Source organism: Pseudophryne corroboree, chromosome 6 (genome assembly GCF_028390025.1).
Source record: "Pseudophryne corroboree isolate aPseCor3 chromosome 6, aPseCor3.hap2, whole genome shotgun sequence".
NCBI classification, from domain to species: Eukaryota; Metazoa; Chordata; class Amphibia; order Anura; family Myobatrachidae; genus Pseudophryne; species Pseudophryne corroboree.
In genome coordinates this window covers 9,083,054-9,371,411 of record NC_086449.1, presented here as the reverse complement: position 1 = coordinate 9,371,411, position 288,358 = coordinate 9,083,054, and the positions used below count along the sequence as shown (strand labels likewise).

The following is a 288,358-nucleotide window of genomic DNA, read 5'->3' as shown; positions in this document are numbered from 1 at the left end:
TTGTTTCTGATCGGGGTCCACAATTCATCGCACAATTCTGGAAATGTTTTTGTGCCTCATTAAAGATGACACTGTCTATAACATCTGGTTACCACCCACAGTCTAACGGGGAAACCAAATGAGTCAACCAGTCATTAAAACAATATTTGCGTTTGTATTCAGCCAAACTCCAGAATGATTGGTCTGAGTTTCTCCCTTTGGCTGAATTTGCTTACAATAACTCTTGTCATTCCTCCACCAAAGAGTCTCCGTTCTTTTCAGTTTTTGGTTTTCACCCCAGAGCCAATTCTTTTTTTCATCATTCTCCAGTCTCCTCGCTAACCTTGACCTCCCATCTCAGAGCAATTTGAAAAAAAGTGCACCTTGCTCTCAGAAAAGCGGCCTTCCGAGAGATGAAATTTTCTGACAGGCTCCGACGTCCTTGCACTTTTAAGGTGGGAGATAAGGTGTGGTTGTTGACTCGCAACATCAGGCTTCGACAATCCTCGGCTAGACTGGGACCCAAATTTATTGGACCATTTCTTATTATTAAGAAGGTCAACCCAGTTGCCTTTCGGCTACGTTTACCAAGATGTCTTAAAATTGGAATTACTTTTCATTGTTCCCTGTTGAAACAATACGTTTCTTCCAGTAGATTTCCTCGGAGAATCTCTTAGGGTAGATCTCCAGTGGATGCACGGGGACAACAGTAATTCTTGGTAGATAAAGTTCTTGACTCTAAATTGTCCCGGGGTCGGCTTTATTTTTTAGTTCACTGGAAAGGCTATGGTCCGGAGGAAAGGTCTTGGGTCCTGGATAAGGAACTTCATGCCCCTAGGCTCAAGAGGGCATTTTTTCGAGAATTTCCTCAGAAACCTGGCTTTAGGGGTTCCTTGACCCCTCCTCAAGGGGGGGGTACTGTTAGGTGCCGTGGTCCGCGATGTCCTCACGGCCCGGCGCCTAGCAACTAGGGACGCCGAGCATGCTAGCCGCCGGGTGCCTAGCAACGATGGGACGCCGTGAGCGCGTAGCCGCCGGCTCCCTAGCAACGCAGGGACGCCGGGCGTGCTGAGCCGCCTGGACCCTAGCAACGGGGACGCCATGGGCGGACCGCGTTCCCTGTTGCAGGGTCAATTTAACAACACACGCACACACTGGTCTTCTGGGCGTGCAGCAGGGCAGCTGCACAGCATTTAGGGCAATCAGACTCTGAACATCTGATTGGAGGACTCCTTGTTAAATACTTTCTCAGTGCTTCACACAGACGCCGGTAATAGCTTCCTGCATGCTGCTTAGGTTTGCTGAACGTCTGTTCCAGTCCTGCTGTGTCCGGTCATTCCTGTCCTCAGAGGTACTGAATCTTGGAGTTGTCATCTCATCCCAAGAAGTCGTCTGGTTCCCTATTGTCCGCAACGATCACCAGAGAATCTCGTGTGGTGTTCATGAGTTGCGGCTCTGCCGTGTGCTGCGGCTCAGCCGCTTTATTTTGTATTCTGTTTCGGAGCATTTGCGGAGGGTTCCGCTTCCACAAGTCCTCTCCGGAACTCGGCGGTGCCGGGTAGGAGAGTGGACAAGTGGTATTTTGGTTGTCCTTTTCCCTGGCGGTTTTTCCGCACATATTCTAGTTTTAAGTTAGCTTGTAGCCCCTGGCCTTGTTGCTTAGTTAGAGGGCCCCTTGTTATCACCCTGTCTTGGATTTCCCTTTGTCTCCCATTAAGACCTGAGGGGGCATCGGAGTTGGGCAGACGTAATCCGCCCTTCAAACGCGGCTGCCATGGGCTCAAGCAACCATAGTCTCGCAAGGGATTTCTGACAGCACGGGCGAGACAACGGAGTTAGAGCGCCAGGGGCTACTTTCCATTCCCGCTCCCTTTCCCAGCATTACGTTTCATTGCTCAGGTCCTTGTTATTTGATCTCCTCAGACCAGAGTGCTGGAATCATAACATACTGTGGAGCCGCGGATCATTTCCTCAAGTCTTGCAAGTCTCGCCCGGGAAACGGGCAGTCCTAGCTTGTTCTGGAGAAGTAAAGCTAGGGGTTGTTTCTCAATCTTCTCCGGCAGTGGACTGTCTACTTTCTGTATCTCTGTTTTCTGAGTCTGAAGTCAAAACCGTTAAGGCACTGTTGGACTCAGGAGCTGCAGGGAATTTTATTTCCCTTTCCTGCGCCCAGAATCTGGGTTTGAAGTTACAGTCGGTCGAACGACCTATTACGATAAAAGCTATTAATGGTACCCAAATTTCTAATGCTCTGATTACAAGTCGTACTATGCCAATCAAGCTGCAAGTGGGAGCTTTGCACCATGAACATCTGGAGTTCCCTGTGATTCAGGAAATGTCTCACGATCTCTTCCTTGGTCTTCCCTGGCTCAAGCTTCACAACCCTCACGTCGACTGGAGGTCGACACAGATAATTTCTTGGAGTCTATTCTGTCACTCAAATTGTCTTACTCCTGTCTACCCGCTTTGTGCATCGTCCAAGTCGGACGTAGAGCTTATTCCAGAGGCTTATCGGGAGTTTACAGATGTCTTCTCGGAACAGGCGGCCGATAAGTAACCACCGCACAGACCTTGGGACTGTCCTATTGAGCTCATTCCGGGAAAAATGCCACCTCAAGGTCGTACCTATCCTTTGTCAGTACCTGAGACTCAAGCCATGTCAGAATATATCAAGTCTAATCTGCAGAAGGGATTCATCCGCCCCTCTACTTCCCCAGCGGTAGCAGGCTTCTTCTTTGTGAAGAAAAAAGATGGAGGCCTGAGGCCATGTATCAATTATTGTGGTCTAAATGAAGTAACCATTAAGAATAAGTATCCTCTGCCGCTCATCACGGAGCTTTTTGATAGAGTTCGCGGAGCTCGAGTCTTCACTAAGCTCGATTTAAGGGGAGCTTATAACTTGATACGTATCCGACAAGGAGACGAGTGGAAGACGGCCTTCAATAATAGGGATGGGCATTATGAGTACCTGGTAATGCCGTTTGGCCTCAGCAACGCCCCCGCCATCTTCCAGGGATTCATTAATGAAATCTTTCGGGACATGTTATACCTAAATGTGGTGGTATATTTGGATGACATCCTGATATTTTTGAAAAATCTCTCTGAGCACAGAATACAAGTTAAGGAGGTACTCCTTCGATTGTGAGAGAATCATCTTTACGGCAAGATTTCCAAGTGCACCTTTGAGGTACCATCTATTCCATTTCTGGGCTACATTATTTCAGGTACGGAGTTGCGTATGGATCCGGAGAAATTTTCTGCCATTCAGGACTGGAGCCTATTTCCCTGAAAGCAGTGCAACAATTTATAGGGTTCGCAAATTACTACCGGAAATTCATAAGGGGTTTCTCTACTATTGTGGTGCCTATTACTGCCCTAACCAAGAAATGGGCTGACCCAAGCCATTGGTCCTCTGAAGCTGTAACAGCGTTCGCCCAGTGGAAGGCAGCCTTTATGTCCGCTCCGGTACTTCAGCAACCAGACTTTCTAAAACCATTATTTCTGGAGTTTGATGCTTCTACGGGAGGCATAGGTGCTGTACTTTCACAGTACGCTCCAGATGGGAAGTTACATCCGTGTGGTTTCCATTCCCGCAAGTTCTCCCCTGCTGAATTAAATTACACCATTGGAGATAAAAAGCTGTTGGCAATAAAATCTGCCTTAGAAGAATGGAGATATATTTTGGAAGGTGCTAAACACCTAATTACGATTTTCACAGATCACAAGAATTTACTGTACCTCAAGACGGCCAGTGCTTGAATCCCCGTCAAGCGAGATGGACGCTCTTCTTTGCTCGATTTTCTTTTGTCATTAAGTACCGGGCTGGAACTCTTAAAACCAAGGCGGATGCCCTATCCCATTCCTTAATGGCTTTGGATGAGGAGAATACCGTTGAAAAGGTGTTGATCCTCAGTCCTGTCTCTATTTCTGCGGCTCCCACTGCGTTGGGTCCTCCTTCTGGAAGAATGTCTGTGCCAGCTAAATTTCGACCAAGATTGTTGCAGTGGGCTCACATTTCCAAGTTTTCTGGCCATCCGGGAGTTCAAGAGATGTGGGAATTTCTACGAAGATCTTACTGGTGGGACACTATGAAGAAGGACGTTCAAGAGTATGTCAACTCGTGTCCTCAATGTGCTCAGCCCAAAATTCTTTGTCTGCCTCCTGTGGGATTGCTGCACCCATTGTCCATTCCTAAGAGTCCGTGGACTCATATCTCTATGGACTATGTTACTGAACTACCTCTCTCTAAGGGTCATAACACTGTCTGGGTGATTATCGACCGATACTCTAAGATGGCACATTTTGTTCCGTTGACCGGATTACCATCAGCTTCTAAGTTGGCTTTGTTATTTATTCGGGAACACTTCCGCCTGCACGGGTTACCTCTGGAAATAGTCTCGGATCGAGGGGTACAGTTTACGGAAAGATTCTGGAGAGCCCTCTGCACGGCTCTACAAATAAAACTTAAGTTTTCATCTGCTTACCATCCACAGACCAATGGGCAAACTGAACGTGTCAATCAAGATCTAGAGACTTTTCTCCGTGTTTACCTCTCCCCCTCACAAGGTAATTGGGTGGAGTTGTTGCCTTGGGCCGAGTTCGCTCATAATCATCCATATCACTCCTCGACTGGTGAGTCTCCATTTTTCATTAATTATGGATTTCATCCCCAAGTTCCGGAATTACCCATTTGTCCTCCAGAAGAAGTTCCTGCTGCAGCCTCTACTCTCCGGCATTTCAGTCAAATTTGGAGTCGAGTTCATGCCAACCTAAAAAGAGTTTCCGGTCGCTATAAGTTCTTTGCGGATAGGAAGCGATGGGCAGCTCCTCAATACAAGGTTGGTGACAGGGTATGGCTCTCTACCCGCAATCTTCGTTTAAAGGTGCTCACTATGACGTTCGCTCCAAGGTTCATTGGTCCTTATCCCGTGTTACAAGTATTGAATCCGGCTGCCTGCAAATTGGGATTGTCTTCCCATCTCCGGATACCAAATTCCTTCCATGTCTCTCTTCTTCGCCCTCTTGTTTTGAACCGGTTTCATTCCAAGTCCCCAAGGCCAACCTCTGCAGAGGCTGAAGAAGGTACGGACTTTGAGATCAAAGCTATTCTTGATTCTCGCTATCTTCACAAGAATTTACAGTATTTAGTGAAATGGAAAGGTTTTGGCCCTGAGGAAAGGAGCTGGGTCAAAGCTACTGAAGTTACGGCTCCCCGACTGGTGCGGATGTTCCATTCCAGACATCCAACAAAACCTGGAAACTGTCCAGGGGCCACTCCTGGAGGAGGGGGTACTGTCACACACCAGAAGCGACGTTCGCCGCGCTTACCCCTGCGTGTCTGCTGGTCGGTGTTGCGGCCTTTGCCTTCGGTGGGCCACGGGCTCCAGCGTATGGCTGGCGCGGCTCCCGGTGGTTCTCCGGGGAATAGGTGCCGCCATGACACCTGGCATCACGTGGATGGGGGGCAGGTGACGTCATCAGACTGCTCCACCAATCCAGTGCTGGTGGGAGATTCAAAGTCAGACGCCGGACAGAGCTTCAGTGCCTGAGTATCGTCTTTCCCTGACGTAGATGCCAGCGCTCTTGTTCCCAGAAAGGATCTCTGCAGTTGTACTCCAGTGTCTCCGGTATTTCCAGGTGCCAGTTCGCTGCACCGGTTCCAGTGTATCCAGCGGCCAGTATATCTCTCTGCATTCCAGTCACCAGTGCTCCTAGGAATCAGCGTGGCTGCGGGCCTAAATCACCGTTCTCAAGTTCTGCGAATCAACAGCGTCTTAAACCCCTGCACTTCAGTTCCTCACATCATCAGCGTCTCAGTCTCCGTTCTCAAGTTCCCCACATCATCAGCGTCTCTGTCACCATTCACAAGTTCTTCAACCATCTGTGCCTTTAATCATCACTTATAAGTTCCTCAAGTTATCAGTGACTTTTAAACATCACCCACAGTTTCTTCAATAACCAGCATTCCTAATACTGCTCACAAAACCCTCCAGTGGGTCTGGACATTTCCCTCATTTATCCCTTTTTGGCATTTGTTTTTAAGTTGTTTTCCTCTGCAATAAAGCTCTTTCATATTTCATCAAACTCTACTGTCAGCATCCTGTATGAGCAAATCCTATATTAGGCCTCCCCTTTTCCAACTCAGTTGTGGTTCCTCTTCCCAACCATCGGAAGAATCCCCGAGTTCACAACACCCTGTCTAGGCCAGTGACAGATATGTTCCCCTACTCCATTCCAAAGACAAAACAATGGGCGCGACTGAGCAGTTAATTGTTTAAATAGTGAGAAAAATAAAACAAATTCTCTAATTCAGAGTAAATTCAGAGTAAGTTTGAGAATTTCAGAGACTATGTCCAAATGTAATTGTTAAAACAGTTAATTTTCTGAGAATCGTGGAAAATTTGCGAAAGCACCTATTCAATTTTCTGTGAAAATGTATTCAGGGTAGTTTTACCGCTAATTTCAATTCACCAACTTTGAGCAGGTGATAAACTTGGGGAAAATACATATTTCAAATTAAAAATGTCAGGATTTGGTTCAGAACCTCTGGGATAACCTCCTGAATGACTAATTAGACACTTAGAAGTTCTTAACTACTTTTAATTGCCCTATAATGATGTAATTTTTGTGCTGAAAAAGTGCAAAATTATGGAAATTGGTATATACCTATATTGGTATAATATAATTGGTATATTCCTATACATTATGGCGGAGGTTGGTTGCGCCCCAGGTCATCCTGCGCTGTGTGCAAGGCACACAGCGCACATACCTAGTTACGGCCCTGAACACCACCACCTGTGGACTTACATGTCGCGCGTCTGGTGGGTGTCATCTACTCTGCCTGTCGCTACCATCACCTCTCTGAAGGAACCTATGGATAAACGTGTGGAGGGTTGCTTGAAGTCTATTTACACTCTTACGCAGTGGCGTAACTAGAATTTTTTCTCCCCCAAGCCAAAAAATCCTTCGGGCCCCCCCCCCACACCCCCTCCCCGTACCACCCATAATTGGCACTAGTAAAGGGACAAATATGCGCGCGCCACAGGTGCATGCCACCAAAAAGGGGGTGTGGGTTTGTTTAAATGGGCGTGGCTTTGCGTAAAGGGGTGTGGCATTGCAGGAAAAGACTACCCTATACCCCAGTTTTGCAACCTGCACGTCCAGACGTTAGCCACCACAGGAAAGAAAAATAATCCTGATTCATGCCCCTTACATTATTTGTCATTTTTCCTCATTATAGTAATGCTCAGTATACATTATGCCACATACTGCAATGGCCCTTAGACATTATTCCACACACAATAATGCACATGACACAATATGCACACACTGTAATGCCCCCGACACATTATGCCACACACCGTAATGCCTGTGACACATTATGACAGGAATCGCAATGCCCGTTACACATTATGCTACACACTGCAATGCCCCTGATACATTATAGCACATACAATGTCTGTGACACATTATGACACACACCACAATGATCCTGAGACATTATACCACATACCACAATGCCCGTGATATAGTATACAACACACCGTAATGCCTGACACATTATGACACACACCGCAATGTCCGTGATACATTATGCCAAACACTGCAGTGACCCTGAGACATTATACCACATACCACACAATGCCCGTGATATAGTATACAACACACCGTAATGCCCATTACACATTAAGTTCTACAGTAAGGCTTCCAATTACTTTTAAATTACCTGCTCGTTGCCAGGGGTTTCATGCTCTTGGTTCCATGCACAGTGCCAGGGGTTTTCATGCTCAGGCAGTCATGCTCGTTGCCAGGGGTTTCATGCACTGGGTGTCATGCTCGTTGCTAGGGGGTAGTGCTTGTTGCTAGGGCCGTGCTTCCAGTGCCACATATGCCCCCAGTGCCAGATATTCCCCCACAGTGCCAGGTATATGCACCCAGTGCCAGATATTCCCCCACAGTGCCAGGTATATGCCCCCAGTGCCAGATATTCCCCCACAGTGCCACATATGCCCCCTCAGTGCCTGCTCCCCCCAGTGCCAAATATTCCCCCACAGTGCCAGGTATATGCCCCCAGTGCCAGATATTCCCCCAATAGTGCCAGGTATATGCCCCCAGTGCTAGATCTCCCCCCCCCCCAGTGCCAGATATTCCCCCGCAGTGTCAGGTATATGCCCCCGGTGCCAGATATTCCCCCACAGTGCCTGCTTCCCCCCCAGTGCCAGATATTCCCCTCAGTGCCAGGTATATGCCCCCAGTGCCAGATATTCCACCCCAGTGCCAGGTACATGCCCCCAGTGCCAGATATTCCACCCCAGTGCCAGGTATATGCCCCCAGTGCCAGATATCCCCCCCAGTGCCAGGTATATGCCCCCAGTGCCAGGTATATGCCCCCCCAGTGCCAGATATTCCCCCACAGTGCCTGCTTCCCCCGCAGTGCCAGATATTCCCCCCAGTGCCAGGTATATGCCCCCAGTGCAAGATATTCCCTCCCAGTGCCAGGTATATGCCCCAGTGCCAGATATTCCCCCCCAGTGCCAGGTATATGCCCCCCAGTGCCAGATATTCCCCCACAGTGCCTGCTTCCCCCCCAGTGCCAGATATTCCCCCCAGTGCCAGATATTTCCCCACAGTAATACAATAGAACAAAGATACCACCACACAGAAAGCGCACAACTCCTCGGATAAATAATCCAGATGGAACCGGATCTTTTCTTTTTCGAGGTTCACATACACCAATGATCCTCAGTACCTCGAAAAGATACAAATGTATATAGTGTAATATGATAATGAATGAAATCAATAAGACATATTGCGATGGTGACTCGTACCCCTTCTGATGGTCTACTGGGTGTAGACAATAAAGCTTTAGAGGAGCGGATATCACCGTGAGGTCTCTCTGTTCTTCTTAAGATGGTGTGTGTGTTTCTACTTTCACAATTATGCAATGAAGAAAAGAGAAGCCTCCATGGTGTAAAACCTTACAACATTTTATTAAAATAGTGTGGGACAAAGATATGTACCCACGCTGTTAAAATAACAACACAATAGAATCCTAAAATACAGAAGCTGGGACTCCTACCAGATGGTGTTGTCCACTCCAAAAAGTAGACAAAGTGAGCATGGACTGGGGGGACAGCAGGCGTCCCTGAATCTCAACCTCCAGATCCTAGGTGGGAATCCCTCTGTCTGTTCACCTTCCTTGCCAACGCGTTTCGATACCAACAGTATCTTCCTCAAGGCATAAGGAAGGTGTGCACACAGTGGGCCATTTATACCCACTAAGTGATGAACATGTGCTATCCCTAAAACTAGACATGGACCAACTAACATTCTTTCCCTGAGTATACATATGAAAAAAATTCCCCGGATCCAATCCATTTCTTAAATTAGAGAATCCCCATCTTTAGAAAGTCCGCCAAAAGGAACAAAGTGCATCATAAGGACATCATCCTGCTGCGTCGCCACGTGTGATGACTTCCCTCATTCCCGTTCGTATTCCGGAAGTGACGCAAGCTGCGCCGTCGTCAGCGGCATCACACCCTGAAGTCCAACGCTGCGTTCCAAACCTCCGTCTCCCGGAAGTGATATCACCACGGCATCACCGTTGGCTGCGTCACACCCGGAAGTCTTATTTCAACGTTCCGTCTTGAATTTTAGTATGGGACTTGAGGGATGAAGATAAGACCCGGAATGGATCCCGGATATTCATGATAATTTCTTATAATGGATATCCCATGGTGTCCATCCTCGGCGGAACATATTTGTATACCACGATGTAATGGGGTTTAGGTCAACGTTAAAAATACCTTAATACAAAAATACATGCATTAGAATCTTGGATACATTGAATATACATTACAAAAACCACTTTAACTCAAAGTCTTTGTTAATACCCTCCGGTATCAATGTTTTAAAACAATGTATCATATTCATCTCCGTTTTGGCCAACCTTTTACTAATGTCACTGTGTCTTATATCACCACTGATCTTTTTCAAACCATAGAAATTAATGACATGTTTAGTATCACAGCTATGTTTTTCTCTAAAATGTGAAGATAAAGCGTGGGTTTCTACCCCCTTTTTTATATTGCGTAGGTGCTCGCTGATGCGTATTTTTAGCGGTCTACTTGTTCTGCCAATATAAAATAAATGACATGAACACTCTATCCCATAGACAACATTGTTAGTGTTGCAGGTTATGAACTCCTGAATCTTACACATTTTTCCATTTATGTTGACATTCTCTTTTTTGTTACCAAAAGTGTTTTTTACATTCTTACACCCTACACAATCCCCACATCTGTAGAAACCTTTTGATGTTATCGTGGGGGTGTTTACTGGTGTTGGACATAAGCTTTTAACCAACTGTGATTTGAGGTTGGGTGCTCTTCTAAATATGCATAGTGGTTTTTCAGGGATATCATTTCCAATAACCGGATCTCTTTTTAACAAATTCCAATGTTTCTTTAAGACCCCTTCTACTTGTTTATGTTGTGAGGTGAACTGTGTTGTGAAGGCCCACTTAAATCTTTCGTCTGCCCTATTGGTCTTCCGCTCTTTATATATGAGATCTTTTCTATCAGTGTTTTGGGCAATTTCCAATGAGTTCAAGACATTTTCTTCATCATAGCCACAGGCTAAAAAGTTATCTTTCATTTCAGCCGCCTGTTCATTGAAAGTGGACTTTTCGGTGCAGTTCCGTCTTAACCTTTTGAACTGCCCTATGGGTATGGACTTTAACCAGTTGTCATGATTCAAGGGCATATATCCAAAGGGACAGTTGTCATCATGACAACTGGTTAAAGTCCATACCCATAGGGCAGTTCAAAAGGTTAAGACGGAACTGCACCGAAAAGTCCACTTTCAATGAACAGGCGGCTGAAATGAAAGATAACTTTTTAGCCTGTGGCTATGATGAAGAAAATGTCTTGAACTCATTGGAAATTGCCCAAAACACTGATAGAAAAGATCTCATATATAAAGAGCGGAAGACCAATAGGGCAGACGAAAGATTTAAGTGGGCCTTCACAACACAGTTCACCTCACAACATAAACAAGTAGAAGGGGTCTTAAAGAAACATTGGAATTTGTTAAAAAGAGATCCGGTTATTGGAAATGATATCCCTGAAAAACCACTATGCATATTTAGAAGAGCACCCAACCTCAAATCACAGTTGGTTAAAAGCTTATGTCCAACACCAGTAAACACCCCCACGATAACATCAAAAGGTTTCTACAGATGTGGGGATTGTGTAGGGTGTAAGAATGTAAAAAACACTTTTGGTAACACAAAAGAGAATGTCAACATAAATGGAAAAATGTGTAAGATTCAGGAGTTCATAACCTGCAACACTAACAATGTTGTCTATGGGATAGAGTGTTCATGTCATTTATTTTATATTGGCAGAACAAGTAGACCGCTAAAAATACGCATCAGCGAGCACCTACGCAATATAAAAAAGGGGGTAGAAACCCACGCTTTATCTTCACATTTTAGAGAAAAACATAGCTGTGATACTAAACATGTCATTAATTTCTATGGTTTGAAAAAGATCAGTGGTGATATAAGACACAGTGACATTAGTAAAAGGTTGGCCAAAACGGAGATGAATATGATACATTGTTTTAAAACATTGATACCGGAGGGTATTAACAAAGACTTTGAGTTAAAGTGGTTTTTGTAATGTATATTCAATGTATCCAAGATTCTAATGCATGTATTTTTGTATTAAGGTATTTTTAACGTTGACCTAAACCCCATTACATCGTGGTATACAAATATGTTCCGCCGAGGATGGACACCATGGGATATCCATTATAAGAAATTATCATGAATATCCGGGATCCATTCCGGGTCTTATCTTCATCCCTCAAGTCCCATACTAAAATTCAAGACGGAACATTGAAATAAGACTTCCGGGTGTGACGCAGCCAACGGTGATGCCGTGGTGATATCACTTCCGGGAGACGGAGGTTTGGAACGCAGCGTTGGACTTCAGGGTGTGATGCCGCTGACGACGGCGCAGCTTGCGTCACTTCCGGAATACGAACGGGAATGAGGGAAGTCATCACACGTGGCGACGCAGCAGGATGACGTCCTTATGATGCACTTTGTTCCTTTTGGCGGACTTTCTAAAGATGGGGATTCTCTAATTTAAGAAATGGATTGGATCCGGGGAATTTTTTTCATATGTATACTCAGGGAAAGAATGTTAGTTGGTCCATGTCTAGTTTTAGGGATAGCACATGTTCATCACTTAGTGGGTATAAATGGCCCACTGTGTGCACACCTTCCTTATGCCTTGAGGAAGATACTGTTGGTATCGAAACGCGTTGGCAAGGAAGGTGAACAGACAGAGGGATTCCCACCTAGGATCTGGAGGTTGAGATTCAGGGACGCCTGCTGTCCCCCCAGTCCATGCTCACTTTGTCTACTTTTTGGAGTGGACAACACCATCTGGTAGGAGTCCCAGCTTCTGTATTTTAGGATTCTATTGTGTTGTTATTTTAACAGCGTGGGTACATATCTTTGTCCCACACTATTTTAATAAAATGTTGTAAGGTTTTACACCATGGAGGCTTCTCTTTTCTTCATTGCATAATTGTGAAAGTGGAAACACACACACCATCTTAAGAAGAACAGAGAGACCTCACGGTGATATCCGCTCCTCTAAAGCTTTATTGTCTACACCCAGTAGACCATCAGAAGGGGTACGAGTCACCATCGCAATATGTCTTATTGATTTCATTCATTATCATATTACACTATATACATTTGTATCTTTTCGAGGTACTGAGGATCATTGGTGTATGTGAACCTCGAAAAAGAAAAGATCCGGTTCCATCTGGATTATTTATCCGAGGAGTTGTGCGCTTTCTGTGTGGTGGTATCTTTGTTCTATTGTATTACATTTGTCTGGGGTGTGGGTGACACTCCCCCTACTTCACACATTAGCAGCCACTTTTTTTGCGCAGTGGGAAAATTCCATCCTATTCCAGATTATTTCCCCACAGTGCCTACTTCCCCCCCAGTGCCAGATATTCCCCCCAGTGCCAGGTATATGCCCCCAGTGCCAGATATTCCCCCCCAGTGCCAGGTAAATGCCCCCAGTGCCAGATATTCCCCCCCAGTACCAGGTATATGCCCCCCCAGTGCCAAGTATATGCCCCCAGTGCCAGGTATATGCCCTCAGTGCCAGGTATATGCCCCCCCAGTGCCTGCTTTCCCCCCCCCCCTTGTGTTGGAGGGACACGGAGCGCATAGCGCGCCTCTCCAGTATCCCTCCTGGCTCTCCCCCGGCCGGTCTAATAAAGGAAGTGCCGGTTCGTGAGCCAATCAGAGCTCACGAACAGCACTTCCTTTATTAGACCGGCCGGGGGAGAGCCAGAAGGGACACAGGGGGGCGCGTGATGTGCGCTCCGTGTCCCTCCAACAGAGGAGGCAGGCGGCAGCAGCGGAGGGAAGGAGGGAGAGACCGCAGATTGACATGCGGACGCTCGTCCGCATGTCAATCTGTGCAAAATCAGTGGGGCCCCCGCAGCCCCTCGCCCCCAAGCCAACGCGAGGACTGCGGGGGCAGTAGTTACGCCACTGCTCTTGCGGCTGCTGTGCATAGACCCAATATAGCGGCTTCTTGGGCTGCAAAAGCTTTGAAGCCTGGGTTCAAGAAGTTGAAGAGTAGATACCTTCTAATTTTTCTGATAATGCCAGACAGTGTCTTTCATATAAGGGGAGGGATGTACTAATGTACATTGCCACCCATCGCCTCCCTGCGCCACGATGCTGATTGCATATGTACTAACATATGCGATCAGCAGTGCGGAGGACAGCTCTTCCGATAAGAGCTGTCCTCCGTGATGCGCAGCGGCAGCCTGACTTCCGGGATTCGGCCCCAGAAGTCAGTCTGCGCATGCGCGGGGTGACAGGGGCGGCCACAGGGCATGCTGGGAGAGATCCGATCGGATCCCTCACATAGCGCCGCGGAGAGAAGCCCATAGGCTTCTATAGACGCACGCCAGCTAAAGCTGGCGTACCCCACGCGGTGCTGTCCTTCTGGCCGGGGGTTAGTACATCAGGAAAATGCGGTAAACAGGGAGTTTACCGCATTTTCCACTTAGTACATCCCGCCCATTATCACAGCCTCTTATTATATTCAGGAGGTGGCCTCTGATGCCAGTGTCCTGGCGGCCAAAGCGTATACTACGTCCATTCTGGCTCGCCGGATTCTATGGTTGCGGTCCTGGTCTGTGGTTCTGGACTCTAAAAAGACCATGGAGGTTATCCCTTTTAAGGGAGACATCCTTTTTTGGGGTAGATTTGAACAAGATTGTTGCTGACTTAGTGTCTGCTAAAACTACATGTCTGGCAAGTACTAATCCTTCGGCTCCGAAGGCTAAAATACCACCTTTCGTTCCTTTCGACCTCCAAGTAAAGCAAAGGGTCAGGCGTACCCGAAACAGGCTCGCACTTCCAAAACCTCTAAGCCCAAACCTAAACGTTCCTGGGCGGCCCGTCAGTCTGCTTCCAAAACAGACAAGCCTGCTGCATGACGGGGTGGGCCTCTCCCTGAGGGAACCAAGGGTAGGAGGCCGACTTCTAGGGTTTGCCCAGGTATGGGTACAGACGACTTCAGATGCCTGGGTAAGGGAAGCCGTCACTCACGGATACGCCATCTCTTTCAAGAAACGTCCCCCTCGCCGGTTTTGCTCGACAAATATCTCTTCGCATATGGTAAAAGCAAAAACTCTCCATTTGGTGGTACAATCCCTTCTGGACACAGGAGTGATAGTGCAGGTGCCTCTGGCACTATCACTCCTGACCCATTCTCCCGACCCATTCTCAACCTCAAGTCTTTGAACAAATTTGTGAAGGTTTCCAAGTTCCCTATGAAAACTCTCCACTCTATTGTTCTGGCCTTGGAGCCCATGGACTATATGGTATCCCTGGACATACAGGATGCTTACCTACATATTTCTATTGCCATGTCGCATCAGCAATACCTGCGGTTTGCTATTGGCAACCTACATTATCAATTCCGGGCCTTGCCTTTTGGCCTGACCATGGCTACGCTAATATTCACCAAGGCCATGGCCATTATGACGGCCCTGCTCCAATGTCAGGGTGTCAGGATCCTACCATATCTGGCGACTTGTTTATCTTGGAGAACTCCCCAGAGGTTCTGCTCCGTCATCTGGAACTGACGGTCCAATTCCTACAAGCCCACGGGTGGCTCCTACACTGGAAGAAATCCTCCCTGGTCCCTGCTCAGAGCATGGTGCACCTGGGGGCATTGTTGGACACACCCCAAAAATGTACATGTCTTCATTGGACAATTACAAATCATTAAAACCCTCTACGTGCTTAATTAGTCATTCAGAGGGATGTCCCAGGGGTTCTGAACCAAATCCTGAAATTTTTAACTTTAAATAGGGATTGCTCCAAGTTTATCACCTGCTCTGCTCAGAGTTGGTGAATTAAAATTTGCGGTAATATTACTGCAAATCCATTTCTGCGGACAATTGAATCGCTGCTTTCGTGAATTTACCGTGAGTCATGATAAAAACACTGTTTTTATCAATTGAATTCAACCCATAGTCTCTGGAGTTCTCAAATTTACTCTGCATTTACTCTGAATTAATTTTTTTTGGTCCTTGGAATGGAGTAGGGGAACATACTGTAGACAGATCACAGAGGCAGGTAAAAAGCAAATTGTTAGATACAGGGTCGGACTGGCCCACAGGGGTACCAGGGAAAGCACCGGTAGGCCCCACTGCCTGAGGGCCCACTCCTTCCTCTAGGGATCAGGTTCCAGACTGTGCACTTGTATTATACATGGTAGATATGTTGCATTACACTGCACTAGACCATTGTGCATTTCAAGCCTCTGTGGAGGCTGGCCACACCCCCTTTGTAGGCTGGCCACACCCCTAAGTATGGGCTCCTATCACTGCATTCCCCTGGTGGGCCCTTCATGCCCCAGTCTGACACTGGTTAGATACTTCAATATTGAACAGTTTAACAGATAAGACAGAACGTGTGAAGAAAAGGAAAAGAGGCAGCTGGAAAAAAAACAAGGAAAGCTGCAAAAAAAATTATATTACTTAATATTACCGGATCAAACAGAAATGTATGTGATCAATTAGAGGAATGTGAGAAAGGAAAAGCAGGAATGTAAGATGCAGTTAATTACCATTAAAATAATATAAATATTTGGTCAGTGACTATAATGAACAGACTAACATGTTATACTGGGTAAATATATAGAGTGGAAGTTGGCGCTGAGAAGTATATGGTGATGGAAATTATTATAAAAAGAGGGACGTGAAATGAATGGACTGCAAAGAATACTTATCCGGCAAATGATGAGTGGCAATCTCTCGTTCTTGATTTAATAAGATACCAACAATAGATACGCACAGTAATTTTCCTTTCTTAAAAAAGTAACATTGGTCTATGAGACTCTGCCCCATCCGGTGGACAGGAATGACCAGTCTAAAGTCAACCCAAAAAAGGACCGGTTCCTAAAATGGTTAAACAAAAAAAGCATGGGGGTCATACCTTCCTCCAGATGAGCAGAGTAATTTCACAGCAGCCAAAAGGTTTTCCAGCCAACGCATTTCGAGTTAAAAACTCTTTATCAAGGCTCAAGGCCTTCATCAGGAGGAAGATATGACCCCCTATGCCAAAGTGTTACTTTTTTAAGAAAGGAAAATTACTGTGTTTATCTATTGTTGGTATCTTATTAAATTGTTGTATATTTTAACTTCAACATCCACTGACGTCTCTATGGGGGTCATTCCGAGTTGATCGCCAGCTGCCGTTGTTCGCAGCGCAGCGATGATGCTAAAAATCAGCATTTCTGCGCTTCCATATGCACCGCAACGCGCATGCGCGATGTACGAGTACAACGTCCGTTGTGGTTTTGCACCGGTTCTAGCGACGTTTTCATTCGCACTGGCGGCAGCAAGATTGACAGGAAAGCAGCGTTTCTGGGTGTCAACTGACCATTTACAGGTAGTGCTTAGAAAAACGCAGGCATGCCAGGGAAAACGCAGGCGTGGCTGGGCGAACGCTGAGCGGGTGTGTGACATCAAAAGCCAATCCATCAACGCATACGAAGAGTAAGTCCAGGGCTGGTCTTGTTTTGCACAAAATGTTTTTGCAGGCGCTCTGCTGCACAGGCGTTAGCACTTCTGCAAAGTGTTTGCAGTGCTGCTAAAATTAGCTAGCGAGCGAACAACTCGGAATGAGGGCCTATGAGTGGAAAAAGATACCTTGATGTGAGTGAAACATTTCACTTAATCCATGAGTACCGGTATGCATTTCCTGCTGCACAAAAAGGTACCTTTCTATGTGCGTTAGGTGTGCATTTGAGGACATCCTTATCGCAGAGTACATCTAACCTAGGATTTACCACGTCCCCACGTCACTATAAAGAAACCTTGATAGGTCCATTTACATTGCACTCTATGTAAATTGAAGTGTGCACCCAAGATTATCCAAAACCAACAAGCCAGCCTGTTAAATTAATTTCATCTCATTTCCACACAAAAAGGTTTGAAAATACGATGGAGACAGGAAAAGACCTGTCCAAATAGAACGTTCAAGCAGGTCCCAGAACACATAAATTGTTATCCTAAGATAGGTTTACTTATGATGTCAATTTGGGCTAATTGATCATCACCTATTGACCTACTTTATCTCCTGAAATTTCATTACATGTCACTTACGAAAATCCGAGAAAATTTTCCATAACCGTTGACGAGCCAAGATCAAGAGCGAAACATCGGCACTCATCATTTGCCGGATAAGTCTTCTTTCCAGTCCATTTATTTCACCGTCACTCTTTCTATAATAATTTTAATAACCATTTGCATCTCAGCGCCAACTTGCACTCCCAATTCCACTCTATGGGGTAAATTTACTAAAATGGGAGATCTATTTAAGATGGGATGTTGCCCATAGCAACCAATCAGATTCTACTTCTCATTTATCTAGCACCTTCTAGAACATAATACCTGCAATCTGATTGGTTGCTATGGGCAACATCCCATCTTAAATAGAACTCCCATCTTAGTAAATTTACCCCCATATATTTACTTCTATGTTGGATCTTCAGGGATAGATCCTTGGTGCAGTCAAGAGGCAGCAGAGTATTCCAAAAAGGAGCGCCTCAAACCCACCAAAACCCCCTGGGTGTAGTAACATGTGCAGCCTTGTGTCGCCTGCAATTTGTGTCTGATACATTTCCACATAAATTAGATACTTTCATCTCGCGCTAGTGGGATCCTTGTACTTATCGGTGGATGAGGGGCAATGATGCATGTGTCAGACAAGGGTTACTCATGATCCTTTGAGAAGTATCTTATTTCGGGGTGCACAGATTTTGGAATACTGCACAATGTGAAAGATTTGGAGTTGATAGTTATGATGGATAAATATTTGCTTCTGACACAACTACATGCAAGATTTAAGGTTATACATATATTAAGATGCATGGTACTGAAAGTTTGTATTAATATACTATATTTCCATTTCAATTGTGTAACATTTTAATATTTACTACACATTTCTTTTTTTTAGTTACTTGTTGAAAATGGGACTTCTCACAGTTATATACATGATACACTTTATGAAGCAGAGAAAAATGGAATGAATTCTGGTTACGGGGATGTAATGCAAATTGAGGCATATTCGTCACATGTAATGGAGACAGTGAAAAACCTGCTGGGTCATTAAAGTGTACTACCGATATACTGTATATATATATATATATATATATATATATGTATACTGTATATATAATCAGGTAAGACAAACACCAGAAACTCATCTACAAGTTTCTATGAGCCAATGTTTCCCCAATTATTACCATTTCTTATAATTAGTATGTAGCCATGACAGCAAGCTAGACAATAGTAAGAGATGTTAGTTGTCATACAAAATTAGCGGAACAAGTGTTTTCCATAAGATCAGTAACAAGTGTTCTGTGGTTACCAGCGCAGCAAAACCGTCTCATTACTAGAGGACAGCAACAATAATGGCTCTACCTAGATGTTATTAAAGTCTTATTTGAACTAAAAACATTTATTTAGTAATTTGCTGTTGGGCAGATGCAAAACAATACATGGAATTTATATGAAAGTGGAAAACTTATCCATTTGCATTGATTCTGAAATTAAACTTTGGATATTCTAATTAAGTTTGTGTGACAGTCCTTGGAGAAATTGGCTTATTTTCATCAGTTTCTTTTTAATTATTATAGATCAATGTTTTAAAAACATTTTTTTTTTTAAATACACCTTAATTACATTTGAATTTTAATTCACTATTTGTTTTATTTGTTTTGAGTTGGATAAACAAAATGATGAATGTATTGTGTTCACCGTGTTTAACATATAAACATGTATCAATATAGCTGTAAACTGAGTATTCATTATTAATAGGACACAATCTTCCACAAAACTAAGGGGTATATTCAATTGAAGTCGGATCCATTCCGACATTCATTTGTCGGAATGGATCCAACCTGGGCTATTCAATGCGTTCTCAATTCAAATCTGGGCTATTCAACGCATTCTCTATTCATTGAATAGTTATTCTTTTTTTAAAGTGGAATTGAGATGGTCGAAAAGGGGGCTTTCGACACAAGCACGTGGATCGGCAGCAATTCTGCTAATCCACGTGCTTTTCGACAAGTCTCATTCCTTGACTTGTCGAATAATTTGGAGTTAGATTGAATAGGTCGGAACCCCTTATGACCTAAAAAAGTCAATCACTGATGGATTTTTTGACAGACGGCAGCTTTCGACTTCAATTGAATATACCCCCTAAGAATTCATTCATTGGTTGTCTAGGCAATAATGTTTTCTAGTCTCAACTCTATTTTTATGTCATGCCCACAAGTCATGTTATAGAAAACAGTAGTACCCACAATTCATATTATGCCAAACAGCAGTGTCCAAAATTCACATTATACCAAACAGTAGTGCCCACAGTTCACATTATACCAAACAGAAGTGCCCCCAATTCACATTATACCAAACAGTAGTGCCCCCAATTCACATTATACCAAAAAGTAGTGCCCACAATTCATATTATACCAAACAGTAGTGCCCACAGTTCACATAATACCAAACAGTAGTGCCCACAATTCATATTAGACCAAACAGTAGTGCCCACAGTTCACATAATACCAAACAGTAGTGCCCACAATTCATATTAGACCAAACAGTAGTGCCCACAGTTCACATAATACCAAACAGTAGTGCCCACAATTCATATTAGACCAAACAGTAGTGCCCACAGTTCACATAATACCAAACAGTAGTGCCCACAATTCATATTATACCAAACAGTAGTGCCCACAGTTCACATTATACCAAACAGTAGTGCCCACAGTTCACATTATACCAAACAGTAGTGCCCACAGTTCACATTATACCAAACAGCAGTGCCACAATTCATATTATACCAAACAGTAGTGCCCACAATTCATATTATACCAAACAGTAGTGCCCACAATTCATATTATACCAAACAGTAGTGCCCACAAATCATATTATACCAAACAGTAGTGCCCACTATTCATAGTATACCAAACAGTAGTGCCCACTATTCACAGTAGACCAAACAGTAGTGCCCACAATACATACTAGACCAAACAGTAGTGCCCACAATACATAGTAGACCAAACAGTAGTGCCCACACTTCATAGTATACCAAACAGTAGTGCCCACAATTCATATTATACCAAACAGTAGTGCCCACAATTCATATTATACCAAACAGTAGTGCCAACAATTCATATTATACCAAACAGTAGTGCCCACTATTCATAGTATACCAAACAGTAGTGCCCACAATTCATATTATACCAAACAGCAGTGCCCACAATTCATATTATACTAGACAGGAGTGCTCATATGATCCACACAGATCTAAGTGCCTCCAGTTAATATGATACACAGAGCAAAGTTACTGTTGTTAATTTTATGGCACATTGAGCCGGGGCTGGACTGGTAAATGCCAGAAGGGTCAATGCCCTGTTGGGTTGGTCTGGCCACACAGAGAAATGCCATAGCCATGTGCAGCCTTCCTTTTCTCCATTCGCCTGCCCCATCACTCGTACATGCCAGTGACAAAGTTAGATGGGGTGCTCCACAAGGCCGGCCCCCTGAGTCATGGCACACCCCCGTGAGCAGTGTCCGTAGCCCCTGTGGTGTGCTCACACACACTCAGATGCTTGTGGATGGAACCAATTGTTCAATTTCAGAATTACAGTCACTAAGTAATACAGTAGGACAAATGGCAGAATTCATGTTTGTATGTAATAGCGATTATTAAGGATCGGGTATTGCTAATGTTAGCAAGTGATTCTGCCACTCAGAAAAGAAGAAAGATGCCCACCGGAGCCATCGCAACCTCAATCGCAACTGCGTATACATATGCATCCTATGCGCAATAACGAGGAGCATCAACTACTAGGGTAACCCTACGGCTACGCAGACTGGTGGCGGAACTAGCGGCTTCTCTGTGTACATGATCCCAGCTGAAGGCCGATACATACCCCAAAAATACCGCCACTCCCCGTTAACTCCCCCAAATGGTCCCATCCTGTCAATCACTCTGCGATTAAGTCCTCACTGCGAGCTCGATTGCAAACATACCTTGCCGCGTGCTGAATGTATTCACGGCACATACGCGGTCTGCCAATACTCGCTTCATTGCGCGAACACTGACCACTGCGTACAAACATGAATAATATTATAAACACGTTATATCCCAATACATACATTTCCATATAACCCTGCTAGTTCCATGTACATATTGCTGTAAGAATACGAAGGAATGCAGGATTTAATACGTCCTATTAGGGGAAGGGTTGCGGGATGGCCACTAGTCCAGAGAAAGTGTGTCAGATAAGCTTAAGAAAGACAAAAGTCAGTCGGATGTATCTTTAAAGTCGCTATGTATGTTGTTTTCTACATTATGTCGTTTTTTAAAAACATTTTAAGTTTGCTGCCATTTTGCAAATACAATAATGAACATTAGTAAATATAAGAAGTAAACTTACTGCAGAGATAATGTGATGCGATTTGTATACATACAGTATTTCTGTTATTAGTGCCTTCCTTGACACCTCACCTGTGAGACAGGTGAGTGAGGATAGTCAGGTAGTAAGGTGTATTGTCAGACCATGTTATTCCAGTGTATTTACTGAAGACTCTCCCCAGCTTGCTCTGCACCTCCACACGGTTAGCGGAATGAGCTGCTATGATTGGTAATATGCACCAGCGCCTATATACACTCACATACAGTAGTGACACTATGATGCTGCTATATAGAGAGCATACACTGGGGGTGTCATCTCCCTCCACTTCCTAATGTGTGCTCCTGGTCACCTCTGAACCATCCCTTAGTTTCCTCCATCTTCTAGATCACAGGTTGGGGTCATCAGTACAAAGAAGTACACTCCATCTGTACACCTATGAGTTTATAGTATTCATCCACTGATCAGTTTTACATTTGTTGCAGGTATTGTGCGTCGGTGAATCCCAGACGCAGGGCAGGAACACGGGTGGATCCAGAGCCGGCCTTAGGTATAGGCAAACTAGGCAATTGCCTAGGGCATTTGATATGCTTAGGGGCACCAGCAGCTTCTGCTGATTAAAATGATATGCGGCATGCCTATATTCTGTGTGTGACTGCGGCTGTATCTGCATATGAAATGCTACATTGCAGTGTATTCCAGCAAATCACTGTAATGTAGCATTTCATATGCAGATACAGCCACAGTCGCACACAGAATATAGTCATGTTGCATATCATTTTAATCAGCAGAAGCTGATTGTGCATCCTAGCCACATAGTAATGCAAATAAGATGCATTTTCTTAAACAAAAGGCACCCGACGTTAGCAGAGCTGCCAGCTGACTCATGCCAGGCATCTCCTGCAGAACTAGCGGTGGTGCTAGGGGGCACCAGCCAAAATCTTGCCTAGGGCATCATATTGGTTAGGGCCGGCTCTGGGTGGATCATACCAGTGACCCTGTATCTCTGTCACATTAATCATCATCATTTCTTCTAATGAATTATGTGATGTAGAGGAATTAGATCTTCTGATTTGATGGTGTGATTACTGCTTCTCAATAAATTGTATTCCAAGCATCACTTTAAGTGTTTCTCAAAGTCTTTTGTTACTGTAGGTTTTAAAGAGAAAATAATAAATAATAAATCAGTGCATGCCAGAGATGCTGTCAGCATCTCAGCCCAGCGATCGCCTCTGCCTGACTGACAGGCAGAGGCATTCGTTGGGCGGGAGGGGGCGGGGCGGCGGCATTGGGACACCATTTTAGGGGTGCAGTCCGGGCAAAGCAGGTTTGCCCGGACCATGTGGGAGGCAGGCCATGGCGGCGGTGGGATGTCACCCACAACCGCTGCAACCTGGAGAGCGACAAGTAGCTCCCTGACAGTGCGCAGGTAGGGAGCTACTTGTCACGTATAAAAACAAAACTGCTGTGCGATTGTTTTGTAGTTGTGCGGGGCGGTAGGGCCTGACATGCGGGGTGGACTAGTCCTGTGTTGGGCGTCCCCCCGCATGTCAGGGTGGCTGATTGTAGCTATGGACAGCTAGGATCAGGTCTGAATTAGGTGTGGCATGGACACAGGAGATCCTGATGTGCTGGCTCTTTCCAACTCCAATATCTACGTAGCCCTGGCTGCACTATTACATGGGAAAATCCATAATCTCACCGGCTACATTCTAATGAAGTGTCAGTATAAGGATTGGAGATGCAGGGAGGCCATTATTCTGTGTATTGGATAAAGGAGATAGAATGGGGCTCTATTCTCAGGAGTCTTTTGTGCTCTCAGAATTCATCTTCCTGAAAGCAGACATAGGGGTATATGCAATTCACGGCGAATTGCGGCAATTTTTCGCCGTTTTTTTTTTCGACTCAATTCGCCAGGTGAATTCCAGCAGGTGCCTGCCGGAATTCACCATATTCAATGAAAAACGGATTCGCCAGAATCGTAGGCGAAAATCGGCCGATTTGGCGGATTTTGCAGCGATTTTAAAAAACTGTAAAAAACGGGAAAAACCCGGAAAAAAAATGGCGTGGGGTCCCCCCTCCAAAGCATAACCAGCCTCGGGCTCATCGAGCTGGTCCTGGTTCTAAAAATCCGGGGGAAAATTGGCCGGGGATCCCCCGTATTTTTAAAACCAGCACCGGGCTCTGCGCCTGGTGCTGGTGCCAAAAATACGGGGGACAAAAAGAGTAGGGGTCCCCCGTATTTTTCACACCAGCATCGGGCTCCACTAGCTGGACAGATAATGCCACAGCCGGGGGTCACTTTTATGCCGTGCCCTGCGGCCGTGGCATCAAATATCCAACTAGTCACCCTACTAATCTGTGAAAGCCTGAATCTTCAGTGATGGTCCCTGGGTCCAGGGGGGTGCTGGGAAGTGGGTGGTCCAGTGTGCAGTGTGCCTGGAGTTGGTGAGGAAATAAACAGCACAGCAGTGAACTCACATGTCTCTGTGTCCTGATGACTGGATTTACAAACATATGAACAAAACATGGTGTCAGAAGAAGTTTAACTTGGACAGCTAGTGCTCTCAGAGTGTGAAAGAATCCTGCAGAAGTCTGTAAAGGCTGTGATACTCAGTGTCTGCAAAGCCTGCCGTGTGCTCCTACCTTCAAACAGTGAGTAACCATGGATAAACTGGCTCCTCCAACCGGCATGCTGATGTCTGGTAACTTGTCTGAAAACTGGAAAAGATTTAAGCAAAGGTTTAAAATATATCTTGCTGCATGTGGAGCTGATTCAAAGGCTGACAAAACGAAGGCATCCATTTTCCTCCATGTGATAGGAGAGGATGTGCTGGACATTTATAATAGTTTTCAGTTTGATGAGGGGCAGAATATGATGCTATCTTCTATAATGCAAAAGTTTGAAGATTACTTTGTGCCAAGGAAAAATGTGACATATTCACGATATAAGTTTTTTACATGTGATCAGAAGTCTGGAGATGGATTTGATCAGTATGTTACAGAGCTGCAATCACTCAGTAAAACCTGTGAGTTTGGTGATTTAAAGGATTCACTGATTAGAGATCGTATTGTCTGTGGAATACCTGATAATGGACTCAGAGAGCAAGACCTAACACTAGAAAAGGCAGTGACTATGTGTAGATCTGCAGAAATAACTAGATTTCAAGACAAAATGTTAAACAAGGAAGCTGATGGTGCTGTCCATGTAGTGCATAAAACAGAGCAAAGCAAACCTCCATTCTCAAGAATGAAGCAGTCTAAGCCATAGTCTAATAAGGAAATGTGTAGTAGATGTGTAAATGCTCACAATCCTAAAATGTGCCCTTTTTATGGCAAAACCTGCATGAAATGTGGTAGACTAAATCACTTTGCCAAATGCTGCAAAATTAAAAGTAAAACAACCCAAGTGCATGCTGTTAAACAGATGAATTATTTGTGGATTGCATTGAACTTTGCATTGCAGATAAGAAAGAATGGATTGTCCCTTTAACTGTGAACAAGATTGTCATTCCCTTTAAGCTTGATACTGGCACACAGGTGAATTTAATATCATTTCAAGACTATAAGACTTTTAGAGTAAAACCTAAAATTCATCCAGCCAAAGTGAAAGTTACAGGGTACACTGGTAAAGAAATTCCTGTTAAAGGTACATGCTTAGTGACACTGAAATATAAGGGACAACAGTTTAAAACATCTCTACTGATTGTGGATAAAAATGTGCAACCGATTCTAGGATTAAGTTCCTGTGAGAAACTAAGCTTGATAAAGAAAGTTTTTATGGTGACATCACAAGTAGAAGATGACTGAAAATCGATGTTTACAGAATACAGAGACTTGTTTAAAGGGCTAGGTTGTTTGCCTGGAGAGCATAAAATAAATATAGACACACAAGTTTCTTCAGTGATACACCCCTGTAGAAAAGTGCCGTTTGCGCTGAGAGAAAAACTGAAACAAGAGTTAAATTGCATGGAAGCCTTGGGGTGTGATACAGAAAGTTGATGAGCCTACTGAATGGGTAAGCTCCTTAGTAATTGTTGAAAAGAAAAATGGACAACTCCGAATATGTCTAGACCCCAGAGATTTAAACAAAGCTATTAAACGAGAACATTTCAAACTACCAACCAGAGATGAAATCATGTTGCAATTTGCGGCAGCAAAATGGCTCAGTAAATTGGACGCATCTTCAAGATTCTGGCAAATGAAGCTAGATGAGGCCAGCTCAAAGCGTTGTACATTTAATACACCAGAAGGTAGATACAGATTTCTTCGACTACCATATAGAATATTGTCTGCTCCAGAAGTATATCACAAAAAGATACACATGATTTTTGAACATATTCCAGGTGTTGAAACAATGATGGATGACATTGTCTGGGGATCTACAAAGGAAGAACATGATTCTAGATTGAGACAAGTAATGGAACTTGTCAAGAATGTGAATCTAAAGCTAAACAAGGACAAATGTGAATTTGGCGTGAATACACTTACCTTTATGGGCGTCGTGATCTCGGATCAAGGTGTAAGACCAGACCAAAGGAAAATATCAGCCATAGTGAACATGGAACGTCCTAACAACAAAAGCGACGTCAGAAGATTCCTAGGGATGATTACTTACTTAGGAAAGTTTATTTCTCAACTCTCTGAACCAATAGCCTCTCTTAGATGGTTGTTGGACAAAGATAACGAGTGGATGTGGTCACATGAACAAGAAGAAAGTTGGCAAAATTTGAAACAGATCATTACAGAGCAACCAGTGCTAGAAATTATTTGATCCTGCGAAAAGAATAAGAATTTCAGAAGATTCTTCGCAATTTGGCCTAGTCTCAGTGCTCTTACAAGAACATGAGGCTACATGGCAACCAGTAATCTATGCATCTGTTAGGGTCTCCTGCCCTGTGCTGCCACGTCGTCATGGCAACCGGGAGACAAGTGCTAGCGGAGTAACCTGAGCGCAGCTGATACTCCGGTTCGGGTCTTTTGCTGTGCAGTGGTTACAGGCAGGGGATCCGGTGCTGGTTTTTGTGCTCACAGTCTGTGAGGTCTGAGTGGGGCGTGGACAGCACCTGCTTTATAAGGCCTCTTCTCAGGTTAAGCAGATGCTGCTGAATCTTTGTTGGTTAGTCAGTTCCTGAAAGTTAGCCAGTACTGTGTAGCTTTGTATTTGTTGTTGCTTACTGCAAATAGGCCTGGGGATTTGGTACTACACTCTGCCAATCCAGACCTAGCAGTTAGACTGGAGTCAGTCGTTTAGCCTGCTGAGGTTCTTTTGCTATTCTGTGAATCCAGCAGGTTTGTGGCTGTACTTTCAGACCTGCCTGCTTAATCCTCTCTCACTGTGCAGGGTGTCCATGTGTCAGTTTAGTGGCAGTAAGCTGAACCTGTGCCCTGCAAGTGAGAATTAGGATTGTGGAGACTATCCTTGTGTCTATTATTCCATTTCTGACCAAGGAGTTTACTGCCACACCCGTTGGTAACCCTTTAGGGTTTTGCTGTTGCCCTTAGCAACAGCATTTCGGGTTCTCTACGTATTAAATCACAACATCTTGCTTTTTCCATCTGAGCATTTCTAATACTAGGGAGACACCCAGTTTCTTAGCCTCTGGGCTTCTCTGTTCACTTTGTGATGGTTTTGTTACCCTATCACCTTCTGTGTATGTAATGTCATATTTCCCAGTCTGTCTGGGAGTTCATTTGTTTTGCATCCCTCTCTGTTCAGACACCAGTACATTCCTGCAGGCACTGGTGTGCATAACAGTTCAGACACCAGTACATTCCTGCAGGCACTGGTGTGCATAACATATTCAGCAGCCCAATACTCCTGTTGAAATTTTGTGGGAATATGGAGCATACCCCTCAAAATACGTTGCAACAGGTGGTCGATCAGGTGCAGGTCCTGACTCGACAATTTAATGATTTGTCCATTAAAATGCACACCTACCAGGCCGCTGGCGGAGCTCCCGCAGCAGCAGCACCTTCAGGGGTTAAGGAGCCGAAAGTAAATCTTGCGGATCGTTTTTCTGGAGATCGCTCGCAGTTCTTTTGTTTCAAGGAGAGCTGCAAGCTATATTTCCACCTTAGGCCTCAGTCTTCTGGGTCAGAGATTCAGCGGGTGGGCATAGTGATTTCCTTGCTACAAGGAGACCCACAGGTCTGGGCATATGGGTTGCAGCCTGACAGTCCGTCGCTTAAAAGTGTTGATGCTTTTTTTACGGCACTGGGCATGTTGTATGATGACCCTGACAAGACGGCCTCAGCCGAGGCTCAGATTTCGATCCTTAAACAAGGGCGAAGGCCAGTTGAGGTTTACTGTACAGAGTTTCAGAGGTTGGCCCATGATACCCAGTTTAATGACCCAGCCCTGAGACACCAGTACCGAAGAGGTCTTTCTAACCAGATAAAAGACCAACTGGTACAATATCCCTTGCCTGATAGCTTGGATCAGCTCATGCAGTTATCCATCCGGGTGGATAGACGGCTGAGAGAGCGTAGGCTTGAAAGGGAGACCGAGGTTTCCTTCTTTCCCAAGGGAACCTCAGACTCTGAGGAATTTTCCGAGGAGCCGATGCAGATTGGGGCTACCCGCCTCTCCTCGCGTGAGAAGACGCGGAGGAGACAGCAGGGGTTGTGTTTGTACTGTGGGAGTAAGGGTCATGTGGTAGTATCTTGCCCAGAAAAGCCGGAAAACTTCAGGGCCTGAGGGTGATGGGAAATATCCTGTCAGGCCAGAAGTCAGAATTTCCCAAGAAGACTTTTATCATTCCGGTGACCTTGAAGATCCTCGGTCAAACTGTCAAGACTGAGGCCTTTGTGGACAGTGGGGCCGACGGGGTTTTTATGGACCGCCAATTCGCCCTGAAACACTCTGTTTCCTTAGTACCCTTGGCGTCGGAAATTGAGATTTGTGGGTTAAACGGGGAACCATTATCCCAGGGTAAAATTACCTCTTGCACTAGCCAGATTTCTTTGTTTATTGGAGCCACACACTCTGAAAAATTGTCCTTTTATGTGACTGTCTGTACTTTTGCCCCATTGGTGTTGGGGTTACCCTGGTTAAGGGCCCACAATCCTCAATTTGACTGGGTCTCTGGGGAGATTCTTAGTTGGGGTACTGATTGTTTCAGGAGTTGCTTGAGCCTTCCAGTCAGGCTCTCGCAGCTAAGTTTGCCAGGATTGTCAGGGTGTTATGCAGATTTTGCGGACGTGTTCTCCAAAAAAGTTGCAGAGGTACTACCTCCCCATCGCCCCTATGACTGTGCCATTGATTTGTTGCCGAATGCTAAGCTTCCCAAGAGCAGGTTGTACTCCCTGTCACGTCCTGAGACTCAGGCTATGGCAGAGTACATTCAGGAGAACTTGGCTAAAGGATTTATCAGACCTTCACAGTCTCCAGTTGGGTCGGGGTGTTATGATTCCTGTACTCCAGACCAGAGGAGATCTTATGGCAGAGATCTGAGTACAGGGAAAATATGCTGGTTGTGGGAGCAGGAGAGCCTAGCAACCCCTGGCGCCCTAACTCCGTTGTCTCGCCCGTGTTATCAGAAATCCCCTGCGAGACTATGGTTGCTTGAGCCCATGGCAGCCGCGTTCGAAGGGCGGATTATGTCTGCCCAACCCCGATGCCCCCGCAGGTCTTAATGGGAGACAAGGGGAAATCCGAGACAGGGTGATAACAAGGGGCCCTCTGACTAAGCAACCAAGCCAGGGGTTACAAGCTAACTAACTTAAACCAAAGGTATGTGCGGACTAGCCGCCAGGGAAAAGGACAACCAAAGATCCCCTGATCCGTTACTCCTATCCAGCACCGCTGGATACCAGAGTGGATCTGTGGGAGCGGAATCCTCCGCAAAAGCTCCAGAACACAAGTAACTAAATAATAAACAGTAAGCGGACAAGCCGCAACACACGGCTGAGCCGCGACTCACGAACACCACAAGATGTTAAAGGTGCTCGGTCAGACTCCAGGAACAGATGACAAATTTCCGAGTAAGGATCTCTGAGGACAGGAACAACCGGACTGAGCAGGACTGGAAACTCTCTGTAGCAGACACAGGCAAACAGGAAGCTATCACCGGCGTCTGTAAGAAGTCCTGAGGGTGCCTTATTCAGGAACCCTCCAATCAAGATCCAGACAGGGTAATCTACTGAAATGCCGTGCAGCTTGCATGCTGCACGGCCAGCACATCAAAAGGTAATCAGGACAGACCCAGCAACGGGGAACGCGGCTGAACGTGGCGTCCCCGTTGCTAAGGCCAGAGCGGCTCCGTGCGCCCGGCGTCTAGCGTTGCCAGGGAGCCGGCGGCTGAACGCGCACGGCGTCCCTGGTTGCTAGGCGCCGGGCCGCACCGCCGAGCGGACCCCGGCGCCTAACAGTACCCCCCCCTTGAGAATGGGTCAAGGAACCCCTAAAGCCAGGTTTCTGAGGAAATTCTCGAAAAAATGCCCTTTTGAGCCTTGGGGCATGAAGGTCCTCATCCAGGACCCAAGACCTTTCCTCTGGCCCATAACCTCTCCAATGTACCAAAAAATAAAGCCGACCCCGGGACAACTTGGAATCGAGAACCTTCTCCACCAAGAACTCCTGCTGACCCTGTACATTTACTGGAGATCTCCCCTGAGATATTTTACGAGTAAATCTACTGGACGAAACATATGGTTTAAGCAATGAGCAATGGAAGGTATTTCTGATCCGTAAAGTTTTTGGTAAACGTAACCGGAAAGCAACTGGATTGACTTTTTTGATAATGAGAAATGGTCCAATAAATCTAGGACCCAATCTGGCTGAGGTTTGTCGAAGTTTAATGTTGCGAGTCGACAACCACACCCTGTCTCCTACTTTAAAAGTGCACGGCCGCCGGAGCCTGTCAGAAAATCTTTTTTCCCGGAAAGCTGCTTTTCTGAGAGCCAGGTGCACTTTTTTCCAAATAAGTTTAAGATGAGAGGTCAGGGCCAGAGAGGAGACAGAGGAATGTTGAAAAAATGAATTAGCTCTGGGATGAAAACCAAAAACTGCAAAAAATGGAGACACATTGGTGGAGGAATGACAGGCATTATTATAAGCAAACTCCGCCAATGGAAGAAACTCAGACCAGTCATTTTGGAGTTTGGCCGAGTACAAACGCAAATATTGTTTAAGAGATTGGTTAACTCGCTCAGTCTGTCCATTGGATTGGGGATGATAGCCGGAGGTTAATGATAATTTCATCTTCAACGAAGCACAAAAAGACTTCCAAAATTGTGCAATGAATTGTGGACCCCTGTCAGAGACAATATCAGTGGGTAAGCCATGGAGTCTGAAAACATGGCGGAGGAACAAGACTGCCAATCCCTGGGCAGATGGCAATCGGGGAAGAGCAATGAAATGGGCCATTTTGCTAAAACGGTCCACTACCACCCATATGACTCGGCATCCGGCTGACAGAGGGAGGTCCACCACAAAATCCATGGAGATATGCGACCATGGTCTAAGAGGAACATTCAAGGGCATAAGTTGACCTATAGGCAAAGAACGGGGAACTTTATGCTGTGCACAGACCTGACACGAAAAAACAAACTCTTTAATGTCTTTGGAAAGACCAGGCCACCATACTGAGCGGGAGACTAATTCCAAAGTCTTAGCGATTCCCGGATGCCCGGCAACTTTGCTATCATGAAACTCCGTCAAAACAGTTGCTCTCAAAAACTCAGGGACAAAAAGACGACCAGCAGGAGTATTTCCAGGAGCTTGATGTTGAAGCAGCTTTAACTGGGTAAATACATCCTGTGTGAGGCCTGCCTGAATGACTGAAGACGGAAGTATGGGAGTAACAGGACTGTTGTCTTGAACTGGAAGAAAACTGCGTGACAGGGCATCTGCCTTAGTATTTTTGGAACCTGGCCTGAAGGTGATAATGAATTTGAAACGAGTAAAAAATAAAGCCCAACGAGCCTGCCGGGCATTCAGTCGTTTAGCTGATTCAATGTATTGAAGATTTTTGTGATCAGTCAAAACTGAAATGGTATGGGTCGCTCCTTCAAGCCAATGCCTCCACTCCTCGAAAGCCCATTTAATAGCCAGCAATTCCCGGTTACCAACATCGTAGTTGGATTCTGCAGATGAGAATTTCCTGGACATAAAGGCACAAGGATGTAATTCAAGGGAATCAGGATCCTTCTGAGAAAGGATAGCCCCTACTCCAACCTCCGAGGCATCAACCTCAACAATGAAAGGCAATTCTGGGTTGGGATGTCTAAGGACGGGGGCTGAGACAAAGGCTTGTTTCAAGGCCTGAAAAGATAACTCAGCTTCACGTGACCAATTGGTAGGATCTGCTCCCTTCTTAGTCAGTGCCACAATGGGAGCTACTAGGTCAGAAAAAGAGTGAATAAATCTTCTATAGTAGTTCGCAAACCCTAAAAAGCGCTGAATTGCTTTTAAGTTGGTGGGTTGCGCCCAACTAAGGATGGCCTGGAGCTTCTTTGGTTCCATACGGAATCCCCGAGGGGAAATTATGTACCCTAAAAAGGATACCTCCGTGACATGAAATTCACACTTCTCCAGCTTGGCATATAGGTGATTTTCACGTAATTTATTTAGCACCTGACGCACCTGGGTAACATGTTGTTCTACAGAGTCAGAATATATCAAAATATCGTCTAAATAGACTACAACGAACCTTCCAAGAAACTCACGGAGCACATCGTTAATGAGATCCTGGAAAACTGCCGGAGCGTTAGACAGGCCGAATGGCATAACCAGATACTCATAGTGACCTGACTGAGTACTGAATGCCGTTTTCCACTCATCCCCTGACTTGATTCTGATGAGGTTATATGCTCCTCTCAGGTCAATCTTAGAAAAAATCACAGCCGAACGTAGCTGATCAAAGAGGACAGAGATCAGCGGCAGAGGGTAAGTATTCTTTACTGAGATTTTATTCAAAGCTCTAAAGTCAATGCAGGGTCTGAGTGAACCATCCTTCTTCTCTACGAAGAAGAAACCTGCACTTAAAGGGGATTTAGATGGCCTGATAAATCCTTTCCCAAGACTTTCTTTCACATACTCATTCATGGCCACAGTTTCAGGACCAGACAATGCATATAACCTTCCTTTAGGCAACGTGGCACCAGGAATTAACTCAATGGTACAATCATAAGGCCTATGGGGAGGCAAAATATCCGCATTGCCCTTGGAAAATACATCAATAAAATCCTGGTATTCCCCAGGAATAGGTGCAGGAACGGCGGCAGCTACTCGGATAGGAAGCGTAATACATTCTTTATTACAGATGGTACCCCATTGTAAGATCTCCCCAGACTGCCAATCAATGATGGGATTATGAAAGGCCAGCCAAGGGTGACCCAGAACCACAGGAACTGCTGGACAATGGGTAAGGAAAAACTCAATCTTTTCAGAATGCAGAGCTCCCACCGAGAGCAAAACAGGAGGTGTACATAGAGAAATAACCCCATTGGACAAGGGACTCCCATCTAAACCATGCATGGTGACACACCTACCCAAGGTTAACTGAGGAATACCTAAGGTCTTGGCCCATGTTAAATCCATAAAGTTTCCTGCAGCTCCACTGTCCACAAAAGCTGAGACCGAGGAACAGAGGCTGCCAAAGGAAACTTTAGCAGGAACTAACAGTGAATTATTTGAGGAGATGAGCTGCAGACCAAAGTGAACCCCCTCACAACTCACTTGGTCAGAAAGTTTCCCGACTTGTTCGGACAACTACGGGCAAAATGTCCCTTACCTCCACAGTATAAACAAAGACCAGAATTTTGCCTCCTGGTTCTTTCTTCAGGAGACAATTTGGAGAGACCAATCTGCATAGGCTCCTCTATGTCTACAGGAATGGAAGGAACACAAGGAGTAGACCCGACAAATGCCCCTTTTTCAGCCCTCCGCTCTCTGAGCCGACGATCTATCTTAATAGAGAGCTCCATGAGTTTATCGAGAGTCTCAGGAGCGGGATACTGAAGGAGACTGTCTTTTATAGATTCAGATAAGCCGAGGCGAAACTGACTGCGCAGGGCTGGGTCATTCCATCCACAGTCGTTCGACCAACGGCGAAACTCCGTACAATAATTCTCTGCGGGATTCCTACCCTGTCTAAGAGCACGCAACTGATTCTCCGCGGACGCCTCTCTATCAGGGTCGTCATACAATAGCCCTAAAGATTTTAAAAAGGCGTCTACAGACGATAAGGCCGGATCGTCTGTCTTTAAACCAAAAGCCCAGGTCTGAGGATCCCCCTGAAGCAGAGAAATAATAATTCCAACCCGCTGAGCCTCCGTACCTGAGGAGACTGGTCTTAAACGAAAATAAAGTTTACAAGACTCTTTAAAATTAAAAAACTGTTTTCTATCCCCAGAAAAACGGTCAGGCAGATGCATTTTTGGTTCAGGGATGACCCTCGGGGAAGTCCGTAACAGATCTTCCTGTGACCTCACCCGGAGGGACAGATCCTGAACCATCTGAGTAAGTTCTTGAATCTGACTAACTAGAAGCTGGCCAGGATTTGGCCCAACACCGGCGGGATTCATAAGGCCGACAAATTCTCCCAACTGAATAAGTGAAAAAATTAACTACTGTTAAGTTAAATTTTTATTTTTTTTGTCTGGCCGGTGATAATGTTATGATTCCTGTACTCCAGACCAGAGGAGATCTTATGGCAGAGATCTGAGTACAGGGAAAATATGCTGGTTGTGGGAGCAGGAGAGCCTAGTAACCCCTGGCGCCCTAACTCCGTTGTCTCGCCCGTGTTATCAGAAATCCCCTGCGAGACTATGGTTGCTTGAGCCCATGGCAGCCGCGTTCGAAGGGCGGATTATGTCTGCCCAACCCCGATGCCCCCGCAGGTCTTAATGGGAGACAAGGGGAAATCCGAGACAGGGTGATAACAAGGGGCCCTCTGACTAAGCAACCAAGCCAGGGGTTACAAGCTAACTAACTTAAACCAAAGGTATGTGCGGACTAGCCGCCAGGGAAAAGGACAACCAAAGATCCCCTGATCCGTTACTCCTATCCAGCACCGTTGGATACCAGAGTGGATCTGTGGGAGCGGAATCCTCCGCAAAAGCTCCAGAACACAAGTAACTAAATAATAAACAGTAAGCGGACAAGCCGCAACACACGGCTGAGCCGCGACTCACGAACACCACAAGATGTTAAAGGTGCTCGGTCAGACTCCAGGAACAGATGACAAATTTCCGAGTAAGGATCTCTGAGGACAGGAACAACCGGACTGAGCAGGACTGGAAACTCTCTGTAGCAGACACAGGCAAACAGGAAGCTATCACCGGCGTCTGTAAGAAGTCCTGAGGGTGCCTTATTCAGGAACCCTCCAATCAAGATCCAGACAGGGTAATCTACTGAAATGCCGTGCAGCTTGCATGCTGCACGGCCAGCACATCAAAAGGTAATCAGGACAGACCCAGCAACGGGGAACGCGGCTGAACGTGGCGTCCCCGTTGCTAAGGCCAGAGCGGCTCCGTGCGCCCGGCGTCTAGCGTTGCCAGGGAGCCGGCGGCTGAACGCGCACGGCGTCCCTGGTTGCTAGGCGCCGGGCCGCACCGCCGAGCGGACCCCGGCGCCTAACACGGGGTTCTTCTTCGTGGGTAAAAAGGACGGTTCATTGCGACCCTGCATCGACTTCAGGGAATTGAACCGTATCACGATTAAAAACTCATACCCATTGCCTCTCATTTCGGTCTTGTTTGACCAGCTTCGTACTGCCACCATTTTTTCTAAGATTGACCTACGCGGTGCGTACAATCTAATCCGAATAAGAGAGGGGGATGAATGGAAGACTGCCTTTAATACCCACTCAGGGCATTATGAATATTTGGTGATGCCTTTTGGGCTCTCTAATGCCCCGGCAGTCTTCCAGGATTTCATGAACGATGTGCTCAGGGAATATTTGGATAGATTCTTAGTTGTATACTTAGATGACATCCTAATCTTCTCCCATTCCCTGGAGGAACATCGGAAGCATGTACGCTTAGTCCTCCAGAAACTCAGAGACCACCGGCTTGGGGCGAAGCTGGAGAAGTGCGAATTTGAAGTTCAGCAAATCGCATTTCTAGGATATATTATCTCCCCAGAAGGTTTCCAAATGGAGGGTTCCAAGGTACAGGCAGTCCTGGATTGGGTGCAGCCCACTAGTTTGAAGGCGCTTCAGCGTTTCCTGGGCTTTGCAAATTTTTATAGACGATTTATCACTGGATTTTCGTCTATAGTGGCGCCCTTGGTGGCACTCACTAAGAAAGGGGCGGATGTTGCTCACTGGTCTCGTGAGGCCAAAGCGGCTTTTGCCCATCTCAAAAGGGCATTTGTCTCGGCCAAGGTGCTGCGACACCCAGATCCAGAGCGTCCTTTTGTGGTGGAGGTGGATGCCTCTGAGATGGGTATTGGGGCAGTGCTCTCTCAGATGGGAGTGTCTGATAATCGCCTTCATCCCTGTGCTTACTTTTCCCGTAAATTTTCGCCTGCCGAGATGAATTATGACGTGGGTAACCGGGAATTGTTGGCTATTAAGGATGCACTCGAGGAGTGGAGACACTGGCTTGAGGGGGCTAAGTTTGTGGTCTCAATTCTCACCGACCATAAGAATTTGGCATATTTAGAGTCAGCGAAGCGTCTCAATGCCAGGCAGGCACGATGGGCTTTGTTGTTTGCTTGCTTTAATTTTTTGATAACATATCGCCCTGGGTCAAAAAACATCAAGGCTGATGCGCTCTTGCAGGGTTTTGCTCCAATCCAGGAGACCACCGAGGAGTCGTTGCCCATTGTGTCCCCATCATGTATTAAAGTGGGCATTACCCAGGACCTCTTGTCATTAGTCCTTAGAGCACAGGAGCAGGCTCCTCCAGACCTTCCGGTAGGTCTTTTGTTTGTGCCTCCTAGGTTAAGACAGCGAGTGTTCCTGGAATTCCATGCCAAGAAGTCGGCAGGTCACCCGGGTATTGCCAGAACTCGGGAGTTGCTAGCTAGGGCGGTGTGGTGGCCCTCGGTGGCTAAGGATGTGGATCAGTGGGTTCGGGCATGTGACATCTGTGCCCGAAATAAGACTCCTAGAGGGGTTCCTGTTGGCCCATTACATCCACTCTCTATTCCATCTAAGCCATGGACCCACATTTCAATGAATTTTGTGGTGGACTTGCCCAAATCCTCGGGGATGACAGCCATCTGGGTTGTCGTTGACAGGTTTTCGAAGATGGCGCACTTCGTTCCACTGGTTGGGCTGCCATCGGCCAGACGCCTGTCTGAATTATTTATGCTGCATTTTGTGCGTCTCCACGGGTTGCCACTTGATGTGGTCTCTGACCGCGGATCCCAGTTTGTGGCCAAATTTTGGAGGGCATTTTGTTCCGATCTCCAGATCTCTGTCAGCTTGTCGTCAGGCTACCATCCGCAGTCTAATGGGCAGACTGAAAGGGTGAACCAGTCCTTGGAGCAGTTTCTCAGGTGTTATGTCTCCAAGTGTCAGACTGACTGGGTTGCTCATCTGTCCATGGCGAAGTTTGCCTATAACAAAGCGGCTCACTCTGCTACAGGGATCTCTCCCTTCCTTTGTGTGTATGGGCATCATCCTAAGGCCAATTCTTTTGACCTCCTGGACTCCACGCCTGGTGGTTCCTCTGTGGTTTCGGTCCTTAGAGGTATTTGGAGGAAAGTGAAGAAAGCCCTTGTGTCTGTGTAATTAGTGACCAAAAGGGTTTTTGATAAGCGGAAAAGACCCTGCAGCTTCAAATTAGGAGACTTCGTCTGGTTGTCTACCAAGAATTTGAAGTTGAGACAGCCATCTCATAAGTTAGGCCCCCGGTTCATCGGCCCTTATAAGATCACCAGGGTTATCAATCTGGTGGCATTTCAGTTAGATCTGCCCCGTTCTTTGGGTATCAATAAAACATTTCATTGTTCCCTTTTAAAACGGGCGATTAGTAATCCTTCTTCCAGAGGAAGACCTTCCCCTCTTCTGATACGTGGCCAGAGGGAGATTGTTGTTGAAAGGATTCTTGACTCCAAGATGGTTCGGGGTCGGCTGTCATTTTTGGTGCACTGGAAGGGGTATGGCCCGGAGGAGCGGTCGTGGGTGCGCAGTTGTGATCTTCATGCCCCCAGACTGATACGCTCTTTCTTCTCGCAGTTCCTCGATAAACCCGGTGGTAGGGGTTCTTTGACCCCTCGTCAGAGGGGGGGTACTGTTAGGGTCTCCTGCCCTGTGCTGCCACGTCGTCATGGCAACCGGGAGACAAGTGCTAGCGGAGTGACCTGAGCGCAGCTGATACTCCGGTTCGGGTCTTTTGCTGTGCAGTGGTTACAGGCAGGGGATCCGGTGCTGGTTTTTGTGCTCACAGTCTGTGAGGTCTGAGTGGGGCGTGGACAGCACCTGCTTTATAAGGCCTCTTCTCAGGTTAAGCAGATGCTGCTGAATCTTTGTTGGTTAGTCAGTTCCTGAAAGTTAGCCAGTACTGTGTAGCTTTGTATTTGTTGTTGCTTACTGCAAATAGGCCTGGGGATTTGGTACTACACTCTGCCAATCCAGACCTAGCAGTTAGACTGGAGTCAGTCGTTCAGCCTGCTGAGGTTCTTTTGCTATTCTGTGAATCCAGCAGGTTTGTGGCTGTACTTTCAGACCTGCCTGCTTAATCCTCTCTCACTGTGCAGGGCGTCCATGTGTCAGTTTAGTGGCAGTAAGCTGAACCTGTGCCCTGCAAGTGATAATTAGGATTGTGGAGACTCTCCTTGTGTCTATTATTCCATCTCTGACCAAGGAGTTTACTGCCACACCCGTTGGTAACCCTTTAGGGTTTTGCTGTTGCCCTTAGCAACAGCATTTCGGGTTCTCTACGTATTAAAACACAACATCTTGCTTTTTCCATCTGAGCATTTCTAATACTAGGGAGACACCCAGTTTCTTAGCCTCTGGGCTTCTCTGTTCACTTTGTGTTGGTTTTGTTACCCTATCACCTTCTGTGTACGTAATGTCATATTTCCCAGTCTGTCTGTGAGTTCATTTGTTTTGCATCCCTCTCTGTTCAGACACCAGTACATTCCTGCAGGCACTGGTGTGCATAACAGTTCAAACACCAGTACATTCCTGCAGGCACTGGTGTGCATAACAGCATCAAGAGCACTGACAAGTGCTGAAACAAGGTATGCTCAGATAGAAAAAGAACTTCTAGCAATCATATATGCATGTTAGCGATTTCATCAGTTTGTGTATGGTCAAACATTTACAGTGGAAACTGACCACAAGCCATTGGTTGCTATCATGACTAAATCATTACATGACTGTCCCATGAGAATTCAAGGAATGCTTATCAGACTACAGAAATATGATGTACACTTGCTGTACTGTCCTGGCAAATACATGTACATTGCTGATGCACTTTCTCGTGCTGTGGACAAAAGTGAAGGTTTCAAAAGTCTGATGGATGAAGAGATAGAAGCCTATGTTAATTTGATCGTAGCTTCTCTACCAGTGTCTCTTGCAAGACAAGAACAGATTAGGAAAGAAACTGAGACAGATGACACAATGAAAGTTTGAAAGATATCATTCTGAAAGGTTGGCCAGCAGAAAAACATGCGTGCACGCTGTCTATTTATGATTATTGGATGTACCGCAGTGACCTTACAGTTGTCGATGGTATTATTTACAAAGGCATTAGGTTTGTCATACCTGCACGACTAAGAAAAACTATGCTGTGCAAGATACATGAAGGCCACTTAGGAGAAGATAAATGTAAGCGGAGAGCGCGTGAAGTTATGTATTGGCCAAGAGTGAACCAAGACATAGCACAGACTACAGCTACATGTGAATTATGTCTTATGTATAGATCGAAACAACAAGTCGAGCCACTGAGTCCTCAGGTAGTGCCAGAGAGACCGTACCAGAAAGTTGGCGCAGATCTGTTTGATTGTAATGGGAAAATGTACATTGTCATGACTGATTATTACTCTAACTACCCTGAGGTGAAGACACTACATACAACTACTAGTAAAGCCGTAATCAATTGCATAAAGTCAATCTTTGCAAGGCATGGTGTTCCTATGGAAGTGTTTACTGACAATGGTCCTCAGTTTTCCAGTGCTGAATTTAGACAATTTGCTGATGAGAGGGAATTTGTCCATACTACATCAAGTCCCCATTATCCACGCTCAAATGGGTTGGTGGAAAGTTCAGTAAAAACTGTAAAGAGTCTCATGAAAAAAGCTCAAGAAGGTAAAGAAGATTTCTACAAAAGTCTTTTAATCTACCACAGTACACCTTTACAGAATGGACTTTCTCCTGCACAAATTTTGATGGGAAGGAGGATTAGAGCAAATCTCCCGATACATGATGAACTGCTTAATACACATAACTCGGCGTTGATCAGACTGAGTAAGGAACGTCAACAGGCGAAACAGAAACTGTTCCATGACAGGTGAGCAAAAAGCTTATCTGATCTAAAATCAGGTGACCAAGTCCGTCTCAGGGATCATAAGAAAGGTATTTGGGTGCAGAAAGGTATTGTGCAAGCACAAGTAGCACCAAGATCTTATACTATATGTATAGAGCATGGAACTGAAGTAAGAAGAAATCGGGTGGATTTAAGATCTCAACCTAACCATAATGAAGACAACATGACTGAAGAATACCCTTCATCTGACATGTATGATGATCCTGATAATGGTGAACAAACCACAATTCTAGAAAGGTCCAACATGGTCGATGAAATGTCTAGTTTGTTGAATTCTCCTTGGGAGGTTAACTAAATTAACCATCTTGTTGCTGTTTGGGTTGTTAGGTAAAATTAATGAATTGAAAAGGATTTATAAAAATCAATTATTATTTATTAAAAAGGCCACACCCGTATACAGGGGAGAGGTAGCATTCTCTCCGCCTGGGTTAAATCCTTTTAACAACAACCAGATACACGTAACAACAATGAGTTTTATATAATACACAGTTACGCCCTTTTCTTATATCCCTCCCATATGATTTCATACTTCTGGAATACAATGTTAGGCAATATTGGGACAATTGTCAAGAATACTAACAAGATACTCGTGAGCTTCAACTGTGTCCATATTAGGAATTACATCTGTACTCTATGAGCTTTTAGAAAGTGCGTATGTGGAAACAATACTTAGCCAACAAAGTTGTTTTTCTCGTCTCTCAGTGTGTAAAAAGTTCAAGATGAATTTGCCATATCATCTTGCTAGAATCAAGATGGATTCTCTTATGCTTCTACTAGTGAATATGAGAATCCTCTGCTACTGTGATTATTGGGTGTATACATAATATACGTACTATACGTACTATCCCGTAGTGCACACACATAACTGTTAGGCCTTCAGCAGGTTGCCTCAGTCCCAGTATTCGACAGCTCCACCCTTTGATCAGGGACATTATCCATGTGCCCTGTCATCTCAGGAAAATTTCTGGGAACGTATAGTTCACTAATAATCATTTCATGTAATATTGCTATTCTGCGTTTGACAGTAGCCTTCTAAATACAACATAGGCCGCATCTGTATGAGGTGAACATCAAATGAATGTCTATAATCACATCGGGGTTACCAAAGAATAAACCTCATCACAGAATACATAATCACATACAATCACATACAATATATTTAAAAAACATTTTCCTAATCCTGAAATTGAATACTAGGATTTAAACATTTATCTTTTCCAGTCCATATCATAATGCCTTGGTTAAAGTTCTTTTTTTTTTTATCATGGGCCTCCTTTATATACTTGGCATTACACGTATCAGGATCCGTAATGTCTTTGGTTAAATAAGCACATCAGTGAGCTCAAAGTGCTGTTTCCGGACATCAACAATATCCTCCAATTTGTGGTATTAAAGAATGTAGAACAATGCGGTATCATAATAGTTCATGTCCAATGTCCTGGAATCATCATAAATGTCCACAGTTCTGGAATATCCTATCATAAAGATCAATCATGTTAGCAATAATTTAATTGAAATAAAACGTCAACTTCCAGTTGATTAATCATACGACTTCATTAGCCATAGGAGAACTTATTAGCCACCTTTACCACTTCGAGGTTTTATTGATACTCTGGTGGCAGGAACATGTTTCCTGATTACTGAGTCAATTACTCTTTTTAGGAATAGTTCATCCTGCAAGAAAACTTTTCTCAAGTTATTATGTGTTTTTGTATAAAATTGCTAAATCATTCTTCTTAAATAACAAACATTTTTTTTTTAGAATTAATAGGTAAACAATTATATATCATATCCTAAGGACATGGTGACAACTACCATTCCCCGTTATGTATGATATCTTCTTTTAACCTTTGAATCTACTACTGGTAAAATACATTTATTAAATCATAAACTTTAATGAACATCATATGTAACCATTACTATATATATACCTAACTCATTATATCTAGCACATCTAGAAACCTTAGGTTAGTATATTGTAACAATCCTTTCACATTCCCTTAAATCAACCTTTTCTATCTACATAAGATAATTTTTTTTCCCTGTATTATTGACCTATTTTATTTCCACTAACTGAAATACACCCGACATGTGTAGCTAATATTATCACCAGTGGTTCTTTCTTGAGATACTGTTGTATCTATACAAATGATTAGCAATACAATTTATATAGCTGCAGTACTTACAATCTTTCCAACAATTAATGGTATTGCTGGACTGGATACTCCTCAGAATAATATCCTAAATTATTTAAATTATCCATGCATTAATCTATACATCTGTCTTCAAGTGGAGTATAATACTCACAACCACGTTTTTTCAAAGTGTGTGTTCGTTACACCAGTCATAAATCCCTCTGGATTTCCTGCTTAGAAAAGAAAAGAGGAAGGAAGGGTCTTATTGAAATAATTCCCATCCACAATAATGGATGAGTACTCATACCTACACCACACGTTTGCTCGCTCTCTCTTCAAAGAAAAATAAATAAATTAAGTCCTAATGCTGTTATAAATAACGTTGTTCCCGTATACTTTCAGAAATGTTAAAAGTTCTGTAGGATATTAGCTTATAAGCACATAGTCTATTATCAATGATCATAATCATCTCTATCTTGATTGAAGGGTTCATTCAAATACAACTCTGTGGTAGTAACAGTAGTAACAGTCTCTGTATTGTATCTCCATACAATTGTTTTTAGTGTTAGGTTCCTTTAAGCTCTGGTCTCTGACCTTTTCATTTCATTGCAAGCTCATGGATCTAGGTGTACTTCTTCTGCAGCCTTTGCAACGGCTGTATCAGTAGTCAGCGGTACTTGCCAAGGACCATCCTATGCGATCTGTAATGGAACCAAAACATAAGCAACTTCTCACCATAACACCGTCTTCACTCTCTTTAGTGATTGTCCTGTGCCGGACTGTGTGTTTTCGTGTTGGTTAAATATCTTTCCAAGGTTCTTGCAGCTTTTGATATTCTTGTAACTGTTTAAATAATTTGTGTGACACATTTGAATCATCAAATCATTTTGTAGTTTTGAATCAGTCTCTGGATAATATATCTTTGGTCTGGATAACATATCTTTGCTGGATTCCAAAAAGAATAACAAAAATGATATAGAAGAGAGACAAAGCAGAGGCTTAGGTGTAATTCTACCACTATTGAACCAACGATTGGACCATGCCATGATTCAAATTCTGCCTTTCCTGTCTCTTTTGTAGATTAATAATGCTTAATTCTTTAAACCTTTCTTGTCACATTATGACTTTTTATTCTCAACATTACACATATTAAACACAAAATATTTCTCAAACTCCTATAAACTCTTTCTATCAGTAAAGAAACTTTACTGTCTTTGAAACACTATCTCACACCTCTGGCCTTATTATTCATTTCTCAAATAACCCCTTAACACCTGTTACACATACTATAGTTCCTTTTTTTTAATCAACCCAACCATCTGCAGTAAACATGCTATAGCTTTCTTTATCACCATCACGATCCCTCTTATTATCACATAAATTATTTTGGTCCCATGCCAAAACACAATGTACACTTCTCCATTAAACTTCATCCCACTATAGAAAGCTTGTGAATCTATTTCATTTAAGTTACCCTTAGATTTGCATAACTCATGACATTTCCCCTTAATGAAAATTGGCAACAACACTTTATTATTAATAATACTAATTCACTAATTCACCATCCCATTATCCCCTATAGATGCTCGAGAAATTTTTCTCCTGTTAATCAGTTTTTTTCAATTCCTTTAAATGCAATGTAAAATGCGATGTAATCATTATAATTGTCTTACTCATCCACATTATATTCCTTATACTCCCCACTTTTGGGGGTGAGGAAGACAAGTATGCAGCTGTATCTAAGTTGTGGTGGATCCTGTGAATCATCAGCAGGAAACACTCTGAGCTGGGCATCACTGTGCCACCAGAGGAAACCCTACCAGGATAGGTTCTTGGACAGGGGAATCGGGTGACAAGGATCAGTGAAGCAAGTAAAAGGACTGATACGCTGAATAAACCATCTGCGGTGGTGCCTAGGCTATCTTCAGCCTCGGACCCATGTTGCTTCTTTAAGCTAGCCCACCGCAATGCCATTATATGGTGAGAGATTTACATCTATTGCACGGTCACTTTAACTGGTCCAGATTCACCCATGCACTTTATGTATGTAGTATGTCAGTGAGTTTATGTGTCCTAATAAACACATTTTTCATGGAACAAATCATTTGTTACAATTTCCCTGTTGGTTCATATATCCCCTATTGAATGAAGGGATATATCTTTAAATCTGAAATCCTTCTGTAAGCTACACTATTGCATTTTATATCTAAGTTGTATACTGTCAGAGGTAAAATGTACACATCATATACAATCTACTGCTTAACCTCAGTATTAAACATATATATTTTTTTTTTCTTTTGTTCTTGCTTATACATAAGTGGATGGTTTGGCTCTGACTGTGTATCCATAATGTCTTATTCATGATAAAGTGTAATATTGTATTACCTTCTATAATTTCTTTGGTTGTGAACTTGAATGTATGCATATAGCATTTACAAAAAAAAATTACTGTATCTAGAGATCTATCATCTGGTCATACATATATATCTATCAATAAATGTATACCAAGGCTCCACCCTCTTAAGGGTTTTAACTATCTTTGGCCTAGCGCCAAATAATGACCTAGGTAGTTAACTATGTCAGCATACCGTTGACTTTTGTCTTGCGACACCTTGTGTCCTTTTTCTGCAAGAAAACACAACTGTTTAGTATCTGACACCAATACTTCAAATAATTTGTAACACAAAGGTATATCATCCACATAATGGTTACATTTCTTTACTTATTTCAACATATCATTCAGACTGGCCAGTCCACACAAACAATACGTTTTTTCATGCACACCCATTATGTGCTTCCAAGCAAACTTTTCTTGGACTGTGTCCATCCTATGGAATGCCTTGGCACATATACATATTCACTGAAAAATCACTTACAAACTTAACAACACCACTGCTCACATTTCTATCTGTGCTTTTGTATACGATTATATCCCCACACTTTTTTGCTACGGAACCTGGTTCATCACTGCATATTGTGCAGTCCACTAAGAACTTTTGCAATGTATTATATCGATGCCTATACAATGAGATGGATTTTAGCAAGCATATTTTTTTTACCTCACGAACCCAGGGTAAGTGATATATAGATATGCTATGCATCCAACTTAATCTGTTCCTACTTTATTCTTCCTGGAATCTTTAGAAATACCTAATCCGTGATGTAGTATGATTTTACACTGTAACTTACATTAGGTTTCTTCCAAATAACTTTGAAGAATTGTCTAAAAGTATGTTAATACTGGAATCGTAGTGATTAATTGCTTGTCGCAATGTTTGATTTACAGCATTTTACTATACAGAATGCGTATTCCTTTATCTTTCCCTATGATTTTAGCTGCTGCTTCTGCTGCTTTGAAAACTCTTTTCCCCGTATAGCTCACCAGAGTTAGGGCGTTGTCTTCTTGACTGTCTGCCAGATGCAGATCTGTTAGCTTTAACGCTGTTAGCGTATCTCTAGCCCATATCTGTTGCTGGGATTTTTATTTTTATTTTTTTCTGATAACAATTATGCTGTAGAAAGTAATTGGCAGCATTTTCTACAGGTTATCTGGTAAAGATATTAGTTTTTATATTAAAACTGGAGTAGATAGTTTGTATAACAAACATTTCTAGAGTATTGCTTATGCAGAGGTTCCCAAACTGTGTGCCGTAGCTACCTGGGGTGCCTAGGACACTTGCAGGGGTTCCCTGGGTTGGTGGTCCAGGACCAATTCAAATTATCCAGTGCTGGTGGCTGCCAGTCATAAAATATGTGGCCAAACAGAAGCAAATCTCCCTCACCACACAACTGACTCTAAGGATGACATATAAACGCCATCTACTTAATGTAATATCTATTTTTACATTTCTCAATAATACATTTTTTTCTTAGGGGTGCTGTGAAAAAAAATTCTGATATTCTAGGGCCACATGATTAAAAAAAATTGGAAACCACTGACTTATGCTTATTATGATCCATCTTATTAGATGAAAAAAATCAAAGCTCACTGAACACTTTTTTTTTCCTTTACTACGTCATGGCTTACACTGCTGCTGGAAAGGAGGGGGCACGTTTCTGCGCTTTTACAGCTCTCCGTGCTACACAGCGTTGGAAACTGAAGGCTTATTTTACAGAAAAAACTTTTTCTTTTCCTTTTTTTTTTTTTTTTTTCCTGCTGGCAGACCTTCTCACAATATATTGCATTAAAGAATATTTACGTATTAAACAATACCATATGGAAACTTCACTTCATAGTTAGATAGTAACATTAGATAAACACATATCTTTAACTACAGATTTGCCAAAAGCCATTTGAACACGGACATCAACTCTTGTTTCCTCAGTTCACAAATATATATATATATATATATATATATATATATATAAACCTTATTATTTCAAAACTTGTAACCATGCCAATCACAGACAGAAGGTTTCCATTAGACACAGATCTGAGAATATACTTAACTGCCCATTATGTTCCACACACAAAACCATAACACAAAAATTTAAATACAGTTTGCAAACTTCAATTTCTTGCAGATTTCAACAGTTTTGCCGATTTCAAAATACGCTTAGTATTGGTTGATCAGGCCAATATTATACAGCATGATTGAAATGCAAAACATATACTGTACCCTGTGTCACAGTACTATACAAAATGTGTGCTTCTATGGAATATTTCTTCCATACATGATATGCACACTTAGGGTTAATCCTCCCTGCCCTTCCCATACGCTGGAAAAATTTGCAATCCCTGCAATTTTTCACACATGCAACACGTCTGTCAACTGGGAAGCTGCAGTAGATCCTCTTATCACAACTACAATCACAAAGCAACATGCCTTGTTATGGTTAGCACAACACCTCTTATGGTTAAAACAACCAGCAGCTCTTAGCAGCTCAGTATTGCAATATATAATTACACTCAATTACATATAATTTTTTTTTTTTTTTTACAACCTCGGGTTGTTCACTCTATTTTTTTTCATGTACCCTTCTTACACACGTGTAGCTGACTAACAAGGGGAGGTGATCTATGTGCTTTTTACTTTATTTGGCTCTTGGTCCAAAGCACTTATTCACGCAATCATTCATAGAGTGAAAAACACAGGTCACTGTTTCTTTGCTCAAATCTTTGAATTAATTTTGGTATTCTTATTTACATGCAACAGCATCTGTCAATCATCATCTCCGAGTTACTTGGTCCTTCAACCGATTTGGACATAATTTTGGTATTAATTTTACAAACAAGCAACAACAAACAGGTCCCTGAGTTATTTTACTAGTTTTGTCAACTCTCCACTCCTAATTCTCATATTATAAAAAATACAATCACACAGACAGCTGGCAGGTATAGAAACAGCATGTACTGGAATACAGCACATACCATGGTATTCTATACTTACCAGTGCTGTAATGACTTGGAATGTTCCTTCCATCATCAGCTGCTGGCTGGCTGGCACACCCCTTTGAGAATTTGATGAAGAGATCGAAATCTATAGTTCCAAGGACTACGAGCCCCCATCTGTTGAATTCTCTTTGTGAGGTTAACTAAATTAACCATCTTGTTGCTGTTTGGGTTGTTAGGTAAAATTAATGAATTGAAAAGGATTTATAAAAATCAATTATTATTTATTAAAAAGGCCACGCCCGTATACAGGGGAGAGGTAGCATTCTCTCCGCCTGGGTTAAATCCTTTTAACAACAACCAGATACACGTAACAACAATGAGTTTTATATAATACACAGTTATGCCCTTTTCTTATATCCCTCCCATATGATTTCATACTTCTGGAATACAATGTTAGGCAATATTGGGACAATTGTCAAGAATACTAACAAGATACTCGTGAGCTTCAACTGTGTCCATATTAGGAATTACATCTGTACTCTATGAGCTTTTAGAAAGTGCGTATGTGGAAACAATACTTAGCCAACAAAGTTGTTTTTCTCGTCTCTCAGTGTGTAAAAAGTTCAAGATGAATTTGCCATATCATCTTGCTAGAATCAAGATGGATTCTCTTATGCTTCTACTAGTGAATATGAGAATCCTCTGCTACTGTGATTATTGGGTGTATACATAATATACGTACTATACGTACTATCCCGTAGTGCACACACATAACTGTTAGGCCTTCAGCAGGTTGCCTCAGTCCCAGTATTCGACAAGTTAGACAGTCAGTCGATAGACACCATATGTTAGACAGACATTAGGTCAACCGGGTCAAAAGGTAGGGGTGTGGTATGGAGGGTAGATAGTAACTAGGTCGACAGTGTCTAGGTCGACCACCATTGGTCGACAGTAACTAGGTCGACAGGGTCTGTAGGTCGACATTAGTTTTTAATGGGGGGGTTTGTGTCGTTTTCTTTGTAGAGTGACCAGGAACCCCAGTTAGTGCACCGCGTTCGCCCCCCATGCTTCGGGCAAGGTGCCTCGCTCCGCTGCGCTCGGCACAGGTTACCATTCCCAATTGTAGTCCACGTGGATCATTAAGTATGAAAAGGTTCAAAAAAAGAAAAAAATCATGAAAAACTCATGTCGACCTTTTGACCTGTCGACCTAGAACATGTCTACCTACAGACCCTGTCGACCTACTTACTGTCGACCAATAGTGGTTGACCTAGTTACTGTCGACCTAGAGACCGGATCCCAAAAGGTAGACATGATCAAAAGGTTGCGATGAAAATGGTCAACATAAAAAAGTTAGACACCGTTTTTTTTCCAATTTTACATGTTTTTGGACTATTTCATACCTTCTCTATCCATGTCGGCATAGAGGTGATATAAACCTTGTGGCGAGCGAAGCGAGAGGGTATGCCTTGCTACAATTGGGGGTCCCAGATGACAAAACTATCCACACAAACCCCAAAAAATGCAAAAAAAAATGGAGTCTATCTTTCTTATGGCGACCATTTTCATGTCGACCTTTTGACCATGTCAACTTTTTGACTGTCTAACATGTGGTGTCGATCTATTGACTGTCTAACTAGTAGTGATGAGCGGGTTCGGTTTCTCGGAAACCGAACCCCCCCGAACTTCACCCTTTTTACACGGGTCCGAGCCATACTCGGATTCTCCCGTATGGCTCGGGTAACCCGAGCGCGCCCGAACGTCATCATCCCGCTGTCGGATTCTCGCGAGATTCGGATTCTATATAAGCAGCCGCGCGTCGCTGCCATTTTCACTCGTGCATTGGAAATGTTAGGGAGAGGACGTGGCTGGCGTCCTCTCCGTTATTGTTGAACTTGATTGTGCACTATTGCTTAATTCATTGTGGGGAGGACTGGGGAGCAGCTGTATAATATAGGAGGATTACAGTGCAGAGTTTTGCTGACCAGTGACCACCAGTATACGTTCTCTGCCTGAAAAACGCTCCATATCTGTGCTCAGTGTGCTGCATATATCTGTGCTCACACTGCTTTATTGTGGGGAGGGCTGGGGAGCAGCTGTATTATATAGCAGGAGTACAGTGCAGAGTTTTGCTGACAGTGACCACCAGTATACGTTGTCTGCCTGAAAAACACTCCATATCTGTGCTCAGTGTGCTGCTTTATTGTGGGGACTGGGGACCACCAGTATAATATTATATAGGAGGAGTACAGTGCAGAATTTTGCTGACACAGTGATCACCAGTATATAATATATAGCAATACGGTACAGTAGGCCACTGCTGTACCTACCTCTGTGTCGTCATTAAGTATACTATCCATCTAGATTCTATACCTGTGGTGCATTTCAGTTGTGCAGTTTGCTGACACAGTGACCACCAGTATATATAGCAGTACGGTACGGAAGGCCACTGCTGTACCTACCTCTGTGTCGTCATTAAGTATACTATCCATCTACATCCTATACCTGTGGTGCATTTTAGTTTTGCAGTTTGCTGACACAGTGACCACCAGTATACTATATATAGCAGTACGGTACGGAAGGCCACTGCTGTTCCTACCTCTGTGTCGTCATTAAGTATACTATCCATCTACATTCTATACCTGTGGTGCATTTTAGTTTTGCAGTTTGCTGACACAGTGACCACCAGTATACTATATATAGCAGTACGGAAGGCCACTGCTGTACCTACCTCTGTGTCGTCATTAAGTATACTATCCATCTACATTCTATACCTGTGGTGCATTTTAGTTTTGAAGTTTGCTGACACAGTGACCACCAGTATACTATATATAGCAGTACGGAAGGCCACTGCTGTACCTACCTCTGTGTCGTCATTAAGTATACTATCCATCTAGATTCTATACCTGTGGTGCATTTCAGTTGTGCAGTTTGCTGACACAGTGACCACCAGTATATATAGCAGTACGGTACGGAAGGCCACTGCTCTACCTACCTCTGTGTTGTCAAGTATACTATCCATCCATACCTGTGGTGCATTTCAGTTGTGCGCAGTATATATAGTAGTAGGCCATTGCTATTGATAGTTACTGGCATATAATTCCACACATTAAAAAATGGAGAACAAGATGTGGAGGTTAAAATAGGGAAATATCAAGATCCACTTCCACCTCGTGCTGAAGCTGCTGACACTAGTCATGGCCGAGACGATGAAATGCCATCAACGTCATCTGCCAAGGCCGATGTCCAATGTCATAGTAGAGAGCATGTAAAATCCAAAAAACAAAAGTTCAGTAAAATGACCCAAAAATCAAAAATAAAAAGCGTCTGAGGAGAAGCGTAAACTTGCCAATATGCCATTTACGACACGGAGTGGCAAGGAACGGCTGAGGCCCTGGCCCATGTTCATGGCTAGTGGTTCAGCTTCACATGAGGATGGAAGCACTCATCCTCTCGCTAGAAAAATGAAAAGACTTAAGCTGGCAAAAGCACAGCAAAGAACTGTGCGTTCTTCTAAATCACAAATCCCCAAGGAGAGTCCAATTGTGTCGGTTGCGATGCCTGACCTTCCCAACACTTGACGGGAAGAGCTTGCGCCTTCCACCATTTGCATGCCCCCTGCAAGTGCTGGAAGGAGCACCCGCAGTCCAGTTCCTGATAGTCAAATTGAAGATGTCACTGTTGAAGTACACCAGGATGAGGATATGGGTGTTGCTAGCGCTGGGGAGGAAATTGACCAGGAGGATTCTGATGGTGGGGTGGTTTTTTAAGTCAGGCACCCGGGGAGACACCTGTTGTCCATGGGACGAATATGGCCATTGACATGCCTGGTCAAAATACAAAAAAAATCAGCTCTTCGGTGTGGAATTATTTCAACACAAATGCGGACAACAGGTGTCAAGCCGTGTGTTTCCTTTGTCAAGCTGTAATAAGTAGGGGTAAGGACGTTAACCACCTCGGAACATCCTCCCTTATACGTCACCTGCAGCGCATTCATCATAAGTCAGTGACAAGTTCAAAAACTTTGGGTGACAGCGGAAGCAGTCCACTGACCACTAAATCCCTTCCTCTTCTAACCAAGCTCCTGCAAACCACACCACCAACTCCCTCAGTGTCAATTTCCTCCTTACCCAGGAAAGCCAATAGTCCTGCAGGCCATGTCACTGGCAAGTCTGACGAGTCCTCTCCTGCCTGGGATTCCTCCGATGCATCCTTGAGTGTAACGCCTACTGCTGCTGGCGCTGCTGTTGTAGCTGCTGGGAGTCGATCGTCATCCCAGAGGGGAAGGCGGAAGATCACTTGTACTACTTCCAGTAAGCAATTGACTGTCCAACAGTCCTTTGCGAGGAAGATGAAATATCACAGCAGTCATCCTGCTGCAAAGCAGATAACTCAGGCCTTGGCAGCCTGGGCGGTGAGAAACGTGGTTCCGGTATCCACCGTTAATTCAGAGCCAACTAGAGACTTGATTGAGGTACTGTGTCCCCGGTACCAAATACCATCTAGGTTCCATTTCTCTAGGCAGGCGATACTGAAAATGTACACAGACCTCAGAAAAAGACTCACCAGTGTCCTAAAAAATGCAGTTGTACCCAATGTCCACTTAACCGCGGACATGTGGACAAGTGGAGCAGGGCAGACTCAGGACTATATGACTGTGACAGCCCACTGGGTAGATGTATTGCCTCCCGCAGCAAGAACAGCAGCGGCGGCACCAGTAGCAGCATCTCGCAAACGCCAACTCGTTCCTAGGCAGGCTACGCTTTGTATCACCGCTTTCCAGAAAAGGCACACAGCTGACAACCTCTTACGGAAACTGAGGAAGATCATCGCAGAATGGCTTACCCCAATTGGACTCTCCTGGGGATCTGTGACATCGGACAACACCAGCAATATTGTGCGTGCATTACATCTGGGCAAATTCCAGCACGTCCCATGTTTTGCACATACATTGAATTTGGTGGTGCAGAATTATTTAAAAAACGACAGAGGCGTGCAAGAGATGCTGTCGGTGGCCCGAAGAATTGCGGGCCACTTTCGGCATCCTGGCACCACGTACAGAAGACTGGAGCACCACCAAACATTCCTGAACCTGCCCTGCCATCATCTGAAGCAAGAGGTGGTAACGAGGTGGAATTCAACCCTCTATATGCTTCAGAGGATGGAGGAGCAGCAAAAGGCCATTCAAGCCTATACATCTGCCCACGATATAGGCAAAGGAGGGGGAATGCACCTGACTCAAGCGCAGTGGAGAATTATTTCAACGTTGTGCAAGGTTCTGCAACCCTTTGAACTTGCCACACGTGAAGTCAGTTCAGACACTGCCAGCATGAGTCAGGTCATTCCCCTCATCAGGCTTTTGCAGAAGAATCTGGAGACATTGAAGGAGGAGCTAAAACAGAGCGATTCCGCTAGGCATGTGGGACTTGTGGATGGAGCCCTTAATTCGCTTAACCAGGATTCACGGTTGGTCAATCTGTTGAAATCATAGCACAACATTTGGGCCACCATGCTCGATCCTAGATTTAAAACCTACGTTGTATCTCTCTTTCCGGCAGACACAAGTCTGCAGAGGTTCAAAGACCTGCTGGTGAGAAAATTGTCAAGTCAAGCGGAACGTGACCCGTCAACATCTCCTCCTTCACATTCTCCCGCAACTGGGGGTGCGAGGAAAAGGCTAAGAATTCCGAGCCCACCCGATTGCGGTGATGCAGGGCAGTCTGGAGCGAGTGCTGACATCTGGTCCGGACTGAATGACCTGCCAACGATTACTGACATGTCGTCTACTGTCACTTCATATGATTCTCTCACCATTGAAAGAATGGTGGAGGATTATATGAGTGACCGCATCCAAGTAGGCACGTCAGACAGTCCGTACGTATACTGGCAGGAAAAAGAGGCAATTTGGAGGCCCTTGCACAAACTGGCTTTATTCTACCTAAGTTGCCCTCCCTCCAGTGTGTACTCTGAAAGAGTGTTTAGTGCAGCCGCTCACCTTGTCAGGAATCGGCGTACGAGGTTACTTCCAGAAAATGTGGAGAAGATGATGTTCATCAAAATGAATTATAATCAATTCCTCCGTGGAGACATTCACCAGCAGCAATTGCCTCCACAAAGTACACAGGGACCTGAGATGGTGGATTCCAGTGGGGACGAATTAATAATCTGTGAGGAGGGGGATGTACACAGTGAAAGGGGTGAGGAATCGGAGGATGATGATGAGGTGGACATCTTGCCTCTGTAGAGCCAGTTTGTGCAAGGAGAGATTGATTGCTTCTTTTTTTGGTGGGGGCCCAAACCAACCAGTCATTTCAGTCACAGTCGTGTGGCAGACCCTGTCGCTGAAATGATGGGTTTGTTAAAGTGTGCATGTCCTGTTTATACAACATAAGGGTGGGTGGGAGGGCCCAAGGACAATTCCATCTTGCACCTCTTTTTTCTTTCATTTTTCTTTGCATCATGTGCTGTTTGGGGACAATTTTTTTGAAGTGCCATCCTGCCTGACACTGCAGTGCCACTCCTATATGGGCCAGGTCTTTGTGTCGGCCACTTGTCTCGCTTAGCTTAGTCACACAGCGACCTTGGTGCGCCTCTTTTTTTCTTTGCATCATGTGCTGTTTGGGGACAATTTTTTTGAAGTGCCATCCTGCCTGACACTGCAGTGCCACTCCTAGATGGGCCAGGTGTTTGTGTCGGCCACTTGTGTCGCTTAGCTTAGTCACACAGCGACCTTGGTGCGCCTCTTTTTTTCTTTGCATCATGTGCTGTTTGGGGACAATTTTTTTGAAGTGCCATCCTGCCTGACACTGCAGTGCCACTCATAGATGGGCCAGGTGTTTGTGTCGGCCACTTGTGTCGCTTAGCTTAGTCACACAGCGACCTTGGTGCGCCTCTTTTTTTCTTTGCATCATTTGCTGTTTGGGGACAATTTATTTGAAGTGCCATCCTGCCTGACACCGCAGTGCCACTCCTAGATGGGCCAGGTGTTTGTATCGGCCACTTGTGTCGCTTAGCTTAGCCATCCAGCGACCTCGGTGCAAATTGTAGGACTAAAAATAATAATGTGAGGTGTTCAGAATAGACTGGAAATGAGTGGAAATTATGGTTATTGAGGTTAATAAAACTATGGGATCAAAATGACCCCCAAATTCTATGATTTAAGCTGTTTTTTAGGGTTTTTTGTAAAAAACACCCGAATCCAAAACACACCCGAATCCGACAAAAAAATTTCGGTGAGGTTTTGCCAAAACGCGTCCGAATCCAAAACACGGCCGCGGAACCGAATCCAAAACCAAAACACAAAACCCGAAAAATGTCCGGTGCACATCACTACTAACTAGACCCTGTCTATCTGTTATACCACACCGGTAAATAGTACTATGAAAGGCATTCAGTCTGTTCCTTAGTCACTGTAAATTGATAAGGGAATCCAGTTTGCTTACAAAGGCATAAGGAAAAAGTGCATGCCGGTGGGAGAGGGTGAGTGTCATTTGGGTTGGTAGCAGCCTAGCAGGGTAGTTCCGGAATGAACCCTCACTAGACAATCACAGGCTTATTCTCCACCAGGGCATCAGCTGCTGCATACAGGTTTTCAGATGTCAAACATATTTTGAGCTTTAAAAAAGTTCCTTGAAAAAGAGCCAACTCCTGAACGAGCACATGGATAGTTCCCAACAGCAGCAAAAACATAATTATGACGTGACCGCGGTCAACCGGTCTTTTAAAACAGAAGACAAGGCACTGGTTCTTGTATGCACGAGTGAGAGTAAATTATATGCTCAATGGTGAGGCCCTTATGAAGTCATAGAAGCAGTGGGACCTGTTAACTATAGGGTTCGACAGGCAGTTAGAAGGAAGGAGGTACAAATCTACCATGTAAACCTGGAAAGAGAGTGCTGGTCAGTACTCACTGGTGGCTAAAAAAAAATCAGCGTTCCGTTGCTTAAAGATTCTGCAATGACTATTACAAGTTAAATATGGTTTCTTGGTTTGATTCCTACCCTATGCCCCGGAAGGGCGAGCTGGTGGAGAACCTTGCAAACAACCAGTATCTCACCACTCTGGATTTGACAAAAGGATATTGGCAGATTCCTTTAACTGAGGCTGCTAAGGACAAAACAGCCTTCTCTACCTCAGAGGGCTTATTTCAGTATAAAGTGCTGATGTTTGGTTTATTGGTGCTCCGACAATTTTCTAGACAGCTATGAACAAGTTGCTGCAACCTCACAGAGAATATGCAGCTGCATATCTAGATGACATAGTCATCTTTAGTTCTGACTAGGAGTCTCACCTTCCAAGGGTAGAGGCAGTGTTATAGTCTTTATGGGCACACGGGTTTACTGCTGATCCTGAGAAATGTGCCATTGGAATGGTGGAGGTGAAATACTTGGGATATATAATATTGTAGGCAGAGGGCAGGTAAAACCTCAGCCCAGTAAGAAGGAAACGGTCCACACATGGACTAAACCCAAATGTTGATCCCAGCTCAGAACATTCCTTGGCATACCTCCCATCATGACCCTCTCCAGGAGGGACAAAATGCTCTGCTTCTGGATTTTTCTCTTACTTTATGATTTCTGACACCTGTGTTGAACAGGATAATGGGTTAGAAAGGTGTTTCAGCACAGGTGATGGCAACCATAAATTAAGAGGGAAGTCCAGGAGCAGAGCATTCTGTCCCTCCTGGAGAGGGTCATGTTGGGAGGTATGCCTTGGTCTGGTGGGTTACTACTGCAGATTAATTCGTGATTTTGCCACTAGGGTGGCACCACTAACTGAGTGTCTACAAAAACAGTCCCCAAACAGAATAATATGGTCTAGACCAGCAGAGGCTGCATGGCAGGATTTAAGGCGTGCCTTGTGTGCAGAGCCTGTTTTGCAGGCTCCTGATTTCAAGAAGCAATTAATATTGCATACAGATGCCTCAGGTACAGGACTAGGGGCAGTACTTTCCCATATGGTAGAAGGGGAACAGAAACCCATCCTCTGTGTTAGCCGGAAATTGCTGCCCAGGTAGTGCAAGTACTCAACTGTAGAACAGGAGTGCTAGACAATCAAGTGGGCTGTAGACTCGTTAAAATTTTATTGGGGTGAGAGTTCTCATTGGTTACAGATCATGGTCCCTTTACAGTGGATGCACATGAACAAAGAAGTGAACACTCATGTGACCCAATGGTTTTAGGCCTTGCAGCCATTTAAAATTGAGGTACAGCATCGTCCAGGGAAACAGCAGCTCAATGCTGATGCCCTTTCCAGAAGGTTTGTTGATCCCGATCCTCCAACCAACTCTATGGTGAAGATAGGGGAGGAGGAGGAAGAGGGGGACGAAGGCGAACTCTGGAATATGGTAGAGGGCTGTGTACCCGGACGGATAGCACAAATAGATGTGGGCGAGGCAGGGAGCTTACCTGAAAAATGATTAGATTCACCAGGGTGGTTGAAGCTAAGGGGGAGGAGTGTGGCAGGGACAGCATAGTTCCACATGAAGTTAATGTGGAATGTCCAGATATCCCAGGTTTAGCAGAGCAAAAGCAGCAGGACTGAAGGGTCCAGTTCAGGTTTGGCCTCAATCAGTTGTCACCAGATACTAGGCTAATTAAACTGCACCTGTAATCAGCCTTTACAAATGTGTTCAGAGCAAAGAATGGAGCTTCTGATGGTGACTAGCATCCAGAAGGGGGTGTGGGAATGTCAGGGCCACTGATCTATGCGGTGATAGGATCCTGCGCTGCTATGCTGATATGTTACTGCGCTACTATGGGCGGATATGAACCTGTATTGCTGTAACATATGCTGTGTGGAGAACCGACTAACAACCTGAGCTGCGAGCCTGGTGTATGAGCTGTAACCTACCTGTGCTGGTAATAAAGAATGCTGGACTTTTCATCTGGTATATGTGACTTCTTGTCACATTATGTATGTATGAGAGAGACAGAGTATGTATGTACAGTGTATATATGAGAGACAGTTTGTATGTATATATGAATGTATATATGAAAGAGACAGACTAAGTACAGTATGTATGTATTTATGTTTGGATGTATGTATGTATGTATGTATGAGAGACAGAGTATGTATGTATGTATGTATGTATGTATGAGAGACATAGTATGTATGTATGTATGTATGTATGTATGTATCAGAGACAGAGTATGTAAGTACTGTACAAAACTATTGGATGATCACTGTGAATGTCTGAGGTAGTGATACAAAGCAAATTTGTTGAGGTGTTGTTTCTTTTTCAGGTGGAACCATGGGTCCAAAACATGACTTGACTGGGTGACAAAACGGAGCCGTTGTTTTTGGCCTGAGAGCATGGCCATAGCCTGAAGGAGGTGGCGGCGTTTGTTGGTGTGTCCTTTGAAGACAGTGAGCAGGGGCAGTAGCCACACGGCTTAACACATTTCAAACCATCAGGTTCTTCCTCAGAAGCATTATGTGGCCATCACCATCGAGCAGATATAAATACCCCCTTTAAGCATAGCCACAACAAGGGGATGCTAGGTGGACGCAAGACCCGGGCACTGGAATTGGGAGGCGCTGAGACCTCCTTCCACCTGCCGCTCCCCTGACCTGCTCACCCTCCGGAATCCCGCCTGGTGCTCCTGACTGGTAACCACATGTGCCGGCCACACATGCTGTACAGCCCCGGGCTTACCTGGCTGGAGAGCAGCAAGTCTGCACTGTGCGCCGCCGACCAACACAACCCCTGGATCATCAGCTCATTCGCCGCTGCATCTGCATCACACAGCCACTGGTGGCTCCCTATACCTGGGCGGGGGCTGTGGTCCGACCTCCTCTCATTCCAGCTTTTACCTGTTCAGCGGCCCCTCCCTTGTATGTGTCTCTGGATCCAGGCAACGCAGCCTCCCCCATATTCTCCCAGGCGTAGGACAAGAACAGTACTAGGTGTCCCTGTGTGAGGGCATGAAGATGGAGGGGAGCAGCCGCTGAGGGGCAGAATGTGAGCCATAGAGGAACAGTCATCTACCCACCACATAACTACAGCAGTGGCCTCTTCCACCCAGGCAGCCTCCTGGAAAGCCAAGTCTCCAGCTTCACCCCCCAAGCACAGGAGCAAGACAAGAGTATATCATGTTAAGGTACACCCCCTCCCCCATTACATGCACTCCCCCATCTCTTTCTCTCCCACTTCTCTCTGCCTCATCTCTCCTCTATCTTTCAGTCCTCTCTCTTTTCTCCCCATCCTCTATCTTGCCACCTGCGCTCTCATCCCCGTTCTAGCTCTCTTCCCCTCTCTCACTCTCTCAAGTTTTTGTTTTGTTTTTTGGAAGAGGGAAGGGGACTAAATTACTGCCTTGCCCCGCGTGCCAGAAGTCCTATTTTCAGCCCTGCTTTAAGTAACTGTAACAGGTGATGTCCATTTTAGCTAAAGTTTGCAAACATTCCCCTTATGTGTGTAACCGGGAGTCCATAAACCAGAACCAAGATGGCCCCTCTGCACCTGGTTGGCATTTCAACATGCATTCCACAAACGCTTCTAATGCATATGCTTGAAGGTCATTAATAAGATGGTCATTTTATAAGCGGTGTGCGTTCCAGCATGCGTTTCACTTACTCCCTCAATTAACAAATAACAGTGGAGAGGTCTGACGGAGACACTTCCCTTCATGGAAAGCTGCATTAGATATGATGGGTAGAACCCTGATACATACTTCAAGTTTTATTATGCTGCCAGTGTGATCAGAAGCATTGTGTAAGGTGTGTGTAACACAAGTGTGTCTCCTGTGGGAACTAATGCTGAATGGGATCCCTAGTGTGACATCTCTGGTACTGTATCTATGTAATAGTTTCATTTTGTCCATATTATCCAGGGTACCAAAGTGTAGTCGGCATTCAACAAATCGGAGCCAGTCTCCCAGCAATTCTTTCTTTGTTATACAGGGCTGGAAAATAATTCCTTGCTGCCACAATATGACGTGACATTGCTGCTGAGAGGACTCTTGACTTATTTCATTTTTTTAGGAAGGAGACTATAACTCTACACCAATCTTCTTGGTACAGACAGAGGTTCTTAGTTACCTGGGCTTGGCTTGATCAAGGGGCACAGTGGGGGTGCAGGTCAGCTGATGAGGGGGATGGGGGTTTAATGTGCAAAGGATTTTTCTTGGATATTTTTCGGCGAGGCCACACTTTACAGATTTGGACACAGCACCTAAGTATCACCCAGATCCACTGTATGATCTCCATTGATGGTTGCCATCATTGGAGAACATGTCAAAAACCATCAATGGCATGTATTCATTCTATAATGTATCATCGATGTTTCTTACCATCAATGTTTTACGCATGTGCAGAAGATACATGCGGCTCCTGCTGCTGCACTCGCCTTACTGCGGCTGCTCTATCAGACTCAGGACGATTCAGGATGGAGGACTCCGCCACTGTTTGCTGGGCTCCCGCTCTGTCCGCGCTGCTGATCTCATAGTAGACCAGTAGATGCCTGGACCTGTCCCTTCCTGGCATATGCCTCACTATCACACTTTCCCCTCCGAGCCCCCATTGGTTTGTGAGACTGACAATTAAGCGAGCAGCAACCGCCAGCCAGTTTTGTGACTACATTTCCAAGAGCCCCTGCTCACAGAAGTCTACAGCGAAGGATCATGGGAAATGTAGTTGGACAAGTACCAGAGAGCTGTGGGTTGTCACGGACCTGCCTGCCAGGATTGTGTCCACTACCAGCATCCAGCAGATCTGTGCAGCAGCACTCAGTAAGCGTTACAAAAAATAACTACACATTTGCCCATGTCTACCATCGATGGTGGGGCAATTATGTGGTTCCCCCCATTGATGGCAAAACTATTATTAATTGGGCATAGACTATTGATGATTTTGAATCTTCTATGGTCTTCCCTAGTCTCCACAGGCCTGGATATATATTGAATGATATTGAAGTGAGTTATTCTGAGATTAATATAATTCCTACTAAGTATCTCCTTTATCATACTGTACACCACTGCAAACATATTAGAGGTTTCCTGATACTAATAGTCATAATAATCGATTTGACCAGTCAGGAGTGCTGGATATCACTAACAATAGGAAACTGTGACAAAATACTTTATTTCCATATTACCCATTATCTTCTCTTTAAAACCTACAGCAATAAAAGACTTTGAGAAACACTTAAAGTGATGCTTGGAATACAATTTATTGAGAAGCAGTAATCACACCATCAAATCAGAAGATCTAATTCCTCTACATCACATAATTCATTAGAAGAAATGATGATGATTAATGTGACAGAGATACAGAGTCACTGGCATGATCCACCCGTGTTCCTGCCCTGCGTCTGGGATTCACCGACGCACAATACCTGCAACAAATGTAAAACTGATCAGTGGATGAATACTATAAACTCATAGGTGTACAGATGGAGTGTACTTCTTTGTACTGATGACCCCAACCTGTGCTGTGGAAGATGGAGGAAACTAAGGGACGGTTCAGATGTGACCAGGATCAAACATTAGGAAGTGGAGGGAGATGAGACCCCAGTGTATGTTCTCCATATAGCAGCAGCATCATAGTGTCACTACAGTATGTGAGTGTATATAGGCGCTGGTGCACATTACCAATCGTAGCAGCTCATTCCGCCTTCCATGTAGAGGTGCAGAGCAAGCTGGGGAGAGTCTTCAGGAAATACACTAGACTAAAGGGCCCTACACACTGGCAGATAATACAGAACGATATGAACGTTCTCATTCATTAATGAATGAGAACTTGTGTATATCGTTCAGTGTGTAGGTACCAACGATGAACGATGTGCGGCCCCGCGCTTGGTCATCATTGGCGCCGGGTCGCTTATGCATGCAGGCCAATATGGACAATCTCGTCCATAGTAGCATGCACCGCTATGGAGCCGGGTGATGGGGGGGGTGAAGAAACTTCACTCCCCCTGTCACCGCCACCCTCCCCCCCCTCCCCCGTTGCCGGGTCGCCCAGCTGGTCGTATCGGCCAGTAGAAGGTCGTCTAATGTGTAGGGGGCATAACATGGTCTGACCTTACTATCTGGCTTCTCTCACTCACCTGTCTCATGGTGTCACGGCACTAATAACAGAAATACTGTATGTATACAAATCATATCACATTATTTCCTGCAGTGAGATTACTTCTCTTCTTATATTTACTAATCTTCATTATTGTATCTGCAAAATGGCAGCAAACTTAAAATGTCTTAAAAAAACTATATATATATATATATATATATTGTAAAAAACAACATATATAACGACTTTAAAGATCCATCCGACTGACTTTCAGATGAGTCCACTTACATCTTTGCTATTTTGCTCAATTTGCCACAACATGCAAAACACGGCTAAGCTGTTTTTCACGAGTAGCGAGTGGATGGATTGAAAAAAAATTGTTTGCCATAATAGAATATGTATAAAGCAACATATTAAAGATGCAAATTCTGAAAAATCACAAGGCATGGCTAAATCTCTGAGTCTATGGCATGCAGAACTGTACCATACATGGTGGGATATAGCAAAGATGTATGTGGACACATCTGCTTGTCTTTAATCTTATCTGACACACTTTCTCTGGACTACTGACCATTCCGTACCCTTCCCCTAATAGGATCCTTCAAATCCAGCATTCCTTTGTTTTATTACTGCAATATGTACATGGAACTAGCAGGATTATATGGAAATGTATGTATTGGGATATAACGTGTATATAATATAATTCATGTTTGTACGCAGTGGTCGGTGTTCACGCAATGGAGCGAGTATTGGCAGACCGCGCATGTGACGTGAATACATTCAGCACGCGGCAAGATACATTTGCAATCGCGCTCACAGTAAGGACTTCATTGTAGAGTGATTGACAGGATGGGACCATGTGTGGGAGTTAATGGGGGTTGGCGGTATTTTTGGGGTGTGTATCTGCCTTCCTCTGGGATCATGTACACAGAGAAGCATGGCACCAACGCCGCTAGTTCCGCGACCAGTCCGCGTAGCCATATGGCTACCCTAGTAGTCGATGCTCCTCGTTATTGCGCATAGGATGCACATGTATAGGCAGTTGCGATTTAGGTTGCGATGGCTCCAGTGGGCATCTTTCTCCTTTTCTGAGTGGCAGAATCACTTGCTAACATTAGCAATTCCTAATCCTTAATAATCGCTATTACATACAAACATGAATTGGGCCATTTGTCCTACTGTATTACTTAGTGACTGTAATTCTGGAATTGAACAATTGGTTCCATCCACAAGCATCTGAGTGTGTGTGAGCACACCACAGGGGCTACGGACACTGCTCACGGGGGCGTGTCATGAGTCAGGGGGGCCGGCCTTGTGGAGCACTCCCATCTAACTTTGTCACAGGCATGTACGAGTGAGGGGGCAGGCGAATGGAGAACAGGAAGGCTGCACATGGCTATGGCATTTCTCTGTGTGGCCAGACCCATGTGGCATTTACCAGTCCAGCCATAAAATTAACAACAGTAACTTTGTTCTGTGCATCATATTAACATAGTATCTAAGGTTGAAAAAAGACAATTGTCCATCGAGTTCAACCTATTTGTGGTGTCCTATGCATGATGATTTGACTAAAATTTCTGACTGATGCTGCTGTCAGCCATTGCATTTTATCCCTATTTATAGTAACTATAATGCATGACTATGCACCATACCCCTGGATATCCTTATCCAATAGGAATTTATCTAACCCATTCTTAAAGGTGTTGACAGATTCCGCCATTACAACTCCCTCAGGCAGGGAATTCCAAACACGTATTGTCCTTACCGTGAAAAAGCCTTTACGCCGTATTGTGCGGAATCTCCTCTCCTCTAACCTGAGCGAGTGTCCACAAGTTCTCTGTTTTGATCTAACCAAAAACAGGTCCCGCGCAAGCTCTGTGTATTGTCCCCTTATATATTTGTAGATGTTGATCATATTCCCTCTTAGTCTCCGCTTTTCCAATGTAAACATGCCTAGTCTTTCAAGCCTTTCCTTGTATTCCATCGTCTCCATGCCCTTAATTAGTTTGGTCGCCCTCCTCTGTACCTTTTCAAGCTCCAGGATATCCTTTTTGTAGTACGGTGCCCAGAATTGTACACAGTATTCAAGGTGTGGCCTCACTAGTGATTTATATAACGGGAGTATAATACTCTCGTCCCTAGCATCAATACCCCGTTTTATGCATGCTAATATCTTATTAGCCTTAACCGGAGGCACTTAGTTCTGTGTGGATCATAAGAGCACTACTGTCTAGTATAATATGAATTGTGGTCACTACTGTTTGGTATAATATGAATAGTGGGCACTACTGTTTGTCATATATACGTAACTTACCGTTGATAACAGTAATTTTCCTAAGTCCACAGGATAACATTGGGATATGATGAAGCAACAGCGGATTTGCACCAATCGGTCCAAGCTTTTCAGCCTCCCAGCATGCAACGGGCCCGTTCATATATCACCGCCTCCTGGCTCAGGAAAATCAGTTGTATTCCCAAAGCTTAAGGCAGGAGCATCATAGATAGCCCTAATCAGGTGAGAAGAACACACATACGGTACACACCCTTTCGTACAAGAAGGAAAAGGTTAGTGAGTAAAAGAATCCTCAAATCAGGAACATCAGGGTGGGATCCCTGTGGATCCTGTGGACTTAGGAGAAATACCGTTATCAACAGTAAGTTCTTACCATTATGTATATTTCTCCAGCATAGTCCACAGGTGATCCTCAGGATAACATTGGGATTTCCCAAAGCAATTTAGTGGTGGGGACGCTCCTGATTAGATAGGAGAATCCTTTGCTCTAATTCAGCGTCCTGAGAGGCAAAGGTATCCATGGCATAATGTCTAATAAATGTGTTAATGGAAGACCATGTGGCTGCCTGACATATCTGTTCTGCTGAAGCACCACGTTGTGCTGCCCATGATGGACCTACCTTACAAGTAGAGTGAGCAGAAACATTAGCCGGAACAGTGAGATCAGCTTGAGAATATACTTCCGAAATCATCATCTGAAGCCACCTTGCCAGTGTCTGCTTATCAGCAGGCCATCCTCTCTTGTGAAATCCATAGAGAATGAAGAGAGAATCTGTCTACTTATGGCAGTGTTACGATCCACGTAGTTTCTTAAGGCACAGACCACATCCAGCCATGCATCTCCCGCAGAAAGGCCCGGTTCCTGGAAAGCCGGGACTACAATTTCTTCGTTAAGGTGGAATTTAGATGCCACCTTAGGAAGATACCCAGATCTAGTTCTGGGAACTCCTTTATCTGGATAAAATATCAGAAATGGGGAACGACATGACAATGCCCCAAAATCTGACACTCTTCTAGCTGACGCCATGGCCAGTAGAAAGAGAACTTTAGCTGTCAACCATTTAAGATCCACTTTATTAAGTGGTTCAGATGGGGCAACTTTAAGGGCCTTTAGGATTAAACCTAAGTCCCAAGGCACTGTAGGAGGAACAAAAGGAGTTTGAATGTGCAGCATTCCCTGGAAAAAAGTACGCACATCCTGTAAATTGGCAATTTTCTTTTGCAACCATACAGTCAATGCTGACACTTGAACTCTCAAAGAAGCCACCTTCAAACCTTTATCCATTCCTGCCTGAAGGAATGCTAAGACCCTGGAAATTCTGAAAGACCTAGGGTTCATTTTCCATTCACTGCACCAATGAGTATAGGTTTGCCATATTCAGTGATAAATTCGAGCTGAGGAAGGTTTCCATGCTTAGATCATTGTTTGAATTACCTGTTGTGAGAATCCTCTTGACTTCAGGATAGAGGTCTCAAGACCCATGCCGTCAAAGACAGTCAATCTAGATGTCTGTCAAAACAAGGACCCTGCGTCAGTTGATCTGGACATTGAGGGAGCAGGAATGGAGCCGTAATTTCCATTCTCTGCAGATCTGTGTTCCAATGTCTTCTGCGCCAAGATGGAGCTATTAGTATCATGGCACTCTTTCCTTGCTTTAACTTTCTCACTCTCTTGGGTAATAAGGTGATTGGAGGAAACACATAGGGCAGATGAAAATCCCATCTCACCGACAGGGCATCCACAAAGATCACTCTGGGATCCTTTGTTCTTGACCCCTATGCGAGAACCTTGTTGTTCTGATGGGACACCATGAGATCTATCTCTGGCAACCCCTGCCTGTCGACTAGGGTCTGGAAGACCTCCGGATGTAGAGCCCATTCGCTTGCCTGAATAGCATGTCGACTGAGAAATTCTGCATGCCAGTTTAGGACGGTATCCGTTCAGATGGTAGACAATATTAAGATCGACACTCATTAGGTCGACCACTATAGGTCAACATTGACATGGTCGACATGGATAAATTGTCGACACGAAAATGGTCAACACATGAAAAGGTTGACATGAGTTTTTAAAAAAATCTTTTGTGGAACTTTTTTATATTTTACAATCCACGTGGACTACGACTGGGAATGGTAACCTGTGCCGAGCGCAGTGGTAGCAGGGTGAGGCACCTCTCCCAAAGCTTGGTGAGCGAAGCAAGCCACGCGAGGGTCCATGATGCACTAAATGGGGTTCCCCACTTTACGCGGGAAACGTCACCCAAAAAAGTAAAAAAAAAACTAATGTCGACATTTTCCTGTGTCGACTTTTCATGTGTCGACCATTTGTCTATGTTGACCATGCCAATGTTGACCAATAGTGGGCAACCTAATGAATGTCGACCTTAACATTGTCGACCATTCATACTGGAACCGTTTAGGACTCCCGGAACGAGTACTGCGGACAAGGCTGGATGATGAAGTTCTGCCCACCTTAGTGTGTAACTTACCTCCTTCTTAGCTTATTAGCTGCGCCGAGTTCCTCTTTGATGGTTGAGGTACGCTACTGCCATTGCATTGTCTGAGCGGATCTAACTGGTTTTCCCCGAAGGATGTCCTTTGCCTGAATCAGTGCCATGTATATGGCCCGAAGGTCCAATATATGTATTGGTAGGCAACCTTCTTCCTTGGTCCATTGCCCCTGGAAACAAAACCTTCCTGACACTGCTCCCCAGCCGTGGCATCCGTTGTCAGAATTTCCCAATCTTATATCCAAAGGGTCTCTCCTTGTCCAGATGGGATGTCTGTAGCCACCAGGCTAACAACCTCCTAACTTCCACCGTACGGACCATAGTCTGCGTTTTTATTATCTGATGCAACCCATTCCATTTGGCAAGGATTAGATGCTGCAGAGACCTCGAGTGGAACTTTGCATACGCCACCTTGTCGAATGTTGACACCATCAATCCCATCACATGCATTGCTGCGTGAATGGATACCTTTTGACTGTGTAGCAACTCCTGAATCCTTGACTGAACTTTGGAAATCTTGTTCAGATGTAAAATTACTCTCTGAAGGCTTGAATCCAGTACAGCCCTCAAGTGAGTCATCCACTGTGACGAAACCAGAGACGATTTTGACCAATTTATGAGCCACCCTTACTTCTGCAGACACATTATTGTCTGTTGCAGGTGACACAGGAGCAATTCTTGTGACTGTGCAAGGATTAACAGATCGTTGAGGTATGGAAAAATTCTTATCCCCTGCTGGCGAAAATAACCTGCAAATATCACCATAATTTTGTAAATACTCTGGGGGCTGTGGCTAATCCTATAGGTAGAGCCTGGAATTGCAAATGCTGTTGGAGAATAGCGAACCTGAGATAAGCACTGATGGGACCGAGTTTTAGGAACATGTAGGTCAGCATCCTGGATATCCAGGGATACCATATAATCCCCTGGCTCCATGGCCAAAATGATGGAATGTAAAGTCTACAGATGAAATGGAGGTACCCAAATGTATTTGTTCAGCACTTTGAGAAACAGGTTGGAGTAGAAACCCTGTCCTCATTGTGCAGGAGGAACTAGAATGATTACACCTGACTGAAGCAACTTCTGAACTGCCTCTTGCAAAGCCCTGGCCTTCGTCTCTACCCGAGACAGGCTGGTACAAAAAAAACTTAGAAAAGGGTGCTTCTTGAATGCCAATACATAACCTAGAGATACCGCTTCCTGCACCCAGGCATCTGTTGTAGACTGATGCCAGATCTGTGCAAACTGAAGAAGTCAGCCACTCACCCTGGGATCCCCCAGGTGGAGGCCCACACCAACAGGCTGATGGCTTATCTTCTGCTTTAGAAACCGGTCCTCTGGTAGCCCTATGCTTTTTAGTCTTACCAGACTTGTTGTATTGGAGCTGCTTGCCATCACTTTTTCCTTTAGCTTTTCCTTGAGACCGAAAGGGCCGAAAAGCTGGAAATTTAGGTTTGAATTTGTATGGGGAAGGAAACTTTACCTTGTTGGAGTCTGCTTCTGACTCCAAAATATATGTCAATTATTTACCAAAAAGAATATCTCCAGAAAAAGGCAAAGATTCCAAAACCTTCTAAGATTTCGAATCAGCTTTCCACGTACGTAGCCAAACTGCTCTGCGAGCAGCTATTGTTAAAACTGATGCCATGGAAGCAATAGTACCCATATCCAGTGCTGCTTCTTCCAGGAACATTGCAGCCTGTTTAAAATGTGCTATATGGGATTTTTGCCTCTAGATGCCATTGAAAAATCCCCTTCCAATGCATCAACCCAGGTAGCCACTGCCTTTGTCATCCAAGCTGAAGCCATGGCTGGTCTTATGACTGCCCCAGACAGGGAAAAAATGGTTTTTAAAAACCATCCACTCTCCTATATGTGACATCATTTAATGATGTTGAAGGCAGAGGTAATGTAGATTTTCACGCTAATCGAATACATGCGTATCTACTTTGGAAGCCACCTCCCTTTTTAAACAATCCCCAGCTGGAAGAGGATAATTGGAATCCCATTTCCTAGGAATTCTAAACTACTTACTGGGCATAGCCCAAACCTCTTCCATGTTTTCCGTCAGTTGATCTGACCGAGGAAGCTCAGTTTTAACTGTTTGGGATGTTTAAACACAGGTGCCTTGGTTTTTATACAGGGTCTGCTGATTCCTCTAAGGAATTAACTCAGCTATATCCACTGAGCCGAGTCCTTCCTCCTCCTCTTTGTATGAGTTTATTGAGCTTTCATCCTCCAATGAATCCTCATCTGAAACATGTGTAGCCTGTGAGGATGAAGATTTACTTACCACTGGCTTATCAGCCTGCTTCTTTTGAAATGCTACTGCTGGAAGTTATAAACCACAGGTGTGAAGCTGCATGTAAAGGTTAATCGTGTAACCTATCCCTGGTACAGGAGTTGGAATTATCTGCTCAGCTATACTGGATAATGTTTGTGCAAACATAGCCCAAGGGGGATCAACCTGCACCTGAATCTGCCTTGTATTTTTCAAGAGACCCTGGTGAAAGCTAAATAAATTTGCACACAATCCATCCTGAACCAGATTCTGAGAGGTTATCCAACTTTGCAAGACAAACATGATATGAGTGTTGGTGTTGCTGTGTATGTATCTTCCTCACCTTTGCCGCTCTTAGACATGATAAATAATTAACAATTATACAGTATACTACACAATGTGACTGCAATCACTTTAAGCTTTTAAAGTGACATACAATCTGACCCTACCCTGCTATGCACCAGCATTGAGGATTGGAATAGACAAAACTGACAGAATATATAGTAAGTCAGCAATTACACTAGCAGTCAGTCACATGTTATACATTAGTATAATAAGCAATATGAGCACATAATCAAGTACAAATACATTTAATGTATATAGGAGAACATATTACTGAATTATGTTTAAAAAGATCTACTGTATTCAGATGCATAGTAAAAGAAACAACAGTAATAGTATACAGACTCATATGCAATAGGCACCTATCTAACTGTTCGTACTCAAAAGGTAGAGAGACTTAGTGCTGTACTACCCATACTCAGCAGTGTGGGATACAGGGAGACTTACCCCACTTCCAGGACCAATCAATATGTTTGCGAATGCTGAGTGGATCAAGACGCTACTAGTGTACACTGCTGCTCCATGAACCTATAGTGAACACAGATGCTCAGTGAATACAGACGTACCAGTCACACAGCCACCTATGCTGCGACTGGGTCCCCTTCATATACAGCGTCTCAGACAGAAGCAGGAAAACAGTTCATGGTGGGAGACTCTGAGGAAACTGGTCATGAACCAGGGAAAGGGGTGACCAAGAGAGCGTCTGACCCCCCACTGCTGACATCAACCCTAGGGATTGCGGCCTCATACTATTCCTGGAGCCTATGATCCCTAAGGCCTAGTGCTGGTGCACCCAAGGTGGCAGACGCATCAGCGACTTTTTGCTAGTCTCCTCCCAAAACAGTGCAGCTGTGTCCGTATTACTCTTCTAAGCAGAACCGATGACTTACCTTCTCCCCATGCTCTGGCCACAACCTGCTAGTATATCTGACACAGACGCCCGCCGAAACAGCACTGTACTCGTTGGTAAGCATTGTTGCAACCCGGCGGAGAGTTGTTGGAGCGACTCTTTCTAAGGTACATATAAGACGCTTTTTAGAAAGATCACTCAAGAAAAAAACAGTAAGACTATAAAAATAAAATAAGAAGCTTAGGGCTGATAAAAACCAGCATCCCTCTGACCATGGTCCGGCTCCTGCCGCACCAAACAAAAAACTGATTTGCCTGAGCCAGGAGGCGGGGATATATGGACAGGCCCGTTTCATGCTGGGAGGCCGAAAAGCTTTGACTGATTGGTGCAAATCCGCTGTCACTTCATCATATTCCAATGTTATCCTGTGGATAACCTGTGGACCCTGCCGGAGAAAATATGAAATGTGGGTATAATATGAATTGTGGGCTCCACTGTTTGGTATAATATGAATTGTGGGCACTACTGTTTGGTATAATATGAATTGTGGGTACTACTGTTTAGTATACTATGAATTGTGTGCACTACTGTTTGGTGTAATATGTAATGTGGGCACTGCTGTTTAGTATAATATGAATTGTGGACACTACTGTTTGGTATAATATGGATTGTGGGCACTACTGCTTGTATAACATTAAATGTGGGCACTACTGTTTGGTATAATATGAATTGTGGGATCTACTGTTTGGTATAATATGAATTGTTGGCACTACTGTCTGGTATAATATGAATAGTGGACACTACTGTTTGGTATAATATGAATTGTGGGCTCCACTGTTTGGTATAATATGAATTGGGGACACTACTGTTTGGTATAATATGAATTGTGATCTCCACTGTTTGGTATAATATGAATAGTGGGCACTACTGTTTGCTATAATATTAATTGTGGACACTACTGTTTGGTATAATATAAATTGTGGGCACTACTGTTTGGTATAATATGAAATGTGGGCACTGTTGTTTAGTATAATATGAATTGTGGACACTACTGTTTGGTATAATATAAATTGTGGGCTCCACTGTTTGCTATAATATGAAATGTTGGCACTACTGTTTGCTATAATATGAATTGTGTGCACTAGTTTTTGGTATAATATGAATTGTGGGCACTACTGTTTGGTATGATATGAAATGTGGGCACTGTTGTTTAGTATAATATGAATTGTGGACACTACTGTTTAGTATAATATGAATTGTGGGCACTACTGTTTGGCATAGTATGAATTGTGGGCAATACTGCTTGTATAACATTAAATGTGGGCACTACTGTTTGGTATAATATGAATTGTGGGCTCCACTGTTTGGTATAATATAAATTGTTGGCACTACTGTTTGGCATAATATGAACTGTGGACACTACTGCTTAGTAAAATATGAACTGTGGACACTACTGTGTGGGAAAATAGGAATTGTGGGCACTACTGTTTGGTATAATATGAATTGTTGGCACTACTGTATGGCATAATATGAACTGTGGGCACTACTGTTTAGTATAATATGAATTGTTGGCAGTACTGTTTTGCATAATATGAACTGTGGGCACTACTGTTTGGTATAAAATGAATTGTTTGCACTACTGTTTGGTATAATATGAATTGTGGGCTCCACTGTTTGGTATAATATGAATTTTGGGCACTACTGTTTGGTATAATATGAATTGTGTGCACTACTGTTTGGTATAATATGAATTGTGTGCACTACTGTTTGGTATAATATGAAATGTGGGTACTGCTGTTTAGTATAATATGAATTGTGGACACTACTGTTTGGTATAATATAAATTGTGGGCACTACTGCTTGTATAACATTAAATGTGGGCACTACTGTTTGGTATAATATGAATTTTTGGCACTACTGTTTGGTATAATATGAATTGTGGGCACTACTGTTTGGTATAATATGAATTGTGGGCACTACTGTTTGGTATAATATGAACTGTGAGCTCCACTGTTTGGTACAATATGAATTGTTGGCACTACTGTTTGCTATAATATGAATTGTGGGCACTACTGTTTGGTATAATATTAATTGTGAGCTCCACTGTTTGGTATAATATGAACTGTGGGCACTACTGTTTGGTATAAAATGAATTGTGGGCACTACTGTTTGGTATAATATGAATAGTGGACACTACTGTTTTGTATAATATGAATTGTGGGCACTACTGTTTGGTATAATATGAATTGTGGGCACTACTGTTTGGTATAATATGAATTGTGGGCACTACTGTTTGGTATAATATGAATAGTGGACACTACTGTTTTGTATAATATGAATTGTGGGCTCCACTGTTTGGTATAATATGAATTGTGGGCACTACTGTTTGGTATAAAATGAATTGTGGGCACTACTGTTTGGTATAATATGAATTGTGGGCACTACTGTTTGGTATAATAGGAATTGTAGACACTACTGTGTGGTATAATATGAATTGTGTGCACTACTGTTTGGTATAGAATGAAATGTGGGCACTGCTGTTTAGTATAATATGAATTGTGGACACTACTGTTTGGTATAATATGAATTGTGGACACTACTGTTTGGTATAATATGAATTGTGGGCTCCACTGTTTGGTATAATATGAATTGTGTGCACTACTGTTTGGTATAATATGAAATGTGGGCACTGCTGTTTAGTATAATATGAATTGCGGACACTACTGTTTGGTATAATATGAATTGTGGGCACTACTGCTTGTATAACATTAAATGTGGGCACTACTGTTTGGTATAATATGAATTGTTGGCACTACTCTCTGGTATAATATGAATTTTTGGCACTACTGTTTGGTATAATATGAATTGTGAGCTCCACTGTTTGGTACAATATGAATTGTTGGCACTACTGTTTGCTATAATATGAATTGTGGGCACTACTGTTTGGTATAATATTAATTGTGAGCTCCACTGTTTGGTATAATATGAATTGTTGGCACTACTGTTTGGCATAATATGAACTGTGGACACTACTGTGTGGTATAATAGGAATTAGGGACACCACTGTGTGGTATAATAGGAATTGTGGACACTACTGTGTGGTATAGTAGGAATTGTAGGGGGTAATTCCAAGTTGATCGCAGCAGGAAATTTTTTAGCAGTTGGGCAAAACCATGTGCACGGCAGGTGTGGCAGATATAACATTTGCAGAGAGAGTTAGATTTGGGTGGGTTATTTTATGTCTGTGCAGGGTAAATACTGGCTGCTTTATTTTTACACTGCAAATTAGATTGCAGATTGAACACACCACACCCAAATCTAACTCTCTCTGCAAATGTTATATCTGTCTCCCCTGCAGTGCACATGGGCCCTCATTCCGAGTTGTTCGCTCGGAGATTTTCATCGCATCGCAGTGAGAATTCTCTTAGTGCGCATGCGCAATGTTCGCACTGCGACTGCGCCAAGTAACTTTACTATGATGAAAGTAAGTTTACTCACGGCATTTTCATCGCTCCGACGTTCGCATTGTGATTGACAGGAAATGGGTGTTACTGGGCGGATGCACGGCGTTTTAGGGGCGTGTGGCTGGAAACGCTATCGTTTCCGGAAAAAACGCAGGAGTGGCCGGAGAAACGGTGGGAGTGCCTGGGCGAACGCTGGGTGTGTTTATGACGTCAGCCAGGAACGAAAAGCACTGAACTGATCGCACAGGCAGAGTAAGTCTGAAGCTACTCAGAAACTGCTAACTCGTTTGTAATCGCAATATTGCGCGTACGTCGGTCGCAATTTTAAGAAGCTAAGATTCACTCCCAGTAGGCGGCGGCTTAGCGTGTGTAACTCTGCTACATTCGCCTTGCGAGCGAACAACTCGGAATGAGGGCCATGGTTTTGCCCAATTGCTAACAGAATTCCTGCTGCGATCAACTTGGAATTACCCCCGTAGACACTACTGTTTGGCATAATATGAACTGTGTGCATGACATAAAAATAGAGTTGAGGCTAGAAAACATAATTGCCTATTATTTTTTTATATTTTTATAAGTTAAATACGATGAACACAATACATTTAATCATTTTGTTTATCCAACTCAAAACAAAAACAAAAAAATCCTTTAGTAATGACATGGCTCTACTGCGCTGGTAACCACAAAGCACATGTGCATGGAAAACTTTACTTCTTCTGACACAGTTTTTTTGTTTAAAGTCTGGCAATTTTCTATGGGGGTCATTCCGAGTCGTTCGCTCGGAAAATTTCTTCGCATCGCAGCGATTTTCCGCTTAGTGCGCATGCGCAATGTCCGCACTGCGACTGTGCCAAGTAAATTTGCAAAGAAGTTTGGATTTTTACTCACGGCTTTTTCATCGCTCAGGCGATCGTAATGTGATTGACAGGAAGTGGGTATTTCTGGGCGGAAACAGGCCGTTTTATGGGCGTGTGGGAAAAAATGCTACCGTTTCTGGGAAAAACGCGGGAGTGGCTGGAGAAACGGAGGAGTGTCTGGGTGAACGCTGGGTGTGTTTGTGACGTCAAACCAGGAACGACAAGCACTGAACTGATCGCACTGGCAGAGTAAGTTTCGAGCTACTCAGAAACTGCACAGAGATGTCTTTTCGCAATGTTGCAAATATTTCGTTCGCAATTTTAAGATGCTAAGATTCACTCCCATTAGGCGGCGGCTTAGCGTGTGCAATCCTGCTAAAATCGCCTTGCGAGCGAACAACTCAGAATGACCCCCAATAACCGCTAAAAACTCTTACTATGGGCTAGCTTGTACTCATGGTTATAGTATACACTGATTTAAAGAAATGGTAATAGTTGGGGAAACATTAGCGCATAGAAACTTGCAGAAGAGTCTCTGGTGTTTCTCTTACCTGATTATACACTTTTATATACCAGCTATGGCATCGCCAACATCTTTCAAGAGTGATAAAAATGCCTCAAATTGAGCCTTGCTTCCGAAAAGTATAGCAGATAATACTTTTCTTTCATCCTCAAGTGAATCATGTATACAACTGTGAGAAGTCATATTTTTAACAAGTAACTAAAAAAAAAAGAAAAAAAATGTTTAGTAACGATTAATATGTTACACTTTATATGGAAAGATAGTATATTAATACAACATTTCAGTACCATGCATCTTAATGTATGTGCAACCTTAAATGTTGCATGCGGTGGGGTCAGAAGAAAATAACCATCATAATTAGCAACTTCAAATCTTTCACATTGTGCAGTATCCCGAAATAAGATAAAGCAGAAAGGATCATGGGTAACTCTTGTCTGTCACGCGCATCACTGTCGCTCATCCACCGATAAGTACAAGGGGGGTAATTCTGAGTTGATCGCAGCAGCAAGTTTGTTTGCAATTGGCCAAAACCATGTGCACTGCAGGGGGGGCGGGGGAGGGGGGGGGGGGGGCAGGTGTAACATTTGCAGAGAGAGTTAGGTTTGGGTGGGTTATTTTGTTTCTGTGCAGGGTAAATACTGGCTGCTTTATTTTTATACTGCAATTTAGATTTCAGTTTGAACACACCCCACCAGGGACGTGCAGTCAGGGGAGGCAGGGGAGGCAGTGCCTCCTCTGTGATTAATTATTAAAATAATATAAAGAAGATACTTATGACAAATATTCTGTGTCATAAGTATGTTCTTTATTTAATTCTAATAATTTTCTGTGCTTATATGTGTTTGGGAGGCACTGATAGCAGTGCCTCCCAAACACAATGCAGACGGGACAGAGCGGGGGGCGGGGCCAAGCACTGGGCTTTAAAAGCCCATTAAAAAAAGCGTAAAAGCGGCACTGAAAAAAGTGCCTCGCTGACAGGGACACCACCCCCATGTCAGCGAGGCACCTGTGATTGGACAGTGGATCCAGTGCTGGATCCGCTTGTCCAATCACCCACAGTCGGCGGGTCCCAGCGGTGAGTGTGTGTGGCTCTCCCTGTCCTCCTCCCGCTGACAGCAGCGGTGTGCAGCTCTCCCCCCGTCGTCCTCGGCTGGCTCCGTCCGGCCCATCTCTCCCTTCGTCCTCCTCCGTCCGCCCCGTCCTCTACCGCCCTCCCGCTGTCAGCGCGGTTCTCTCTCTGTTGGCTCCGTCCGCCCCGTCCTCCCCCCGTCTCTCCCTTCATCCTCCTCCCATCTTTCCCATCGTCCTCCTTCATCCGCCCCGCCCTCCTCCGCCCCCTCCCGCTGTCAGCAGTAGTTTGCGGCTCAACCCCGACCTCCTCCCGCTGACAGCAGCGGTGTACGGTTCTCCCCCGGTCCTTCTCCATTGGCTCCGGCTGGCTCCGTCCGCCCAGTCCTCCCCCCGTCTCTCCCTTCGTCCTCCTCCCGTCTCTACCATTGACCTCCTCCATCCGCCCCGTCCTCCTCCGCCCTCCCGCTGTCAGCAGTAGTTTGCGGCTCACCCCCGACCTCCTCCCGCTGACAGCAGCGGAGTACAGTTCTCCCCCCATCCTTCTCCATTGGCTCCGGCTGGCTCCGTCCACCCCGTCTTCCCCCCGTCTCTCCCTTCATCCTTCTCCCGTCTCTCCCTTCGTCCTCCTCCATCCACCCCGTCCTCCTCTGCCCTCCCGCTGTCAGCAGCGGTTTGCGGCTCACCCCCCCCCCCCGACCTCCTCCCACTCACAGCCAGCAGCAGGTTAGTCACAGAGTCTCTCTCTCTCTCTCTCTCTCTCTTCTCTCTCCTCTCTCTCTCTCCTCTTTTCCCCCCTCCTGTGGATTGAAGTTTAATGTAATTTTTTTTTACAGGTACCGGCCTTATTAGATTCTACTGGGCAAGTGGACGTGACCGGCGTGGGATGTAGGTAAGTAATCTGTCTCTCATTTTTACAGGTATCGGCCCTATTGGATTTTACTGTACAAGTGAACGTGACCAGCGTGGGATGTAGGTAAGTATGTGTGAGTGTGTAAGTGTGATGTAATACATTTTTACTGTCACGGTGTGTGTGTTGTGTTTTTAGTTGGGTATTTTTGTTGTTGTAGAACTACAGGTACCAGTGGGCCCATTATTTCCCTGCATGCTGGTACTTGAGGTTCTCCAAGTACCAGCAAGCAGGGGAGGCTTGCTGGGCCTTGTAGTTCCACAACAAAAAACAATATTCTTTTTTTAACACTCTTATGGCTATCAGCCTCCCATCCACCGCCCACGGATGGGGGGGACAGCCTCGGGCTTTACCTCTGGCCCTTGGGTGCTTGGAGGGGGGTCACCTTCATCTAAGGGGTCCCCACTCCTCCAGGGAACCCCGGCCAGGGGTGATTAGTTGGGGGCGTAATGCCACGGCCGCAGGGACCTACATAAATGTGTCCCCCGGCTGTGGCATTATGTCGCTGGCTAGTGGAGCCCGGTGCTTGTTTTAAAAATACGGGAGACCCCTACGTCTTTTGTCCCCCATATTTTTGGAACCAGGACCGGACTAAGAGCCCGGTGCTGGTTGTCTAAATACGGGGAACCCCTGTCCAATTTTTTCCCAGTATTTAAACAACCAGGACTGACTCAAAGAACCCGAGGCTGGTTATACTTAGGAGGGGGGACCTCACACAATTTTTTTTTACATTTTTTTACCCATTCAGCCCCTTCTCCATTAAGTTAATGGAAGCCCTGGACAGCAGAATTGCATTTATTTTCTCCTCCCACTCCCTTCCCAAACACTAAAAATGTTTTCAATAAAATGTACAATATATTTCAAGTATGATGAGCAGGCAGGCAGCGGGCATTGGCGGCATCGGACTGAGATGCAAATTAGTGGCGGAGGGCTGAGTCAGTTGATTGTGGGCAAGTTTATAAACCATTGGCGGTGGCAGCGGGCAGCGGCTCAGGGGCGGTAGGGGTCATCGGCAGGATTTGGCGGGCATTATGGCTGTAGTGCCTCACCAGCCACTAACCTCACCGCACGCCACTGCACCCCACCCAAATCTAACTCTCTCTACACATGTTATATCTGCCCCTCCTGCAGTGCACATGGTTTTGCCCAACTGCTAACAAATTAGCTACTGTGATCAACTCATAATTAGGCCCAAGGATCCCACTAGTGGGATATGAAAGCATCTCATTTATGTAGAACTGTATCAGACACACTGCATGTGATACAAGGCTGCACATGTTACTACACCCAGTATAACATGTCTAGTCTAATTCTGGTCATTATAGTCACTGACCTGGATATATTTTTCTCTTTTTTGTTTCTTTTACAGACCATATATTTATATTGTTTTAAAGGTAACTAGCTGCATCTTACATTCCTGCTTTGCCTTTCTCTAAGTACACAATTGATCACATCTTTTTCTGTCTTGATACGGTAATAGACAGAGAGGGTGGGGTTTTTGGGGTTGCAAATCCCAACCCTACATTTCTCTTCAGCACACTAAAAATTACCTGTAACCACACGTGAACCTATCTGGTAATAGAAATTCAGAGAATTAGTTTACACATGGTTGCAAACACATGTTTAAGCTGCTGAGCCACTTCACGACTTCTCCAATGTTGGCAGTCCTAACACTACATAATAGCAGTGCCCACATAGGGCCATGTAATCTGGCACAGTAGGCCTCATGATAAAGGCTATTACTAAAACACATCCAGACAGAGAGCTAACTTACCAGGAGCCACCCCCAGGATCTCCCATTGGCACTACAAGGAGCAGCATGCCTTCCAAACACTGCTCCCTTTCAATTGCCTTTTTCATAAGGCCTACTGTGACAAATTACATGGCCCAATGTGGGCACTGCTATTATGTAGTGTTAGGACTGCTGACATTGGAGAAGCCTTGAATTGGCTCAGCAGCTTAAACATGTGTTTGCAACCATGTGTAAACTAATTCTCTGAATTTCTATTACCAGATAGGTTCAGGTATGGTTACAGGTAATTTTTAGTGTGCTGAAGGGAAATGTAGGGGTGGGATTTGCAAACCCCACCTCTCTGTCTGTTTTTCTGTTACCCCTCCCCCTTTCCAGCACCTGATACATAATTATCTCCAGGAATGATGAGCAACTACCATTGTTTGTCTGCTTGTGTGCGAGAGGCATTGAATGGGAGCAGTATTTGGAAGGCATGCTGTTCCTTGTAGTGCCAATGGGAGATCCTGGGGGTGGCTCCTGGGTAAGTTACAGTAGCTCTCTGTCTGGATGTTTTTTTAGTAATAGCCTTTATCATGAGGCCTACTGTGCCAAATTACATGGCCCAATGTGGGCACTGCTACTATGTAGTGTTAGGACTGCTGACATTGGAGAAGCCATGAATTGGCTCAGCAGCTTAAACATGTGTTTACAAACATGTGTAAACTAATTATCTGAATTTCTGTTACCAGATAGGTTCAGATAAGGTTACAGGTCATTTTTAGTGTACTGAAGGGAAATGTAGGGGTGGGATTTGCAACCCCCCGCTCTCTGTCTGTTTGTCTGTGACCCCTCCCCCTTTCCAGCACCTAAAACATAATTATCTCCAGGAATGATCAAGCATTTACCATTGTTTGTCTGCTTGTGTATGAGAGGCATTGAATGGGAGCAGTATTTGGAAGGCATGCTGTTCCTCGTAGCGCCAATGGGAGATCCTGGGGGTGGCTCCTGGGCAGGTTAGCTCTCTGTCTGGATGTGATTTAGTAATAGCCTTTATCATGAGACCTACTGTGCCAAATTACATGGCCCAATGTGGGCACTGCTATTATGTAGTGTTAGGACTGCTGACATCGGAGAAGCCTTGAAGTGGCTCAGCAGCTTAAACATGTGTTTACAAACATGTGTAAACTAATTCTCTGAATTTCTATTACCAGATAGGTTCAGGTGTGGTTACAGGTAATTTTTAGTGTGCTGAAGGGAAATACATCTTGATCTGGTAATAACAAGTTCAGTAATATAATATTTTTGCAGCTTTCTTTGTTTTTTCCCCAGCTGCCGCTTTCACTTTTCTTCACATTTTCTTTCTTATCTGTTAAACTGTTCAATATATCAATCTCTAACAATTGGCTTTTTTTACCTGCATCTGTGATCTGTCTATACTATGTTCCCCTACTCCATTCCAATCCTCTAATTCAGAGGAAATTCAGAGTAATATATACATTAGAAGCCAAGACATAGCATCAAGTGCCAAAATAAAAATAAAGGACTTCTCTTGGATACAGGAATCCTATGGAGGATGGTTCTCTCTATCTCTCAGTCAAAGATGTTTTCTTCCACTCTCATTGAAGATTGTACATGTAAAATGATACATAGCAATACAATAGTGTAGTAGGTATACAAGTCACACTGTACCCGAGTGACTTAATGTCTGTTCATAAATATCTTCCCTTTAAGTTAGATTAGGAAGTCATATTCAGATATGCATACCCCAACTCACAGAAAGGACTGTATTTTCAAACATATAAAGTTATCTTTAAACAGATGCGTTAGATCCCCAAAGACAGCAGTACCCTAACTCACAACAAGTGATGGTATATAAAGCACATAAAGGTTTCTTTCTGCAGTGGCAAAGATAACAGCGTAGCCCAACTCTCAGTTCAGTTGATTTTCATAAACGCATAAAGGTTTCTTTCAATGTCCAGAACACCAGATGATGAGTGAAAAAAGTTCAATGCATTCATTACATAAAAAGCCGTTTTCCAAAAAGTATAAAATAGGCAGGCCTTGACAAAGATCTCTTGGAGAGATCGAAACGCCTTAATTCTAGAACAAGATGAGCCCCACTCCCCTTTTTTAGGGAGAACCACTTAGAGGAACAACTATGGTTAGTAGGAAACAGACAAAAAAGGAAAACGGGGAGGCAAAAAAAGAATTCATAAAAAGAAAAAAACGAAGGGCAAGAAATTTAAACCCATCCACAGTTATTCAAAATGTAGAAGTTAGTGAAGGAGTTAAATCCACTATGAATATTTTTAATTTAAGTTCTCACATACTCATGCATGATGAGATTTCCTTGCTAGAAAAGGGCCTTAAATTTGCCCCTAGCAAAGAATTAGAACCATTCGATATCTTTATTGATATCCAACGTTTTATAAGAAAACTCATAATAAACAAATTATTCATGAATAAGGATATTGTGGGAACGAGTAAGGATGAAATAGCTCCAAATACACCCTTCCGACCTAAGTCAATTTTTTATCCTGCACCTCTTAAACGATCTTTTATCAATACTTTCAGCCATTTAGTACAGGAAGACATAAAAGCCCTTAAGGAAAAGGAAAAACAGAAAACAAGATATACACCTAATCTTGCATTCAAAGAAAGAGAAGCACTTAAGAATTTAAAAAAACAAAAAGATTTAATCATAAAACCAGCTGACAAGGGTGGGGGTGGTACTGATGGATGTGGGAGACTATGAGAAAGAAATATATAAACAATTGGGTGAAAATAATGTTTACAAGCGGTTATGAAATGATCCTACAGAGGGAGTCTTGGATAAATTAAGGAATCTTATGGGTAAATTCAACAAGAATAATGTTTTGACTGATATTGAGGCAACATTTTTAATTAATGAACAACCCTCTACTCCAGTAATATATATATATATTATCTAAAATGCACAAAAGCCTTACTCATCCCACCGGAAGACCCATCATTTACGGGGTTGGTTCTCTATTGACAAATTTGTCACAATTCCTTGACTATCACCTGCAACCCCTTGTGATTAAGAATCGCTCCCATCTTCGGGATACTAAAGATTTTTTAGAACATTTATCACATGTTGAGTGGAGGGAGGGAGACCTCCTTGTAACAGCGGATGTCTCCTCCCTCTACACAATTATCAAACATGATTTGTGTATAGCTACCACACAAAGAGCTTCAAGGAATTCAGATCTGTCAGGGTCTTTGCAGACATTTCTGGTAGATGGGATCAGACTTATTTTGGAGAACAATTATTTCTTGTTTAAAGATGAATTTTATCTCCAAAAGACAGGTACGGCAATAGGCACCAGGTTCGCCCCCAAGTTATGCCAACTTGTTTATGGGCAGTTGGGAAGATAACATCATTTGGGCTAACAACCCATGGGGGCGAACCTGGTGTCCTTCATCAGGTCCATAGATTACATTTTTTTCATTTGGAGGGGAGACAGACAGAGCTTGGAAAATTTCTGCACCTCCCTAAATACTAATTAATATAATATTAATTTATCATTTGAGATCAGTGCAAATACTATTAATTTTTTAGACATCACGATTTATATCAAAGAAAATGTAGTCTGTACTTAGAATTATTGCAAACCGACGGATTCGGGTTCATAATTGGCTCGAATCTATTCCTTGTGGTCAGCTGAAAAGATTAAAAAGGAATTGTACAGACACTGAGATGTTCCAAATACAGGCAGCTGAGATGTGTGAAAAATTCCATGTATAGTATATAACTCAGCTGATACACTTTAAAGAGGTTTAAAAGCTTTTTAAATGATCTTTTTTTTCTGGAACGAAAATGCGTTCCAACTTGTATTCTCGGAGTGTGTCATGTGAAAGACACTTCCGGAATTGAGTGGAACGCATGCGGGTCAGTACGGAGGATTTCCACTTCCTGCTATATAGACTGTGTGACGCGCAGGGGTCTCGTAATGCGCTATTTGATCTTCCACTGGAACGCATGCGGAAATCATGCGTTCCATCGCGGGACACTTCTACCTCTGCTGCGGCTATTAATGGAACATATGCGTTACACAGCTGGACACTTCCGATTCCGCCGCGATGTTCATCATATAATTAACGATTTTAGAAGCCTAAAAATATCCCTTATATGGTGGATTGGTTTCTTGATGGATTAATATACATTTTCAGCTGAGTTGTAGACAGTAGAATTATTTGTAAAGGGTATAAAGAAAGTTAATTCAATGTGTGACCTCACTTCCTGTACTGGTCAGGTGTTTGGTATAAATTCCAGCACATGGGCTCCTAGTCTGCAGGCCTTGAAAAAGATCTCTTGGAGAGATCAAAACGCGTTGGTTGCAGACAGGAGCTTTTATTTTTGTATACTGCATAATCTCCCCATTTGGATCCCAGACCCTGGAAGCCTTGATGTAGTGGGAACTCCGGAATCCGACTGGTCAGGTGTTGGACACCAGGAGTCCGTTTCCTCTGGTGAGATCGTGCATCCATGGACATTGTATACCCCCTTTTTTAACTATGTTATACTTTTTGGAAAACGGCTTTTTATAGAATAAATGCATTGAACTTTTTTCACTTATCGTCAGGTGTTCTGGACATTGAAAGAAACCTTTATGTGTTTATGAAAATCAACTGAACTGTGAGTTGGGGTACGCTGTTATCTTTGCCACTGCAGAAAGAAACCTTTATGTGCTTTATATACCATCACTTGTGAGTTGGGGTACGCCCACTATGCTGTCTTTGGGGATCTAACGCATCTGTTTAAAGATACCTTTATATGTTTGAAAATGCAGTCCTTTCTGTGAGTTGGGGTATGCATACCTGAATATGACTTCCTAATCTAACTTAAAGGGAAGATATTTATGAACAGACGTGGTGAAGGCTTTGCACTATTCTATATCTCAAACATTAAGTCACTTGGGTGCAATGTGACTTGTAAACCTACTATTTATACTATTTATATTGTATTGCATTGTATCATTTTACATGTACCATCTTCAATGAGAGTGGAAGAAAAGACTGAGAGATAGAGAGAACCATCCTCTATAGGATTCCTGTATCCAAAGGAAGTCCTTTACTTTATTTATTTTTTTAATTTTTGTGCTTGATGCTATGTCTTGGCTTCTACTGTATATATTCTTGATAATCTGTTAGAGAGTGGTGTTCTCTCTGTAGCCACACATTTTTCAGCAGTCAGGTGCGCCTGAAATAGATCCATTCCGTAATTGTTTTTAGATTAAATTCAGAGTAAATTTGAGAATTTCAGAAACATGGGGCTGAATTCAATTGTTAAAACCGTGAATTCTCTGCGAATCGTGGGAAATTCTCCAAAGCGCCTATTCAATTGTCCGCGAAAAACAGATTCAGGGTAGGTTTATCTCCTGAATGACTAATGAGGCACTTAGAAGTTTTTAACTACTTTTAATTGGCCAATAATGACATGTCATTTTTGGGGTGAAAAAGTGCAAAGTGATGGAAATTGGGGTACAAGGTATGGGACAGGTGTATTGGGGTGCTTTATGAGTGGAACGAGTGTTTTCAGACTTACAGGTGGGAGTAATCGGTCCTTTACCACTTTTTTTAAAGTCCTCTAAAATGACCCAAATGTATATTTATATCCATTTTTACGTACCCCAAATTTAATTTTCTCAACAGCCATTTGACCCAAATTAATTAGTTTTAGTATGGCCACTAATAGACTTCTACTGCAGTTTGGGGTGGATTGTGAGTGGGACAAGTCCTTTTCGACTTGCAGGTGGATATAATTGGTCTGTCTCGACTTGTTTTTTAAAATCCCCTAAAATGACCCAAATATACTTATACCCATTTTTATGTAGCCCACATTTTATTTTTAGCTCTTATTTTGCTGAAAAATTGCTTACTCCAATTTTTTTTTAAAATGCACATAATAGCCATTTAACCCTACTTAAGTACCAGAAATATGTTTATTACAACCAATATGAAACTTTATACTGTTGTCCTGTGTTAGTTTAGCTTTTTGGGGGGTACAGACAGATTTACTTATCACTTTCGCAACAATTTTAGCATCAATCCCGTTTTTGCAAATTTACAATTAAATCGGGGGAATCCTGGGGGCCCGCGTACTGCAAAAAGTCTGTTTTTGTGAAAATGGTGAAACCGAGAATCACTGTAAATTATCGCAATTTCGCAACTAATTGAATTCGGCCCTAAGGTGTCCATTGGACTCATGCACTGACTTTCTGTGGCACAGTGACGTGCAGTGGGGTCGTCCCTGCTGTGGCATATGATCGGATTCAACAGCGACTGCCATTCAATAGACAAATTATAATGACATCTCTCTCCGCACAATTATAAGAAACACCATAACATTTGTGAAACCTTCTAATCCAGGGGTGGCCAACCAGTCAGAGACAAAGAGCCAAAAAATCGTGTTGGGTATGTCAACGAGCCGACATCGAGCCGAAAGCGCATGTGCAAAAATGGGGTGTGGCTTTATGCCGGCTAGGGCACACCCCTGGTATAAAAAACATTGAAAAAGCCAGATCCAGCATAAGATACATTGAAAAAGTCACTTTCACATAAAATAATTGAAAAAGCCAAATCCATTTAAAATATATTTAAAAAGCCAGATTCACATAATACACTTCAGCTTCCCATGTGTCACTTCAGCCAGCTCCCCCATGTGTCACTTCAGCCAGCTCCCCCATGTGTCACTCCAACCAGCTCCAACATATGTCACTCTTGCCAGCACCCTCCTACAGTATGTCACTACAGTCAGCTCCCCCATTGTGCCTCTCCTTCCAGAACACTCTGTGTCACTCCATCCAGCCCCGACTTGTGTCATTCCAGCCCACCCTCATATGTCACTGCAGTCCCCCCAACTTGTGCCCAGGGGCTGGCTGGGAAGGGGGAGCAAGGTGTCATCTGACCCCTGGGCCAGTGCAATGTAAGTGTTCCAGGGCCACTTGACTGCAGATTCCCTGTAAAAAATGGTGCCGCTTGCTTGAGTCTGCCCCCAGGCTAAAGGTTGCCACCAAGCCCCTGATTGCAGCAGCCCCTTTTGTGTCCTCTATTTGCCAGTGGATGTCTCACCTATAGTATTTGGCTTCCTCAGTTTTCATTCACCGTAGTGCTGCTGCGTGTCTGACTGGAGGGCAGCGGTTTCTGTATCTGTTGTGTTCACGTGACTGAGTGTTGGGAGCCACATTTGAGTAAAGAAAGAGCCACATGTGGCTCAAGAGCCACAGGTTGGCCACCGCTGTTCTAATCTATTAAATAGACCTTATAGTGTATTCAATTCTAGTAACAAACTGGGATTAAAATATAAGGTTGTTAGAAAAAAGTCTGTCTCTTTACCCACTTACCCACTATATTACTTTTTAGAAAATGTTTGTAACAAAGTACACAATGACGTGTGACATTGAATGCAGAAAGCACACGATTAAATACTCTCAAACTCTAGTAGGGGGATCACAGGGCAGCTAGACACCATTCCTGCACTGCTACCTGCATCAGATTTGGGGATCACAGTATTTCCACGGTCAACCTTCTCCTTTTTAATCTAATTATCATACCTGCTGCCCACCCTCCAGTCTCTCATTCTCTGTCCTATACCATCTGGAAAGACGGATGTAAAGCAGAAGTAGGGTGGTTCTAGTGATGCAGGCTTCACTCTCTACCTGTGTTCCTTTATGAACTTATCTCTCTCATTTGCATCACAAAACTATACCTGAAGCTTTCAAAATAGTATCATGATTTTTTTATATGTATTCTAACAATGTTCTCCACTACGTATACTCTTGTATTATCTGCCTCAAACCATAAGGTGAATATTAGTACCACTGAAAAACTTGATTCTTTGGAACCAGCCTTTCAGACAAGCCAAATCATTACAGCCAATCCACACTGGTTATGCACAATCTCATCTGATCTTGGAATCCAAGCAGTGTTGGGCTTGGTCAGTACTTGGATGTGAGACCACCTGGGAATACCAGCTGCTGTAAATTATTGGTCATTGTTGTACAGTATATGATTGGAGTAGAATCACTTTTCAGTTGTGGACTGATGAATAGTTATATCCTAATAGCATCGGAGCCTGAGCAGTGATTCAAATCCTGCAGATGTACCTTTCCTGATTGGGATATATGCAGTAGTTATGATGGTCATTATTATAATTTTTTTATATCTAATATATACTTACAGATGGAGCGACGCTCATTGAGTGTGGCTGCATCACAGGCTGGGTGAGTGGCGTCCACAGGCGCGCCTGCGCCTCGGCCCACCATCGAGCGTACACAGATGCTCCCATTCAAAGTGAATGGGCCGTGTGTGCGTCATAGATGCACATGTATCCCATTCGTGCCCGGCGGTGCGGCCGGCGTGTCTCCATCTGTAGGAAAGGTTCCTCTTTCTATACTGGACACAAGGTCAGTTTTTGTTAGCTGCTGGCCGTATAGTGTCTCCCCGGTTCTCCATATCACACAGTCTTTATACTGTATTTGAATAGTTGCTAAGATCTTCATGGCGCTTATATAATTTTATTTACACTATGGCTCCACCTTTATTCCATCTCTTCTTAATGCATTCCTAATGAAAGATTGTTTTATACAGCTTTTCACATGCGGGAGTGCGCATACCTGGCGCATGCGCACTAGCAATTAACATCAATACCCTACGTCATCTGACGTATGATAGCCAATCAATCACAACTATCAGATCATGTGACTAGTGTGGTCACATGATCGGACTGGAAGACAATCACATTATAAGTAAATGTAGTTTTTAACTGTTTATACTGCTCGTTTTTGGAAATAAACTGTTATATACACATGTGAGACCAATTACAATATGAATTGTGTGTTATTTTTATATTTTTGGACGGTTAGGTTGTTGTTACATAATTAGTATGTCAGGTGTTTGTGATGACATTAAATTGCTTAGGGTTTATAAGGAGCCCCAGGACAGTACTCTAACATTCACTCCTGAAGAAGCTGGGTGTCAACACCAGCGAAACGCGTTGAGTTAGAGACCGTAGGACACATCCTAAAACTATCCTCAATCATCACTGGACTTCATCATTATCATCACCCACACGGTACAAATTGGACTGCATTTCCCTGGACATCCTTATCTGTGGAGAAAATTGGAGGTTTCCCTATCCGCCTGATACGCCTGCATTGGTATGCTTAAAAAGGGACTTTTCTATACTCCTCTGCTATAATTATTCTCCAACAAACAAATTTATGGATATCATTCCAGAGGAAGTCCTAGCCGGGGTATGAAGTAGACTTTGCTGAGGAAATATGTGGATGTGTTCTTTCATATGATCATTTTAATTCTTAATCATGCTCTTCAAGCACCTGTGATTTTATGTTATTTGGTATTTTTTTATTAAAATTTATTATATATAATTTAAACTTCAACCTACCGTCCTGAATCTATATTTATTTATTCATATATTTTTAATTAGAATATTACTTAATTATTATTCTTACTATTAATATCATTCTAGCGCTGGTGACTATTTATTTTTATTGCTTTGATACTCTTTTGGGGAATTACCACCCCATACACCAGCAGCTCTCTGACAGCGCACTCTACTTTTTATATACTCATGTATCCCATTCGTGCCCGGCGGTGCGGCCGGCGTGTCTCCATCTGTAGGAAAGGTTCCTCTTTCTATACTGGACACAAGGTCAGTTTTTGTTAGCTGCTGGCCGTATAGTGTCTCCCCGGTTCTCCATATCACACAGTCTTTATACTGTATTTGAATAGTTGCTAAGATCTTCATGGCGCTTATATAATGTTATTTACACTATGGCTCCACCTTTTTTCCATCTGTTCTTAATGCATTCCTAATTAAAGATTGTTTTATACAGCTTTTCACATGTAATAACTACCCCATGGAAGAGAGTGCCCCCTACTAGAGCCTCTTCTTCTATTCCTTGTTGTTTATTACATATGTATTTTGACCCCAGGGAGCACCACTGACAGCCACCAATTTACACCATAGGGACTGGTACATGGTGTCTATCTGTCAGAAACCCTGGGGTTACTATAAGACCAACAACAAGAAATGTCCTGTGCACTTTCCCAATACCCCACTTTCTGAGGGTGTCGTACGGTATGCCGGCGCTCGGGCTCCGGGTGACTAGCATACCAGCGCCGGGAGCCCGACCGCTGGCATACCGACAGCGTGGCGAGCGCAAAGGAGCCCCTTGCGGGCTTGCTGCGCTCGCCACGCTGCAGGTACGGTCTACGCGCGCCACACTATTTTATTCTCCCTCCAGGGGGGGTCGTGGACCCCCACGAGGGAGAAGAGTTGTCGGTATGCCGGGTGTCGGGATTCCAGCACCGGTATACTGTGCACCGGGATCCCGACATTCGGCATACTGAAGACCACCCCTTTCTGATACTCTCAAACTCACAGTATACTTTTTAATATTACTAGACAGAGGTACACTTTTTTATCTTTTCTTTTTTTTTTTTACCACATGATTGTTTGTTGCCTCCAGTTGATCCTTAAGAAGAATTTGACTTCTTGCTGAAAGTCCTTCCTGTAAGTAAAATAAAAAAGCACTGAGAATAGTAAATTGTAAATACACATTGACAATCGACATTATAATTTTATTTAACATTTTTAATTCACTGATAATATATATATATATATATATATATCGAGCAGGATGGGCGGCACTCAGGAGTCAATGCAGTAGCATCATGGATGATATGCTAATAAAGCTAATGTCACCGCTACTGCATTGACTCCTGAGTGTCGCCCATCCTGGTCCATATGCCTGGTATCACCTTACCTGGGGTGGCACCGGAGCAAGTTACACCTTGCTGATCCACATTGGAGGTGTACCAGAACCAATGGTTTTATATATAAACACATATATATGACATTTGCATCACTATATATATATATATATAAATAAAAATGTTGATCTACTTTTTGCCTGGGAGTTGAGTCCCTTGAGTGCGGCCATTTCTATTGCTGCTGGATATATATACATCAGGGGATATATATCAAGGGGAACATCAATACAATAAGTTGTTCACAGCAGAATGAAGATGGTATAATAATATCTTACACAGGGCTGTAGCCCTCTTTTTATCTTACTCCAATACACAAGACCACAGGGGGTAAGCCCACCCTGTTGTTTCCAACCAATCATTGTACAATCATGTGCTGTGCATGCACAAGGCATGCTCACCTTTTAACATTGTCCTCTATGGACAGTGGGGAGTGGTCACTCCCCTTTGACCGCCCCCTCCAGGAGTTTTGGTGTCCCCCCCAGAGTCGGTCTGTCTAGGGTTGAAGGAAGTTTTCCCGTGTAAACTACTTCCAAGAATCTGCTGGGGGACCCAGCTCACCATCTCTAGCCTTAAATTGGACTCCAGAGATGGGAAGCCCAGATCCCCGGGCAGGGTTTCCTGCCCACCGAGGGTGATCCCTATGGAGCAACAGTAAAACACTCAGCTTGTTGGATTCATCCTTCTACCTTTCCATGCAGCTCCCAGATTGGAGGCAGTAGATAAAGACAACCTTTCTGTCAAACTTGACAGGTACCACACCCACTTCTCCTAGGCCCCGCCCCCTTTTAATATTAAATGATAGTGTTTTATATCGCTTAATATAAAATTTTATATAAATTTATAGTGTTCGATATTAAACCGTATTAAAAATTGTTGCGTAACACCAGTCACAGAGTGTCACGCAACACCAGTCGCAGAATGTCACGCAACGCAGCGCGTCAAATCAGGCGGATGAAAGATGCATATTACACAGTGTTAAAACCAGGTAGTTACAGACCGTCTTATTTCACTATTTGGATTAGGCTGTACACATTCAAGCATCACACATTCCAGCAGTTGAAACATCAAGCTTGGCACACATGGCACTAATTTAAAAGGTCATTTTAAATGTCACAGAAACCCCTCAGAAGTACGATGTACAATTTGACCATGTCCGTTTCTTAGAAGCAAGGGATCATCACACATGGCACTAATTTAAAAGGTCATTTTAAATGTCACAGAAACCCCTCAGAAGTACGATGTACAATTTGACCATGTCCGTTTCTTAGAAGCAAGGGATCATCACACATGGCACTAATTTAAAAGGTCATTTTAAATGTCACAGAAACCCCTCAGAAGTACGATGTACAATTTGACCATGTCCATTTCTTAGAAGCAAGGGGTCATCACAAATGGCACTAATTTAAAAGGTCATTTTAAAATGTCACAGATGCTTTCAGAAGTACGATGTACAATTTGACCATGTCCATTTCTTAGAAGCACGGGGTCATCACAAATGGCACTAATTTAAAAGGTCATTTCAAAATGTCACAGATGCTTTCAGAAGTACGATGTACAATTTGACCATGTCCATTTCTTAGACGCACGGGGTCATCACAAATGGCACTAATTTAAAAGGTCATTTTAAAATGTCACAGATGCTTTCAGAAGTACGATGTACAATTTGACCATGTCCATTTCTTAGACGCACGGGGTCATCACAAATGGCACTAATTTAAAAGGTCATTTTAAAATGTCACAGATGCTTTCAGAAGTACGATGTGCAATTTGACCATGACCATTTTCGATTGTTATCTCTGTAGAGGAACATTAGTACCACCTACAGGGTTATGTGTTGACTCAAATCGGATTTTTCCATCTTTTGGATTAATTACATACCATAATATCTTTTGGATTAATTACATACCATAATGAGATATCATGGTGATGGGTCCTAAATCTATGCACAGAATGCATTTATATTGCATGTGCGACACAACCTGAAAGTAATTTTAGACAATATTTTTTATAACTTTGTGCATTAAACAAATTGTGTCTACATTTACACAATTCATTTATGTTACATGTACACACAGCCTGAAAGTAATTTTAGCTACAACACAGAATGCATTTATATTGCATGTGCGCCTTATACACACAACCTGAAAGTAATTTTAGACAATATTTTTTATAACTTTGTGCATTAAACAAATTGTGTCTACATTCACACAATTCATTTATGTTACATGTACACACAGCCTGAAAGTAATTTTAGCTACAAATCAGTAAGCCAGTGTATATTTATGGAATCATAAAATTATTTTGTATTCATGTACATTAGTTCATAAGAACTTCTGTATAATGCTTTTTATGAATTAATTTTATTATTAAATAATTTATGAGCTTTTTATGAACCTCATATTCTACAGTATAAGATATACCCATTTGGAATGACTTCCGTTCAATCTATACAAGTAGTTTAGACCACTCAGGATTTTTTTTTTTTTTTCTTTTTCTTCTGTATATATAATATAAATGTATTTGGTATGCGTTTGATGCGCTGTGTATGACATTTAAGAACCAGCTAAAAGATTATATCTTTATTGTAACTGAAAAGAATTATCACAATTACTAAATTATAGACTAGAGTTTATATGTTTAAAAGTCCCGCCTCAGCAGATTGGAAATGTGGGACGGCATAGCACAGAGTGGTGGGGGCCATTTGGCTCACAGCCATGACTATAAGAACAGGACACATCACTGAAGTGCACTGAGAAGAAATTTCAACTGAAGCTGCACCGCTATACACACTTGAAGTCATAATGGTAAATATGATATTCTTTTTTATTATTATTATTATTATTATTATTATTATTATTATATTTATACATATTGCATTTTTTTTTTTTTTTTTTTTTTTTTTTTTACAAATATGTCTCTGAAGGCTGTTTAAATATGTGGTCTCTATGCCGCGATATACACACTGTTGCACGATTCTGCCCTGCCATTGCATCCTTTGTTTTTAGGCATACATGCATAATATGTTAATATTTCAAACCTATTGGACAGTTGCAAAGCGCAGTATGAACTCATATGTGAAATGCTACGTTTTTACTCCTTCTTTTTGTGGGGTATACCCACATTGATGTTGCTGTTTAGCGATGCATTGTAACACATAGAACATATAGCTATGAATTAATGTGATTAAAGTGCAAACATGTTGTATAAAATGTTAGGAAGCACCATTGGGATCCGCTTAGTATTGATTAAATTAATTAATTAAAAGCCAAAAGAAAACCCTGTTGATCATACGAGCACCCGGATTTTCTTTTGGCTTTTAATTAATGTGACTGTCTGAAGGTTATTTAAATATGTGGTAATAGCGACATCTAGTGGTTCATTTTGGGAATGCGCCGCTGGCTTTTAATTAATGTGACTGTCTGAAGGTTATTTAAATATGTGGTAATAGCGACATCTAGTGGTTCATTTTGGGAATGCGCCGCTGGCTTTTAATTAATGTGACTGTCTGAAGGTTATTTAAATATGTGGTAATAGCGACATCTAGTGGTTCATTTTGGGAATGCGCCGCGGGCTTTTAATTAATGTGACTGTCTGAAGGTTATTTAAATATGTGGTAATAACGACATCTAGTGGTTCATTTTGGGAATGCGTCGACACATTATTTCATCTAATTCGTTTGATAGATATTAATCGTCTCTCATTTTCATTATTGGTTCAGAGACAGACAATGCAGAACATCAACAGCAGAACCAGATCTTCTTCTGATGATGATGATGCTGCTTTGCCAAGTTATCAAACGTCTCATGGTAAGCTATGTCTATAAATGACATTGACACGTTTTTATTTATATTTCAAGTTTAAATAGTATGAAATTATAGTCAAGGTCTACAATTTGTTCATTTTTAAAAGTTTAAATAGTATGAACGTACAACAGTCTGGATACATTGATAAGTAATTATTAAATAGTAATTATTAAATAATTATTATTTTCTCATTTTTATTTCCCCCGATTTGACAGTAATCACAAATACAGAGAATTTCGATTCGGTTGAAGATAGCCCATTTGGTTTAGATTTCAGCATTATACCCGATTTTACTAATATTTTGGAATTGGCGCCAGACTGTGAGTAACATGATGTCTTTATTTATTTTTTATTTATTTATTTTTTATTTATTTATTTATTTTTCCACGGCTAAAGAATTAAAAATAAACCTTGTACAGTTGTGCTGATTTGTTGTCAACTGTACACACTTTATATTCTCAGTAATGAATCGCTTTTTCATGTTATTCTAATTTTATACCGTATGTAATATTTATTTTTTCATTTTTTCAACGGCTAAAGATGCCACAAAAATGGATGATGCGACGGCTGACGGTATTCTACGGGATATATTGAACAAACCTGATTATTGTCACAACGCCTCTATACAGAACAGCAATGTTGTTGATGAGCAACCGTTTTTCCCACACGCGACAGGGGGTCGGGCTAAAACATTCGAATATAAAGCAGGTGTGTAATCAAGCACTGTTATATGGTATATTGTTATGCTGTGATTTAAATGCTGATTTACAGGCAGCGTCATTTATATTTATTTTATAATATATGTATTACAGATGACGCTGTAGCAAGGCGATATGCTCCTACGATACCAACACCCCGTGATACAGTCGCGCAAATTCACAGGCTTAGTACAAGCGGGAAAATATCAAAACGCACAACAGCAGCTGAAACGGAGATCCATCAATTCGCAGCAGCAGGTGTGTAATCAAACACTGTTATATGGCATATTGTTATGCTGTGTTTTAAATGCTGATTTATAGGGTGCGGCGTTTATATTTATTTTATAATATATGTATTACAGATGACGCTGTAGCAAGGCGATATGATCCTACAATACCAACAGGCAGTGATACAGTCGCGCAAATACACCGACTTAGTACAAGCGGGAAAATATCAAAACGCACAACCGCCGCTGAAACGGAAAGCCATCAATTCGCAGCAGCAGGTGTGTAATCAAACACTGTTATATGGTATATTGTTATGCGGTGATTTAAATACTGATTTACAGGCAGAGGCGTTTATATTTATTTTATAATATATGTATTACAGATGACGCTGTAGCAAGACGATATGCTCCTTTGATACCAACAGGCCGTGATACAGTAGCGCAAATACACAGGCCTAGTACAAGCGGGAAAATATCAAAACGCACAACCGCCGCTGAAGCGGAGAACCATCAATTCGTAACGCCGGCAATTGTACATAAGGACTTTGCTAGGTCATCAGTTATGGCGGTGCATAACGGTTGTATCATCCCAAACAAACGAAAGCCTGCGCGACCAAGAACGAATGAGAGAAGTCATAATTCAGCATTTACAGATCTGAAAAGAAAATTGTCATATTCCGAAAATGATAAGCCGCAACGGAGGAGGATCGCGTTACAAACTGTATCATGCGTAAGTAATGATGTTGCTGTAACATCAAAACACACAGCGTTTAACACTGCAGACCGGGATGTCGCTGGTAATACAAAGACTGTAAAGGTTAAGAGGGCATCGCGTCTCTCAAGAAGTAATGTTAAGCAATTGTCGCAATCCGCTGTAATCACAATTCCAGATACACAGGTTTGTTCTGAAACAGAAACAAGGCACATAGCAGGCATTGGTTTGTTATCAAATATTGACTCAAGAAGTAATGTTAAGCAATTGTCGCAATCCGATGTCATTACTATTACCGATACACAGGATTGCTCTGAAACAGAAACAAGACACATAGCTGGTAATCCTGTGATATCAGATATTGATGACATAAATGGGCAAGAGCTTATTACAAACTGTGTAGAGTCAACGACACAAGATCCGCAGAATAGTTCTGATGAAGTATTATCAGCCGTTGCAGGAATACCTGGTAATACTACAACGGTTGATTGTGTAACATCAATGCCCAATATTTTTACAACGACAGCCCTGGTACACGCATCGGCTGATGCTTGTGTACCGGCGCGAGGGCTAACGCCCGACATAGTTGATGAATGTCAAAATTCAGAACAATTAGGCCAAGACGCTGAAATACAATTTTACGCGTTGTTGGGTAAGATACGGGAAGATGTTGAGAACATGGGCGTAAAAGCCGGATATTTGTTAAAACACATTAAAGGTGTGTGCCACGGTAGTAAATGTAAACAAGACATTGTTAAAGAAGTTGTTGAGACGTATATGAATGTCATGTCAAAATACATAGATCGGTCGGTTAAGACAACTGAATTTATTAAAGCCAACATACATCATTTTGCAGAAATAAATGAAACTGAGCCGTGACTAGGCATGCTAGGCAATGGTTTGAAACGTGTTTTAAATTTAAATGCCTGTAAAAAAAACCCACGAATTAAACCTTGTTTAACATACAAGATCTCACAGTTATTCCGACGCGCAAAGGTGAAACAGGCTGTAACAACATTAACCAGATCGAGAAAGCGCAAGCGACACATGGAACATGCGGTAGGTGGTCAATTGAGAAAGCGCAAGCGGCACAGGGAACATGTGGTAGGCGGTCAGCACAGTGCGAGGCATGTAGATTTAGATCAATCCCCACCCCATGCATTACCGAATGACGAATCACAGTCTGACAATATTGAGCGCAATGCAAGCCCCATATATGATGATGCAGGCAGTGTTGAGTCACCCGGTAATGACGAAGGTCGGCAACATGTATACTTAGAAGCAATTAACAGCTATGAACGACAACGACCGAATTTCAGAGCCGTTGAGTACCACAATCACTATCGGTTTGTTAATTTGGACAGGGTTACATCATTTGTAGAGGGGGTGCGAGCCATTCATACTGCGATACAGTCCATGCTCGATGGCGTCCTCGCTGGTGCGGATCCTGCCGACCGTGTTCAGCTTAGATTGGAGGGTGGTGGGTTACACAATGCCATATATTCGCATCGTAAGCCGCAAGAAACATTAGACGCTGCCAGTTTTTTGAATCAGATTACAAACACGCTTCAAAGTAACGCTGAATTCTTATTATCCACAGGCTTAAGATTTGTGATCAGTATTTTTAGGAACAGGTCTGGGTCTGGCTTGACTGGGAGGAGTTTACAACGCCTGCCCCAAAGTTTAATAATAAATAAGAGAAAGAGATACCTCTATGACTACAGAAGCATAGGTAATAACCTGTGTTTGGCCGCTAGCGTCTGTAAACTTCTGGATAAAGGTAACAATGCCGATGACCATGTAATACAGGAGAGAGCGATCCAACTACATAAAGCTTTGAATCTTCCGCTTGATAAAGCGGTCAGCTTTAGCGCTGTTGCAATTTTTGAAAATTATTTAAATGCTTCTATCAATATCCTCTATTATAATCAAGGGAATTGGAAATATTACTGTACGGACAAACGTTACAAAGACACACTGTTTGTGTTATATCACGATTGTCACTTTTATGGGATACTCGATATCAAAGCGTTTCTTGGAGCCCGATATTATTGCGTCCGTTGTCATAGCGCTTACCATCATAGAAATAATCACGATTGTCTTTTCTTTTGTAAGGCTTGTCACAGGCCGGCTTGTATTGACGACGGTGTGACGGCGTTAAGGTGTTCGGTGTGTAGGGTATTTTGTCGATCAAACGAGTGTTTAGAGCAACACAAAGCTTTAGCTCTTGATCACAAAATATCCTGTCTTGAACATGTATATTGTGACAAGTGTTGTCTCTACAGGCGAACAGATCATAACTGCCGAGGCCTAAAGTGTCCCATTTGTAAGGTATTCGTTGATGGGTTTTCGAACCATTTGTGCTATATACAAACCATCAAGTCGGAAGAGCCCACAAAGAAATACATATTTTATGATTTTGAGTGTATGCAGGAGACGGGGGTGCACATACCAAACTACTGTTACGCTTTAACATTAACGGGGGAGAAAGACTGGGAGTTTAAGGGTGTTGCGTGTATCGAAGACTTTGTAAAGACGTTCATGAAACCAAAATTTGCGCATTACACATTCATAGCCCATAATGCGGGTCGCTATGATGCGTATTTTGTGCTGCGCCAGCTGATTAAGGAGAAATTAAAGATTGAATTATTATCTAGAGGCGGCAACATAATGTGCATCACGGTAAAAGATTTGAAGATAAGATTTATCGACTCTTTAAATTTTTTACCCATGCGGCTTAGCAAGTTACCAAAGGCAATGGGATTTGACGGTACCAAAGGTTATTTCCCACATTTTTTTAACACAGCTGATAACCAAAATTACATAGGAGCTATGCCGTCAATAGAGTATTTTGGTCCACAATACATGATGCCTGATGAATTATCTGAGTTTACAGCTTGGTATAAACAGTGTGTACACAAACCGTTTAACTTTCAAAAAGAGCTCGTACGATATTGTAAAGACGATGTGAAAATATTACAAAAAGCTTGTGATGCTTTCAGATCTGCTGTTATAGCCATGACAGAACAGGAGTTTCTAATAACAAAGAAAAAAAAAAAGGTTGTGGTTAAACGTCACATCGAGGCTTTTCAATTAGTTACGTTGGCGAGCGTATGCATGGCCATGTACCGGTGTAAATTTTTACAGGCAAAGACACTGGCGCTTGTACCGGGTGATAACTATCACAAGACGCAGAAGCGTTACTCAACGCCCGCCATACAGTGGTTAATGTACATAGAACACAAAGAAGGGGTGAGTATAAGACACGCTTTACAAGGGGGTGAGAAGAAAGTTGGTAAATACAGCCTGGATGGTTATGCCGTGATTAACGGAACACCCACTGCATTTGAATTCCAAGGTTGTTTTTATCACGGCTGTGGTGCTTGTTACAACGCCGATGATAAAAACAAACTGACTAAAACGACCTACGGTCAATTACACCACAAGACGCAGGTAAAGTTGCACTACCTTAAACGTTGTGGATTTCAGATACGTGAAATCTGGGGTTGTGAATGGAAGTCTATGCTAGATTCTGATGCGGATCTACAGGCTTTTCTGAAGGGTAAAGAATTACCCGAACCCTTGGAGCCACGTGATGCTCTTTATGGCGGGCGCACAAACGCCATAAAGCTGTATCACAAAACAGGCTGTGATGAAAAAATACACTATTTTGATTTCACCAGCCTCTATCCGTATGTTAATAAAACCAAAACGTATCCTATACAGCACCCACGCATTATTTATAAGGACTTTGGTGATGTCACAAAGTATTTCGGTTTTGCCAGGGTTAAAGTTTACCCACCTCGTGGCCTATTCTTTCCGGTTCTGCCGGTTAAAATGGGCGGCAAGTTAATGTTTCCATTATGTCGCACATGCGCTGAGTCTGGACAGACTGAGCCGTGCGTTCATGATTCAGAAAAACGTGCGCTCATCGGTACATGGTGTACCGTGGAACTAAACTTGGCTGTAGAAATGGGGTACAAGGTATGTAAAATCTATGAGGTGTGGCATTTTGATGAGAGATCTGACAAATTGTTTTCAGGCTACATTAAAACGCACCTCAGGGATAAACAAGAGGCCTCTGGTTATCCCGAATGGTGTACAGACGCCGAGAAACGCCAAGAGTATATAGGCGCCTATCAAAAAAATGAAGGCGTGTCTTTACGACCCGAACACATTGAAATCAACCCCGCTAAAAGACAAATTTCAAAATTGTTTTTAAATTCCTTATGGGGTAAATTTGGTCAACGTAGCAACATGCCCAATACGTGTCTAGTGACCGACCCCGACAAACTTTTTGAATACGCGTTCTTACCGTACTATGACGTGTCCGCTTTGGATTTTATTGACGATGATACAGTTATGGTAAATTGGAAGTATGCCAAAGATCATTACACCAGGGGTGCAATTTCAAATGTAACTATAGCCATCTTTACAACGGCTTATGCACGTGTTGAACTGTACAAACTACTGTATAGATTACAAGATAGATGTCTTTATCACGACACCGATTCTGTAATTTTTGTCAGTAGACCCGGTGACTGGAGCCCGCCATTGGGTGATTATTTAGGTGAGTTGACCAGCGAACTGCCCACAGGCACCCATATAACAGAATTTGTCTCAGCCGGTCCCAAGTCATACGGCTATCGACTAAACAACGGAAAGACCTGTTTAAAAGTTAAAGGTATAACGCTCAATGTTGATAATGCGCAGCACGTTAACTTTGACAGCCTGAAAGAACTGGTCTTAGATTATCCTTTAAACCCCGAAGGCGATGACCAGAAAAAGGTTGTGATCCGTCAACCCGGTATAGTACGTGTGAAAAAGTGCTGGCAGATAGAGACGCGTACTTTGCAGAAGACGCAAAGGTGTGTTTATACTAAACGGTCTCTTACGGACAACTTCACAACACTGCCGTTCGGCTATTAAGATGGACACCAGATTTCAACACCCTTTCTCATGTATTTTAGCGGGGCCGTCCAATTCGGGTAAAAGTTATTTTGTCAAAACGCTGTTGCAACACGCTGCAACACATATGACTCATGTACCTGATAATGTTGTTTGGTTTTACACCTGTTGGCAACCTATATACGACCAACTTCTGCGTGATTACCCCGGTACGCGCTTTATAGAGGGGTTACCAGAGTCTTTTAGCGATGATCAACTTTTTCCCCCTGATAAGGTTAATTTAACAGTGATTGATGATTTGATGGACGCGGCAAGTAATAATTCGGAGGTTGAGAAGGCTTTCACAAAGTATGTACACCATCGTAATCTCAGTATCCTGTACCTTGTCCAAAACATATTTTGTCAAGGTAAAAAGAGCAGAACTATACATTTAAACACAAAATATATGGTCCTGTTCAAAAACCCCAGGGATAAAATGCAGGTGGGCATTCTGGCTAGGCAAATGTACCCATCGAAACATCGTTTTTTTCTCGAATCCTATGAATCCGCGACGGCGGCCCCTTATGGGTATTTGTTGGTTGATTTAAGAAACAACGCTCTTGACGATTATCGTTTACGAAGCGGGTTATTCCCACCAGACAAGCCTGTCGCTTTTGTCATTAAGAAGCGCGGTTCTATAAAGCTATAACAGTACAACCTTTAGTCATTTGTTGTCATTCTAACAACGGTGAACATGTCGGGGCGGATAAGACGTAATTGGGTGCTTTTAAAAACGTTAATTAAAGCAACACCAATCCAAAGAAATGCTATTTTATCCAACGCTTCAAACGATTTAGTCACGGCTATTTGTGAGATAGCGCTCAACACGCTTAAAGGCAAAATACCGCTGTCTCAACGGCAGCTGAACTACCTTAAAAAGAAGCGTGCGCTTATAAAATCACTTTGTAATAAGAAATGTGCCATTGGAAAAAAGAAGAGGTTGGTTAAACAGTCGGGTGGTTTTATCGGGTCGCTGCTTGGTTTTGCTATACCGCTAATTACAGGACTATTGTCTAATCGCTGATGGAGTACGCTGAGAAAATGTATCTGGTGCCTCAGAATCAGATAGAACGTTTACATAATAAACCGAACAGTGACGACATACGTAAAACAGCAACGCACGGTCTAGATGTAGAGATCGTGAAAATACTACAGAATAATGATTTATCAGAATATGAAAAAGCAAAGCGCTATACAATGTTGTTGCAGAGATACCTGGTGTTGAGTAAGCAGGCTGATAGTGAAATGTCAACTTTAGCTCTTTTATCACCCGTTGCAAAATCTGTTGATGAATCAAATAATACGACACAGCCTATTGCCCCCGATGCTGTTTATCATGAGCTTTTGAGCGGTGTTAATGACCGGTATAAGAAAAACTGTGAAATACTATTGAGTAAAATGACACGCTCTAAACACATCACAGACTGGAACAGTAAAGGGGAGTTTCTGTACAAAGGCGTCACTGTGCCTGGTTCCAACATGTTAGATTTAATAAGAAGCATCACGCAAAGTAACGGTGTGTCGATCCGTAATATACCGAATGGTTGGCCTGAATTTATGCGGGCAATGTCTGAATTGAATATTCCCTCAACCGTCATAGCCAATGCGGGGAATAGAATGTGTTTAGAACGATTAAAAGCTGAGATGCAGGATGACTCTGATGGCGCTGTGACATCGCCCATGTCGTTACAAACCCTTAACAAAGGTCGAATAAATGTTTTAAGTCCCCCAGGTTTAACAACACCGCACGGTTACTTACTGCCTAGGAAAAGATCCGTAAATCTATTTCAGGATTCACAGTGGCTGAAACTATAACATATAACTAATTTATATTATTTTTATACACTGTATTTTGTGTTGGTATTTTGCGCCACAATGTTTAACTTATGTCAATAATATTTTATGTAATGTTTTACATGCATCTTTACCGTGTTATATATATATATATATATATACATATATCAATAAAATATGCTTATGCTTTATAAAACAACGTTTTGTTCTTTGTTTCTATTGCTGTAAACGGAAGAAATTTCAAGCACACGATATAAAGTTTAATAAACAACGTTGTTTATTAGAAAAACATCATAGATATGATGCGTTGTACATAAAACGTATCAAACAGAATGTTGATTACAAGTTACACAAACAATACAACGTTGTGCGTAACACGCTTCACACACAGCGTTGTGCGTGAAACGTTTTATGTACAACGTGTCAAGTTATGACACGTTGTACATAAAACGTTTCACGCACAACGCTGGTTACAAGTTACACAATTCTGTATATATCTATATGCATAATGACTCAGACAATGGCTTCTTGGGAGTCGTCTTACAAAATTTGAAACAAAACAATCATTACTTTTTGTGTCATCACTAAAACGGGTCAGTACATCCACATATTTGTATTTTTTACACATGTAAAATATAAAGTATATGCAATATTGACCGCAAACGGTACTGTTAAAATTTTGCAACTGCATATTTTGGTGATAAACACTTTTTGAATTCAAGTTTAAAAAATGTATTATTGCCTTTGGGAATAGGGGGCTGTCAGGGGCTAACCCGTAAGAATCAAAAAAGTAACATTCACGTTGTTCGTTAAAATAAGCGGCCAACCAGTGCTCACCCGGCTGCCCGCTGCTATGCGTATTGATTACAAACGCACAGGGATATTGCGACAGTTTACTGACAGGTAACATATCGCACGGATACGTTCCTTTAAAAACATGCCTTGTGCTTTGCACGGCGTACAGAATACAGTTTATCTGTAATGTGTTCATTTTTTCAGCAGCGTAGTGTTAGTTTATTTCATTTATAGATAATCGTACAGCACATCGCGCCTTTGATTAATCTCGATGATGTTATCAAATAGAGCGTATATTATCACATTGACTGTCCGGTCCAACGCTTCTGCAAAGCGGAATTCGGCACGTAGATTGCCTGTTCTTATCAGGGAAAGGTGTTCTCCACACTCCTGTTCTGGTGAAAGGTCAAAAGCAAATAGCGTGTAGCCCCTGAGGTACTCTTCGCGGTCAATCAGTATACCATTGTCAGATTTCTGCTTATTTGTGATCTGTATGAGTGACATATACTCTCTTACAGCATTACCGCTTTCAAAGTCGGGTTGAAATGGCTTGGCGGGGTGCGGCGTTCCATCCAGATAAAGGGACGCAAAACTTACATTTTTATGTTCAAAGCACAGGGGGTTCCGGTTATGGATTCCTGAAATTGATTCGTTATCCACGAAACCGGCTATAACTGTTTTCGGCACTTGACCTAAAAATAAATTTTCTAGATTAAATACTCTACTGCCTGTTGGTACGCTGTAGATTTTCATCCCAACGCGGTCAATCGCGTATTTCGCGTTACCGTTTAACAGAGCCTGCGCGTGCCCAATCCGCACGGCCGGTGAGACCTGAACTCTTTTCACGAACAGGGATGCAGCTGTGATCTGTATTTTAAAGGCATCCGCCTCAGACGACATTAAGCAGAATGCGTCTTTGTTTCTGGTTAGTTTAATCTTCAGATCAACGGCGTTTAAAATTAGTTTATGTTGATGGAAAAGGTCGCAGTGAAGCGGGCCTAGCAGTTCAACAGTGCGACTCTGCGCTGTTGCGCCTGCTCGTTTTTTGAATCCCGTATTCGGGCCGTCCAGCGCCGTGTTGTTAAATTCACCATCCACATCTTTGTAAAATAGTCCTGTTGTGTGTTTTGTTGATAATGCGTCCGAGCTGTAATTTAATATAGTCTCAATGTACGCGCGGTATGCGTAAAGATTGTTGGATTGTGATATGAGCCTGTCGCCCAAAGTTACATCCACTTGGTTGAATAAAGTCGCTATTGGGTAATTAATAAGCGCGACCCGCGCACCTTGCGGTATCGGCGTGTTATCGGTTCGTACGATCTTACATGTCACGTACAACAGCGTATTGTTCAGATCGTAGTAGTGTTCACCGCTGGCTGCTATATAAAACTCAAGCGGAGCTGTGTCGGATAACGCCGCTAAAGGTTGAACTTCGACGTATAGACTTTTCTCTATGCTAGTTTGTGTCGGGGGCACGTCAAAAAGATCCAGCTCTGTTTTTGCACATTCAACGGATTCGTGGTGTATGAAAGACATGTTTAAAAAATATCACCAACGGCACTCTTCGGCTTTCTCTTCTTCTTTGAGTTGCGTCGTCTCTGTTTTTTATTTAAAAAGGGTATGTCCCAAGGCGGAAGCGTTATCATACGCTTCCGTTTTCTTTTAGACACGCCTTTTCTTGTATATATTAGTCCTGAACCGTCTTGCTTTGCTTGGTTCGCCTCGTGTATCTTATTCACAACGGCCGTTGTGGCTTGCCCGATAACATCTTTCGCTATATTACGAACCGCTGTCTTCATATGCGGTTTAGCCAACTCTAAACCTCTCCGGAAAAGAGGAACAGCTTTTCTGAAAAGACTTCGAAAAATACCGCCTAAACCGCAGCCGTACATGTATGCGCTGCCGTGAAAACCTGGTAATCCATTACCGGCTTGAGATTTATAATATTGCGCATAGAGTCCCGGATCGCCATAATTTTTAACAGCGACCATTCTGCTTAGTTAATAAAATTCAGTTTTGCGACGTCTGAAGTGTAGCTTCACGATCGCTTTCCCAAACTTAAATGCCATGTTCTCGTTTTGGTCGTTCTTTATCTCTATGGCTATCGTGTCAAAATGTGTTTTGCACAATGGTACGTAATCGGGTTTCTCGTATCGTATTGTGACAACCTCATTGTTATAACCCTTCATTTCAACAGTGCGAAGTAGCGGTACATAACTATCCCCGACCCGTTGGTGTTCGATAATGTCTGTGTACACGTACATCGTATATTGGCCGCCTTTGATGTCGGCGCATGGTTTAGAAATATTAGTTTTAGGTTGTAAACCCAGTATCCATGTCAGCTTAGAACCGGCGTGGATTTGATACAACAGTTTACTGTCACATGTTACAACGCGTGCAAATGGATCATACGTTAGTCTTAATCCAACGTCCAGTTTCAGTTGTACAATTTCAGCGTTGATTACGTTTAGTAACGCTTCGATTGTTTCATAAAAACCGGGTTTAATGCACAAACTCGCGACTCTCGCCACCGGCTGTTCCGCCGTTCCATCCCATGATAATTGCAGTCTACAATCTTGTAAATCCAATGTATTCCACGTATGCGGGTATTGTATCTCAGTAAGTGCCACTTCCCATTCGCCATTTAAGTCTATCGGTTTAGCCAACTTTGTCGTATAGTTAGAAATCTTATTTTGCGGGAAGGTAACAGCCGATGCGTTGCTGGGTAAGGTTATGTAGAACGACTTGTCATCCATCGCACGTCTTGTTAGATCCTGATGATCTTTATATGTCTTTTATCACCGATGCTGCGACCCAACTGTTAAATTTTGCGGGGTACCCGCGCCACTTGACTAACGCGTATTTACGGCCTCTGACCGTCTTATTTTTTAAAATCTTTTCCACTTTGTAAACTCTGTTATAGTTTTTTGGTATGCTTTGAAGCTCTTCGGGGTAAAAACTACCTGTTATAACTTCACCATACAGATCTGCCAACTTATAAAGCGGTTTAATCCCTTTAGTGTTCACACTATGTACAACAAAAATCTCCTCAGAAAAGCTCTGTTCGTAACCTTTCTGAAATATGTCCTTATATTTAGAAATACGGACGTGGTCACCGATTCCTAAACAAACTGGGGCTTGGACAAGGTCAAATTGTACATCGTACTTCTGAAAGCATCTGTGACATTTTAAAATGACCTTTTAAATTAGTGCCATTTGTGATGACCCCGTGCTTCTAAGAAATGGACATGGTCAAATTGTACATCGTACTTCTGAAAGCATCTGTGACATTTTAAAATGACCTTTTAAATTAGTGCCATTTGTGATGACCCCTTGCTTCTAAGAAATGGACATGGTCAAATTGTACATCGTACTTCTGAGGGGTTTCTGTGACATTTAAAATGACCTTTTAAATTAGTGCCATGTGTGATGATCCCTTGCTTCTAAGAAACGGACATGGTCAAATTGTACATCGTACTTCTGAGGGGTTTCTGTGACATTTAAAATGACCTTTTAAATTAGTGCCATGTGTGCCAAGCTTGATGTTTCAACTGCTGGAATGTGTGATGCTTGAATGTGTACAGCCTAATCCAAATAGTGAAATAAGACGGTCTGTAACTACCTGGTTTTAACACTGTGTAATATGCATCTTTCATCCGCCTGATTTGACGCGCTGCGTTGCGTGACATTCTGCGACTGGTGTTGCGTGACACTCTGTGACTGGTGTTAAGCAACAATTTTTAATACGGTTTAATATCGAACACTATAAATTTATATAAAATTTTATATTAAGCGATATAAAACACTATCATTTAATATTAAAAGGGGGCGGGGCCTAGGAGAAGTGGGTGTGGTACCTGTCAAGTTTGACAGAAAGGTTGTCTTTATCTACTGGAGGCTATTTGGGAAGGCATTCTGTTTTTGTAGGAGAGGGCTAAGAAGGTCCAGCAGCCTGCACAAAGTCCTGGATTACCCCCCCCCCGGGACACAACCAACAAGTGCGTTTCCCTTTAAATACATTTTAAATAACTGCGCCCATCTGTTCTACATATACCCTGAGCCTGTGCCCTGCACCAGGCGCCAACCATAGTGTGCACTGCAGCTGGGGGCTTTGCTCTCCACAGCTCAGCGCTACACATGCACTTTTTATATAACCTTTGTTTCTTGTGCCTCAGGCTTCACATATCCAGGTGCTGCAGTGCCTCACAACACAATATATAATTTTGTTTGTTACACATTATTACTTATGTGCGCTCAGCGCTGGGTTCCCTTAACCCTCCAGCCTGACAGCTAGGGCTCCCCTAGCGCTGCTGAGGTCTGAGGAGCTGGCAGCTGCAGCAGGGGGTAACTTTTGCATGCCCCAGTGCTGGGCTGGCTTCCCTGGCACCGGGATTGTAGTTCTCTCTCCAGACTCTGCATCCCGTTGTATTGGGGCACCGGGAGTGCAATTCCTGGTTCCCAGCGTGGAGCCCTGTTGCACCGTCGCAGCCTCCGGAGGGGATCTGAGGCTACGGTGCACCCAATCCACCAGTGTGGCACAACACTGCGCACCAGGAGCCCGGAAGTGCTGGAAGTGCCGGACTGCTAGCCGCAGCACCATGCAGCCGCACAGGGAGCCGGATAGCCTGGTCCCCCTGTGTGCGGCGCAGCAGCTCCCTCACTAACACATGTAACTGTGACAGGGAAGGTGGCCCCTCTTAGCTCTGGGCCCATAGTAGCTGCGCTCCCTGCACCTATGGTAGCTACACCCTGTATATAACACATGTAACTGTGACAGGGAAGGTGGCCCCTCTCAGCTCTGGGCCCCATAGCAGCTGCACTCCCTGCACCTATGGTAACTACACCCTGTATATAACACATGTAACAGTGACAGGGAAGGTGGCCCCTCTCAGCTCTGGACCCCATAGCAGCTGCACTCCCTGCACCTATGGTAACTACACCCTGTATATAACACATGTAACTGTGACAGGTAAGGTGGCCCCTCTCAGCTCTGGTCCCCATAGCAGCTGCACTCCCTGCACCTATGGTAGCTACACCCTGTATATAACACATGTAACAGTGACAGGGAAGGTGGCCCCTCTCAGCTCTGGTCCCCATAGCAGCTGCACTCTCTGCACCTATGGTAGCTACACCCTGTATATAACACATGTAACTGTGACAGGGAAGGTGGCCCCTCTCAGCTCTGGCCCCATAGCAGCTGCACTCTCTGCACCTATGGTAGCTACACCCTGTATATAACACATGTAACTGTGACAGGGAAGGTGACCCCTCTCAGCTCTGGGCCCCATAGCATCTGCACTCCCTGCACCTATGGTAGCTACACCCTGTATATAACACATGTAACAGTGACAGGGAAGGTGGCCCCTCTCAGCTCTGGTCCCCATAGCAGCTGCACTCCCTGCACCTATGGTAGCTACACCCTGTATATAACACATGTAACTGTGACAGGGAAGGTGGCCCCTCTCAGCTCTGGTCCCCATAGCAGCTGCACTCCCTGCACCTATGGTAGCTACACCCTGTATATAACACATGTAACTGTGACAGGGAAGGTGGCCTCTCTCAGCTCTGGCCCCATAGCAGCTGCACTGCCTGCACCTATGGTAGCTACACACTGTATATAACACATGTAACTGTGACAGGGAAGGTGGCCTCTCTCAGCTCTGGCCCCATAGCAGCTGCACTGCCTGCACCTATGTAGCTACACCCTGTATATAACACATGTAACTGTAACAGGGAAGGTGACCCCTCTCAGCTCTGGGCCCCATAGCAGCTGCACTCCCTGCACATATGGTAGCTACACCCTGTATATAACACATGTAACTGTGACAGGGAAGGTGGCCCCTCTCAGCTCTGGGCCCCATAGCAGCTGCGCTCCCTGCACCTATGGTAGCTACACCCTGTATATAACACATGTAACTGTGACAGGGAAGGTGCCCCTCTCAGCTCTGGGCCCCATAGCAGCTGCACTCCCTGCACATATGGTAGCTGCACCCTGTATATAACACATGTAACTGTGACAGGGAAGGTGGCCCCTCTCAGCTCTGGTCCCCATAGCAGCTGCACTCCCTGCACCTATGGTAGCTACACCCTGTATATAACACATGTAACTGTGACAGGGAAGGTGGCCCCTCTCATCTCTGTCCCCATAGCAGCTGCACTCCCTGCACCTATGGTAGCTACACCCTGTATATAACACATGTAACTGTGACAGGGAAGGTGGCTCCTCTCAGCTCTGGCCCCATAGCAGCTGTACTCCCTGCACCTATGGTAGCTACACCCTGTATATAACACATGTAACTGTGACAGGGAAGGTGGCCCTCTCAGCTCTGGCCCCATAGCAGCTGCACTCCCTGCACCTATGGTAACTACACCCTGTATATAACACATGTAACTGTGACAGGGAAGGTGGCCCCTCTCAGCTCTGGCCCCATAGCAGCTGCACTGCCTGCACCTATGGTAGCTACACCCTGTATATACAGTAACACATGTAACTGTGACAGGGAAGGTGGCCCCTCTCAGCTCTGGGCCCCATAGCAGCTGCACTCCCTGCACCTATGGTAGCTACACCCCTGTATATAACACATGTAACTGTGACAGAGAAGGTGGCCCCTCTCAGCTCTGGCCCCATAGCAGCTGCACTCCCTGCACCTATGGTAGCTATACCCCTGTATATAACACATGTAACTGTGACAGGGAAGGTGGCCCCTCTCAGCTCTGGACCCCATAGCAGCTGCACTCCCTGCACCTATGGTAGCTACACTCTATATATAACACATGTAACTGTGACAGGGAAGGTGGCCCCTCTCAGCTCTGGACCCCATAGCAGCTGTACTCCCTGCACCTATGGTAGCTACACCCTGTATATAACACATGCAACTGTGACAGGGAAGGTGGCCCCTCTCAGCTCTGGACCCCATAGCAGCTGTACTCCATGCACCTATGGTAGCTACACCCTGTATATAACACATGTAACTGTGACAGGGAAGGTGGCCCCTCTCAGCTCTGGCCCCATAGCAGCTGCGCTCCCTGCACCTATGGTAGCTACACCCTGTATATAACACATGTAACTGTGACAGGGAAGGTGCCCCTCTCAGCTCTGGGCCCCATAGCAGCTGCACTCCCTGCACATATGGTAGCTGCACCCTGTATATAACACATGTAACTGTGACAGGGAAGGTGGCCCCTCTCAGCTCTGGGCCCCATAGCAGCTGCACTCCCTGCACCTATGGTAGCTACACCCTGTATATAACACATGTAACTGTGACAGGGAAGGTGGCCCCTCTCAGCTCTGGCACCATAGCAGCTGCGCTCCCTGCACCTATGGTAGCTACACCCTGTATATAACACATGTAACTGTGACAGGGAAGGTGCCCCTCTCAGCTCTGGGCCCCATAGCAGCTGCACTCCCTGCACATATGGTAGCTGCACCCTGTATATAACACATGTAACTGTGACAGGGAAGGTGGCCCCTCTCAGCTCTGGGCCCCATAGCAGCTGCACTCCCTGCACCTATGGTAACTACACCCTGTATATAACACATGTAACAGTGACAGGGAAGGTGGCCCCTCTCAGCTCTGGACCCCATAGCAGCTGCACTCCCTGCACCTATGGTAACTACACCCTGTATATAACACATGTAACTGTGACAGGTAAGGTGGCCCCTCTCAGCTCTGGTCCCCATAGCAGCTGCACTCCCTGCACCTATGGTAGCTACACCCTGTATATAACACATGTAACTGTGACAGGTAAGGTGGCCCCTCTCAGCTCTGGTCCCCATAGCAGCTGCACTCCCTGCACCTATGGTAGCTACACCCTGTATATAACACATGTAACTGTGACAGGTAAGGTGGCCCCTCTCAGTTCTGGCCCCATAGCAGCTGCACTCTCTGCACCTATGGTAGCTACACCCTGTATATAACACATGTAACTGTGACAGGGAAGGTGGCCCCTCTCAGCTCTGGTCCCCATAGCAGCTGCACTCCCTGCACCTATGGTAGCTACACCCTGTATATAACACATGTAACTGTGACAGGGAAGGTGGCCCCTCTCAGCTCTGGGCCCCATAGCAGCTGCACTCCCTGCACCTATGGTAACTACACCCTGTATATAACACATGTAACAGTGACAGGGAAGGTGGCCCCTCTCAGCTCTGGTCCCCATAGCAGCTGCACTCCCTGCACCTATGGTAGCTACACCCTGTATATAACACATGTAACTGTGACAGGGAAGGTGCCCCTCTCAGCTCTGGGCCCCATAGCAGCTGCACTCCCTGCACCTATGGTAGCTACACCCTGTATATAACACATGTAACTGTGACAGGGAAGGTGGCCTCTCTCAGCTCTGGCCCCATAGCAGCTGCACTGCCTGCACCTATGGTAGCTACACACTGTATATAACACATGTAACTGTGACAGGGAAGGTGGCCTCTCTCAGCTCTGGCCCCATAGCAGCTGCACGGCCTGCACCTATGTAGCTACACCCTGTATATAATAGAGATGAGCGCCTGAAATTTTTCGGGTTTTGTGTTTTGGTTTTGGGTTCGGTTCCGCGGCCGTGTTTTGGGTTCGACCGCGTTTTGGCAAAACCTCACCGAATTTTTTTTGTCGGATTCGGGTGTGTTTTGGATTCGGGTGTTTTTTTCAAAAAACCCTAAAAAACAGCTTAAATCATAGAATTTGGGGGTCATTTTGATCTCATATTATTATTAACCTCAAAAACCATAATTTACACTCATTTTCAGTCTATTCTGAATACCTCACACCTCACAATATTATTTTTAGTCCTAAAATTTGCACCGAGGTCGCTGGATGACTAAGCTAAGCGACCCTAGTGGCCGACACAAACACCTGGCCCATCTAGGAGTGGCACTGCAGTGTCACGCAGGATGTCCCTTCCAAAAAACACTCCCCAAACAGCACATGACGCAAAGAAAAAAAGAGGCGCAATGAGGTAGCTGTGTGAGTAAGATTAGCGACCCTAGTGGCCGACACAAACACCGGGCCCATTTAGGAGTGGCACTGCAGTGTCACGCAGGATGTCCCTTCCAAAAAACCCTCCCCAATCAGCACATGACGCAAAGAAAAAAAGAGGCGCAATGAGGTAGCTGACTGTGTGAGTAAGATAAGCGACCCTAGTGGCCGACACAAACACCGGCACCATTTAGGAGTGGCACTGCAGTGTCACGCAGGATGTCCCTTCCAAAAATCCTCCCCAATCAGCACATGACGCAAAGAAAAAAAGAGGCGCAATGAGGTAGCTGTGTGAGTAAGATTAGCGACCCTAGTGGCCGACACAAACACCGGGCCCATTTAGGAGTGGCACTGCAGTGTCACGCAGGATGTCCCTTCCAAAAAACCCTCCCCAAACAGCACATGACGCAAAGAAAAAAAGAGGCGCAATGAGGTAGCTGTGTGAGTAAGATTAGCGACCCTAGTGGCCGACACAAACACCGGGCCCATTTAGGAGTGGCACTGCAGTGTCACGCAGGATGTCCCTTCCAAAAAACCCTCCCCAATCAGCACATGACGCAAAGAAAAAAAGAGGCGCAATGAGGTAGCTGTGTGAGTAAGATTAGCGACCCTAGTGGCCGACACAAACACCGGGCCCATTTAGGAGTGGCACTGCAGTGTCACGCAGGATGTCCCTTCCAAAAAACCCTCCCCAATCAGCACATGACGCAAAGAAAAAAAGAGGCGCAATGAGGTAGCTGTGTGAGTAAGATTAGCGACCCTAGTGGCCGACACAAACACCGGGCCCATTTAGGAGTGGCACTGCAGTGTCACGCAGGATGTCCCTTCCAAAAAACCCTCCCCAAACAGCACATGACGCAAAGAAAAATAAAAGAAAAAAGAGGTGCAAGATGGAATTGTCCTTGGGCCCTCCCACCCACCCTTATGTTGTATAAACAAAACAGGACATGCACACTTTAACCAACCCATCATTTCAGTGACAGGGTCTGCCACACGACTGTGACTGATATGACGGGTTGGTTTGGACCCCCCCCAAAAAAGAAGCAATTAATCTCTCCTTGCACAAACTGGCTCTACAGAGGCAAGATGTCCACCTCATCATCATCCTCCGATATATCACCGTGTACATCCCCCTCCTCACAGATTATCAATTCGTCCCCACTGGAATCCACCATCTCAGCTCCCTGTGTACTTTGTGGAGGCAATTGCTGCTGGTCAATGTCTCCGCGGAGGAATTGATTATAATTCATTTTAATGAACATCATCTTCTCCACATTTTCTGGATGTAACCTCGTACGCCGATTGCTGACAAGGTGAGCGGTGGCACTAAACACTCTTTCGGAGTACACACTTGTGGGAGGGCAACTTAGGTAGAATAAAGCCAGTTTGTGCAATGGCCTCCAAATTGCCTCTTTTTCCTGCCAGTATAAGTATGGACTGTGTGACGTGCCTACTTGGATGCGGTCACTCATATAATCCTCCACCATTCTTTCAATGGTGAGAGAATCATATGCAGTGACAGTAGACGACATGTCCGTAATCGTTGTCAGGTCCTTCAGTCCGGACCAGATGTCAGCATCAGCAGTCGCTCCAGACTGCCCTGCATCACCGCCAGCGGGTGGGCTCGGAATTCTGAGCCTTTTCCTCGCACCCCCAGTTGCGGGAGAATGTGAAGGAGGAGATGTTGACAGGTCGTGTTCCGCTTGACTTGACAATTTTCTCACCAGCAGGTCTTTCAACCCCAGCAGACTTGTGTCTGCCGGAAAGAGAGATCCAAGGTAGGCTTTAAATCTAGGATCGAGCACGGTGGCCAAAATGTAGTGCTCTGATTTCAACAGATTGACCACCCGTGAATCCTTGTTAAGCGAATTAAGGGCTCCATCCACAAGTCCCACATGCCTAGCGGAATCGCTCCGTGTTAGCTCCTCCTTCAATGTCTCCAGCTTCTTCTGCAAAAGCCTGATGAGGGGAATGACCTGACTCAGGCTGGCAGTGTCTGAACTGACTTCACGTGTGGCAAGTTCAAAGGGCATCAGAACCTTGCACAACGTTGAAATCATTCTCCACTGCGCTTGAGACAGGTGCATTCCACCTCCTATATCGTGCTCAATTGTATAGGCTTGAATGGCCTTTTGCTGCTCCTCCAACCTCTGAAGCATATAGAGGGTTGAATTCCACCTCGTTACCACTTCTTGCTTCAGATGATGGCAGGGCAGGTTCAGTAGTTTTTGGTGGTGCTCCAGTCTTCTGTACGTGGTGCCTGTACGCCGAAAGTGTCCCGCAATTCTTCTGGCCACCGACAGCATCTCTTGCACGCCCCTGTCGTTTTTTAAATAATTCTGCACCACCAAATTCAAGGTATGTGCAAAACATGGGACGTGCTGGAATTTGCCCATATTTAATGCACACACAATATTGCTGGCGTTGTCCGATGCCACAAATCCACAGGAGAGTCCAATTGGGGTAAGCCATTCCGCGATGATCTTCCTCAGTTGCCGTAAGAGGTTTTCAGCTGTGTGCGTATTCTGGAAACCGGTGATACAAAGCGTAGCCTGCCTAGGAAAGAGTTGGCGTTTGCGAGATGCTGCTACTGGTGCCGCCGCTGCTGTTCTTGCGGCGGGAGTCCATACATCTACCCAGTGGGCTGTCATAGTCCTGACCCTGCCCTGCTCCACTTGTCCACATGTCCGTGGTTAAGTGGACATTGGGTACAGCTGCATTTTTTAGGACACTGGTGACTCTTTTTCTGAGGTCTGTGTAAATTTTCGGTATCGCCTGCCTAGAGAAATAGAACCTAGATGGTATTTGGTACCGGGGACACAGTACCTCCAACAAGTCTCTAGTTGGCTCTGCAGTAATGATGGATACCGGAACCACGGTTCTCACCACCCAGGATGCCAAGGCCTCAGTTATCCGCTTTGCAGTAGGATGACTGCTGTGATATTTCATCTTCCTCGCAAAGGACTGTTGGACAGTCAATTGCTTGGTGGAAGTAGTAAAAGTGGTCTTACGACTTCCCCTCTGGGATGACCATCGACTCCCAGCAGCAACAACAGCAGCGCCAGCAGCAGTAGGCGTTACACGCAAGGATGCATCGGAGGAATCCCAGGCAGGAGAGGAATCGTCAGAATTGCCAGTGACATGGCCTGCAGGACTATTGGCATTCCTGGGGAAGGAGGAAATTGACACTGAGGGAGTTGGTGGGGTGGTTTGCGTGAGCTTGGTTACAAGAGGAAGGGATTTACTGGTCAGTGGACTGCTTCCGCTGTCACCCAAAGTTTTTGAACTTGTCACTGACTTATTATGAATGCGCTGCAGGTGACGTATAAGGGAGGATGTTCCGAGGTGGTTAACGTCCTTACCCCTACTTATTACAGCTTGACAAAGGGAACACACGGCTTGACACCTGTTGTCCGCATTTCTGTTGAAATACCTCCACACCGAAGAGCTGATTTTTTTGGTATTTTCACCTGGCATGTCAACGGCCATATTCCTCCCACGGACAACAGGTGTCTCCCCGGGTGCCTGACTTAAACAAACCACCTCACCATCAGAATCCTCCTGGTCAATTTCCTCCCCAGCGCCAGCAACACCCATATCCTCCTCATCCTGGTGTACTTCAACACTGACATCTTCAATCTGACTATCAGGAACTGGACTGCGGGTGCTCCTTCCAGCACTTGCAGGGGGCGTGCAAATGGTGGAAGGCGCATGCTCTTCACGTCCAGTGTTGGGAAGGTCAGGCATCGCAACCGACACAATTGGACTCTCCTTGTGGATTTGGGATTTCGAAGAATGCACAGTTCTTTGCTGTGCTTTTGCCAGCTTGAGTCTTTTCATTTTTCTAGCGAGAGGCTGATTGCTTCCATCCTCATGTGAAGCTGAACCACTAGCCATGAACATAGGCCAGGGCCTCAGCCGTTCCTTGCCACTCTGTGTGGTAAATGGCATATTGGCAAGTTTACGCTTCTCCTCCGACAATTTTATTTTAGGTTTTGGAGTCCTTTTTTTACTGATATTTGGTGTTTTGGATTTGACATGCTCTGTACTATGACATTGGGCATCGGCCTTGGCAGACGACGTTGCTGGCATTTCATCGTCTCATCCATGACTAGTGGCAGCAGCTTCAGCACGAGGTGGAAGTGGATCTTGATCTTTCCCTAATTTTGGAACCTCAACATTTTTGTTCTCCATATTTTAATAGGCACAACTAAAAGGCACCTCAGGTAAACAATGGAGATGGATGGATACTAGTATACAATTATGGACGGACTGCCGAGTGCCGACACAGAGGTAGCCACAGCCATGAACTACCGTACTGTACTGTGTCTGCTGCTAATATAGACTGGTTGATAAAGAGATGTAGTAGTATGTACGTATAAAGAAGAAAGAAAAAAAAACCTCGGGTAGGTGGTATACAATTATGGACGGACTGCCGAGTGCCGACACAGAGGTAGCCACAGCCGTGAACTACCGTACTGTACTGTGTCTGCTGCTAATATAGACTGGTTGATAAAGAGATGTAGTAGTATGTACGTATAAAGAAGAAAGAAAAAAAAACCTCGGGTAGGTGGTATACAATTATGGACGGACTGCCGAGTGCCGACACAGAGGTAGCCACAGCCGTGAACTACCGTACTGTACTGTGTCTGCTGCTAATATAGACTGGTTGATAAAGAGATGTCGTAGTATGTACGTATAAAGAAGAAAGAAAAAAAAACCACGGGTAGGTGGTATACAATTATGGACGGACTGCCGAGTGCCGACACAGAGGTAGCCACAGCCGTGAACTACCGTACTGTACTGTGTCTGCTGCTAATATAGACTGGTTGATAAAGAGATGTCGTAGTATGTACGTATAAAGAAGAAAGAAAAAAAAACCACGGGTAGGTGGTATACAATTATGGACGGACTGCCGAGTGCCGACACAGAGGTAGCCACAGCCGTGAACTACCGTACTGTACTGTGTCTGCTGCTAATATAGACTGGTTGTAAAGAGATGTCGTAGTATGTACGTATAAAGAAGAAAGAAAAAAAACCCACGGGTAGGTGGTATACAATTATGGACGGACTGCCGAGTGCCGACACAGAGGTAGCCACAGCCGTGAACTACCGTACTGTACTGTGTCTGCTGCTAATATAGACTGGTTGATAAAGAGATGTCGTAGTATGTACGTATAAAGAAGAAAGAAAAAAAAACCACGGGTAGGTGGTATACAATTATGGACGGACTGCCGAGTGCCGACACAGAGGTAGCCACAGCCGTGAACTACCGTACTGTACTGTGTCTGCTGCTAATATAGACTGGTTGATAAAGAGATGTCGTAGTATGTACGTATAAAGAAGAAAGAAAAAAAACCACGGGTAGGTGGTATACAATTATGGACGGACTGCCGAGTGCCGACACAGAGGTAGCCACAGCCGTGAACTACCGTACTGTACTGTGTCTGCTGCTAATATAGACTGGTTGATAAAGAGATGTCGTAGTATGTACGTATAAAGAAGAAAGAAAGAAAAAACACGGGTAGGTGGTATACAATTATGGACGGACTGCCGAGTGCCGACACAGAGGTAGCCACAGCCGTGAACTACCGTACTGTACTGTGTCTGCTGCTAATATAGACTGGTTGATAAAGAGATGTCGTAGTATGTACGTATAAAGAAGAAAGAAAAAAAAACCACGGGTAGGTGGTATACAATTATGGACGGACTGCCGAGTGCCGACACAGAGGTAGCCACAGCCGTGAACTACCGTACTGTACTGTGTCTGCTGCTAATATAGACTGGTTGATAAAGAGATGTAGTAGTATGTATGTATAAAGAAGAAAGAAAAAAAAACCTCGGGTAGGTGGTATACAATTATGGACGGACTGCCGAGTGCCGACACAGAGGTAGCCACAGCCGTGAACTACCGTACTGTACTGTGTCTGCTGCTAATATAGACTGGTTGATAAAGAGATGTCGTAGTATGTATGTATAAAGAAGAAAGAAAAAAAAACCACGGGTAGGTGGTATACAATTATGGACGGACTGCCGAGTGCCGACACAGAGGTAGCCACAGCCGTGAACTACCGTACTGTACTGTGTCTGCTGCTAATATAGACTGGTTGATAAAGAGATGTAGTAGTATGTATGTATAAAGAAGAAAGAAAAAAAAACCACGGGTAGGTGGTATACAATTATGGACGGACTGCCGAGTGCCGACACAGAGGTAGCCACAGCCGTGAACTACCGTACTGTACTGTGTCTGCTACTAATATAGACTGGTTGATAAAGAGATGTAGTAGTATGTATGTATAAAGAAGAAAGAAAAAAAAACCACGGGTAGGTGGTATACAATTATGGATGGACTGCCGAGTGCCGACACAGAGGTAGCTACAGCCGTGAACTACCGTACTGTGTCTGCTGCGACTGGATGATAAATAATGATATAAAAAATATATATATATCACTACTGCAGCCGGACAGGTATATATTATATAATGACGGACCTGCTGGACACTGTCTGTCAGCAGAATGAGTTTTTTATAGAATAAAAAAAAAAACACCACACAAGTGAAGTCACACGACGAGTGTTTAACTTTTTCAGGCAATCACAATATAGTATACTACTAACTATACTGGTGGTCAGTGTGGTCAGGTCACTGGTCAGTCACACTGGCAGTGGCACTCCTGCAGCAAAAGTGTGCACTGTTTAATTTTAATATAATATGTACTCCTGGCTCCTGCTATAACCTATAACTGGCACTGCAGTGCTCCCCAGTCTCCCCCACAATTATAAGCTGTGTGAGCTGAGCACAGTCAGATATATAATATATACATAGATGATGCAGCACACTGGGCTGAGCAGTGCACACAGATATGGTATGTGACTGAGTCACTGTGTGTATCGTTTTTTTCAGGCAGAGAACGGATATATTAAATAAACTGCACTGTCCTGGTGGTCACTGTGGTCAGTCACTAGTAAACTCTGCACTCTCTTCTACAGTACTCCTAAGCTCCAGTAAATCAGGTCAATCTCTCTCTCTCTCTCTCTCTCTTCTAATCTAAATGGAGAGGACGCCAGCCACGTCCTCTCCCTATCAATCTCAATGCACGTGTGAAAATGGCGGCGACGCGCGGCTCCTTATATAGAATCCGAGTCTCGCGAGAATCCGACAGCGTCATGATGACGTTCGGGCGCGCTCGGGTTAACCGAGCAAGGCGGGAGGATCCGAGTCTGCTCGGACCCGTGAGAAAAAACATGAAGTTCGTGCGGGTTCGGATTCAGAGAAACCGAACCCGCTCATCTCTAGTATATAACACATGTAACTGTAACAGGGAAGGTGACCCCTCTCAGCTCTGGGCCCCATAGCAGCTGCACTCCCTGCACATATGGTAGCTGCACCCTGTATATAACACATGTAACTGTGACAGGGAAGGTGGCCCCTCTCAGCTCTGGGCCCCATAGCAGCTGCGCTCCCTGCACCTATGGTAGCTACACCCTGTATATAACACATGTAACTGTGACAGGGAAGGTGGCCCCTCTCAGCTCTGGCCCCATAGCAGCTGCACTCCCTGCACCTATGGTAGCTACACCCTGTATATAACACATGTAACTGTGACAGGGAAGGTGGCCCCTCTCAGCTCTGGCCCCATAGCATCTGCACTCCCTGCACCTATGGTAGCTACACACTGTATATAACACATGTAACTGTGACAGGGAAGGTGGCCCCTCTCAGCTCTGGCCCCATAGCATCTGCACTCCCTGCACCTATGGTAGCTACACCCTGTATATAACACATGTAACTGTGACAGGGAAGGTGCCCCACTCAGCTCTGGGCCCCATAGCAGCTGCACTCCCTGCACATATGGTAGCTGCACCCTGTATATAACACATGTAACTGTGACAGGGAAGGTGGCCCCTCTCAGCTCTGGTCCCCATAGCAGCTGCACTCCCTGCACCTATGGTAGCTACACCCTGTATATAACACATGTAACTGTGACAGGGAAGGTGGCCCCTCTCATCTCTGGCCCCATAGCAGCTGCACTCCCTGCACCTATGGTAGCTACACCCTGTATATAACACATGTAACTGTGACAGGGAAGGTGGCCCCTCTCAGCTCTGGGCCCCATAGCAGCTGCGCTCCCTGCACCTATGGTAGCTACACCCTGTATATAACACATGTAACTGTGACAGGGAAGGTGCTCCTCTCAGCTCTGGGCCCCATAGCAGCTGCACTCCCTGCACCTATGGTAGCTGCACCCTGTATATAACACATGTAACTGTGACAGGGAAGGTGGCCCCTCTCAGCTCTGGTCCCCATAGCAGCTGTACTCCCTGCACCTATGGTAACTACACCCTGTATATAACACATGTAACTGTGACAGGGAAGGTGGCCTCTCTCAGCTCTGGCCCCATAGCAGCTGCACTCCCTGCACCTATGGTAGCTACACCCTGTATATAACACATGTAACTGTGACAGGGAAGGTGGCTCCTCTCAGCTCTGGCACTATAGCAGCTGTACTCCCTGCACCTATGGTAGCTACACCCTGTATATAACACATGTAACTGTGACAGGGAAGGTGGCCCTCTCAGCTCTGGCCCCATAGCAGCTGCACTCCCTGCACCTATGGTAACTACACCCTGTATATAACACATATAACTGTGACAGGGAAGGTGGCCCCTCTCAGCTCTGGCCCCATAGCAGCTGCACTGCCTGCACCTATGGTAGCTACACCCTGTATATACAGTAACACATGTAACTGTGACAGGGAAGGTGGCCCCTCTCAGCTCTGGGCCCCATAGCAGCTGCACTCCCTGCACCTATGGTAGCTACACCCCTGTATATAACACATGTAACTGTGACAGAGAAGGTGGCCCCTCTCAGCTCTGGCCCCATAGCAGCTGCACTCCCTGCACCTATGGTAGCTATACCCCTGTATATAACACATGTAACTGTGACAGGGAAGGTGGCCCCTCTCAGCTCTGGACCCCATAGCAGCTGCACTCCCTGCACCTATGGTAGCTACACTCTATATATAACACATGTAATTGTGACAGGGAAGGTGGCCCCTCTCAGCTCTGGACCCCATAGCAGCTGTACTCCCTGCACCTATGGTAGCTACACCCTGTATATAACACATGCAACTGTGACAGGGAAGGTGGCCCCTCTCAGCTCTGGACCCCATAGCAGCTGTACTCCCTGCACCTATGGTAGCTACACCCTGTATATAACACATGTAACTGTGACAGGGAAGGTGGCCCCTCTCAGCTCTGGCCCCATAGCAGCTGCACTCCCTGCACCTATGGTAGCTACACCCTGTATATAACACATGTAACTGTGACAGGGAAGGTGGCTCCTCTCAGCTCAGGCCCCATAGCAGCTGCACTCCCTGCACCTATGGTAGCTACACCCTGTATATAACACATGTAACTGTGACAGGGAAGGTGAGCCCCTCTCAGCTCTGGCCCCATAGCAGCTGCACTCCCTGCACCTATGGTAGCTACACTCTGTATGTAACACATGTAACTGTGACAGGGAAGGTGGCCCCTCTCAGCTCTGGCCCCATAGCAGCTGCACTCCCTGCACCTATGGTAGCTACACCCTGTATATAACACATGTAACTGTGACAGGTAAGGTGGCCCCTCTCAGCTCTGGCCCCATAGCAGCTGCACTCCCTGCACCTATCGTAGCTACACCCTGTATATAACACATGTAACTGTGACAGGGAAGGTGGCTCCTCTCAGCTCTGGCCCAATAGCAGCTGCACTCCCTGCACCTATGGTAGCTACACCCTGTATATAACACATGTAACTGTGACAGGGAAGGTGGCCCGTCTCAGCTCTGGCCCCATAGCTGCTGTACTCCCTGCACCTATGGTAACTACACCCTGTATATAACACATGTAACTGTGACAGGGAAGGTGGCCCCTCTCAGCTCTGGCCCCATAGCAGCTGCACTCCCTGCACCTATGGTAGCTACACCCTGTATATAACACATGTAACTGTGACAGGTAAGGTGGCCCCTCTCAGCTCTGGGCCCCATAGCACCTGCACTCCCTGCACCTATGGTAGCTACACCCTGTATATAACACATGTAACTGTGACAGGGAAGGTGGCTCTTCTCAGCTCTAGCCCCATAGCAGCTGCACTCCCTGCACTTATGGTAGTTACACCCCTGTATATAACACATGTAACTGTGACAGGGAAGGTGGCCCCTCTCAGCTGTGGCCTCATAGCAGCTGCACTCCCTGCACCTATGGTAGCTACGCCCCTGTATATAACACATGTAACTGTGACAGGGAAGGTGGCCCCTCTCAGCTCTGGGCCCATAGCAGCTGCACTCCCTGCACCTATGGCAGCTACACCCTATATATAACACATGTAACTGTGACAGGGAAGGTGGCCCCTATCAGCTCTGGCCCCATAGCAGCTGCACTCCCTGCACCTATGGTAGCTACTCCCTGTATATAACACATGTAACTGTGACAGGGAAGGTGGCCCCTCTCAGCTCTGGCCCCATAGCAGCTGCACTCCCTGCACCTATGGTAGCTACACCCTGTATATAACACATGTAACTGTGACAGGGAAGGTGGCCCCTCTCAGCTCTGGGCCCCATAGCAGCTGCACTCCCTGCACCTATGGTAGCTACACCCTGTATATATATAACACATGTAACTGTGACAGGGAAGGTGGCCCCTCTCAGCTCTGGCCCCATAGCAGCTGTACTCCCTGCACCTATGGTAGCTACACCCTGTATATAACACATGTAACTGTGACAGGGAAGGTGGCCCCTCTCAGCTCTGGACCCCATAGCAGCTGCACTCCCTGCACCTATGGTAGCTACACCCTGTATATAACACATGTAACTGTGACAGGGAAGGTGGCCCCTCTCAGCTCTGGACCCCATAGCAGCTGCACTCCCTGCACCTATGGTAGCTACACCCTGTATATAACACATGTAACTGTGACAGGGAAGGTGGCCCCTCTCAGCTCTGGCCCCATAGCAGCTGCACTCCCTGCACCTATGGTAGCTACACCCTGTATATAACACATGTAAGTGTGACAGGGAAGGTGGCCCCTCTCAGCTCTGGGCCCCATAGCAGCTGCACTCCCAGCACCTATGGTAGCTACACCCTGTATATAACACATGTAACTGTGACAGGGAAGGTGGCTCCTCTCAGCTCTGGCCCCATATCAGCTGCACTCCCTGCACCTATGGTAGTTACACCCTGTATATAACACATGTAACTGTGACAGGGAAGGTGGCCCCTCTCAGCTCTGACCCCATAGCAGCTGCACTCCCTGCACCTATGGTAGCTACACCCTGTATATAACACATGTAACTGTGACAGGGAAGGTGGCCCCTCTCAGCTCTGGCCCCATAGCAGCTGCACTCCCTGCACCTATGGTAGATACACCCTGTATATAACACATGTAACTGTGACAGGGAAGGTGGCTCCTCTCAGCTCTGGGCACCATAGCAGCTGCACTCCCTGCACCTATGGTAGCTACACCCTGTATATAACACATGTAACCGTGACAGGGAAGGTGGCCCCTCTCAGCTCTGGGCACCATAGCAGCTGTACTCCCTGCACCTATGGTAGCTACACCCTGTATATAACACATGTAACCGTGACAGGGAAGGTGGCCCCTCTCAGCTCTGGGCACCATAGCAGCTGTACTCCCTGCACCTATGGTAGCTACACCCTGTATATAACACATGTAACCGTGACAGGGAAGGTGGCACCTCTCAGCTCTGGACCCCATAGCAGCTGCACTCACTGCACCTAAGGTAGCTAAACCCCTGTATATAACACATGTAACTGTGACAGGGAAGGTAGCCCCTCTCAACTCTGGGCCCCAAAGCAGCTGCACTCCCTGCACCTATGGTAGCTACACTCTGTATATAACACATGTAACTGTGACAGGGAAGGTGGCCCCGCTCAGCTCTGGCCCCATAGCAGCTGCACTCCCTGCACCTATGGTAGCTACACCCTGTATATAACACATGTAACTGTGACAGGGAAGGTGGCTCCTCTCAGCTCTGGGCCCCATAGCAGCTGCACTCCCTGCACCTATGGTAGCTACACCCTGTATATAACACATGTAACTGTGACAGGGAAGGTGGCTCCTCTCAGCTCTGGGCCCCATAGCAGCTGTACTCCCTGCACCTATGGTAGCTACACCCTGTATATAACACATGTAACTGTGACAGGGAAGGTGGGCCCCTCTCAGCTCTGGACCCCATAGCAGCTGCACTCCCGGCACCTATGGCAGCTACACCCCTGTATATAACACATGTAACTGTGACAGGGAAGGTGGCCCCTCTCAGCTCTGGGCCCCATAGCAGCTGCACTCCCTGCACCTATGGTAGCTACACCCTGTATATAACACATGTAACTGTGACAGGGAAGGTGGCCCCTCACTCTGGCCCCATAGCAGCTGCACTCCCTGCACCTATGGTAGATACACCCTGTATATAACACATGTAACTGTGACAGGGAAGGTAGCCCCTCTCAACTCTGGGCCCCAAAGCAGCTGCACTCCCTGCACCTATGGTAGCTACACCCTGTATATAACACATGTAACTGTGACAGGGAAGGTGGCCACTCTCAGCTCTGGGCCCCATAGCAGCTGCACTCCCTGCACCTATGGTAGCTACACCCTGTATATAACATATGTAACTGTGACAGGGAAGGTGGCTCCTCTCAGCTCTGGGCCCAATAGCAGCTGCACTGCCTGCACTTATGGTAGCTACACCCTGTATATAACACATGTAACTGTGACAGGGAAGGTGGCCCCTCTCAGCTCTGGGCCCCATAGCAGCTGCACTGCCTGCACCTATGGTATCTACACCCTGTATATAACACATGTAACTGTGACAGGGAAGGTGGCCTCTCTCAGCTCTGGCCCCATAGCAGCTGCACTCCCTGCACCTATGGTAGCTATACCCTGTATATAACACATGTAACTGTGACAGGGAAGGTGGCCCCTTTCAGCTCTGGGCCCCATAGCAGCTGCACTCCCAGCACCTATGGTAGCTATACCTTGTATATAACACATGTAACTGTGACAGGGAAGGTGGCCCCTCTCAGCTCTGGACCCCATAGCAGCTGCACTCACTGCACCTATGGTAGCTAAACCCCTGTATATAACACATGTAACTGTGACAGGGAAGGTGGCCCCGCTCAGCTCTGGCCCCATAGCAGCTGCACTCCCTGCACCTATGGTAGCTACACCCTGTATATAACACATGTAACTGTGACAGAGAAGGTGGCTCCTCTCAGCTCTGGGCCCCATAGCAGCTGTACTCCCTGCACCTATGGTAGCTACACCCTGTATATAACACATGTAACTGTGACAGGGAAGGTGGCCCTCTCAGCTCTGGGCCCCATAGCAGCTGCACTCCCTGCACCTATGGCAGCTACACCCCTGTATATAACACATGTAACTGTGACAGGGAAGGTGGCCCCTCTCAGCTCTGGGCCCCATAGCAGCTGCACTCCCTGCACCTATGGTAGCTACACCCTGTATATAACACATGTAACTGTGACAGGGAAGGTGGCCCCTCTCAGCTCTGGGCCCCATAGCAGCTGCACTCCCTGCACCTATGGTAGCTACACCCTGTATATAACACATGTAACTGTGACAGGGAAGGTGGCCCCTCACTCTGGCCCCATAGCAGCTGCACTGCCTGCAGCTATGGTAGATACACACTGTATATAACACATGTAACTGTGACAGGGAAGGTAGCCCCTCTCAACTCTGGGCCCCAAAGCAGCTGCACTCCCTGCACCTATGGTAGCTACACCCTGTATATAACATATGTAACTGTGACAGGGAAGGTGGCCCCTCTCAGTTCTGGGCCCAATAGCAGCTGCACTGCCTGCACTTATGGTAGCTACACCCTGTATATAACACATGTAACTGTGACAGGGAAGGTGGCCCCTCTCAGCTCTGGGCCCCATAGCAGCTGCACTGCCTGCACCTATGGTATCTACACCCTGTATATAACACATGTAACTGTGACAGGGAAGGTGGCCTCTCTCAGCTCTGGCCCCATAGCAGCTGCACTGCCTGCACCTATGGTAGCTATACCCTGTATATAACACATGTAACTGTGACAGGGAAGGTGGCCCCTTTCAGCTCTGGGCCCCATAGCAGCTGCACTCCCTGCACCTATGGTAGCTATACCTTGGGAGCTAGGTTGTTTGTTATTTTCTTTTTCATTTATGCTGCCATTTAAGCTCATTTTATTTAATGTAACTGAAAAGTTGTGTGTGACCCTTTGTAAAGCATCCAGAACACTTTGCCACTAATTATTCTACTGATCTGATTACACCAGATTTATTAAAATATACGTGTGTGTGTGTGTGTGTGTGTGTGTGTGTGTGTGTGTGTGTGTGTGTGTGTGTGTGTGTGTGTGTGTGTTGTGTGTATATATATATATATATATATATATAAGACATGAGCGGGTCCTGTTCCCTGAGAACACCCCCCCCCCCTCCCCAGCTCATCCCGTCCCAAGCCCAGATCTGAGTCCGACTCTGGACTTCCCGCCAAACTCGGAAACCAGAACGAGGCAAAACGCCATCCTCCCACTGTTGGAATCTCGCTGATTTTGGATTCCATATAAACAGCCGCGCATCACCGCCATTTTCACTCCGGACTTGGAGAGTGAGGGAGACAGACCTCTGTATCTCTGTGTGTGTGGGGTCAGTTGGGGTCAGTGTGTGCTCCTGTCACTGTGGTGTCCCTGTGATGTTAGGGGTGCTGTCCTGGCTGTCACTGGTGTTAAATGTGCTGTTAGGTGCTGCAGCTGTACATGGGTGTTGATGTCCTGGCTTTCGCTGTGTTGTACAGGGGGCAGGGGCACTGTGCTCCTGTATGCTCTAAAATATAGGGGTGCTGCTGGCCCTGTATGTTGTAAAAATTCAGGGGTGCAGTTGTTAAACATTAAAAGCACACTGCTCCTGTATGCTGTAAAATATAGGGGTGTTGCTGTTAAAATATTATTACACTGGCCCTGTATGCTGTAAAAATGCAGGGGTGCAGTGAAAATCAATGTACACTGGCTCTGTCTTGTATGCTGTAATAATTCTAGGGTGAAGTGAAAATCAATGTACACTGGCCCTGTCTTGTTTGCTGTAACAATTCTTGGGTACAGTGAAAATCATTGTACACTGGCCCTGTATTATATGCTGTAAAAATTCAGGGTTGCAGTGAAAATAAATGTACACTGGACCTGTATGCTGTAAAAATTCAGGGGTGCTGTTGTTAAAATAAAAGTATACTGGTTCTGTATGCTGTAAAACTACAGGGGTCCAGTGAAAATATATGTACCCTGGCTTTGTCTTGTATGCTGTAAAATTACAGGGGTGTTGTGAAAATACAGGGGTTCTGGCACTGTCCGCAGTTGCGATGTCTTGGCCTGACCTTCACAACACTGTGTGGGAAGAGGAGGCTCCTACCACCATTTGCACGCCCCCTGCACCGCCAGTCCAGTTGCTGATATTGAGATTGAGGATGTCACTGTAGAAGTACACCAGGATGAGGAGAATATGGGTGTAGCTGGCGCTGCGGAGTAAATTGGCAATGAGGATTCTGATGGTGATGTGGTTTGTTTGAATAAGGCGCCAGTGGAGACAGTTGTTGCCCATGGAATGAAAAAGCCCATTATCATGTCTGGGCAAAATACCAAAAAAGCCACCTCTTCGGTGTGAAATAATTTCTCCACAAATCCAGACAACAGGTGTCGAGCCATCTGATGCCTATGTCAATCCATAATAAGTAGGGGTAAGGACCGTAACCACCTAGGAACATCCTCCCTTATACGTCACCTGCATTGCATTCATCATAAGTCATTGTTAAGTTCAGAAACTTTGGGTAATAGCGTAAGCAGTACGCTGACACCTAAATGATGTGGTTTTGTTTGAATATTACTTATCTGTGAGGATGAGGATGTAAACACTGAAGGGCAGGAATCTGAGGATGAGGACGGCATCTTGCCACTGTAGAGCCAGTTTATGCAAGGAGAAATTAATTGCTTCTTTTTTGGTGGGGGCCCAACCAAACCAATCATTTCAGCCAGTCATGTGGCAGACCCTGTCGCTGACATTATTGGTTTGTTAAAGTGTGCATGTCCTGTTTATACAATAAAATGGTGGGTGGGAGGGCCTGAGGACAATTCCATCTTGCATGTCTTATCTTTTCAACATCATTACAGGGGGGCTGACCTATATGAGGTGCTGCCCCTCTACCCTATCAGTCCAGGGGTGCTGCCCCACTGCCATTTAAGTCCAGGGGTGCTGTTGCCTGTCTGCGGTGCTGTGTAATTCTCCAGGGGTGCTGCCTTTGCTGTATAAGTCATGGGGTGTTGCGTTATAATTCCAGGGGTGCTGCTGTACTTGATCCTAGGTTTAAATGAAAGCCTAAAGCAGATATGAAACAAGCTTCAACATCACAAACAGATTTGTGAAAACCCGCCGCAAAGGTGGAAATGGAAATTGCCAATGTGTTTTTAAATAAAGTCGGGGAGACCACATTTGTGGCCAAAGTCAGTGTGACTCAGAAGAGACTGAATCATTATCCCGCACAACTGCCGGAGAGGTAAAAGTGACATTTTCTGCCAGAGCATTAGAGAGAGGTTCTTCTCAATTATTTAATGTTAGGGACTCACTCAACTGAATGGCTCCAATTAGTCAACCTTAATTTTGTTTTTTTATTGATGTTTCACATTTTGGGATTATTTGTTTAGAAGATGTGCATTTCTTGTACAGGGTTCTTTTCCTAAGGGCTGCGTAGGGTTATCGCAAGACCTTGTGGTGTTAGAAGAACAGAGTTTCAGTGATCTTGCATTGCATCAGCTTTCCATTGCACTGCAGCACTAGATGGGCCAGAAGCTCCTGTGAAGCACAAACAGTTACTTAATAAGGTACAGTATGGAGTCTCATGGCGGTTTACAGCCTGGAAGATGTCTGGCTTGCCAGGCTGAGGCATGTTGTGGGCACGGATGTTAGCATTGCTTCCTCCCACAGTCCTACTTATAATATGAAATGAGTTTGGACTGTAGAGTGGTAAGCTCCACTAGGGCAGGGGCTCAATAACAAAAAAAGTTACTGCACAGTCGTGCTTAGTACTTTACCGAATCCACCCGGACTCAACTTGCCCCATCCAGGGCTGCTGTATGGACACAGGAGGGGCTGATAAAACATCTAAGGGGCTGCTTTATTTAAAAATAAAATATGAATAAAATGAACAAGTCACACAGGTATGCTCACATGCGTGTAACTGGGACACACAGGTATGCTCACATGCGTGTAACTAGGAGTTGTGATAAACAAAAATAAGCATCTGCCACAAAATATGTAAATAAAAATGCAATAAAAAAATGGGGAAAAGAGAAACCCATGAGATTTTCACAAAATAAGACTCCAGACTCCATGGAGGGGAAAATATCCAATCTTGATCCTGTGGTATACACAAGTTTATTTGCATCCCCGCACTAAATCCGAGATTATCTTAATCTCTGAAAATGGAGAAAGGGGTACAATTTTGGAGGCTTTGGACCCTAGTTTTTCAATTTGTCCAGTAATGTGGTAATTAATAATTTAAATATCTGCTTGAAGTTCTTTCTGTTCCACACCAATATAGGAGTGGAGGTGAAAGCCTATGTGTTGTTCCTGATTGCGTGTGCCTCTAATTTTTAATCACCTTCTTGACACTGTCCTCTTCCTCTTGCCTCTTCTCATAATGTGAAAAGTCATCAAATATGGAGGTGGTATGTTTGTATCTAGCTATGATTTGGAGAACTTAGCAAGCTTTTTCCAGGGGGACCACCTGTCGCTGAAATGATGGGTTTATTAAACTGTGCATGTCCTTTTTAAACAACATAAGGGTGGGTGGGAGACAATTCCATCTTCCCCTCTTTTTTTTTTTGCATGATGTGCTCTTTGGGGCCTAGTTTTTAAAACTGTCATCCTGTCTGCCACTGGAGTGCCACTCTTAGATGGGCCAAGTGTTTGTGCTGCCCACTTGTGTCGCTTAGCTTAGTCATCCAGCTACCTCGTTGCACCTCTTTTTTTTTTCTTTGCATCATGTGCTCTTTGGGGCCTAGTTTTTAAAACTGTCATCCTGTCTGTCACTGCAGTGCCACTCCTAGATGGGCCAGGTGTTTGTGCCACACACTTGTGTCGCTTAGCTTAGTCATCCATCTACCTCGGTGCAACATCTTGGCCTAAAAACAATATTGTGAGGTGTGAGGTGTTCAGAATAGACTGGAAATGAGTGGAAATTAATGTTATTGAGGTTAATAATACCGTAGGATCAAAATTAACCCCAAATTCTGTGATTTTAGCTGTTTTTATATTTTTTTCAAAAATCATCAAGATCCAAAACCAAAACCCGAAAGGGTGGTTTTGGCAAAACCAATCCTGATCCAAAAGACGAACAAGGATCAAGATCCAAAACCATAACACAAAACCCAAAAAGTGTCCGCCGTGCAGCTCTAAAATATATATGTGTATATATATATATATATATATATATATAAAATTATATTTTTTGCCTTTAACTGTTCACTGTCCGTTTTCTACAATAACAACTGTATTATCATGTGTAATATATCATAGGAATGTTGTTTAATAGGTAATATTTGTAATGTTCTATGTGATGTAATCACTAGACATATATGCCAACCCCCCCCCCCCCTTTTTTTGTTTTGGTTCTAGTTCATTGTTGCGTTTTGGTTTTGCCAAAACTGTCCCCACTGATATTGGTTTTGGGTTTTGAATCTGTATTTGGCTTTTTTTATAAATTGACAAAAAAAAAACAGCTAAAATAACATTATTTGGACTTTTTTTTTTTGTTCCTACAGTATTATTAACCCCAATAATCATTTCCAGTCAATTTTGACCACCTCACAGCTCACAATATTGTTATCATAGAAAGTTTTAGAAACAGAGAATTTGACGGCAGATAAGAACTACTTGGCCAATCTAGTCTGCCCTTTCTCTTTACAATATTTTTATCTCAAACCTTATTTGATCCTTATTTCTTTGTAAGGATATCCTTCTGTCTATCCCATGCATGTTTAAATTGCTCTACTGTCTTAGCTACTACCACCTCTGCTGGGAGGCTATTCCACTTATTACATTTTCTGTGAAGTAATTTTCCCTCAAATTCCCCCTGAACCCCCCCCCCTCCAGTCTCAGTGCATGTCCTCGTGTCCTATTGCTTCTCTTAATGGCCCTCATTCCGAGTTGATCGCTCGCAAGGCGAATGTAGCAGAGTTACACACGCTAAGCCTACGCCTACTGGGAGTGAATCTTAGCTTCTTAAAAGTGCGACCGATGTATTCGCAATATTGCGATCACTAACCTCGTAGCAGTTTTAGAGTAGCTTCAGACTTACTCTGCCTGTGCGATCATTTCAGTGCTTGTCGTTCCTGGTTGACGTCATAAACACACCCAGCGTTCGCCCAAGCACTCCCACCGTTTCTCCGGCAACTCCTGCGTTTTTTCCGGAAACGGTAGCGTTTTCAGCCACACGCCCCTAAAACGCCGTGCTTCCGCCCAGTAACACCCATTTCCTGTCAATCACATTACGATCGCCGGAGCGATGAAAAAGCCGTGAGTAAAATTACTTTCTTCATAGCAAAGTTACTTGGCGCAGTCGCAGTGCGAACATTGCGCATGCGCACTAAGCGGATTCTCACTGCGATGCGATGAAAAATACCGAGCGAACAACTCGGAATGAGGGCCAATATTGGAGAATGTTTCCTTCCTGGACTTTGTTAAAACCCTTGATATATATGACAGTCTCCATCATGTCTGCCCTTTCCCTTCTCTGCTCCAAACTATACATTGCGATTTTTTACTCTTTCTGTGTATATTTTGTGATGTAGGCCATGCACCATTTTAGTTGCTCTTCTTTGTATAGTCTCTAATGCACAGGTTCCCAAACTCGGTCCTCAGGACCCCACACAGTGCATGTTTTGCAGGTCTCATCACAGAATCACAAGTGAAATAATTAGCTTCACCTGTGAACCTTTTAAAATGTGTCAGTGAGTAATGAATACACCTGTGCACCTGCTGGATTACCTGCAAAACATGCACTGTGTGGGGTCCTGAGGACCGAGTTTGAGAACCTATGCTCTAATGTATTAATATCCTTCTGAAGATACAGCGTGGCCTCCAGAATTGAACACAGTATTCTAGATGAGGCCGTACCAATGACCTATACAGTGGCATTATTACTTCTTTCTTTCTGCTGCTGATTCCTCTCCCAATGCAGCCAAGCATCTGACTAGCCTTCCTCATTGCTGTGTTACATTGCTTACCCACCTTTAAGTCACCCGAAATAGTGACTCCTAGATCCCTTTCCTCCTCAGTAGTACCCAGTATAGTGCCATTAATACTATATTTATCCTTTATGTCACCTGAGATAGTGACTCCTAGATCCCTTTCCTCCTCAGTAGCTCCCAGTATAGTGCCATTAATACTATATTTATCCTTTATATCACCTGAGATAGTGACTCCTAGATCCCTTTCCTCCTCAGTAGTTTCCAGTATAGTGCCATTAATACTATATTTATCCTTTATGTCACCTGAAATAGTGACTCCTAGATCCCTTTCCTCCTCAGTAGTTTCCAGTATAGTGCCATTATTACTATATTTATCCTTTATGTCACCTGAAATAGTGACTCCTAGATCCCTTTCCTCCTCAGTAGTTTCCAGTATAGTGCCATTAATACTATATTTATCCTTTATGTCACCTGAGATAGTGACTCCTAGATCCCTTTCCTCCTCAGTAGTTTCCAGTATAGTGCCATTAATACTATATTTATCCTTTATGTCACCTGAGATAGTGACTCCTAGATCCCTTTCCTCCTCAGTAGTTTCCAGTATAGTGCCATTATACTATATTTATCCTTTATGTCACCTGAAATAGTGGCTCCTAGATCCCTTTCCTCCTCAGTAGTTCCCAGTATAGTGCCATTAATACTATATTTATCCTTTATGTCACCTGAGATAGTGACTCCTAGATCCCTTTCCTCCTCAGTAGTTTCCAGTATAGTGCCATTAATACTATATTTATCCTTTATGTCACCTGAAATAGTGACTCCTAGATCCCTTTCCTCCTCAGTAGTACCAGTATAGTGCCATTAATACTATATTTAGCCTTTATGTCACCTGAAATAGTGACTCCTAGATCCCTTTCCTCCTCAGTAGTTTCCAGTATAGTGCCATTAATACTATATTTATCCTTTATGTCACCTGAAATAGAGACTCCTAGATCCCTTTCCTCCTCAGTAGTTTCCAGTATAGAGCCATTATACTATATTTATCCTTTATGTCACCTGAAATAGTGACTCCTAGATCCCTTTCATCCTCAGTAGTTCCCAGTATAGTGCCGTTAATACTATAATTATCCTTTATGTCACCTGAGATAGTGACTCCTAGATCCCTTTCCTCCTCAGTAGTTTCCAGTATAGTGCCATTAATACTATATTTATCCTTTATGTCACCTGAAATAGTGACTCCTAGATCCCTTTCCTCCTCAGTAGTTCCCAGTATAGTGCCATTAATACTATATTTATCCTTTATGTCACCTGAGATAGTGACTCCTACATCCCTTTCCTCCTCAGTAGTTTCCAGTATAGTGCCATTAATACTATATTTATCCTTTATGTCACCTGAGATAGTGACTCCTAGATCCCTTTCCTCCTCAGTAGTTTCCAGTATAGAGCCATTATACTATGTTTATCCTTTATGTCACCTGAAATAGTGACTCCTAGATCCCTTTCCTCCTCAGTAGTTTCCAGTATAGTGCCATTAATACTATATTTATCCTTTATGTCACCTGAAATAGTGACTCCTAGATCCCTTTCCTCCTCAGTAGTTTCCAGTATAGTGCCATTAATACTATATTTATCCTTTAAGTCACCTGAAATAGTGACTCATAGATCCCTTTTTTCCTCAGTAGTTTCCAGTATAGTGCCATTAATACTATATTTATCCTTTATGTCACCTGAAATAGTGACTGCTAGATCCCTTTCCTCCTCAGTAGTTTCCAGTATAGTGCCATTAATACTATATTTAGCCTTTATGTCACCTGAAATAGTGACTCCTAGATCCCTTTCCTCCTCAGTAGTTTCCAGTATAGCACCATTATACTATATTTATCCTTTATGTCACCTGAAATAGTGACTCCTAGATCCCTTTCCTCCTCAGTAGTTTCCAGTATAGTGCCATTAATACTATATTTATCCTTTATGTCACCTGAAATAGTGACTCCTAGATCCCTTTCCTCCTCAGTAGTTTCCAGTATAGTGCCATTATTACTATATTTAGCTTTTATGTCACCTGAGATAGTGACTCCTAGATCCCTTTGCTCCTCAGTAGTTTCCAGTATAGTGCCATTAATACTATATTTATCCTTTATGTCACCTGAAATAGTGACTCCTAGATCCCTTTCCTCCTCAGTAGTTTCCAGTATAGTTTCCAGTATATATATAAATTATTACTATATTTAGCCTTTATGTCACCAGAGATAGTGACTCCTAGATCCCTTTCTTCCTCAGTAGTTTCTAGTATAGTGCCATTAATACTATATTTATCCTTTATGTCACCTGAAATAGTGACTCCTAGATCCCTTTCCTCCTCAGTAGTTTCCAGTATAGTGCCATTATTACTATATTTAGCCTTTATGTCACCAGAGATAGTGACTCCTAGATCCCTTTCTTCCTCAGTAGTTTCCAGTATAGTGCCATTAATACTATATTTATCCTTTATGTCACCTGAAATAGTGACTCCTAGATCTCTTTCCTCCTCAGTAGTTCCCAGTATAGTGCCATTATTACTATATTTAGCTTTTATGTCACCTGAGATAGTGACTCCTAGATCCCTTTCTTCCTCAGTAGTTTCCAGTATAGTGCCATTAATACTATATTTATCCTTTATGTCACCTGAAATAGTGACTCCTAGATCCCTTTTCTCCTCAGTAGTTTCCAGTATAGTGCCATTATTACTATATTTAGTCTTTATGTCACCTGAGATAGTGACTCCTAGATCCCTTTGCTCCTCAGTAGTTTCCAGTATAATGCCATTAATACTATATGTATCCTTTGTCACCTGAGATAGTGACTCCTAGATCCCTTTCCTCCTCAGTAGTTTCCAGTATAGTGCATTAATACTATATTTATCCTTTATGTCACCTGAGATAGTGACTCCTAGATCCCTTTCCTCATCAGTAATTCCCAGTATAGTGCCATTAATAATTTATGTATCCTTTATGTCACCTGAAATAGTGACTCCTAGATCCCTTTCCTCCTCAGTAGTTCCTAGTATAGTGCCATTAATACTATATTTATCCTTTATGTCACCTGAAATATTGACTTCTAGATCCCTTTCCTCCTCAGTAGTTTCCAGTATAGTGCCATTAATACTATATTTATCCTTTATGTCACCTGAAATAGTGACTCCTAGATCCCTTTCCTCCTCAGTAGTTTCCAGTATAGTGCCATTAATATTATATTCAGCCTTTGGATTTTTGAGACCCAAGTGCATGATTTTGCATTTTTTGGCATTAAACTGTAATTGCCACGCTCTTGACCATTCCTCTAGTCTACCTAGATCCTCGTTCATTTGTTTTACCCCACCTGGTGCGTCTACCCTGTTGCATACCTTTGTGTCATCTGCAAAAAGGCATACTTTCCCTTAATTGCCATTTGCAATGTCACCAATAAAGATATTAAGAAGCACTGGTCCAAGTTCAGATCTCTGGGTTACTCCACTGGTAACATTTCAGCAACATAGGCCAAAGCCTGGCAGCCTAAACAAAGCAGCAGAGCAGCGGCACAAACATATGGCAGTAATTTCTGTTTAAAAATGTTTTGCAAATTAGTAATGTATTGGCCATACCAACTCACAAGTACTACCAATAGAAAACAATCCAACACAGAAATTTACTAAGAATCGTGTCTAGAATATCATTGCTGTAAAGTATTAGTAGTTACCAAACAGCAAAGAAAAAGTCCCTAACCCATGTGTAAAATAACAACAGCAGACATGGATGCCCCCTACACATGTGCACATACCCCCAGCACATGCCTATTCTCACTGCCCAGTCTGTACCTCCCTCCTGGTGGCCCTGGGTCACTGATGACTGGCCCTCTGTGCCCATGTAAAGCCCCAATCAGTCAGCCTTTCTGCTGAACAGCTCCTCAAAATAGACAGGCCATTCTAAACTATTGCCTTGAATCTGCCTCCCCTCCCCATTCCCAAATGTCTGGTTTCAGAGTCAATATGAGCCATGGCTTGGGTTGTCCCACCAGGAATGGATTCCTAATCAAGGCAAAACATAATCCTCCTGTTGGAGGACCCCGTGGCGGTTGACTCTGTGCCATATCACTCACGTGACACTGTTGTGTACTGCGTTGTGCTCTGCTGTGTCCATCTATAAGTGACTGTACTGTGTCCATCTACAAGTGGCCGTGCTGTGACCATCTCTAGGGTTTTTTTACATATGCACAAATCTTACATATTGTTTTTACCATCGAATACTTTTGATGTGATGGTTAGTCATCATTGCATCAAAATTTTAATTTGTGGAAGTCCAGTCATCATTTGATGGTGGGCTTTCAATGTACATCCCTACTCCTTACTTCCTAAAAAATAATATTTTCTAAGTCAGAATTCCCGAAAATAGTGCCAGTTGCAATATTTTTACCTTTTTTTTCGTGGGACACGGACCGCCTCTTAAATGTCTACCCGGTAGGTTTGCATCTAACTGAGTTTAACTGAAATATTTTCACCTAAAAACAACTTCATTGCCAAAATGTTTGCCCCAAAACTGTCCCTTCAACTGATTACAAAATATTATAATTTGTGTCAAATTTTCAAAACTTCAAGTAAAAAATGTAAAAAATACAAAAAATGTAATTAAGTTTTAAAAAATTAATTTTTTTAAGTTTGTACAACCTGTGTATGCTGTACCCAAGTGAGTTTGTTCACATACATATATATACCCTGTGACTCCATGCAGTGTGATCCAAGCTGCTAGTTGAAAAAAAATATATATATTTTTTTGTTATATTTGTTTGTACTGTTCTGTTCATAGCACCCTAGTACACTGTACCCCAGTGTGCTTTGTTCTCTTCATGTATATATAAAAGTGGTCTGACTAGTGGGAGCTGAACTGCCACTTTCAAAAAAAATATATATATATATATTTCTTTATTTTTTGTATCATTTGTTTGTACTGTTTTGTGCAATGTACCCCAGTGTTCACATATATAGAAAAACCCTTTGGATCCATGTGTGAGCTGAGCTGGCATCCTTGCACTGTATTAAGCCTATTGGTACAGTAGCTTGTTTTGTGGGGGGCCAAACAAACCAAGCTACTGGCTGGGCCAAGTGACAGGGACTTCAGCAGAAATGTGACAGTCCCTGTCACTGAAGTGCTTGGTTTGTTAACCTGTGCATGTCCATTTTAATATGCAACATAAGGGTGGGTGAGAGGGTGGGTGAGAGGTGGGTGAGAGGTCCAAAGGACAATTCCATCTTGTAGCACTTTCATTTCTGCCACTGCTGTGTGGCAATGCTATAAACTGCAGTGTGTTTGTGCCTCTGCTCTGTTGCTTAGTAGCACAGATGGTGTAATGTTCAGCATTGCTGCCTCACAGCACTGAGGCCATGGTTTCGGTGCCCACCATGGCTCTAATTGTATGGAGTTTGTACTGTATATTCTCGTGTTTGCATGGGTTTTTTCCGGGTGCTCGGGTTTCTTCCAGTTATCCAAAAAATACTGGCTCCCAGTAAATATATACTAGCTCCCAATAAATAAAAAAAATGAAGCCTAGCGTGAATTTGTGTGTGTGCATGTACATGTGATAGAGAATATAGCTTGTAAGCTCCACTGGAACGGGGATTGATGTGAATAGGCAAATTTTCAATGTAAAAGTGCTGTGGAATATGTGTGCGCTATATAAATAAATGGTATTAAATAATAATAATAATAATAATAATAGTAACCAGTCAGCTTGCTGCAGCGTCATTACATTTAACGCATGGTGTTAGTTTTCAAATGAAGTATTTGTCATTTATATACATTGTTTTTTTGTCTTTAACTTTCATTATTGCTTAATTTGCACATAAGGTATACACTTTCTAAATTATGGTGTTCAGAATTCAGGTTTCTTTTATTTATTTTTTTCTAAAAAAAAAAGAAAGAAGTAACACAGTAGACAAAAAACAAACATGGAACCTCTACCTCAATATATTGTGTGTGAAAAATGTAGTAAAAAATGTAACTGTCATTTTAATTTAATGAACAAGTGAAAACATTGTACTGAGATCTTACCAAACAGCGCATAACATCTCCAACTATATCGCCGACAGATTTTTTTTCTAATAATTGGTCATAGTCTTCAGTCTGGAAGCAAAAGTTTATTTTATTATACATTTATTATTTAACCACATTAGCAGTAAAATCTTTCTTATAGAATTATGTAGATATGCGTACCACAAGGAATAAAATATAGGTGGTGATTTCATGAGCTTTTGTTTTTAGGAGGTAAATTGATTATAATCCTAGATGACAAAGACTAATAAACAAGTATGAAACATACAGTCATTTAATTGCTGCCTATCTCCCGTCTTCTCTATGCTTTAAGATCAGCCCAGTCTATAGTCAACCTAGCACTTCCTCTCCTTTCACTAACTCTTAAAACCTCTCTACAGAAGGAGCCATGCTCACCTAGCCTTCTCTGCTGCACCTAGGTGCACCAAGGTTTATTAGCATAAGCCTTTCATCTATTGTTCTCAGCTGCAATACAATACAGAGAGAACAATACTGCAGGGGATTAATTCATTACAGCAGGGGATTAAGTCCGTCAGCACTGGCTCAATTAATCCTATTAAAGGGATAGATGAGGAGGTCTCCACCTGTAGACTGCTTCATCCACTTCACAGAAATAGTCCTCAAAAAGGTCCTTTATTATCTTCCTCCTGGACCTAAAAGCAGCATGCGAAACAGTGGACCACCCTATCCATCTTCAGACCCTCCAGTGCTTTGGTCTCTGTGGTTCTGTCCTTTCCTAGTTGTCCTCCTACCTCCTTAACCATTGCTTCATGACCTCCTTCTCTGACACATCCTGTCCCTATCTCTGTTGGCTTTCCCCAAGGGTCTCTTCTTGGATCCTTTCTCTTCTCCATTTATACCTCTACCCTTGGAGATCTAACAATCTTGATGCTTCCACATTCACAATACTGTATCTCTAGGAACAGACCCAACTCTCATTCATGTACTTGTCATCTACTGCTAGAATAATGTGATCTCTTTGGCTTTGGTTCTCCTCTCACTCATCTGTCTTTAATTCAATCTGAAGATGTGTCCTCATACTTTGCTGCAGTCATTCAAAACAAAACAGCCCCTCTTGTCATGCCAGGGGCCATGAGACTCTGCTACAGTAGCTCCTGGCAGCTATTTTGCTTAAATTGCATCCTAGATACAATGTGAGGACACTGTGCTAATTAATCTGATATGCAACCCTTAACACAGAAACATAGAATTTTGACTGCAGATAAGAACCACTTGGCCTATTTAGTCTGCCCCCTTTTTTAATCCTTTGGGTAACCTCAACCCTATTTGATCCTTAATTCTTTGTAAGGATGTCCATATGCCTATCCCAAGCATGTTTCTATGTCTGTGTGTGGCTTAGGAGTCTATTTACTAAGCCTTAGACAGAGATAAAGTGGACAGAGATAAAGTAGCAGCCAACCAGCTCCTGTTATTTTTCAAACCCAGCCTGCGACATGGCAGTTAGGAGCTGATTGGCTGGTGCTTTATCTCCGTCCACTTTAGCACCATCCAAGGCTTAGTAAATAGACCCCATAGTTCTAAATCTGCATACAAAATGCTACGATGCTGCACCCATGGCTTTTTCCCATACAAAGTTCTGTTATGCTTCGTATACAGATTCAGTTACCACCTCTCCAATCCACCACCTCACTGTCACTAAAGTCCTCAGTCACCCCACTTCCTCCAACATTTCTGACCTCATTTCTGTCCACACTTCCTCCCACCCTCTACACTGACTGCCGGTCCTTATCTCTACTTTTATCACTTCCTGTCACTCCAATATTCAAAATGTCTTCCATGCTGATGATTCACTCTGGAAATCACACCCTCACACTATCAAACCTTTGGTAAGTTTCCACACTTTCATGGAAGCCCTCAAGAATCACTACTTAATGCAATCCTATCAGCCATTCCACCCTAGGTGTTACTCCCATCCAACTAGACTGTAAGCCCTCACAGGCAGGACCTTCTTCCTTCATTCTGCCTCCTAGCACTATCACTGACACATATGTACATACAGTATACTGTATTTCCATTTATATTTTTTCTTATCCTGATGTCCAGCAACATATTGGGCATAAGTAGTGTCAGCGCAGTTTCCTCCATACTCCCCTCCTGTGCGATCCATCATTGCTTGGCTTTCCAAACTTTAGCTAGTCTCTCTATCCTCCCCTATACTCCACTGTTTTTAGTTTTTCAAATGAGTTTATAATTATCATATACAGGTTGAGTATCCCTTATCCAAAATGCTTGGGACTGGAAGTATTTTGGATATCGGATTTTTCCGTATTTTGGAATAATTGCATATCATAATGAGATATCATGGTGATGGGACCTTTGTCTAAGCACAGAAGGCATTTATGTTACATATACACCTTATACACACAGCCTGAAGGTAATTTTAGCCAATATTTTTTTTTATAACTGTGCATTAAACAAAGTGTGTCTACATTCACACAATTCATTTATGTTTCATATACACCTTGGCCCTCATTCCGAGTTGTTCGCTCGGTATTTTTTATCGCATCGCAGTGAAAATCCGCTTAGTACGCATGCGCAATGTTCGCACTGCGACTGCGCCAAGTAACTTTACTATGAAGAAAGTATTTTTACTCACGGCTTTTTCATCGCTCCGGCGATCGTAATGTGATTGACAGGAAATGGGTGTTACTGGGCGGAAACACGGCGTTTCAGGGGCGTGTGGCTGAAAACGCTACCGTTTCCGGAAAAAACGCAGGAGTGGCCGGGGAAACGGTGGGAGTGCCTGGCCGAACGCTGGGTGTGTTTGTGACGTCAACCAGGAACGACAAGCACTGAACTGATCGCACAGGCAGAGTAAGTCTGGAGCTACTCTGAAACTGCTAAGTAGTTAGTAATCGCAATATTGCGAATACATCGGTCGCAATTTTAAGAAGCTAAGATTCACTCCCAGTAGGCGGCGGCTTAGCGTGTGTAACTCTGCTAAATTCGCCTTGCGACCGATCAACTCGGAATGAGGGCCCTTATACACACAGCCTGAAAGTCATTTAATACAATATTTTTAATAACTTTGTGGATTAAACAAAGTTTGTGTACATTGAGCCATAAGAAAACAAAGGTTCCACTATCTCACTCTCACTCAAAAAAGTCCGTATTTCGGAATATTCCGTATTTTGGAATATTTGGATATGGGATACTCAACCTGTACGCATTTTTGTAATAATTACAGAATTGCATTGTCACTTTTTTGCACTGCAGATATATTATGGTGTCCTATCCATTATAATAGTAATATATAAAAGACTTACCTCGACTAATTCAACACGTTCATCTGTATATCCCTAAACAGTGCACAAAAATAACAAAAACAAAACAGATAAATAAATAAAAAAATCATAAACTGTATTTAAAAAAATAAATCCTTATATGAGAGGATAGTTTATGTAAATGTAGCACCTTCTCCAATGGGGTATGATGGTGACATAGCTGGGGGGGGGGTTCAGGGGTTACTCCCCCCACTGACAAACTGTAATTACTGCTCCTATGCAGTGTCAGTTCTAGGCACCTGGTGCAAGGGGTGTAAAGTGTCTCCTGTACTACACAATGGAGTTTAGAGGTGGTGCTGCTGTCTACCAGGCCTGGATACCTCTGATCCAGTTCCTTGTGGGCTTTTTGTTGCACAGCGCAGTATAGCACGGCGCAGTATAGCATGGCGCAGTATAGCACGGCGCAGTATACATCATGGGGTTTTCACACAGCCAAAGGGAGGAGAAGTTGTGAAGAGGAGCAAGCCGTCTGACAAATAGTAAGTTAAAGGGGGCAGGGAGGGGTGTTTTGGTTATAGATTGGCAAAGGGGGTACAAGGAGGAGACACAGAGGGCACAAGGGCCATAAGGCGGGAAATGATACTGAGGTGCACAAGGGTGGAAGAGTTACAGGTGGTATAAGGCTAGAAATGAAACTGGGGGCAAAGTGATACAGGGCAACACTAGACACTAGAGAGTCACATGGGATATGAGGCTGGAGAGAACTAGAGGCATGGGACTGGGGTGACATGACACTAGAGAGTCACATGGGATATGAGGCTGGAGAGAACTAGGGGCATGGGACTGGGGTGACACGACACTAGAGAGTCACATGGGATATGAGGCTGGAGAGAACTAGGGGCATGGGACTGGGGTGACACGACACTAGAGAGTCACATGGGATATGAGGCTGGAGAGAACTAGAGGCATGGGACTGGAGTGACATGAAACTAGAGAGTCACATGGGATATGATGCTGGAGAGAACTAGGGGAATGGGACTGGAGTGACACGATACTAGAGAGTCACATGGGATATGAGGCTGGAGAGAACTAGAGGCATGGGACTGGGGTGACACGACACTAGAGAGTCACATGGGATATGAGGCTGGAGAGAACTAGGGGCATGGGACTGGGGTGACACGACACTAGAGAGTCACATGGGATATGAGGCTGGAGAGAACTAGAGGCATGGGACTGGGGTGACACGACACTAGAGAGTCACATGGGATATGAGGCTGGAGAGAACTAGGGGCATGGGACTGGAGTGACACGCCACTAGAGAGTCACATGGGATATGAGGCTGGAGAGAACTAGGGGCATGGGACTGGAGTGACACGACACTAGAGAGTCACATGGGATATGAGGCTGGAGAGAACTAGGGGAATGGGACTGGGGTGACACGACACTAGAGAGTCACATGGGATATGAGGCTGGAGAGAACTAGGGGAATGGGACTGGGGTGACACGACACTAGAGAGTCACATGGGATATGAGGCTGGAGAGAACTAGAGGCATGGGACTGGGGTGACACGACACTAGAGAGTCACATGGGATATGAGGCTGGGGAGAACTAGGGGAATGGGACTGGGGTGACACGACACTAGAGAGTCACATGGGATATGAGGCTGGAGAGAACTAGGGGCATGGGACTGGGGTGACACGACACTAGAGAGTCACATGGGATATGAGGCTGGAGAGAACTAGAGGCATGGGACTGGAGTGACACGACACTAGAGAGTCACATGGGATATGAGGCTGGAGAGAACTAGGGGCATGGGACTGGGGTGACACGACACTAGAGAGTCACATGGGATATGAGGCTGGAGAGAACTAGGGGCATGGGACTGGGGTGACACAACACTAGAGAGTCACATGGGATATAAGGCTGGAGAGAACTAGGGGCATGGGACTGGGGTGACACGACACTAGAGAGTCACATGGAATATGAGGCTGGAGAGAACTAGGGGAATGGGACTGGGGTGACACGACACTAGAGAGTCACATGGGATATGAGGCTGGAGAGAACTAGGGGAATGGGACTGGGGTGACACGACACTAGAGAGTCACATGGGATATGAGGCTAGAGAGAACTAGGGGAATGGGACTGGGGTGACACGACACTAGAGAGTCACATGGTATATGAGGCTGGGGAGAACTAGAGGCATGGGACTGGAGTGACACGATACTAGAGAGTCACATGGGATATGAGGCTGGAGAGAACTAGGGGCATGGGACTGGGGTGACATGACACTAGAGAGTCACATGGGATATGAGGCTGGGGAGAACTAGGGGAATGGGACTGGAGTGACACGACACTAGAGAGTCACATGGGATATGAGGCTGGGGAGAACTAGAGGCATGGGACTGGGGTGACACAATACTAGAGAGTCACATGGGATATGAGGCTGGAGAGAACTAGAGGCATGGGACTGGAGTGACAGGACACTAGAGAGTCACATGGGATATGAGGCTGGGGGTAACTAGGGGAATGGGACTGGGGTGACACGACACTAGAGAGTCACATGGGATATGAGGCTGGAGAGAACTAGGGGCATGGGACTGGGGTGACACGACACTAGAGAGTCACATGGGATATGAGGCTGGAGAGAACTAGGGGCATGGGACTGGGGTGACACGACACTAGAGAGTCACATGGGATATGAGGCTGGAGAGAACTAGAGGCATGGGACTGGAGTGACACGACACTAGAGAGTCACATGGGATATGAGGCTGGAGAGAACTAGAGGAATGGGACTGGAGTGACACGACACTAGAGAGTCACATGGGATATGAGGCTGGAGAGAACTAGAGGCATGGGACTGGGGTGACACGACACTTGAGAGTCACATGAGATATGAGGCTGGAGAGAACTAGGGGCATGGGACTGGGGTGACACGACACTAGAGAGTCACATGGGATATGAGGCTGGAGAGAACTAGGGGCATGGGACTGGGGTGACACGACACTAGAGAGTCACATGGGATATGAGGCTGGAGAGAACTAGAGGCATGGGACTGGGGTGACACGACACTAGAGAGTCACATGGGATATGAGGCTGGAGAGAACTAGAGGCATGGGACTGGGGTGACACGACACTAGAGAGTCACATGGGATATGAGGCTGGAGAGAACTAGGGGAATGGGACTGGGGTGACACGACACTAGAGAGTCACATGGGATATGAGGCTGGAGAGAACTAGGGGCATGGGACTGGGGTGACACGACACTAGAGAGTCACATGGGATATGAGGCTGGAGAGAACTAGAGGCATGGGACTGGAGTGACACGACACTAGAGAGTCACATGGGATATGAGGCTGGAGAGAACTAGAGGCATGGGACTGGAGTGACACGACACTAGAGAGTCACATGGGATATGAGGCTGGAGAGAACTAGGGGCATGGGACTGGGGTGACACGACACTAGAGAGACACATGGGATATGAGGCTGGAGAGAACTAGAAGCATGGGACTGGGGTGACACGACACTAGAGAGTCACATGGGATATGAGGCTGGAGAGAACTAGAGGAATGGGACTGGGGTGACACGACACTAGAGAGTCACATGGGATATGAGGCTGGAGAGAACTAGGGGAATGGGACTGGGGTGACACGACACTGGAGAGTCACATGGGATATGAGGCTGGAGAGAACTAGGGGAATGGGACTGGGGTGACACGTCACTAGAGAGTCACATGGGATATGAGGCTGGAGAGAACTAGGGGAATGGGACTGGGGTGACACGACACTAGAGAGTCACATGGGATATGAGGCTGGAGAGAACTAGGGGAATGGGACTGGGGTGACACGACACTAGAGAGTCACATGGGATATGAGGCTGGAGAAAACTAGGGGAATGGGACTGGGGTGACACGACACTAGAGAGTCACATGGGATATGAGGCTGGAGAGAACTAGAGGCATGGGACTGGAGTGACACGATACTAGAGAGTCACATGGGATATGAGGCTGGAGAGAACTAGGGGAATGGGACTGGGGTGACACGACACTAGAGAGTCACATGGGATATGAGGCTGGGGAGAACTAGGGGCATGGGACTGGAGTGACACGACACTAGAGAGTCACATGGGATATGAGGCTGGAGAGAACTAGGGGCATGGGACTGGGGTGACACGACACTAGAGAGTCACATGGGATATGAGGCTGGAGAGAACTAGAGGCATGGGACTGGGGTGACACGACACTAGAGAGTCACATGGGATATGAGGCTGGAGAGAACAAGAGGCATGGGACTGGGGTGACACGACACTTGAGAGTCACATGAGATATGAGGCTGGAGAGAACTAGGGGAATGGGACTGGGGTGACACGACACTAGAGAGTCACATGGGATATGAGGCTGGAGAGAACTAGGGGAATGGGACTGGGGTGACACGACACTAGAGAGTCACATGGGATATGAGGCTGGAGAGAACTAGAGGCATGGGACTGGGGTGACACGACACTAGAGAGTCACATGGGATATGAGGCTGGAGAGAACTAGGGGCATGGGACTGGGGTGACACGACACTAGAGAGTCACATGGGATATGAGGCTGGAGAGAACTAGGGGCATGGGACTGGGGTGACACGACACTAGAGAGTCACATGGGATATGAGGCTGGAGAGAACTAGGGGCATGGGACTGGGGTGACACGACACTAGAGAGTCACATGGGATATGAGGCTGGAGAGAACTAGGGGAATGGGACTGGAGTGACACGACACTAGAGAGTCACATGGGATATGAGGCTGGAGAGAACTAGGGGCATGGGACTGGAGTGACACGCCACTAGAGAGTCACATGGGATATGAGGCTGGAGAGAACTAGGGGAATGGGACTGGAGTCACACGACACTAGAGAGTCACATGGGATATGAGGCTGGAGAGAACTAGGGGAATGGGACTGGGGTGACACGACACTAGAGAGTCACATGGGATATGAGGCTGGAGAGAACTAGGGGAATGGGACTGGGGTGACACGACACTAGAGAGTCACATGGGATATGAGGCTGGAGAGAACTAGGGGCATGGGACTGGGGTGACACGACACTAGAGAGTCACATGGGTTATGAGGCTGGAGAGAACTAGAGGCATGGGACTGGAGTGACACGACACTAGAGAGTCACATGGGATATGATGCTGGAGAGAACTAGGGGAATGGGACTGGAGTGACACGATACTAGATAGTCACATGGGATATGAGGCTGGAGAGAACTAGAGGCATGGGACTGGGGTGACACGACACTAGAGAGTCACATGGGATATGAGGCTGGAGAGAACTAGAGGCATGGGACTGGGGTGACACGACACTAGAGAGTCACATGGGATATGAGGCTGGAGAGAACTAGGGGCATGGGACTGGGGTGACACGACACTAGAGAGTCACATGGGATATGAGGCTGGAGAGAACTAGAGGCATGGGACTGGGGTGACACGACACTAGAGAGTCACATGGGATATGAGGCTGGAGAGAACTAGGGGCATGGGACTGGAGTGACACGACACTAGAGAGTCACATGGGATATGAGGCTGGAGAGAACTAGGGGCATGGGACTGGGGTGACACGACACTAGAGAGTCACATGGGTTATGAGGCTGGAGAGAACTAGAGGCATGGGACTGGAGTGACACGACACTAGAGAGTCACATGGGATATGATGCTGGAGAGAACTAGGGGAATGGGACTGGAGTGACACGATACTAGATAGTCACATGGGATATGAGGCTGGAGAGAACTAGAGGCATGGGACTGGGGTGACACGACACTAGAGAGTCACATGGGATATGAGGCTGGAGAGAACTAGGGGAATGGGACTGGGGTGACACGACACTAGAGAGTCACATGGGATATGAGGCTGGAGAGAACTAGGGGCATGGGACTGGGGTGACACGACACTAGAGAGTCACATGGGATATGAGGCTGGAGAGAACTAGAGGCATGGGACTGGGGTGACACGACACTAGAGAGTCACATGGGATATGAGGCTGGAGAGAACTAGGGGCATGGGACTGGAGTGACACGACACTAGAGAGTCACATGGGATATGAGGCTGGAGAGAACTAGGGGCATGGGACTGGGGTGACACGACACTAGAGAGTCACATGGGATATGAGGCTGGAGAGAACTAGGGGAATGGGACTGGGGTGACACGACACTAGAGAGTCACATGGGATATGAGGCTGGAGAGAACTAGGGGAATGGGACTGGAGTGACACGACACTAGAGAGTCACATGGGATATGAGGCTGGAGAGAACTAGGGGCATGGGACTGGAGTGACACGCCACTAGAGAGTCACATGGGATATGAGGCTGGAGAGAACTAGGGGAATGGGACTGGAGTCACACGACACTAGAGAGTCACATGGGATATGAGGCTGGAGAGAACTAGGGGAATGGGACTGGGGTGACACGACACTAGAGAGTCACATGGGATATGAGGCTGGAGAGAACTAGGGGAATGGGACTGGGGTGACACGACACTAGAGAGTCACATGGGATATGAGGCTGGAGAGAACTAGGGGCATGGGACTGGGGTGACACGACACTAGAGAGTCACATGGGTTATGAGGCTGGAGAGAACTAGAGGCATGGGACTGGAGTGACACGACACTAGAGAGTCACATGGGATATGATGCTGGAGAGAACTAGGGGAATGGGACTGGAGTGACACGATACTAGATAGTCACATGGGATATGAGGCTGGAGAGAACTAGAGGCATGGGACTGGGGTGACACGACACTAGAGAGTCACATGGGATATGAGGCTGGAGAGAACTAGGGGAATGGGACTGGGGTGACACGACACTAGAGAGTCACATGGGATATGAGGCTGGAGAGAACTAGGGGCATGGGACTGGGGTGACACGACACTAGAGAGTCACATGGGATATGAGGCTGGAGAGAACTAGAGGCATGGGACTGGGGTGACACGACACTAGAGAGTCACATGGGATATGAGGCTGGAGAGAACTAGGGGCATGGGACTGGAGTGACACGACACTAGAGAGTCACATGGGATATGAGGCTGGAGAGAACTAGGGGCATGGGACTGGGGTGACACGACACTAGAGAGTCACATGGGATATGAGGCTGGAGAGAACTAGGGGAATGGGACCGGGGTGACACGACACTAGAGAGTCACATGGGATATGAGGCTGGAGAGAACTAGAGGCATGGGACTGGGGTGACACAACACTAGAGAGTCACATGGGATATGAGGCTGGGGAGAACTAGGGGAATGGGACTGGGGTGACACGACACTAGAGAGTCACATGGGATATGAGGCTGGAGAGAACTAGGGGAATGGGACTGGGGTGACACGACACTAGAGAGTCACATGGGATATGAGGCTGGAGAGAACTAGAGGAATGGGACTGGGGTGACACGACACTAGAGAGTCACATGGGATATGAGGCTGGGGAGAACTAGGGGAATGGGACTGGAGTCACACGACACTAGAGAGTCACATGGGATATGAGGCTGGAGAGAACTAGGGGAATGGGACTGGGGTGACACGACACTAGAGAGTCACATGGGATATGAGGCTGGAGAGAACTAGGGGAATGGGACTGGGGTGACACGACACTAGAGAGTCACATGGGATATGAGGCTGGAGAGAATTAGGGGCATGGGACTGGGGTGACACGACACTAGAGAGTCACATGGGTTATGAGGCTGGAGAGAACTAGAGGCATGGGACTGGAGTGACACGACACTAGAGAGTCACATGGGATATGATGCTGGAGAGAACTAGGGGAATGGGACTGGAGTGACACGATACTAGATAGTCACATGGGATATGAGGCTGGAGAGAACTAGAGGCATGGGACTGGGGTGACACGACACTAGAGAGTCACATGGGATATGAGGCTGGAGAGAACTAGGGGAATGGGACTGGGGTGACACGACACTAGATAGTCACATGGGATATGAGGCTGGAGAGAACTAGGGGCATGGGACTGGAGAGACACGACACTAGAGAGTCACATGGGATATGAGGCTGGAGAGAACTAGGGGCATGGGACTGGGGTGACACGACACTAGAGAGTCACATGGGATATGAGGCTGGAGAGAACTAGAGGCATGGGACTGGGGTGACACGACACTAGAGAGTCACATGGGATATGAGGCTGGAGAGAACTAGGGGCATGGGACTGGAGTGACACGACACTAGAGAGTCACATGGGATATGAGGCTGGAGAGAACTAGGGGCATGGGACTGGGGTGACACAACACTAGAGAGTCACATGGGATATGAGGCTGGGGAGAACTAGGGGAATGGGACTGGGGTGACACGACACTAGAGAGTCACATGGGATATGAGGCTTCAGAGAACTAGGGGAATGGGACTGGGGTGACACGACACTAGAGAGTCACATGGGATATGAGGCTGGAGAGAACTAGAGGAATGGGACTGGGGTGACACGACACTAGAGAGTCACATGGGATATGAGGCTGGGGAGAACTAGGGGAATGGGACTGGAGTCACACGACACTAGAGAGTCACATGGGATATGAGGCTGGAGAGAACTAGGGGAATGGGACTGGGGTGACACGACACTAGAGAGTCACATGGGATATGAGGCTGGAGAGAACTAGGGGAATGGGACTGGGGTGACACGACACTAGAGAGTCACATGGGATATGAGGCTGGAGAGAATTAGGGGCATGGGACTGGGGTGACACGACACTAGAGAGTCACATGGGTTATGAGGCTGGAGAGAACTAGAGGCATGGGACTGGAGTGACACGACACTAGAGAGTCACATGGGATATGATGCTGGAGAGAACTAGGGGAATGGGACTGGAGTGACACGATACTAGATAGTCACATGGGATATGAGGCTGGAGAGAACTAGAGGCATGGGACTGGGGTGACACGACACTAGAGAGTCACATGGGATATGAGGCTGGAGAGAACTAGGGGAATGGGACTGGGGTGACACGACACTAGAGAGTCACATGGGATATGAGGCTGGAGAGAACTAGGGGCATGGGACTGGAGTGACACGACACTAGAGAGTCACATGGGATATGAGGCTGGAGAGAACTAGGGGCATGGGACTGGGGTGACACGACACTAGAGAGTCACATGGGATATGAGGCTGGAGAGAACTAGAGGCATGGGACTGGGGTGACACGACACTAGAGAGTCACATGGGATATGAGGCTGGAGAGAACTAGGGGCATGGGACTGGAGTGACACGACACTAGAGAGTCACATGGGATATGAGGCTGGAGAGAACTAGGGGCATGGGACTGGGGTGACACGACACTAGAGAGTCACATGGGATATGAGGCTGGAGAGAACTAGGGGAATGGGACTGGGGTGACACGACACTAGAGAGTCACATGGGATATGAGGCTGGAGAGAACTAGAGGCATGGGACTGGGGTGACACAACACTAGAGAGTCACATGGGATATGAGGCTGGGGAGAACTAGGGGAATGGGACTGGGGTGACACGACACTAGAGAGTCACATGGGATATGAGGCTGGAGAGAACTAGGGGAATGGGACTGGGGTGACACGTCACTAGAGAGTCACATGGGATATGAGGCTGGAGAGAACTAGAGGAATGGGACTGGGGTGACACGACACTAGAGAGTCACATGGGATATGAGGCTGGGGAGAACTAGGGGCATGGGACTGGGGTGACACGACACTAGAGAGTCACATGGGATATGAGGCTGGAGAGAACTAGGGGCATGGGACTGGAGTGACACGACACTAGAGAGTCACATGGGATATGAGGCTGGAGAGAACTAGGGGCATGGGACTGGGGTGACACGACACTAGAGAGTCACATGGGATATGAGGCTGGAGAGAACTAGGGGAATGGGACTGGGGTGACACGACACTAGAGAGTCACATGGGATATGAGGCTGGAGAGAACTAGAGGCATGGGACTGGGGTGACACAACACTAGAGAGTCACATGGGATATGAGGCTGGGGAGAACTAGGGGAATGGGACTGGGGTGACACGACACTAGAGAGTCACATGGGATATGAGGCTGGAGAGAACTAGGGGAATGGGACTGGGGTGACACGACACTAGAGAGTCACATGGGATATGAGGCTGGAGAGAACTAGAGGAATGGGACTGGGGTGACACGACACTAGAGAGTCACATGGGATATGAGGCTGGGGAGAACTAGGGGCATGGAACTGGGGTGACACGATACTAGAGAGTCACATGGGAAATGAGGCTGGAGAGAACTAGGGGCATGGGACTGGGGTGACACGACACTAGAGAGTCACATGGGATATGAGGCTGGAGAGAACTAGGGGCATGGGACTGGGGTGACACAACACTAGAGAGTCACATGGGATATGAGGCTGGAGAGAACTAGGGGCATGGGACTGGGGTGACACGACACTAGAAAGTCACATGGGATATGAGGCTGGAGAGAACTAGGGGAATGGGACTGGGGTGATACGACACTAGAGAGTCACATGGGATATGATGCTGGAGAGAACTAGGGGCATGGGACTGGGGTGACACGACACTAGAGAGTCACATGGGATATGAGGCTGGAGAGAACTAGGGGAATGGGACTGGGGTGACACAACACTAGAGAGTCACATGGGATATGAGGCTGGAGAGAACTAGGGGAATGGGACTGGGGTGACACGACACTAGAGAGTCACATGGTATATGAGGCTGGGGAGAACTAGAGGCATGGGACTGGAGTGACACGATACTAGAGAGTCACATGGGATATGAGGCTGGAGAGAACTAGGGGCATGGGACTGGGGTGACATGACACTAGAGAGTCACATGGGATATGAGGCTGGGGAGAACTAGGGGAATGGGACTGGAGTGACACGACACTAGAAAGTCACATGGGATATGAGGCTGGAGAGAACTAGGGGCATGGGACTGGGGTGACACGATACTAGAGAGTCACATGGGATATGAGGCTGGGGAGAACTAGAGGCATGGGACTGGGGTGACACGATACTAGAGAGTCACATGGGATATGAGGCTGGAGAGAACTAGAGGCATGGGACTGGAGTGACACGACACTAGAGAGTCACATGGGATATGAGGCTGGGGGGAACTAGGGGAATGGGACTGGGGTGACACGACACTAGAGAGTCACATGGGATATGAGGCTGGAGAGAACTAGGGGCATGGGACTGGGGTGACACGACACTAGAGAGTCACATGGGATATGAGGCTGGAGAGAACTAGGGGCATGGGACTGGGGTGACACGACACTAGAGAGTCACATGGGATATGAGGCTGGAGAGAACTAGGGGCATGGGACTGGGGTGACACGACACTAGAGAGTCACATGGGATATGAGGCTGGAGAGAACTAGGGGCATGGGACTGGAGTGACACGACACTAGAGAGTCACATGGGATATGAGGCTGGAGAGAACTAGAGGCATGGGACTGGAGTGACACGACACTAGAGAGTCACATGGGATATGAGGCTGGAGAGAACTAGAGGCATGGGACTGGAGTGACACGACACTAGAGAGTCACATGGGATATGAGGCTGGAGAGAACTAGAGGCATGGGACTGGGGTGACACGACACTTGAGAGTCACATGAGATATGAGGCTGGAGAGAACTAGGGGCATGGGACTTGGGTGACACGACACTAGAGAGTCACATGGGATATGAGGCTGGAGAGAACTAGAGGCATGGGACTGGGGTGACACGACACTAGAGAGTCACATGGGATATGAGGCTGGAGAGAACTAGAGGCATGGGACTGGGGTGACACGACACTAGAGAGTCACATGGGATATGAGGCTGGAGAGAACTAGGGGAATGGGACTGGGGTGACACGACACTAGAGAGTCACATGGGATATGAGGCTGGAGAGAACTAGGGGCATGGGACTGGGGTGACACGACACTAGAGAGTCACATGGGATATGAGGCTGGAGAGAACTAGAGGCATGGGACTGGAGTGACACGACACTAGAGAGTCACATGGGATATGAGGCTGGAGAGAACTAGAGGCATGGGACTGGAGTGACACGACACTAGAGAGTCACATGGGATATGAGGCTGGAGAGAACTAGGGGCATGGGACTGGGGTGACACGACACTAGAGAGACACATGGGATATGAGGCTGGAGAGAACTAGAGGCATGGGACTGGGGTGACACGACACTAGAGAGTCACATGGGATATGAGGCTGGAGAGAACTAGAGGAATGGGACTGGGGTGACACGACACTAGAGAGTCACATGGGATATGAGGCTGGAGAGAACTAGGGGAATGGGACTGGGGTGACACGACACTAGAGAGTCACATGGGATATGAGGCTGGAGAGAACTAGGGGAATGGGACTGGGGTGACACGTCACTAGAGAGTCACATGGGATATGAGGCTGGAGAGAACTAGGGGAATGGGACTGGGGTGACACGACACTAGAGAGTCACATGGGATATGAGGCTGGAGAGAACTAGGGGAATGGGACTTGGGTGACACGACACTAGAGAGTCACATGGGATATGAGGCTGGAGAGAACTAGGGGAATGGGACTGGGGTGACACGACACTAGAGAGTCACATGGGATATGAGGCTGGAGAGAACTAGAGGCATGGGACTGGAGTGACACGATACTAGAGAGTCACATGGGATATGAGGCTGGAGAGAACTAGAGGCATGGGACTGGGGTGACACGACACTAGAGAGTCACATGGGATATGAGGCTGGGGAGAACTAGGGGCATGGGACTGGAGTGACACGACACTAGAGAGTCACATGGGATATGAGGCTGGAGAGAACTAGGGGCATGGGACTGGGGTGACACGACACTAGAGAGTCACATGGGATATGAGGCTGGAGAGAACTAGAGGCATGGGACTGGGGTGACACGACACTAGAGAGTCACATGGGATATGAGGCTGGAGAGAACTAGAGGCATGGGACTGGGGTGACACGACACTTGAGAGTCACATGAGATATGAGGCTGGAGAGAACTAGGGGAATGGGACTGGGGTGACACGACACCAGAGAGTCACATGGGATATGAGGCTGGAGAGAACTAGGGGAATGGGACTGGGGTGACACGACACTAGAGAGTCACATGGGATATGAGGCTGGAGAGAACTAGGGGAATGGGGCTGGGGTGACACGACACTAGAGAGTCACATGGGATATGAGGCTGGAGAGAACTAGAGGCATGGGACTGGGGTGACACGACACTAGAGAGTCACATGGGATATGAGGCTGGAGAGAACTAGGGGAATGGGACTGGGGTGACTCGACACTAGAGAGTCACATGGGATATGAGGCTGGAGAGAATTAGAGGCATGGGACTGGGGTGACACGACACTAGAGAGTCACATGGGATATGAGGCTGGGGAGAACTAGGGGCATGGGACGGGGTGACACGACACTAGAGAGTCACATGGGATATGAGGCTGGAGAGAACTAGGGGCATGGGACTGGGGTGACACGACACTAGAGAGTCACATGGGATATGAGGCTGGAGAGAACTAGGGGCATGGGACTGGAGTGACACGACACTAGAGAGTCACATGGGATATGAGGCTGGAGAGAACTAGGGGCATGGGACTGGAGTGACACGCCACTAGAGAGTCACATGGGATATGAGGCTGGAGAGAACTAGGGGAATGGGACTGGAGTCACACGACACTAGAGAGTCACATGGGATATGAGGCTGGAGAGAACTAGGGGAATGGGACTGGGGTGACACGACACTAGAGAGTCACATGGGATATGAGGCTGGAGAGAACTAGGGGAATGGGACTGGGGTGACACGACACTAGAGAGTCACATGGGATATGAGGCTGGAGAGAACTAGGGGCATGGGACTGGTGTGACACGACACTAGAGAGTCACATGGGATATGAGGCTGGAGAGAACTAGAGGCATGGGACTGGAGTGACACGACACTAGAGAGTCACATGGGATATGAGGCTGGAGAGAACTAGAGGCATGGGACTGGAGTGACACGACACTAGAGAGTCACATGGGATATGAGGCTGGAGAGAACTAGGGGCATGGGACTGGGGTGACACGACACTAGAGAGACACATGGGATATGAGGCTGGAGAGAACTAGAGGCATGGGACTGGGGTGACACGACACTAGAGAGTCACATGGGATATGAGGCTGGAGAGAACTAGAGGAATGGGACTGGGGTGACACGACACTAGAGAGTCACATGGGATATGAGGCTGGAGAGAACTAGGGGAATGGGACTGGGGTGACACGACACTAGAGAGTCACATGGGATATGAGGCTGGAGAGAACCAGAGGCATGGGACTGGGGTTACACAACACTAGAGAGTCACATGGGATATGAGGCTGGAGAGAACTAGGGGCATGGGACTGGAGTGACACGATACTAGAGAGTCACATGGGATATGAGGCTGGAGAGAACTAGAGGCATGGGACTGGGGTGACACGATACTAGAGAGTCACATGGGATATGAGGCTGGAGAGAACTAGGGGAATGGGACTGGGGTGACACGACACTAGAGAGTCACATGGGATATGAGGCTGGGGAGAACTAGGGGAATGGGACTGGAGTGACACGACACTAGAGAGTCACATGGGATATGAGGCTGGAGATAACTAGAGGCATGGGACTGGGGTGACACGACACTAGAGAGTCACATGGGATATGAGGCTGGAGAGAACTAGAGGCATGGGACTGGGGTGACACGACACTAGAGAGTCACATGGGATATGAAGCTGGATAGAACTAGGTGTTAGGCGCCAAGGGTCCGCTCGTCAGTGCGGCCCGGCGCCTAGCAACTAGGGACGCCGCATGCGGACAGCCGCCGGCTCCCTAGCAACGCTGGACGCCGGGCGCACGGAGCCGCACAGACCTTAGCAACGGGGACGCCACTGTCGGACCGCGTTCCCCGTTGCTGGGTCTAAATTAATCACCTCACTGGTTCCTGGCCGTGCAGCATGCAGCTGCACGGCATGTTGTAATTAGCCCTGTCTGGCACCTGATTGGAGGGCTTCCATTTAAAAGCACTCTCAGGACTTCTCACAGACGCCGGTTATAGCTTCCTGTTTGCTGTGTCAGTTGCAGAGAGTTTTCCAGTCCAGTTCTATCCAGTCGTTCCTGTCCTCAGTGGTCCAGTACTCGGAAGTTGTCATCTTTTCCTGGAGTCCAGACCGAGCACCTTTAACATCCTGTGGTGTTCGTGAGTCGCGGCTTAGCCGTGTGTTGCGGCTTGACCGCTTACTAATTATCATTTGGTTATTTTGTGTTTCGGAGCTTTTGCGGAGGATTCCGCTCCCACAAATCCACTCTGGTATCCAGCGGTGCTGGATAGGAGTTACGGATCAGTGGATTTTTGGTTGTCCTTTTCCCTGGCGGTTTGTCCGCACATACTTCTGGTTTAAGTTAGTTAGCTTGTAGCCCCTGGCCTGGTTGCTTAGTCAGAGGGCCCCTTGTTATCACCCTGTCTCGGATTTCCCTTTGTCTCCCATTAAGACCTGAGGGGGCATCGGAGTTGGGCAGACGTAATCCGCCCTTCAAACGCGGCTGCCATGGGCTCAAGCAACCATAGTCTCGCAGGGGATTTCTGATAACACGGGCGAGACAACGGAGTTAGGGCGCCAGGGGTTACTAGGCTTTCCTGCTCCCGTAACCAGCATTCCCTTCCAGTACTCTGGCTTTTGTCATAAGATCTCCTCAGGTCAGAAGTACTGGAATCATAACATTATAACCGGCCAGACCAAAACTTAAAATTAAACAGGGTTTGATTTTTTCCCTTATTCTGTTTAGAAGGTTTGTCGGCCTCATGAATCCCACTGGTTTAGGGCCAAATCCTGGCCAGCTTCTAGTTAGCCAGATTCAAGAACTTACTCAGATGGTTCAGGATCTTTCCCTTCGGGTGATGTCACAGGAAGATCTTTTACGGACTTCCCCGAGGGTCGTTCCTGAACCGAAAATGCATTTGCCTGACCGTTTTTCTGGTGATAGGAAGCAGTTTTTTAATTTTAAAGAGTCTTGTAAACTTTATTTTCGTTTAAGACCAGTCTCCCCAGGTACGGAATCTCAGTGGGTCGGAATTATTATTTCTTTACTTCAGGGGGATCCCCAGACCTGGGCTTTTGGTTTAAAAACAGAGGATCCGGCATTGTTGTCTGTAGACGCCTTTCTTGGGTCTTTGGGGCTGTTGTATGATGACCCTGATAGAGAGGCATCCGCCGAGAGTCAGTTGCGTGCTCTCAGACAGGGTAGGAATCCCGCAGAGATTTATTGTACGGAGTTTCGCCGTTGGTCGAACGACTGTGGATGGAATGACCCAGCCCTGCGCAGTCAGTTTCGCCTCGGCTTATCTGAGTCTATAAAAGACAGTCTCCTTCAGTATCCCGCTCCTGAGACTCTCGATAAACTCATGGAGCTTTCTATTAAGATTGATCGTCGTCTCAGAGAGCGGAGGGCTGAAAAAGGAGCAGCTGTCGGGTCTACCCCTTGTGTTTTTTCCATTCCTATGGACATAGAGGAGCCCATGCAGATGGGTCTCTCCAAGCTGTCTCCTGAAGAAAGAACCAGAAGGCAAAATTCTGGTCTTTGTTTGTACTGTGGGGGTAAAGGACATTTTGCCCGTAATTGTCCGAACAAGTCGGGAAACGCCTCGACCAAGTGAATTGTGAGGGGGTTCACTTTGGTCTGCAGCTTATCTCCTCGAATAATTCCCTGTTAGTCCCAGCAAAAGTTTCCTTTGGCGGCCTCTGTTCTTCGGTGTCGGCTTTCGTTGACAGTGGAGCTGCAGGGAACTTTATGGACTTAACGTGGGCCAAGGCCTTAGGTATTCCTCAGTTAACCTTGGGTAGGCATATCACAATGCATGGTTTGGATGGGAGTCCCTTATCCAATGGGGTTATTTCCCTCTGTACACCCCCTGTTCTACTTTCGGTAGGAGCTCTTCATTCCGAAAAAATTGAATTTTTCCTTACCCATTGCCCAGCAGTTCCAGTGGTTCTGGGTCACCCTTGGCTGGCCTTTCATAATCCCATCATTGATTGGCAGTCGGGGGAGATCTCACAATGGGGTACCATCTGTAATAAGGAATGTATTACGCTTCCCCTCAGAATTGCTGCTGTCATTCCCGCACCCATTCCTGTGGAATACCAGGATTTTGTTGATGTATTTTCCAAGGGCAATGCGGACATTTTGCCTCCCCATCGGCCTTATGATTGTGCTATTGAGCTAATTCCTGGTGCCACATTGCCAAAGGGAAGGTTATATGCATTGTCCGGACCAGAAACTGTGGCCATGAATGAGTATGTTAAAGAGAGCTTAGGGAAAGGATTTATCAGGCCATCTAAATCCCCTTTAAGTGCAGGCTTCTTCTTTGTGGAGAAGAAAGATGGATCACTCAGACCCTGCATTGACTTTAGAGCCTTGAATAAGATCTCAGTAAAGAATACTTACCCTTTGCCGCTGATTTCTGTCCTCTTTGATCAGCTACGTTCGGCTGTGATTTTTTCTAAGATTGACCTGAGAGGAGCGTATAACCTCATCCGAATCAAGTCAGGAGATTGTCAGGAATCGACTCACCAAGCTGACATCTGTCCGCCGCTGCGGACTCCGTCCTGGCTCCCTGCGGTCACCTGTCATCCACGTCCCTGCCATCGGACGCCATTATGGGCCTGAGAGCGCCCCTGTGACGGCGGCGTGTAGCGCGCCGCGTTCCCGCTGGGCCGCGGCATGGGCGCCGCCATGACAGCTTCCAGTACTCAGCATACGGCGGCCAATCCGGTGCTTGGCCGCACCCACTTTTCCTCACTCCACCAATGACTGTTAACCAAGGGGTATATATGTAGCTGCAGGTCCAGTCTGCAGGGATCCTGGACTTTGTGTCCCTCCTGAGACTCATGTGAAAGGATCTGGTTCCTGTCTCCTCCGTGTACCTGGCTATTCTCAAGAGACTTTGTACTCCTGGTTACTTCACTCAGCTCCGTGGAACTTCAAGTCCCAGCAATACCTGCATTCATCATTGGGCTTCACACCCATCATTACCTGGTGTGCTTCAGCCTAGCAGTAGAGACTGACTCCAGGTGTGTTCCATCTCTCACCTGTGATACAGCTTGCTCGCTGTCAGTGCTTCACCACCTGCACTGTGGACACAGTCAGACTCCTGCCTCTGCTATCAGGTTTGCCATACTTCAACATCACAGCTAAGTTCCATGATTTAACCTGCACTGGTTTCTATACCAGAATAATTCCTACAAGTTACCTTCTCATCTGTTTATCATCTTTACCGGTTATCATTTCTTCAAGTCATTATCCATTCTGTTCCAATAGACTTTCAGCTATCACGCTGCATAATTGACACTTGCATTTATTATTATTTCTGCTGCCGTATTATTTATCATCTGTATAATAAATACCATTGCGCTCATGCGCAGAAACATCATCCAGCCTCCTCGTTTTCTCCCATCTACCTCCACTGACCCACTAGCGCCCCCTCTGGGGACACAGACAAGACCTGACCTGACAGTAAGTCCAGGATCGATGGACTCGGATGGTGGACGGAGTGTGGGGTCAGAGGCCTTGCAAAACCTGGTCTCCCGTCTAGATGGTCAAGAGGCTGCGCAGCAGCAGATGTTCCAATTCCTGCAAGGGATGTCCTCCCGGATAGATACACTACAGCAATCCCTGCCTAGTGCACACACTTCTTCTGTTCCTGTTACTCCAGCACCTGCCAGTACTGTGAGTTCTCCTATGCCGGCTGCATCAGCTCCAGTGTCACGTCTGCACCTGCCCGTGCCAAGCAAGTATGATGGCAGTCCAAAGTTGTGTCGCGGGTTTCTTAACCAATGTGAAATCCAATTTGAATTGTTGTCACATAATTTCCCCACGTCTAGATCCAAGGTTGCTTACATCATCTCTCTACTTTCCGGATCTGCTTTGAGTTGGGTGTCTCCCCTGTGGGAACGTGCCGACCCTCTGATTAACAACTATGCAGAATTCGTGTCAACCTTCAGACGGATCTTTGACGAGCCTGGTCGTGCAACATCAGCTTCGGCAGACCTGATCCAACTTCGTCAAGGTACCCGAAGCATGGGACAATATGTCATCCAGTTCCAGACGTTGGCTGCAGAGATTCAGTGGAACAACCAAGCTCTGGTAGCAGCTTTCTGGCATGGACTTTCGGATCGGATCAAGGATGAACTGGCGACCCGTGATCTCCCTGAGCAGTTGTCTGATTTAATTTCTTTGTGTATCAAGTTGGACTCTCGCATCCGCGAACGCAATAATGAACGTGCCCGGAGTGAGCCCCGCAGATTAAGGATGATACCTTCCGTACAGCTCCAGTCTCCACCTTCTGATGAGCCTATGCAAATAAATAGGTCCCGCCTAACTCCTGAGGAGCGGTCAAGAAGAATGAGAGAGAGACTATGTCTATATTGTGCGGCTGCAGGCCACCAGATTAACTCCTGCACAGTGCGTTCGGGAAACGCCAGATCCTAACTTGCAAAGGAGGAGTCAAGTTGGGATCTTCTAGTCAAGCTCCTTCTAGTCAAGATCTTATCCTTCCTGTGACTTTAGAGACTTCAGTTGGGCTTCAATCTGTATCTGCTTTAGTGGACTGTGGAGCTGCAGGAAACTTCATCACCCAAGCTGCGGTAAATAAATTTTGTTTGCCTGTATGTGAACTTTCTTCCCCAGTCTATATTACTGCCGTGGATGGTAGCCGAATCCCCAAGGGGAATATCTCTCACCAGACTGTACCAGTGGTTTTGGGAGTTGGGATCTTACACTCTGAATTAATTAAGTTCCTAGTCATTCCTCAAGCCACCCAAGAGATCGTGTTGGGCATGCCCTTGCTCCAGCTACACAACCCACAGTTTGACTGGTCAACGTTACAACTCTCTTCTTGGGGTTCACATTGCCATCAGTCCTGTCTAGCCCAAATCTGTCCTGTAAAGTCTACTGAAGTCAAAACACAGTCAAGTCTTCCTGCGGTTTATCAAGATTTCTCAGATGTCTTCAGTGAAAAAGCCGCAGATGTCCTGCCGCCCCATAGAGAATGGGATTGTCCCATCGATCTCCTTCCCGGCAAGAAGCCACCTAGGGGGCGTACCTATCCACTATCTGTTCCCGAAACGGAAGCGATGAGCGATTACATCAGGGAAAATTTACAGAAGGGATTCATCCGTCCTTCATCATCACCAGCTGGTGCAGGCTTCTTCTTTGTCAAAAAGAAGTATGGAGGACTGCGTCCATGCATTGACTACCGGGGTCTTAATGACATTACCATTAAAAATAGTTACCCATTACCACTCATCACCGAATTATTTGACAGAGTTAAAGGAGCCCGCATCTTCACCAAGTTAGATCTTCGCGGTGCCTACAACCTCATCAGAATCCGGAGTGGTGATGAATGGAAGACAGCTTTTAACACTCGAGATGGTCATTACGAGTACCTGGTAATGCCATTCGGGTTGAGTAATGCCCCAGCAGTGTTCCAGCACTTTGTGAACGAAATCTTTCGTGATGTTCTGTATAAATACCTTGTAGTTTATCTGGATGATATCCTCATCTTCTCCCAAGATCTTCCCTCTCATCGTCTACAAGTCCGTGAAGTTCTCCGACGTCTTCGTGAGAACCGGCTCTACGGTAAACTATCCAAGTGTACCTTTGAAGTTTCCTCTATACCCTTCCTGGGATATATAATTTCCGGATCGGATCTTCAGATGGACCCGACAAAATTGGAAGCCATTGCCAATTGGTCCATTCCAAACTCTCTCAAGTCTATTCAGCGATTCCTGGGATTTGCCAACTACTATAGGAAATTTATTCGGGGATTCTCCACTCTCATCGCTCCTATTACCAACCTAACTCGGAAAGGGGCAAACCATTCCAACTGGCCTGAAGAGGCTTTAGCGGCCTTCCAGAAGATCAAGCTGGCCTTTATGTCTGCTCCAGTTCTGTCCCAGCCAGATGTAGACAGACCGTTCGAGTTAGAGGTGGATGCCTCTACAGTGGGAGTTGGAGCGGTTCTCTCCCAGAAGGGAACTGATGGGAAGATTCACCCCTGTGGATTTTATTCTCGTAAATTCCTCCCTGCAGAAGCTAACTATTCCATTGGAGATCAAGAACTACTGGCGATTAAGCTGGCCCTCGAGGAATGGAGGTATCTCCTGGAAGGGGCCAAACATCCGTTCAACATCTACACGGATCATAAAAATCTGCTGTATTTAAAGGCAGCCCAGTGCCTTAATCCTCGCCAGTCCAGGTGGTCTATGTTTTTCTCACGTTTTAACTTTAAGCTTCATTTCCGTCCAGGTTCGCAGAATGTTAAAGCTGACGCCTTATCCCGGTCTATGGAATCCGAAGAGGAAACGCCTGACTCAGTTCCACATTCCATTCTGAGTCCTGTGGTATTTGCTGCAACTCAAGTCTCCCCAACTCCTCCTCCTGGTAAGACTTTTGTTTCCCCAGAACTCCGTCCCAAGTTGCTGTCTTGGGCCCATCAATCCAAGTTCACTGGTCATCCCGGGGTTCTGAAAACCTTCAAGTTCCTCTCTGAGACATACTGGTGGCCAAAGATGAAAGCTGACATCAAGGATTTCGTGGCATCCTGTCCTAAGTGTGTGCAGCATAAGACTCCTCGTCAGTCTCCAGCAGGTCAGTTACAACCATTGTCTGTTCCTAGTCGCCCCTGGTCGCACCTGTCCATGGACTTTATCTCCGACCTTCCTCCTTCTCAAGGATACAATACCATCTGGGTTGTAGTGGACAGATTTACCAAGATGGCCCATTTTGTTCCTCTCCAGGGTCTCCCTTCTGCCCCAAAACTTGCCCAAATCTTCCTACGGGAGATTTTCCGCTTACATGGTCTACCCTCAGAAATAATATCCGATAGAGGTGTACAGTTTGTAGCGAGGTTTTGGAGGGCTCTCTGTTCTGCAATGCAAGTCAAACTGAAGTTTTCGTCATCTTCCCACCCGCAGACGAATGGGCAGACAGAAAGGGTAAACCAAGAACTAGAGACATTTTTAAGGTTGTATGTTTCATCTTCCCAGGATGAGTGGTTTGATCTGCTCCCATGGGCCGAGTTTGCCCACAACTTCCGCTACCACACTGCTACTGAGACGACTCCATTCTTTGCAGTGTATGGACAACATCCTCGTGTCCCAGACTTTCAAGAGCTTCCTAACATGGATGTTCCTGCCGCCACTTCTGCTCTGAGTCAGTTTTCTTCCATCTGGAGGAAGATCCACACTTCTCTCAAAAAGGCCTCCAGCCGGTATAAACACTTTGCTGATCGCAAAAGACGTGCAGTTCCTTGCTTAAAACCTGGGGACAAGGTTTGGCTGTCTACCCGGAACCTCCGTCTTAGGGTCCCGTCTATGAAATTTGCACCACGTTTCATTGGCCCCTTTCCTGTCGAAAGAGTCATCAACCCTGTGGCCTACAAACTGAAATTACCATCTTCTCTGCGAATACCTAATGCTTTTCATGTTTCTCTCCTCAGACCTTTAGTCCTAAATCGTTTCCAGAGAGCTCTTCCAGTTGGTCCCAAAATTCGAACTCAGCGGGGCGTGGAATTCGAGATTGGAAAGATTCTGGATTCCCGTTGCCGGTACGGACGACTTCAATATCTTGTCGATTGGTCCGGTTATGGCCCAGAGGAGAGAAGTTGGGTGAATTCGTTGGATGTCCATGCTCCAAGGTTGGTCCGTGTCTTCCACAACACTCATCCTTCCAAGCCACGTGGGTGTTCGGTGCCTACCCTTAAGGGGAGGGGTACTGTCAGGAATCGACTCACCAAGCTGACATCTGTCCGCCGCTGCGGACTCCGTCCTGGCTCCCTGCGGTCACCTGTCATCCACGTCCCTGCCATCGGACGCCATTATGGGCCTGAGAGCGCCCCTGTGACGGCGGCGTGTAGCGCACCGCGTTCCCGCTGGGCCGCGGCATGGGCGCCGCCATGACAGCTTCCAGTACTCAGCATACGGCGGCCAATCCGGTGCTTGGCCGCACCCACTTTTCCTCACTCCACCAATGACTGTTAACCAAGGGGTATATATGTAGCTGCAGGTCCAGTCTGCAGGGATCCTGGACTTTGTGTCACTCCTGAGACTCATGTGAAAGGATCTGGTTCCTGTCTCCTCCGTGTACCTGGCTATTCTCAAGAGACTTTGTACTCCTGGTTACTTCACTCAGCTCCGTGGAACTTCAAGTCCCAGCAATACCTGCATTCATCATTGGGCTTCACACCCATCATTACCTGGTGTGCTTCAGCCTAGCAGTAGAGACTGACTCCAGGTGTGTTCCATCTCTCACCTGTGATACAGCTTGCTCGCTGTCAGTGCTTCACCACCTGCACTGTGGACACAGTCAGACTCCTGCCTCTGCTATCAGGTTTGCCATACTTCAACATCACAGCTAAGTTCCATGATTTAACCTGCACTGGTTTCTATACCAGAATAATTCCTACAAGTTACCTTCTCATCTGTTTATCATCTTTACCGGTTATCATTTCTTCAAGTCATTATCCATTCTGTTCCAATAGACTTTCAGCTATCACGCTGCATAATTGACACTTGCATTTATTATTATTTCTGCTGCCGTATTATTTATCATCTGTATAATAAATACCATTGCGCTCATGCGCAGAAACATCATCCAGCCTCCTCGTTTTCTCCCATCTACCTCCACTGACCCACTAGCGCCCCCTCTGGGGACACAGACAAGACCTGACCTGACAGAGATGAGTGGAAAACGGCATTCAGTACTCAATCGGGTCACTACGAGTATCTGGTTATGCCATTCGGCCTGTCTAACGCTCCGGCAGTTTTCCAGGTTCTCATTAACGATGTGCTCCGTGATTTTCTTGGAAGATTCGTAGTCGTCTACTTAGACGATATCTTGATCTATTCTGACTCTATTGAACAACATGTTACCCAGGTGCGTCAGGTTCTTCAAAAATTACGTGAAAATCACCTATATGCCAAGCTGGAGAAGTGTGAATTTCATGTCACGGAGGTATCCTTTTTAGGGTACATTATTTCCCCTCGGGGATTCTGTATGGAACCAAAGAAGCTCCAAGCCATCCTTAGTTGGGCGCAACCCACCAACTTAAAAGCAATTCAGCGCTTTTTAGGGTTTGCGAATTATTATAGAAGGTTTATTCATTCTTTTTCCGACCTGGTTGCTCCCATTGTGGCCCTGACTAAGAAGGGAGCGGATCCAACCAACTGGTCACGTGAAGCTGAAGTATCTTTTCAGGCCTTGAAACAAGCCTTCATCTCAGCCCCAGTCCTCAGACATCCCAACCCAGAATTGCCTTTCATTGTTGAGGTTGATGCCTCGGAGGTTGGAGTAGGGGCTATCCTGTCTCAGAAGGATCCGGACTCTCTAGAATTACATCCTTGTGCCTTTATGTCCAGGAAATTCTCTTCTGCTGAATCCAACTACGATGTTGGTAACCGGGAATTACTGGCTATTAAATGGTCTTTCGAGGAGTGGAGGCATTGGCTTGAGGGAGCAACACATACCATTTCAGTTTTGACTGATCACAAAAATCTTCAGTACATCGAATCTGCTAAACGGCTGAATGCCCGGCAGGCTCGTTGGGCTTTATTTTTTACTCGTTTCAAGTTTTTTATCACCTTCAGGCCTGGTTCCAAGAATACCAAGGCGGATGCCCTGTCACGCAGCTTTCTTCCAGTTCATGATAACAGTCCTGTTACTCCCATACTTCCGTCTTCAGTCATTCGGGCAGGTCTCACACAAGATTTATTCACCCAGTTAAAGCAGCTTCAACATCAAGCTCCTGGAAATACTCCTGCTGGTCGTCTTTATGTCCCTGAGTTTTTGAGAGCAACTGTTTTGACTGAGTTTCATGATAGCAAAGTTGCCGGGCATCCAGGGATCTCTAAGACTCTGGAATTAGTCTCCCGCTCAGTATGGTGGCCTGGTCTTTCCAAAGACATTAAGGAGTTTGTTTTTTCTTGTCAAGTCTGTGCACAGCATAAAGTTCCCCGTTCCTTGCCTATCGGTCAACTTATGCCCTTAAATGTTCCTCTCAGGCCATGGTCTCATATTTCCATGGATTTTGTGGTAGACCTCCCTCTGTCAGCCGGATGCCGAGTCATATGGGTAGTAGTGGACCGTTTTAGCAAGATGGCCCATTTCATTGCTCTTCCCCGTCTGCCATCTGCCCAGGGATTGGCAGTTTTGTTCCTCCGCCATGTTTTCAGACTCCATGGATTACCCACTGATATTGTTTCTGATCGGGGTCCACAATTCATTGCACAATTTTGGAAGTCTTTTTGTGCCTCATTAAAGATGAAATTGTCGTTAACGTCCGGCTACCATCCCCAATCCAACGGGCAGACTGAGCGAGTTAATCAATCATTAAAGCAGTATTTGCGTTTGTACTCGGCCAAACTCCAAAATGATTGGTCCGAGTTTCTTCCTTTGGCGGAGTTTGCTTACAACAATGCCTGTCATTCCTCCACCAATGTGTCTCCATTTTTTACAGTTTTCGGTTTTCACCCCAGGGCTAATTCCTTTTTTCAACATTCCTCTGTCTCCTCGCTGACCTTGACCTCTCATCTCAGACTCATTTGGAGAAAAGTGCACCTTGCTCTCAGAAAAGCGGCATTTCGGGAGAAAAAATTTTCTGACAGGCTCCGGCGGCCTTGCACTTTTAAAGTAGGAGATAGGGTGTGGTTGTCGACTCGCAACATTAAACTTCGACAAATCTCAGCCAGATTGGGCCCCAAATTTATTGGACCATTTCATATTATAAAAAAAAATCAATCCAGTTGCTTTCCGGTTACGTTTACCAAGAAATCTCCGGATCGGAAATACGTTCCATTGCTCCTTGTTGAAACCATACGTTTCTTCCAGTAGATTTCCTCGAAAGGTCTCTCAGGGGAAATCACCAGTAGATGTACAAGGTCAGCAGGAGTTCTTGGTGGAGAAGGTTCTCGATTCCAAGTTGTCCCGGGGTCGGCTTTATTTTCTGGTACATTGGAGAGGTTATGGTCCAGAAGAAAGGTCTTGGGTCCTGGATAAGGATCTCCATGCCCCGAGGCTCAAGAGAGCATTTTTTCGAGAATTTCCTCAGAAACCTGGCCTTAGGGGTTCCTTGACCCCTCCTCAAGGGGGGGGGGGTACTGTTAGGCGCCGAGGGTCCGCTCGTCAGTGCGGCCCGGCGCCTAGCAACTAGGGACGCCGCATGCGGACAGCCGCCGGCTCCCTAGCAACGCTGGACGCCGGGCGCACGGAGCCGCACAGACCTTAGCAACGGGGACGCCACTGTCGGACCGCGTTCCCCGTTGCTGGGTCTAAATTAATCACCTCACTGGTTCCTGGCCGTGCAGCATGCAGCTGCACGGCATGTTGTAATTAGCCCTGTCTGGCACCTGATTGGAGGGCATCCATTTAAAAGCACTATCAGGACTTCTCACAGACGCCGGTTATAGCTTCCTGTTTGCTGTGTCAGTTGCAGAGAGTTTTCCAGTCCAGTTCTATCCGGTCGTTCCTGTCCTCAGTGGTCCAGTACTCGGAAGTTGTCATCTTTTCCTGGAGTCCAGACCGAGCACCTTTAACATCCTGTGGTGTTCGTGAGTCGCGGCTTAGCCGTGTGTTGCGGCTTGACCGCTTACTAATTATCATTTGGTTATTTTGTGTTTCGGAGCTTTTGCGGAGGATTCCGCTCCCACAAATCCACTCTGGTATCCAGCGGTGCTGGATAGGAGTTACGGATCAGTGGATTTTTGGTTGTCCTTTTCCCTGGCGGTTTGTCCGCACATACTTCTGGTTTAAGTTAGTTAGCTTGTAGCCCCTGGCCTGGTTGCTTAGTCAGAGGGCCCCTTGTTATCACCCTGTCTCGGATTTCCCTTTGTCTCCCATTAAGACCTGAGGGGGCATCGGAGTTGGGCAGACGTAATCCGCCCTTCAAACGCGGCTGCCATGGGCTCAAGCAACCATAGTCTCGCAGGGGATTTCTGATAACACGGGCGAGACAACGAAGTTAGGGCGCCAGGGGTTACTAGGCTTTCCTGCTCCCGTAACCAGCATTCCCTTCCAGTACTCTGGCTTTTGTCATAAGATCTCCTCAGGTCAGAAGTACTGGAATCATAACACTAGGGGCATGGGACTGGGGTGACACGACACTAGAGAGTCACATGGGATATGAGGCTGGAGAGAACTAGGGGAATGGGACTGGAGTGACACGACACTAGAGAGTCACATGGGATATGAGGCTGGAGAGAACTAGGGGAATGGGACTGGAGTGACACGACACTAGAGAGTCACATGGGATATGAGGCTGGAGAGAACTAGGGGCATGGGACTGGAGTGATACGACACTAGAGAGTCACATGGGATATGAGGCTGGAGAGAACTAGAGGCATGGGACTGGGGTGACACGATACTAGAGAGTCACATGGGATATGAGGCTGGAGAGAACTAGGGGCATGGGACTGGAGTGATACGATACTAGAGAGTCACATGGGATATGAGGCTGGAGAGAACTAGAGGCATGGGACTGGGGTGACACGACACTAGAGAGTCACATGGGATATGAGGCTGGGGAGAACTAGGGGCATGGGACTGGAGTGACACGACACTAGAGAGTCACATGGGATATGAGGCTGGAGAGAACTAGGGGCATGGGACTGGGGTGACATGACACTAGAGAGTCACATGGGATATGAGGCTGGAGAGAACTAGGGGCATGGGACTGGGGTGACACGACACTAGAGAGTCACATGGGATATGAGGCTGGAGAGAACTAGAGGCATGGGACTGGAGTGACACGACACTAGAGAGTCACATGGGATATGAGGCTGGAGAGAACTAGGGGCATGGGACTGGGGTGACACGACACTAGAGAGTCACATGGGATATGAGGCTGGAGAGAACTAGAGGCATTGGACTGGAGTGACACGACACTAGAGAGTCACATGGGATATGAGGCTGGGGAGAACTAGGGGAATGGGACTGGGGTGACACGACACTAGAGAGTCACATGGGATATGAGACTGGAGAGAACTAGGGGAATGGGACTGGAGTTACACGACACTAGAGAGTCACATGGGATATGAGGCTGGAGAGAACTAGGGGCATGGGACTGGAGTGACACGACACTAGAGAGTCACATGGGATATGAGGCTGGAGAGAACTAGGGGAACGGGACTGGAGTGACACGACACTAGAGAGTCACATGGGATATGAGGCTGGAGAGAACTAGGGGAATGGGACTGGGGTGATACGACACTAGAGAGTCACATGGGATATGATGCTGGAGAGAACTAGGGGAATAGGACTGGAGTGACACGACACTAGAGAGTCACATGGGATATGAGGCTGGAGAGAACTAGGGGCATGGGACTGGAGTGACACGACACTAGAGAGTCACATGGGATATGAGGCTGGAGAGAACTAGGGGCATGGGACTGGAGTGACACGACACTAGAGAGTCACATGGGATATGAGGCTGGAGAGAACTAGGGGCATGGGACTGGAGTGACACGACAATAGAGAGTCACATGGGATATGAGGCTGGAGAGAACTAGGGGCATGGGACTGGGGTGACACGATACTAGAGAGTCACATGGGATATGAGGCTGGAGAGAACTAGGGGCATAAGACTGGGGTGACACGACACTAGAGAGTCACATGGGATATGAGGCTGGAGAGAACTAGGGGAATGGGACTGGGGTGACACGACACTAGAGAGTCACATGGGATATGAGGCTGGAGAGAACTAGAGGCATGGGAATGGAGTGACACGACACTAGAGAGTCACATGGGATATGAGGCTGGAGAGAACTAGGGGAATGGGACTGGGGTGACACGACACTAGAAAGTCACATGGGATATGAGGCTGGAGAGAACTAGAGGCATGGGACTGGAGTGACACGACACTAGAGAGTCACATGGGATATGAGGCTGGAGAGAACTAGGGGCATGGGACTGGGGTGACACGACACTAGAGAGTCACATGGGATATGAGGCTGGAGAGAACTAGGGGCATGGGACTGGAGTGACACGACAATAGAGAGTCACATGGGATATGAGGCTGGAGAGAACTAGAGGCATGGGACTGGGGTGACACGACACTAGAGAGTCACATGGGATATGAGGCTGGAGAGAACTAGGGGCATGGGACTGGGGTGACACAACACTAGAGAGTCACATGGGATATTAGGCTGGAGAGAACTAGGGGCATGGGACTGGAGTGACACGACACTAGAGAGTCACATGGGATATGAGGCTGGAGAGAACTAAGGGAATGGGACTGGGGTGACACGACACTAGAGAGTCACATGGGATATGAGGCTGGAGAGAACTAGGGGAATGGGACTGGGGTGACACGACACTAGAGAGTCACATGGGATATGAGGCTGGAGAGAACTAGAGGCACGGGACTGGAGTGACACGACACTAGAGAGTCACATGGGATATGAGGCTGGAGAGAACTAGAGGCATGGGACTGGGGTGACACGACACTAGAGAGTCACATGGGATATGAGGCTGAATGGAACTAGAGGCATGGGACGGGAGTGACACGACACTAGAGAGTCACATGGGATATGAGGCTGGAGAGAACTAGAGGCATGGGAATGGAGTGACACGACACTAGAGAGTCACATGGGATATGAGGCTGGAGAGAACTAGGGGAATGGGACTGGGGTGACACGACACTAGAAAGTCACATGGGATATGAGGCTGGAGAGAACTAGAGGCATGGGACTGGAGTGACACGACACTAGAGAGTCACATGGGATATGAGGCTGGAGAGAACTAGGGGCATGGGACTGGGGTGACACGACACTAGAGAGTCACATGGGATATGAGGCTGGAGAGAACTAGGGGCATGGGACTGGAGTGACACGACACTAGAGAGTCACATGGGATATGAGGCTGGAGAGAACTAGGGGCATGGGACTGGGGTGACACGACACTAGAGAGTCACATGGGATATGAGGCTGGAGAGAACTAGGGGCATGGGACTGGGGTGACACAACACTAGAGAGTCACATGGGATATGAGGCTGGAGAGAACTAGGGGAATGGGACTGGGGTGACACGACACTAGAGAGTCACATGGGATATGAGGCTGGAGAGAACTAGAGGCATGGGACTGGGGTGACACGACACTAGAGAGTCACATGGGATATGAGGCTGGAGAGAACTAGGGGAATGGGACTGGAGTGACACGACTCTAGAGAGTCACATGGGATATGAGGCTGGAGAGAACTAGGGGCATGGGACTGGGGTGACACGACACTAGAGAGTCACATGGGATATGAGGCTGGAGAGAACTAGGGGAATGGGACTGGGGTGACACGACACTAAAGAGTCACATGGGATATGAGGCTGGAGAGAACTAGAGGCATGGGACTGGGGTGACACGACACTAGAGAGTCACATGGGATATGAGGCTGGAGAGAACTAGGGGAATGGGACTGGGGTGACACGACACTAGAGAGTCACATGGGATATGAGGCTGGAGAGAACTAGGGGAATGGGACTGGGGTGACACGACACTAGAGAGTCACATGGGATATGAGGCTGGAGAGAACTAGGGGAATGGGACTGGGGTGACACGACACTAGAGAGTCACATGGGATATGAGGCTGGAGAGAACTAGGGGAATGGGACTGGGGTGACACGACACTAGAGAGTCACATGGGATATGAGGCTGGAGAGAACTAGAGGCATGGGACTGGGGTGACACGACACTAGAGAGTCACATGGGATATGAGGCTGGAATGAACTAGGGGAATGGGACTGGGGTGACACGACACTAGAGAGTCACATGGGATATGAGGCTGGAGAGAACTAGGGGCATGGGACTGGGGTGACACGACACTAGAGAGTCACATGGGATATGAGGCTGGAGAGAACTAGGGGCATGGAACTGGAGTGACACGACACTAGAGAGTCACATGGGATATGAGGCTGGAGAGAACTAGGGGCATGGGACTGGGGTGACACGACACTAGAGAGTCACATGGGATATGAGGATGGAGAGAACTAGGGGCATGGGACTGGGGTGACACGACACTAAAGAGTCACATGGGATATGAGGCTGGAGAGAACTAGGGGAATGGGACTGGGGTGACACGACACTAGAGAGTCACATGGGATATGAGGCTGGAGAGAACTAGGGGAATGGGACTGGAGTGACACGACACTAGAGAGTCACATGGGATATGAGGCTGGAGAGAACTAGGGGAATGGGACTGGGGTGACACGACACTAGAGAGTCACATGGGATATGAGGCTGGAGAGAACTAGGGGCATGGGACTGGGGTGACATGACACTAGAGAGTCACATGGGATATGAGGCTGGAGAGAACTAGGGGCATGGGACTGGGGTGACAGGACACTAGAGAGTCACATGGGATATGAGGCTGGAGAGAACTAGGGGAATGGGACTGGGGTGACACGACACTAGAGAGTCACATGGGATATGAGGCTGGAGAGAACTAGGGGAATGGGACTGGGGTGACACGACACTAGAGAGTCACCTGGGATATGAGGCTGGAGAGAACTAGAGGCATGGGACTAGGGTGACACGACACTAGAGAGTCACATGGGATATGAGGCTGGAGAGAACTAGGGGAATGGGACTGGGGTGACACGACACTAGAGAGTGACATGGGATATGAGGCTGGAGAGAACTAGGGGCATGGGACTGGAGTGACACGATACTAGAGAGTCACATGGGATATGAGGCTGGGGGGAACTAGGGGAATGGGACTGGGGTGACACGACACTAGAGAGTCACATGGGATATGAGGCTGGAGAGATCTAGGGGCATGGGACTGGGGTGACACGACACTAGAGAGTCACATGGGATATGAGGCTGGAGAGAACTAGGGGAATGGGACTGGGGTGACACGATACTAGAGAGTCACATGGGATATGAGGCTGGGGAGAACTAGGGGAATGGGACTGGAGTGACACGACACTAGAGAGTCACATGGGATATGAGGCTGGAGAGAACTAGGGGCATGGGACTGGAGTGACACGATACTAGAGAGTCACATGGGATATGAGGCTGGAGAGAACTAGGGGAATGGGACTGGAGTGACACGACACTAGAGAGTCACATGGGATATGAGGCTGGAGAGAACTAGGGGCATGGGACTGGAGTGACACGATACTAGAGAGTCACATGGGATATGAGGCTGGGGGGAACTAGGGGAATGGGACTGGGGTGACACGACACTAGAGAGTCACATGGGATATGAGGCTGGAGAGATCTAGGGGCATGGGACTGGGGTGACACGACACTAGAGAGTCACATGGGATATGAGGCTGGAGAGAACTAGGGGAATGGGACTGGGGTGACACGATACTAGAGAGTCACATGGGATATGAGGCTGGGGAGAACTAGGGGAATGGGACTGGAGTGACACGACACTAGAGAGTCACATGGGATATGAGGCTGGAGAGAACTAGGGGCATGGGACTGGAGTGACACGATACTAGAGAGTCACATGGGATATGAGGCTGGAGAGAACTAGGGGAATGGGACTGGAGTGACACGACACTAGAGAGTCACATGGGATATGAGGCTGGAGAGAACTAGGGGAATGGGACTGGGGTGACACGACACTAGAGAGTCACATGGGATATGAGGCTGGAGAGAACTAGAGGCATGGGACTGGAGTGACACGACACTAGAGAGTCACATGGGATATGAGGCTGGAGAGAACTAGGGGAATGTGACAGGGGTGTGTCAAAGTTAGAAAAATATCTCTATGCACACTGCCATATTTGCACCTCATTCAGGTCCGCGCTGCGCATGCGTACGCTCTCCCGTGAAGGCGCATACCCGCAATAGCGTGCACCCGCAGGCGCACGGTATGCGTATTTACGGTAGAGTTTATGTAATCGTAGCGTGCGACTCTTTCGTTACATATTTTCAATAATAATGTATTTTCTAGATCATGGTCCCTTTGATAGATTCTGAAAGTTTGGTTAACATAGAATGTTCCTGAACAGAGAGATTCCTCTTTGTATTGTACGAAGGGTCTAACAGGGGTCATACAGTAGTGTTTGGTACCCATCGGAAGAGTATTTAAATAGCAATATTCCGGTGTTGGTTTGGAGCGGATCAATCGCTCGTGCGAATAGTTATGAACATAAGAAGTTTATGTTCATTTACTATTATTTGTTCTTACTTAGTCATGCGGCGGGAAAACCAGTATCCCACCCACCTGAACAGTTGGAAACAGTCACAGCCCACCTGTATGAATCAACCTATGACCTTTTGTTATAATGCAAAGCCGAATTCCTGTGTCCAATGGACAATGAGATTGTAGGGACCATTGAATTGTATTGTGTGTGGGGCATAAATAGCAGGCCGACCATATCCAACTGCACTCTCATCAACGGTTCTCATTGCTGATAATCGGGAGCTGGATATCGAGGCGCATGCGATCGTTTCCCCTTGTGCGTAAGTTCTCTCCGTAATCATATTGTCTTACTGTGAGCCATCTCTCTCATCTCTCTCTCTTCTCTTTCTCTCGTATTTTCCTTTAATAGTATTGTATTGTATTTCCTGTATAGTTATCTGGTTAGTTGGTTTATGTTATATTGTAGTGTATGCTTTGTACTGTGATTCTTTTTGCAAGTAATAGTCATAATACATATAATAGGTTTCGGACCCTAAGCCCAGGTATCTGTGTATTCTTTATAGTGTTAAGTATTCTCCGAGCGTCGGTGACGCTCAAACAGCTTTGTAGTTAATCTGGTTACACAAGGTTGCACATACACTTTGTCTCTACACTAAGGTTTACTGTGTATTTCATTGTTAAAGGTATAGGCATAAAGGTTTAAACGTTGTGAGCGTCTGCATCGCTGGTGATCTCCTCGTGGTCCCGAGCGTCCGCTACGCTATAGCTAATCATTACGTTAGTCGGCAGCCAATAGCGTGCCTGCCTGTGATCACTAAGCCGTAAGCGAACGTGACGCTTGAGCGTCTCGACTACGGCTGAGCGATCGCTACGCAACTTGCGTACCCTTACGGTACTTTTTACGTAGATAGCGTACAGTGTTCTTAGACCTCTTAAAGTGTTTTATATAAGATAAATATTTAGCTTTATCAATTGGCGGCTCGTCCTGTACTTCTCATATCTGCACTAGGTAGATCAGCAGACATTATCCCTCAGCAAAGGGCGGGAGGTTGTCTCGTAGTGCTGACGGGATAAGCGTCTGCTTCGCTTAGGTAAAGGGTGCTGAAGGAATCCGGGAACCGGAGGTAAGAACAAAACGCTAGTGTCTTTTAAAACTGTTTATTTTTCTGTCTTGCGTACACACGCACGCACACATATATATATCTGCATTTCCTTTTCATTTTCGTATATCACTCTCCTGTCTGCCAGTTTTATAGTTGATAAAAGTGCTAAAAGAGATTTGCTGTTATTTCATAGTTTAAGAATAGAGGTAACATAGTTAAAGAGTAGACAAACACACAGTTTTGCCTGGGAGATAGGGCGAAGTCAGTGTGGTATGTGGTAGATGATCAGGGATCATCTACATTGATAAAAGTATAAATTGTGTTACGGTGGATCTTTGCTTTGCGTACACGTGTCCCTAACAAAAAGACTTGTGTACGCAATCCAAAGGCAGACGCACGCAGCGTACATTACGCAACGGAGCGTCCGGTTACGCCCACGTAGCTCAAGTCACGATAAAGTTGATTTTTAACGCAACGCGATAAGTAACGCAAAGCGATAAGTAGCGCAACAGGCGATAAATAACGCAAGTCTATTTTTGGTGTCCGAAATTTAATTAACAGATCCTGCTCCTAATTGGTAACACAGCTGGGCTAAAGAAAAATTTCTGCGCAGAAATAGAAATAGAAACAAAAGTGTACATGTGGTGAGTGAGTGTTTTCATACATTTATACAATTTGGAGGTTGAACCAAAAGAAATCACCGAGTACTCGTGAGGAACATACGTGTAAGTGACATGCACGGTGGCTAGGGAGGCATCCTTGGTTAAACACAATATTTGAGCATTAGAGTATAGCGGACAAGTATAGAACAAGACCAGGAGGTCAGACCAGGAGGTCGTATAGAAGCAAGACCAGGAGGTCATAGTAGACCAGCAGGTCCAGGTACAGTAAACAAGGAAGTCCGCTATACAGTCCACAGGCACAACACCAAAAAGGGTTGGTGCAACACCCATATAGGCCATACAAGCTCGCTGAAGGAATTCGCAGCCGCAATTTTCGATTCCATTGGTCTTTCCGTACATAAGTTTAGTTGCTTGTGTGCTGAACGACTGTACCGCACGTAATTGTGTACAGTAGTTAGTAATCTGACCTAGTACCATTAGAGTAAAGGGGTCACAAACGCTATTTGTACATTCTGACGTGATTTGTGTAATTTTTTTTTTTCAAGAAGGGAAGTTCGCTGGTCACTCAGGAACTATCTGACAACCCCACCTTTACTGGAAAGAGTAAGTGTTCTTCGGATAACCCTCGCATGTTCCAGTAAACCAAGGTTTATAGGTGCCCTGTGTCGAGTACGCCAGCACCATATCGGTGTGATCAGGTCGTATTGGTCGGCGTGGGCGAGCGAGTGAGGTGCTCGGTAAACTTCACCGCCTACCTATCGTGAATAATTTGGTTTTCTGTAAGGGTTCGCTGAAGACCCTGATATAGAGATCAGAGGTAGAGCAAGCAAACGCCTGCAGATTATGGGGGCCAGTTGTTCAGGAAGGGGGCGATCAACCTCGGTTCGGGTTGACCCTGTAAACCGTCCAGTAGGATCGGCCAGGTATGTAATGTGTGAGAAATATGGAAGTCACACAGAGGTTTTATGTGATGAATGGGAGAGAATGACGGTACATGACGGGGAGAAGTTCCCAAGAATAGGTAGCTTCAGCCCAGAGGTGTTACAAAATTTAAGGAGGAGGATATGTCTCATAAAATCGACAAAGAGACGAATCCAGCATTATGATTGTTTGCAGTTGTGGCAACAGGAAGGTGAGATACAGAGAGGTTTGGCTCAGGCGGCAGGATCGGGCTCTAACAGAAAACTGATTGCCACGGCCCCGCCGCCACCATATATATCAGGAGAGAAGTTGATTGCGGAGAAAGACGCACTAAGGTGTAACGCACAATCACTTAGTAACCATGTAAATGTTAAAGATAATGTTAACCCATTAACCCATGCAAGTATTAACCCGTGCAAGTTGTACCCTGTTTTGAACTTTCCTCAGGAGTGTGATCAAGAGGACGAAGCGACAACGATTTCAGCGCTCTCTCTAGCAGCCACCATAGCAGAGACCACAGTAGGCACAGCAACACCCACGAGATTAGTGAAGGCCCCTAGCGGAGGGATAGGTGAGGTCGTATCGACTGGTAAGTACGGCACCATGCATTATACTGAAACAATTTCACCACAAGCTGTAGAATCTACACAGAATGAGGTTGTTAGAATTACTCCTGTTAGGGTAATAGCAGTTCCCAATGGGAAAACAGATGTATCAGGAGCCACGCCCATAAGGAACATTGCCATGTACAGCCCATTTTCCCGAATGGAATTAAGGACCATAGTGTCTGAATTCCCTGACCCTAGAAAAGATTTAGTTGCCAGCCAAAAATACATCACAGACCTAGGAAACACTTTAGAGCCCAATAATAAAGATTGGCAGATATTGCTAAGAGCTTGTTTACCCTCCAATGTCGACTCAGCTCAATTCTTATCTGATTGTAGACTAGATCTGGATGTACCTCTTACAGATGTGTACAACAAAGATAACGTAAGAAGGATAAATTTACAGTTAAAGGAGCATTTCCCAGCAGTTGTTAAGTGGAGCAAAATATTCTCCATTAAACAAAAAGAGTCAGAAACAGCTGCAGAATATTTTCACCGGGCACTATTAGAAATGGCAAAGTACACTGGTATAGAGGACATTAGGACAAACCCAAACCATCAAGAAGTAGCAGTATCTGTACTAATGGATGGTTTAAAGGAAACATTAAAGGCAAGGGTACAGACCACGCAACCATGTTGGCGAGGTCTGTCAGTGTCCACTTTGAGAGAGGCTGCTATTGATCACGACCGAAACATCACCAGACACAGGGAGTCGCAAAGTGATAAGCTAATGTCAGTAAGTATACAGGCTCTGACCACAAAGCAGCCTGCGTATGTACCACCAAACCCTGTGGGTAAGTCAACTGCGGTAACATGTTATTATTGTCACAAACAGGGACACTATGCACGAGACTGTAGATCGAGAAATATGCAAAAATCTTACCAACCCCCTAGACAACGACACGACACACGACATTGGGATCAGGGTCCACAGAGACGGAGTTATGAGCCACATACAGGGGAAACAAAAAGATATCCCCCGAACAGAGATTGGCATGCCTCTGGTAGTTCCCAGCTATCTCCCTCACAAGTAGTTGCTGCCAGCGGGATTCAGGGAGGTCACCATACCCAATAGGGGTGTGGTCATACCTGTAATCTGCAGCCAGTAAAATTGATTGCCAATCTTGGAAGTGAACCCGAGATCGCAATTAATGTAGCTGGTAAAACTTTAAACTTTCTTGTAGACACAGGGGCGGCCAAGTCAGTGATAAATTCGACAGTGGGCATAAGAACCACTGGTAGGACAGTTCCAGCCATGGGAGAAACAGGAGTAGTCCAGCACTACCCTGTTAGCAAACCAGCCGAGATTACAATAGGGCCTTTGCATACCAAGCATTCCTTTTTGCTGGCTGCATCGGCACCAACCAATCTCCTGGGAAGAGACTTACTGTGTAAAATGGGGTGCGTCATTTATTGTACTCCTGAAGGTGTATTCTTGGATATACCTGAGAATCACGCTCAGGAAGTGCGAGACATGTTAGACTCCCCATCAAAATTAATGTCGCATACCATTATGACAAATAGGAATCCATCCCAAGTAGAAGAGATGACATCTCAGATACCAGAGTCACTCTGGACAAAAGACGGACAAGACACTGGATTAATGGCAAACGTAGCTCCAGTAGTTGTACAAGTAAAAGAGGGTAGGAGAGCTCCAAAAATCCCACAGTATCCTCTGAAGCCAGAGGTGGAGTTAGGAGTTTTTCCAGTAATAGAGCGCTTGCTGCAACAGGGCATTCTAGTAAGAACGTCCAGCACTGCCAATAGTCCCATCTTCCCTGTTAAAAAGAGTGGGGGGAGGGGTTACAGGCTAGTGCAGGATCTAAGGGGATTAACAAAATAGTTGAGAGTCAGTTCCCCGTAGTGCCAAATCCAGCTGTCATCCTAATGCAAATTCCTCCCACTGCCAAATTTTTCACTGTTATTGACCTCTGCTCCGCTTTCTTTTCGGTACCTCTGCATCCTGACAGCCAATATTTGTTTGCATTCACATACAGAGGAGTCCAATACACGTGGACTCGATTACCCCAAGGTTTCATAGATAGTCCAAGTATATTTTCTCAGGCTTTGCATGATTGTTTACAGTCTTTCCAACCAGAGAGTGGATCAGTATTGATACAGTATGTGGACGACTTACTGCTGTGTTCAGATTCACTGGAAGCCTCCCTGAAGGATACGAAACAGCTCCTGTTTCATCTTTCAGACACAGGACACAAGGTTTCCAAAGACAAGTTACAATTATGCCAAACTAAGGTAAAATATTTGGGACACTGTCTAACACAAGGACTGAGACACCTGACCGCTGTTAGAATCCAAGCAATTAAAGACATGACTCTGCCACAAACCCAGCAACAGATCAGAACGTTTTTAGGAATGTGTGGGTATTGCCGTAATTGGATCCCAGGGTTTTCCATATTGGCGTTACCTTTGCAGGAAATGGTCTCCTCAAACAAACCTGATCGGATTTCGCATACAGACGAATCTGAGATGGCATTTGAGAGACTTAAACAGTGCCTAACGCAGGCACCAGCACTAGGTATGCCAGACTATGGGAAACCCTTTGAACTATACGGAACAGAGAGTGCTGGTTGCGCGGCAGGCGTACTAACCCAAAAACACGGTGATGCCAGCAGGCCAGTTGCATACTACAGCGCTCAGCTAGATACGGTAGCGCGATCCCTCCCCACATGCTTGCGAAGCGTTGCTGCGATAGCATTGCTAGTGACAAAAAGCGAAGACGTCGTGCTAGGCCACAACCTCACAATCCATACACCACATGCAGTGTCAGCCTTATTGAATTCTGCCCAAACCAGACACGTCTCATCAGCGAGATTTACAAGATGGGAATTGGCACTAATGGCCCCCGTAAACATCACCATAAGGAGATGCAGTGCATTAAATCCTGCAACATATCTCCCAGGTGTGCCTGGTCAGGCACAAAGGGTGGAAGGTGAGAGTGATGGGGAAGGAGGATTTAATACAAAGGAAGATACACATGATTGTATGGAATATTTGACCCAAAATTTTACCGCAAGGCCTGACATCAGTGACAATCCACTGGAAGATGCAGAACTCACGTTCTACACGGACGGTAGTTGTCACAGACAGTCAGACTCGGGAGACTTGTGTACTGGATACGCAGTCGTAGATGACCAAGACACCATAGAAGCGGAACCGCTAGGCCCGCCTCACTCAGCCCAGGTTGCTGAACTGGTCGCCCTAACCAGAGCATGTGAATTGGCTAAGGGTAAGTCAGCCAATATCTACACCGATTCTAGGTACGCATTCGGGGTAGTCCATGATTTCGGAGCCCTATGGCGCCTCAGAAATTTCATGACGGCAGCTGGTACACCGGTAGCGCATGCAGCTCACATAAAAAGGCTTCTAACAGCGATACAGGAACCCGACAGAGTGGCTGTTATCAAATGTAAAGCACATACATATAGCCAAGACCCAATATCACTTGGTAACAGCCGAGCAGACGAAGCTGCTAAGTTAGCAGCTGCTACCCCCATACAGACAGACACCACACAACTGATGGTATTCAATACCATCAACACACAGAAGTTGTGTGAAATGCAAAATTTGTGTTCCACACAGGAAAGAGCGGTCTGGAAGGTAAAGGGATATGGCCAGGAGTCCTCAGGGCTCTGGACGGATGGACATGGTAAACCAGTGGCCCCCAGGGCATATCTTCCATGTCTGGCTGAAGCAGCTCACGGGCTGACTCATCTAGGCAAGGAGGGAATGTGCAAATTGGTAAGAGCATATTGGTGCGCCCCAGGATTCTCCTCTCATGCGAGTAAAAGAGCAATGTCATGCCTTACCTGTCTGAGAAAGAATATTGGAAAGGCAATACCTACAGAACCATCCCATATCCCACCTGCCGGCGGCCCTTTCCAGGTAATACAGATTGACTTCATTCAATTACCCCCTTGTCGGAACTTGAAATATGTACTTGTTTGTATAGACGTTTTCTCGAATTGGGTCGAAGCATTTCCTGCAACTACAAATACCGCCATGTTTACAGCTAAGAAAATTGTGCAGGAATTTGTATGTAGATATGGTATCCCTAGAATAATCGAAAGTGATAGGGGTACCCATTTTACAGGTGATGTCTTTCAAGGAATGTGTAAGTTGATGGGAATTGATAGCAAGCTGCACACTCCGTACCGTCCACAGGCGAGTGCGAAGGTCGAAAGAGTGAACAGCACTATTAAAAATAAACTGAGTAAAGTGATGGCAGAGACAGGATTGACATGGCCAGAAGCTTTACCCATTGTATTGTACAGTATCAGAACCACTCCCAGGTCCCCTCTTAATCTGTCCCCCTTTGAAATCTTGTTTGGTCGACAACCGCATGTCATGATTAACCCTCAGGATGATTTGAAATGTAACAATGAAGTAACTGTAAAGTACTTGATTAACATGAGTAAACAGTTAAGGAATCAAAATGATAATCTAAAGTTGGTGATTCCTGATCTACCTGATAGTAATTGTCATGACATTGAACCTGGGGATTATGTAATGATACGAAATTGTCTACGCTCAGGTTGCCTTATTGACAGATGGGAAGGACCATACCAGGTCTTATTGACTAGCACTACAGCATTGAAGGTTGCTGAGAGAGAGACTTGGGTCCACTCATCCCACTGCAAGAAGGTTGCTGATCCAGAGAAGTCCCGTGATAAGGAACAGACGGTAGAGGTTGTATCACTGGAGTGTCTGTTCCAGGAGGACTGAGGCGGCACCTGAGCCTTGAAGACCGAAAGCAGTTGTCGACTCCCCACTCCCTTTTATTGTTTTTCTCCACTTCCCATCCCCTCTCCCTTCAAAATTTCTTTTTCCCCCTTTTCATTCTTCTTCGTCTCCTCCTATAAGATGGACTTGCCACAAGAGACTGTGATCCGGATTTTCCTGTTGACCATGATGTTGACCAGAGCAGTCTGTTCCGGCGAGAGTACCATGGAGGTCGAGAGAGGTTCTGGAATGGGTTCTGATGATAAAGATGGAGGCGTAGTTTTCCAAGATCAACCTAACCAACAAGCAAAGGCGAGTATCAGAAAACGATCCGATAGCATTGATCATAGAAGAAATTGTGACGGATTGTTAGCTGAAGAAAACTGTATCTGTAGGCTTTGTAACAATGTCATTGAGGATGGGTGCATAAAGAAATGCCAATCCAGTTTTAATATCCATATGGACCAGCATCCATTGAGTGACTATCACTCCTTAGTGGGTAATGTGTTAAACAAAACAGATTGTTGGGTATGCTCTCAAGTACCTCAGGGTCATAGCAAATCAGGGCTAGTACCATTTCCTTTAACGGTAGGGGAGGTACTTGAGTTAAATGGTGGGAGACCGGTGGACCGGAGGTTTAATATCTCCAGCCCTCCTAGTTTGAAGCTCCACCAATACCATGTGGATAGGTCCCTATTATGTTTTAACATCTCCAATCCCAGAAAGCCGGGAAATTGGGAAGTGTCATGGAGTGACCACACCATGACCTTTTCACATAGAGCAGATAGAATGCCTACAGATACAGAGCTTGTACGCCACATAGCCAGTAGAGGAAAATCTTTCCGGTATAGGTACACCTTAGGAAATAGGATTACTAGAGTTGGAGAAGTATCGCCAGGATACTGTGCACATATCGTACAACCTGATACGTGTATTAAGCAGATGGAAGAATTAGGGTCAGGAGATTTCACATGGAAGGTGTGTAATATGGTAATGTCCTTCTCCGTCCCATATGTTCTCCCCGATGATGCATATTTCATATGCGGGAGAAAGGCGTACAAGTGGCTTGCCCCAAACTCCGAAGGATTGTGTTATATTGGAAAAGTATTGCCTGAAGTAATGACTGTAACACATGATAAAATGAAAGACATACACCGTGGTGCCCAAGCTCCTTATACTCACACTCATTACGAGCACCTTGTTAAAAGACAACTGTCAGAAAGGTTAGAGCATCCGGCCTCTGATCTGATCCATGAATCCACCGGGATTCAGGTTCTGGTGGCGTTAGATTTCACTCGCACCGCTCGAGGAGTGATGAATTATAGATACATTTCCGCACTCGCCAATTTGTTAGATAATATCACTGAAATGTATGATGACACGTTTAGATATACTGGAAGGGAACTTCAAGCTTATAAAACAGAACTGGTACAGCATAGAATGGTTCTTAATTATCTCACAGCAGTGACAGGTGGATATTGTGTTACATTGGCAACACAGTACGGCGTGAAGTGTTGCACGTATATCACGAATAGCACCGAGGATCCGGTAGAGGTCATAGACCAAAAGATGGACGATATTCTCCAGTTAAAGTGGGAATTTCGCCGAAAACACAATCTCACTCTTGCTGCTGTAGGTAATGAGCTGACTGGTTGGGTGTCATGGTTGAACCCGCGAAATTGGTTCTCCGGTTTAGGAGACTGGGCTCAAGGAGTCATAATGGATGTTGGGAAGTTTCTACTATGTATCTTGGGTGTCGTTATATCGATTGGACTGATATTTAGATGCGGGCAGGCTTTAATGAGGTGCAAACAAAGTACAAGAGTGATGAGTTTGAGGAGTGAGGAAACTGTAATTAACCTGGATTTGATTTACGACCCAACGATAGAAACAATGATGTGATGAAAATGCGATTATACGGTCCGTTTCTTTCACCTGTTTTTCTGGTTTTTCTCCAAGATAACAAGACCCCCTTGGACGAGGAAGTTGACGAGACGCTATACAGACAACGGATTGACCAAAGAAGAAGTTTTGACCACTTGAGAAACGGACATTTGATGAACTTTGCCATGGATCCCCAGTTTCCCTAGAATTCTTAAACTTACGCTAGCCCAACATTTTTTTGTAAATCTAATGGCATTGACAAAGCTTATTGCTCACGCCTAATGAGCAAAACAGCGCAAAGAAGACGACTTTCAACTGATACCGAACAAAACTTCAACCGACAGATGTACATTAACCTGACATAGAATACCACTGCATTTTCCATAAGTGTTCTTTATCTTCATCTCTACAACCCTCAGGTAATGACACACATAGTCGATAGGGAATATAAGCACAGATATCAGCAACCACATACCTCCCCCATTCATGTATCATCAACTAAAATGTGCTTCCCCATTTTGTTACAACTGAAAGCCAAAATGAGCTCGGTAGAGTTTGACAGCCCATCCACAGACCCTTAATACGGGATAAGAAGGAATTCAAATGTATACTTCGCAATACCTCGAAGCTTGATTTACAACACGTACGGCACGATGATACATGACCCCCCAAACATGGATTCATACACACATGCTTCTACTATCTCACTAGGTCATACCCTCTTCCCACCTACTCCTCTCTCCTCCCTAACCCAACCATGGAAATGAATTAACCCCTGACATATATTTTTCTCCTTTTGAAATGTTTTAGAAGGTGGCAGTTATTATTGACTGCCAAAGGGTGGACTGTCAAAGTCAGAAAAATATCTCTATGCACACTGCCATATTTGCACCTCATTCAGGTCCGCGCTGCGCATGCGTACGCTCTCCCATGAAGGCGCATACCCGCAATAGCGTGCACCCGCAGGCGCACGGTATGCGTATTTACGGTAGAGTTTATGTAATCGTAGCGTGCGACTCTTTCGTTACATATTTTCAATAATAATGTATTTTCTAGATCATGGTCCCTTTGATAGATTCTGAAAGTTTGGTTAACATAGAATGTTCCTGAACAGAGAGATTCCTCTTTGTATTGTACGAAGGGTCTAACAGGGGTCATACAGTAGTGTTTGGTACCCATCGGAAGAGTATTTAAATAGCAATATTCCGGTGTTGGTTTGGAGCGGATCAATCGCTCGTGCGAATAGTTATGAACATAAGAAGTTTATGTTCATTTACTATTATTTGTTCTTACTTAGTCATGCGGCGGGAAAACCAGTATCCCACCCACCTGAACAGTTGGAAACAGTCACAGCCCACCTGTATGAATCAACCTATGACCTTTTGTTATAATGCGAAGCCGAATTCCTGTGTCCAATGGACAATGAGATTGTAGGGACCATTGAATTGTATTGTGTGTGGGGCATAAATAGCAGGCCGACCATATCCAACTGCACTCTCATCAACGGTTCTCATTGCTGATAATCGGGAGCTGGATATCGAGGCACATGCGATCGTTTCCCCTTGTGCGTAAGTTCTCTCCGTAATCATATTGTCTTACTGTGAGCCATCTCTCTCATCTCTCTCTCTCTCTCTTCTCTTTCTCTCGTATTTTCCTTTAATAGTATTGTATTGCATTTCCTGTATAGTTATCTGGTTAGTTGGTTTATGTTATATTGTAGTGTATGCTTTGTACTGTGATTCTTTTTGCAAGTAATAGTCATAATACATATAATAGGTTTCGGACCCTAAGCCCAGGTATCTGTGTATTCTTTATAGTGTTAAGTATTCTCCGAGCGTCGGTGACGCTCAAACAGCTTTGTAGTTAATCTGGTTACACAAGGTTGCACATACACTTTGTCTCTACACTAAGGTTTACTGTGTATTTCATTGTTAAAGGTATAGGCATAAAGGTTTAAACGTTGTGAGCGTCTGCATCGCTGGTGATCTCCCCGTGGTCCCGAGCGTCCGCTACGCTATAGCTAATCATTACGTTAGTCGGCAGCCAATAGCGTGCCTGCCTGTGATCACTAAGCCGTAAGCGAACGTGACGCTTGAGCGTCTCGACTACGGCTGAGCGATCGCTACGCAACTTGCGTACCCTTACGGTACTTTTTACGTAGATAGCGTACAGTGTTCTTAGACCTCTTAAAGTGTTTTATATAAGATAAATGTTTAGCTTTATCAGGTGACACGGCACTAGAGAGTCACATGGGATATGAGGCTGGAGAGAACTAGAGGCATGGGACTGGGGTGACACGACACTAGAGAGTCACATGGGATATGAGGCTGGAGAGAACTAGGGGAATGTGACTGGGGTGACACGGCACTAGAGAGTCACATGGGATATGAGGCTGGAGAGAACTAGGGGCATGGGACTGGGGTGACACGACACTAGAGAGTCACATGGGATATGAGGCTGGAGAGAACTAGGGGCATGGGACTGGGGTGACACGATACTAGAGAGTCACATGGGATATGAGGCTGGAGAGAACTAGAGGCATGGGACTGGGGTGACACGACACTAGAGAGTCACATGGGATATGAGGCTGGAGAGAACTAGAGGCATGGGACTGGAGTGACACGACACTAGAGAGTCACATGGGATATGAGGCTGGAGAGAACTAGGGGCATGGGACTGGAGTGACACGACACTAGAGAGTCACATGGGATATGAGGCTGGAGAGTACTAGGGGAATGGGACTGGGGTGACACGACACTAGAGAGTCACATGGGATATGAGGCTGGAGAGAACTAGGGGCATGGGACTGGAGTGACACGATACTAGAGAGTCACATGGGATATGAGGCTGGAGAGAACTAGGGGCATGGGACTGGAGTGACACGACACTAGAGAGTCACATGGGATATGAGGCTGGAGAGAACTAGGGGCATGGGACTGGAGTGACACGACACTAGAGAGTCACATGGGATATGAGGCTGGAGAGAACTAGGGGCATGGGACTGGGGTGACACGACACTAGAGAGTCACATGGGATATGAGGCTGAAGAGAACTAGGGGCATGGGACTGGAGTGACACGACACTAGAGAGTCACATGGGATATGAGGCTGGAGAGAACTAGGGGCATGGGACTGGGGTGACACGACACTAGAGAGTCACATGGGATATGAGGCTGGAGAGAACTAGGGGCACGGGACTGGAGTGACACGACACTAGAGAGTCACATGGGATATGAGGCTGGAGAGAACTAGGGGCACGGGACTGGAGTGACACGACACTAGAGTGTCACATGGGATATGAGGCTGGAGAGAACTAGGGGCACGGTACTGGGGTGACACGACACTAGAGAGTCACATGGGATATGAGGCTGGAGAGAACTAGAGGCACGGGACTGGGGTGACACGACACTAGAGAGTCACATGGGATATGAGGCTGGAGAGAACTAGGGGAATGGGACTGGGGTGACACGACACTAGAGAGTCACATGGGATATGAGGCTGGAGAGAACTAGGGGAATGGGACTGGTGTGACACGACACTAGAGAGTCACATGGGATATGAGGCTGGAGAGAACTAGGGGAATGGGACTGGGGTGACACGACACTAGAGAGTCACATGGGATATGAGGCTGGAGAGAACTAGGGGCATGGGACTGGGGTGACACGACACTAGAGAGTCACATGGGATATGAGGCTGGAGAGAACTAGGGGCATGGGACTGGGGTGACACGACACTAGAGAGTCACATGGGATATGAGGCTTTAGAGAACTAGGGGAATGGGACTGGGGTGACACGACACTGGAGAGTCACATGGGATATGAGGCTGGAGAGAACTAGGGGAATGGGACTGGAGTGACACGACACTAGAGAGTCACATGGGATATGAGGCTGGAGAGAACTAGGGGAATGGGACTGGGGTGACACGACACTAGAGAGTCACATGGGATATGAGGCTGGAGAGAACTAGGGGCATGGGACTGGGGTGACACGACACTAGAGAGTCACATGGGATATGAGGCTGGAGAGAACTAGGGGCATGGGACTGGGGTGACACGACACTAGAGAGCCACATGGGATATGAGGCTGGAGAGAACTAGGGGCATGGGACTGGGGTGACACGACACTAGAGAGTCACATGGGATATGAGGCTGGAGAGAACTAGGGGAATGGGACTGGGGTGACACGACACTAGAGAGTCACATGGGATATGAGGCTGGAGAGAACTAGGGGAATGGGACTGGAGTGACACGACACTAGAGAGTCACATGGGATATGAGGCTGGAGAGAACTAGGGGAATGGGACTGGGGTGACACGACACTAGAGAGTCACATGGGATATGAGGCTGGAGAGAACTAAAGGCATGGGACTGGGGTGACACGACACTAGAGAGTCACATGGGATATGAGGCTGGAGAGAACTAGAGGCATGGGACTGGGGTGACACGACACTAGAGAGTCACATGGGATATGAGGCTGGAGAGAACTAGAGGCATGGGACTGGGGTGACACGACACTAGAGAGTCACATGGGATATGAGGCTGGAGAGAACTAGGGGCATGGGACTGGGGTGACACGACACTAGAGAGTCACATGGGATATGAGGCTGGAGAGAACTAGGGGAATGGGACTGGGGTGACACAACACTAGAGAGTCACATGGGATATGAGGCTGGAGAGAACTAGGGGCATGGGACTGGGGTGACACGACACTAGAGAGTCACATGGGATATGAGGCTGGAGAGAACTAGGGGAATGGGACTGGGGTGACACGACATTAGAGAGTCACATGGGATATGAGGCTGGAGAGAACTAGGGGAATGGGACTGGAGTGACACGACACTAGAGAGTCACATGGGATATGAGGCTGGAGAGAACTAGGGGAATGGGACTGGGGTGACACGACACTAGAGAGTCACATGGGATATGAGGCTGGAGAGAACTAGGGGCATGGGACTGGGGTGACACGACACTAGAGAGTCACATGGGATATGAGGCTGGAGAGAACTAGGGGCATGGGACTGGGGTGACACGACACTAGAGAGTCACATGGGATATGAGGCTGGAGAGAACTAGGGGAATGGGACTGGGGTGACACGACACTGGAGAGTCACATGGGATATGAGGCTGGAGAGAACTAGGGGCATGGGACTGGGGTGACACGACACTAGAGAGTCACATGGGATATGAGGCTGGAGAGAACTAGAGGCATGGGACTGGATGGACACGACACTAGAGAGTCACATGGGATATGAGGCTGGAGAGAACTAGGGGAATGGGACTGGGGTGACACGACACTAGAGAGTCACATGGGATATGAGGCTGGAGAGAACTAGGGGAATGGGACTGGGGTGACACGACACTAGAGAGTCACATGGGATATGAGGCTGGAGAGAACTAGGGGCATGGGACTGGGGTGACACGACACTAGAGAGTCACATGGGATATGAGGCTGGAGAGAACTAGGGGCATGGAACTGGAGTGACACGACACTAGAGAGTCACATGGGATATGAGGCTGGAGAGAACTAGGGGCATGGGACTGGGGTGACACGACACTAGAGAGTCACATGGGATATGAGGATGGAGAGAACTAGGGGCATGGGACTGGGGTGACACGACACTAGAGAGTCACATGGGATATGAGGCTGGAGAGAACTAGGGGAATGGGACTGGGGTGACACGACACTAGAGAGTCACATGGGATATGAGGCTGGAGAGAACTAGGGGAATGGGACTGGAGTGACACGACACTAGAGAGTCACATGGGATATGAGGCTGGAGAGAACTAGGGGCATGGGACTGGGGTGACATGACACTAGAGAGTCACATGGGATATGAGGCTAGAGAGAACTAGGGGCATGGGACTGGGGTGACAGGACACTAGAGAGTCACATGGGATATGAGGCTGGAGAGAACTAGGGGAATGGGACTGGGGTGACACGACACTAGAGAGTCACATGGGATATGAGGCTGGAGAGAACTAGGGGAATGGGACTGGGGTGACACAACACTAGAGAGTCACCTGGGATATGAGGCTGGAGAGAACTAGAGGCATGGGACTAGGGTGACACGACACTAGAGAGTCACATGGGATATGAGGCTGGAGAGAACTAGGGGAATGGGACTAGGGTGACACGACACTAGAGAGTCACATGGGATATGAGGCTGGAGAGAACTAGGGGCATGGGACTGGAGTGACACGATACTAGAGAGTCACATGGGATATGAGGCTGGGGGGTACTAGGGGAATGGGACTGGGGTGACACGACACTAGAGAGTCACATGGGATATGAGGCTGGAGAGAACTAGGGGAATGGGACTGGGGTGACACGATACTAGAGAGTCACATGGGATATGAGGCTGGGGAGAACTAGGGGAATGGGACTGGAGTGACACGACACTCGAGAGTCACATGGGATATGAGGCTGGAGAGAACTAGGGGCATGGGACTGGAGTGACACGATACTAGAGAGTCACATGGGATATGAGGCTGGAGAGAACTAGGGGAATGGGACTGGAGTGACACGACACTAGAGAGTCACATGGGATATGAGGCTGGAGAGAACTAGGGGAATGGGACTGGGGTGACACGACACTAGAGAGTCACATGGGATATGAGGCTGGAGAGAACTAGAGGCATGGGACTGGAGTGACACGACACTAGAGAGTCACATGGGATATGAGGCTGGAGAGAACTAGGGGAATGTGACTGGGGTGACACGGCACTAGAGAGTCACATGGGATATGAGGCTGGAGAGAACTAGAGGCATGGGACTGGGGTGACACGACACTAGAGAGTCACATGGGATATGAGGCTGGAGAGAACTAGGGGAATGTGACTGGGGTGACACGGCACTAGAGAGTCACATGGGATATGAGGCTGGAGAGAACTAGGGGCATGGGACTGGGGTGACACGACACTAGAGAGTCACATGGGATATGAGGCTGGAGAGAACTAGGGGCATGGGACTGGGGTGACACGATACTAGAGAGTCACATGGGATATGAGGCTGGAGAGAACTAGAGGCATGGGACTGGGGTGACACGACACTAGAGAGTCACATGGGATATGAGGCTGGAGAGAACTAGAGGCATGGGACTGGAGTGACACGACACTAGAGAGTCACATGGGATATGAGGCTGGAGAGAACTAGGGGCATGGGACTGGAGTGACACGATACTAGAGAGTCACATGGGATATGAGGCTGGAGAGAACTAGGGGCATGGGACTGGAGTGACACGACACTAGAGAGTCACATGGGATATGAGGCTGGAGAGAACTAGGGGCATGGGACTGGAGTGACACGACACTAGAGAGTCACATGGGATATGAGGCTGGAGAGAACTAGGGGCATGGGACTGGGGTGACACGATACTAGAGAGTCACATGGGATATGAGGCTGGAGAGAACTAGGGGCATGGGACTGGAGTGACACGACACTAGAGAGTCACATGGGATATGAGGCTGGAGAGAACTAGGGGCATGGGACTGGGGTGACACGATACTAGAGAGTCACATGGGATATGAGGCTGGAGAGAACTAGGGGCACGGGACTGGAGTGACACGACACTAGAGAGTCACATGGGATATGAGGCTGGAGAGAACTAGGGGAATGGGACTGGAGTGACACGACACTAGAGAGTCACATGGGATATGAGGCTGGAGAGAACTAGGGGAATGGGACTGGGGTGACACGACACTAGAGAGTCACATGGGATATGAGGCTGGAGAGAACTAGGGGCATGGGACTGGGGTGACATGACACTAGAGAGTCACATGGGATATGAGGCTGGAGAGAACTACGGGCATGGGACTGGGGTGACACGACACTAGAGAGTCACATGGGATATGAGGCTGGAGAGAACTAGGGGAATGGGACTGGGGTGACACGACACTGGAGAGTCACATGGGACATGAGGCTGGAGAGAACTAGGGGCATGGGACTGGGGTGACACGACACTAGAGAGTCACATGGGATATGAGGCTGGAGAGAACTAGAGGCATGGGACTGGGGTGACACGACACTAGAGAGTCACATGGGATATGAGGCTGGAGAGAACTAGGGGAATGGGACTGGGGTGACACGACACTAGAGAGTCACATGGGATATGAGGCTGGAGAGAACTAGGGGCATGGGACTGGAGTGACACGATACTAGAGAGTCACATGGGATATGAGGCTGGAGAGAACTAGGGGCATGGGACTGGAGTGACACGACACTAGAGAGTCACATGGGATATGAGGCTGGGGGGAACTAGGGGAATGGGACTGGAGAGACACGACACTAGAGAGTCACATGGGATATGAGGCTGGAGAGAACTAGGGGAATGGTACTGGGGTGACACGACACTAGAGAGTCACATGGGATATGAGGCTGGAGAGAACTAGGGGCATGGGACTGGAGTGACACGATACTAGAGAGTCACATGGGATATGAGGCTGGAGAGAACTAGGGGCATGGGACTGGAGTGACACGACACTAGAGAGTCACATGGGATATGAGGCTGGAGAGAACTAGGGGCATGGGACTGGAGTGACACGACACTAGAGAGTCACATGGGATATGAGGCTGGAGAGAACTAGGGGCACGGGACTGGAGTGACACGACACTAGAGAGTCACATGGGATATGAGGCTGGAGAGAACTAGGGGCATGGGACTGGAGTGACACGATACTAGAGAGTCACATGGGATATGAGGCTGGAGAGAACTAGGGGCATGGGACTGGGGTGACACGACACTAGAGAGTCACATGGGATATGAGGCTGGAGAGAACTAGGGGAATGGGACTGGGGTGACACGACACTAGAGAGTCACATGGGATATGAGGCTGGAGAGAACTAGGGGAATGGGACTGGGGTGACACGACACTAGAGAGTCACATGGGATATGAGGCTGGAGAGAACTAGGGGCATGGGACTGGAGTGACACGACACTAGAGAGTCACATGGGATATGAGGCTGGAGAGAACTAGGGGCATGGGACTGGGGTGACACGACACTAGAGAGTCACATGGGATATGAGGCTGGAGAGAACTAGGGGCATGGGACTGGGGTGACACGACACTAGAGAGTCACATGGGATATGAGGCTGGAGAGAACTAGGGGCATGGGACTGGGGTGACACGACACTAGAGAGTCACATGGGATATGAGGCTGGAGAGAACTAGGGGCATGGGACTGGAGTGACACGACACTAGAGAGTCACATGGGATATGAGGCTGGAGAGAACTAGGGGCACGGGACTGGAGTGACACGACACTAGAGAGTCACATGGGATATGAGGCTGGAGAGAACTAGGGGCACGGGACTGGAGTGACACGACACTAGAGAGTCACATGGGATATGAGGCTGGAGAGAACTAGGGGCACGGGACTGGGGTGACACGACACTAGAGAGTCACATGGGATATGAGGCTGGAGAGAACTAGAGGCACGGGACTGGGGTGACACGACACTAGAGAGTCACATGGGATATGAGGCTGGAGAGAACTAGGGGCACGGGACTGGGGTGACACGACACTAGAGAGTCACATGGGATATGAGGCTGGAGAGAACTAGAGGCACGGGACTGGAGTGACACGACACTAGAGAGTCACATGGGATATGAGGCTGGAGAGAACTAGGGGCATGGGACTGGGGTGACACGACACTAGAGAGTCACATGGGATATGAGGCTGGAGAGAACTAGAGGCACGGGACTGGAGTGACACGACACTAGAGAGTCACATGGGATATGAGGCTGGAGAGAACTAGGGGCATGGGACTGGGGTGACACGACACTAGAGAGTCACATGGGATATGAGGCTGGAGAGAACTAGAGGCATGGGACTGGAGTGACACGACACTAGAGAGTCACATGGGATATGAGGCTGGAGAGAACTAGAGGCATGGGACTGGGGTGACACGACACTAGAGAGTCACATGGGATATGAGGCTGGAGAGAACTAGAGGCATGGGACTGGGGTGACACGACACTAGAGAGTCACATGGGATATGAGGCTGGAGAGAACTAGGGGAATGGGACTGGGGTGACACGACACTAGAGAGTCACATGGGATATGAGGCTGGAGAGAACTAGGGGAATGGGACTGGGGTGACACGACACTAGAGAGTCACATGGAATATGAGGCTGGAGAGAACTAGGGGAATGGGACTGGGGTGACACAACACTAGAGAGTCACATGGGATATGAGGCTGGAGAGAACTAGAGGCATGGGACTGGGGTGACACGACACTAGAGAGTCACATGGGATATGAGGCTGGAGAGAACTAGGGGAATGGGACTGGGGTGACACGACACTAGAGAGTCACATGGGATATGAGGCTGGATAGAACTAGAGGCATGGGACTGGGGTGACACGATACTAGAGAGTTACATGGGATATGAGGCTGGAGAGAACTAGGGGCATGGGACTGGAGAGACACGACACTAGAGAGTCACATGGGATATGAGGCTGGAGAGAACTAGGGGCATGGGACTGGGGTGACACGACACTAGAGAGTCACATGGGATATGAGGCTGGAGAGAACTAGGGGAATGGGACTGGGGTGACACGACACTAGAGAGTCAAATGGGATATGAGGCTGGAGAGAACTATTGGAATGGGACTGGGGTGACACGACACTAGAGAGTCACATGGGATATGAGGCTGGAGAGAACTAGGGGAATGGGACTGGGGTGACACGACACTAGAGAGTCACATGGGATATGAGGCTGGAGAGAACTAGGGGCATGGGACTGGGGTGACACGACACTAGAGAGTCACATGGGATATGAGGCTGGAGAGAACTAGGGGCATGGGACTGGGGTGACACGACACTAGAGAGTCACATGGGATATGAGGCTGGAGAGAACTAGGGGCATGGGACTGGGGTGACACGACACTAGAGAGTCACATGGGATATGAGGCTGGAGAGAACTAGGGGCATGGGACTGGGGTGACACGACACTAGAGAGTCACATGGGATAGGAGGCTGGAGAGAACTAGGGGCACGGGACTGGAGTGACACGACACTAGAGAGTCACATGGGATATGAGGCTGGAGAGAACTAGGGGCACGGGACTGGAGTGACACGACACTAGAGAGTCACATGGGATATGAGGCTGGAGAGAACTAGGGGCACGGGACTGGGGTGACACGACACTAGAGAGTCACATGGGATATGAGGCTGGAGAGAACTAGAGGCACGGGACTGGGGTGACACGACACTAGAGAGTCACATGGGATATGAGGCTGGAGAGAACTAGGGGCACGGGACTGGGGTGACACGACACTAGAGAGTCACATGGGATATGAGGCTGGAGAGAACTAGGGGCATGGGACTGGGGTGACACGACACTAGAGAGTCACATGGGATATGAGGCTGGAGAGAACTAGAGGCATGGGACTGGAGTGACACGACACTAGAGAGTCACATGGGATATGAGGCTGGAGAGAACTAGAGGCATGGGACTGGGGTGACACGACACTAGAGAGTCACATGGGATATGAGGCTGGAGAGAACTAGAGGCATGGGACTGGGGTGACACGACACTAGAGAGTCACATGGGATATGAGGCTGGAGAGAACTAGGGGAATGGGACTGGGGTGACACGACACTAGAGAGTCACATGGGATATGAGGCTGGAGAGAACTAGGGGAATGGGACTGGGGTGACACGACACTAGAGAGTCACATGGAATATGAGGCTGGAGAGAACTAGGGGAATGGGACTGGGGTGACACGACACTAGAGAGTCACATGGGATATGAGGCTGGAGAGAACTAGAGGCATGGGACTGGGGTGACACGACACTAGAGAGTCACATGGGATATGAGGCTGGAGAGAACTAGGGGAATGGGACTGGGGTGACACGACACTAGAGAGTCACATGGGATATGAGGCTGGATAGAACTAGAGGCATGGGACTGGGGTGACACGATACTAGAGAGTTACATGGGATATGAGGCTGGAGAGAACTAGGGGCATGGGACTGGAGAGACACGACACTAGAGAGTCACATGGGATATGAGGCTGGAGAGAACTAGGGGCATGGGACTGGGGTGACACGACACTAGAGAGTCACATGGGATATGAGGCTGGAGAGAACTAGGGGAATGGGACTGGGGTGACACGACACTAGAGAGTCAAATGGGATATGAGGCTGGAGAGAACTAGGGGAATGGGACTGGGGTGACACGACACTAGAGAGTCACATGGAATATGAGGCTGGAGAGAACTAGGGGCATGGGACTGGAGTGACACGACACTAGAGAGTCACATGGGATATGAGGCTGGAGAGAACTAGGGGAATGGGACTGGAGTGACACGACACTAGAGAGTCACATGGGATATGAGGCTGGAGAGAACTAGGGGAATGGGACTGGGGTGAAGGGTTTGGAGATTGTTTACGATTGACAGGCTTAGAAGAAAATGCTGGGGCACAGTAATCTTCATTAAGACACCAATTCTAAAGACTCTTATGAGTACAAATGGTATACCAAATCACCAAATACAGCTAAATGTCACACAATTGTCCTGGAAAGTTCACAAAATTTCTATTACGATGTATTGTCTGGTTGAACGTTTTGTCTGGATGACTTTGGTTATATCACTACACAAGGCATTTTCCCGACCTTATGATCTTATATATGAATAGTGAACAGCGAAGGACTTGGGGCGCTAAATCGGCCCGGGCACTCGTGAGCACGCGCTTACCACGGGAACGCGCCACCACGATGTACAAGGGCGTGCGGCAAGTCATGGGGGCATGGACTCATGGCATGCCCCCATTACCATGGCGATGCTTGCTGGGGGCGGGAGCACACCGCGAGTCCTGGGGCGTGGACTCGCCGCACGACCCCTTTTCCATGGAGACCTGTGGGGGGCGGCTGAACCGGACAGCACAGCTACGATCAGGCACACTGACATGCGGGGGGGTGCCCAGCACAGCGCTATCCCGCCCTGCATGTCAGTCCCGGCACCGTCGCACAAGAACAAAAGTATCGCACAGCGGCGATGCTTTTGTACTGTAGGAGTAGCTCCCGGCCAGCGCAGCTTCTGCGCACTGGGAGGAGTTACTCATTGCTGTGAGAGCAGCAGTGGCTGCGTGTGATGTCATGCAGCCGCTGCGGCCCACCTCACGATGGTCCGGGCACGCCTGTTGCCTGGACCACTCCCCATACAGGCTGGGACTGGCCCACAGTGGTACAGGGGAAACCTCGGGGGCCCTCCTCCTCTAGGGTTCAGGTTCTAGACTGTGCACTTGAATGATATATTATACACATGTTACCTTATACTGCACAGGATTATGGTGTATTCTCTACAGTACATTCCTGTCATTAATCTGGCACATTATCATGCATGCACTAGCATTAATTACTATATAAATTATCAAGGAGTCCAGACCAGGTACTCTATAATGGTTAGCCAAACCTCTGTGGTGGCTGGTCACACCCCCTCTGGAGGCTGCCACACCTCTAATCATGGACACCTACCACTGCATACCCCCGATGGGACCTTCATGCTCCAGTCCAACACTGGCCATCTCCGTATACTCCCAGAGACAACAGATGCCTGCTTCCAACCCCCACTCACTCTTAGGGGATGATACTCTAATTGTTTATGGTAGACTTTTGCAGAAAAGAAGTTTAATATAAGAAGAACAATTCAAAATCTTACTCCTGAAACTCTGAAACATTCCCTAAAATGTAATAGGGAAGATAAATGCATTTGTGAAATGTAACTTCTCCATTGTCTTTCTTGTATTGGTCTGTAGAAGAGCTAGACTCCGCTAAGGCAAAGCAAGAACATCTAAAGACAAGGTGAATCTTGCACGGTCAGACTTTAACTTGTATCATCTGCCAGGAAATTTACAACACTTAAAATCCTGCAACAGCTGATCACTAGATTTACCTGCTTTAGAGACAAAAGCTTGGAACACGCTGGACAATGTGAACCCAGCCGAAATTTTGAGACGACATATAGGAGCCTGGGTACACATCAGAACAATAAAATAAGCCACACTAGAGGACTGACTATATTAATACTAGAGATAAACGGGTTCGGTTATCAGAGAACCGAACCCCCTCGAACTTTGCCTTCCGAGTCCGGATCCGAGCCAGGCTCAGATCTTCCCTCTTGACTCAGAAACCCGAACTCTGCAAAACGCCATCATCCTGCTGTTTGATTCTTGGGGATTTCATATAAGGAGCCGCGTCTCACCCATTTTCACTCCAGTCTCGGAGAGTGAGAGGACGTGTACTATTCAGTGTGCTTAGTCTCTGTTTATTGGGGTGGGAAAGTGGGGTACAAGTGTTGTGCAGCTCAGTCCAGTCCATATATCCAGTGTAGCTGTAAAGTGGTGCTGTGTTGTGCTGTCCAGTCCAGTGTAGTAAGTGTATTGTGCTGCATCAGTCCAGCCATTCACAGTGTTGGTGTTCTCTGCTGCCATATATCCAGTGTAGCTGTAAAGTGATGCTGTGTTGTGCAGTCCAGTCCAGTGTAGTAAGTGTATTGTGCTGCATCAGTTCAGCCATTCACAGTGTTGGTGTTCTCTGCTGCCATATATCCAGTGTAGCTGTAAAGTGGTGCTGTGTTGTGCAGTCCAGTCCAGTGTAGTCAGTGTATTGTGCTGTATCAGTCCAGCCAGTTACAGTGTTGGTGTTCTCTGCTGCCATATATCACATGTCCTATGTCATCAGTAATTCAAGTGATGATATACATTACACTTCTGCTATATATATATCCACTGCTGCAGTATAACAATTATAACAACCTGTTAGGCTGCTTCAGACCATTGATAGTGTCCTGTGTCATCAGTAATTTCAGTGACGATATACGCTTCTGCTATATATATCCACTGTTGCAGTATAACAAATTACAATTATATTATTATTAACAACCTGTTGGGCTGCATCAGACCAGTGGTAGTGTCCTGTGTTATCAGTAATTCCAGCTGCGATATACGCTGCTGCTATATATCCACTGCTGCAGTATAACAATTATATCAACCCTGTTAGGCTGCTTCAGACCATTGGTAGTGTCCTGTGTCTTCAGTAATTCCAGTCATTCTTGTGACGCATATTGTCTCTTATAACTCCCAAAAAATAATGGATAACCAAAATTTTGAAAATAGGGAAAGATCAAGAAGAACCACTTCCTCGTAGTTCTGAAGCTGCAGCCATTAGCCATGATATAGACGATGAAATGCCATCAATGTTGTCTGCCAAGGCCGATGCCCAATGTGATAGTAGAGGGCGTGTAAAATCCCAAAAGCCAAAGTTCAGTAAAAATAACCAAAAAAAGAAATTGAAATCATCTGAGGAGAAACGTAAACTTGCAAATATGCCATTTACGACACGGAGTGGCAAGGAACGGCTGAGGCCCTGGCCTATGTTCATGGCTAGTGGTTCAGCTTCACATGACGATGGAAGCCCTCATCCTCCCACTAGAAAAATGTAAAAAAATAGTTAAGCTGGATAGAGCACACAAAAGAACTGTGCGTTCTGAGATGGTACCACAAATCCCCAAGGAGAGTCCAAGTGTGTCGGCGGTTGCGATGCCTGACCTTCTCAACACTGGACGGGAAGAGGTGGCTCCTTCCACCATTTGCACGCCCCCCGCAAGTGCTGGAAGGAGCACCCACAGTCCAGTTCCTGATATCCAAATTGAAGATGTCACTGTTGAAGTACACCAGGATGAGGAGGATATGGGTGTTGCTGGCACTGAGGATGAAGTTGACGATGAGGATTCTGATGGTGATGTGGTTTGTTTAAGTCAGGCACTGGGGGAGACACCTGTTGTCCTTGGGACGAAGAAGCCCATTCTGATGCCTGGGCAAACTACAAAAAAATCCACCTCTTCGGTGTGGAATTATTTCTCCACAAATCCGGACAACAGGTGTCAAGCCATCTGTTGCCTCTGTCAATCTGTAATAAGTAGGGGTAAGGATGTTAACCACCTAGAAACATCCTCCCTTATACATCACCTGCTGCCAATTCATCAGAAGTCACTGTCAAGTTCAGAAACTTTGGGTAAGAGCGTAAGCAGTCCACTGACACCTACAGTAAATCCCTTCTTTCTCCTGTACCCAAGCTCCTGCAAGCCACACCACCAACTCCCTCAGCGTCAACTTCCTCCTCCGTCAGGAACGTCCGTAGGCCTACAGGCCATGTCACTGGCAAGACTGAGGAGTCCTCTCCTAACCGGGGTTCCTCTGTAGGATCCTTGAGTGGTACGCCTGCTGTTGCTGCTGTTGCTGCTGCTGCTGCTGGGAGTCGATCGTCATCCCAGAGGGGAAGTCGGAAGACCACTTGTACTACTTCCAGTAAGCAATTGACTGTGTCCGGTTCCACCACTAGTTCGGAGTCACTTAAAGATTTGTTTCAGATACTGTGTCCCCGGTATCAATTCCCATCTAGGTTCCACTTCACTAGGCAGGCGATACCGAGAATGTTCACAGACGTCAAAAAAGAGTCACCATGGTCCTAAAAAATGCAGTTGTATCCAGTGTCCACTTAACCACGGACATGTGGACAAGTGGAACAGGGCAGACTAAGGGCTATATGACTGTAACAGCCCACTGGGTAGATGTATGGCCTCCTGCAGTGGCACCAGTAGCAGCATCTTGCAAACGCCAACTCGTTCCTAGGCAGGCTACGCTTTGTATCACCGCTTTCCATAAGAGGCACACAGCTGACAACCTCTTATGGAAACTGAGGAACATCATCGCAGAATGGCTTACCCCAATTGGACTCTCCTGGGGATTTGTGATATCGGACAACGCCACCAATATTGTGCGTGCATTACAACTGGGCAAATTCCAGCACGTCCCATGTTTTGCACATACAATTAATTTGGTGGTGCAGAATTTTTTTTTAAATGACAGGGGTGTGCAGGAGATGCTGTCAGTGACCCAAAAAATTGCGGGCCACTTTTGGCATTCTGCCACTGCGTGCCGAAGACTGGAGCGCCAGCAAACACTCCTGAACCTGCCCCGCCATCAACTGAAGCAATAGGTAGTAACGAGGTGGAATTCAACACTCTATATGCTTCAGAGGATGGAGGAGCAGCAAAAGGCCATTCAAGCCTATACATCCACCTACAATATAGGCAAAGGAGGGGTAATGCACCTGACTCAAGCACAGTAGAGAATGATTTCCGTCTTGTGCAAGGTTCTCCAACCCTTCGAACTTGCCACACGTGAAGTCAGGCTTTTGCAGAAGCAGCTGGATAAATTGAAGGAGGAGCTAAGACGGAGCGATTCCGCAAAGTATTTGGGACTTGTGGATGGAGCCCTTCATTCGCTTTGCCAGGATTCAAGGGTGGTCAATCTGTTGAAATCAGAGCACTACATTTTGGCCACAGTGCTCGATCCTAGGTTTAAAGCCTATGTTGTATCTCTCTTTCCAGCAGACACAAGTGTGCAGAGGTGCAAAGACCTGCTGGTTAATAAAGTGTCAACTGAAGCGGAATGTGACCTGTCAACAGCTCCTCCTTTAATTTCTCCCACCACTGGGGCTGCAAGGAAAATTATAACATTTCCTAGCCCACCCGCTGGCGGTGATGCAGGGAAGTTAGGAGCGAAAGCTGACATCTGGTCCAGACTGAAGGACCTGCCAATGATTACTGACATGTCTACTGTCACTGTATATGATTCTGTCACCATTGAAAGAATGGTGGAGGATTATATGAGTGACAGCATCCAAGTAGGCATGTCAGACAGTCCGTACGTATACTGGCAGAAAAAAGAGGCAATTTGGACAAACTGGCTTTATTTTACCTAAGTTGCCCCCCCCCTCCATTGTGTACTCCGAAAGAGTATTTAGTTCAGCCGGTAACCTTGTCAGCGATCGGCGTAGGAGGTTACTTCCACAAAATGTGGAGAAGATGATGTTCATCAAAATGAATTATAAAGTCTTCCGGGAAGACCTTTACCAGCAATTGCCTCCAGAACGTGCACAGGAACCTGTGATGGTGGATTCCAGTGGGGACGAATTAATACTCAGTGAGGAGGATGTATATGGTGAAAGGGATGAGGAATCGGAGGATGATGATGAGATGGACATCTTGCCTCTGTAGAGCCAGTTTGTGCAAGGAGAGATTGATTGCTTCTTTTTTGGTGGGGGCCCAAACAAACCAGTCATTTCAGCCAGTCGTGTGGAAGACCCTGTCGCTGAAATGATTGGTTTGTTAAAGTGTGCATGTCCTGTTTATACAACATAAGGGTGGGTGGGAGGGCCCAAGGACAATTCCATCTTACACCTCTTTTTCTTCTTTGCATCATGTGCTGTTTGGGGACTAGTTTTTTTAAGTGCCATCCTGTCTGACACTGCAGTGCCACTCCTAGATGGGCCAGGTGTTTGTGCCGCCCTCTTGTGTCGCTTAGCTTTGTCATACAGCTACCTCAGTGCAACTTTTAGGCCTAAAAACAATATTGTGAGGTGTGAGGTGTTCAGAATAGACTGGAAACGAGAGGAAATGAATGTTATTGAGGTTAATAATACTGTAGGAGAAAAATTACCCCCAAATTCTGTGATTTAAGCTGTTTTTATGTTTTTTTCTCCAAAAATCATCCAGATCCAAAACACGAAAATGGGATTAGAACCAAAACCAAAACATAAAACACGAAAAGTGCCTGCCGCACATCTCTAATAAATACCTTATGAAGATGATAGGACTACTATCCTAATGGAGACACTTGTGCTAATACTGCATCCTGTGGAAATTATTTTATCGGTCAATTGTTGGACTTCACTTGAACATTATTAAAATTCTGAAATAATTACACAATGCGTGTGTAAAAATTGTTAAATTATGTGAACGAACAAACATTCAGTGACTGTACAGCGGAGCATAATACTGTATATTTGCACTAAGTAATGCTAACAGCAAAAGACTTAAAAAAACTGTTTCAAAATGCATATTAAATTCTGCAAAATATTATAAAAGCACTCCACTGGACTCCAATATAAAAATAAATTACGAAGATTGATTTCTTGTGTGAGTAAATATAATATTACAATGTAAGAAAAGGGCTCACCAGTAATTTTAATAGAGTCTTAAACTCACATCCCAATTCAAAGGCTATTATTTTCTGGAAAGAAAAAAAAACACAAGAGAATAATAATATACGTTAACACATTTACAATTATGTGTTACAGTCAATGTTCAGCTGCATGAAAAGCAATTTTAATTAAGATTAATGTAAACTTCCATTATTGTATATCCAGCTAATTAGAATTGGGGACAATGTGGAAATTACACTTCTTTTAAAACAGTAATATGGTCTAATATGTTATGTATATACTGTATATGACACTTTTGGTTTTATATTAATTATATCACTTTTACTAAATCACTTTCCAAGTGTATGGGTGGGGGCACTGGTGTCATTATTTGCGGCCCACCCTTGGAAAGGTTGAATCCCCGGTTGTCTTACAGAACCCGGCCATATTAGTACAGTAGACACTACAAAAGGGGGGTACATGTATAAAGCTATTTTTTTCCAAAAACTGTCCCCAAATTTGTGGATTTTTTTAATTGATGAAATGATGTGAATAAGAGCCATTTATCCCTTATTCAGTCTGATTTTACTAACACATCTGCAAATTTGTTAATACAATTATACTGAATGAAGGTTAAATCGCTACTATTTACATAATTTGATCATTTAAAAGAATCTACAATTTTTGGGTCATTTTTTTTTTTAAACATTAGCTAGCTAAGTGGTTATAAGAATATAAGTGACTATCACTGTATTTCCTCCACATTACAGGCCAAAGGTATATAATTACCAGCAAGCTGTAGGACTGGTCAGCTACACATTTTTCTCTTGTTGCTCTCTCACTTTCAGGGCAATTCTGCAAAGGTGATAAAAAGCAGATTTGTATCTAGTGTATGCCATATTTATTACTGGTAAATCTCCACTTATAGGTCACACAGTGACATCACATGCATCATATTAACAGGTTATAAAGTACTGTTATAATGAATTACCATGTAACTGAGATTATCCATGACACTGTCGTGTAATAATAAACCTATAACAGTCTGAACAGGTAAATCATGGAACACGGCTAATACCAAGATTGTTGTAATAATATGTCGGAGAGATTTATGTTAAAAAAACATTAAACTCATTTCTGCAGCTGTTAGAGCGCATTTATACTGTTTTGAGTGCTGAACCAATTATCTCCATTTTGATATCTTGCAGCTGTTTTTGCTCCTGGTGAGGCCGGTATTACACCATTGACCATGACGTGGTGGTTTTTGTCAAGAGGCAAGAGTTTGTTTTTCATGATAGAAGTATCAAAACATCCCACACCCACACAATCTACTTTTATTGTCAGCTTGTGCAAAATTTAGGTAACAGACATTTTATTTTATTTTTTTTTAGGTTTGAGATATTTCATAGAGATTTAACAGATTATGACAATTTTGCAATCATGAAAGGACTCAAATGCCACCTCTAAAATGACATTGATTTAACACCGAATAGGTGGCTTCCTAGCCTTTGCTTTTACAGTCTATTATATCAGAAGTTCCTCAAACTTGGGGGGTAATTCAGAGTTGTTAGCAAACCAAAAAAGTTAGCAATTGGGCCAAAGTTGCCAAACCATGCTGCACTGCAGGTGGGTCAGATGTAATATGTGCAGAGAGAGTTAGATTTGGGGGGGGGGGGTGTTCAGACTGAAATCTGTGTGGGTTATAGTGTTTCTGTGCAGGGTAAATACTGGCTGCTTTATTTTTACACTGCAATTTAGATTTCATTTTGAACACACCCCACCCAAATCTAATCTCTGCACATGTTACATCCACCCCACCTGCAGTGCAGCATGATTTGTCCTAATTGATAAATTTTTTGGCTTACTAACAAACCTGGACAATTCCCTTGGTCCTCAAAGTACCATAATGGTCAAAGTTTATCCATACTTGGCCACAGGTGACTTAATTAGTACCTTTAGTTTGATTTACCCATCTGTTCTGAGCCAGGGATATCCTTAAAACCTGTACCGTTAGAGTGCCTTGAGGACCAAGTTTTGGAACCTCTGTATTATATAAAGGCCTAATATTCTGTCTCCACAGTTATACACTACAGCTGGGGGGCGCCCCTCTCCCCCTAATTAGAGCTTTTAGTGGCAGCTGCAGTGACAGACACATAGTGCCACCCGATCAGCCTCTGTGACACCTCCTCCGCCTTCCATCCATGTAAGTCCAAAATACCGTTTGCATTACAAATATGATCCTTCAAAGAAAAGTGGCCAAAATGTCTTCTTTCTTTCCAGAATGTATGAACAGGTAAAAGATGATGAAATGGGCAACACACCAAAAGAAAATAGCTTCAATTAATTCCTTTTGGTTTCTCCCTGCTTGTAAAACTTCCTAATTATGGTGACTTCCCTCTGGAATCTGACTGCTCCTGATAGAATCAAAAATCAACCAAAATTTGATCTTTAAAGAAGGAATTGTACTTGTTATGTGTATAATGTCAGCTGCTGGTGACCATAGAGGTTGTATACAGTATTCTGGGGCAGATGTATTAAGCCTGGAGAATGGATAAAGACAATGTCGGTGCCTCCACTAGGCAGCTGCCTATGGGCGGTGGGACCTGAGGGGCGACCCTCTGAGGCTGCCTGTGAGAAAAATGAAGGATGTCTCTGAAAGAGAGATGTCATTCTTCTAGATCAGGGGTCAGAGGGTATAGGAGCAGCGCAGTGTGTGGATCAGTCAGCACCAGGAAGAGAGGACTCACTCGCAGAGCCGACAGGCAGGCGCCAGGGAGAGAGGAGGACAGCGCGTCACCCGGACTTCCAGGTTCCCTGCAGGCGTCATGATGACCTTGCACATGCTCTGAAGCTGTACCCAGCACGCGCAGTCGGCTCATGAGTTTTTGCCGATGCCAACCATCAGATATACATTGCTAAAGAGCGACTGACCGGAGCTGCCCCCAAAGCACTGGATAGTCGCCGGGCAGAGGAGGAGAAACTGAGGTGAGGAGAGAGTCTCCCCTCACCATATACAACAGCAAACCGCCAGCACAATGCGGGATTCTGTACCCCCCCCCCCCTGCTCCCTTCCCCTCCGATGTCCCCAGGTCCTATGTCCCTCCTATCCCTCTATCCACCCTCATGTCCCCAGGGACTGTGTCCCTACTTTTCCTCTCTCCACCCTCATGTCCCCAGGTCCTGTGTCCCTCCTATCCCTCTCTCCACCACCCCATGTTCCCAGGTCCTGTGTCCCTCCTATCCCTCTCTCCACCCTCATGTCCCCAGGGACTGTGTCCCTACTTTTCCTCTCCCCACCCTCATGTCCCCAGGTCCTGTGTCCCTCCTATCCCTCTCTCCACCCCCCCATGTTCCCAGGTCCTGTGTCCATCCTATCCCTCTCTCCACCCCCATGTCCCCAGGGACTGTGTCCCTCCTATTCCTCTCTCCACCCCCATGTCCCCAGGTCCAGTGTCCCTCCTATCCCTCTCTCCACCCCCCCCCCATGTTCCCAGGTCCTGTGTCCCTCCTATCCCTCTTTCCACCATCATGTCCCCAGGTCCTGTGTCCCTCCTATCCCTCTCTCCACCCGCCCCCCCATGTTCCCAGGTTCTGTGTCCCTACTTTCCCTCTCTCCACCCTCATGTCCCCAGGTCTTGTGTCCCTACTTTCCCTATCCCCCACCCATGTCACCAGGGACTGTGTCCCTACTTTCCCTCTCTCCACCCCCATGTCCCCAGGTCCTGTGTCCCTACTTTCCCTCTCTCCACCCCCATGTCCCCATGTCCTAAATCCCTACTTTCCCTCTCTCTCCCCCCATGTCCCCAGGTCCTGTGTCCCTACTTTCCTTCTCTCTCCCCCCATGTCCCCAGGTCCTGTGTCCCTACTTTCCCTCTCTCCACCCCCATGTCCCCAGGTCCTGTGTCCCTCCTATTCCTCTCTCCACACTCATTTCCCCAGGGACTGTGTCCCTACTTTCCCTCTCTCCCCGCCATGTCCCCAGGTCCTGTGTCCCTACTTTCCCCCTCTACCCCCCCATGCCCCCAGGTCCTGTGTCCCTACTTTCCCTCTCTCCACCCTCATGTCGCCAGGGACTGTGTCCATCCTATTCCTCTCTCCACCCTCATTTCCCCAGGGACTGTGTCCCTAATTTCCCTTTCTCCACCCTCATGTCCCCAGGGACTGTGTCCCTCCTATTCCTCTCTAAAACCTCATGTCCCCAGGTCCTGTGTCCCTACTTTCCCTCTCTCCACCCTCATGTCCTCAGGTCCTGTGTCCCTCCTATCCCTCTCTCCACCCTCATGTCGCCAGGGACTGTGTCCCAACTTTCCCTCTCCCCCCCCCCCATGTCCCCAGGTCCTGTGTCACTACTTTCCCTCTCTCCACCCCCATGTCCCCAGGTCCTGTGTCCCTACTTTCCCTCTCTCCACCCCCATGTCCCCAGGTCCTGTGTACCTACTTTCCCTCTCTCACCCCCCCCCCATGTCCCCAGGTCCTGTGTCCCTACTTTCCCTCTCTCCAACCTCATGTCCCGAGGTCCTGTGTCCCTACTTTCCCTCTCTCCACCCTCATGTCCCCAGGTCCTGTGTCCCTACTTTCCCTCTCTCCCCCCCATGTCCCCAGGTCCTGTGTCCCTACTCCCCCCCCCCCTCATGTCCCCAGGTCCTGTGTCCCTACTTTCCCTCTCTCCACCCTCATATACCCAGGGACTGTATCCCTCCTATTCCTCTCTCCACCCTCATTTCCCCAGGGACTGTGTCCCTACTTTCCCTCTATCCACCCTCATGTCCCCAGGAACTGTGTCCCTCCTAACCCTCTCTCCACCCTCATGTCCCCAGGTCCTGTGTCCCTACTTTCCCTCTCTCCAACCTCATGTCCTCAGGTCCTGTGTCCCTCCTATCCCTCTCTCCACCCTCATGTCCCCAGGGACTGTGTCCCTACTTTCCCTCTCCCCACCCCCATGTCCCCAGGACCTGTGTCCCTACTTTCCCTCTCTCCCCCACCATGTCCCCAGGTCCTGTGTCCCTACTTTCCCTCTCTCCACCCTCATGTCCCCAGGTCCTGTGTCCCTACTTTCCCTCTCTCCACCCCCATGTCCCAGGTCCTTTGTCCCTACTTTCCCTCTCTCCCCCACCGTGTCCCCAGGTCCTGTGTCACTACTTTCCCTCCCCCCCCCATGTCCCCAGGTCCTGTGTCCCTACTTTCCCTCTCTCCCCCCCCATGTCCCCAGGACCTGTGTCCCTACTTTCCCTCTCTCCACCCTCATGTCCCCAGGGACTGTGACCCTCCTATTCCTCTCTCCACCCTCATTTCCCCAGGGACTGTGTCCCTACATTCCCTCTCTCCACCCTCATGTCCTCAGGTCCTGTGTCCCTCCTATCCCTCTCTCCACACTCATGTCCCCAGGGACTGTGTCCCTACTTTCCCTCCCCCCCTATGTCCCCAGGTCCTGTGTCACTACTTTCCCTCTCTCCACCCCCATGTCCCCAGGTCCTGTGTCCCTACTTTCCCTCTCTCCACCCCCATGTCCCCAGGTCCTGTGTACCTACTTTCCCTCTCTCACCCCCCCCCATGTCCCCAGGTCCTGTGTCCCTACTTTCCCTCTCTCCAACCCCATGTCTCGAGGTCCTGTGTCCCTACTTTCCCTCTCTCCACCCTCATGTCCCCAGGTCCTGTGTCCCTACTTTCCCTCTCTCCCCCCCATGTCCCCAGGTCCTGTGTCCCTACTCCCCCCCCCTCATGTCCCCAGGTCCTGTGTCCCTACTTTCCCTCTCTCCCCCCATGTCCCCAGGTCCTGTGTCCCTACTCCCCCCCTCATGTCCCCAGGTCCTTTGTCCCTACTTTCCCTCTCTCTACCCTCATGTCCCCAGGTCCTGTGTCCCTACTTTCCCTCTCTCCCCCCCATGTCCCCAGGACCTGTGTCCCTACTTTCCCTCTCTCCACCCTCATGTCCCCAGGGACTGTGTCCCTCCTATTCCTCTCTCCACCCTCATGTCCCCAGGTCCTGTGTCCCTACTTTCCCTCTCTCCAACCTCATGTCCTCAGGTCCTGTGTCCCTCCTATCCCTCTCTCCACCCTCATGTCCCCAGGACTGTGACCCTACTTTCCCTCTCCCCACCCCCATGTCCCCAAGTCCTGTATCCCTACTTTCCCTCTCTCCCCCACCATGTCCCCAGGTCCTGTGTCCCTACTTTCCCTCTCTCCACCCTCATGTCCCCAGGTCCTGTGTCCCTACTTTCCCTCTCTCCACCCCCCGTGTCCCCAGGTCCTGTGTCCCTACTTTCCCTCTCTCCCCTACCGTGTCCCCAGGTCCTGTGTCACTACTTTCCCTCTCTCCACCCCCATGTCCCCAGGTCCTGTGTACCTACTTTCCCTCTCTCCCCCCCCCATGTCCCCAGGTCCTGTGTCCCTACTTTCCCTCTCTCCAACCCCATGTCCCGAGGTCCTGTGTCCCTACTTTCCCTCTCTCCACCCTCATGTCCCCAGGTCCTGTGTCCCTACTTTCCCTCTCTCCACCCCATGTCCCCAGGTCCTGTGTCCCTACTCCCCCCCCTCATGTCCCCAGGTCCTGTGTCCCTACTTTCCCTCTCTCCACCCTCATGTCCCCAGGGACTGTGTCCCTCCTATTCCTCTCTCCACCCTCATTTCCCCAGGGACTGTGTCCCTACTTTCCCTCTCTCCACCCTCATGTCCCCAGGAACTGTGTCCCTCCTATCCCTCTCTCCACCCTCATGTCCCCAGGTCCTGTGTCCCTACTTTCCCTCTCTCCAACCCCATGTCCCGAGGTCCTGTGTCCCTACTTTCCCTCTCTCCACCCTCATGTCCCCAGCTCCTGTGTCCCTACTTTCCCACTCTCCACCCCATGTCCCCAGGTCCTGTGTCCCTACCCCCCCCCCCCTCATGTCCCCAGGTAATGTGTCCCTACTTTCCCTCTCTCCACCCTTATGTCCCCAGGGACTGTGTCCCTCCTATTCCTCTCTCCACCCTCATTTCCCCAGGGACTGTGTCCCTACTTTCCCTCTGTACACCCTCATGTCCCCAGGAACTGTGTCCCTCCTATCCCTCTCTCCACCCTCATGTCCCCAGGTCCTGTGTCCCTACTTTCCCTTACTCCCCCCCCATGTCCCCAGGTCCTGTGTCCCTACTTTCCCTCTCTCCACCCTCATGTCCCCAGGGACTGTGTCCCTCCTATTCCTCTCTCCACCCCCATGTCCCCAGGTCCTGTGTCCCTACTTTCCCTCTCTCCACCCTCATGTCCCCAGGTCCTGTGTCCCTACTTTCCCTCTCTCCACCCCCCGTGTCCCCAGGTCCTGTGTCCCTACTTTCCCTCTCTCCCCTACCGTGTCCCCAGGTCCTGTGTCACTACTTTCCCTCTCTCCACCCCCATGTCCCCAGGTCCTGTGTACCTACTTTCCCTCTCTCCCCCCCCCATGTCCCCAGGTCCTGTGTCCCTACTTTCCCTCTCTCCAACCCCATGTCCCGAGGTCCTGTGTCCCTACTTTCCCTCTCTCCACCCTCATGTCCCCAGGTCCTGTGTCCCTACTTTCCCTCTCTCCACCCCATGTCCCCAGGTCCTGTGTCCCTACTCCCCCCCCTCATGTCCCCAGGTCCTGTGTCCCTACTTTCCCTCTCTCCACCCTCATGTCCCCAGGGACTGTGTCCCTCCTATTCCTCTCTCCACCCTCATTTCCCCAGGGACTGTGTCCCTACTTTCCCTCTCTCCACCCTCATGTCCCCAGGAACTGTGTCCCTCCTATCCCTCTCTCCACCCTCATGTCCCCAGGTCCTGTGTCCCTACTTTCCCTCTCTCCAACCCCATGTCCCGAGGTCCTGTGTCCCTACTTTCCCTCTCTCCACCCTCATGTCCCCAGCTCCTGTGTCCCTACTTTCCCACTCTCCACCCCATGTCCCCAGGTCCTGTGTCCCTACCCCCCCCCCTCATGTCCCCAGGTAATGTGTCCCTACTTTCCCTCTCTCCACCCTTATGTCCCCAGGGACTGTGTCCCTCCTATTCCTCTCTCCACCCTCATTTCCCCAGGGACTGTGTCCCAACTTTCCCTCTGTACACCCTCATGTCCCCAGGAACTGTGTCCCTCCTATCCCTCTCTCCACCCTCATGTCCCCAGGTCCTGTGTCCCTACTTTCCCTTTCTCCCCCCCCATGTCCCCAGGTCCTGTGTCCCTACTTTCCCTCTCTCCACCCTCATGTCCCCAGGGACTGTGTCCCTCCTATTCCTCTCTCCACCCCCATGTCCCCAGGTCCAGTGTCCCTCCTATCCCTCTCTCCACCCCCCCCCCATGTTCCCAGGTCCTGTGTCCCTCCTATCCCTCTTTGCACCATCATGTCCCCAGGTCCTGTGTCCCTCCTATCCCTCTCTCCACACACCCCCATGTTCCCATGTTCTGTGTCCCTACTTTCCCTCTCTCCACCCTCATGTCCCCAGGTCTTGTGTCCCTACTTTCCCTATCCCCCACCCATGTCACCAGGGACTGTGTCCCTACTTTCCCTCTCTCCACCCCCATGTCCCCAGGTCCCGTGTCCCTACTTTCCCTCTATCCACCCCCATGTCCCCATGTCCTATATCCCTACATTCCCTCTCTCTCCCCCCATGTCCCCAGGTCCTGTGTCCCTACTTTCCCTCTCTATCCCCCCATGTCCCCAGGTCCTGTGTCCCTACTTTCCCTCTCTCCACCCCCATGTCCCCAGGTCCTGTGTCCCTCCTATTCCTCTCTCCACACTCATTTCCCCAGGGACTGTGTCCCTACTTTCCCTCTCTCCCCGCCATGTCCCCAGGTCCTGTGTCCCTACTTTCCCCCTCTACCCCCCCATGCCCCCAGGTCCTGTGTCCCTACTTTCCCTCTCTCCACCCTCATGTCGCCAGGGACTGTTTCCATCCTATTCCTCTCTCCACCCTCATTTCCCCAGGGACTGTGTCCCTAATTTCCCTTTATCCACCCTCATGTCCCCAGGGACTGTGTCCCTCCTATTCCTCTCTAAAACCTCATGTCCCCAGGTCCTGTGTCCCTACTTTCCCTCTCTCCACCCTCATGTCCTCAGGTCCTGTGTCCCTCCTATCCCTCTCTCCACCCTCATGTCCCCAGGGACTGTGTCCCAACTTTCCCTCTTTCCCCCCCCCCATGTCCCCAGGTCCTGTGTCACTACTTTCCCTCTCTCCACCCCCATGTCCCCAGGTCCTGTGTCCCTACTTTCCCTCTCTCCACCCCCATGTCCCCAGGTCCTGTGTACCTACTTTCCCTCTCTCACCCCCCCCCATGTCCCCAGGTCCTGTGTCCCTACTTTCCCTCTCTCCAACCTCATGTCCCGAGGTCCTGTGTCCCTACTTTCCCTCTCTCCACCCTCATGTCCCCAGGTCCTGTGTCCCTTCTTTCCCTCTCTCCCCCCCATGTCCCCAGGTCCTGTGTCCCTACTCTCCCCCCCCCCTCATGTCCCCAGGTCCTGTGTCCCTACTTTCCCTCTCTCCACCCTCATGTACCCAGGGACTGTATCCCTCCTATTCCTCTCTCCACCCTCATTTCCCCAGGGACTGTGTCCCTACTTTCCCTCTATCCACCCTCATGTCCCCAGGAACTGTGTCCCTCCTAACCCTCTCTCCACCCACATGTCCCCAGGTCCTGTGTCCCTACTTTCCCTCTCTCCAACCTCATGTCCTCAGGTCCTGTGTCCCTCCTATCCCTCTCTCCACCCTCATGTCCCCAGAGACTGTGTCCCTACTTTCCCTCTCCCCACCCCCATGTCCCCAGGACCTGTGTCCCTACTTTCCCTCTCTCCCCCACCATGTCCCCAGGTCCTGTGTCCCTACTTTCCCTCTCTCCACCCTCATGACCCCAGGTCCTGTGTCCCTACTTTCCCTCTCTCCACCCCCAGGTCCCAGGTCCTTTGTCCCTACTTTCCCTCTCTCCCCCACCGTGTCCCCAGGTCCTGTGTCACTACTTTCCCTCCCCCCCATGTCCCCAGGTCCTGTGTCCCGACTTTCCCTCTCTCCCCCCCATGTCCCCAGGACCTGTGTCCCTACTTTCCCTCTCTCCACCCTCATGTCCCCAGGGACTGTGACCCTCCTATTCCTCTCTCCACCCTCATTTCCCCAGGGACTGTGTCCCTACAGTCCCTCTCTCCACCCTCATGTCCTCAGGTCCTGTGTCCCTCCTATCCCTCTCTCCACACTCATGTCCCCAGGGACTGTGTCCCTACTTTCCCTCCCCCCCCCATGTCCCCAGGTCCTGTGTCACTACTTTCCCTCTCTCCACCCCCATGTCCCCAGGTCCTGTGTCCCTACTTTCCCTCTCTCCACCCCCATGTCCCCAGGTCCTGTGTACCTACTTTCCCTCTCTCACCCCCCCCCCCCCATGTCCCCAGGTCCTGTGTCCCTACTTTCCCTCTCTCCAACCCCATGTCTCGAGGTCCTGTGTCCCTACTTTCCCTCTCTCCACCCTCATGTCCCCAGGTCCTGTGTCCCTACTTTCCCTCTCTCCCCCCCATGTCCCCAGGTCCTGTGTCCCTACTCCCCCCCTCATGTCCCCAGGTCCTGTGTCCCCACTTTCCCTCTCTCCCCCCCATGTCCCCAGGTCCTGTGTCCCTACTCCCCCCCCTCATGTCCCCAGGTCCTTTGTCCCTACTTTCCCTCTCTCTACCCTCATGTCCCCAGGTCCTGTGTCCCTACTTTCCCTCTCTTCCCCCCCATGTCCCCAGGACCTGTGTCCCTACTTTCCCTCTCTCCACCTTCATGTCCCCAGGGACTGTGTCCCTCCTATTCCTCTCTCCACCCTCATGTCCCCAGGTCCTGTGTCCCTACTTTCCCTCTCTCCAACCTCATGTCCTCAGGTCCTGTGTCCCTCCTATCCCTCTCTCCACCCTCATGTCCCCAGGACTGTGACCCTACTTTCCCTCTCCCCACCCCCATGTCCCCAAGTCCTGTGTCCCTACTTTCCCTCTCTCCCCCACCATGTCCCCAGGTCCTGTGTCCCTACTTTCCCTCTCTCCACCCTCATGTCCCCAGGTCCTGTGTCCCTACTTTCCCTCTCTCCACCCCCCGTGTCCCCAGGTCCTGTGTCCCTACTTTCCCTCTCTCCCCTACCGTGTCCCCAGGTCCTGTGTCACTACTTTCCCTCTCTCCACCCCCATGTCCCCAGGTCCTGTGTACCTACTTTCCCTCTCTCCCCCCCCCCATGTCCCCAGGTCCTGTGTCCCTACTTTCCCTCTCTCCAACCCCATGTCCCGAGGTCCTGTGTCCCTACTTTCCCTCTCTCCACCCTCATGTCCCCAGGTCCTGTGTCCCTACTTTCCCTCTCTCCACCCCATGTCCCCAGGTCCTGTGTCCCTACTCCCCCCCCCCCCTCATGTCCCCAGGTCCTGTGTCCCTACTTTCCCTCTCTCCACCCTCATGTCCCCAGGGACTGTGTCCCTCCTATTCCTCTCTCCACCCTCATTTCCCCAGGGACTGTGTCCCTACTTTCCCTCTCTCCACCCTCATGTCCCCAGGAACTGTGTCCCTCCTATCCCTCTCTCCACCCTCATGTCCCCAGGTCCTGTGTCCCTACTTTCCCTCTCTCCAACCCCATGTCCCGAGGTCCTGTGTCCCTACTTTCCCTCTCTCCACCCTCATGTCCCCAGCTCCTGTGTCCCTACTTTCCCACTCTCCACCCCATGTCCCCAGGTCCTGTGTCCCTACCCCCCCCCCCTCATGTCCCCAGGTAATGTGTCCCTACTTTCCCTCTCTCCACCCTCATGTCCCCAGGGACTGTGTCCCTCCTATTCCTCTCTCCACCCTCATTTCCCCAGGGACTGTGTCCCTACTTTCCCTCTGTACACCCTCATGTCCCCAGGAACTGTGTCCCTCCTATCCATCTCTCCACCCTCATGTCCCCAGGTCCTGTGTCCCTACTTTCCCTTTCTCCCCCCCCATGTCCCCAGGTCCTGTGTCCCTACTTTCCCTCTCTCCACCCTCATGTCCCCAGGGACAGTGTCTCTCCTATCCCTCTCTCCACCCTCATGTCCCCAGGGACTGTGTCCCTCATATCCCTCTCTCCACCCCCATGTTACCAGGTCCTGTGTCCCTCATATCCCTCTCTCCACCCCCATGTCCCCAGGTCCTGTGTCCCTCCTATCCCACTCTCCACCCTCATGTCCCCAGGGACTGTGTCCCTCCTATCCATCTCTCCACCCCCATGTCCCCAGGTCCTGTTTCCCTCATATTCCTCTCTCCACCCTCATTTCCCCAGGGACTGTGTCCCTACTTTCCCTCTCTCCACCCTCATGTCCCCAGGAACTGTGTCCCTCCTATCCATCTCTCCACCCCCATGTCCCTAGGTCCTGTGTTCCTCCTATCCCTCTCTCCACCCCCATATCCCCAGGGACTGTGTCCCTCCTATTCCTCTCTCCACCCCCATGTCCCCAGGTCCTGTGTCCCTACTTTCCCTCTCTCCACCCCCATGTCCCCAGGGACTGTGTCACCTCCTATCCCTCTCTCCAACCTCATTTCCCCAGGTACTGTGTCCCTCCTATCCCTCTCTCCACCCTCATGTCCCCAGGGACTCTGTCCCTCCTATCACTCTCCTCACCCCCATGTCCCCAGGTCCTTTGTCCCTCCTATCCCTCTCTCCACCCTCATTTCCCCAGGGACTGTGTGCCTCCTATCCCTCTCTCCACCCTCATTTCCCTAGGGGCTGTATCCCTCTCTCCACCCCCATGTTCCCAGGGACTGTGTCCCTCCTATCCCTCTCTCCACCCCCATGTCCCCAGGGACTGTGTCCCTCCTATCCCTTTCTCCACCCCCATGTCCCCAGGGACTGTGTCACCTCCTCTCCCTCATGTGCCCAGGTCTTGTGTCAACCCCCATGTACTGTGTAACCCCCTTATGCCCCCAAGTCCTGTTTCCCCCACATCCCCTCCTGCCCCCCTGGTGTGGATCATAGGGTCAACTGTGTCAACTGTGACAGTGACTAGGTCGACACCTGAAATTCGTCGACGGATTATTTTTATGTTTTTTGAGTGTCGTTTTCTTCGCATAGCGACCATAAACCCCAACTGGTGCACCATGTTCCCTCGCTCGGCACAGGTTACCGTTCCCAATTGTAGTCCATATGGATCGTAAAGTTTGAAAAAGTAAAAATAAAAAAAATACAATTGTGAAAAAATCATGTTGGCCTTTTTCCATGTCGACCTAGTACACGTTGACCAATAGTGGTCGACCTAATGAGCGTCGACCTAAGTGCAGTCGACCTAAGGACTGGATCCCGCCCCCTCATGTCCTGTGTCCCAGCTTCACCAGGCTCCTGCATCCCTACAGGGGGGAGGAAGGCTGAAGTTTTGCCTAGGGTGCACAGAAACCTTGCTCCAGCCCTGGATAAAGCAGTGATAAGTGGAAGGTGATAAGGCACCAGCCAATCAGCTCCAATGTGTAAATTGACAGTGTGGAGCTGATTGGCTGGTGCGGTATCACCTTGCACTTATCACTGCTTTATCACTTCTCCAAGCTTAGTACATCTGCCCCGATGATTAATTGCTATTGTAGTTGTGAGCCCGTGATGCATAAAATAATGTATTATAGTCATTTTCTAAATGAGTTTATCATACATAATAATAAATGACAATTCTGCAGATTACCAGCTGTGTTCTTGTATCATATTAGATATCAGGATGCTCCGGAATATTCTATAATGATATTTACCCTGTAATCTTCCTCAGCCTTTAATATGGAGAGTGCAGTATTGATATAAGCTTGCAGTGTGCAATTCTGAAACAGAGTAATATGTTATTATCATACAGTATATTGGGGGTCATTCGGAGTCGATCGCTCGCTAGCAGTATTTAGCAGCCGTGCACACGCTATGCCGCCGCCCACCGGGAGTGTATTTTAGCTTAGCAGAAGTGAGAACGAAAGGATCGCAGAGCGGCTACAAAATAATTTTGAGCGGTTTCAGAGTAGCTTCAGACCCACTCAGCGCTTGCGATCACTTCAGACTGTTCAGTTCCTGTTTTGACGTCACAAACACGCCCTGCGTTCGCCCAGCCACGCCTGCGTTTTTCCTGGCACGCCTGCATTTTTTCAAACACTCCCTGAAAACGGTCAATTGACACCCAGAAACGCCCACTTCCTGTCAATCACTCTGCGGTCAGCAGTGCGACTGAAAAGCTTCGCTAGACCCTGTGCAAAACTACATCGTTCGTTGTAATAGTACATTGCGTTTGCGCATTGCGTCACATACGCATGCGCAGAAGAGCCGATTTTTTGCCTCATTGCTGCGCAGCGGGCGAAAGCAGCTAGCGATCAACTCGGAATGACCACCATTGTCACAGCATCCAAATCACAAACGTTACGTTATTAATACAGGGCCGGATTATGGGGCCCATTTATTAACATTATTTTTACTAAAATAATCTGAAAAGGGGAGTTTTCTGTTTTCACACCCTTTTCACATTATTTTAGTATCACCTAAATGAATTAAAGGGCACTTGGAGCAGTTTTCCCAAAAATCGATGTAAAAAAATACTGCAGTGTGCCCTGTGGTAATCTCGCCAGTTTAGGCTGGTGTAATTATCACAGGGCAGCACTGCCATCTGCACCCTTTTGCCCTTGGCAGGGAAAGTTGTGCGGGAACCGGGCTCCAGTGATCAGCTTTGTGTGTCCGATGGACACACAAGCTGATCACAGTGTTAAAAAAAAAAAAAAATCATACTTACCAGCCCCAGGAGCCGGTGGTAGCTGCTTCTGTGAGCTCTGCCGGGCGCCGGGTGCCCCATTTGCTGCGCTGTGACCCCAGTTCAGTAAAGTGACGCTGCAAAGTGGCAGCTCACTTTACAGCATCGGGGGTCGCAGCGCAGAAGAAGGACCTGGCGCCCGGCAGCGCTCACCGGAGCAGCGGACATCAGCTCCTGGACTGGTAAGTATGAAATACGGGGGAGGGGGGCTCTTTTGTACACAGACGTAGTCGCGACGGAGGGATCCCAGCGGAGGTAGTAAAGGGCGGCAGCGCATGCGCAGCAGGACATCGGGGTATTTTTTACTTGGGGGGCCCGGGGCACAGGGACGTGCGGTGAGGTAAATGGCTCAGGAGGCACTGGCTAGTACCAGAGCCAGATTTACAAAAAAAATTATGAGCCAAAGGGTGCGTGTGGGCATTATACACAGGTGCAGCAGTATATACATGTGGGCATTATACACAGGTGCAGCAGTATATACATGTGGGCAATATACACAGGTGCAGCGGTATATACATGTGGGCATTAAACACAGGTGCAGCAGTATATACATGTGGGCATTATACACAGGTGCAGCAGTATATACATGTGGGCATTATACACAGGTGCAGCAGTATATACACGTGGGCATTATACACAGGTGCAGCAGTATTTACATGTGGGCATTATACACAGGTGCAGCAGTATATACATGTGGGCATTATACACAGGTGCAGCAGTATATACATGTGGGCATTATACACAGGTGCAGCAGTATATACACGTGGGCATTATACACAGGTGCAGCAGTATATACATATGGCCATTATACACAGGTGCAGCTGTATATACATGTGGGCATTATACACAGGTGCAGCAGTATATACATGTGGTCGTTATACACAGGTGCAGCAGTATATACATGTGGTCATTATACACAGGTGCAGCAGTATATACATGTGGGAATTATACACAGGTGCAGCAGTATATACATGTGGGCATTATACACAGGTGCAGCGGTATATACTTGTGGGCATTATACACAGGTGCAGCAGTATATACATGTGGTCGTTATACACAGGTGCAGCAGTATATACATGTGGTCATTATACACAGGTGCAGCAGTATATACATGTGGGAATTATACACAGGTGCAGCAGTATATACATGTGGGCATTATACACAGGTGCAGCAGTATATACATGTGGCCATTATACACAGGTGCAGCAGTATATACATGTGGGCATTATACACAGGTGCAGCAGTATACACAATAATTGTGGTAACATGATGTTTTATATGGTAATAAACAGGAATAGTAGAGGTTTCTTACATCCAGAGGTTTCAGTTTTGGAATCTGATATGAGACACCATCTGTAAAAAGGGTAAAAAAAATTACAAAACCATTAACAACATACAGTAAATGCATTAAAACAATAGTTTTGATAATTCTTATTACTTAATTTCTTTTTGATCAATATACATATACCGTACATGTCGGAATATACTGCCAGGGCAGCTCCAGTCCTACTAGCACCCTGAGCTAGAATCTTTGAAGCCCCCCCACCCCAATGCGTGCTCCTAAGGCGCATGCGCTCCTGTGAAGGTGGGCGTGGCCTTGCAATTATATATTAGGTTATCAAACTACACATATATATATATATATATATATATATATATATATATATATAAAATATCACACACCCCTCTATACACACAATTGGCAGCCTAAAGCTGGGTACACACTGGAGCGATGTCGTTCCAAAATGCCGTTGTGTACGCAGGATTGCCCACGCACATGAACGCTTGTGACATACGCTAGGTTTGATGTGTTGCACAACAAACCTAGCGATATCGGCAGCGTCATCATTTATGCTAATGAAGGACGGAACATGGCCATTCCATCCTTTATTAACATCAGGCATTTGAATGCCTGTCATCCCAGTGTGTACCCAGCTTTACACATAATGCCCACAGTAGTGCTCCTTACACATATTGCCCCCAGTGATGAGGATTGGGGGAAAAACACAACGGTCGGAAACATATGGGGAGGCTGTAATCTCTCTCTCCCTATCTTCCTGGTTACTGCTGGCATATACACACCCCAGTTTGGTTTCCCTCTCCTATCTCCAGCAGCGGCCATCTCAAAGATGGTGGTGGTTCATGAGTCCGCGAGCTTTGCTTGGCTTACAGCCGGCACCACATTAGAAATAGATGGCCACCCTTAAAAGCCCGGTGCCGCTCACGACCACTCCAGTTGAACGTGCCTGGAATCTGCACTGTATAGTGTTATTGAATATCACACCAAGGGGATTATTTATGTAGCCAAATTATAGCTAACGTGTCAGTAATATAAATGTGTATAGTATGGGAATATATATGTGTTAAAATTGTGAGGTAAAAGTTTCTTTATTTATATATGTATATATACTAGGTGATTCATCGTGCCCTACGGGCGCTCTTCACACCGTCGTAAGGGGCTATGCCCTCTTAACCCTTGCACGCCCTTGTGGCATGCAATATTTGTATTATATGGAGTATTACCTCCAATCAAAATTGTGTGAGTGATTAAATATTGCACGGACAAAGGGTGTCCGATGGTTAATGGGTCGAAGCTCCTTGCAACAACTTGAACAGCGCACGCAGAGCCTGATGAATCACCTAGTAGGTGCTGTGGTTGGGGGAGTGGCAGGTGCGGGGGAGACGCAGATGGGGGAGCGGGTCCGAAACCACCACGGGTGGGGGAGGAGCGATTGCGGGGGTGTTGCGGGTGGGGGAGGGGTGGGTGCGGTGGTGCTGCAGGTGGGGAAGGGGCGGGGGTGCTTCGGGTGGGGGAGAGTGTCCGGAGCCACCGCGGGTGGTGGAGGGGGGGTGTGGGTGTGCCGCGGATGGGGCCCAGAGGGACTGCAAGTGGGGGAGGGGCGGGAAATGCTTCCCCTGCTTCTCCTCCTGGAAGCAGCTAAGCTGCTGTCCTCCATTTGGCAGTGGCTCTCCTGGAGACTCGCACAGCAGCCAGTCACTATTGTTAGCGCCAGTGTCCCAACGCGGCGCATTACAGGGAAGAAGATGCACTCAATAAACTACAGCTCCCAGCAGCCCTAAGGGCCGGAATGCTCCTGCGCTAAGAGCTGCTGGTAGCTGTAGTTTATTTAGTGCGTCTACTTCCCTGTAATGCGGCGCGTTGGGACACCGGCGCTAACAATAGTGACTGGCTGGCAGAACTGACTGACTGGCTGAATCAATGTAAAAGGTGAGAGTGCTGTGCAGTGTCAGTGACACTGCACACCACCCACTGCACTGCACAGCACTGTCACCTTGTACATTGATCCAGCGTCCAGACATTACCCTCCGTGATATCACCCTCTCTATCCGTTACATTAGCCATCTCGGGGCTTCCAGGCCGGCAGCCCAGGTGCTGTGTTGCGGAGTCAGGGCCTCTGGGGATCTGGGCGCGGCTGTGGCGGGAGGGCAGTTCTGTGACATCACGCGCAGAGGAGGCTCCGGGGCTCAGAGAGTATGTGGCGCAGGGAGGCCTATGAAAGCCCTCCTCTGCGCCGCTTTCATACACATATATGCCGGTAGGCGCAGCAGGTTTTGTTCCACCTGCACCGTGGCTAGGGAGAGGGGATTGTTGATGCCGGGGGGGGGGGGGGGCAGGTGGACTGGCAGCAGAACATAGGGGGTCATGCCGGCCTGATTGCTAGCAGGCTACTTTTAGCACTGCTGCGATTAGGTAGTCGCCGCCTACAGGGGAGGGGGGAATCACTGCGCAGGGCCGCAAACGCTTTTGCAGAGAGCTCAGGACTTACTCACCTGCTGCGATCATCCAGGACGGAGCTGACGTCAGGATACCTCCTTGGAAACGGCTGGGCATGCCTGCATTCGGATGGACACTCCCTGAAAACGGTGGTCAGTTGACGCCTCCGGCCGGCCTCTTCCTATCAATCTTCTTGCGTTTGCATACGCAGTTCTGACCCGTTCGCACGGCTGCGAAAAAGTGCAGCGTGCGAACGGGTCGGAATTAGTGATGAGCGGGTTCGGTTTCCGAGAAACCGAACCCACCCGAGCTTTACCTTTTTTTACACGGGTCCGAGCAGACTCGGATCCTCCCGCCTTGCTCGGCTAACCCGAGCGCGCCCGAAGGTCATCATCCCGCTGTCGGATTCTCGCGAGATTCGGATTCTATATAAGCAGCCGCGCGTCGCCGCCATTTTCACACGTGCATTGAGATTGATAGGGAGAGGACGTGGCTGGCGTCCTCTCCGTTTATATAGTTACACAGTTGATCTGATTGCTTAGCTTATTGTGGGGAGGACTGGGGAGCAGCTGTTAGGAGGAGTACAGTGCAGAGTTTTGCTGATAAGTGACCACCAGTTTTTTATCCGTTCTCTGCCTGAAAAAAATGCTCCATACCATATCTGTGCTCAGTGTGCTGCATAATATATCTGTGCTGAGTGCTCACACTGCTTAATTGTGGGGACTGGGGAGCAGCTGTAGCAGGAGTACAGTGCACAGTTTTGCTGACAGTGACCACCAGTATACGTTGTCTGCCTGAAAAACACTCCTGTGGCTTTTTTTTTTATACTAGTAGTCTTTTTAGCAGTTTGCTGACAGTGTCCACCAGGTCCATTATACTGTATATAGCAGTACGGTAGGCCACTGCTGTACCTACCTCTGTGTCATCACTCGTCATCCATTAAGTATACTATCCATCCATCTACATTGTATACCTGTGGTGGCTTTTTTTTTATACTAGTAGTTTAGCAGTCTGCTGACAGTGTCCACCAGGTCCATTATACTGTATATAGCAGTACGGTAGGCCACTGCTGTACCTACCTCTGTGTCGTCACTCGTCATCCATTAAGTATACTATCCATCCATCTACATTGTATACCTGTGGTGGCTTTTTTTTTATTCTAGTAGTTTAGCAGTCTGCTGACAGTGTCCACCAGGTCCATTATACTGTATATAGCAGTACGGTAGGCCACTGCTGTACCTACCTCTGTGTCGTCACTCGTCATCCATTAAGTATACTATCCATCCATCTACATTGTATACCTGTGGTGGCTTTTTTTTTATTCTAGTAGTTTAGCAGTCTGCTGACAGTGTCCACCAGGTCCATTATACTGTATATAGCAGTACGGTAGGCCACTGCTGTACCTACCTCTGTGTCGTCACTCGTCATCCATTAAGTATACTATCCATCCATCTACATTGTATACCTGTGGTGGCTTTTTTTTTATACTAGTAGTTTAGCAGTCTGCTGACAGTGTCCACCAGGTCCATTATACTGTATATAGCAGTACGGTAGGCCACTGCTGTACCTACCTCTGTGTCGTCACTCGTCATCCATTAAGTATACTATCCATCCATCTACATTGTATACCTGTGGTGGCTTTTTTTTATACTAGTAGTTTAGCAGTCTGCTGACAGTGTCCACTAGGTCCATTATACTGTATATAGCAGTACGGTAGGCCACTGCTGTACCTACCTCTGTCTTGTCACTCGTCATCCATTAAGTATACTATCCATCCATCTACATTGTATACCTGTGGTGGCTTTTTTTTTTTATACAAGTAGTTTAGCAGTCTGCTGACAGTGTCCACCAGGTCCATTATACTGTATATAGCAGTACGGTAGGCCACTGCTGTACCTACCTCTGTGTCGTCACTCGTCATCCATTAAGTATACTATCCATCCATCTACATTGTATACCTGTGGTGGCTTTTTTTTTATACTAGTAGTTTAGCAGTCTGCTGACAGTGTCCACCAGGTCCATTATACTGTATATAGCAGTACGGTAGGCCACTGCTGTACCTACCTCTGTGTCGTCACTCGTCATCCATTAAGTATACTATCCATCCATCTACATTGTATACCTGTGGTGGCTTTTTTTTTATACTAGTAGTTTAGCAGTCTGCTGACAGTGTCCACCAGGTCCATTATACTGTATATAGCAGTACGGTAGGCCACTGCTGTACCTACCTCTGTGTCGTCACTCGTCATCCATTAAGTATACTATCCATCCATCTACATTGTATACCTGTGGTGGCTTTTTTTTTATACTAGTAGTTTAGCAGTCTGCTGACAGTGTCCACCAGGTCCATTATACTGTATATAGCAGTACGGTAGGCCACTGCTGTGCCTACCTCTGTGTCGTCACTCGTCATCCATTAAGTATACTATCCATCCATCTACATTGTATACCTGTGGTGGCTTTTTTTTTATACTAGTAGTTTAGCAGTCTGCTGACAGTGTCCACCAGGTCCATTATACTGTATATAGCAGTACGGTAGGCCACTGCTGTACCTACCTCTGTGTCGTCACTCGTCATCCATTAAGTATACTATCCATCCATCTACATTGTATACCTGTGGTGGCTTTTTTTTTATACTAGTAGTTTAGCAGTCTGCTGACAGTGTCCACCAGGTCCATTATACTGTATATAGCAGTACGGTAGGCCAATGCTGTACCTACCTCTGTGTCGTCACTCGTCATCCATTAAGTATACTATCCATCTACATTGTATACCTGTGGTGGCTTTTTTTTTTATACTAGTAGTTTAGCAGTCTGCTGACAGTGTCCACCAGGTCCATTATACTGTATATAGCAGTACGGTAGGCCACTGCTGTACCTACCTCTGTGTCGTCACTCTTCATCCATTAAGTATACTATCCATCCATCTACATTGTATACCTTTGGTGGCTTTTTTTTATACTAGTAGTTTAGCAGTCTGCTGACAGTGTCCACTAGGTCCATTATACTGTATATAGCAGTACGGTAGGCCACTGCTGTACCTACCTCTGTCTTGTCACTCGTCATCCATTAAGTATACTATCCATCCATCTACATTGTATACCTGTGGTGGCTTTTTTTTTTATACAAGTAGTTTAGCAGTCTGCTGACAGTGTCCACCAGGTCCATTATACTGTATATAGCAGTACGGTAGGCCACTGCTGTACCTACCTCTGTGTCGTCACTCGTCATCCATTAAGTATACTATCCATCTACATTGTATACCTGTGGTGGCTTTTTTTTTATACTAGTAGTTTAGCAGTCTGCTGACAGTGTCCACCAGGTCCATTATACTGTATATAGCAGTACGGTAGGCCACTGCTGTACCTACCTCTGTGTCGTCACTCGTCATCCATTAAGTATACTATCCATCCATCTACATTGTATACCTGTGGTGGCTTTTTTTTTTATACTAGTAGTTTAGCAGTCTGCTGACAGTGTCCACCAGGTCCATTATACTGTATATAGCAGTACGGTAGGCCACTGCTGCACCTACCTCTGTGTCGTCACTCGTCATCCATTAAGTAAACTATCCATCCATCTACATTGTATACCTGTGGTGGCTTTTTTTTTATACTAGTAGTTTAGCAGTCTGCTGACAGTGTCCACCAGGTCCATTATACTGTATATAGCAGTACGGTAGGCCACTGCTGTACCTACCTCTGTGTCGTCACTCGTCATCCATTAAGTATACTATCCATCCATCTACATTGTATACCTGTGGTTGCTTTTTTTTATACTAGTAGTTTAGCAGTCTGCTGACAGTGTCCACCTGGTCCATTATACTGTATATAGCAGTACGGTAGGCCACTGCTGTACCTACCTCTGTGTCGTCACTCATCATCCATTAAGTATACTAATATCCATCCATCTACATTGTATACCTGTGGTGGCTTTTTTTTTATACTAGTAGTTTAGCAGTCTGCTGACAGTGTCCACCAGGTCCATTATACTGTATATAGCAGTACGGTAGGCCACTGCTGTACCTACCTCTGTGTCGTCACTCGTCATCCATTAAGTATACTATCCATCCATCTACATTGTATACCTGTGGTGGCTTTTTTTTATACTAGTAGCTTAGCAGTCTGCTGACAGTGTCCACCAGGTCCATTATACTGTATAAAGCAGTACGGTAGGCCACTGCTGTACCTACCTCTGTGTCGTCACTCGTCATCCATTAAGTATACTATCCATCCATCTACATTGTATACCTGTGGTGGCTTTTTTTTATACTAGTAGCTTAGCAGTCTGCTGACAGTGTCCACCAGGTCCATTATACTGTATATAGCAGTACGGTAGGCCACTGCTGTACCTACCTCTGTGTCGTCACTCGTCATCCATTAAGTATACTATCCATCCATCTACATTGTATACCTGTGGTGGCTTTTTTTTTATACTAGTAGTTTAGCAGTCTGCTGACAGTGTCCACCAGGTCCATTATACTGTATATAGCAGTACGGTAGGCCACTGCTGTACCTACCTCTGTGTTGTCACTCGTCATCCATTAAGTATACTATCCATCCTTCTACATTGTATACCTGTAATGGCTTTTTTTTTATACTAGTAGTTTAGCAGTCTGCTGACAGTGTCCACCAGGTCCATTATACTGTATATAGCAGTACGGTAGGCCACTGCTGTACCTACCTCTGTGTTGTCACTCGTCATCCATTAAGTATACTATCCATCCTTCTACATTGTATACCTGTAATGGCTTTTTTTTTATACTAGTAGTTTAGCAGTCTGCTGACAGTGTCCACCAGGTCCATTATACTGTATATAGCAGTACGGTAGGCCACTGCTGTACCTACCTCTGTGTCGTCACTCGTCATCCATTAAGTATACTATCCATCCATCTACATTGTATACCTGTGGTGGCTTTTTTTTATACTAGTAGTTTAGCAGTCTGCTGACAGTGTCCACTAGGTCCATTATACTGTATATAGCAGTACGGTAGGCCACTGCTGTACCTACCTCTGTGTCGTCACTCGTCATCCATTAAGTATACTATCCATCCATCTACATTGTATACCTGTGGTGGCTTTTTTTTATACTAGTAGTTTAGCAGTCTGCTGACAGTGTCCACCAGGTCCATTATACTGTATATAGCAGTACGGTAGGCCACTGCTGTACCTACCTCTGTGTCGTCACTCGTCATCCATTAAGTATACTATCCATCCATCTACATTGTATACCTGTGGTGGCTTTTTTTTATACTAGTAGCTTAGCAGTCTGCTGACAGTGTCCACCAGGTCCATTATACTGTATATAGCAGTACGGTAGGCCACTGCTGTACCTACCTCTGTGTCGTCACTCGTCATCCATTAAGTATACTATCCATCCATCTACATTGTATACCTGTGGTGGCTTTTTTTTTATACTAGTAGTTTAGCAGTCTGCTGACAGTGTCCACCAGGTCCATTATACTGTATATAGCAGTACGGTAGGCCACTGCTGTACCTACCTCTGTGTTGTCACTCGTCATCCATTAAGTATACTATCCATCCTTCTACATTGTATACCTGTAATGGCTTTTTTTTTATACTAGTAGTTTAGCAGTCTGCTGACAGTGTCCACCAGGTCCATTATACTGTATATAGCAGTACGGTAGGCCACTGCTGTACCTACCTCTGTGTTGTCACTCGTCATCCATTAAGTATACTATCCATCCTTCTACATTGTATACCTGTAATGGCTTTTTTTTTATACTAGTAGTTTAGCAGTCTGCTGACAGTGTCCACCAGGTCCATTATACTGTATATAGCAGTACGGTAGGCCACTGCTGTACCTACCTCTGTGTCGTCACTCGTCATCCATTAAGTATACTATCCATCCATCTACATTGTATACCTGTGGTGGCTTTTTTTATACTAGTAGTTTAGCAGTCTGCTGACAGTGTCCACTAGGTCCATTATACTGTATATAGCAGTACGGTAGGCCACTGCTGTACCTACCTCTGTGTCGTCACTCGTCATCCATTAAGTATACTATCCATCCATCTACATTGTATACCTGTGGTGGCTTTTTTTTATACTAGTAGTTTAGCAGTCTGCTGACAGTGTCCACCAGGTCCATTATACTGTATATAGCAGTACGGTAGGCCACTGCTGTACCTACCTCTGTGTCGTCACTCGTCATCCATTAAGTATACTATCCATCCATCTACATTGTATACCTGTGGTGGCTTTTTTTTTTATACTAGTAGTTTAGCAGTCTGCTGACAGTGTCCACCAGGTCCATTATACTGTATATAGCAGTACGGTAGGCCACTGCTGTACCTACCTCTGTGTCATCACTCGTCATCCATTAAGTATACTATCCATCCATCTACATTGTATACCTGTGGTGGCTTTTATTTTTATACTAGTAGTTTAGCAGTCTGCTGACAGTGTCCACCAGGTCCATTATACTGTATATAGCAGTACGGTAGGCCACTGCTGTACCTACCTCTGTGTCTTCACTCGTCATCCATTAAGTATACTAATATCCATCCATCTACATTGTATACCTGTGGTGCCTTTTAGTTGTGCGCAGTAAATATAGTAGTAGGCCATTGCTATTGATACTGGCATATAATTCCACACATTAAAAAATGGAGAACAAAAATGTGGAGGTTAAAGGGAAAGATCAAGATCCACTTCCACCTCGTGCTGAAGCTGCTGCCACTAGTCATGGCCGAGACGATGAAATGCCATCAACGTCGTCTGCCAAGGCCGATGCCCAATGTCATAGTAGAGAGCATGTAAAATCCAAAACACAAAAGTTCAGTAAAATGACCCAAAAATCAAAATTAAAAGCGTCTGAGGAGAAGCGTAAACTTGCCAATATGCCATTTACGACACGGAGTGGCAAGGAACGGCTGAGGCCCTGGCCTATGTTAATGGCTAGTGGTTCAGCTTCAAATGAGGATGGAAGCACTCATCCTCTCGCTAGAAAAAAGAAAAGACTTAAGCTGGCAAAAGCACAGCAAAGTACTGTGCGTTCTTCAATATCACAAATCCCCAAGGAGAGTCCAATTGTGTCGGTTGCGATGCCTGACCTTCCCGACACTGGACGGGAAGAGCTTGCGCCTTCCACCATTTGCACGCCCCCTGCAAGTGCTGGAAGGAGCACCCGCAGTCCTGTTCCTGATAGTCAAATTGAAGATGTCACTGTTGAAGTACACCAAGATGAGGATATGGGTGTTGCTGGCGCTGGGGAGGAAATTGACAAGGAGGATTCTGATGGTGAGGTGGTTTGTTTAAGTCAGGCACCCGGGGAGACACCTGTTGTCCGTGGGACGAATATGGCCCTTGACATGCCTGGTCAAAATACAAAAAAAATCAGCTCTTCGGTGTGGAATTATTTCAACACAAATGCGGACAACAGGTGTCAAGCCATGTGTTGCCTTTGTCAAGCTGTAATAAGTAGGGGTAAGGACGTTAACCTCCTCAGAACATCCTCCCTTATACGTCACCTGCAGCGCATTCATCATAAGTCAGTGACAAGTTAAAAACTTTGGGTGACAGCGGAAGCAGTCCACTGACCACTAAATCCCTTCCTCTTGTAACCAAGCTCCTGCAAACCACACCACCAACTCCCTCAGTGTCAATTTCCTCCTTACCCAGGAAAGCCAATAGTCCTGCAGGCCATGTCACTGGCAAGTCTGACGAGTCCTCTCCTGCCTGGGATTCCTCCGATGCATCCTTGAGTGTAACGCCTACTGCTGCTGGCGCTGCTGTTGTTGCTGCTGGGAGTCGATCGTCATCCCAGAGGGGAAGTCGGAAGACCACTTGTACTACTTCCAGTAAGCAATTGACTGTCCAACAGTCCTTTGAGAGGAAGATGAAATATCACAGCAGTCATCCTGCTGCAAAGCGGATAACTGAGGCCTTGGCAGCCTGGGCGGTGAGAAACGTGGATCCGGTATCCATCGTTAATTCAGAGCCAACTATAGACTTGATTGAGGTACTGTGTCCCCGGTACCAAATACCATCTAGGTTCCATTTCTCTAGGCAGGCGATACCGAAAATGTACACAGACCTCAGAAAAAGACTCACCAGTGTCCTAAAAAATGCAGTTGTACCCAATGTCCACTTAACCACGGACATGTGGACAAGTGGAGCAGGGCAGACTCAGGACTATATGACTGTGACAGCCCACTGGGTAGATGTATTGCCTCCCGCAGCAAGAACAGCAGCGGCGGCACCAGTAGCAGCATCTCGCAAACGCCAACTCGTTTCTAGGCAGGCTACGCTTTGTATCACCGCTTTCCAGAATACGCAAAGAGCTGAAAAACTCTTACGGCAACTGAGGAAGATCATCGCAGAATGGCTTACCCCAATTGGACTCTCCTGGGGATTTGTGACATCGGACAACGCCAGCAATATTGTGCGTGCATTACATCTGGGCAAATTCCAGCACGTCCCATGTTTTGCACATACCTTGAATTTGGTGGTGCAGAATTATTTAAAAAACGACAGGGGCGTGCAAGAGATGCTGTCGGTGGCCCGAAGAATTGCGGGCCACTTTCGGCGTTCAGGCACCGCGTACAGAAGACTGGAGCACCACCAAAAATACCTGAACCTGCCCTGCCATCATATGAAGCAAGAGGTGGTAATGAGGTGGAATTCAACCCTCTACATACTTCAGAGGATGGAGGAGCAGCAAAAGGCCATTCAAGCCTATACATCTGGCCACGATATAGGCAAAGGAGGTGGAATGCACCTGTCTCAAGCGCAGTGGAGAATGATTTCAACGTTGTGCAAGGTTCTGCAACCCTTTGAACTTGCCACACGTGAAGTCAGTTCAGACACTGCCAGCCTGAGTCAGGTCATTCCCCTCATCAGGCTTTTGCAGAAGAAGCTGGAGACATTGAAGGAGGAGCTAAAACAGAGCGATTCCGCTAGGCATGTGGGACTTGTGGATGGAGCCCTTCATTCGCTTAACCAGGATTCACGGGTGGTCAATCTGTTGAAATCAGAGCACTACATTTTGGCCACCGTGCTCGATCCTAGATTTAAAACCTACGTTGTATCTCTCTTTCCGGCAGACACAAGTCTGCAGGGGTTCAAAGACCTGCTGGTGAGAAAATTGTCAAGTCAAGCGGAACGTGACCCGTCAACATCTCCTCCTTCACATTCTCCCGCAACTAGGGGTGCGAGGAAAAGGCTAAGAATTCCGAGCCCACCCGCTGGCGGTGATGCAGGGCAGTCTGGAGCGAGTGCTGACATCTGGTCCGGACTGAAGGACCTGCCAACGATTACTGACATGTCGTCTACTGTCACTGCATATGATTCTCTCACCATTGAAAGAATGGTGGAGGATTATATGAGTGACCGCATCCAAGTAGGCACGTCAGACAGTCCGTACGTATACTGGCAGGAAAAAGAGGCAATTTGGAGGCCTTTGCAGAAACTGGCTTTATTCTACCTAAGTTGCCCTCCCTCCAGTGTGTATTTCGAAAGAGTGTTTAGTGCAGCCGCTCACCTTGTCAGCAATCGGCGTACGAGGTTACTTCCAGAAAATGTGGAGAAGATGATGTTCATTAAAATGAATTATAATCAATTCCTCCGTGGAGACATTCACCAGCAGCAATTGCCTCCAGAAAGTACACGGGGACCTGAGATGGTGGATTCCAGTGGGGACGAATTAATAATCTGTGAGGAGGGGGATGTACACAGTGAAAGGGGTGATGAATCGGACGATGATGATGAGGTGGACTTCTTGCCTCTGTAGAGCCAGTTTGTGCAAGGAGAGATTGATTGCTTCTTTTTTGGTGGGGGCCCAAACCAACCAGTCATTTCAGTCACAGTCGTGTGGCAGACCCTGTCGCTGAAATGATGGGTTCGTTAAAGAGTGCATGTCCTGTTTATACAACATAAGGGTGGGTGGGAGGGCCCAAGGACAATTCCATCTTGCACCTCTTTTTTCTTTCATTTTTCTTTGCATCATGTGCTGTTTGGGGAGTATTTTTTTGAAGGGCCATCCTGTCTGACACTACAGTGCCACTCCTAGATGGGCCAGGTGTTTGTGTCGGCCACTAGGGTCGCTTAGCTTAGTCACACAGCTAGCTCATTGCGCCTCTTTTTTTCTTTGCATCATGTGCTGTTTGGGGACTATTTTTTTCAAGTGAAACCCTGTCTGACACTGCAGTGCCACTCCTAGATGGGCCAGGTGTTTGTGTCGGCCACTAGGGTCGCTTAGCTTAGTCACACAGCTACCTCATTGCGCCTCTTTTTTTCTTTGCATCATGTGCTGTTTGGGGACTATTTTTTTCAAGTGCCATCCTGTCTGACACTGACGTGCCACTCCTAGATGGGCCAGGTGTTTGTGTCGGCCACTTGGGTCGCTGAGCTTAGTCACACAGCTACCTCATTGCGCCTCTTTTTTTCTTTGCATCATGTGCTGTTTGGGGACTATTTTTTTCAAGTGAAACCCTGTCTGACACTGCAGTGCCACTCCTAGATGGGCCAGGTGTTTGTGTCGGCCACTAGGGTCGCTTAGCTTAGTCACACAGCTACCTCATTGCGCCTCTTTTTTTCTTTGCATCATGTGCTGTTTGGGGACTATTTTTTTCAAGTGCCATCCTATCTGACACTGCAGTGCCACTCCTAGATGGGCCAGGTGTTTGTGTCGGCCACTAGGGTCGCTTAGCTTAGTCACACAGCTACCTCGTTGCGCCTCTTTTTTTCTTTGCATCATGTGCTGTTTGGGGACTATTTTTTTCAAGTGCCATCCTGTCTGACACTGCAGTGCCACTCCTAGATGGGCCAGGTGTTTGTGTCGGCCACTTGGGTCGCTGAGCTTAGTCACACCGCTACCTCATTGCGCCTCTTTTTTTCTTTGCATCATGTGCTGTTTGGGGACTATTTTTTTCAAGTGCCATCCTGTCTGACACTGCAGTGCCACTCCTAGATGGGCCAGGTGTTTGTGTCGGCCACTTGGGTCGCTGAGCTTAGTCACACAGCTACCTCATTGCGCCTCTTTTTTTCTTTGCATCATGTGCTGTTTGGGGACTATGTTTTTCAAGTGCCACCCTGTCTGACACTGCAGTGCCACTCCTAGATGGGCCAGGTGTTTGTGTCGGCCACTAGGGTCGCTTAGCTTAGTCACACAGCTACCTCATTGCGCCTCTTTTTTTCTTTGCATCATGTGCTGTTTGGGGACTATTTTTTTCAAGTGCCACCCTGTCTGACACTGCAGTGCCACTCCTAGATAGGCCAGGTGTTTGTGTCGGCCACTAGGGTCGCTTAGCTTAGTCACACAGCTAGCTCATTGCGCCTCTTTTTTTCTTTGCATCATGTGCTGTTTGGGGACTATTTTTTTCAAGTGAAACCCTGTCTGACACTGCAGTGCCACTCCTAGATGGGCCAGGTGTTTGTGTCGGCCACTAGGGTCGCTTAACTTAGTCACACAGCTACCTCATTGCGCCTCTTTTTTTCTTTGCATCATGTGCTGTTTGAGGACTATTTTTTTCAAGTGCCATCCTGTCTGACACTGCAGTGCCACTCCTAGATGGGCCAGGTGTTTGTGTCGGCCACTTGGGTCGCTGAGCTTAGTCACACAGCTACCTCATTGTGCCTCTTTTTTTCTTTGCATCATGTGCTGTTTGGGGACTATTTTTTTCAAGTGAAACCCTGTCTGACACTGCAGTGCCACTCCTAGATGGGCCAGGTGTTTGTGTCGGCCACTAGGGTCGCTTAGCTTAGTCACACAGCTACCTCATTGCGCCTCTTTTTTTCTTTGCATCATGTGCTGTTTGGGGACTATTTTTTTCAAGTGCCATCCTGTCTGACACTGCAGTGCCACTCCTAGATGGGCCAGGTGTTTGTGTCGGCCACTAGGGTCGCTTAGCTTAGTCACACAGCTACCTCGTTGCGCCTCTTTTTTTCTTTGCATCATGTGCTATTTGGGGACTATTTTTTTCAAGTGCCATCCTGTCTGATACTGCAGTGCCACTCCTAGATGGGCCAGGTGTTTGTGTCGGCCACTTGGGTCGCTGAGCTTAGTCACACAGCTACCTCATTGCGCCTCTTTTTTTCTTTGCATCATGTGCTGTTTGGGGACTATTTTTTTCAAGTGCCATCCTGTCTGACACTGCAGTGCCACTCCTAGATGGGCCAGGTGTTTGTGTCGGCCACTTGGGTCGCTGAGCTTAGTCACACAGCTACCTCATTGCGCCTCTTTTTTTCTTTGCATCATGTGCTGTTTGGGGACTATGTTTTTCAAGTGCCACCCTGTCTGACACTGCAGTGCCACTCCTAGATGGGCCAGGTGTTTGTGTCGGCCACTAGGGTCGCTTAGCTTAGTCACACAGCTACCTCATTGCGCCTCTTTTTTTCTTTGCATCATGTGCTGTTTGGGGACTATTTTTTTCAATTGCCACCCTGTCTGACACTGCAGTGCCACTCCTAGATGGGCCAGGTGTTTGTGTCGGCCACTAGGGTCGCTTAGCTTAGTCACACAGCTACCTCATTGCGCCTCTTTTTTTCTTTGCATCATGTGCTGTTTGGGGACAATTTTTTTGAAGTGCCATCCTGCCTGACACTGCAGTGCCACTCCTAGATGGGCCAGGTGTTTGTGTCGGCCATTTGTGTCGCTTAGCTTAGCCATCCAGCGACCTCGGTGCAAATTTTAGGACTAAAAATAATATTGTGAGGTGTGAGGTGTTCAGAATAGACTGAAAATGAGTGGAAATTATGGTTATTGAGGTTAATAATACTATGGGATCAAAATGACCCCCAAATTCTATGATTTAAGCTGTTTTTTAGGGTTTTTTGAAAAAAACACCCGAATCCAAAACACACCCGAATCCGACAAAAAATTTCCGGTGAGGTTTTGCCAAAACGCGTCCGAACCCAAAACACGGCCGCGGAACCGAACCCATAACCAAAACACAAAACCCGAAAAATTTCCGGTGCACATCACTAGTCGGAATGGCCCCCATAGGACGCTGCAGTAAAAGGTGTTTTTTTTCCCCTATCTACAGCGCAGAGACTTGCTGCAGATACAGTGGCATACCCTCCAGCTTCACCTTTTTGGCAGGTACAGTCCCTTTTTTTATGTTCTGTACCGATTTTTGGCTCTCCAAACTTTCATTGAAAGTATAGGACAGTGATTTTCAACCTTTTTTTACTCGCGGCACACCGAACAATATTTTAAAATTGCTAAGGCGCACCATCAGTTCCCCACAGAAAAAATCCACACATACAGTGGCGGATCCAGGGGGGGGGGCACTCGGGCCCGTGCCCCCCTGTCATTTGTGGCCCCATCCGTCCCGTCCCCCGCTTGTGTCACTGAGACACGCTGCCGCTCAGTCCAGCGGCAGCGTGTCTCAGCTGTCAGGAGGAGAGCGCGGCTATCTGGCGGTGTGTTGCAGACTTCAAACCAGCCACCGGTTCGTGAGCCAACCAGAGCTCGTGGACCAGCAGCCAATCAGGAGCCGCCGGTCCGCGAGCTCTGATTGGCTCACGAACTGGCGGCTAGTTTGAAGTCCTACACGCCACCAGACATAGCTGCTCTCTCCTCCTGACACCCTCAGAGCCGGGCAGAGAAGCAGCAGCAGCAGCGGTAAGCAGCTGCAGAACTGCTGTAGGGGCATTTGTATAGTATACCTGCTGTGGGGGCATTTGTATACCTGGCACTGTGGGGGCAATTGTTTACCTGGCACTGTGAGGGCAATTGTTTACCTGGCACTGTGGGGGCATTTGTATACCTGACACTGTGGGGGAATTTTTGGATCTGGCACTGTAGGGGCATTTTTGGATCTGGCACTGTTGGGGCATTTTTGGATCTGGCACTGTGGGCAGAGCCGGCCCTAGGTATAGGCAAACTAGGCAATTGCCTAGGGCATCTGGTATGCCTAGGGGCACAAGCAGCTTCTGCTGATTAAAATGATATGTGGCATGCCTATATTCTGTGTGTAGCATTTCGTATGCAGATACAGTCACTGTCGCACAGAGGCCCTCATTCCGAGTTGGTCGCTAAGAGTCTTCCAACGCAAATGTACGAAATGTAAGTATCTGCGCATGCGCAAATGCGTGATTACGCATGCGCGAGTACATACGTACGACAACTGTGCAAAATTACTCAGAAAAAAAAAAGCCGTAACTGGCAAACGAAAACGAGGAGTGGCGTGGGCGTGGCGGAGGCGAGACTTCGCAATGCTCCGACATGGGCGTGAAAGTGGGCGTACAGTGTGGGAGTATGCAACTCGCAATGGGCGTGTTTTTCGCAAATAAACATTGTCGCTGTTAAAACTAACATAGGAAACCGTAGCAACATTCACGCAGCAGCCGAGTAGGTCTGCAGTTACTCTACATTTGCGAAGTACAGGTACAAGTGTGTATGCAGTAATTAGCAGTTAATTGGATAGCACATTCATCTGATGTCCAATTACTTGTTAATTAATGAGCAGATGAAAGTTACCAACCAGCAATTGTCTGAACACACATTACATGTTTATTCTACTCACATATAAATCTCACACACTGCCAAATAAGGGTGTGATTTTTGTTGAAGTTGTTGTGTAAGCATTTTTTAAACTTGTTTTAATGTGTGTAAGACTACCAAATACAAACAAGTGAAAATATTTGTGAAAGTGTTTGAAATCTGCAACTTTTTTGACAAATAAACCAACACCCACATAATGCAGCATACACTTTAATTTAGTCTTAAAAGTCACAATAATATTTGATTATAATATCTGACAATGTTTGAAATGATGTCCTGTTGACCATAGATATTTATAAAAAGCGTCGTGTCTGTTTACTTAATATGGACATTAAAGTGTGGTGCAAAGCATACCTTTTTTTGGTGTTTTTACCAATTTTTAAGGAGAATTTGCAGATTGGTCTACAAGTGTCTATATGCTGACCTAATCTTTCTGGAACTGCATTACCTTGAAGAAACTGCTCAAATTTTTTAAATATCTTTTTTATTACTATAATAATATTTCACAACATTTAAACAACATGGCTCCACGTGAGTCGCACAGGCAGAGATGGACCAAGCAGCAAGCAGATGGCACTGACAATCATTAGATAGCAGAACTCAGTACTCTGCAAAATTCTGCTTCTGACAAAAGTATATTTTTTAAGCATAAATAAAACATGACACACCCTGCCACACACAAATTTTAAACCAAATGAGAAAGAATTAGGATCCACCACACAAACACAACAATACATAGCACACTAGTAAGAGGAAGATGGCTCTGGTGTTTATACACATAAACTCACAGGCTACAATACATCCAAACAGAAAGAATACATTTCACTAAGAGGGAGTTATCCATTCTGGCCACACAAGCCAACTCCAAAAATACATAGAGGCAACATCAAAAACATGGGTGCTGCCCATCTGGAGAGACATCATTTTCTTCTTTTTCTCCCCGCCTGAGGCTGTTCTTCTTTGGAAGGTCTGCGGAGCGACCTTCGTTGGGCCTGCCCAGTGGGCTGTTCTTCCTGGGCAGGGGCAGGGGAGGGAGCCGATGTGGGTGGCTCTCTGCCACTGTGGGCAAGGGAGACAGCGATGGCCTGGAGCCCTTGCAAGATGTTATTTGCAAGGCTTTGGAATGAGGAGGCAAGTTGTTCTTGGCCCTGCCTGATCTCTGCCAGACCTTGGCAGAGTTGAGCAACACCTTGCTCAACACAGGTTCGGTGCTCAGTGAGCCGGACAGCTATCTGGCTTACCTCCTGGATGACCCCGTCTTGAAACCGATTTAGGCTCTCACCATACCTAGCGATTTCAAGCAGGATCTCCGGGATAGCAGAGGGCTGGGTGGGGGGGCCAGTAGGAACCTGCAGAGGTGGGATTTGTTGGCCCACACTGCCAGACTCACTAGGTCCCTCCACCTCAGCCTCAACCACATAACCGTCCTGTGACTCAAACGGATCACCCCCCTGTGCTGTGTTTTGTGGCAAGCAAATAGAAGAATGTGTGGGAAAAAAGTTGGATACAAAATTAGTTTATTATTATAAATACTGTCAAAATTACAGACAACTAAATGTGTAAACTTACCTTCCAAGTCATGTCCCGTCAGGATCTCAGGCAGGTCCGTGTCCATATGAGACACCCCTTGGCCCTCCTCATAACTGACACAGGGCATCGCCATCTCCTCCAAGTCAGTATACTCCACAGCGACAGGTGCTCCTCCACCTGTAGCCCTTGAGGCATTCCACTCCGCAGCCCTCTTTGCCTTCAGGCGGGATTTGAAGTCGGCCCACCTACATATGTATTGTGAAAGAGGGACAAAGTAGAGTCTTATTATTTGTCTAAGCTAATATATAGGACACGTGTTCTGCTTGTGTTTGCTAGACATAACATCACATGTAACTACATTTTTTAGTCAACTTATCACTGAAAAATGACTGTCAATATGCACTTACCGTCGTCTCACTTCCTGTGATGTTCTGACGACAGAGCCAACTTCATTCACAGATTTTGTGATGTCTCTCCAGATTCGTTCTTTTGAAGCAGCCCCCATGTTTTTTGGCCCTCTATGGATTTTGGACATGGCCTGCGTGACCAAGACACGCAACTCCCTCTTAGTGAATGCAGGCTGTCTTTTCTTCCGTCTGGAGGTAGCCTGTGAGGTTTCTTCTTGTTGGTCATCACCATCTTCCTCCTCACTAGCAGCTTCTGTCTGTTGTGTTTGTGTGGCTAAAGCCAATTCTCCCTCAGTTTGGTCACTATGTGTGTGTGGCAGGGTATCCCCAGTCAATTGTTGTGGTTCAGAAGCAGACATTTGCAGAGTACTAGGTCCTGCCTCTTCAACATCCGCAGAGGCGTATTCCAACATGCGCCTTTGGCAATCTAGGCGTCTTTTCCGCAATGCCATCTCCTGCTCTGCAATGCGGTCCATCTCTGCTGCGATTTGCTCACGAGAAGCCATGTTTGTGATGACGTGTGTACGCCGAGGTGTGTGCTTATATACCTACGTGCGTAGCGTTAATTCACACAGGTGTACACTGTTAATCTGGTTAATGATTGCACTGCTTATTTAAGGGCCTACTTTGCACGCTGTGAGTGTAGGTAGTTTGGAGTTTCTTTCACTTGAGTTTGTTGGCTTGTGCGTGAAGGTGCTATAGGAATTTTCAGAGTGAGTAATTGTCAAGCATACATTTGTCCTTTCGTTTGCGTTTAGAATATAGTCAGTGTAGCATTTTGTCTGCGAATTTTCGTTTGTGAGTATTCTGGAATTCGTCTTGTTGTTCATTTTTTGATTTAAAAGTGTTTATTTTATGTTGATTGTTATTCTTTTTTACACATATATATTTTGCTAGTCCATTTTTGCAAATAAACCTGTGCTTCATTGCTTTTACTGACATTTTTGTTCTCTTGTAGGAGAATTGTTTTGGGTGACGTAACCCTAGTCTATTTTGTTTATTTTGTGTGCTATATAACACAAATAGTTCCTTGCTTTATTTTGGATCAGGTAAGTTCCCTGGGCCTGTGTTGGTGCCTGTTTGGTTTATTGGTCTGTATGTTGTTTTTGACTGTCATATTTGCTCTCTTGTAGGAGAATTGTTTTGGGTGACGTAACCCTAGTCTATTTTGTTTATTTTGTGTGCTATATAACACAAATAGTTCCTTGCTTTATTTTGGATCAGGTAAGTTCCCTGGGCCTGTGTTGGTGCCTGTTTGTGTTTGTTCAAAGTGTTTTGATTATGTTTGTTTTCCATCTTGATAATAAATGTTATGTTTTTTACCGGGATTGATCAGCAAAGTAGTGTTGTTCTTGGCTGGACTAGCTACTAAAGGGCTAACTTTTTGTTTGTTTTATTTAAATGTTTTTAACCAATTATTCATAATTTTGTAGTAGGTGTTTGTGATGTGTTTGATGTTCTGTTTTTTTAAATAATAGTATTTTTAACAATTACAATTTAACATATGTAGCTTTCATTATAAAAATAATGTTGTTTTTCTTTTTTGTGATAATATTCTTTTTGGTCCTGAATTGAACCCAGAAAAAATGTCTTACGCTCCTGCAGTAAGTTGACACCCCCTTTTTTTACAAATTTTTTGTTTGCATATTTTTTGGACTTTGTTTTTGTCTTATTCAACATTTTTTTTTTTTTTTTATAAAAGTGTGTGATGTCTATATTTATCGCAGCAGAAGCCCTACCTCCCCAACCCACGCCAGCACTCCCACCCCAACCGCCAGCCCCACAACCACAACCGGCTCCTCATCAACCAAGGCAACGGAGGCGTGCTAGGCCACCAATTTTCCGACCCCGTGTCCTACTTTTTGGGATGCCAGATGATATGGTTGTACGTAGATACAGGCTGCCACCACATCTAATCCTAGACACTCTCTCCATAATAGAGAGTGATCTGGAGTCTGAAATTCGGTATCCTACAGCAATACCACCATTGACACAATTCCTTGCTGTGTTACATTTTTTGGCAACAGGGTCTTACCAGCATGTGGTTGGAGACCTGGTTGGCATGTCGCAGGGCCAGTTCAGTAAGGTCCTGCGGCGTGTCTGCCAGGCTTTCCTCAAGCGTGTGAAGCAATTTATTGCTATGCCTTTGGATGTTGGTGCCCTAGATGTGGTGAAGCGGCAATTTGCGGAAGGTGGTAGTCGCTTCCCACATGTTATTGGGGTTGTGGATGGCACACATGTAGCTATTCAGCCACCAAAACATAATGAAGAAATTTATAGAAACAGGAAACTGTTTCATTCTCTGAATGTAATGGTTGTTTGTGGGCCATCCCTCCAGATCCTTTCCCTGAACGCAAAGTTTACTGGAAGTTCCCATGATGCGTATGTCATTAGACAATCAGGGATATGGCACAGATTAAGATCAAGTCAACGAGCAGACATGTGGTTATTGGGTGAGTTGTTGCACATATTTCTTTCAATTTTTTTTTTTTTTTTCAAAATTTACTATTTCTAATTTTGGTTTTTCCTCAAACAGGAGACCGTTGATATCCTTGCACCCCCTGGCTCATGACTCCTTACCGTAATCCCAGGCCAGGACCACAGACGGCATTTAACTCCGCGCTTACTGCCACTAGGCAGCTGGTGGAGCGCACAATTGGGGTCCTTAAAGGGCGGTTTCGTGTGCTCCACCGCACTGGTGGCGACATCATGTATTCGCCGGAGATGGCAAGTAAACTAGTGGTTCTGTGCGCAATACTACACAATATCGCGGTAAGGAGTAGCGTAGAGCTTCCTCAGACAGAGGAATTGCCTGATGAGGAGCCAGGGGTTGTTCGACACTTCGGTGGGGGGAGTGTTACACGGAGGGGGAGCCAAGTCAGGGCAAGCATTGTTGCTGAATATTTCAGGTATAGTGTTTTTATATTATCTTTTTTATCCAAATTAAAATCACAGTATGCTTATGTATTATTTGTAATGTTGACATTTTGTTTGATATTGTAAGGTCATTGTGTAATGCTTTTGGTGTGTTGGAATGTGTAATTTTTTTGATACTAAAAATCCGTTAACACGTTAAGCTTTCAATTTTAGATTTGAAATGTTAAAAATGTGATGATGCTAAATAGTGTCCTTATTTGTTTTATATCCTAAAATCCTGATTATTTAAACAAACACACAAACAAATGAAATTGAATGTTACCCACTTTGTGACTGTCCAGCTGAATGATCACACAAACTGTGGTGAGTACACAGATATTTGTAGGAATTTTTTCAAAACTGTGTGTCTCTGTGTCTGTGTTTGTGTTTTTTTTTTTTGCTAAAAATTTTGCTAATGCGAATGCGTATTTCCGCTCGTGCGAAATAACACTCTGCTCTTCACAGCATTGCAAAGATCAATAAAGTTATTAGAAATGACAACATAGATTTTTGACCAATCACATGCTAACAGACACTATAAATATATGCCCAAATAAGGAAAACGCCATTGCCATGATGCGTGCTGCACCTTTCACCAGGCGGGAGCTCCGCGTCCTGGTTGCGGTGATGGACCGCCGCGTAGGCCGCGTTGGGCGCTTCATCCCAAATCGGGTTAAGCGCGAGGCCTACGCGGAGGTCCGCCGCCTGCTGCGGACTCGCGTCCGCAGCAGGCGGACAATCATCCAACTAGCGCGGAGATGGAGTGATCTCCGCAGGAGGACGCCAGAGCTGTTGGCGGAGATCCGCCAGCAAATACGGGCTATGCATGCACGCAGTAAGTTACATTACATAAGATTCTTAGCAAAAATTTAAGAAATTTACACTAAGTGGTAGGCTAATTGCAACGCTGATTGTCCATTTTTATAACATAGGACAGTGTGTGTGGTTAGGGCAAACAGTACTGACTGTAGCAAAGTGTCACCAAACAAGTGCATGTTTTCCAGAATTAATAACCAGGCAGGAAACTGTACCCAAATACTTGATCAGTGCTGTCTATATAATAAGGTGCCTTGAATAGTTATCTGGTGATGTTGCCTAGACCAATCAATATGACTCAATGGAATAGATTAAGGAATGAGCTTCAAAGTAAAAGTTTTGACTCATTTTGTTTGCTGTGGGCAACATGATGATGTTTTTAAAATGTGTATTTTTAAGAAAAACAAACCACAGTCTTTTACATGGAACAGAACAGTGATTTTTCAAATTGTTTAGTATGTAATTTAACATGCAAAATAAATTTTTCCAAAAATATCATTATAGGACGAGAATAACGGCAGACCTCTCAGCCCCCTTCCCCTTCCCAGTCCCCCTCCCCTTCTCACTCCCCCTCCCCTTCTCACTCCCCCTCCCCTTCTCACTCCCCCTCCCCTTCGCAGTCCTCCTCAGCTACCCAGTCCCCCTCAGCTTCCCAGTCCCCCTCAGCTTCCCAGTCCCCCTCAGCTTCCCAGTCCCCCTCAGCTTCCCAGGCCCACTCCACTTTCCACTCCCCTTCTCACACCACCTCTCTATCTCTTTCTGTGACCCCTTCTCCTCCTTCCCATACCCCTTCTCCTTCAACTTCAAACTCACCTTCTCAGCCCCCCTCACCCTCTATTGGCTTAACTTTCTCTCCACCCCCCTCGCCCTCTCAATCAGACCCACCCTCTGAAATTACATCCCCAATCCAGCCTCCTTCCCCCATCCAGCCTCCTTCCCCCATCCCTCCTCCTTCCCCAATCCCTCCTCCTTCCCCAATCCCTCCTCCTTCCCCCATCCAGCCGCCTTCCCCCATCCAGCCGCATTCCCCACCCAGTGAGTGGGCAGAAGAAGCCCCTGCTGAATTAACTGTCAACCATCATGTTGCAGAGGAAAGTAAGTGTTTTAACATGTTCTCCAAAAATGATTACCTACTTACACTTACAATGCCAAAACATGCAGTGTTGTACTGTTGGAATTCTTGTACCAAGGACAAATATTTGTGTTATTCTTCATGGTCTACATGTTGTATTTACATTTTTGTGAGTGTCATTATATGTACAGTGTTTATGTGTGCAATGTTTTGTGTGTCCACTCTAGGTCGACACTCATTAGGTCGACAGGGTTGCCAGGACAACAGGGTTTATATGTGTTAGGTTTTCAGGGAAACAGTTAGACCTGAGTGGAGTTTAGTATGTTGTTGGTCTTTTACACTTGTGCCTGTGTAGTCTTAATATTTGCACTTACAAATCACATGCTTCACTTTGTTATGCAGCCTAATGACACACTGATTTGTGGTGTGAAAGTTACACTCACAAAATGATTATTGGCTAAAGTCAAACCTGTTTGACCTTATTTAGTAAGGTCAGCTTTCAGGGAGTGTGGGCATGCTAGGATCTGTTGTCCTTCTGAAGATGTTGATATGCAGTGTGATGATGCAGGACCAAACCCATAAAAAAAATCATAAATACACTCCAGATGTAAATGAATGCCAACATGGTGTAACATTGACGAAGATGGTAGTTATCTTTAACATGGGATGTCGCCCATAGCAACCAATAAGATTATACTTTACAATTGGGGAACCACTTCTACAAGATAATATTCTTATTTTTCCTTGTTTGCTATGGGCAACGCTCCATCTTAAATATAACTCACATAGTAGTAAATGTACCCCATGGTCTCGTAAACGGTAAAAATGTATTAAAAAAACCCAGAGCAGGCTTGTGTGTTTTTCTGCTAATGATTGTACCATAAAACAGCCATGATGTAGTAACTTTGCCATTAAGCAGGCCTGTCCAAACTGCGGACCTCCAACTGTTGAGAAACTACACATCCCAGCATGCCCTGACACAGCTTTGGCTTTCCCTGGCCCCAAAACTGAGTCAAGGCATGCTGGTATATGTAGTTTCACACCAGCTTGAGGGATGCAGTTTGGACATGCCTGCATTAAAGTGTGCTTTGTGCCTTGCTTGTATAATAAGTAATGTGAGTAAGTTATTAATGTTTATGTTATCTCTTAATTTCAGATGTTGCCGTTGGAGATCCCACATCTTTTGCGGCCATTATTGGCAACATGAGGATACATCTCCAGGCCTTGCTGGGTCTTGTTGACCAAATGCAAACGTTGTTTTAATTTTTGTTTTAAAAAAAAAAAATATATGTTTATATTATAAAAAAACAAAAAACAAAACAAAAAAAAAATTTGTTTTCAAGTTAAGCGGGTGTTTATTATTTATTAATGCAATGAAGGAACTGCAGAATGACGAACAGACATTTATTACCTTAAACATTTCATACATCTAACGTAAGTTTGTTTAAAATGTAAAAAAGACATATGTTGTTATTGTCTAAATAAACATGCAAACACCTTCATTCACATACTAAAACTCTACTTAAAAAATAAAAATAAAAACATTAGACCAAGCACATTGCAAACATCTATATTTATATTAAAATTCTAAAATAATTTAGGTACAATTATGGCTACAAAGTGTTCTTCAGGTATTTTAAAAAGACTTAATTGATCATGAACATTACAATTCATTTCACTAATTGGATTTGTAATTGAGGAGGGCTTGTGGACTTTTAATTGGAAGGTGTTATTCCACTTAATAGTAAAAAAAAACCATTGTGGTGCGTTTGCCCGCAAAAGTGAGCACTTTTAATGATAAATGTGTAAATATACTACAACTTAGTATTTTTACGATGAAGTGTGTGTTAATGCGATGGTTTCGCATTGCTGCGATGTTTTCGCATTGCTGCGATGTCATTTGGCGTACGCCCACTTTGTGTAATACTGCGTACGAAAGAGCAAAAATACGTTGGGGGCGGATGTTCGCAAATTTACTACACTAACGCAACTTTGCAAATATGTTGTGCGAACGAAAAACTGAGCGATCAACTCGGAATGACCCCCAGAGTATATAGGCATGCCACATATCATTTTAATCAGCAGAAGCTGCTTGTGCATCTCAGCCCCATAGCAATGCAAATAAGATGTATTTTCATACAAAATAGGCACCTGACATCAGCAGAGCTGCCAGATGACTCACGCCAGGAACTATATGTGTCATTATATGTATAAGGGCATTAATAATGTGTAACATATGTGTAAGGGGCACTATTTTATGTTATTATGTGTATAAGGGCATTAACAATGTGTGGCATATGTGTAAGGGACATTATGTGTGTCATTATGTGTATAAGGGCATTAACAATGTGTGGCATATGTGTAAGGGAAATTATGTGTATAAGGGCATTGATAAGGGTTGGCATAATGTGTAAAGTGCATTATGTTTATAAGGACATTATAATAATGTGTGTCATATGTGTAAGGGGCAGTACTGTGTGGTATTATGTGTATAAATGCATTACCAATGTGTGGCATTATGTGTATAAGGTGCTCTACTGTGTGGCGTAACGTATAGAAAGGGCACTACTGTGTGATCTAATGCAGTGGTTCTCAAACTCGGTCCTCAGGACCCCACACAGTGCATGTTTTGCATGTAACCCAGCAGGTGCACAGGTGTATTAATTACTCACTGAAACATTTTAAAAGGTCCGCAGGTGGAGTTAATTATTTCATTTGTGATTCTGTGAGGAGACCTGCAAAACATGCACTGTGTGGGGTCCTGAGGACCGAGTTTGAGAACCTGTGGTCTAATGTGAATAAAGAACAATATGTTGTGGTTTAATGTGAATAAGGAGCAATTCAGTGTGTTGATATGTGAATGAGAGGCACTACTGTGAGGAGTAACGTATATAAGGTAAAGTGGTACAACTGTGTGATGTAATTTGAATAAGGGACACTATCGCATTATAAATTGTGAATAAAGTTGCACTACTGTGTGGCATAATTTGAATTGGGGGTACTATTGTGTGGCCATGCCCCTTGCCAGCAAAAACACACCACTTTTTGGGCTGTGCGCCGAATGTGCACACTGGGGGTCATTCCGAGTTGTTCGCTCGGTAAATTTCTTCGCATCGCAGCGATTTTCCGCTTAGTGCGCATGCGCAATGTCCGCACTGCGACTGCGCCAAGTAAATTTGCTATGCAGTTAGGAATTTTACTCACGGTTTTTTCTTCGTTCTGGTGATCGTAATGTGATTGACAGGAAGTGGGTGTTTCTGGGCGGAAACTGGCCGTTTTATGGGTGTGTGTGAAAAAACGCTACCGTTTCTGGGAAAAACGCGGGAGTGGCTGGAGAAACGGAGGAGTGTCTGGGCGAACGCTGGGTGTGTTTGTGACGTCAAACCAGGAACGACAAGCACTGAACTGATCGCACTGGCAGAGTAAGTCTGGAGATACTCAGAAACTGCACAGAGATGTATTATCGCAATATTGCGAATCTTTCGTTCGCAATTTTAAGAAGCTAAGATTCACTCCCAGTAGGCGGCGGCTTAGCGTGTGCAAAGCTGCTAAAAGCAGCTTGCGAGCGAACAACTCGGAATGACCCCCACTGTTCTTATTTAAATTACAGGGGGTAGGGAAAAAAAAGGACTGCTATGGGTGGGGGGTGATGGTGCTGGGAAAGGGGTGCAGGGTCAGAGGCGGAACTAGCGGTGGTGCTAGGGGGCAACAGCCAAAATCTTGCCTAGGGCATCATATTGGTTAGGGCCAGCTCTGACTGTGGGGGCATTTTTGGATCTGGCACTGTGGGGGCATTTTTGGATCTGGCACTGTGGGGGCATTTTTGGATCTGGCACTGTGGGGGCATTTTTGGATCTGGCACTGTGAAGGCATTTTTGGATCTGGCACTGTGGGGGCATTTTTTGATCTGGCACTGTGGGGGCATTTGTGGATCTGGCACTGTGGGGGCATTTGTGGATCTGGCACTGTGGGTGCAATTGTGGATTTGGCACTGCACTATTGGGGGCATATGTCTGTGTATCACGTCTCATTTTAATTGGCCACACTCACTAAATGACTGCGGGCATTACAACAGGCAACATTACTACTGGGGGCAATACAGGCATTGCATAAGGGGCACCACTACTATGGGGTCTATATAAGGGGCACTACCAGTGCAGTGGACATTGCATAATGAGCGCTACAACTGTGGGCATTGTATAAGAAGCGCCACCTCACATGCACCGAAGCCGCATGCAAATGTACTTCCCCTTCCATGGTGCCCCCCCTATCATTTTCTTCTGGATCCGCCCCTGCACACATACATTGGCCTATGCAGAAAAACAATCACATTGGTCTCCACATAAATCATATTGCTCCCTACATAAATCCTATTGCTCCCCACATGAATTTTTCACATTGTTACCCCCATAAATCCATAAATTCTTATTCTTCCCACATGAATCCTATTGTTCCCCACAGGAGAAATAAAACAACAAATATTAGCCCCTACCAGTCAGCTGTCCTCCTCCCTGTCCCTCAGTGGCGGGGGTTGTTCATAGTGGAGTGCTGTGAATACTGAGCAGCGAGTGGTCGGGCAGGTGTGGATGTGGGTGGGCAAGGAAAGCTGTGTATGCAGGCGGGAACTTGAAGATGTGTATGCAGGCGGGTGGGCTGGCTGGGTGGTGAGACGCGGTGGCCGTGACCTATGATATCACACCGCCGCGTCTTCAAAGCATACATCATGGGCGGTGCACGACTGATCCTGTAAGAAGAGCCCGGACCAATAGTTCACTCTGAAGGTGCAGGAAGCTGCTCTGGCTCCACGGCACACCTTGCAACTGGTCGCGGCACACTGGTTGAAAAAGCCTGGTATAGGAAAAGGGGCGTGATCACGTCCCTTTACCCGTGGCCATGCCCCCTTCTCAAATTTGTATCAATTTTTATGTGTAAACTGTTGGAGGGTGTGTTGCTGCAGATGCAGTGGGCCTATTTTGGGGTGTGGACCTGGAGCTGCAGCTCCATCAGCTCCATTGTTAAACCTGCTCTCGGAACACACAGCAGCCATAGGGTAGAGCCTCCCATTGGATGTAACCTGTGTGGGAGGGCTTTTCTCACCCAATCAGCTGTGGACTGGGTGTGATAGACCTGCTGCTAACCCAATGAGAGCTCCTAGCTACGCCCAGCGTTATACACACTGGCAGAGTCACAGATCTGGGTTATTATTTAGGATATATATATATATATATATATTAATATTGAGGGATAGACTGAACACTGTACTACATGTTCTAAATATATAAAAATGATTTAAATTGATAGTAATGTTATATGTTATAACTATAGGCCATTATGGAGGTTAAGGGGTCCCATTGAAGAAGTTAATTTGTCAGTTCACTAAGTAGCAGAATTTACAATCCTTTTTCATTGCATGCTGGGGGCCACCCATCGCAGAGCAAGGACACCCAGCATGCTCCCCCTGAGATAACACTGAAATTGCGGTCATAACGCAATTTCAGCGTGATCGTTAAAAATAGGGTAGCCTCCTGTCGGCACAGCCTGCTGCGACCGCCGGAGGCCTACCACCATCTTTGTGCTCTCTGTGGCTGCGTGATGCCCCGATCATGCTCACACCATGCACCCGTTTGACTTCCACCGCCACCGTTTTCATGCCGCCACCGCAATTCTCTGTCTCCACCTAGGAAACGGAGCATTGCCGCCTGCCCTACAAACACGTCTGCCTGATTGACAAGCAGAGGCGTTTCGCATTTACTGTGGGGCACCTGCAGAAAATCCGGGCGCACGTGCAGGACGGGCCCTGCGCATGCTCCCGCGTTATCTAAGTCATTTTTGCTGTTGGATCGCTAGTTGTTATCCAACCTGAATGAGGGCCTGAGTGAAGAGAAGTGAAAGACTTTAGCTAGAGAGGGAAAGAAGATCATTTACCAGCTGCAGTATTTGTACAGGTTACGGAATTAACACATTTTAAAGGCCATATCCGTGATTAAAGCCGTCTGATCGAGCTTGCTGAAGGCTAAATAAGAACTTAATGCTGCATCAAGATAGTGTTTCGTCAAAGTTTCGTCAGTCAAGTTCATTGACTGAATTGTGGTTAAACTGGCCACCTGAGATACACATGTGTCCACATACATCTTTGCTATATCCTGCCATGTATGGCTTGGTTTGCATGCCATAGACTCAGAGATTTAGCCATGCCTTGTGATTTTTCTATAATATGTTACTTTATACTAGAGATGTGGCACTGCAGTGTCACGCAGGATGGCCCTTCCAAAAAACACTCCCCAAACAGCACATGACGCAAAGAAAAAAAGAGGCGCAATGAGGTAGCTGTGTGAGTAAGCTTAGCGACCCTAGTGGCCGACACAAACACCTGGCCCATCTAGGAGTGGCACTGCAGTGTCACGCAGGATGGCCCTTCCAAAAAACACTCCCCAAACAGCACATGACGCAAAGAAAAAAAGAGGCGCAATGAGGTAGCTGTGTGAGTAAGCTAAGCGACCCTAGTGGCCGACACAAACACCTGGCCCATCTAGGAGTGGCACTGCAGTGTCACGCAGGATGGCCCTTCCAAAAAACACTCCCCAAACAGCATATGACGCAAAGAAAAAAAGAGGCGCAATGAGGTAGCTTTGTGAGTAAGCTAAGCGACCCTAGTGGCCGACACAAACACCTGGCCCATCTAGGAGTGGCACTGCAGTGTCACGCAGGATGGCCCTTCCAAAAAACACTCCCCAAACAGCACATGACGCAAAGAAAAAAAGAGGCGCAATGAGGTAGCTGTGTGAGTAAGATAAGCGACCCTAGTGGCCGACACAAACACCTGGCCCATCTAGGAGTGGCACTGAAGTGTCACGCAGGATGGCCCTTCCAAAAAACACTCCCCAAACAGCACATGACGCAAAGAAAAAAAGAGGCGCAATGAGGTAGCTGTGTGAGTAAGCTAAGCGACCCTAGTGGCCGACACAAACACCTGGCCCATCTAGGAGTGGCACTGCAGTGTCACGCAGGATGGTCCTTCCAAAAAACACTCCCCAAACAGCACATGACGCAAAGAAAAAAAGAGGCGCAATGAGGTAGCTGTGTGAGTAAGCTAAGCGACCCTAGTGGCCGACACAAACACCTGGCCCATCTAGGAGTGGCACTGCAGTGTCACGCAGGATGGCCCTTCCAAAAAACACTCCCCAAACAGCACATGACGCAAAGAAAAAAAGAGGCGCAATGAGGTAGCTGTGTGAGTAAGCTAAGCGACCCTAGTGGCCGACACAAACACCTGGCCCATCTAGGAGTGGCACTGCAGTGTCACGCAGGATGGCCCTTCCAAAAAACACTCCCCAAACAGCACATGATGCAAAGAAAAAAAGAGGCGCAATGAGGTAGCTGTGTGAGTAAGATAAGCGACCCTAGTGGCCGACACAAACACCTGGCCCATCTAGGAGTGGCACTGCAGTGTCACGCAGGATGGCCCTTCCAAAAAACACTCCCCAAACAGCACATGACGCAAAGAAAAAAAGAGGCGCAATGAGGTAGCTGTGTGAGTAAGCTAAGCGACCCTAGTGGCCGACACAAACACCTGGCCCATCTAGGAGTGGCACTGCAGTGTCACGCAGGATGGCCCTTCCAAAAAACACTCCCCAAACAGCACATGACGCAAAGAAAAAAAGAGGCGCAATGAGGTAGCTGTGTGAGTAAGATAAGCGACCCTAGTGGCCGACACAAACACCTGGCCCATCTAGGAGTGGCACTGCAGTGTCACGCAGGATGGCCCTTCAAAAAAATACTCCCCAAACAGCACATGACGCAAAGAAAAATGAAAGAAAAAAGAGGTGCAAGATGGAATTGTCCTTGGGCCCTCCCACCCACCCTTATGTTGTGTAAACAGGACATGCACACTTTAACCAACCCATCATTTCAGTGACAGGGTCTGCCACACGACTGTGACTGAAATAACGGGTTGGTTTGGACCCTCACCAAAAAAGAAGCAATTAATCTCTCCTTGCACAAACTGGCTCTACAGAGGCAAGATGTCCACCTCATCATCATCCTCCGATATATCACCGTGTACATCCCCCTCCTCACAGATTATCAATTCGTCCCCACTGGAATCCACCATCTCAGCTCCCTGTGTACTTTGTGGAGGCAATTGCTGCTGGTCAATGTCTCCACGGAGGAATTGATTATAATTCATTTTAATGAACATCATCTTCTCCACATTTTCTGGAAGTAACCTCGTACGCCGATTGCTGACAAGGTGAGCGGCGGCACTAAACACTCTTTCGGAGTACACACTTGTGGGAGGGCAACTTAGGTAGAATAAAGCCAGTTTGTGCAAGGGCCTCCAAATTGCCTCTTTTTCCTGCCAGTATAAGTACGGACTGTCTGACGTGCCTACTTGGATGCGGTCACTCATATAATCCTCCACCATTCTTTCAATGGGGAGAGAATCATATGCAGTGCCAGTAGATGACATGTCCGACTCCGTAATCGTTGTCAGGTCCTTCAGTCCGGACCAGATGTCAGCATCAGCAGTCGCTCCAGACTGCCCTGCATCACCGCCAGCGGGTGGGCTCGGAATTCTGAGCCTTTTCCTCGCACCCCCAGTTGCGGGAGAATGTGAAGGAGGAGATGTTGACAGGTCGCGTTCCGCTTGACTTGACAATTTTCTCACCAGCAGGTCTTTGAACCCCAGCAGACTTGTGTGTGCCGGAAAGAGAGATCCAAGGTAGGTTTTAAATCTAGGATCGAGCACGGTGGCCAAAATGTAGTGCTCTGATTTCAACAGATTGACCACCCGTGTATCCTTGTTAAGCGAATTAAGGGCTTCATCCACAAGTCCCACATGCCTAGCGGAATCGCTCGGTGTTAGCTCCTCCTTCAATGTCTCCAGCTTCTTCTGCAAAAGCCTGATGAGGGGAATGACCTGACTCAGGCTGGCAGTGTCTGAACTGACTTCACGTGTGGCAAGTTCAAAGGGCAGCAGAACCTTGCACAACGTTGAAATCATTCTCCACTGCGCTTGAGACAGGTGCATTTCACCTCCTATATCGTGCTCAATTGTATAGGCTTGAATGGCCTTTTGCTGCTCCTCCAACCTCTGAAGCATATATAGGGTTGAATTCCACCTCGTTACCACTTCTTGCTTCAGATGATGGCAGGGCAGGTTCAGGCGTTTTTGGTGTTGCTCCAGTCTTCTGTACGTGGTGCCTGTACGCCGAAAGTGTCCCGCAATTCTTCTGGCCACCGACAGCATGTCTTGCACGCCCCTCTCGTTTTTTAAATAATTCTGCACCACCAAATTCATGGTATGTGCAAAACATGGGACGTGCTGGAATTTGCCCATATTTAATGCACACACAATATTGCTGGCGTTGTCCGATGCCACAAATCCACAGGAGAGTCCAATTGGGGTAAGCCATTCCGCGATGATCTTCCTCAGTTGGCGTAAGAGGTTTTCAGCTGTGTGCATATTCTGGAAACCGGTGATACAAAGCGTAGCCTGCCTAGGAAAGAGTTGGCGTTTGCGAGATGCTGCTACTGGTGCCGCCGCTGCTGTTCTTGCGGCGGGAGTCCATACATCTACCCAGTGGGCTGTAACAGTCATATAGTCCTGACCCTGCCCTGCTCCACTTGTCCACATGTCCGTGGTTAAGTGGACATTGGGTACAACTGCATTTTTTAGGACACTGGTGAGTCTTTTTCTGACGTCCGTGTACATTCTCGGTATCGCCTGCCTAGAGAAGTGGAACCTAGATGGTATTTGGTAACGGGGGCACACTACCTCAAGAAATTGTCTAGTTCCCTGTGAACTAACGGCGGATACCGGACGCACGTCTAACACCAACATAGTTGTCAAGGCCTCAGTTATCCGCTTTGCAAAAGGATGACTGCTGTGATATTTCATCTTCCTCGCAAAGGACTGTTGGACAGTCAATTGCTTACTGGAAGTAGTACAAGTGGGCTTACGACTTCTCCTCTGGGATGAGCATCGACTCCCAGCAGCAACAACAGCAGCGCCAGCAGCAGTAGGCGTTACACGCAAGGATGCATCGGAGGAATCCCAGGCAGGAGAGGACTCGTCAGAATTGCCAGTGACATGGCCTGCAGGACTATTGGCATTCCTGGGGAAGGAGGAAATTGACACTGAGGGAGTTGGTGGGGTGGTTTGCGTGAGCTTGGTTACAAGAGGAAGGGATTTACTGGTCAGTGGACTGCTTCCGCTGTCGCCCAAAGTTTTTGAACTTGTCACTGACTTATGATGAATGCGCTGCAGGTGACGTATAAGGGAGGATGTTCCGAGGTGGTTAACGTCCTTACCCCTACTTATTACAGCTTGACAAAGGCAACACACGGCTTGACACCTGTTGTCCGCATTTCTGTTGAAATACTTCCACACCGAAGAGCTGATTTTTTTGGTATTTTCACCAGGCATGTCAATGGCCATATTCCTCCCACGGACAACAGGTGTCTCCCCGGGTGCCTGACTTAAACAAACCACCTCACCATCAGAATCCTCCTGGTCAATTTCCTCCCCAGCGCCAGCAACACCCATATCCTCCTCATCCTGGTGTACTTCAACACTGACATCTTCAATCTGACTATCAGGAACTGGACTGCGGGTGCTCCTTCCAGCACTTGCAGGGGGCGTGCAAATGGTGGAAGGCGCATGCTCTTCACGTCCAGTGTTGGGAAGGTCAGGCATCGCAACCGACACAATTGGACTCTCCTTGTGGATTTGGGATTTCGAAGAACGCACAGTTCTTTGCTGTGCTTTTGCCAGCTTGAGTTTTTTCATTTTTCTAGCGAGAGGCTGAGTGCTTCCATCCTCATGTAAAGCTGAACCACTAGCCATGAACATAGGCCAGGGCCTCAGCCGTTCCTTGCCACTCCGTGTGGTAAATGGCATATTGGCAAGTTTACGCTTCTCCTCCGACAATTTTATTTTAGATTTTTGAGTCCTTTTTTTACTGATATTTGGTGTTTTGGATTTTACATGCTCTGTACTATGACATTGGGCATCGGCCTTGGCAGACGACGTTGCTGGCATTTCATCGTCTCGGCCATGACTAGTGGCAGCAGCTTCAGCACGAGGTGGAAGTCGATCTTGATCTTTCCCTATTTTTGGAACCTCAACATTTTTGTTCTCCATATTTTAATAGGCACAACTAAAAGGCACCTCAGGTAAACAATGGAGATGGATGGATACTAGTATACTTATGGATGGACGAGCGACTGCCGACACAGAGGTAGCTACAGCCGTGGACTACCGTACTGTGTCTGCTGCTAATATAGACTGGATGATAATGAGATAAAATTAAAATATATATATATATATATCACACTAGTACTGCAGCCGGACAGGTATATATATTATGTAATGATGGACCTGCTGGACACTGTCTGTCAGACTCAGCACTGCAGACTCCTAAAGTAAGCTACTAGTATCAAGAAGATAGAGAGAAAAAAACCACGGGTAGGTGGTATACAATTATGGATGGACCAGCGACTGCCGACACGAGGTAGCTACAGCCGTGGACTACCATACTGTGTCTGCTGCTAATATAGACTGGATGATAATGAGATAAAATTAAAATATATATATATATATCACACTAGTACTGCAGCCGGACAGGTATATATATTATGTAATGACGGACCTGCTGGACACTGTCTGTCAGACTCAGCACTGCAGACTCCTAAAGTAAGCTACTAGTATCAAGAAGATAGAAAAAAAAAAACACGGGTAGGTGGTATACAATTATGGATGGACGAGCGACTGCCGACACAGAGGTAGCTACAGCCGTGGACTACCGTACTGTGTCTGCTGCTAATATAGACTGGATGATAATGAGATAAAATTAAAATATATATATATATATATCACACTAGTACTGCAGCCGGACAGGTGTATATATTATGTAATGACGGACCTGCTGGACACTGTCTGTCAGACTCAGCACTGCAGTCTCCTAAAGTAAGCTACTAGTATCAAGAAGATAGAAAAAAAAAACCACGGGTAGGTGGTATACAATTATGGATGGACGAGCGACTGCCGACACAGAGGTAGCTACAGCCGTGGACTACCGTACTGTGTCTGCTGCTAATATAGACTGGATGATAATGAGATAAAATTAAAATATATATATATATATCACACTAGTACTGCAGCCGGACAGGTATATATTATGTAATGACGGACCTGCTGGACACTGTCTGCAGAATGCGTTTATAAAAAAAACACCACACGACGAGTGTTTAACTTTTTCAGGCAGACAATCACAATATACTGGTGGTCAGCAGACAATCACAATACTGGTGGTCAGTGGTCACTGGTCAGTCACACTGGCAGTGGCACTCTGGCAGCAAAAGTGTGCACTGTACTTAAGTGCAGTCAGATAATGATATACAGTATATGATGCAGCACACTGGGCTGAGCACAGATATGGTATGTGTGACTGTGTCACACTGTGTATCGTTTTTTTTCAGGCAGAGAACGGATTAATTAAACTGGTGGCACTGGTCACTGGTCACACTATCAGCAGCAAGTAGTACTCCTCCTATATGCTCCCCAAAATTTGTGTCTCTCTCTAGTACTCTAGTCACTCTAAACGGAGAGGACGCCAGCCACGTCCTCTCCCTATCAATCTCAATGCACGTGTGAAAATGGCGGCGACGCACGGCTCCTTATATAGAATCCGAGTCTCGCGATAGAATCCGAGCCTCACGAGAATCCGACAGCGGGATGATGACGTTCGGGCGCGCTCGGGTTAACCGAGCAAGGCGGGAAGATCCGAGTCGCTCGGCCCCGTGTAAAAAAAACTGAAGTTCGGGCGGGTTCGGATTCCGAGGAACCGAACCCGCTCATCTCTACTTTATACATATTCTATTATGGAAAACAAAAATTGTCAAATCCATCCACTCGCTACTCGTGAAAAACAGCTTAGCCGTGTTTTGCGTGTTGTGCCAAATTTAGCAAAATAGCAAAGATGTATACTGTATCCAATTTATGTAAACCTCAGCACTGCAGAAGAGGACTGATCGCAATGTTTTTTTAGCAGCAAAGATTGAGTTCACTGTAACAAGAACTGTTATAGGGATCTCATCAGCGGCAGCTCCTACTTTTGTGGAGGAGGGGAGCTGCCTCTGGCCATGCTGACTGGTCTGGAGGAGTACGGCCCCAGTTGCTGGGCACAAGTAGCCGCTTGACTGCGTATGTGCAAACCACCGACTTCTATGAACCGCAACCCATAGAAGCCAAAATGGGCTGACAATCAGGTAGGTAGTGGCTTCCTACAGGAAACCATTTCTCTGCTAATAGCAGCTGGTCTGGCGGTCCCAGGGGGAGGACACATCTCCCAATGGGACTGCCTGTACTGTGGTTGACTGACAGAAAGGACTTCCAATAGGATGTACAGTAACTGCCAGTCACAGGGTACCGAGGGCAGTCATGAACTGCAACTGGCTCACTGCAGAGGCAAATTTTACTGGGGGAGGGAGGCTGCAGCCCATAGGTAAAATCAGCCACTGAATCTAATATAATGAAAGGAAATACCTGAAAAAAACTGGTTCTGGTATTCACAGAATGTATTAATATTTCCAATTAATTAATCCAGATACAGAACATTAGACATAGATATTAATATGTCTGGAACCAGACACATAAAGTACAGGATAATATAGTTTGAAGTTCAATAAGTGTATTCAGAGATACCATATAAACTTATATTGGAATAGCTACAAATTTCTTCCATCCTATCTATTGGCCCCAAAGCTTCACATAAAACTGCAGTTGATTGAGTATATAATTAGACTACCCAGGTATTCAGGTACTAAGACTGTGATGTAAGTTTTATATCTGAAAAGCATTTTTTTGTATTGCATGCACTATTTACTGTAATAGGTATAGTAGAGTAAGATTGTATGTGATTTATATTTCTCTGTTTAGCCTATCAGACTACTAAAATACAAGTCTAACTGTTGTGTTGATAACATCAATATTAAAATACCTATGGTTACTGTTATTGTGTAGTTTTTGCCTGGAAACTGATCCGAAGAATCTGGAAAAGAAGACAGGTATAACTGTAAATTATATAAGTGTATGACATTGATTGCAAATTTATAAACACATTGAGGTACACAAGCAAACAGTAGGCTTTCCCAAGCAAGCCTAGAATAGAAATACAGCTTAGGTGGTGGCACATGTAGTAACCTTCTAATAAGAAACCCCTAGTTGGAGTAGAGGGTAACATTTTGGTGGCACCGCTGAGATAGGAAATTATCTCCTATACATTTACCCAGATCTGTGACTTTATGCCTCATTTTCTAACGCTGGGCATGGCTAGGAGCTTTCATTGGGTTAGCAGCTGATTGGGCGAGAAACACTCTCCCACACAGGTTACATCCAATGGGAGGCTCTGCCCTTTGGCTGCTGTGTGTTCCCTGGACTCCATTTGGCTGCAGAGGGACTTGCCATTGGGGGAAAGCTGTGGTGCCTGGACCAGACACAGGAGCCTTCAGCGGCTGATGCAGGGAGCACCAACAAAGGTAAGTAGCTTAGCTGCTACCAGGAGGAGCACCTCCAGCCCCTTCCCCATTCGCGGCACCCCCGCACCCACCTACCCCACCCATGATGGAACCAGACCCCCTCTTCCACCCATGGAACCACCGCACCTGCCCCTCCCCCACCCATAGCACCCCGACAACTGCCTCACCTGCGGCACCCCCGTAACTGCCCCTCCCCCACCTGGGGCACCCATGCACCTGCCCCACCCCCACCCATGACAAAACCCACACCTGCCTCTACCCCACCCGTGCCAGCTCTGGACCCCAGAGCCTCATGGAGGTATAAATGATGCACTAGAGCAGAGATGTGACAACTGGATATTAGCATACTTAAACTGGGTTGTCTGTAGATGCATCTGCCCTGGGCTACTTACCAGGAAACTGTAACTGGAAAAGATACCAAGTATGTAAACCGGACTGGTTACTGGTGTGCTTGATTCAGGCTGGTAACTGGAGCACTGAGAACCGGGCTGGTTACCAGTGTGCTTGAACCGGGCTGGTTACCGGAGCACTGAGAACTGGGCTGGTTACCAGTGTGCCTGAACCGGGCTGGAAGCACATAGACAGCCTCCTTAAATAGTGGATTTAGCTTGGAGTGTAGCTTGTAAGTGACGATATTCAGGCACCAAGGCTCTGCCCGGCACTTCCTTTTGAACCTCCCGCTACCTCCCTATTGGAGGAGAGAGTCATGTGACTCACTGAGTCCTGCGATTGGTCCTTCTTCGTTAGGAGACCGCAAGGAGCAATGGCGGCACCCATAGACCGGTGCCAGTGGGAGCTCCCGTCGTCAGCAAACTGAAGATGCCAGCCTCCGCAATAGATCCTGCCACCGCCCCGGGACTCCAGTACAAAGCGGATCGGCAAGCGCAGCGGCTGCTGCTCGAGGATTATGACAGTGGGTGAACTTGGAACAATATGTGCTATGTTAATAAAGACAGATAGACATGTATATGCCAGTTTAATTCCCTTAATGGTAGAGGCTGATAAAGACCCAGGAAAATGATGGAGTATTATATGGCCAGTTACAAGAGAAGAAGAAGCGACTGAATCCTCACCAGTGAATGGCATATCTAGTTCACCAGAATCCTATTCTGAAAGGATGGAAGGAGTTGTTTTATGCCTCCTAGTAGTGAAGATTGGTTAGAAGGTCAGTTAGAAACTATAATGGATAGAGTAGTCACACAAATTGAGCGGTGGCATTATGAAGGGAGGTACAGGAGATTACAGATTTTTTTCTATAATTCAGGCTGTGCCTCAAGGAGAGGAAACATGTGAAGCTTGGAAAGAAGTGGCATTGCAAGAAACACAGGAATGACAATGTCCACATCACATAAAACATGGTATTAGAAAGCCTAAGAGGTCCTGCCATGGGTGTGATACAAGCCGCGAGGTGTATAAATCCCAATGCGACTATAGAAACTTACTTAGAGGCATTAGATTATGCATTTGGGACACTAGATGTAGGGGATCTAGTTTCTATATTCCAACACACTTTCATGAGCCCGGAGAAAAATTAAGTATTTTCCTGTTTTGGATAGATTATTATATAATGGAACAAAGGGTGTTACAGATTTATGTGCACAACAAAATTAGTGTGCAGCTACAAGTGTGCAAAAAAGAGGTGTATCCCACACATCAAACAGAGTAAAGCATGTAAACAAAATGAATGCACAACAGGTCGCAGCGCTCACCAAATACCATGATGCCCCATGTGTATAGTGAACATAGTGGTAGGAAATAAAAACATTCACCCTTAATAGGATGGCATTCCTCAATAAAATAGCAGTATCGGACGTCAAGTCCTTCCTCAGAAGCGTGTGTGGAAGGAGGAAGGACTTGACGTCCGATACGCGTTAAGCGTGGCTCCTTTTGCACTTTGCCTGGGGACTGATCCTGTATGCTGCCGGGCATCCGGAGAGCCTGCCAGCATTCCATACCATTTACATCTGTGGTCCTGGGATCCTCATGGTGATATATGCGTTGTGCCATTTGATGGAGTCTTTTATGATATGCTGTTTCAATTCATTTATCCTGTGACTTTAATCTGTGGCATTAAAAACTGTGCGTGTCTTTTAACCTACTACATTATGGTCGGCTGCTTTTAGTACCTCTTACTCTTTCCCATTCATATTGGGGAAAGAGGTACTTATCTTTTCAGGTCTCTTAATCAGTCCTGCCTGTACCCTTTATGTGAAGGAAAAGGATCTTTTAGGAGAAAAAAGAATCCTCCATCCATTCTGCTATTTTATTGAGGAATACCATCCTATTAAGGGTGAATGTTTTTATTTCCTACCACTATGTTCACTATACACATGGGCAGTGCCGTATCTAGGCATTTTAGCGCTGTGCGCAAGAAACGACATCGGCGTCCCCCCCCCCCCCATGTAAGATAGGGGCAGTGAGCACCGTAGGCGCATCAAAAATATATAGGGGCGTGGCTTCATGAGGAAGGGGCGTGTCCACAAAATAATGGCAATTCATACTACGGTGCACAGTAGTCTCCATTATTCAAATTACGCTGCACAGTAGCGCCACTACACCAGGTAGAGCCCCTTTTATACATTACAGCAGACAGCGTCCCCCTTTTTACACATTGCGGCAGCCAGTCCCCCTTTTTACACATTGCGGCAGACAGCGCCCCTTTTTTACACATTACAGCAGACAGCATCCCCTTTTTAAACATTACGGCATACAGTGTCCCCTTTTTACACATTACAGCAAACAGCGTCCCCATTTTTACACATTACGGCAGACAATGTCCCCCTTTATACACATTGTGGCAGCAAGTCCCCCTTTTTACACATTACGGCAGCCAGTCCCCCTTTTTACACATTGCGGCAGCCAGTCCCCCTTTTTACACATTGCGGCAGACAGCGCCCCTTTTTTACACATTACAGCAGACAGCATCCCCTTTTTAAACATTACGGCATACAGTGTCCCCTTTTTACACATTACAGCAAACAGCGTCCCCATTTTTACACATTACGGCAGACAATGTCCCCCTTTATACACATTGCGGCAGCAAGTCCCCCTTTTTACACATTACGGCAGCCAGTCCCCCTTTTTACACATTGCGGCAGCCAGTCCCCATTTTTACACATTACGGCAGCCAGTCCCCATTTTTACACATTGCGGCAGCCAGTCCCCCTTTTTACACATTGCGGCAGACAGCGCCCCTTTTTTACACATTACAGCAGACAGCATCCCCTTTTTAAACATTACGGCATACAGTGTCCCCTTTTTACACATTACAGCAAACAGCGTCCCCATTTTTACACATTACGGCAGACAATGTCCCCCTTTATACACATTGCGGCAGCAAGTCCCCCTTTTTACACATTACGGCAGCCATCCCCCTTTTTACATATTGCGGCAGCCAGTCCCCATTTTTACACATTACGGCAGCCAGTCCCCATTTTTACACATTGCGGCAGCCAGTCCCCCTTTTTACACATTACGGCAGCCAGTCCCCATTTTTACACATTACGGCAGCCAGTCCCCAGTTTTACACATTGCGGCAGCCAGTCCCCCTTTTTACACATTGCGGCAGCCAGGCCCCCTTTTTACACATTATGGCAGACGGTGTCCCAGAGAGAGAGAGAGAGAGAGAGAGAGAGAGACATACTTACCATCTCCCAGCTGACAGGCTCCTCGTGCAGTTCCCTCGGTGCAGGCAGGTGAGAAGGAGGAGGAAGGAGGGGGACTGGAGCCGCAGCAGCGCTATTTCATTGGTAGTAAGCGCCGCTGCAGCAGCCCCCTCTCCTTCCGTATTGGCTGCCTGGCGCTGCTGTGGATGCTGGGATGGAGGAACCGCATCCCAGCATCCACAGCAGCGCCGGGCAGCCAATACGGAAGGAGAGGGGGATGCTGCAGCGGCGCTTACTACCAATGAAATAGCGCTGCTGCGGCTCCAGTCCCCCTCCCTCCTCCTCCTCCTCCGCTGCCCAGCGCTGTAGCTCTCCTCCACAGCGCGGCGGCGGCGCACGGTGCAGACTTCAGATGCATGTAATGAGTCAATTTGACTCATTACATGCCGCTGGCCGTGCGCCCTCAGGGCAACTGCGCTGTGTGCCAAGCCCACTTGGCACACATGTAGTTACGGCCCTGCACATGGGGCATCATGGTATTTGGTGAGCGCTGCAACCTGTTGTGCATTCATTTTGTTTACATAGATTATTATATAAAAACTATATATTTAAATGTGAAAGCCCTCACTCACTCACTCACTCACTGACTCACTCACTCACTGACTCACTCACTCACTCAGTCACTCATCACTAATTCTCTCACTTCCCGATACGTTAGGAAGATGAAATGTAACACAGGTATTCTTCAGGTGGGAAATAGGAAAACTACGTAATTATAATTTTAATAAACCTCCCCTAAGGGGATGAACAGGGGGATGACATAATGACGTCATTACCGATGCGTGACCTGCGTTGCGTGAACGATAACGTCCAAATGGACAATCGGATTAAAATTTGGATTGCAAACCCAGTGGTGCAAGTAGAAATATTTTCTTAGTGGTACAGAGTGTGCGGGAAAATGGCCATGGTCACGTGTCATGAGGGGGCATCACCACATGACACTAAGGGGAGTGGCTACATTACACTAGGGGTGTGGCCACACAGCATAGTCCCTTTCCTTTGCACTCTGGATGCAAGGCTAGAAATATATAGTACTGCCTCCAGTATACTAGAAATATATTGCAATGCCCCCAATATAATAGAAATATATTGTAATGCCCACAATTTAAAAAAAACACATAGTAATACCCCCATTATAAGTTATAACAGGAATATATACTGTAGTAGTGCCCACGGTATAATATAAATATATAGTAATGCCCCATAATAATAGACATATATAGTAGTGTCCCATATTACAATAGAAATACAAAGTAACGTCCACATAATAGAAGAAATATATAGTAGTGTGCACATTATATTAAAAAACCTGAATTACCCCATGGAGTGAAGCCAGAGAGAAGCCTGGCAGCCCAGCCTGTGAGGAACAAAAACCGCTCAGTGCTGATGTGTCACTGGAGCTGAGTGAAGGGAAACAGCTGGACACTGTGGGAAAAGGCACCCAGACCAGTCCCCAGGCTCCTCTCTTCACGCCACCCGCAGCCGCCAGGAGAGGAAGCGTGATGTGATCTCATGATGTCACCATCGCACTCCCTGTAGCCCTGACAAAGTGGGAAGCACCATCATACAGCCAAACACCACGGTCTTGTTGCTCAGCGGCGCATTATAATTGTGGTAATGGCAGTCACGGGTGCAAAGTGTGCAGTGGGTGGTACTGCGTACCTGGTGCCAAATCTTAAAGGTACTCCATACCCGAGCATACCTGCACAATTCCACCTCCAGTGTGTAGAATTTAATAAACTACAAAAATGGTCCCGTCACTTTTTACCGTAACTGCCACGGGTGCTCCTCGGGTAACGCCAAGAACCATGGATTAATATTTACTTACATTAACACATCTCAAATTTACATGTCTATAGATTTACCAAATTTTTAACACTCATTTATACGTACAACCGTGAAAATCAGTAACTCCCGTGCGAAGAACGGGTAGAAGTGCTAGTAGTTGATATAGGGGAGGTTGAAGAAAACTGAGGTGGATGCAAGAAGAATGAAGCAACGTCTAAGGGGTGCAGTAGCAGCAGACCCAGTGGCACAAGTTACAATGCGCGGAAGTCCGTGGGACTCCCCCTACTTTTAATGTTCTAATGAGGGAAATAAAACAAGAAGAGACCTTGATAGAAATGAGATTACTTTGAAACTAGTCTTTGTAATATGAAATGTAATACACAGTGGATACAGGACTTACTGACGTGGCAGACGTGGCATTAAGAAAAGTTGCAGCATTTACTTGCTTATAAATAAAGTAACTTTGCTAGACTGTAGCCAGTGAAAGATAATTATCATAATATCAGCCATCTACATAACAGATTGAACAAATGCTTTCATTTTAAACAGCCGTGATTACCTTACAAGGAACCAGAGCTGCTGGTGAATCGGATGAAATGTCATCTACCATTGGGAAATATTACCAGGATGAACAACAAAGGGACAGACCTACTATCAGTAACTTACATCATACCAGCAACTTTATCCCTGATATTATACACCAGCTATTGGGATCTATCCTTCTTTATAGTAAGAGGGTGTAATCATGGTACCTTGAGAAAGAAATATTAAAGCCGGGAATACACCACGCCCCCTCCCCCTTCATATTAATTAGTTAATTAAGAAAGTTTGCATTATATAATATTTATTGCAACAAGTAAATTAAGACATTACAAACTAGAACAACATAATCTGTCTCCTTTTTGCTAATTGTGTATACGCAAGCAATATATTGTTGATTATTCAATCATTAATATATGTAATATATCCTGAACCACAGAACTCTGTAAGGTGCTATAAAAAAAGGCCCCTAAAGCATCATTTTCCATTTTCATTATTTTTTCTATTCATTATCATTTTAATATTTCACCATTTTAATTTCCCTGGTGGGGGAATAAACACTTTTAAACAAGTATCATATAAAAAAATGTTATATTTTATTGTCCATTTCTATAAGATATCGTATATAGTGAGGAAAGTAACTAAAGAAACGATATCAACAATAAAACATAAAGACCAGGGAATTACTAAATTAAAGTGTATGCTTCCTAATGCAAGAAGCCTAACAAGTAAAATGGGGGAATTAGAAACGATTGCACTTAATGACCAATATGATATCGTAGGCATTACGGAGAAATGGTGGGACGCTTCTCACGACTGGGAAGGAAATTTGGAGGGATATTGGGCCTAATTCAGAGTTGATCGCAGCAGCAAATTTGTTAGCAGTTGGGCAAAACCATGTGCACTGCAGGGGGGGGGGGGGGGGCAGATGTAACATGTGCAGCGAGAGTTAGATTTGGGTGGGGTGTGTAAAAAACTGAAATCTAAATTGCAGTGTAAAAATAAAGCAGCCAGTACTTACCCTGCACAGAAACAAAATAACACACCCAAATCTAACTCTCTCTGCACATGTTATATCTGCCTCCCCTGCAGTGCACATGGTTTTCCCCAACTGCTAACAAATTTGCTGCTGCGATCAACTCTGAATTACCCCCATACTCTCTTCAGGAGAGATAGGACTAACAAAAAGGGATGGGGTGTATGTCTTTATGTTGAGCCACCCTTAAAACCGTATTTAAAGGAGGTTATTTACGAAGGAATTGTAAACAATGTGGGTTGAAATTTTGCGTGGTGGTAAAGATGCAAAAAAGCTACTAATAGGGACATGCTACAAACCACTGGATATTAGTGTGAATAAGGGATTACAACTCTTGATGCAAATTGAGAAAGCTGCAGGACTGGGGAAGGTCCTAATCATTGGGGATTTTAATTATCCAGACATAAATTGGAACACTGAATCAGGTAATACAGCTAGGGGTAACAGGTTCTTAAACACGCTAAAAGATCATTACTTGTCTCATGTAATCGAGGAACCACCTAGACTTAAGACTATACTGGATCTAGTACTAACTAATAATGTGGAGATTATATCAAATACTAAAGTAGGGGAGACCTTGGGAAATAGCGATCATAGGGGTAAAATTACTAAGGCGGGAGTTCTATTTAAGATGGAATGTTGCCTATAGCAACCAATCAGGTTCCAGGTATTATCTTCCAGAGGGTGCTAGATAAATGAGAAGTAGAACCTGATTGGTTGCTATGGGCAACATCCCATCTTAAATAGAACTCCCATCTTAGTAAATTTACCCCATAATATGATCACATTCGATATCAGTTTTCGAAAACAACACTATAAGGGTCCAACTAAAACTTTCAACTTTAAAAAAGCTAATTTCAACAAGTTGAAACAAGCAATAAAGGACATAGATTGGGAAATTTTGTTTCACAGTAAGAATACGACTGAAATGTGGGATGCTTTTAAAATTTTGCTTGATAAGTATACTCATAAATTCATTCCAAGGGCAGCAAATGCAGGAGTATTAAATCCAAACCGATGTGGCTTATCAAGAAGGTTAAGGAACAAATGTATAAAAAGAGGCGTGCTTTCAAAGCGCTTAAATCTAATGGGAAGGCGGAGTCATTCCAGTGCTACAAGGAATGTAACAAAAAATGCAAAAAAGAAATCAGGGCAGCTAGAATAGAAAATGAAAAACAAATTGCCAAGGAGAGTAAAACAAACCCTAAAAAGTTATTTAAGTACATAAATGGTAAAAGGTTAAAATAGAAGAATATAGGACCATTAAAGGGCGAGTTGGGTGTCTTGATTAATGATGACAAAGATAAAGCAGATTTATTGAACAAATTCTTTTCATCAGTACTCACTAAAAAGGACATGTTGGTGGGAGTAGAGCACAACATACTGTAAGCTACGATAATGCCCCATTTCTAAGTACATGGTTAAACGAGGAAGTAGTCCAGGAGAGACTAAGTAAAATCATGATAAAAAAAATTTCTGGGTCGGGTGGACTTCACCCCAGGTTTCTTATGGAGCTTAACTCAGAACTAACAAGGCCCTTATAATTGATTTTCCATGATTCAATCACATCTGGCATGATACCAAAGGACTGGCGAATAGCAGAGGTAGTCCCAATATTCAAAAAGGGAATTAAAACTCATCCTGGTAACTATAGACCGATAAGTTTGACATCTATAGCGGAGAAAATACTGGAAGGAATATTAAGGGATAATATACAAGAGTACTTGGATACCTCCACGGTTATTAATAGGAATCAGCATGGTTTTGAGAGGGACAGGTCATGTCAAACTAACTTAATTAGATTCTACGAGACAGTGAACGATAATCTTGACCAGGGCAACGCTGTAGATGTGGTCTATTTGGATTTTGCTAAAGCTTTCTACACAGTGCCTCACATGAGACTGGTGATCAAATTAAGAGAGCTTGATATAGGAAATATCTGTACTTGGATGAGTAATTGGCTATTCAATAGGGAGGAGTGAGAGGGGTTTAATGGGATGTTCTTTGAATGGGCCTCAGTGCTCAGTGGAATACCGCAGGGCTCAGTACTCGGGCCATTGCTGTTTAACATATTCATTAATGACCTGGGAGTGGGACTGGAAAGCACAGTGTCAATTTTAACAGACAATACTCAACTATGTAGAATAATTAATTCAGACAAGTATGTTGAGTCTCTATGGAATGACTTATCTAGACTGGAGGTCTGGGCAGACAAATGGTCAATATAGATAAATGTAAAGTTATGCACTTTGGGACTAAGAACAATCAGGAAGCCTATAAATTAAATGGGGAAAATGTAGGGATAACGGTAGTTGAAAAGGATTTGGGGGTGCTCATCGATAATAAACTTAGTAGCAGTACGCAATGTCAAAGTGCAGCAACAAAAGCAAATAAGGTGTCAGCATGCATAAAACGGGGAATGGATACAAGGGATCATTGGTGCGGCCTCACCTGGAATATTGTGTAAAATTCTGGGCACCTGACTATAAAAAAGATATCTTGGAACTTGAAAGAGTTCATAGGCGAGCCACTAAACTGGTCCAGGGGTTAGAGGCTCTGGATTATGAGGAAAGGCTTACTAAGTTAGATATGTTTACACTTAAAAAGAGGCGATTGAGAGGGGACATTATTAATATTTACAAATACATAAAGGGACAATACAAGAATCTATTAGGCCATTTGTTTATCGAAAAACCTTTACACAGGACACGCAGACACTCTCTGAGTTTAGAGGAGAGAAAATATCATACATAATGAAGGAAAGGGTTCTTCACAGTAAGGGCAGGGAAAATGTGGAATTCTCTGCCAGAGAAGGAGTAATGGTGGACTCAGTCAATATGTTAAAAAACGGATTAGATAAATTCCTAGCTGAAGAAATATTCAAGGATATAGCATTTAAGGGAAGAGTATTTTTTAGGAAAAGCACAAATTATAGTAGTTATTTAGACTTAAAAACATAGCTTCATTTGGGTCACTATAGTTATACTATAATTACATACAGATTAGTGTAAGGAATATAATACAGGATGAACTCGATGGACATTTTGTCTTTTTTCAGCCTCATTAACTATGTTATGTTACTACAGTATGTCTAGTGCAGCACATAACTAACCCTTTTTCCTTTGAGAATGAATAGATGTAGTACAGTAAGACTGTATATGATTTATGTTTATCTGTATAAAGTACAAGCCTAACGCTGTTGTGTTGATAACATCTATATTACATACCTGTGTATACTGCTGTTGTAGAGTTCTTGTCTGGAACATGATCGGAAGAATCTGGAAAAGAAGACAGGTGTAACTGTAACATGTATATATGTGTATGACATTGGTTGCCAATTTATATACACCTCGGGGTACACAAGCAGCCTAGAATAGATATATAACTTGTGTGGAGGCACATGTAGTAACCTTCTAATTAATAACTCCTAGTTGGAGTAAAGGGGGGGGGGGGGTTATATTTACTAAGGGTCAGGTTCTAATACATGGCGCTTCTATTTATAATTATGCCCTAAATTCAAAAATACAATGTGTTAACTAGCAAAACACAGCTAGTACATGCATTGTCCTTTTACATTGTAAGCAGAAACACGATTGTTAGCATTGGGATTTAGTACCCAACCCTTACTAAAGATCCCCCCCCCCACCCACAGCAGTCTACTGTTATAAGTAGTCATCACAGTGTCACCAGCATAGAATCACCAGCATAGTATCACCAGCATAGAATCACCAGTATAGTATCACCAGTATAGTATCACCAGTATAGTATCACCAGTATAGTATCACCAGCATAGAATCACCAGCATAGTATCACCAGCATAGAATCACCAGCATAGTATCACCAGCATAGTATCACCAGTATAGTATCACCAGCACAGTATCACCAGCATAGTATCACCATTATAGTATCACCAGCATAGTATCACCAGTATAGTATCACCAGCACAGTATCACCAGTATAGTATAACAAGCACAGTATCACCAGTATAGTATCACCAGCATAGTATCACCAGTATAGTATCACCAGCATAGTATCACCAGTATAGTATCACCAGCATAGAATCACTAGTATAGTATCACCAACATAGAATCACCAGTATAGTATCACCAGTACAGTATCACCAGTACAGTATAACCAGCATAGTATCACCATTATAGTATCACCAGCATAGAATCACCAGTATAGTATCACCAACATAGAATCACCAGTATAGTATCACCAGTACAGTATCACCAGTACAGTATAACCAGCATAGTATCACCATTATAGTATCACCAGCATAGTATCACCAGTATAGTATCACCAGCACAGTATCACCAGTATAGTATAACCAGCACAGTATCACCAGTATAGTATCACCAGCATAGTATCACCAGTATAGTATCACCAGCATAGTATTACCAGTATAGTATCACCAGCATAGAATCACTAGTATAGTATCACCAACATAGTTTCACCATTATAGTATCACCAGCATAGAATCACCAATATAGTATCACCAGTATAGTATCACCAGTATAGTATCACCAGCATAGAATCACAAGTATAGTATCACCAGCAGAGTATCACCAGCACAGTATCACCAGTACAGTATCACCAGTATAGTATCACCATTATAGTATCACCAGCACAGTATCACCAGCACAGTATCACCAGTATAGTATCACCAGTATAGTATCACCAACATAGTATCACCATTATAGTATCACCAGCATCGAATCACCAGTATAGTATCACCAGTACAGTATTACCAGTATAGTATCACCAGCATAGTATCAGCAGCATAAAATCACCAGCATAGTATAACCATAATAGTATCACCAGCATAGTATCACCAGTATAGTATCACCAGCATAGTATCACTAGTATAGTATCACCAGCACAGTATCACCAGCATAGTATCACCAGTATAGTATCACCAGCATAGTATCAGCAGTATAGTATCACTAGTATAGTATCACTAGTATAGTATCACCAGTATAGTATCACCAGTATAGTATCACCAGCATAGTATCACCAGCACAGTATCACCAGCACAGTATCACTAGTATAGTATCACCAGCATAGTATCACCATTATAGTATCACCAGCATAGTATCACCAGTATAGTATCACCAGCACAGTATTACTAGTATAGTATCACCAGTATAGTATCACCAGCACAGTATTACTAGTATAGTATCACCAGCATAGTATCACCAGCACAGTATTACTAGTATAGTATCACCAGCATAGTATCACCAGTATAGTATCACCAGCATAGTATCACCAGTATAGTATCACCAGCACAGTATTACTAGTATAGTATCACCAGTATAGTATCACCAGCATAGTATCACCAGTATAGTATCACCAGCATAGTATCACCAGTATAGTATCACCAGTACAGTATCACCAGCATAGTATCACCAGTATAGTATCACCAGCATAGTATCACTAGTATAGTATCACCAGCATAGTATCACCAGCACAGTATCACCAGCACAGTATCACCAGCACAGTATCACCAGCATAGTATCAGTATCACCAGCATAGTATCACCAGCATAGTATCACTAGTATAGTATCACCAGCATAGTATCACCAGTATAGTATCACCAGTATAGTATCACCAGTATAGTATCACCAGCATAGTATCACCAGTATAGTATCACCAGCATAGTATCACCAGCATAGTATCACTAGTATAGTATCACCAGTATAGTATCACCAGCATAGTATCACCAGCATAGTATCACTAGTATAGTATCACCAGTATAGTATCACCAGTATAGTATCACCAGTATAGTATCACCAGCATAGTATCACTAGTATAGTATCACCAGTATAGTATCACCAGCACAGTATCGCCAGCACAGTACCACCATTATCGTATCACCAGCATAGTATCACTAGTATAGTATCACCAGTATAGTATCACCAGCATAGTATCACCAGTACAGTATCACTAGTATAGTATCACCAGCATAGTATCACCAGTATAGCATCACCAGTATAGTATCACCAGCATAGTATCACCAGCATAGTATCACTAGTATAGTATCACCAGCATAGTATCACCAGTATAGCATCACCAGTATAGTATCACCAGCATAGTATCACCAGCATAGTATCACTAGTATAGTATCACCAGCATAGTATCACCAGTATAGCATCACCAGCATAGTATCACCAGCATAGTATCACCAGCATAGCATCACCAGTATAGTATCACCAGCATAGCATCACCAGCATAGCATCACCAGCACAGTACCACCATTATAGTATCCCCAGCATAGTATCACCAGCATAGTATCACTAGTATAGTATCACCAGTATAGTATCACCAGCATAGAATCACCAGCACAGTATCACCAGCATAGTATCACCAGCATAGAATCACCAGCATAGCATCACCAGCATAGTATCACCAGTACAGTATCACCAGCATAGTATCACCAGCATAGAATCACCAGCATAGCATCACCAGCATAGTATCACCAGCAGAGTATCAACAGCATAGTATCACCAGCAGAGTATCAACAGCATAGTATCACCAGCAGAGTATCACCAGTATAGCATCACCAGTATAGTATTACCAGCACAGTATCACCAGCATAGTATCAACAGCACAGTATCACCAGCAGAGTATCACTACTATAGTATCACCAGCATTGTATCACTAGTATAGTATCACCAGCATAGTATCAACAGCATAGTATCACCAGCAGAGTATCACCAGTATATCAACTGCAGATTATCACCAGCATAATATCACCAGCATAGTATCACCAGCACAGTATCACCAGTATAGTATCACAAGCACAGTATCACCAGTATAGTATCACAAGCATAGTATCATCAGCAGAGTATCACCAGCAGAATAGCACCAGTACAGTATCACCAGCATAGTATCACCAGCATAGTATCACCAGTACAGTATTACTAGTATAGTATCACCAGCATAGTATCACCAGTACAGTATCACCAGCATAGTATCACCAGTATAGTATCACCAGTACAGTATCACCAGCATAGTATCACAAGCACAGTATCACCAGTATAGTATCACAAGCATAGTATCACCAGCAGAGTATCACCAGCAGAGTATCACCAGTACAGTATCACCAGCATAGTATCACCAGTATAGTATCACCAGCATAGTATCACCAGTACAGTATCACCAGCATAGTATCACCAGTATAGTATCACCAGTACAGTATCACCAGCATAGTATCACCAGTATAGTATCACCAGTACAGTATCACCAGCATAGTATCACCAGTATAGTATCACCAGTACAGTATCACCAGCATAGTATCACCAGCATAGTATCACCAGTACAGTATCACCAGCATAGTATCACCATTACAGTATCACCAGCATAGTATCACCAGTTTAGTATCACCAGAGGCAGAACTCTGGGAGGCAACGGAGTCATCTGCCGCCGGGCTCCTGCTCTGAAGGGGGCACCTCTCCTCCCATTCTGTGACACCATTGAATTAAGTTCATTGATAGCTGCCGCTATCTCTTCAGTGTCCAACTTCCTCACTGGTCCCTGCACCTTACAAATCACACCACTTTTATTATACTGTAGATACACATTTTACAAATGTCACACCCAGGATTAGAAACCACAACCTATTACACTGGAAACACTGTTTGCTCCTGTATAGGAAATATGAGAATTCTAACTATATGAAGTTACTGTACTTCTCTGACAATTACACGTAACTTCATATAGTTAGAATTCTCATTCTTACTGTACAGGAGCAAATAACTCCATCAGTAAAGTGTCTGCTGTCAGTGTAACAAGTTACGGGTTCTTATCCTGGGTATGACTGCTAAGAACTGTGTGATTTAAAATAAAAGACAGTGAAATGTATATATACAGTATATATATATATTTTTTTTTTTTTTTCAGAACATTACACACACACACACAGTGTGTATATATATATATATATACATATACACACATACATACATACATACATACATATATTTATCTAAATATATGGGGGGGGGGGGGGGGCACCAATATTTATCTTGCCTCCGGGCAACTGGGACGAACTTACGCCACTGAGTATCACCATCAAATTATCACCAGTACAGTATCACCAGTATAGTATCACCAGCACAGTATCACCAGTATAGTATCACAAGCATAGTATCACCAGCAGAGTATCGCCAGCATAGTATCACCAGTACAGTATCACCAGCATAGTATCACCATTACAGTATCACCAGCATAGTATCACCAGTTTAGTATCACCAGCATAGTATCACCAGTATAGTATCACCAGTACAGTATCACCAGCATAGTATCACCAGTATAGTATCACCAGCATAGTATCACCAGTATAGTATCACCAGCATTGTGAGTGGCCTAACATTTATTTTCTACTTTATTAGTTCTTTGGCTAGATGGTCTGGCTATAAACCAAAGCACTATTATCAGAGGACTCTTTCTATCATTTATATTAATACAACAAAACATTGAAAATATTAAAAGTCGCACATTGTACTACACCACATTGTACATCTTGTGGATTTGAATTGAGATGCCATAAAATGGTTTTGGCTTTGTACTGTATGTCTGTTTTCAGTTATTTTATTTCAACAATCAAATATCAAAAGTATAATACAAAATAACCATATTATAGAAGAAAAATACATACAGATTGTTTATTGAGCATGGCAATTGTCTATAAGCCAATGACCCTCATTCCGAGTTGTTCGCTCGCTAGCTGCTTTTAGCAGCATTGCAAACGCTAGGCCGCCGCCCTCTGGGAGTGTATCTTAGCTTAGCAGAATAGCGAACGAAAGATTAGCAGAACTGCTACTAAATAATTCTTTGCAGTTTCTGAGTAGCTCCAGACCTACTCACACATTGCGATCACCTCAGTCCGTTTAGTTCCTGGTTTGACGTCACAAACATGCCCTGCGTACTGCCATCTACTCCCCCGTTTCTCTAGACACTCCCGCATTTTTCCCTGACATACCTGCGTTTTTTAGCACACTCCCGGAAAACGCTCAGTTACCACCCAGAAACGCCCCTTTCCTGTCAATCATTTACCGATCAGCAGAGCGACTGAAAAGTGCCGCACGAACAACAGCAAATCTACTAAGTTTTTAGTTAAATAACTAAGCGCATGCGCCCTGCGTGCCTTGCGCATGCGCAATTAGCAACAAATCGCAGCATAGCGAAAATCGGCAACGAGCGAACACACTCCTCCATACACTATCTCATCTCTAATCACACTCCTCCATACACTATCTCATCTCTAATCACACTCCTGCATACACTATCTCATCTCTAAGCACACTTCTAAGATTTTATGAAAAGAACATATGTTAGTGAAATTTTGAGAACCATCTTGTAGCGTACTTTAAAATCTTTCCAGTACTTTAATTATTTGTCTTATAGCATACATTTCACCACAAATTCTATGTCATCACCTAACTTAATGATATACTTATGGGTGTACAGATATATACAGTTTGTTACTCACGGCAAAGGAACACAGATATTACCACTGACCGTTAAGCCACATTACTGCAGTAACCTCTATGCTCTGTTAGTATATACTGTAGGTACACACTATTTTCTTTTCTAAATCTCATATGACATGAATTTGGAAAAACCTCTTTCCACATAAGAAAAAGCGTTTCTGGAAAATATAATGGGTTTTATAATGCATTAGTTAAAGTGCTGAAGAAGGAAACGTACCATGAGCATTGGTGAGGTTCAGAATAAGGATGAGGAAGACGGCAATCTTCATGGTGAGAATATGGGTTGTCAGGCACGGAGCTGCAATAACAAGTGACGGTTCTCAGAGAAGAGCGTTCTCCTTACATGCCTCAGGATAATGCTGGAAGGAGAACTTGTCTTTTTCCTATTTGTTGATTGGCATGGGGTAAAATGTTGTCATCATTCCAGCCTTTAATTACAAGCATGTGCTGCTTACTGTCAATACTGTAATTATCAATATAAATTGGAAGATACAATTTTTCTTTTTAATTTAAATGCTATTTGAATTTAGTTAACTCGGTAAATGATTGTGTCTTTTTATCCCTCGTTACACATCTAGAGGGTAAATCAGAGTTGTTAGCAAACCAAAAAAACAAACACATGGCAAAACCATGCTGCATTTCAGGTGGGGCAGATGTAACATGTGCAGAGAGAGTTAGATATGGGCATATCATTTCTGTGCAGGGTAAATACTGGTTGCTTTTTTTTCTACACTGCAATTTAGATTTCGGTTTGAACACCCCCCACCCAAATCTAACGCTCTCTGCACAAGTTACATCTGCCCCACCTGCAGTGCACATTGTTTTGCCTATTAGTGTGCTTTTTTTGGTTTGCTAACAACCCTGAATAAAGGTCCTAGTCAGTATATGGAGGCACATTTTAAGTAAATGATAACAATTATTATTGCTGAACAACTGGCAGCCCACTGCCGACCATCCAGTGACCCCCCCCCCGTGTGATGCGCAGTGCTGTAGCTGCCAACTGACGCTTTCCCTCTGACCATTTCCACTTCCGTCTTCTTTCATAGTAACAGTTTATTCACATCAGCAGTGAGGTCAATTTCTTTCCAATGTGTAGATATGATGCTCGTATTAACAAGAAAGAGCCAGAGGGTGAGAGAAATGTGAGCAGAAGACAGAATCAGGACTAATTTTTGAGGCTGTTATTTTGCTTATATTTCTTAGAAATTAAGCAAACATCTCTCTGTGTGTATCCCCCAAAACAGTAGAATACTTTTCTATTTAACTGCCTCCCCCTTAGTAAGCATATAAACTGGATGGAGCAGTAGTGGCAGCTACCTGTCCCATTGGCATCGCTCCAGCAGGGCAGCCGGAGCCGCAGTCAGATACACTCAAGCTCTCCCCAGGTACTCCCCTGAAATAATGCAGGGTGGAGTGGCAGCGGCTGTTGTCTGCCCGGGGGGAGTAAAGCGGGGGGAGGTTGGGCAGTTGAAGCCTACAGATGCCTTAGAAAATGTACCTGGGTCCCCATGGGGTTACCAGGGAAGCAGAAGTGTGAGGAGGAGGATTAAGAGTTCTTTGACAGCTTCTCTATAGAAGACAAGCAGAGAGTAGCCAGGCGCATACAGTGTAGAATTTCTGATAAAAAGGAAAAAAGAAATACCTGCTACAAGTGGGAATAACCTGTACTAAAGAAGGCAATTGAAATCCTTTTACCACCCTGGAAAGGATTAAAATCAAATTACAGGAGAAGTGGCTGGAGAGAAAGGAGAAGCAGCTGCAGGTAGCAGTGAAGGTGTTACTTGACTGTGATTGAGATCATCTGTTACCATGGTCTGTGGAGAGTGTGAGCGGTGATTCCAGCAAGTCTATAGAGGCTGTCTGTGCACCTGATAGGGATTCCAGTTCACCGTCCCATGTGCAGATGTCTGCTGAGCTGCAGGTAGAAGCAGCAACTGAAACTATGTCAGTCCCCCTGGCAGGAGCAGAGAATGCAGAGGTCACCAGAAGCGTAACACTGTCTAATCCAGCTCAGGGTGTCCCTGCTCCTGATGATTGCCCTACAGCAGCTGATAGTGTGGGGTCTGCACTCGCAGAGGCAGTGGCTGAGTGTATGCAGATTTCCCCAGCAGCAGCATCTCAGCATGGCGATGACTCCTGCACATTGTCTGGGATGGGTTAGCAGACAAGGATGGGGAGATTGTTTGTAACATTGTACAGCATCTTGCTTCTCACACTGACAGTGATTAGTGCAACCTTGTAACACTGCACAAGGGACGCTGGTTTTACAGTGTAACATTTTATCTGAGGGGGTAGAGAACTGATTCAGGCTGTGTATGGCCAGTTAGATGCTCCAGTCAGGTTAAAAGCTGCAGCTGAATTAATCAGTAGCATAAAAAGGAGATGTGAAGTTACAAATGTAGTTAATGTGTCTAATGCTGTAAATAATAATAACGATGATGCAAATAAGCAAACTGTCCCGGGCACAAGGTCTTATGCTATCAGCAGATGCTTCTGGTCAAATTACACAGAGGAGAAATCTATTGCAAATTTAATGGTCAGGGACAGGTGAAGTCCCAACAAAAGAGATCTTTCTGAAGATGATATTCAGCCTGGGCTTCCATGCTTCGGATCTGTGGGCCTGTATCCATCCAGTCAAAACACCTGACTTCGATGTGAGCTTCCTATCCTAACAGGGCTTACAGACCTTTTGGATGAAGCGGCAGGCGTGCAGATCCCAAGCACCATATAACAACTATAGAATTAATTTTGTGAACAAGCAGGATTAGGTGAAAATAACAATATTAGTTAGAAATGAGTCCATTTCTGCCAGGACATTTTGTTCTGGCTGTCCAGATCCTGCACGGTACACTCTAACATAATAAAGATTGGTTTCACAATGGTAGTCTGGGGAGGTGCATGGTTGGCTATGGTTCAGCTAAAAAGTATGGATAAAGGTTTCTTGCATATTCCTCCTACGGACTATATGGCTCAAGACCGGGTCCAATTCTTCTACCCTGGGCAGCCACGCACTTGCTTCAGATGTGGAGATATTTGCCACATGAGTAGCGAATGTAATGTCACCAAATGCACGCTCTGTGGAAAAGTTGGACATGTGTCAAGAGACTGTAATGATGTTAAATGTAACCTATGTGGGGAGGACGGCCACCCTTACAGTTGATGCCCATGGGCAAGCCATAATATGGAGAGTGAACGGTAACAGGGGAAAGGAGCTGTCAGGAAAGAGAAAGAGGGTCTATTAAAAGAAATTGTTTTTGTAAGTGTAAAAAATCAAGGCTGCTTAAGCAGTGGAAAAGAAAGAGACATTTTGAAAGAAAAATAAAGTGAGGAGGGAAAAGGAGGGTGACAGTGACCTTTTCCACTGATGAAGAGCGGGAGGGGAGATAGTAAGAAATGGTAAAGATTTAGTTTTTGTTGCCAAGGTTAGTAATAGGAAGGCAAAGCATGGTAAAAAAGCTTCTGTAGGTGACAAAAGAAGGAAACAGGTGGGGAGTTGGGAGAGCTGTGGAAAAGAAAAGATTAGAGTGGGATCCGGTAGGCACAGATTTAGGGGATGAAGAGTGGGCCAGAGATTCTATGGTAGATTGCAGGTGTCACAACTGAGGGCTGGTGAAGGTGTCTGGAAGCCTCAGTTGTAGGGGCTGATGGATACCGGAATTTGGGTGGTGTGAGTTGACTCCTAGACATGCACTAAGGCAGTAGCAATGAATGCCCGAAGGCATGACCATGACAACTGAAGATACCTTTCTGAGATTTTATTAAATAAAAAGTCATATAAGGTGCAAAAGAATAAAACGTCACAAGTGGTTGGTTGAAGCACAACTGGTTGGGACCAGTAATCTGGAATGTGAAGGAGAGTTCTGTATAAAGCCTGGGGACCCACGTGAGGTAATAATGTGATGCCGGGGAAAGTAGGTGAAGATGTAAATAATACTAGAGTTCGTGAATAATTTATAAATGAAGCTGGGGTTCGCTGGAAAGCTGTAGATGAAGCTGGGGTTCGTTGGAAAGCTGTAGATGAAGCTGGGGTTCGCTGGAAAGCTGTAAGTGAAGCTGGGGTTCGCTAGAAAACTGTAAGTGAAGCTGGGGTTCGCTGGAAAACTGTAAGTGAAGCTGGGGTTCGCTAGAAAGCTGTAGATGAAGCTGGGGTTTGCTGGAAAACTGTAAGTGAAGCTGGGGTTCGCTAGAAAACTGTAAGTGAAGCTGGGGTTCGCTGGAAAACTGTAAGTAAAGCTGGGGTTCGCTGGAAAACTGTAAGTGAAGCTGGGGTCCTTTGGAAAGCTGTAGATGAAGCTGGGGTTCGCTGGAAAGCCATAGATGAAGCTGGGATTCGCTGGAAAGCTGTAAGTGAAGCTGGGGTTCGATGGAAAACTGTAAGTGAAGCTGGGGTCCTTTGGAAAGCTGTAGATGAAGCTGGGGTTCGCTGGAAAGCCGTAGATGAAGCTGGGGTTTGCTGGAAAGCTGTAAGTGAAGCTGGGGTTCGCTGGAAAACTGTAAGTGAAGCTGGGGTCCTTTGGAAAGCTGTAGATGAAGCTGGGGTTCGCTGGAAAGCTGTAGATGAAGCTGGGGTTCGCTGGAAAGCTGTAGATGAAGCTGGGGTTCGCTGGAAAGCTGTAAGTGAAGCTGGGGTTCGCTGGAAAGCTGTGAGTGAAGCAGGGGTTCGCTGGAAAACTGTAAGTGAAGCTGGGAAATGGCTACTGGGAAGCCGGAGCATGAAATGCCGTTAGCACTGGGCGCAGGAACAATAGTGACAGGGTGCACCACAGGGCAGAAACACAGGGAGCTGGAATATCACCGGAGAGGAAATCAGCCAGGGAGTCAGGCTAATGCAGAGAGAGTCCACAGAGAACTGCACACTGGAATCACAGGAAACAATTGAAGCACTGACAATCTTCTGGGAGCTGGAACAGGATATTTATGCCTGCTGCAGAGCAGGGATTGGTCTAGCAATGATGACACGGCTCCAATAGCACTGAGGATAGGTGAATGGATACCATGTGTTAAAGTCCAAGATGGCTGCACCCATTAACAGGTCTGGAAGGGGAATTAAGTACTGTGAAGCATGGATGCAAACATCAATGGCGGCAGAGGCCGCAGCAGCCAGACTCCACGCACCCAGACGCGCGCCCCGGCCACAGGGATGGAAGTGGCAGCCGGGACACACCAAGGACGCGCATTCTGCAGAGGACCACAGGCGCGGCAATGATGGCCGCGACGGGGCTGAGAGTGCTGCACCACTGTGAGTACATTTACTGAGGAGGCCGCTGATACCAGCGCTGTAGGCAGTGACCATAACCATAGTTAAGGCCCGGCCCTGGCTCACTGAGCCTACCTCAGGAGACATCTATCAGGTAGAAAATGATGTCTCAGTACCCGGATCATGACAGCAGGGACTGCCCTGCTCAGGAGATGGTAATAGAGGAAACACCACAGATAGAGCAGATAGAGGAGGAGGAGATTTGTAGGGCACCTGCAGATGATCTGTTGGGGGCACCAGGCTTGCCTCCTAGGTCAGTGCACAAAACATTGTATCCTGGACCCTCACAAAGTAAGGTATGGCCTGTCCCAAAAGTCAGGCAATTGTGATGGCATGCAGGGTGCCATTGGGGAGGGGAAACCCTCTCTCAAAGGAAAAGAGTCTAGAAGATCTAGGTCTTCATATTCATATAGGGCAGCGGTGGCCAACCTGCGGCTCACGAGCCGCATGCAGCTCTTTCATCCGCCGCATGCGGCTCGGTCAGCTCCTGGCCACCGCTGCTCCCAGCCCGAGACACGCGCACGCCTCCCCGGCGGCAGTGTCTCTCTTCATTCGGCGCCGGCCCGTGAGCCTATCAGAGCTCGTGGACCGGCAGCTAAGGCTCCTGATTGGCTACCATACCGCGAGCTTTGATTGGCTCATGGACCGGCGCCTAATTCAAGAGAGACACCACCACCGGAGAGTGAGCAGCAGCAGCGCTGTGATCACTGTGGGGACATGTATATCTGGCACTGGGGCATATCTGTCACTGTGGGGACATATGTATCTGCACTGGGGCATATCTGTCACTGTGGGGATATGTGTATCTGGCACTGGGGCATATCTGTCACTGTGGGGACATATGTATCTGCACTGGGGGCATAGCTGGCACTGTGGGGACATGTGTATCTGGCACTGTGGGCATAGCTGGCACTGTGGAGACGTGTATCTGGCACTGGGCATAGCTGACACTGTGGGGACATGTGTATCTGGCACTGGGGGCATAGCTGGCACTGTGGGGACATGTGTATCTGGCACTAGGGGCATAGCTGGCACTGTGGGGACATGTGTATTTGGCACAGGGGGCATAGCTGGCACTGTGGGGACATGTGTATCTGGCACTAGGGGCATAGCTGGCACTGTGGGGACATGTGTATTTGGCACAGGGGGCATAGCTGGCACTGTGGGGACATGTGTATCTGGCACTGGGCATAGCTGGCACTGGGGGGACATATGTATCTGCACTGTGGGCATATCTGGCACTGGGGGCATAGCTGGCACTGTGGGGACATATGTATCTGCACTGGGGGCATATCTGGCACTGGGGCATATCTGTCACTGTGGGGACATGTGTATCTGGCACTGGGGGCATATCTGGCACTGGGGGCATAGCAGGCACTGTGGGGACATGTGTATCTGGCACTGGGGGCATAGCTTGCACTGTGGGGACATGTGTATCTGGCACTGGGGCATAGCTGGCACTGTGGTGACATGTGTATCTGCACTGGGGCATAGCTGGCACTGTGGGGACATGTGTATCCGGCACTGGGGGCATAGCTGGCACTTTGGTGACATGTGTATCTGGCACTGGGGGCATAGCTGGCACTGGGGGGACATGTGTATCTGGCACTGGGGGCATAGCAGGCACTGTGGGGACATGTGTATCTAGCACTGGGGGCATATCTGGCACTGGGGCATAGCAGGCACTGTGGGGACATATGTGTATCTGGCACTGTGGGGCAAATATGTATCTGGCACGGTGGAGGCACCCATTTTTTGGCGTTTTTATATGTACTGTACTGGGGCATTATATGTATGTGGCACTGTACAACATGACGAAAAAATGGGGTTATGAATGATATGAGGTCATACTCCAACAAACGTCATACCGAAAGGTGTGTGCACAAAAATGGGGTGTAGCTTTGTGACAACTATGCCACGCCCCCATTTTTGCGCATGATAGTGTCTCTTGCTCTTCACTACAGATCTTATCTGGCTTTTTGCTTCTGACTGGTTGGCCAGCCTGATATAGGGTGTCAGGGAAGAATGTAAAGGAAAAGTGAGCAGGGTCCTGCTTCTATAGCCCAATGAAATAATGAAATAACCCATACAATGTGCCATTAATGTGGCTTACGTAGTTTCTGAAGCTTGTTTTTTGGCCTTCAATATTGATTTCTGAGCTCCTAAAGGAGGAAAATATTAGACAATCCCTTAGAGTCTTCTTTCAATCTCAGGAAACACTTTTGGACGCTGGATGGAGAAGATCTGAGTGGTGGGAAGAGCAAAAAAAGAGAATTCTGAGATTCTTCAAGAGGTTGGCAGCTAAAATGAACTTGAAAAAGTGAAATATCTACCAGAGTTTGAGAAGGAAATTAGATTTCTTGATTTCTGAGTGTGGAGACATCGAGGAAATCCCCCAAGTTAAGGCTCAGATGAAGAAATATCAGCTACCAGCTACATTCTTTGATTTTGGAAAGTGATTTTGGCAAACACCACTTGCCTGATCCTTACCAGAATTGCGGAAGATCAGTTGAGAAAGGATGGAAACATTTCTGACGGAGACACTTGGACTTTGTAATCCAGATGCCTCAATTGAAACCTTGGGCAGGAATAAATGGCAGAGAAAGTTTAGATGGCAACTGATAATTGTAAGAAATCCCCAGGCCATGATGGTTTAACATCTGAGTTTTATAAAGTACAGTATTTGCAGACCTCATGATTCCCCGCCTATTAGAAGTATATAACGAGTGCCTGGGTGAGGGAACCCTCACTCCTATGAGGAATCATGAGTACTTAGGGGCCCAAATTGAAAGGTATGGTTTTACAGTCAGGGTGGTGAATTGGCTCAGAACAATACAAAGTCAGGCCAATAGCTTCCTGCTTGTTAACGTTTGGGTGGGCCCCACTTTTAAGGTGAGCACTGGAGTCCATCAGGGTTGTCCCCTGAGCCCCCTCATGTATGTATTTGAGATTGAACCCTTCATAAGGGTAGAGAATGGTGGGAGGGGTGCAGCTGGGCCCAGAGTTTCCCTTTAAGGTGTTGGCTTATGCAGATGATATCACGGTGGTTCTGTCATCGGTGGAAGAACTCATCTGTTAATACTCTGTAGCCTCATGCTCTAGGTTAAACCAAGAGACATGTGAAGCTTTCTGGATTGGGGAGAAAGGGGAAGAATGTTCCCTTCCGGACAGCCTCCCCCAGCCAGTCCTCAGATAAAGATTCTAGGTATTTGTTTTGACCATGGCAATTACTGTACAGTATATCACTGTATATTGGGTGAAATTGCAGTGCTGGAAGAGATATAAGTTATCTTTCAGGGAAAGGGTGGACTTGTGCAAAACTTACCTTATCCCATTGTTTTTATGTCCGCTATGTGTGCGTTATGTCTCAATATTTATGGGTCAGGTGGAACGCTTTGTTTTTCCTTTTATTTTGGGGAAACAGAATACATCTAATTAAGAGAGGTATTACTTACAAGTCAAGGAAAGATGGAGGGGCTGGCATGGTCAACCTTGTTGTCTGTTTTGTTACAGCTGTTTTAAAACAACCTTGGGAGTTTATTGTTAGAAACTCCTTCTCTATGGGTAAGTTTCCTCAAACGTTGGTTAGGTGATGGCCAAGTAAAAAATCCTCAAATTTGGAAAAGATATCTACCGATCTACGCTGTCCAGAGCTTGAAGGTGACAATATGTTGGGGTCTGGAAGCCAAAAGCCTTTTCAGGAAGGAGTTGGAAGGGAGGATTTTGTGAACCCACTTTTATGTTCCGCTGCACTAAGGGATTGCCCAACTGATGTTACTTCTGCTGGATTAGCTCTCATATAGAGAGAATACCATTGAAGTTTAAAGACATTGCTTGGCTTTCTTTCCACAGGAAGCTTTATGTGAAGGGGAACATGATGTGGAGAAATGCCAATGATCATGGTTGTCCACAGGACGAATGTCTAGGGGAGGTAGAGACAATAGACCATTTCTTGATCAAGTGCCCCTTTAATGTAAAAGTTTACAAGAGAGTTTTAAGAGCTTTGGGTATCCTGTACCTTTTGGGTCTTAGTTACCCAGAGTGGGCTTATGGAGCATTCAGAAGATATGGTGTATTTAATTTGACCACATTTTATTTAGTCAGTTTAGTAGTTAGATATCACACATGGATGGCACGGTGTCAGGTTTCCTTAAAGAACAGAATCCTTCCTTGTGAAGAGTGGGGGACTGGATTCTGCACAAGGTGGAGAGGATGATGGTTCTAGACAGGAAAAAGGTATATGTAGTCAGTTGGTCCACCTAAACCCCTCTTGACTGGGGGTCAGAAATCCTTTCTTCAAGGTCTAGCTGGAACTTTTTTCTATCCATTTCACATCTTGTAGATTTTGATGATATGGTTATTTGATGAAACAGGTTCTGCATAGATCTAAAAAAAAATCTCCATTTTCATTTACAAAATATGTAAATAGTGGGGTAATATATCATGTTTTGTTTTTTGTACATATTTCTTTACTTTGGTGATTTTTCTTGATATATTGTGGATTGCACTTCATTTATGTTATATTATGTAGCATATGATGTGATACATTATTTATTTATAAAAAAAAATATTTTTATTGTATACAGTATATTGTAATATAAGTTGCATGTTCAATAAATGGAAGCATTCCCTTTCAGCTCTGGGCTCCATAGCAGCTACACTCTCTGCACCTATGGTAGCTACACCCTGTATATAACACATGTAACTGTGACAGGGAAGGTGGCCCCTCTCATCTCTGGCCCCATAGCAGCTGCACTCCCTGCACCTATGGTAGCTACACCCTGTATATAACACATGTAACTGTGACAGGGAAGGTGGCCCCTCTCAGCTCTAGGCCCCATAGCAGCTGTACTCCCTGCACCTATGGTAGCTACACCCTGTATATAACACATGTAACTGTGACAGGGAAGGTGGCCCCTCTCAGCTCTGGGCCCCATAGCAGCTACACTCTCTGCACCTATGGTAGCTACACCCTGTATATAATAGTGATGAGCGGGTTCGGTTTCCGAGAAACCGAACCCACCCGAGCTTTACATTTTTTACACGGGTTCGAGCAGACTCGGATCCTCCCGCCTTGCTCGGCTAACCCGAGCGCGCCCGAACGTCATCATCCCGCTGTCGGATTCTCGCGAGATTCGGATTTTATATAAGCAGCCGCGCGTCGCCGCCATTTTCACACGTGCATTGAGATTGATAGGGAGAGGATGTGGCTGGCGTCCTCTCCGTTTATAATTGTAGAAGAGACAGTTGATTGCTTGTTTTATTACTAATTGTGGGGAGGATTGGGGAGCAGCTGTTAGGACTCGGAGTAGAGTGCAGAGTTTTGCTGATAGTGACCACCAGTTTTTTTTTATCCGTTCTCTGCCTGAAAAAAACGCTCCATACCATATCTGTGCTCAGTGTGCTGCATGATATATCTGTGCTGAGTGCTCACACTGCTTAATTGTGGGGACTGGGGAGCAGCTATAGCAGGAGTACAGTGCACAGTTTTGCTGACAGTGACCACCAGTATACGTTTGTCTGCCTGAAAAACACTCCTGTGGTGGCTTTTTTTTATACTAGTTTAGCAGTCTGCTGACAGTGTCCACCAGGTCCATTATACTGTTTATAGCAGTACGGTAGGCCACTGCTGTACCTACCTCTGTGTCGTCACTCGTCATCCATTAATAATAATAAGTATACTATCCATCCATCTACATTGTATACCTGTGGTGGCTTTTTTTCTTTATACTAGTAGTACTAGTTTAGCAGTCTGCTGACAGTGTCCACCAGGTCCATTATACTGTATATAGCAGTACGGTAGGCCACTGCTGTACCTACCTCTGTATCGTCACTCGTCGTCCATAAGTAATTTAAGTATACTATCCATCCATCTACATTGTATACCTGTGGTGGCTTTTTTTCTTTATACTAGTAGTACTAGTTTAGCAGTCTGCTGACAGTGTCCACCAGGTCCATTATACTGTATATAGCAGTACGGTAGGCCACTGCTGTACCTACCTCTGTGTCGTCACTCGTCGTCCATAAGTATACTACCATCCATCTACATTGTATACCTGTGGTGGCTTTTTTTTTATACTAGTAGTACTAGTTTAGCAGTCTGCTGACAGTGTCCACCAGGTCCATTATACTGTATATAGCAGTACGGTAGGCCACTGCTGTACCTACCTCTGTGTCGTCAGTCACTCGTCATCCATTAATAATAATAAGTATACTATCCATCCATCTACATTGTATACCTGTGGTGGCTTTTTTTCTTTATAATAGTAGTACTAGTTTAGCAGTCTGCTGACAGTGTCCACCAGGTCCATTATACTGTATATAGCAGTACGGTAGGCCACTGCTGTACCTACCTCTGTGTCGTCACTCGTCGTCCATAAGTATACTATCCATCCATCTACATTGTATACCTGTGGTGGCTTTTTTTCTTTATACTAATAGTACTAGTTTAGCAGTCTGCTGACAGTGTCCACCAGGTCCATTATACTGTATATAGCAGTATGGTAGGCCACTGCTGTACCTACCTCTGTGTCGTCACTCGTCGTCCATAAGTAATTTAAGTATACTATCCATCCATCTACATTGTATACCTGTGGTGGCTTTTTTTCTTTATACTAGTAGTACTAGTTTAGCAGTCTGCTGACAGTGTCCACCAGGTCCATTATACTGTATATAGCAGTACGGTAGGCCACTGCTGTACCTACCTCTGTGTCGTCACTCGTCGTCCATAAGTATACTATCCATCCATCTACATTGTATACCTGTGGTGGCTTTTTTTGTTATACTAGTAGTACTAGTTTAGCAGTCTGCTGACAGTGTCCACCAGGTCCATTATACTGTATATAGCAGTACGGTAGGCCACTCCTGTACCTACCTCTGTGTCGTCACTCGTCGTCCATAAGTATACTACCATCCATCTACATTGTATACCTGTGGTGGCTTTTTTTTTTATACTAGTAGTACTAGTTTAGCAGTCTGCTGACAGTGTCCACCAGGTCCATTATACTGTATATAGCAGTACGGTAGGCCACTGCTGTACCTACCTCTGTGTCGTCAGTCACTCGTCATCCATTAATAATAATAAGTATACTATCCATCCATCTACATTGTATACCTGTGGTGGCTTTTTTTCTTTATACTAGTAGTACTAGTTTAGCAGTCTGCTGACAGTGTCCACCAGGTCCATTATACTGTATATAGCAGTACGGTAGGCCACTGCTGTACCTACCTCTGTGTCGTCACTCGTCGTCCATAAGTATACTATCCATCCATCTACATTGTATACCTGTGGTGGCTTTTTTTTTATACTAGTAGTACTAGTTGTTTAGCAGTCTGCTGACAGTGTCCACCAGGTCCATTATACTGTATATAGCAGTACGGTAGGCCAATGCTGTACCTACCTCTGTGTCGTCACTCGTCGTCCATAAGTATACTATCCATCCATCTACATTGTATACCTGTGGTGGCTTTTTTTTTTATACTAGTAGTACTAGTTTAGCAGTCTGCTGACAGTGTCCACCAGGTCCATTATACTGTATATAGCAGTACGGTAGGCCACTGCTGTACCTACCTCTGTGTCGTCACTCGTCGTCCATAAGTATACTACCATCCATCTACATTGTATACCTGTGGTGGCTTTTTTTTTTATACTAGTAGTACTAGTTTAGCAGTCTGCTGACAGTGTCCACCAGGTCCATTATACTGTATATCGCAGTACGGTAGGCCACTGCTGTACCTACCTCTGTGTCGTCAGTCACTCGTCATCCATTAATAATAATAAGTATACTATCCATCCATCTACATTGTATACCTGTGGTGCCTTTTAGTTGTGCGCATTAAAATATGGAGAACAAAAATGTGGAGGTTAAAAAAATAGGGAAAGATCAAGATCCACTTCCACCTCGTGCTGAAGCTGCTGCCACTAGTCATGGCCGAGACGATGAAATGCCATCAACGTCATCTGCCAAGGCCGATGCCCAATGTCATAGTACAGAGCATGTAAAATCCAAAACACAAAAGATCAGTAAAATGACCCAAAAATCAAAATTAAAAGCGTCTGAGGAGAAGCGTAAACTTGCCAATATGCCATTTACGACACGGAGTGGCAAGGAACGGCTGAGGTCCTGGCCTATGTTCATGGCTAGTGGTTCAGCTTCACATGAGGATGGAAGCACTCATCCTCTCGCTAGAAAAAAGAAAAGACTTAAGCTGGCAAAAGCACAGCAAAGAACTGTGCGTTCTTCTAAATCACAAATCCCCAAGGAGAGTCCAATTGTGTCGGTTGCGATGCCTGACCTTCCTCTTTTTTCTTTCATTTTTCTTTGCATCATGTGCTGTTTGGGGAGTATTTTTTTGAAGGGCCATCCTGCGTGACACTGCAGTGCCACTCCTAGATGGGCCAGGTGTTTGTGTCGGCCACTAGGGTCGCTTAGCTTAGTCACACAGCTACCTCATTGCGCCTCTTTTTTTCTTTGCGTCATGTGCTGTTTGGGGAGTATTTTTTTGAAGGGCCATCCTGCCTGACACTGCAGTGCCACTCCTAGATGGGCCAGGTGTTTGTGTCGGCCACTTGGGTCGCTTATCTTAGTCACACAGCTACCTCATTGCGCCTCTTTTTTTCTTTGCGTCATGTGCTGTTTGGGGAGTATTTTTTTGAAGGGCCATCCTGCGTGACACTGCAGTGACACTCCTAGATGGGCCAGGTGTTTGTGTCGGCCACTTGGGTCGCTTATCTTAGTCACACAGCTACCTCATTGCGCCTCTTTTTTTCTTTGAGTCATGTGCTGTTTGGGGACAATTTTTTTGAAGGGCCATCCTGTCTGACACTGCAGTGCCACTCCTAGATGGGCTAGGTGTTTGTGTCGGCCACTAGGGTCGCTTAGCTTAGTCACACAGCTACCTCAGTGCGCCTCTTTTTTTCTTTGCGTCATGTACTGTTTGGGGAGTATTTTTTTGAAGGGCCATCCTGCGTGACACTGCAGTGACACTCCTAGATGGGCCAGGTGTTTGTGTCGGCCACTTGGGTCGCTTAGCTTAGCCATCCAGCGACCTCGGTGCAAATTTTAGGACTAAAAATAATATTGTGAGATGTGAGGTGTTCAGAATAGACTGAAAATGAGTGGAAATTATGGTTATTGAGGTTAATAATACTATGGGATCAAAATGACCCCCAAATTCTATGATTTAAGCTGTTTTTTAGGGTTTTTTGAAAAAAACACCCGAATCCAAAACACACCCGAATCCGACAAAAATTTCGGTGAG

At 46.0% G+C, this 288,358-nt stretch overlaps 1 protein-coding gene and 1 pseudogene across 1 annotated transcript; one reads left to right on the top strand and one right to left on the bottom strand.

The window, feature by feature from the left end:
• Positions 1–61,139: 61,139 nt before the first annotated feature.
• On the bottom strand, positions 61,140–274,137 carry LOC134934753 (uncharacterized). Its single transcript, XM_063930119.1, has 12 exons — positions 274,058–274,137; positions 267,574–267,624; positions 256,780–256,830; positions 219,147–219,187; positions 216,804–216,869; positions 203,930–203,995; positions 203,176–203,229; positions 141,192–141,224; positions 137,905–137,976; positions 89,285–89,350; positions 75,110–75,279; positions 61,140–61,290 (listed from the first exon to the last, which is right to left on the bottom strand). Exons 1-11 carry the CDS (start codon positions 274,107–274,109, stop codon positions 75,124–75,126), a joined length of 708 nt encoding a protein of 235 aa, XP_063786189.1. The 5' UTR covers positions 274,110–274,137; the 3' UTR covers positions 61,140–61,290; positions 75,110–75,123.
• LOC134937631 (5S ribosomal RNA) lies at positions 86,682–86,800 on the top strand (annotated as a pseudogene).
• Positions 274,138–288,358: the final 14,221 nt, after the last annotated feature.

Excerpts from the sequence above, each read along its gene's own strand:
- LOC134934753 (XM_063930119.1), bottom strand. The coding sequence starts at position 274,109 with ATGAAGATTGCCGTCTTCCTCATCCTTATTCTGAACCTCACCAATGCT. Across the intron at positions 141,225-203,175 it reads AGACTCTATTAAAATTACTG|GGATATACAGATGAACGTGT; the intron begins GTGAGCCCTTTT and ends TGCACTGTTTAG. Across the intron at positions 89,351-137,904 it reads GAGATGTTATGCGCTGTTTG|GAAGGACTTTCAGCAAGAAG; the intron begins GTAAGATCTCAG and ends TTTTACTTACAG.